General features: G+C 39.8%; 13 protein-coding genes and 1 long non-coding RNA gene across 34 annotated transcripts; 8 read left to right on the top strand and 6 right to left on the bottom strand.

The window, feature by feature from the left end:
- Nucleotides 1-12746: 12746 nt before the first annotated feature.
- On the bottom strand, nucleotides 12747-16255 carry LOC129717715 (tetraspanin-13). 2 transcript variants are annotated; one of them, XR_008726732.1, is made up of 6 exons: nucleotides 16025-16253; nucleotides 15709-15876; nucleotides 15421-15630; nucleotides 15233-15361; nucleotides 14728-15006; nucleotides 12747-14294 (listed from the first exon to the last, which is right to left on the bottom strand). XR_008726732.1 is itself a non-coding variant. In XM_055667813.1 (5 exons), exons 1-5 carry the CDS (start codon nucleotides 16082-16084, stop codon nucleotides 14196-14198), a joined length of 666 nt encoding a protein of 221 aa, XP_055523788.1. In that variant the 5' UTR covers nucleotides 16085-16255; the 3' UTR covers nucleotides 12747-14195. The 2 variants fall into 2 exon arrangements, 1 of the variants encoding a protein (XP_055523788.1); XM_055667813.1 differs by lacking the exon at nucleotides 14728-15006 and having other exon boundaries at nucleotides 16025-16255.
- Nucleotides 16256-22294: 6039 nt separating this feature from the next.
- Nucleotides 22295-24673, top strand: LOC129732523 (cap-specific mRNA (nucleoside-2'-O-)-methyltransferase 1). The gene is made up of 2 exons (XM_055693476.1): nucleotides 22295-23948; nucleotides 24003-24673. The coding sequence occupies exons 1-2, from the start codon at nucleotides 22407-22409 to the stop codon at nucleotides 24537-24539; spliced, it is 2079 nt and encodes a 692-aa protein (XP_055549451.1). The 5' UTR covers nucleotides 22295-22406; the 3' UTR covers nucleotides 24540-24673.
- A 419-nt stretch (nucleotides 24674-25092) lies between these two features.
- On the bottom strand, nucleotides 25093-27423 carry LOC129733907 (Fanconi anemia group M protein homolog). Its single transcript, XM_055695509.1, has 4 exons — nucleotides 27290-27423; nucleotides 26097-27230; nucleotides 25922-26030; nucleotides 25093-25850 (listed from the first exon to the last, which is right to left on the bottom strand). Exons 1-4 carry the CDS (start codon nucleotides 27308-27310, stop codon nucleotides 25231-25233), a joined length of 1884 nt encoding a protein of 627 aa, XP_055551484.1. The 5' UTR covers nucleotides 27311-27423; the 3' UTR covers nucleotides 25093-25230.
- Nucleotides 27424-35044: 7621 nt separating this feature from the next.
- On the top strand, nucleotides 35045-36620 carry LOC129723828 (E3 ubiquitin-protein ligase Hakai). The gene is made up of 3 exons (XM_055678287.1): nucleotides 35045-35655; nucleotides 35720-36255; nucleotides 36315-36620. The coding sequence occupies exons 1-3, from the start codon at nucleotides 35264-35266 to the stop codon at nucleotides 36449-36451; spliced, it is 1065 nt and encodes a 354-aa protein (XP_055534262.1). The 5' UTR covers nucleotides 35045-35263; the 3' UTR covers nucleotides 36452-36620.
- Nucleotides 36621-36707: 87 nt separating this feature from the next.
- On the bottom strand, nucleotides 36708-37597 carry LOC129723836 (phosphomevalonate kinase). Its single transcript, XM_055678299.1, has 2 exons — nucleotides 37379-37597; nucleotides 36708-37286 (listed from the first exon to the last, which is right to left on the bottom strand). Exons 1-2 carry the CDS (start codon nucleotides 37462-37464, stop codon nucleotides 36815-36817), a joined length of 558 nt encoding a protein of 185 aa, XP_055534274.1. The 5' UTR covers nucleotides 37465-37597; the 3' UTR covers nucleotides 36708-36814.
- A 1019-nt stretch (nucleotides 37598-38616) lies between these two features.
- LOC129734091 (splicing factor 3A subunit 1) lies at nucleotides 38617-41396 on the top strand. The gene is made up of 3 exons (XM_055695818.1): nucleotides 38617-38833; nucleotides 38901-41050; nucleotides 41107-41396. The coding sequence occupies exons 1-3, from the start codon at nucleotides 38719-38721 to the stop codon at nucleotides 41206-41208; spliced, it is 2367 nt and encodes a 788-aa protein (XP_055551793.1). The 5' UTR covers nucleotides 38617-38718; the 3' UTR covers nucleotides 41209-41396.
- On the bottom strand, nucleotides 41289-44376 carry LOC129734092 (xylulose kinase). Its single transcript, XM_055695819.1, has 4 exons — nucleotides 44086-44376; nucleotides 43132-43253; nucleotides 42249-43073; nucleotides 41289-42189 (listed from the first exon to the last, which is right to left on the bottom strand). The coding sequence occupies exons 1-4, from the start codon at nucleotides 44134-44136 to the stop codon at nucleotides 41538-41540; spliced, it is 1650 nt and encodes a 549-aa protein (XP_055551794.1). The 5' UTR covers nucleotides 44137-44376; the 3' UTR covers nucleotides 41289-41537.
- A 5124-nt stretch (nucleotides 44377-49500) lies between these two features.
- Nucleotides 49501-50529, bottom strand: LOC129719046 (ubiquitin-like-conjugating enzyme ATG10). The gene is made up of 2 exons (XM_055670403.1): nucleotides 50136-50529; nucleotides 49501-50065 (listed from the first exon to the last, which is right to left on the bottom strand). Exons 1-2 carry the CDS (start codon nucleotides 50455-50457, stop codon nucleotides 49800-49802), a joined length of 588 nt encoding a protein of 195 aa, XP_055526378.1. The 5' UTR covers nucleotides 50458-50529; the 3' UTR covers nucleotides 49501-49799.
- Nucleotides 50530-50642: 113 nt separating this feature from the next.
- On the top strand, nucleotides 50643-165910 carry LOC129719044 (guanine nucleotide-releasing factor 2). 7 transcript variants are annotated; one of them, XM_055670399.1, is made up of 19 exons: nucleotides 102486-103278; nucleotides 121983-122506; nucleotides 145873-146200; nucleotides 147328-147563; nucleotides 147866-148614; nucleotides 148680-149254; nucleotides 149317-149480; nucleotides 150542-150565; nucleotides 151234-151435; nucleotides 151503-151899; nucleotides 151996-152388; nucleotides 152612-152780; nucleotides 153128-153151; nucleotides 160347-160515; nucleotides 160603-160962; nucleotides 161033-161185; nucleotides 161248-161373; nucleotides 161438-161569; nucleotides 161638-165910. In XM_055670399.1, the coding sequence occupies exons 2-19, from the start codon at nucleotides 122083-122085 to the stop codon at nucleotides 161777-161779; spliced, it is 4767 nt and encodes a 1588-aa protein (XP_055526374.1). In that variant the 5' UTR covers nucleotides 102486-103278; nucleotides 121983-122082; the 3' UTR covers nucleotides 161780-165910. The 7 variants fall into 7 exon arrangements, with proteins under 7 accessions (XP_055526375.1, XP_055526374.1, XP_055526371.1 ...); XM_055670396.1 differs by having other exon boundaries at nucleotides 151503-152388; XM_055670401.1 differs by lacking the exon at nucleotides 151996-152388.
- A 486-nt stretch (nucleotides 165911-166396) lies between these two features.
- LOC129728003 (UPF0729 protein AAEL015238) lies at nucleotides 166397-166979 on the top strand. The gene has a single exon (XM_055686356.1). The coding sequence runs from the start codon at nucleotides 166515-166517 to the stop codon at nucleotides 166803-166805; it is 291 nt and encodes a 96-aa protein (XP_055542331.1). The 5' UTR covers nucleotides 166397-166514; the 3' UTR covers nucleotides 166806-166979.
- Nucleotides 166980-174008: 7029 nt separating this feature from the next.
- On the top strand, nucleotides 174009-219914 carry LOC129727257 (coronin-7). Of its 6 annotated transcripts, none has more exons than XM_055684899.1 (13): nucleotides 174009-174244; nucleotides 178250-178578; nucleotides 204454-205019; nucleotides 205078-205631; nucleotides 205688-205840; nucleotides 206100-206597; nucleotides 206855-207154; nucleotides 207247-207264; nucleotides 207322-207503; nucleotides 207565-208461; nucleotides 208521-209002; nucleotides 209069-209202; nucleotides 218199-219914. In XM_055684899.1, the coding sequence occupies exons 3-13, from the start codon at nucleotides 204524-204526 to the stop codon at nucleotides 218289-218291; spliced, it is 3807 nt and encodes a 1268-aa protein (XP_055540874.1). In that variant the 5' UTR covers nucleotides 174009-174244; nucleotides 178250-178578; nucleotides 204454-204523; the 3' UTR covers nucleotides 218292-219914. The 6 variants fall into 6 exon arrangements, with proteins under 6 accessions (XP_055540874.1, XP_055540883.1, XP_055540893.1 ...); XM_055684908.1 differs by having other exon boundaries at nucleotides 178260-178578; XM_055684918.1 differs by having other exon boundaries at nucleotides 178298-178578.
- An 18419-nt stretch (nucleotides 219915-238333) lies between these two features.
- LOC129717514 (protein cramped) lies at nucleotides 238334-244923 on the top strand. 3 transcript variants are annotated; one of them, XM_055667475.1, is made up of 6 exons: nucleotides 238334-238576; nucleotides 239585-241169; nucleotides 241223-242050; nucleotides 242200-242310; nucleotides 242379-243083; nucleotides 243139-244923. In XM_055667475.1, the coding sequence occupies exons 2-6, from the start codon at nucleotides 239589-239591 to the stop codon at nucleotides 243241-243243; spliced, it is 3330 nt and encodes a 1109-aa protein (XP_055523450.1). In that variant the 5' UTR covers nucleotides 238334-238576; nucleotides 239585-239588; the 3' UTR covers nucleotides 243244-244923. The 3 variants fall into 3 exon arrangements, with proteins under 3 accessions (XP_055523450.1, XP_055523451.1, XP_055523453.1); XM_055667476.1 differs by having other exon boundaries at nucleotides 242382-243083; XM_055667478.1 differs by having other exon boundaries at nucleotides 243142-244920.
- Nucleotides 244924-252879: 7956 nt separating this feature from the next.
- Nucleotides 252880-254588, bottom strand: LOC129718312 (uncharacterized). The gene is made up of 2 exons (XR_008726859.1): nucleotides 254090-254588; nucleotides 252880-254035 (listed from the first exon to the last, which is right to left on the bottom strand). It is a non-coding gene; the product is annotated as an uncharacterized LOC129718312 (long non-coding RNA).
- LOC129718310 (syntaxin-4) lies at nucleotides 253457-264306 on the top strand. 7 transcript variants are annotated; one of them, XR_008726856.1, is made up of 9 exons: nucleotides 253457-253979; nucleotides 254530-254610; nucleotides 261783-261879; nucleotides 261939-262190; nucleotides 262251-262324; nucleotides 262385-263011; nucleotides 263072-263167; nucleotides 263220-263539; nucleotides 263596-264085. XR_008726856.1 is itself a non-coding variant. In XM_055668953.1 (6 exons), exons 1-6 carry the CDS (start codon nucleotides 253947-253949, stop codon nucleotides 262703-262705), a joined length of 858 nt encoding a protein of 285 aa, XP_055524928.1. In that variant the 5' UTR covers nucleotides 253457-253946; the 3' UTR covers nucleotides 262706-264085. The 7 variants fall into 7 exon arrangements, 2 of the variants coding, with proteins under 2 accessions (XP_055524928.1, XP_055524927.1); XR_008726855.1 differs by having other exon boundaries at nucleotides 263220-264085; XR_008726857.1 differs by having other exon boundaries at nucleotides 263227-264085.
- The last annotated feature ends 12468 nt before the right edge of the window (nucleotides 264307-276774 follow it).

Raw genomic sequence — 276774 nt, forward strand, 5'->3', positions numbered from 1 at the left:
TAGCCATATTTTGAGTTCATATTTCTCCGAAGGTTGCAGATAGTAGCAAACCAGACTGTATGCATTTGAAAGTTTGTCAAAAGAACTGCATTACTCGAAAGAGTTGGACTGTTTCTAGTTGTATCAAACCGAGTACTGAATGGAAGGAAAACACCCCTCAAAATTCGTTTTTTGTCTATAACTTTTTCTGTAATCGTCGAAACAATTCAGGATGTTCTGAGATTTTGTTCATTCTGCAAAACCTCGCATTTTTGTAGAATATATTGGTTTGATATTTTCATTTGTTGTAAAGATATTTCTAGATTTTTTCTGAAAATAGCCATATTTTGATGTTCACGTGTTTCCCGTATAATTTTGTTCAATGCTTCCTGCAACCTTCGGATAAGTATGGACTCAAAATACAGTAAGGTCGCTTTTTACGCGGTTTTTTTTTACGCGGGTTGCTTCCCTCCATTACTTAAAAACGGTACAAGATATCGACCTCATTTCAATCACGTTTTCCGTTTTAGGCCACGAGTGATCATATATCAGTTTTCAAAAAAATTCACAATTTTTGGTGTAAATACTCAAAATTTAAAATATTGTATTTTGGTCTCTACATTGGCCACTATCATATTCAAACGAGATTTGAATGTTTTAGGACGATTCTCTCTGTTATATTTGCAACTCAAAAAGTCGTTTTTTACGCGGGCCCATACAAATTTGGAACGCATCCCACGCGTAAAAAGCGACCTTAGTGTATGGCTATTTTCAGCAAAAAACTAGAAATATCTTTACAACCAAAGAAAATATCAAACCAATATATTCTACAAAAATGCGAGGTTTAGCAGAATGAACAAAATCTTAGAACATCCTGAATTGTTTCGACGATTACAGAAAAAGTTATGGACGAAAAACTAATTTTGAGGAGTGTTCCTCGTTAAACTTTATTTCGTCAAATAAGACGTACAGATAGAAGATTACAATGTTCAGCCATTCCTTTTTTTATAGATTTCCCTACAACCAAGAAAGCAATCTGGGATTTTGAAAATTAGAAAAAATAGTTTTTATATCTAACTACTAAAAGGAATGATCAGAAAACCAAAAACACCAAAAAAAAACCTTGTTATATGGAATAAACTTGCTGAAGACACTGGGTACATAAAATCAATATTTCACAGTCAAATCTAAAAAGATCACGATTGTTCGAGTTTAGACCACTGTGCAATGACCGGACGAAAAAATTATTCCCTCCTAACCTGTGCGTTTGCATCTCCGATGATGACTTTACGTTCTATTTTGGACACATGACATAGGTTCAGGGTGGCCACTCAAAACCCGAAAATAAATTGCCGTTTTTTCGCGGTTCGTTCGAATATTTTTTCCTGTTAATTGTATTTCTGAATTATGAAGTTTTCCATACAGTTAAGGATTAAAAAGCGTTACTTTCAACGTGTTAAGCCCTACTGAAATAAAGAGATATTATCTGAAAAATTCGAAAAATGTGACGGATGTCATCTTTTCCGTGAGGAGATGTTGTCTACAAGTATCTTATAAACAACGCATATAATACTCATTAGCGGGGAATCCTAGACCAAATTAGTTTTGTAGGAACCGTTCTTACCTCAACCATATAAGAATCAATACGTATAAGAATTATGTTACACATTTCTTGCAAAACAAATTTCATTTTGATCTAGCCAAACAGATTTTCACAACTTTTCAAACACATTTCCTCAGCACGCATATCCTCATTCATTAGTGCTGCCTCTTTCTGAGTGTCCGCGAGAAGTTTTGCCTTTTTGGCTTCTATCGCTTCAATAGCACTGGCCGGGACTTTCTTCTTTCGGGCTTCTTTATCATGATCTGGCTGCTTCTTCTTCTTTGCCTTTAACGACTATGTGAATTGCAGGCGTCATGGATCAACGACTTGGTGGTATCATTTTCGTCTACTCCACCGGCATCTTGTACTGCATCGTACACCACGCACCTCGCTACGAGGCTTACCTCGTCCAGATTCACGACTAGGCACTTCTTGTTAATGGAGAAACCTCGCTCCAATTTGGCATTGCCATGCGATAGAATCAAAATCTTCTTAATGAATACGGTCAAGTTGAGTAAGTATCTCGTTACGGCGGTAGGAAGTCAGCAATGTCTTCGTCAAATGCATACTCAATAGTTGTGAGTATTCTTAGCGACATCTATCAGCTATAGTTCCCGCGAGATGATCTATGTAAACCATTTGTTCTAGGCGAAATTCGAGTCGTTTGACTGCTACTTCTCTTCTGTCGAATTCGTTTTCGTGATGTAGCTACTAGGGATGGGAAACTTATCGATACTTATCGATAATATCGATAGATGCAGGACATCGATATTATCGTTAATTTCTTGACGTTAACGATAATTATCGATATTTTAAGGGTGAGCACAAGTCAGTGCGGCTGGTTACTGGAGAAGACCCAAAAGAATGAGACCTCACCTACCCTTCCCCAGGAGTTGCTTTTGTCGCTAGGTATTTGTTGGGTGCTGCTATTCGACAAGATTTAGCATTGTTGGGGGTGGTGTGAAGGTTCGTCCCAGGTGTCACTGAGTTTCTGAAAAATAATGGTAACTAAAAAGGTACTTATAGTTTTTCGCTTCCTGAGAACAGATGAACTCGACAACTTAGTACTGGAGAAGTTTAAAAAAATATCCAAACCTTTTGCACCATCTCATAAAAAGCAATGATACGAAATTGTAATAAAATTCATTTTCTTCGGCTTGCTAACTCTTATAATATGATGGACATGCATAGTGGCAGTCTATTGGTATTTCTCTGGTAATTGTTTAGTTTAACTTGGAACTGTTTCAGTTTAAAGTATCTGTTACCCAACAAACAATTTTTAGTTCCACTAAAAATCCAAATCAACGAAATTGTTGCGCCAAAAAAATATCTTGATTTATACAGGGGGTAGACAAAATAATTGAGATAGAAAAATTCTCTCGAATTTTAAATGGCCAGAACTTTACGAAAAATGAATCAATTTTGATAACCGGTTTCATTTTACTGGAGAACAGTATTATACTAGTATTACTTGGGAACTTGGTGTGACCAACCTACACCGAAAATGTTTCGGATTTCAAGAATGTGTGTCAAAGTGTACATTTTTGCAACGCATGGAACGTTTTAGGCAACTAAATTGTCTATCTAAAATACTTCATTCAAAAAAATCTGAGATCACCTATATTTTCTAAAAACATTTTTTGTTTTTACAATTATATTTTTGTCGGAGTAGGATCCTAAACTCATTTTTTATATTTTTGAAGGAAAGTTCAGATAATTTTTACTAAAATATATTGATTCATAAGAAAAGATTCAAATACAGTTAGGCCTCGTGAAAAAACCTTATTAATTCAGAAATCCGCTTGATAAACCGCTTTAATTCAAAAATTCGCGCAAAATACCACGATAATTTGAAAATCTGCATAAATAACCATTTAGAGAAAATCCGCGTGAAAATAATCTGACCTTTTCAAATGTTAATCCAGATAAATTTTCAAACGCAAGTTTGCAAAGTTGCTTGGTTTAATAAGACCTACCCACCCACAATGTTCGATTGAATTCTGCTAGAGTACTGCAAGCTCAAAGAAATATAGTACCCAACAGGGAAAAACCGCCAAACCCTTACTTAATAAATTCATACCTCGATGATTTCTTGGCGAATTTTCAATCAAACCCGAAATAAATTCTGATTTATTGACAACATATAAACCTAAGTGAAACAGAATGTCAGAAAAAGTTCTACGTGTTGCAAAAATGTACACTTTGACACACACTCCGGAAATCCGAAACATTTCCAGTGACCCTTGGTCACGTCCAGTTCTCAAGTAATACTAGGAAACTAGGACAGTTTTCCAGTAAAATGAAACCTGTTTTGTCAGAATTGATTCATTTTTCGTGAAGTATTGGCCATTTAAAAATTGACAGAATTTTGCCTGCTTCAATTATTTCCCTTATTATACAACCTTCAAAATGAACTTCGGCTTGAAACTACTCCGTAGAAAACACTCCCGGCGTAAAACCCGAAGACTTTCAAAAACAATTATTTTTTATTTATTTTTATTTGAATTTTCATTCGCAGTATCGTAAGATTTGTCATTCAAGGCCTTAACACAATGGATACGTTGCGGTTGCGTTTGCGGCAATTTGACAGTTAGCCCATACATATACTGTCAAATTGACGTCAACGCAACGCAAACATATCCATTCTGTTTGGGCCATCACTGTCTCTGTTTTTAACAAATTTATATAGCAAAATTGCATTTGTCGAATAACGTTTGTGGTAAAAACAATGGACAAAAATAGCCGATTTTTCATGGGTTTACCTTTAATCGTACTGACGAAATTACTCATGCATCATCAATCATAGTTACCCATGAGTTAGCCTAAAAAAAAATTGACAGCTTCATCAGTCAAACTCTAACTGTGATGGCGAAAAAAGTGAAGCTACTCCGTTCAGAAGTGTGCGCGTTCAAAGAACGGTACCCCGCCGCGTCAAAAACGAACATCGTGCGGCACTTTGTGGACGCCGGGTATGCCGGTTCTGGCATCTACAACATTTTGACACTATTGGACAACGATCAGAGCATCGAAAGAAAGCCCGGTTTCGGACGGCCAACGACCCTGAGCGACAAGAAGCTTCAAAGGATGCTGAAGAGGAATACCGAGGGAAAAGTGGCTAAATCGCTGCGTGCCCTTGGCCGAGAGATTGGTGCATGCTCTAAAACAGTGAAAAAGTATCTGGAGAACATGGACATACATGCAGGAAGCGGCAGTCCCATCCACTGGTCTCGGAGCTGCAGGCAATGACGCAGCGACAGCGGTTGAATAAGATGGTCAAGTCGATTTTCCCGGCGAATCGCGACGTGGCAGTGGTGATGGACGACTAGACCTATCTCACCCTGGATGGCAACGACTAGCAGGGCAGGGAAGTAAAGTTTATTTCACAGACCAAGTTCCCCAAGAAGGTGCGGCTGTGGTTGACAATCAGCAGAAAGGGATGTCAAAGTTGCTCTTCTTTCGCTCCGGGCTGGCTGTGAATATTATAGTACGAAGTGCCTGACAGAAGTTGCGTCGTTCATCAAGAAATACCATAAGCGCAAAGACACGGTGTTCTGGCCAGATTTGACGTCGGCCAACTACTCGAAGCGATCGTTGGAGGAAATGGAGCGGCTGAATATCGATGTGGTACCGAAGTCGGCGAATCCGCCCAATGCCCCCACCTGCTTCCCATCGAGAATTTCTGGGCAAACTTGAAGCGCAAGATCTATTCCAACAATTTTGTCGCGAAAACGGAGGAGGAATTGATAAAGAGTTTAAAAACATGGCTACACGCATGTTTTCGTCCGCCATGGCGAATGTTCCGGTTAACTGCCGGAAGGCCGCACGCAAGGACGTAATATTTTTTTTGCGAGGAAGCTAACATGATAACCTTCCATGGGAAATTTATCCAACTCAATTATCTGTCCTAGTTTTTTTTTCATCACCATCTGAAATAGTTTTTTTCGTCACCATCTGAAATAGTTTTTTTCATCATCATCTGAAAAAATTTTTTTACCGCAAACGTAAGCTGTCAAACTATCGATAATATCGATAAAAGCCCCGAAATTATCGATTGTTATCGATGTCCGTTTTGGGCGATATTTCCCATCACTAGTAGCTACACCATCCCAGATTGGATTACACTTTGCGATAGGGAAACTGTCAATTTGTTTTGTTCTGGTCATTATCGCCATCTTCTTTTTGCCTCGTTTCCATTTCATATTTCCTTCTCGCAAATGTGCCGAACAAAAAATTTACCTAAAGTAACCGTAGTAAACGAAAACCAAAACAAACCAGTTTTGACACATACATACGTATGAATGTGTTGGTAGATCTGAAAATACACAAAATACACTCTGCTTCTCTCGGGTGTAGTTCAGAGAAAGAAAAAGTGTAGTCCGGAAAGTGAAAAAAACAGTTACGGGGTAAAAAGTGTAGTCCGAGTGTAGCTACACCCCAAAAACGAATTCGACATGAAAGAGAAATCGATGCGCGCCATTTCCAGCTGTCATTGAGCTCCGAGTTAGTTTACAAGAGAAAGATTAATAAAAACTTAATTCAGAAAATTGATAATTAATATATTTGTAATAAATCACGTTAGCTCAATATTGCGAAAACTTTGTTTATGTTGATCTTTTTCCTTTTCTCCTGCTACCCGGACGAATACATACGATTCGCATAGATTCTCTAGGATTCCTCACATTGGATTCGTGAGCGTCCCTGAAAAGGATTTCTGATAAAAGAATCCTCAGGAATGCCCTCCCAGCAAACCAGAAATCGTATAAGGATGTTAATTCTTAGTCGCTCAAATGTGCATGTCAAGTTTGAAGTTACATAAGATGCAACATTAAATTTGTTCATATCGTATAAAATTTAGATCCGATAAAACGCAATATTAGGTTATATACAAATCCATTTAACGTGTCATATAAAATTGTAAAATGCGTCAATCCTCTAAGTCGTATACAATGCAATACAAAGTTTCAAATGAGGCCATTCAAAAGAGCATGCGAAGTTATACAAAATCTTAACCATTTTTTTTTACAATGTACGTATATGGCCTCCAGATTTGTACACATAGGCGCATTTTATGCATCTTATATGGTCATTTTTTACCAAATAAGGGTTCACTTAACAGAGTTGAGCGCGAGTTATATGAACCAATTTGTTTGCTGGGCTGTATATGGCTCTAGGATTCTTGGAAAAGAATCGTGAGTGGGAATCCTCCGGATCGTGTTTGCGATTCCTTTCACGATTCCGTCACCGTGGTAATCGGTATCCTGGGGATTCTTACTCAGAATTCTCTGCGTGTTAGTAAGGGTAGTCAGTTTCCGCTGTCGATCCATATATGACAGATAAGCGTGTTGGCATATTTTTCGAATCTACCGTCTACGGGTAATGCCCGGTGATGCGAACATTCGCCTGCCTTTAACATCCGATAGAGCTTCCTGTACTTCAGGATTTACCATCCTGTATCTCCATCACTGCCAGAGTAGTCACGCCTCGTCGATACACATTGCCATCCGCCGTTCGTACTTCCGCTTGTCGTATTCTTCCATCTGCTCCCCTCAAAACTGCCTGTATACGTTCTCGTCTCCAGTGCTTCCGGTTCTTGCCTTCCACCAGAAAGACTAGATCTCCAACTTTCTGCGGCTTCGTGTCTTCGAACCATTTCGGGCGACGATTAAGAGTCGGCAAGTGGGCCCCGCGATCGATAATACATGTTGCTCAATGTTTCATAATGTTGATCCGACTTGTCCAAGACTGCGTCTTCCTTGGTCACTGTTCCACGGATGAAATGGTTTGGTGATAGAGTTTCTTCATCGGCGGACTCCTGTGGAATATAAGTTGGTGGTCGGGTGTTGATTAAATGCTCAGCTTCTGCCAAGGCCGTGACGAAAATCTCATCGGTCAACCTCCGCCCATCCAGGACCCTAGAAGCTTTTTTGACGGACCGGACTATCCGCTTCCAGACACCACCCATGTGTGGTGTACCGGGAGGGTTGGAATGCCTAGCTGTGGTGGACGAAGTGACCCTTTCCGCACACTCTCTGTTTATCTGCTCGATCTATTTGGTTATCACAGTGTTTGCTCCATGAAAACACGTTGCGTTGTCGGAATAGATGTGATCTGGAGTGCCTCGCTTGCTCGAGAAACGTCTGATGGCCATCAGGCAGGACTGCGTGCTCAAACTGTACACTACGTCCAAATGCACAACCCTCACAGCCATACTTCCTCTACTAGTCCTAAATATTCGACACTTACTGTACTGAATGGTCGGAGATGAGAAGTGGTGCGTTGAACGGGTAACGGTGCCATCAAGGTAGTAGCCGGAACACATCGATTCGCCTTGCACACCACACATGCCTCTGTCGCTCGTCGAATCACTGTACGTGCGTTCTGGATTCAAAATTTTTGACGACGCTCGTTGAACACAGTCTCCCTGTAAACATGAGCCTATTTTTCATGGTAATGTGGAATTAGCTTTTGAATTATCTCTTGATTCCCCGATAGGACGATAGGAAATTTCTTATCGAACGGGATTGCTTCAATAGACTCCATCCTTTCTCGTACTCGCACCACCCCTTTAGTGTCAAGTATCGGAGAACGTTTGTACAGAACGCTGGATTTCTTGATTTTTTTATGGTTCCCTGGTTCTAGCTCGCGATTTGCTGTAAGTGTATTCATCACAGCCGGAAAACTGGCAAATTGCGACTGCTTCCAAAGAATGAGATCAAGGTTGGTTTGCCGGCCTTTTTACGGCGACAGTTGGCGACGAACCGGACTATAGTGGCGGTCACCCGCACCAGTTTTTCATGGAACGTCACTAAACCTTTTGCCTCTTCACCAGTTTCTTCGAGTTGGTCGATCACCGGCCACTGGTTGGGCGGTTGAAACAGCATCTTCGGACCATTCACCCAGTCCGAATCGTTTTGCAACGGGGGTCCACGACCCCACTTGGTGAGCACATCCGCGATGTTCTGCTTGGTCGGTACCAATTGCCAGTCCCTCGTGTTGGTCAGTTCCAATATCTCTCCCACTTTGAATGCGACGAACTGTTTGTATTTGAACTGATCCACTTCTTGCTCCCAGGCTACCTCGAGTACCCGTTCGTTGGACTTTCGCTTATCCTGGTTTTGAACGACTGATCCCCCAGCTTTGGCGTCTCCTAACGCAGTCACGATCTCGGGTGATTTGGACACCCAATTCCGAATGTCAAACCCGGCTTGCTTATGGATAAGCCTCACCCGTGTTTGCTCGTTCTACCGCTTCCTCAATTGTGTCGACACTGTCGAAGTAGTCATCGACATAATGCCGTTTTATGACAGCCGCTGATGCTTCCGGAAACCGCCTAGTATGTTTCTCTGCATTCCTGATCTTGACGTACTGTGCTGACGCAGGCGAGCACGTTGAAAGAAACGTAGCGACGTCCATCACGTACACTTTTGGGTCTTCTGCCCTTTTATTCCGCAACAGGAATTGTTGAGCTGACTCATACTTTGCGATTATCTCCATTTGATGGTGCGTCTCGCGGATGTCCCCTCCAAAAGCGATCTGCCGCTCCCGGAAGATGAGAAGCATCGACACCAGCGGCACTAGTAGGTCTGGCTCTTTTAACAGCATTGAGTTAAGGGAAATTCCTTAGACCGTCGCCGCCACGTCCCAGATGAATCAGATTTTTCCGGTTTTTTCGGATTCAGGACAACATTCAGCGGTAGATACCATGTCCTCTTGAAATCTGCAGAGCGCAGTTCTTCTTTGGTGGCTTCATGGGCGTATTTTTTTAGCTTGATACTCGTCGATCTGGTTCCGAACGTTTCGATATAACTTTGGTGACCTCTCCCGCATTCTCTTCAATTGCATCAGCCGCTTCAGAGGGGAGCTGCGTAGCCGTAAGGTTACAGAGTCTGCTTTGTCAAGCGAATGATCGTGGGTTCGAATCTTAGTAGAATCAGGCCATTCGATGTCAAAACTGGATTTGAAGTATGGGTTCATTCTCAGGCTCCCCACCACTTACCCTTCCTTTACGCTGAAATCTATAACACCTTTGCGTGACTTTCTCTTAACAATACATAAGTCCCTCTTATTAATAAAACTGGCCAGAAGGACGCACGACGAAACTTCTCCAGGGAATTATAATTGGTGCTGTCTTAGAACGCTTCAGACTTGAAACCAACCTCGCTTGCTTTTCCAAGGCGAAGCGATTAGAATAAAATAAACCAAAAAATTATCCGAACATGAAATTGCCTCAAACCAGAAAAATAACTAAAATAGATTGGGATTGAAAAACTATATATCATAGCGGCATTTATATTTAGTGATTATAAGGAAAAAAAAATTACATTATCATTTTTCCATTGCGTCAGTGCTTTATCTACCTCGGCTATCGCCGCTATCTATTTGGTGCTTTCCCAGAGCGCTATACAAACTCATTACTATCTATCTACAAAGCTTTTAAACGTGCGTGCGGAGACTGCAGCGATCGCATTGCTGACCCAGCTAGGATTTCGATTGGTCAGTTTTATCAGTTGAGCAAACGGCAAAGAAAAGTAGCCGTGCTATTTAAGCATTCTCCACGTGGCTTGAGTTAAGATTGGTACATTGAGTCGCAGCGGTACAAAAAAACTAACCGACGACAACGGGTCTCGAACCCTAGAGCTTTTTAGCTTTCGAATGAGGGGAGTTAACGGTACGATCTATCCTCTCTACCACCGGGTGATGTGGGTGGAGTTTAATATTTCGAATATCGATCATGCGCATGAATAAAATAATAAGGAACGTACTCACAACCATGGATTCTTTAAGGTGCTTGGATTCCTCCTGTAGATTCTTCTGATTTAGCCAGGTAAACGGTGATGACACTTCGGCGTGCTGCTCCCTGCCTAGCGCGTTGATGACGATCGGCGCTCTTCCGGCCGCGTGGTAGCTAACCGGGAACTTGTCCTTAGAAAGACGGGATCTCGGGGTCTGAAGCGGGTCCAAACGTAGAGTTGGCGGTGCGTCGGGAATCTCCAGCGATGAACCTTTGATACGATTCTTGCACGCACGATATTTGTCACGCACTCACTCTACTCTGGGAACTACTAACTACTCTTTTCAACCACACCGCGGCGTACTAAAGAAAAACCGCTCCAACTTCTTTCACGATCCAAGAACAAGTGATCGAGAAATCTAAGGTTCCCTCAGATAAGAATATGGCCCTAGAAATCATCGTGACCGGAACTACGTAATAATTCACGAAATTATTACGAAAGTTCCACCCGAACTCATTGGTGACGGGACCCACCCCCCTAAAGTATCCCCAAGGTATTGATTTCCAACCTCCGAAGTTCGGGTATGATCGAACCGCTTCTCTTTGGAATCTCGAACAACTTCTGTCTCCCTAATTCTCATTGCTGCGAAAGGGGCGTCTCTACTCCCCTTAACTTCACCGTCGAACCAACCCGTCTGCGAGTTACAGTGGGCCCAAAGCTTAATCAAACGCTCTGCGCGAGATAGCCAAAGATGCACACTCACTCTCTTGTTAAGGTGAGAACGAAAAAAAGGGAGATTTAATATTGAGCGAGCCAAATCTACAAGGGGTTGCTCAATGTAATATTTTTATTTGTAATTGTTAATTAATAAATAACCAAAATTATGGTAATGCTACAAAGTCCACAGGTTCAGCCGCCTACAGTTCTTTTCTACACGATAAACGTCCGCCTTCCAGTTAAGCACTAGCTTTTCTTTCGCTCCGCTTAGCCCCAAACGATCAGCCAACTCAGTCTCTATCAACGTGATGGAAGCTCCTTCGTCTAGGAACGCAAGCACAGCCAGCGATCTCTCTCCGCTTTCTTTCTCATAACTGGAATAATCCGGAACATCATGGTACCGCAGGGTTTGATGTGTGCGTGCATGGTAACTGCCGTTGTGGCTGCATGGATCAGTAGATTGTGCGATTCTCCGCAACCATCATCGTCGCACCGAATCTGGAAACGACATTATTAACTGTGTTCGTTCAAACAGATCTTGCACAGTTTCAATTTGCTCACGATCTCCATTCGATCCGCGAAGGAAATTTTTTTAAAGTGCTAGCAGTATCTTAGCCCATGGTCGTCTCGTTTGCCCACTCTACACGGGTTCTGCTTCTTCCGATCGTTCCATCCTGAATCAGGATGGGATTCACAAGGTGCAGTGTGAACTCGGCAGTCTCCAAATGTTCGCAGAGCTACTCGACTGCATTTCCGAAGGGACTGGCCAGCCGGTCGGTTTTCGGTGAATCCAGCTTCTGAACCCTCTCGGGCTGACCGATTTAAGGAGCAGAAATTGTCCACGAACCGACTCGAGCGCAACATCCTTTAAGCTTTCTTGGAGTCTCACCAAGATGTCTACATCCTAGTAGCGACAAGCTTCGTTTGACGCTTGGTAGGCCCCTGAAAACAAAGGCAACCCTACCCTTTTTGTAGCATACACCGATCCATCATTTAAAGATTATTAAAGCGCTTCCCCCGGATTGCGTAAGTCTTAAAAAATAATTTCAATTTTACCTTCCATTTTAGTGTATCCCAGCTGTCGCCGTTTTATCAACCGTATCCGTTAATGATGCACGAAAGTTCTCTAGATTGTTCCGGATATTGTCAACTTGCCTTCGACGAAGGTTCATTACTTGTTCGCAATGGTCCTGCTTAATCCATATACCCCATCATAATTGTTCGCACATCTTCTCAACGGTTCTTCAATTTTAGGATAATCTAGTTATTTGTTAGATATTTACCTCAATGATTCTTCGATTATGTAGCCCTGCTAAAATAAAGAAAGAGAAAAATAATGTAAATGTAAATGTGGTATTTTGTAGCATGTGGATAAACATATTTCTCGCCAAACATGTGAAAAGGGCCCATGTGCCATATGTAAACAAGCCAAATTTTCTCGTTTTTTGATCAATACAACGAAATCTGCTCTTACCAATAAGATTTATTGATAAAAGAATTTACTCTTAATCAAACAATCTTATTTGTACAAGTAGATTAAGCTTGTATTCATTGAAAAACGTGAAATTGTGGCTTGTTTACATATGGCACTTGGGCCCTTTTCACATGTTCAGCGAGATTTTATTGTGTTTAACTCTGGGCAAAGCTTAACGACAAACTTCATGGATATCAATTCAAAAGTTCTCAAATTTTCTATCAAATCAAAAGTAAATCAGTTTGTAGTTTTTTCTATACAGTTTTTCAAAACCATCACGCAACTGATCAAGCTGACTCTACTTATTTATATTACAGTGTTACCTTGCTTCTCTATGGTGTAAACTAAATAAACACGTACTGAGACGTAGTAAGAATTGATTTTATTTTTTGATATTAGCCATTGTTCTATCACTGTTGTCATTTATAGTTGCAATCCAGAACAATTTACCCTGGCTTCGAATGTCATTGATCAGGTTAGAGTCGAAAGTTTTTTATCTAGTCGTTAGCAAAACTATTCTGCCTAGCAAGCGAAATCCACACGCAAAACGGCTGCCGGCATTTGTCGGTCAAACAAAAAATAGAAATCTCTTCTACCACCTGGAAGCCACAATCAGAAACTAGCAGTTTTGTATCATCACTTCTAACGATTACGAGGCCGAATCGTGAGAACATGAATGAGGAACAAAGTAGGTAGTGCAGGAATACTAACCAGGTCGCGCCAGAAGCCCATATTTGAACAATTACCATTTATTTATACATTGTATGTAGATTAACTATTTTTTGGGGTACTGTTGTAGTCTTCATACCCGCGCGGATAAATCACTCCGTCAATTTTTTTTTATGTTTATACCTGTTTTAAGCTTTTGTGATTTTCTATATTGTCAATTATTGCGTATTGCATTATTGACAGTTAGATTAATTTTAAAGAAAAACATGTCTAAGCTTTTGATGCTCGGTTGCTCGATTGTGGAAATAAAATAAAAGTGATCTGCCTTTGCCGCGTTTACTCCACTTGGTGAATTTTACGTATACGTTACTAGTGCATAGGTGATACCGTAATTTAGCGTTATTTTTTTCTTTTCTATTAACATCTTTATTGTGGATCAATAATGTGATGTGATATGAGACCCGTCCGACTTTTCTTTACTCTCAACTGTGAGTGAACGCCAAGATTCGCACGATGTCAAACGGTTGTCAGCTCCGCATATTAAACAGATATGGCGTTCATCTTGTGTAGGAGTTTTTCAACGTGAGATTAAGGGCAACTGCAGCCAAATAAGCTGAATATTTGTTTTAGACACAAAATATATAAAATTAAAGCTATCACATTATTCTTTGAAAAAAAAACCCTACTTATCAATAAACTTAAACTCCAATGACTTTTTCACGTAGCATCCCCATTAGGAAAATTGAAAAGCAAAACTACTCACAATACCACTACTCAAACAAAACTCCGTTGCCTAAATAAAAAAAAACTAAAGCATTGGATTTAGAATAATTAGCACAACCATTGTTCGTTTCAAAATCATCTAACTAACCCTAGATAAAATCTACACAGAATGAGTATTAATCTCGCTTTCGTTTTCCATTGGTTTTGGGTTGTTCCTGCTGCATGTCTTAGTTGGGATTCCTGACACTCCCTAAACATCAGTCTGATTTTCCCTGAATTTCCTTTAGCGGCCGAATACCTAGTACACGTAGTTGCTTTGAGGAAAAATTGCCCTAGCCGGCAAATGGTCCGGATCTTGCTGGTTGCGGTAGCGACGGGTTAGAAAGACGGCAATAATCTTTTGATTCGGATTGTTTAAAATCGAAATGCGAATTTGAGAAAGAAACAAAAGCACAGTTAATGTGGTGAGAGTATATTCGTATTTTCATTCACGTTAAGCAAAACGGTCATGCAAGAAACAATAAAAAAAAACTTAAAACAACCACTGATACAGACAACGATTTAGTGAAAAAAAAAGGTTGAAAGCATAAATGACGAATTATTTGGGATTGTTTTAGCACTGCGATAACTATTATTTTAATAGAAAAAAGTACTTGAAGATCGGCGAGAAAGTGCAGCACCAATGGTTTGGATAAAGTCTAGTAGAAAATTTCAAGCTAGCAAACTGTGCACTTTTTGACATGGATAGTACACATGTTGCAGTAGCAAACTAAAGAGACCCACAACAACGATGTCAAATTATTTACCACCACACACATACACATACTAACATGTAAATACGAAAGCCAGTCGAATTTAAAAATTACCATCTAGAGATTATTAGTGTTGGAAACTAGTATGGGCACTTCTCATCACGCACGCTGTGCCAATATCCTAACTATCCAATGCAAATTCAAAAACAAACTCGAATCATTCTCAACAAAACAAAACAGAAATTAAACTTCTTAAAGATCTGTTACGGGATCCTCCCAATCTTAGAGGAAAGCACTCGAATTGCCCCGGGGATCTTTTTGGTTGCGGTAGCGCACAGTCAACCAGACACCGATAAACTGTTCGATTCGGTTAGCGAAATATTTCAGAAGAAAACGTTTCACGCAAGCCGTCGGATCAGCACCGTTAAGACCGTGCAGCAGCATAGAATAGAAACAAAGAACAAATCCATGCCAGCATGAAACGAGTTGAATTTTAGATAACAAATGTGAAACCAAAAACAAAAGGGATTGTTATTCAAAATAAACAAAACCAACAAAAGCGATAGAACAATTCTGCACGTACCTCGGTGAAGCTGAAAAACAAGCCAATTCCCCCGGACAGGCGGAATGCGTAATCGATCGTACTTTCCAGCTTCGGCATACATGGCGTACATTGACAACCCTCAGGGGCTCCTTCTGGGCAGCATTTAGTCTAAAATGAAAACCCTCTTAGCGTGCAAAGAATTCATCAATTCAGTAATGGTAACTAACATTTACTACCGCACAGGATGGATGGTCGTCGGTGGCTGTCGCGTTGAACCCACAACACAAGAACTCTTCCTGTACTTGCTGTTTGATGTCTGTCGGAGCCAGAGACCAACCCTGTTCGGCGAACTGTCGCTGTTGTTGTTGATTTACAGCCAAACAAGAGCAGGCAATCGAGAACTGAATCAGGAACAGCATGAACAGGATTATCATGTACTGCAAGTAGTAACAACAGTAAAAGGTTAAAGCTTATCGCTAGAGAATATATCGCCAAGGACGTCGCATTTCACTTACGAAGAATAGCATAACTTGATGGTGCTTCACAGCTCCAATAAGACCAAGAACTGAAATCAAGATCAGGATCACTCCGCAAGCTAGTATACCTCCGATGATCGGAAGGTTAGTTACGATTGACGAAGCCCGACCATAAACTCCAACTCCGATCAGAAGAAATCCAACCATCTAAAAAGAGACCATTTAAAAATTCAATACAAATATAGGTAAACATTCACGTCTTCCGCTAATCGCAGACGATCGATAGGATAAAAATAGAAAAAAAAAAAGATTTTGCACATAATAGCCATCCTACGTAAAACTGATTTGAACTTACAACATAGAGGATATTTAATGCAATCAATGCATTTTTTGAACAGCTGAAACCTCCACACATGATGTGAATGATTGGAACTGTTTTTATCACCCGACAGCAACAACCAACTTCCAGACAAAAAGATAAATTTTCACTAATTAATAAGGATGTTTTCTATTACACCACTTTTCACTGCACAACTTTCGCCGTCCTGCGCGAAATTTTTGCGAAAGTTTTTTTTTATTCCTCCTGATTGACGTTTGGCAGTGCAAGCGAAGTTGCCAGAATATATTTCAAAACATCCGAAACATCGGAGGCAGTGATGCCACATTTTTATCTGTATTTCGAAGCTCAGAAAATCTTGTCACCTTGGTGAAATTTCAAAAAATCTGTATAACAATTTGCATAAATGTACTGGAAGTATTCCTCTATAGAAAAAAACGCAATATAGTTTGTTTAACATATATCCGGTGACTCTTTTATGCACACGCTTACGCGTAAATATAATAAATATAATAAAACCTCCAACACGCTCAACCGCATTTGAGTTCATTTTCCGTTTTTCAACTATATCAAGAAGTTTATTTCGCGACCTCATGAAAACCAAAGAATCTGTATAAATCTGTATTATTCCCAGAAAATCTGTCATCTTTAAATACAGATATCTGTATGATAAATACACAAAAAATCTATATAAATACCGAGCCATTGGCATCCCTATACCGAGTAACAGTGAATGACAATGAACTCATGTCCTTGGCTCAAATTATTTTGTGCCCCGTGCCGCTGTCAGCAGTAAGATAAAGATGTATGAAAAGAAGCGGTGATATGCTATCTCGTTCACACATATATTGAGATGTTAGCCCTTGAAACATGGCGCGATGCCATTGGGATGATAAATACCGAGCTATTCTGCCGGTACCCGGATAACTGTCCCATAATGAAAAACAACATATTGAGAAAACGGCGCTTTAATATTATCCGTTAATTTTCGGATTTCCAGCAATTACATCCAGAACCAATGACCATAACAGTTTCATGGCACCACAAGTTCATCGTTGAGAACAAAAAACTATGGATGGAATTGGTTTTACTTTATATAACTTGAAGAAAAGACAAAATGGGACAAAATATTCGGGTACATTTCAAAAGTACTCGCATATTTTGTCCCATCACATATAAATTTAACCAGCAACCGGCAGTATCATTTGCAACGTAGATTGTACTACAGAAAAACAGCATTAGTCTAGTTAATTAAACGACATACTTCTATACGCCTAAAATAATCCGATATACACTAATCTGGAGCAAAATTACATGTTTGCAGTTTGTACCACTATGCAGTGGTACCACATACATAAGACATACGTAACACTCAGGAAGAAATCTTCCAAAAAAGTTGGTACAAAATGAACAACTCGAAATTACCAACCTCTGTAAAAAAAACCTCTGTTTGAGTAGTTTATGGAGGTTGTGTACCTGCGCAGCCCTGCATTTGTCTCGTTCCCACTCGAAAAATGCAGCATTGATTTTGTAAACAACTTTTTGATAGTTTCGTAAGGGATTTTGTTGAGGGTTCGAGTAGAGCCGCGATGAAGAAAATTCATTCCGTTCATTTTCGTCGAGCAGTTCATACTGGTGTTGGTACCAGGTGATGTGGGGCAAAGAGTACCAAAAAAAAATCGCCAGTGTTACGTATGTCTAAGTATGTGGTGGGACTGTAATGCGGGTACTTCCAATATGGGACAAAAACAACTTGGTATTTTTTCCATGTTTTTCCATACAAAAGTATCAGTTTTAATTTTTTTTTCCGGAAAATATGATAACAATTAAGTCGATTCCCGATGATAACTCAAAAGTGACCAAAATCAGTATGGGACAGTTATGCGGGTACCGGCAGTATTGACATCCTTATATCGAATAACAGTGAATGACAATGAACTCATGTCCTGGGCTCAATCTCGTTTGTGCCCGCTGTCAGCTGTCAGATAAAGATGTATGAGGAGTGGCGGTGATATCACATACATAAGATATACGTAACACTCAGGAAGAAATCTTCCAAAACAGTTGGTACAAAATGAACTACTCGAATGGTACCACACTCTGAATAAAATCACTGTTCCAGTTGTTTTCTGAAGGTAGTGTACCTGCGCAGCCCTGCATTCAGTGCTGATAAAGGTCATTTTCCCCAGCAAAATTCTTCAAAAATTATAGCCAATCATTTTCCATTTTCACTTCCAATGTTCGCAGCACTCTTTCAGATACATTATAGATTTTAGTTCTAGTAACGTGCTGTTATACTCAGATGAAATAGATCGCGCGCGTCGTTCACGGTTACAGAATAAAATTTGACGACAAATCCAACCAAATGATTTTCACTTCAAAGCGAAAAAGAAAAACAAACAGTCCACTCAACCAAAATGAACCTCACCGAAACATTTTTTCACTGGCCCTGACCGATGCCTTGACAATCTTCGTTAACTGATAAACTGATTTTGTTGTCTTGCTTTCATCGCATGAAATATAATGAGGTGTTTTGACAGTTCACTTCCATGCAAAAAGCGGGTAGGGAGAACTCTGAAAGGATTGTAAAAACATAACGTTTATGGATGCTGTTTTTCACTTTCAACATACATCAACCCTGCCTGCATTTGTCTCGTTCCTAATCGAAAAATGCTGCATTGATTTTGTAAATAACTGTTTGACAGTTCCTTATGGGATTTTCTATGGGGCTCGATAAAGCCGAGAAAAAGAAAAATCATTTTGTTTATTATTTGTCGAGCTGTTGGACAGGACGAGCTACGGAGTACTATGGGGCAACGTGTACCAGAAAAAATCACAGGAGGGTTGTGTGCAAAGCCACGACCGCGAGGTTGAAGTAGAATACTTTTACACAGCTCTACTTACGGCTGCACATTAACCTACGGCCGGGCGAAACGGTTCACGCCGCTTTTCGCGTTTAGCCTGGCAGAGGCCTAATATGCACGGCCAACACAATAGAAAGGTGTTTTCACATTGAAAATTAGACACGGCTTTACTGGAGTAAGTGTTTGCAAATGCATCTACCGCTAATACCGCCGCTATCGTACGAAAGCGCTTCGTTTCATGTGGGTAATAATATAACCAACGAAAAATGACGCGCGTCTAAGCACACCCGAACTGTTTCGCCATGCCGCTTCCATTTACTTCCTTATAACATCCGCCTCATGGAAGTACCGGCTGTACCTACCGCTGAGGCTGTTACCACATACATAAGACATACGTAACACTCAGGAAGAAATCTTTTAAAAAAGTTGGTACAAAATGAACAACTCGAAAGTACCAACCTCTGTAAAAAACCTCTGTTTGAGTAGTTTATGGAGATTGTGTACCTGCGCAGCCCTGCATTTGTCTCGTTCCCACTCGAAAAATGCAGCATTGATTTTGTAAACAACTTTTTGACAGTTTCGTAAGGGATTTTGTTGAGGGTTCGAGTAGAGCCGCGATGAAGAAAATTCATTCCGTTCATTTTCGTCGAGCAGTTCATACTGGTGTTGGTACCAGGTGATGTGGGGCAAAGAGTACCAAAAAAATCGCCAGTGTTACGTATGTCTAAGTATGTGCTGTTACCATACTGCTACTGGTACCCAAAACTATTAACTCTTCAAATTAAGTTTTTTATTTGTCCTCAAAAGAACAATTGTTCAATTCCATATCGGATATAATGCAATCGCAGCTCTGTAATATTACCGACAGTAATATTCTTCTGAACAAAATGATCCAACTTTTCCATTAGGAGAAGTGCCGGCTGATGTACGGCAAAAATCTCGCCCGATCGCTCGCGTTGGCGTTCGTTCTCAGGCAGAGGCCTGAGACGTGATGACCAACCACAGGGCAAGTGATTTGTTTAATTTGAAGGCAGCCTAATGCGCAACCCGCTGATATATTATGTTACCGCTGAGTGCTGATATATGCTGCTGCTGCTGTCAACGTTGTGGACGGTCCATCCAGCTCACCTTCCGACTAATGAATGTAGCTAGTTTTCCCAGAAACACTCTTTTATAGCCGAAGGGTGCTACGTAATAGGCCACGCCCTATCAGTTCAGTTGTTCCATTCCCTAATGTTCTTCAGACAAATTATTCCACAATTCGCATTCGATTTTTGTATCCAGCGAATAAACACCGATGATGCTCTCACACACGCAACGGTTTTAACCCGTATCTTATTGCGGTTTGTAACATCAAGCGATTTCGTTTGCTCGCTGTTGCGTGTTGCATCGTGTTGTACTTGGCAGCTGGGAGACGATTAAATTCTGTTTATGCTGATTGATTGAATCGACTTCATATGAGCTCTGCATAGTCGAACTAACTGCTTTTGTGAATGCGTTCTAACAGGGCAGTTTATTATTCAATGTCGGTTATGCTGATCGCAGCCTTTGCGCAGCCCCTACAGGGGGTTTTCTAAATAAAGTAAAAATTAGACAACTACAACAGAATTTGATTGCATCCCGCACAGAATGTCTGCTCAGAAAATTATTAACCTTCAATTATTTTTTTTATTTGCCTTGAAAAAAAGCATTTTGAGGTTCAAAATCGGTTGCTAATTACAACCTTTGAGCTGCCCTAACATTGGGGGAATTAAGATACACGGACAACATGCACTGTGGAAGCTATTTCACATTCAGTAAATTAGACGGGTGCGACAAATTTAAATTGCTAGGATGCAACACATGCTTCCTTGTTTGTGTTGACAAAAATTATTAACTTTCAATGACTTTTTTATTTGCCTTGAAAAAGGCATTTTGATTTCCAAAATTGGATTTCCTGATGGCAATCTTCATGCTGCCCCAACACGGGGGGAATAATGGCTGTCTGGCGACACACGCTGAGAAAAACCGCGCAGCTCCTGAGACGTGGTGACCAACCACAAGGCTAGTGCTGCTGGAAAGGAAGGACGACTGCTGTTGTCGCTGTCTAGAACTATTATGAGCGGCTCCGGCTGAAACAGGCTCTTATATAGGCCAAATAGCATGTTTTCAACTGCAAGGTATATGATCCTGTCGACCGTGCTTGGGAAGCAAGCATATAACGACCAATCAGAGGTCGAATTTTTCGTTTTGACAAGGCTTGACTATTTTCAATAGTACAATAGTGGGAATAATAAAATTACAATTATCTTATTTTGGGAAGAATCTTAGAAGATTTTCCAATCTATTGCTGCAAGAACGAAGGAAATCCATCGAATACTAACCGATTTATTAGCATTTGAAATTGGACATATTTTTCACTTTTTTCGGTTTTAGATTTTCATTTCACATCCCTATGTAGCCGAACTTCCTGGGAGAAGTATTCTACTTCAAAAATGCCAGTGCTACGTATGTCTTATGTATGTGACTGCACCACATACATAAACATACGTAACACTCAGAAAGAAATCTTCCAAAAAAGTTGGTACAAAATGAACTACTCGAAAGTACCTACCTCTGTAAAAAAACCTCTGTTTGAGTTGTTTTTGAAGGCAGTGTACCTGCGCAGCCCTGCATTTGTCTCGTTCCTACTCGAAAATTGTTGCATTGATATTGTAAATAACTTTTTGACAGTTCCATATGGGATTTTCTTTGGGGCTCGATAAGGCCGAGAAAAAGAAAAGTCATTTTGTTCATTATTTATCGAGCAGTTTGACAGGGCGAGGTACGGAGTACTATGGGGCAACGTGTACCAGAAAAAAACGCCAGTGTTACGTATGTCTTATGTATGTGACTGCACTATCACATACATAAGACATACGTAACACTGGCGTTTTTTTCTGGTACACGTTGCCCCATAGTACTCCGTACCTCGCCCTGTCAAACTGCTCGATAAATAATGAACAAAAAGAATTTTCTTTTTCTCGGCCTTATCGAGCCCCAAAGAAAATCCCATATGGAACTGTCAAAAAGTTATTTACAATATCAATGCAACATTTTTCGAGTAGGAACGAGACAAATGCAGGGCTGCGCAGGTACTTTGCCTTCAAAAACAACTCAAACAGAGGTTTTTTTACAGAGGTAGGTACTTTCGAGTAGTTCATTTTGTACCAACTTTTTTGGAAGATTTCTTTCTGAGTGTTACGTATGTCTTATGTATGTGGCACTATAGTCGAGAAGAATCATGGTTTTCTAGTTGTTTACTGAACAAATGACGCCATATTGCATTAATATTTTGGATACGAGATAATCATTAAACGTCAGACCCCTGGTTTCAACAGTTTCAAGCAGACTCTTTTTCGTTTTCGAGCAGTTTTCAGAAAAAATCTGGCATCTCTGTAGACAACGCAAATCGCATGTTTTCCTCGTGCGTGATGTGGAGAGTTTAATGAAAATTTCCATATTTCAAATCTATTTAGAAGTTAAAATTTTACGTTATTTTGCTCGGCCAATCGAAAATGCAAACGGCAGATAAAATTTTGGCCCGCTTGACGGAGACGGAAACTGCACACCATACACTGGAATTTGATGATCGCTCACCGAAGCTGAAGATCGATCCCGACACTTGGATTCAAATTGGACCCCGCAAAGATACCATCGCCGATGAAACCAACTATTGCGAGGTAGATTTGTTGCAGGAGCTTCTGAAATTGAAATCTTCACTGGACAGCATACACTTTCGCCAGATCCGAGCGGCCGGCAGACAGATAAATCCTTTTGAGGTTAACAATGGTCAGTTTATGAACCGTGCAGCGGTGAAGATCGCCAATATAGACGCAATGTTTGATTGGAAGCTCTGCCAGCTTCCGGAAGCGAATGATTCGGATGACAATCTGTTCTATTTTGTGGATATTTTCGGTGGCCCTGGCGGCTGCAGCGATTACGTTCTGTGGCGTAATGGAGGTTGGAATGCCAGGGGTTTTGGTTTTACAACCAAGGGAGATTATGAATTTCTTCCAGAAATGTTTCGAGCGAGTTTTCCAGAAACGTTAGATGCTTTTTACGGATCCAACGATTGCGGTAATATATTTGATCCAGACAATATTCGTGGTTTCATCGATTACGTGAAGGCGCAAACTGATGACCTTGGTGCACATCTGGTTATGTGCGACGGAGGGTTCTATGTCAAAAATAGTCACCAGGAAGTTATTTCGAAACAGCTTTATTTATGCATAGTTTTGTTGGCCATCAGCGTAGTTCGCCCTGGAGGTAATGCAATTTTGAAGGTGTTTGATTTATATACCCCTTTTAGCGTTGGGTTGGTTTATACGTTGTCAAAGAGCTACGGAAAAATTTCGATTGTCAAGCCAATAACTTCTCGTCCAGCCAATTCCGAACGATATCTGGTTTGTCAGAAGCGACTTAACAGTGATCAAACGTTCGGCGACTATCTTTATTCTATTAATCGCGTTTTATGGGAACAGAAGCACGCGGGTTACGATATTCTGCATATTATTTCTTCACAAATCATCGAGCAAAACTCGGCTTTCTGCAGCTTTATCCGTAACGCAAACAACGATCTTGCTCGCAAACAAATTGACGGGCTGAAATCGCTAGTTTCAGCCATTTCCAGCACTTACAGGAAGGAATGGGTTAACCGAGAGTTCTTACAGACGACATTGTGGCGCCTCTGGAAGCTGGACCATAAGCGTCATTCACCGTCTGTGGAAGGCGACAAGACCAAATCTGCTGCCGATTACGCCCTGCAGCTCGTGAACATTCCAACCTTGAAACTGTTCAGTGCACCAGATACAACAATATACGACAGGAAAATGCTTCGAGAACATTTTAACGACCCGCGGGAGTGGAGCTTCGTCGCCGTCGATGTGACGGTCGATCAAGACAAATCCATTCGCACAATGTTTCTGAGCAAGGGCAACGGGAATGTTTTCTATTTCGACCGACAGGATGAAGAATGGCGTCAAGTTAAAGAGTACCAGCTGATTCTTTCCCCCCAGACGCTTTTATATGGAGAGATTGTTGAGGAAATTTCTGTTAAGGTATCAGTTTGTTCTCTAACATTGTCATTTTAATACAAGGTTTGTATTTTACAGGATAACGCTCAGAAGCTTGTCATTGCTTTGCACATTATTGACGCCGTTATGTTGGGAGGCACAGATGTGCGCAATTTTCCTTTGACCAAACGAAATGCAATATGTTGCAAGTTTGCGAAGGCACTGAACCGACCGTTGGCGGCGAAGAGTGCCAGCCCAGTGCGCCCGATACCGATACGCTGCAAGCAGCTGCAACCGATGATGGGTATGGATGCATTCTTCAACAACATTACGATCAACCCATTACCGAATGGTACGAAAGTTCTCGGCTGCGAAATCGACAGTTTCGATGCGTTGGAAACGAAACGGTTCTATATTCCTCGTGGACTGCTCTTCATTCGCCACTCGCAAGCCAAGCCTTTAAAAGTGAACCAAACGGAACTGGAGTTCGACAAATCTTTGACCAGCCGGCATCTGTGGGCTTGGACCAAAACTAACCAAATTTATTCCTCATCGCAGTGCTACAACCTATCCAGAGAAGACAACCTGGTTTATCGTATGGATTTCGACGATCTTTTGGAACAATTTGAAGATTAGATTGATTTTGATTCGTTACTATGCTCAAAGCGTTAGATATTAGGTTTGGTTACACATTTCCAGTGAAACTTTTATTCTTCGATATGTTACACATGTCTTGTGTATATTCATTTTTTCCTAAGCGAAATATAAGAAATACTGACAAAACTGTAAATCACTTCTTAAAACTAAAAAAAGCCCAGTCGGGATTGTGTTTCTTGTTACACGAAACTTAACTTCTGAGTTTTTGATTGCTACTTAAAATAGCTGGAGTAGAACAACTCAAGAGGGGATTCGGTCAGCTCTTTCGGTAACGCTACATTAAGACCGTTCTTGTTGTAAATTTCAACCAGTATTCCGTTTTCAACGCTTGTGCCTAGAACATTAACCTTAAGATGGTTACAAAAACTTTCAAAAGATACGGTAACTCGCATACTTTTATGTATGACTTACGTACAACCTTTCAGCGGAGACGAAATAGTTAAGAGATCAAAAATGAAGCAATGTGTAATATAGTGTTGATGGCGTTAATAACAGTTTATTTTATTCATTCTCTCTTATCATATAGGTTCATAAGTGTAGGAAAATAAAGATAAGAAAATAGTCAGTTTAGAATAAAAAAGGTTATGAAACACCCTCCGGGCGTTAACAGGTACTAATACTAATTAACAGAAACAAAAGAATAATAATCAATAAACTGAAATTCAAAGCTTCATTCGACTTCGTATGACGCAGCACACTCCTCGCTCAACAGAAGAGGCGGAATTGAAGCAATTGCTTGCTGCTTAATTGGCACAACCTCATAAAACGCTTGACCGTTGGATAAATCGTAGGCAGCTGGCTTTCCGGAAAGCACTTCCACGATCTTTCGCTTCTCGCCAGCTTGTGGTTGCGAAGAATTCAGCGGGTATTCGACGTCAAGTTCCACGACCGCCTCGTTTCCCGCCTTCAAATTGAAAACGGCATGTCTTCGCTTCGGTTGAAATCCCGGGGGGATGATAGAAGGCGAACTTTGCATCATTTCGTTGGACAGATCTACTCCAATCGGTAGAATGGTACGGTTTTCGAAAAAATACTTGCGGCGTGTACTGATTACTTCATCCACCGCAAGCTGCTCCGATCCTTCGGTTGTCAACATTACAATGGCACCGGGATTTGCTCCACGAGTGCGGGCAATGTGGGCCAAAAAATCTCTTGGATTATCTGTTACGTTAAATAGCACAATAAGATCCGTTGCGCAAAGGCTGATGGCAGGCTCCGCCGCGATCGTCACGATCAAAACATCTAATTCACCATTGCAATATGATTGTACATCTTGCATGTAGTTTCCACCTAACAAAGCAATGCAGCGGAAAAGAACCTCTTAAATACTGCTCAATGATTCCTCTTTATTAATTGCTTACCCATAAGCACCTTGTGTTTACACGATGGGATTCTGCCAAGACAATCAGCAACAATCAAGGCGGAACTTATACTTTCAACCACAACTAGAACCTTTGAGTTAAGGCGTCTCTAAAATATGTAATAGAAAGTAAATTAATGCAATATCATACAAATATTTTAAAAATTGTACCCCACCTTAAAAAATTCCCGCAAAAAATTTTCAAGTGTTCGAAACTTTGGATGCGGTGTATTGTACACACCCTGCCGTAACTTATCCAAAAACGAAACCAGCTTCTGCTGGCCCTGTACCAATATGTCGATATCCTTGTGGAAGTAATCCAGTATCGCAATGATACCGTCCCGTTTCAAAATGCTATAACCAACCAGGGTCCGCTCGGCCAGATGAAAATTCAACATTAACTCGTGATGATTTTTGCTCAGAACTCCAGTCAGTAGAGCCTTTTCGTATTTGTCCCGTTGCTGTCGAACCATCCGAACGTTTATCGTTTCAAACTCAGCTTTGCATAGTTTTGAATTGTGCAAATTCTTCGTGTAACACTGCCCAATATCACGCAGCTCATCAAGCAGCATTTGCAGAGAGATGCCAACTGGCGTCGCAATATTGCTTATTTCTTTCTTATTCATCAACCAATCTTCTGGCGCTTCTAGCGGATTACCCCATTGTAGTTCGATACTAGAAATAAGCCAATGTTTAAGCATAGCTGCATCGATAGTCTTGCTGGATGTTAACGACAAGCAGATAACTCTAAAATTTGCATTGCGTTCGGCAAGTTGTTGCAGAATTTTGACGTGCAATCGACTTTCCAACTGCGGTTCATCAATGACGATTAGTTTGGTTTGCTCCAGGGGTAGATTTTCACCAGCCCGGGTGATATCGCACAAAAGCATGTGGGAAGTAATAAAGAAAATTCGTTTCGACATCCAATACAGAAGACGATCGTTCGGCTTGAAAACCATGTCCACTAAATCACCAGTTGGAAATTTCACCAAATTCTCGCATGCAGCCATTTGCTCCGCTATAAAACTTCGCTTCGGGGCCACGTAGATAACCTTTCCCAGAGGATACCAGCGGTAGATGTTGTACATTGTTACAGCTGCTAGAAATGATTTCTCAAACTTATTTGGTAAAACGACCAGCGAATTGTAGTGCAGAGCTTTTTCGGTAATCGACGGTAAATATTCCGGTGTTGTAGAGTCGACAGGGTACAGCCAGCTGACACCCGCATGCGGATCGAACCCAGCGTAAGGATTACTCTGTTGTGATGGTCGCAACATGGTAGCCACGCATTCCTGATTCGGTGAAATTACCTTTAAAAAAATCTCCATGTAATAGCAGTTTAAACATTAAATTTCGTTAAAAAAGTTACCTCAAGTGGTGTAGAGCTCATTTTTTGTTCGATTCTGTTCAAATAAAACGACAACTAGCCAGTTTTTTTTTTAAATTTTCAACGGCACAACAAAAAGACAAAAACAAGGCGCAAGCAACAACGATTGATTTACTCCGACAGAAAACGTGGGATATTGCAGAGATGCCAGATTCCAGTTTACGAAACAGTTTACGAAACGTACACACTCATTTATTTTTGCTGAAAATTACAGACGGTGTTATTAAAGCCTGTAGTACACTCTTTGTCTAATGGTCAAATATTTGACCTTCTGACATAATGGTCAAATTTATTTGTGTAATTTATTAAAATTAATCTGACAGAGTGTGTGTCTTAATGAAAAACTTAATACTAGAACAATGTCAATAAATAATTACAAAAATGTTACATAGCGCGAATTCTATTTTTAAAAGCTGTACCAGTTATATTAAAATCGAACGCATCTGCTACTGTGTAAAAGCTGGCCGACATGAAGCGTATTGGGTCAAATTGCCCATACTGTGCATTGCGTTGAGGCAGGTTCAACAGCGATCTTGGTCTGAGAGATCGTTCGGGGGCATATATATCCAGGTAGCCGAGGATTTCCGGAGCATCGATTTCATTTAGAAGAACTTTACCAATGAAGGCAGCTTGCGCTTCGAATCGTCTCTGCTCAATAGTTTGCATTCCTAAAAGCCGACAGCGATCAGTGAAGGCTGGCAGATTTGAGGGATTACGCCAAGGGAGGAATCTTAGCGCATATCGTACAAATTTACGTTGCACGGATTCAATTCTGGCAATCCAGGAGTTGTGGAATGAACACCATACAACGGAGCAGAATTCTAGGATAGACCGCACTAGAGAGAAATACAGCGATCTGAGACAAAACGGATCACGGAACTCGTTAGCTATCTTAAACATGAATCCGAGCTGTCGATTAGCTTTAGCGATGATTTCGTTGTAGTGCAGCTTGAAAGATAGCGCAGTATCTAAAATAACTCCTAGGTCTCGAATTTGTGTCACTCTAGATAAAGGCTGACCCGACATAGTGTAGTCGAATAAGATTGGCTTCCTTATCCGATAGAAGGAGATGACACTACATTTCTGAATGCTTACAGAAAGAAGGTTTCTAGAACACCATAGGCTAAAAATATCCACCAGTTTCTGGAGCTCAACGCAGTCCGCATAACTTCTCACGACTTTAAAGAGTTTAACGTCATCGGCGTACAATTTACGGCAACCTTCCGGAAGTAACAAAGAAATATCATTGATGAATATCATGAAAAGTAGCGGTCCTAGGATGCTACCTTGCAGGACTCCAGAGACATTCGTGAACTGCGCAGAAAACTCACTTCCTATCTTCACACAGAGTGTTCGATTCATCAAGTAGGAACCAAACCATTGTACGAGAGCAGATGAAACTCCAAGTTTTTCAAGTTTAGCTAGAAGTATCCTGTGGTCTACTCGATCAAACGCCGCTTTCAGATCGGTGTATATTGCATCTATTTGAGCACCGTTACTCATGTTTCGCAAGCAAGTCGAAGAGAATTCAGCTAAGTTAGTCGTTATCGAGCGTTTAGGGTGGAAACCATGTTGATCCGACGTGATGTAATGTTTGCAGCTGGCGAATAGGGCATCATTTACAATTATTTCCATCACCTTAAAGCATGCGCAGAGAGATGTGATGCCTCTATAGTTTTGTACATCACGTCTATCCCCTTTTTGGTGCACGGGAAACATAATGGAAAATTTCCAACTGGATGGAAATACGCATTGCCGAATAGATAAGTTGAACAACAGGCATAATGGGTGAATAAGGACAGAGGCACATCGTTTAAGAACGCACGACGGAATTCCATCTGGGCCAACTGCAAAGGATGATTTCAGTTTATCTATGGCAACGATGACGTGACGACTTGTTATTTCAGGCAGGTTGAAATCAAAAACATCTCTAGAAAGGCCACTCAAAGCAGTATCAACCTGAGCACCGGAAGCAGTATGCTCATGAAAGTTGCGCTGAAAACTACGGGCAAACAGAGTACATTTATCAAACAGAGTCCTGCCGTGACAATCGCCGAGAAACATATCCACTGGTAACCCTTCTTCTTTGCGCTTAGAATTAAAGGCCCAAATACACACACGGCGCAATGACACCTTCTCCATACAAAAAAGGAGGCGTGAACGCCATCCCGCCTTCCATTTTGTATGGAGAAGGCGTCATTACGCCGTGTGTGTATTTGGACCTTAACGAACGACCAATATAAACGCGGATTTCGTCTGAGGTTGCCCTGCATCCTGGAGGTGTACAGTTTGTAGAGGTTGCGGTTGTATGTTCTATATAAGTTACTGATTCGGTTGAATCGCAGCTTCCAAGCCGGGCAGCGCGCTTTGCAATAGTTTCGCAACGCCGCGGAGCGCTGCGTCTTGAGATGACGAAGGCGAGAATTGGACCAGGCGGGTTTTCTTATTGGTCTTCGTGGAGGAACAATACGACCGATTGCAGAATTGATAGCACAGTTGAAATATTCTATGGCATCATTTACAGGTGCAGAGGATTCTAAGAATTGTCAATCGATGTCAGAAATAGCCATGCTTAGCGATTCGAAATCAGCTCTGCGAAAGTCAAGACTTGGAGCGTCAACTAAGTCTTCAAACTGCACGGGTGGAGTTACATTTATCGCTATATCTAATGCTGGGTGATTCATGTCAAGCGGCAGCAAAGACTCACTAGCTTCAACAATTTCGCATGCGGTGGTGTCGTTCACTAGTATCAGGTCAAGTAGACGGTCTTGGTCGTTCGTTCTTGGTTAACCCATCAAGTAGAGCGGAGCAGGCGATAGATATACGTAAATGAAGCAAATCAACTAAAACTGTACCGTCGCTATCCCGTTTCCAAATTAATCCCGGCTGATTATAGTCTCCAAACAGCAACGAGAGATCGTTGTGGTTCAAGCGAGAGAAGACAGAGTTGATCGAGCTGATATGGTTTTCAACAGAGGTAATGTCGGAACTGCGATCGGGAGGAAGATAGAGTACTCCCAAACTAATACTACGAGTTGGCAGGGAGATTTTAATCCAGAGCTGTTCAATGGTGTCACTTATAGTAGCAGGGTCTACACAGCTATTCAGGCGTTTAGAAACAGCTATTAGGACACCACCACCACGCGTCTTACAACTGTTGTGATGATTGCGATCGCACCGGTATACAGTGAATAAACTCCCGAAAAGTTGTGCGGAGTCAATACAATCGTCCAGCCAGGTCTCGGTCAAAACAATAATATCGTAGTCACATTCGGTAGCCGTCAAGAAAAAGTCGTCAATTTTGGTCCGAAGTCCACGCACGTTCTGGTAGTAAACCCGGAGTCCTGGGGAATCAGCCGGGAGGCTTTGTTTTGTAAACACTGGCGAAGGGACGTCAGGTTGCCGAAGACTGGAAGTGCAGCACGGATCAGCGGTGGGAACAGATGTTACAAAATTGTACTTGCCGTGAATAACATTTTGGAAGCCTCGTTCCCCACTTCCGCACGAAGGACCGGGACGACTGATGAACGCAGGCAGGAAAGGCTCGACTACGGCGGGGGGTCGGAGACTTCCATAATACGTGAGTTAGTGCATCCCAGTGTCTCGTTGGCGGGTTGTACCGCATCGGATGAAAAATCGGTATGCGGACTAGAACACGGAAGCTGATCAGGTACATGAGTGTTGCTAAGAAGTGCATACTTGCCTGAAGATAAGAGCTGGGAGGCCCCTTCCTCAAACTCGAACGCAGGGCCAGAACGACTCTGATGGCAGGAAGCAAAATGTTTTCGGTGATGAATAAACTGTGCGACTGGATCGAGAGGGTCGGGGTCTCCCATGATGCGACAGGCAGTGCGTTCTGGCGATATCAAATTCCGGATAAGGGGGTCAACAGCATTTGGGACCCCAGAGCAGGCGACACAGTGATGGAGGGTGTATTTAAGCGAGGTATCCACACGTTTTTTGAGTCGTCTTCGAATTCCCGAAACAATATTCCTTTTGGCCACGTATCAGACCGCAGTGCGATGTCCTTGAAGGCTGTATCCATTCCAATTTTGTAAGAAATGAAGCTCAATCTGCTAGTATCTGCTCCTTTTTTTACCAGTGGTACAACTTTTACAGGGTCTTGACATTTCACACTATTTTTAACTAATTTTTCAATCGATTCCGCTTTAACACTGGGGTGAATGCGTGAGAGATACAACCAGAAGAGCATGGCGGATTCAGGAACGGTCAAAATCGTAGTAGAAACACTGCCGTCATTTACCACTCTGGTACCTCCAATGAGTGGTTTGCTTACAGGTGAACCTTCGTCACGACGCCGTTTTTGAGGCGGGGGACGACTTAGGTCTCCAGATCCGACGTTTGCGGGGAACGATGCGATTCGTTTCGAAAGCTGAACAATTTGCTGACCTTGTTTGGCTAATTCGTTTTTGAGCTCAGCTCGTGCGATTTCCTGTCGCTCTGTTATAGAGTTAATGGCACTACCGAACGAAGAGATTGCACATTTGAATTGAGCACATTTCATCAGTTTAGCACATTCATTGCACATCCAAAACAAATTCGGGCTAGCATGGACAATATTCAAAAATGCTTTGTTCAACTTCGTGCTAGTGCATTTTAAACGAATCATCCTGTGATGCATGTGATGGATTCCTCATCGCCTTTTACCGGTTTAGCACAATGATCACAAGCGGTAGACATACTAAAACAATTCGCAAGAGAAAAACCAAGCAACAACAGCCGAAAGAGTTGCTTTAAATAGAGTTGGATTCTGTAGCACGATTCATTAATTCGAATCTTAGACCCTTTCGAGAGTTGTAGCGAGAGTCGGACAATTATGCTTGTGCAACTTATTTTTACAACACTACAAATAATCACAACAGACTAGATTTGCACAGTAAACTGCACTGATTTCAAATAGCCGGCACTCGGATACTTCACTTAAGCACGAAATAGGCCGAAAAATAACAACCGATGCAATGATATATCAATTAAGTCTACGGAGCTGAATCACGGCGATGTAAACAAACTGAAGCTCAAAGTTACACTGAAGCTCAAAGTTTGACATCATGGTTGTTGTTTGCCCGTGTTTGCCCCATGTTAAAATTGGAGAGTGACAAATAATTATCTTTGACCAAATTTTTATCTGTCAAAAAGTGACAAATATTTGAGGCTCGGTCAAAGAGTGTACTACAGGCTTAATAGTATAGACCACCTCCCTGACCCTGACACACGCAATACAGTCGTCGCTCGCTAACTGCAACATGTTTACATTGCAGTTATCGAATGCCGTTCGATAACTGCAACACTTGACACATGCCAAAATTTAGAGGGGGGTCCGTCCCTACCATTTTTGTTTTCAATTTTTCAATGATGTCGAAATGTATTGTTTCAATGGAATAGTGGCAAAAAATAGTAGAAAACTAAAATAGGCAAGCTTTTGATTAATCAATTTGATGGTCATATTTCCGCATCATAATTTATTGCGTTTTAGTAACTACTTTACATAATCAATATGTAGGCGAAGATAAAGTTCATCACTACAGAAGACCATTTTACGAGACGTTTCTGAACTCAATTCACGAATGAAATTTTGACAGAAAGCTCAGAACCGGTGACATAACGCAAGTAAAAGCAACATCAATGTCAGCAGGATCCGTGACACCTGTCAGTTCCTAAAATGGTCTATTTAACGCTAGGTCACAAAATATTGTTTGTGATCTACTATGCACTGCTTCACTGAGTAGGGAAAGCTAGCCAAACAATGCACAAGGATTTTTTTTCTCTTATAATAATTCCGGGAAGTGAACCACATAACATGATGATTTTGCTTCATTGATTAATAGTGGAGATCTATAATCTCCTATTTAAAATGAAGAGACAACAAGTAAACGAAATCGAAAAAAATCGAGAAAAATGAAAAAGTCCTTTTTAAATGTTTCTAAAGATTCAACAATTTTCATTTTCGAATGCATTCAGAATCCCCCCGCGAGATTTGTCACTTCAATGTCAAATATGACTTTGACTTCAGATTTGACGGACTGCGGTCCGATAACTGCAAAGTTGTTGCAGTTATCGGTCTTGCAGTTAAAAATCTTGCAGTTAAAAGACTTGCAGTTATCGAACGGCGACTGTATAACGTTCCGCTGAATACCCCCCATCCCCGAGCGCGTTATGTATTATTTGAATGATCCCTTCCCGTTGCATGATTTCACTGCACAGAAGGACGAATCACATTTTTCCTTTGTTTTCAGCATCACCCGCGTGTTTTGACTGTTTTGACAGATACGATGTAATAGTGTTGGTGTACCCAATCACAAAACTGACAAAAGTTACAGTGCGAACCTGTCTGTTTTGCAGGTGTTTCCAGGTAAATCCTGGGTCAAATTTAAGCGAATAAAGAAGGGTTTTGACAGCAGTTCGGGCGACTCCAGGTCAAAACGAGGTGAGCTGGTGGAATAAAGAAATTCGAGTTTCTTTATAGAATTTTTTACGTACGAATGTGTTAGTGCTACTAGTTGTGGAAAATATTTATAAATAGCTGTTTTGTTTGCAATGCTATGTTTTTATCAGCTGGACAAAAATTCAGTTGAACATTCATTATATGTTTATATATTTTACCGCAATCTCAACAGCTGAACGTTCGGTGAAATCTTCGGTGTTTCCGAAAATTACCGAACAGTTTGTGAAACCACCAACCGAGTGGTCGGTAATTTTCGCAGCTTTTTGTTAATGTTTCAAACCGAGCAGCCAGTAAAATTTACCGAAAGAAATTTTAAAAATGAACAAAAATACCGAACGCACCTGTAAAAAATACCGGTGGCAGAAAAGTCGGTTATAAATGAGCCTGCCGGTACCGTCTAAAATCAAACTAAATCAACCAGATCACTTACGAAAAATGTTAGCGACTCGTACATTCATTAACACTTTCCAAATTATAAATATCCTATGTTTACACACAACAACAATTAAAACAAATCAGCAGCACCAGTAGAAAATATTCGCGTCTTGCACGGTTGCACGGTTGCACGTATGAGAAAAATGGCCACCACATTCGCAATTTGGCATTTTTACAGGTTGTTCGGTAAAAAGTTATACAAATTTCGGTGAATGTAAAATTAAGCAAATATTTCGGTAACAGTTAACAGAATTTTGGTAAAACTTACAGATATTACAGAACAGTCGTTAATTTGATGCTTTTTTGCAGGGATACCGGTATTATTACACTTTACCGATGGATTATTGTAAAAAAAATTACCGAACGACTTTTTTTGGATTAAGTGTCCGATGCATGAAAAAGTTTCGAACGCAGTTCATCCATTCTCTCTCACTCACAATCAGTGTAAACCAAAAATATCGACAATTTGTGCAGCACGGCCAACCGTACCGACTAATAATAAAATTTAACAGTGCGCTAAATAAAACCTGCCAATCAAAGAGGAATTTCACTTTGACAGAACATTGGGTGATTTTTGGTTTTCTTGTCACGTTCTGTCCTAGCTGAAACCAGTATGGATAACGTTCGAAGACTAGGATGTTATTTAATTTAAATTAATTCAGCTTCATTTCGATTTATACCTAATATAACACGCATCTATGCGTTCGCAAAGGCACTTTTGTTGGTTCAAGCAAGGATTCAAGATCGGTGTCAAAGGACGTCGTTTGTAGATGTTACCTAAAGGCTATTTTTTAAATGCGCCCTTTTCACATATCTCCACAGTGTGTCTCAATGACAGTTCGCTTCATTCGAATCTCGCACTTCACTTTTCCTCAGTGGCGTTCGTATATTCCTCGCTCATTTTGTTTTGATGCCACAGTTATTTTCTTCAACAATGCAGTTTTCATAAATAAAAGAAGAGCCAGCACATCAATTTACGCGGTGTTTAATACACGGGGTACACAAGCAGTTTTGTTCAGTGTCACAAAGCTAGGAAACATCCGATTGAGTGCGGCGCAATGGATTACGACGAATCTACTACCAAAGGTAAGGGACGTGGCCGCAGTCGCGGCTCCCGAGGTGGATCCCGCGGACGGGGTCGTGGCCGTGGAAGGGGACGTGCCAAGAAAGCTTCGCGAGTTATTTCATCCGATGAGGAGGAGGATGTTGATTCTCCGGAGAAAGATATGGACGAACCGGCGGAAATAGCTTCGCCACCTAAAGGTGGGCAGGAGGCGGAACCGCCGTCCGTTCAGGAACCAAGTAGCGAAAAAGAAGCACTGATAGAGGAACCCTTGACAACAACCCCCGGTTCAGTGCCGATTGTTATCGACATGGAAGCGGATATTTCCCAACTGGAGGCACCAACCTTTACGACGATATCTCGTGGACCACCGGAGCCGATGTTGAGGTTTGTACTTGTTTCGTTTACTTGCTTAAATAAAAGTGCTTACATGTTTGCTGATATATTGTAGATTAAACTGGGATCACAAAGTGAATCTTATTGGAGAAAAGGTCCTCAATCCAATGATTTACATTTGTGATCTGTGTGACAAACCCATTCTAATTTATGGTCGCATGATTCCTTGCAAGCATGTATTTTGCCTGAAATGTGCTCGATCGGAAAACCTTAAGATTTGTCCGCGCTGTAAAGAAAAGGCGGTTCGAGTGGAACAAACGGGTCTAGGAACGGTATTTATGTGCACCCACGGAGGAACCCGTTATGGTAGCACAGGTTGTCGAAGAACTTACCTGTCGCAGAGGGATTTGCAAGCGCACATCAATCATAGACACGTGACAAACCCACCGCAACCGGTTCCACCGCCGCAAATTGCAATCATACAACCAGCTGGCGGTCAAGTGCTTGATGGAAAGAATCCATCCGGAATAGGAAAGTCTCCTGTGCGGAAAAATTCCTGCGATCAGATGAATTCTCCACGAGCGTCCACCGGAGGCCAAGGGCCACTGTCCATGACCTACGTTAGCAGCTCCTATGGGGTTTCGACTGCCGGTTAGTATTTGAAGATTTTATTTTCGTTTAGTCTGTTTCACTTTTCTTTTAAATTTCAGCAACTCAACTGATTCATAACATGACGATCAGTCCTCAAACTGCCCATTTATCTGAAAGATCTAGCTACACGCAGCAGTCGTCTCCGCGACACTCGAGCACAACGTCCTGGGGTCAGCAATCACAATACTACCGATAATAGTTGGTAATGCTGTCGAGAGAGAGAAAAATGGTAAACCTTTCCAATGGCGATTTGTGTGTTTCGATTGTGCGCCCACTGTCAAGTACTGTAACGATTAAAAACTACAACCACTCTTCATAGTATTTGTATCATTACAGTTAAGAATAAATTTTTAGTAGGACAAACAGCATTTGTTTCGATCGTGTGAGAATTTCTAAAGGCAATGAATAACGTTTAAAACCAATCACTTCTTTCTAAAAAATGCACAACAAACTGTTTGAAAAAAAAACTAATTGTCTATGAAATTACTGCTAAATTAAATACCTAAATTAATTAGACTTTCAATAAATAACCCTGAAATCTCTTTGAATACGAATAACTTCAACAGAACAACTTTTCGATTTTATCCAGGATATCGTCCACATCTGTATCGGTTTCATTGTGCACTACCAAATCCCAACTGGTAACATCATCCAAATCACATTCGGACTGAACATCATCAACGCCTTCTTGGAATGTAAAACCACGATCGTTTCGCGTTCTCTCACTAGCCACAATCCGCACTGTTTTCGCGCGTTCTCCGTATGTTTCCCTGAAAAAGTGCAGATCCGTTTTCCTCCGGACGTCACTAACGATACAAATATCCCTGTCCACTGCTGCACAAGCCTGCCGGCAAAAGAATCCAGCATCCTCTCGCCGTTTTTGATCACTCCACTCGATCATCTCCCGTCGGTAGCGTTCCTTGTACGGACCATCTCCGAGCAGCTCCTGCAAGTCTAGGCCTAGTTTTTCCGCCCAGCTTCGCTTGATCGGTTCCGAAATACGAATGATCTGGGCGCATTTATCGGTAAGCCTGCGTTGTTGCAATTAAACGGAGAATGCCACGTTGGGATGGATTTAAATGAGATTAGAAAGCGGGTATCGTAAAATTACAGACAAGATTACCGTTGTAGCAGCCGATCTGTCAGGAAATCTTTACCACTTTTACGTTTACCGGAGAACAGTAACACCACTCGAGGTTTCTCAGACATTGCTATAGTTAACTAATTAATTTTTGAATTAAATATACAAAAAATGGATTGTACTGAGATATAAGTTGTTTACATTCAGATATGTGAACTAAAATGAACATGCTAAATGATAAGTTCATTTTGAATGTTAGCATGAACCAGGAGCTTAGCTTTGTTTAAATAAATTAAGCAATTCTTATCATTATTCTTCACTTGATACTTATACTTATCGGTTTACTTTAGATTTTGAACTAATTATTAAACCCTATAAACTATTAATTTTCGACGTATTTGGATGAGAGTTTGTTCCTGATTTAAATTACATTTTGTACTTAGTCCCTTTTCACATGTTCGTTGAGATTTCTATGCATGGGTCTACTATGAAAGGCTGAAACTCAAAAGGCAGAAACACGAAAGGCTGAAATTCGAAAGGCTGAAATCACGAAAGGCTGAAAACTACATAAGGCTGAAAACACGAAAGGCTGAATCAAGAAAAGCTGAAAATCATAAGGCTGAAATTCACAAAGTTCATTTCTAAAAGAACACTCGCGACCTACGGCCGACTCGATTGTCCGAGATGTATGCTGTCCTTACTCGCTATCGCTCGTTCGGACTAAACTAGGGGATCACCCCTACGAGTCAGTAGACCTAGGAAAACGAACGAACCTATACAGAGGTGATTTCTGCGGGGGGGCTGCCCCCCCGCAGTGGCCGGCGCTTCCGACGGCGGGTCGCCGGCGCACACTCGCGGCCTTCGGCCGTCTCGCCCTGAATCATCTAGGAAACGTGTACAAGAGGCAAGTGTGCATAGATTCAAATGTTGCCGAAAATTAATTTTCCATTGCACAAACCAATTAATACTCAAACATTGAACTCTGTCACTTTATAAAGGAATGTTATCCATGTCTCCGAATTTTTCAACGATTATGATTCAAGTTACAAAAGTTTCAGTCTTTCATGTTTCAGCCTTTCGTTCATTCAGCCTTGTGTGGTTTCAGCCTTTTGTGCATTCAGCCTTTCGTTAGGAAACATACTTTTCAGCCTTTCGAGTTTCAGCCTTTCGGGTTTCAGCCTTTTGAGTTTCAGCCTTTCGTTACTAACCCCTATGCATTGTATTCATTCGATTCATCCTGACTGTTCATTTAATTCATGCTCACGGTCTGACATTCACGATAACTGTCAACTGTGTTTGCTTGACGGCTTTTTTCGGTGCGTGCTTCGTAAAATTTTGTATTCCAGATTTTGCAGTTTTACCGTTCCGAATTTTGTCTCGAAATGACCGACGTGATTAGTGCGGTTACTGCCGAACTGGAGGAGTTAGCGGAAAAAACCGCACCGACGTTATCAGGGCCAATTGTGGGCATAATTTATCCTCCACCTGAGGTTCGCAGTAAGTTTGAGTACGCGGTGTGCTGCAGGCTAAACGTTTCTAAATGTTTACCTTGTTTTCCTAATAGATATTGTGGACAAAACAGCCAGCTTTGTAGCTCGAAATGGACCGGAATTCGAAAGCCGTATTCGGCAGAACGAGTTGGGTAATCCGAAGTTCAACTTTTTGAGTCTAGGTGATCCTTATCATGCCTACTACCAGCACAAGGTGCGGGAAATCCGGGAAGGTAGAAATGATGTTAGTTCGGCGGTAGTTCCGGCCGGCATTCAACAGTTGAAGAGCGCTGCAAGCGCGGCTGCTCAGCTTAAGCAGCAAGAGTTGCTGAAAGCCGTTCGCGAAGAACAATTCGTACCAAAAGATCCTCCGCCGGAGTTCGAATTTATAGCCGATCCTCCATCGATTTCGGCCTTGGATTTAGATATCGTAAAACTTACGGCTCAGTTTGTGGCCAGAAATGGACGTTTGTTTTTGACTAATTTGATGAACCGCGAGCAGCGGAACTATCAGTTCGATTTCTTGCGGCCGCAGCATTCTCTGTTTCAGTACTTTACTAAGCTTTTGGAGCAGTACACGAAAATCTTGGTTCCCCCAAAAGATCTTATGAACAAGTTAAAAATTGAGAGTGCACCTGGACGCAGCAGCATGAACGTAGTTTTGGAGCAAGTCAAGTACCGAGCGAACTGGAATAAGCACCAGGACATGCAGAGGCGCAGAGAAGAGGAGAAGGTTGAACGCGAACGAGTTGCTTATGCTCAAATCGATTGGCACGACTTTGTTGTGGTCGAAGTGGTGGATTATCAGCCGTATGAGAGTGGTAATTTCCCACCGCCGACGACTCCGGATGAGGTTGGTGCACGAGTTCTGATGGAGGAACGTCTAACCGAAGATGACCACGATATCGAAATGCAAATCGAGTCCGATGATGAGGAAAGTGACGACGATCGACCGGTGACAACTAACATCAAGCTGTCGAGAATGGAGAATCGACTTGGACAAGTATCTGCGATGCGGAAGGACAACAATCAAATTCAGGATATGGACGAGTCGAGCTCCTCTAGCGATGATGATGAACCGGAGAGACCGGGACGTGAGAAGCCTGTTTCGCAGGCACCGCAGCCGCCACCGGTTGCCCCACCGACTCACGATAAAGTCATCGTTAAGAAATACGATCCGAAGCAAGCTCAAAAAACTCAAAAACCACCAGCGGTTACGGTTGGTGATGATTATCTTATTTCGCCAATCACCGGCGAAAAAATTCCTGCCTCCAAGGTGGCGGAACATATGCGCATTGGATTATTGGATCCACGTTGGGTCGAACAGCGGGACAAACACATTGAGAAAGTTGCCCAGGAGAATGTATATGCTCCGGGAGCCGCAATTGAGGCAAGTTTGAAACAATTGGCTGAACGTCGTACCGATATTTTCGGTGTGGGCGATGAAGAAGCAGCCATCGGTAAGAAACTCGGTGAAGAGGAAACTAAAAAGGACGATCGTGTTACATGGGATGGACATACATCTAGTGTTGAAGCGGCCACAAGAGCTGCCAGAGCGAATATTACTCTAGAGGCTCAAATTCATCAGATTCACAAGAGCAAAGGATTAATCACCGATGAGGAGAAGGAAAAAATTGGACCGAAGCCGATTCCGGGAACGGTTGCGGTAGCACCTCCCAAACCTTCTGGTTCAGTTCCGCAACCGCCACCACATACAACTGCATCGCAGTCCCATCCACCGCCTCCACCGAAGCCGATTCAAGTTCCGCAACATCATCAGCATCACCAACAGGTTCAACCGCCTCCGCCGATGATGATGCCCATGGGCATGGGAATGGGACCACCACCAATGATGCCACCTCCGTTCGGGGTAGGTTTCGGAGTACCCCCAATGCCACCGCACGGTGTACCACAGATGGCACCACCGCAAAACCTTGCCGAACCTCCATCCGGTGGTGGTCCGCCGATCGACTTGGATGAGCCACCGAACAAAAAGTCCCGCACCGAGGACCATCTTATCGAGGAGAACGTTTTCATGCAGCGCCACAAAGGCCCCGTTACGGTACAGGTGCAGTGTCCGAATCTGGCCGAAAAGAGCGAGTGGAAGCTGAGTGGACAAACCATCGCCATGCAGTTACAGCTGACGGACAGTGTCGCTGTGATGAAGAGTAAGCTGCAGGCGGAAACTGGGATGCCACCGGCCAAGCAGAAAATTTTCTACGAGGTAAAAACATTTTTTTTCTCTGCGAATTTGATCTGGATTTTTTAACATTTTTTCAGGGCATGTTTTTCAAAGACAGCAACACGGTTGCTTACTACAACTTATTGAGCGGGGCAACCGTTCACTTGCAACTGAAGGAACGTGGAGGTCGCAAAAAGTAAATGGGTGCAATCATCGCCGGGCACCGTTTAGTATAAGGTAAATTTCTTTCTCACTATATTATCGAGAGTATAAAATCAGCTTTGCTGCTCAGTAATAGAGAGTAATTAACAAATATTTTTATTATATTCCTAAATGACAACGCGTCTAATCAATAATAAAATCAACAATATAAGTGCTAGTACTTTCACTTCGATAAGCAGTCACTATCTAAGAAAATAAAGAGAAGCCCGTAGTTATTTGATTTATTTCGGAATGTTTTTTCGCAAGCTATGCTTTCAGTTTGACGCAGGAATGTTGAATATCATATTGCGGCACTTCCTGACCCGATTCAATCTTGATGATCCATCAAATATTGCACCATATAATTGTGGCGTTCGAGCATGTGATCGTAGATGTCACTGCTATCCTGAGCCGGATCACACACCCTCGTAACACTGTGCTCCGGAAGCACCTGTCTGATGTACTCGTAGTAGGACTCCAGCGATTTTGGATCGCCCGTGGCTCGTGACCTCTCCAGGACATATTTCGCCCGATAGGCCGCACCAAGCAATGCCGCTTCCGTCGTTTGCTGAGTATAGACCGGAGCGTTGAAGACATCGGACACGACTTGCAAGATTGACTTGTTAGCGGAAGCTCCTCCAGTCGCTAGGATTCGAGTGTTTTCGCCGAAGCTGAAGCCCATCTCAGAGGCGTACGCTTTTCTGGTTAGCATTTGACCCTCTATCAGGGCTCGAATTTCGGTTTGCGGAGCGCTATATTTCAGCACACCTCTGGCGAGGTCCGAACAGCTTAGGTCGGATGATTTGTTCCATCGCAGAGAACCCTTCACGGGGGGAATAATTTCCTTGGAGATGAAATGGAGCGCGATGTTTCCGAAGTTGCCACGTGGTGTTGATTCTAGCAGTTCACTGAAGTTTTCCCAATTGTCGTTTGCTTCGGCTCGTTTGAATATGTCCCGCACAAGAGACCCGTTGCGGAAGCTAAAAATATGAGCATATTAGAGAGAGTACAAATAAAATCAAAACCCATTTTTACTAACCACAGTAATCCCATGTATCCATTGTCAGTTGGATGGACTAGAACATGCCCTTCTTGGAGGTTCGGTGGTTCGTGTATCTTCATCATTATCGTATCGCTGGTTCCAAGCGATAGTGCTAACCAGTCTTCTCCTATGGCCATTCCTGCCAGAGCGGAAAGATTGTCACCGGTAAATGCTACCACCTTGCAGGCGGTATTGAAATTATATCTCTGAACAAAAAATTGTCCAATCGATCCTATGACGGAAGCAGTAGGTACCGGCGTTCCTAGTTTCGCTTCCAAATTTGGAGCACATGCAGTTAGGCAAATATCCGACCAAGCTCGCTTCCTTATGTCCAGTAGATTCATTCCCGACCCATCGGAGTAATCGATTGGGGCTACATCTCCCAGGAAAATTGATGCCAAAAAGCTGCTGACCAAGGAAATACGTTCCGTATTCCGATAGATATCTGGGCGCTGGAGGAAAACTTTTCTTATCTGGGGTCCCGTGAATCGTTCGTAGCACTTGGATCCGGTAATCTCGACCATCTTCTCACGACCACCGACGGCTTCTTCCATCTCTTCGCACTGCTGACCAGTAGTCCCATCCATCCAGATGGGAGTTCGATGCAAGGTGAAGGCCGAATCGTCGATTTGCGTGTGCAGAAACTTGTCTGCATCCAACGTCTGCAGCGTTCGTACTCCATTGCGGGACCAATACAGCGAACCATGCTGCTGTGCGGATCCACTGACGGCCATTACGGTGCTTAAGTCACCACCCTGTACTACCAGCCTGTCGAGTACCATGTCAAGCGCTTTCACCCACATTACCGGCTGGACGTAGAATCTAATGGTACGTAATGGAAATAAATAAGTTTAATCTAATATCAACCTGGGAAACATACTCATTTTTTGCTGTTCCAACGTTCACGCCACCGCTGGTTCGAAATTCCGGCAGGTCAGAGTCGAATTTTACCTCCGCGTGGGCAACATTTTCTAGTTTTGCATTTAGAAGGACGGCTTTCAACTGAAAACATAAAAAAACTTGAGTTGGATATATCGAAAAAAAAACCTTGGGCGAAGTTCCCTGACTACATTGCATTAGGACTCTTCATGGCAATTACGAACTACTCAACAAATCAGAAAAGATATGTTTAGCAAATACGCAAGCAATGATTCTCAAAAAAAAAAAAAAATCGCTTGATTAATTTGACGAGGCACACCTTATCCTTAGACCAACAATCCTCCAGACATGTTTAATCAATTTTCACAAACTTATTATTGATCCAACTGGTTAAAGCGCTTGTGAAAGCCAGTTTTGCTGTAGCATATTTATTCATCATCGACGCATTGCACGAAAAAAAGGTGAAACATCAGCGAAAGAAATATAAAACCAACTGATAACCCTTACATGAGATGACCCGATTGTATGGGCCCGAATAAGTAGGTAAATATGAACCAAAATGATTGTTACTGTCCGAGCCAGTCTTTAAAAGATGGGCCATTGTTTAAGATTCTCTCAAGTGGATCACCGGTACCAACTCGTTTCCTTTTTTGGAGAAAACCTACACATTACAATTTTACCGCTAGCGCTGGCTGGAGCGTAGGTTCCAGTGGGCTTCAACAGATTGAGCCACTTTTCCACTTTAATCTACGTTGGTGTTTTTATTAACCGGTAATTTGTTTAACGTTCCAATGAGAGAGATAAGAAGCACCTCTCGTTCGGTATAAAAACAAACGCGATTACTTCACAGTTCGGGTGATAACACAAATGTTAAATTAAAGTCATGTAGACAAACTGAGCGTTTTTTGCTGCAATTACTGAAGTCGTTTTTTGCGTGATTGTAACTGTCGTTTACCTTTTGGGTGCTCAGGTCCAGTCCCAGGTATGTTTCGTCTTCAAATTGCATGATACACGCTTTGCTCTCAGCTTTCCTTCGAACGATAAATCTGGCTTAATGTTTTTATTTGCCGATTATTATGACGATTAAGGTCTCGATCACTTTGCGCTTATGAATAACGGGTTCAGAATAACAAATACACTAAACAGACGAAATATGCCGTGGCCCACGCACCGGTTAACAATCAACAACCGACTGATCGTTGCGAAACGATAGAAGCAACTGAATGAAGACTGACCGCTCGCTGACACTTGTTCTGCAGTTGTAATTGTTTTTTCATCCTTCATTCATAGCTTTAAGCGTTTGTAGTTGTGTGAAAATTGCTGGAATTGACAGTTTAACCAATTGCGTCTTATTGGAGGTGAGAGACTATACCTAACGCAAATCGTATAATCATTTTATAACTTCTTGATTATGATAAACTGACCTATCATCTCGTTCTATTTAGAAGAACCAAGTTTTTTGCACCAATCGAATCTTGTTTTGACGTAGAATTACGTTATACGACAACATTCTGGAATAGAAGTGCAAATTGAAATATTGAAAATATCAAAAACGTCATAAAAATTGTCCAATATCAAATGCTTATAACTCAGTCAGTTTGAAACGGATTTTCTTTTTATTGCACGAACTGATTGAAAAATTAGTCCACCAAACAGCGGAAAATTGAGATTTTGTTTTCTCAACTCTTGTAGATGCTAGATTTGGACCAAACAGAGCTGAAAAATTCATCATCAAAATAAAAATGTCTTGAGATATTTCATCACACTCGTACGAAAGTATCGGAAATTTGCATTTTCATTCGAATCAATCCGAACGTTCGAACGTCCTTTTATTAAATTCCAGTTCGTTCGAATCGATTTTCCTGTACGAAAACTGAATACGGTCTACAACAAGAATAAAAAAGATAAACTAATATTATAAAATAAAACCTCTTGAACAAATCAAGCCAAAAAGATAATAATAATCTTAAGATAGATTTGTCCACTCCACTCCAGCTGCGTTCACTACGCCAGCCTCTTTTGAATCCATACTGCTAATTTCCGATTCAGCTCAGCCATCAATATCAGACGAGGTTTAACTGCCGATATTCAGGCTTTGTTTTGCTCATCTTCATCTTAAAGAGAAAGAGTTTTCTTCCCTCTTAACAACTGCGAGCTTACATTCAATGTGCATCACACCATCTGCTGTAGAGAGAGCGCAGAGTAATAGTTTCTCTGACGAAAAAACGCTCCTAATTTGACAGAGCAAAAATCCAGTGAAACTCTTGTAAATTGCTCATCCGCGCACGCAAGAAAAATGAAATAAATTGCTCGGCGACCAACTGAGCATTGCGTTACCGTTCTCATCGCTCTGGGGTGCGGCTTTCTGCAGAATATGCACCCATGGTGAGTTGTGAATCTTCCTATAATATTAAATTCGAAAACGGTTAGGATGTGGCTTCAATGTGAACCTAAGTGTTTTGATATTTGGCAAACTTCTCTTCTAGTAAAGTAGAAGCTAACGAAAACTACTCCCCTTTAAACTGAGATAGCAAACAAATGTTTATCCCTAACACATGATGATAAAGAGTGAAAAGGAACTCTGCGACTGAAATACTCTACGCCTAAATGTGGATAATTACTCACTCTGTGTGAGAGAAAGTCTAGTTCTCCAAGGGGTTTGGCAGGTAGAAAAGGAAATTTGGGCAAAAATCAAGAGAACGGAAGAAGCCTGCCGATATTCCAGTTAAGCTGAGACGCTCTGTGAAAAGCATTTTGGAAGTCTCTGACTCCCCTAACCCAGTCGCGTCTACTGCAGCTTTTGTCCATCAAAGTCCTCTCGGCCCTGTGGCTAGAGGTAAGAATGGGGTCTTCCAATTTACATAGTAAATTGTAAGTACTACTTTGACTCAGGTTTATCTCTGTGTGATGAAGTTTCTCGCACACAGGTGGCTATAATTTTTTCCAAGTTGTACAATATTCCTTCATCCCCGAACGTTATTTTGTCGCATCATCAAATCGCCCTACCGAATTTCCGGAACTATGACGTCGCTGCTATTACCAGAAGGAGTAGGTGATGCTACTCCTACCCGGAAGTCGGAACGCATTGTATACAGCATTATGGAAGGTTCTAACCGTCTGACGCAGTCCTGCCCACTGTCGCTTTCGCTCACCATAGTCGTTCCGATGGTGTAGTCAGGTGTGGGAAGGGAGTCTTCCAAATTTCCCAAATTTAAATATTCCCAATCTGTCTCAGCTTCCAGTAATGGTACACAATCGGAGTTACGGAACCACTCTTTGGCATCAGACACTTCGCGGATCCTGAAATTCGCTCATCCGTCTCGTTCGAGTTGCTGATGTATGGTTAAATGCGAATACGGTGTCTACCAACTGTTTGATGAGTCGTATGCTTTATACTGAGAGGACCGAACAGTGATAAACGCTTAGGGGGTGGTGTTTTACTGGCCATCCGCTCTTGCATCAACTCGCGTCAAGTGTTTTCTCCAGGTTACTCCGAAATTGAACAACTCTGGGTTTCGGCAACCTTATGAACACATTGGAAAAACTCTTGTTTTCCCAGTTCACAAAAAGGATGCAAGTGTACCGTTTCAAACTTTCGAGAAATTGCCGCCCTGTGTGCTTCGTCAAAACTTTGCGAGCTGATTGTTCTGAGCTTTTTGACACGCCTGCAGTATATTTCATCAGATCAGCATGGCTTCATTTAGAAACGACTCATTACTACTAACCTTTTATCACAGACTAACAGACGTAACACTGGAACCTAGCTCCATCGCCACAAAAACTGATCATTTAAAAATTTCCAATAGAATAACAGTCATCGCGCGATAACGCCGTCTGGGGCGCTGCCATGCAATCTCATACATATTTTATAGTTCCCAATTTGACACATGCACGTACGCTAGCGCTGATGTCGAAATACGAGACGAAGCGCGAACATGGCAGCAGATGGTGCTAGTGTTACTATCGTAAAGTACTGGTATCATCTAAACGATGATTTTATTGAAAATTTGTTCAAAGTGTTATGGAGTATAGATATGATGGTTAATACGATTTACACCGATCTTTCTGCCGCATTCGACAGAATGTCCAAATGTTCTGGGATATTCCTTTGGGTGTGAACGATAACTAGCCTTCAACGACCATGTTTATAGTGGCACTGTTATAAAACGCGAGAGCACCGTTAAACACCTTGGAGTCTCTCTTGATTCTTCACTAACGTTCAAAAAATCCAGTGTCATACGTGGTTTCGGAAGTATCATCTCAGTTAGGATTCATCTTCCGATTTGGCAAATATTTCCAGGATGTGTACTGCTTGAAGGCTCAATTTTGTGCTTTATTACGGTCAACGTTCGAGTACTTAGCCTTTGTATGGGTACCATATTACCAAAACGAAATTATTATGATCGAGACGCTTCAACGAAAGTTCGTTGGTCTCTTTTTTACTTGAAGTTAAAATTTATGTAATGTATAGAAACAATGAACATGTCAAGTTTCTCCATGATCGAACAGTTTCTTAGTTTTCGTAAAAAAACTGAATTTTAAAAAAAAAACGAGCCTTTTTTTTAAAGTATTTTTAATTTTTCATTTACCATTAAAAAAACAACTTTTTAGAGTGTATATTTTTTCGGAAAGACAAAATTGTTATCTAAAACTTTGCCGAGGACGCCACACCGATCAAACAAACCGTTTTGGCTTTAAAAATATTTGTAATCATCAATACCTTCCCAACATAGAATTTGTAAATAGCTTCTCAAAAATGAGTCGTGCTTCAAAAAATTAAACCAATGGACGATTAAAATGACTGTTCGACTGACAGCTGGCGCTGCAGTAAAAATGATGATGATGATTTGTAGGCAGCATTTTAACCTATCAAGATTTTAGCAGTGAGTCACAAGTTCACGTAGCGGGAAACATTAAAAATTTAGTTTTTTTTCTCACTAAACGGTAGATTTAAACAAAGATGCTATCCGAACACGCTATGTACCTATCAACTCCTGTAAAAACATAACCTCAAATTAGAAACGAAACTGGATCTCATATATGTACAATTTCATATGTATTTTCTTGACAGTAAGCAGTCTACTATAGTCTATAGATGCTGCTGAAAGTTTCTAACCAACTGTATTCTTTTTGACCCCAAAGAACATCCATTTTACGCAAATATCGCGCGAAAAAATAGTCTTCTGTGTATATCAGCCTTGGCTAATAATTGAATTTATCATCATTTTCCTAGTTCTGAAGTTCACTTCCTGAAGTCGTACGGTCGTTTTTAGTTTTGCGTTAAATCGCGTGCTTATAGACCATTTTACGAACTGACGGGTGTCACAGATCCTGCTGATGTTGATGTTACGTTTACGTGCGTTATGTTCACGGTTCCGAGCTTTCTGTCAAAATCTCATTCATGAATTGAGTTTAGAAACGTCTCGTAAAATGGGTCTATGGTGTTTATTAGAGTGCCTATACTGCCGTGAAACGCATATCAGTCCCATCTGTGAAATCAGTGAACGGAGAAAACAGCGTTTGAAAAATTTAAATGTTTACTTCAATAAAATACGTTCCGCTTCCAATATTGATAAGGTTTCTTCTCAGATTGATGGATTTCAATGTTCTTGATACTTTAGTTCCGAAAAAAGACAATTCATAACAATTACAATGGAATAAACTAAAGGTAGACTGATAGGCGATTATTTTGTGCTACAGCATGCAAAATAGTTCCCTATTAGTCCCAGTCTCCATGACCATGTGTTGTGGAAAAAGGCATTCAAGCTTTGAATACAAACGTTATTTTCTATATTATCCATTGTGGGACTGGTATGCATTTATTTTTTAGATGGGACAAACTGACCTGATATTTTTTGCAAATTTTACAGAACAAAATAATGTTGTTTTTCACACTTGTTTTGAGAAGCGTGGGCGATTCCATCCGCTGATGGCCATAACTCAAAATTATTTTGTAATTCATCGTCTGTGGGGAATCGAAAAAACCCGCCTGGTTTGTTCGTGCAATACTTCGCGAGACATTTAATAAATATTTTTTCAGCTATAACGAAATTCAAACTCAATGACTAGCAAACAAAAGCGCAAGCGAATAAAAAAACATAACCATGAAAAAAAAACTTGTTTGTCAAAGTTGAATTGAAGGCTTGAGCAACACCAGTGTTGTCCGTTATAAATAACAGGCACCCTAGTGTTTATAAAGCATCAACCTTCCACCTGGTGGTGCGAGTATTGGCTAAAGTGGTGTGGTGAATATCAATTTCGTGTGTTTTAAAACCCAATTCTGTAATCTATAGAACCAAATTTGCAACGATATATCAAAAATAATAGAACGACTGTGAAAATAAAATTATTTGGGTGGTAGAATTGATTAATGAATAAAATTTATTTAACCGACATATATTTATTTACAGCTCAGTACAATCTTACCTTATGTATGTATTAAGAAAGCGAAGCTGTTACACAGGATTTGAATATTGCGCCAAGTGTTGGATTAACGTTACAAATTTTGGTATTTCGAGAGTGAAAAATGAACTTTTCTTTACGTAAAGCTTATATTAACTGGCTCGTGTAGTAAGTATTCACAAGCATGTTATTAGTAGTTACGTTAAAAAGATTCATTTTCCATCCATTCAATAAGACTTAAATATTACATAAGACTTTACAAAGTTCTTAATGTTGAGTTAATGCTGCATATCTTATATCAAGATTTAAATTAATGAATGGACCGTAGGAGGAAACAAACGCCACAATCACGTTTCCGTTCGTGCTTACATTTTCGAGAACCTTTGAGGTTCGGCAAGGATGCAGCGCTAGGAAGGGCCTAAACAGTACGGGATGTTCCATTTGGGTTAAAGTTTGTCGCAACTGTTCTCGGCTCTCACCGCAAAACTCTTGAAATCCTTTCCATGCCTCCTCTAGAGTTAGCATGCTTCCATCTGAAATAGATCGTGTAAGTATATAGTGAGATTCCGATTAGTTTCTGGTTCTGGTTCATTTCTGACTTACCTGACTTATAGATATTGAAGTATAAAACTGGAACCTGATAGCTAATACTGTACACGACGTGATATTCACAGTTGTAAAGCAAGCAAGCATCTTCCGGCTCAGCACTGGACGAATCCTTTACAACAGGTAGCTCATCGCAAACAGTTTCTGTGGCTGGTTGACCAATCGATAGATTTAACGACTGTTTCCACTGCTTTTTCAGATAAACCACATTGGTTGAAGATCCTTCTACAAGCTCCCAGTTGTCCGATATTTGCCGGGAAAAATCATAAAACTGCCGGGCCGCGGTCACAAATTCCAGCTCTGTCAAAGTTCGTCCCATGGTGAATTTCTATTTATGCTTTAGCCACCCCACCAAAGTCGCTCGGTGTTTACGTTATTTATGCTGCATAGGTCGCGATGCCTGGAGAAGTCAGAAATGGACAAACGATGGAATGAACTAACACACTCTACCGCTGAACGAATAGTTCGTATATGGAATGCATAACAACGCACCACCACAGACACGGTCGGAGACATACTTCTGATCAGATAGAAATCTGTCTCTTTCTGTGTGGTTCCTGTTTATACACGGCATAGTGTGGGAGCTCTCTTCTATAGCATAGCCAGTTTTGTGCTGTTGTATTCGTCGAGAAGATGGAAAAAATTTACATACGAGATATTTCGGTCTGCCCGCAAATCCGATGCAAAAAATCAAGCTAAGGTGCGCTTTATTCTGATAAAAAGTGCGTGAAAATGTTCCCCCGCGTAGGCGGAACCGGTAGAAACTGGAAAACGGACTTGTGCGGTTAAGGTTGTCTGGATTTTTTTCACCAGTAGGTCTTCGTCCGGATTGTGGGTAAAGTTGTGCAAGACAATCTTGGTCCAACCGTGTGTGGAAGTGCGACAACGACGGGAATTTGGGTGGTCAATCAGCATAGGCAAAAGTGCGTTTATGTGCCCTCTAGGAAAAAAAAATGGTTGTCTATGACAAAGAAAAGCGGAATGCTGCGATAGGCTGGGCGTTTAGCCGATTTGTTGATCATAGATGCTAGAAAATTGTTAGTGCTATAAATTGCAAATGTGAAAAAGTCCTGGGCTTGTGCCGTGACACAGAGATTTGCAAATGCAATAGGGATCCAAATTTCCAGTGGAAAAGTGCAGGAAACAAGGATAAACCGTCGAAAATCAGCATAAAATTTGGCTGAGTTTGGTAACTATACAATCTAAATTTCTGCTGGGGACGAAACACGGTAAAGAGGATTTTTTCGGGCCGGAAGGATACGCGACGAAGACAAACGAAGGATTATTGTACTGAGAGCAACAGAATGGCATCGCAGAAAACTGAGAGAACTAGCGCTCCGGCTGCTGCTGCTGGCAATGGTAAGTCACTTATCGAAAATTTTACCCTCTGCATATGCGTCAGCACTAGTTCTGTTGTAGGTATTTTGTAATAGTACGCACGAGATGCGGTTGTGGGTCAACAACAAGTAGCAACGAACGGTACTTTAGCCGGACGGTGCCGGGGCTGGCTGGTCAGTCTTATCTGAGTTTGTTTTATTGCCTGCCTTTCACACTGCTTCCGACAGTCGAGTTCTGAAGTTTTCTATGTTGCATTATTTCTTTTCTGCTTTTGACTTTGATTTTTCTACATCGAGGAAATCGCTCAATAGACAAGGCAATCATATTTACGAGAGATCTCTTGAGCCATACGAATAATGGTCCCTTTAAAATTTCGTAACTGCGCGATCCGGGATAAAAAAGTGTTGGCGGTTTCTGAAAAAATGGATTGAATGCTGATTTACTTAACAGTTAGTAGCTCCCTTCTTAGATCTCAGTAAATATTAAGCTCAGTAAAATAGTAAAATCTCAGTAAAATTGTAAGTTGGTAATTTGAGCATTTGTACAAATAAAATTGAAAAATTTCACAAAGAACTATAATTTTTTTGAGTTTTCAGGCATGTAAAGTTGCTTAAAATACTAACGTAAACAAATTTCCAAAGTTATATTGCAAACTGAGAAGATGATTCTTCCAACTTCGTTTCTGTGAAATCCCACAATTACGAGATTAGGATCAAAAAATGCGTTTATACTTATTTTGCGAATTTTATTACGTATCGCTCCGTAGCTTCTCGGTGCATCTTTGAACAGCAAAAAGTTGATGACCTATGCGTGATTCATCGTGTCATTCGATGATTCATATCTTCCTTCATCTCGACTTATCGCTCACATGTACGAGACTCCGATTGCATTACACATAGAGCGGTTTTACATAGGTTGTCTGGTTAGGTTGAAATATTAGCTGTAAGCTAGGAGGAGATTATCTACCGGTTATACAAGCTTTTTCTCGAAAAAAAAATATCACTGAACCACCCTACGGGTAGGTCTATATATATGGCAGCGATTGGTTGCCTGGTGATCGTGCAGAAAAAGACAGAATTTGTTCTGCTCCGTTGCTGTCGGGTGGGCGCTCGATTTAGGTTTAATTTGATACGAAAGAAATTGGATGCTGGTTGAAATAATGATAATTTGATTTAACGTGGGAGTTGTGTGGGTGCGAAACGAAATGCCGCTAGGTGAATTTATCCTTTTCAGTGTGTACACACTTACTGCAGTTATCGATGGCCTTTGAAATTTCGTCAATGTAAAATCAAATAGCTATTTCGATAATCAAAGAGCAAAAGGTACTGTAATTGATGTTGCCTCCCTTTTGTCAAACTTTATAATTGAAACGCTCCGATTGGCTGGCCGCTCTTCGCGATGCCTATTGTTAGCTCCAACAGTTCTACAACCATCGGCAATTCATCAAATTAAGCTCGAATGATTGGCAAGCCGCTCGCTCCCAGTCAATCTGGTCGTTCGTTAGTCGTCATCATAAAATCAGTTGCTCTCGAGTGGCATGCAATGTGCTGCTCATCATACGACTGACCGTGCCTCTGTTAACAGGCCAAGTTTGCACGAATATAATGAACGTCATATTGGAAAAGGAGGAAATTATGCTTCCTGCCGTATAATCCGTTTTAAACCGTACAGTGGAGCAAGAATTTTTTCGCCGAGTTGGTTCGTTAGGTAGAGATTGACGAATTATTGATTTCGAACTAAAATGGTTGGTACGTACTATCAAACTGTTGAATCTGATTTTTTAATTGTTTTTTTTTCTGTTTTCATTAAATTTAATTATCTGTACAGGATAAACTATGCTAGCAATAAAAGATGTCAATGTCCCAATGTTCGTTTTTTTAAATTTCTCATTTATTTACGTAGAATCACATCTAGTAGGGTTTAAATTGTTTTGAATTTTAGCTATTTTTCAATAATATTTGAGATCCAGTTTAAGTTTCCAGTTCCACTTCCAGTTTTACATTTACCATCCATCTATATTGCTCTGAAAAATCCTGTAGGCAACCCTGCTCGCAATACCGGTAGAATGGGTAGAATTATTCTTCATTTATCCGACGTTCATCCAGGCATCATCTGTCAGTACGCCACTTCGTTTTACTTTTCGCTTACCTTGTTGAAACAAGGCTCTGGTCTGGTGGTTCGGTGCGTTCCTCGCAACTCGCCTTGCCCTACGGGACACGGATGCAACCAGTCGGTCGGTTCCTGTTTCTTTACCTATTGAGAAAAGTGATTGCGCTCATCTATTGGGCCAACAATAGAAGCGGCGCATAAAATCGGAACAGAGTGCTGCTGCACTCTTTTTCACCGCTTCGCTATAGTACAATAATCTCAATTAGGGTTTCTCGTCAAATCTGTCATCACATCCTGTCAGAGCAGCGTGTCGGTCCGTGCGCGTCCGCTGTTGACGTTGCCTGTTACTCCACTTGTAGCCACTTGTACACTTTTCTAGACTTTCTTCAGTACCACTCGCAATATGTCTTGAGTCTTTTCTTCCGTCTGTTGCTGTTGGTAGCCGTTCCGGCGACAACGAAGCATAGCTTGGATGCATCTCTGCTAAGCCAAGTTTTGTGTAGCGCGTGTTTTATCGATTTTTATTCCGCTTTCCTACGCAAAAATTCACCAGCAAATGGCGCGCCTGTCGGTTTTAGGTTTTATCAATTCGATAGCGTGCATTGGATTGACATTATGAATAACTGCTTGGGTGTTGGAATGTTGCTGATCAAAATACCGTGACTGATACAGATTATGAGAGTTTGTGAACGCTTTCTTAAAGATTCAATTCATAAAGCATCATTAAAATATGCAAGAGGTTTTCAGTGGAGTTATCGCAATGCAGTTTTTAGCGAGGGCAATGTGAATATGAATTTTTTTTTCCAACAACGCCGCTGCGATAACATTTTCGACGGCGACAGATTGCTGTAGGAACTGTATAACTTTTTACTTTCGTCAAACTAGCAAGTACAAATAACAGAAAAGTTAGGCGAAAATGAAATTTAAACTTTTACTGGTGGACGTCATCATTATGGCATGACGAAAGGCTACTGTCGGTTCTGCTAGGGAACAAATGGCTTCCAGGATTGAACAAAAAGCACATATCACATATCGACGGCAGATGATACGTCTAAGGCTACTGACATACTGAGGCGTCAAATGGAGCGAAGCGTTGAGCGTTTGAGAAGCGGAATAAACAGAAGCGTTGAGTGAAGCTTCCTATGACATACTGGAGCGACTGGAGCGAGCGATGCAAATGCGTTGTGTTGTCATATTCCTAGATTCCAGCAGCGGTTTCGTTTAAAGGAAATATGAATTCTTCCATTGAAGATTTGTTTGCTGCTTCAAGCACAGTAAATCACGTTTTTAGTAAACATAGAGATTTTTTTATGAAGTAAAATAATATTTCTGAAGTCAGTTGCGCTACGAACGTAGTAAAAAATATAAGAAATTATTCTAAATTTTAAACCCGCTGACCCCAAGTAACGTTCATTTAGTTTATGATATCTGTTCAGTATGTTAGGCATGCAATATCAATCAAAAATACCAGTGTTATTTTCCTGACGACCTGAAAATTTTTCCAGATATTTTCTATATTTAAGACCAAAATAAAACGAATAAAAAGCACCTGGCGATATCAGGTTTAGTCTGAACATGGTATTACTGCACTAACATTTTTCATACATTTTAACATTTTGTTAACCGAAAATGTATTCTATTTGCTTTTTTTCAATTACCAAACCAAAACAAAGCAAATATAAAGCACCTTGCGATAAAAGATTTAGTCTGAACAAGGTATTACCGCGTAGGTATACGCGCGTCAAAACACTACTCGTTCTGTTTCGCCGCCTCTACCGACGCGTCGTTGCCGCTCGAGTATGACCGGTTTGAGCGTTTCATATAGACGTTCGAAGAAGTAGCTCGGACGCTTTTGCGACGCTTCTTGCTTCGCTTCATTTGACGCCTCAGTATGTCAGTAGCCTCAGTATGTCAATAGCCTAAGGCTACTGACATACTGAGGCGTCAAATGAAGCGAAGCAAAAAGCGTCGCAAAGGCGTCTAAGCTACTTCTTCGAACGTCTATATGAAACTCTCAAACCGGTCATACTGGAGCGGCAAAGACGCGTCGGTAGAGGCGGCGAAACAGAACGAGTAGTGTTTTGACGCGCGTATACGTACGCGGTAATACCATATTCAGACTAAATCTTTCATCGCCTGGTGCTTTATGTTTGCTTTGTTTTGGTTTGGTAACCTTAAAAAAGAAAAAAGTATATTTTTCGGGTAGAAAATATTATGGGGAAAAATTTTTAGGTCGTCGGAAAATAACACTGGTATTTTTGATTGATATTGTTAAGTATTGATTCGAATGGCCAGGAATCTAGCATGCTGAACTTCTTTGGTCGCGAAAATGCAAGCCGCTGAGTAACTAGCTGTGCTCACATGGGTTTTTTGAATCCTAAAAGATATTATAAACTAGTTGAACGTTGCTCGGGGTCAACGGGTTTAAAATTTAGAATAATTCCTTATATTTTTTACTACGTCTGTAGCGCAACTCACTTCAGTAATATTATTTTATTTCATAAAAAAATCTCTATGTTTACTAAAAACGTAATTTACCGTGCTTGAAGAAGCAAAAAAATCTCCATTGGACGAATTCATATTCATATGAGCCTATGATAAAGTGAATAAAAAAGGTGCAAAAATGGTAAGTCTGAAAGAATACAAGCACGTGGCAGGTAATCTCTATTACCTTACCTTACCTAACAGTCCCAAGCCGTGGTGTGGCCTTTGTGGCTGTACGTAACAGTCGTCTTCATTCCACTCGGTCCATGGCTGTAGTTCGCCAGCCCTGCAGTATGCGTAAAGTCCGTAGGTCGTCTTCCACCTGATCGATCTACCTTGCCCGCTGAGCACTTCTCCGTCTCGTTCCTGACGGATTGGTTTCATGAACCATCTTTACCGGGCTGTCGTCCGACATCCTTGCGACATGCCCAGCCCATCGCAACCTACCAATCTTAGCGGCGTGGACGATAGATCCTATCCTATCCTATACTATAGATGGTCAACTTGGTGCGGCGGCGAATTCTACGCGATCGGAGTGTCGGAGCCCAAAGTATGCGCGATTTCCTGCCATAATGCGTCGATGAATCGCTCTGCTGGTATCGTAGTCTGTGAGCTCAGGGACATAAACTCGTCGACCACCTCGATTTCATCACCACCAACTTGAACTCGAGGTGGGAGGTTGGCACTGTCTTCTCGTGAACCCCTTCCGTTCATGTACTTCGTCTTCGATGCAATGATGATCCGTTTGGCTCCGACCTTAGCAACTGGCATCTTTTGGCGCCCCAAATTTTGTTACTAAATTGGGTAGTTGAATTTTTTCTCTTAAAAAACGTTGCTGATAGCGATAAAAGCCAGACAAGTAAGCTTATAATCGATTTCTCGCTTTTTTTCTTAGGACGGTGCAGTTTACGAAAATGTTTTACTTTCCTTGCCATTTCCTATTCTGCTGCGCTTCCCCCTCTTTCTAAGTAACTGACAAAACTCTGATTTAAAACGTACAATTCGAACATTTTACCATCATTTCCATTCCAAGACCGTATCGGTTGCAGTTTGCAGATAGCAGTTTGCAAATCAGTTTCGTTTACTGAATTTATTCGAGGAAGACTGCTGGGACCTATTGCATAGTCAAAATGCAAAGAATTGCGCAGATTGCATGCCTTTCAATGTGCTCTAGCGTATGGGTGCGTCAATTTCTCTTGTAGAGCATAACAGTCAAGTCTGGATTTAAAATCTACCAATGGGTGAGCACCTAAAATTGGGAAAATCGAAAATTTTTGACGTGGGACTTCGTCTCTGTTTATTATACTGGGATGCATTCTGTAAAATTGGAAATGAAACTGGCAAATATTGCGTCAGATTTCGAACGTTAATAACAGCATAACCACATGATAGATAACAATAACCAACATGTTGTTGGATAGATAAAATGAAGAACATTTTTTTATTATGCTAGTTATCACGCTAATTTCATTGCTAAGCGGTAAAATTGATAAAAAGTTTCAATGACAAATTTACGTGAATAATGTATAATGAACCAACTACATGCGAGTATTCCTAGCACAGACGACGTGAATGGACACTATCCGTTCCCTGTGATATTCTCTGTATCAATATCGAAATAAAAATTGACAAGTTCTCCCAGTCCCAGTCAGTGTTGCGAAATTTCGACACAGCGACATGATACAACAGCAAATTCACTCTCACCCTCTTCAAACTGATATTGAGTATCACCCGTGTCAATAATCAGTCAATAATCATGTCAGTTATATAAATGATATAACTTAATTAATATCGAAATTATTTGATCTGAGCCAATCCATTGCTTGAATTCAATGAAGCAGATAGGCACCTTCATCCGACACCGCATAAACATCGCTAGAGCAACATAGCGTGTGCGAAATCACAGAAACGCTGCCAGTCAGCATTACCACTGTCAACTGATTAGAGCTGAAAGCAATTATCACTTTCAGCTCGTTCGTGTTGATACTGATATTCGTAACTCTCAGTGTCAACTGAGAATATATCACTGACAGTGAAAATTTGCAACCCTGGTCCCAGTACGTCAATTTATTTTTGCTTCCATGAGCTTAGACTAATATGATGTCTCGAAGGTAAAAGTTTTCCGAAAAGTTTGAAACAATCCCCATTCTTGAACAATTTCTAAATCTTCTTTCAGAACCTAATGAAAACTGATGTCTTGAAAGAAAACATGCCGGTAAAAGCAACAGTACCAGTGGAGTAAAGAACCGCAGGTCTCTTGTTGTCTGATTGCAGCAGTACTCTTTTATTCGTACATTTCAGCGGTACACTTCTATTCGTACTGCAGCGGTACTATTCGTACTACAGCGGTATTATCCGTATTGCAGTGGCACACTTTTGTTCGTACATTTCTATTCGTGTGCAATCGAGGAAAAACTGCAACACTGCTGTGGATGGTGATTGAAAGTCTCATAAATATGATTACCATAAATTACTCAACAAAAATTGTGAATTTTTGTAACGGATATTTATTTAATTTTATCTTCGATTTTCACAAAATAATCGTGACCGCATAGTATCGAAAAAGTAAATCCCACATATACACATTTATAGAAGAAATGCTTTTGAATTTTTGGTTTATTTACTAAAATTCATCAGAATCTCTTTTTACATTTCAAAATTGTTGAATGATATATCATTATTCTAAGCTTTACTATAGTAAACGTATATTAGCTGTCTTCGTAATACAGCGAATGTAATTGTAGGCAAATGAAAAACATTGTCAAGCAAAAAAACGAAAATGGAATTGTTGATTGTTACGATTTTTGCTGGAACTTGTTAAAAATTTTATTTAACATATCTTCTTATGTTTGCCAATTATTGAACCTTTGTAAGGGCTTCCATATTATTTTGAAAGTAAGATCCATATTATAGATTTGATTTAACCAGAGTTAAATAAGACAAAACCAATTATTATGATAACGTAAGTATTATTGGATTTGGTTTTTGAGGATATAGAGTTAATTCTGATTTTGACGCATTACGAGAAATTCTTGGTGCTTCTTCAACAAGAATGATATGCTTGTGGCTTGTCAAATACATGTTGTTTGCAAAAAAAAAATACTACAGGCATAATATCGCCAAATATAAACGATATTCTTTCGAGTGTTGTTGAATATATTTCGAAAATTGATTACCACAATAGATCAAACAATGGTCGCAGTGGTTCAGTCTTCTATGAGGGAAAAATATTCCAGGAGAGGCTGAAAATAAAAATGCTTACAGTCGCTGAGCAAACACATTGACTCTTTCTGCAGACTCTGTATATATTGTAACAAAAATCCCCTAATTACAGTGTTTAGTCTCTCGTCACCATTTCATACAACCCTAGGGCTGTTGTTATTATTATGCACATGAAGAACATAATCGTAAAATCGAACATCAAATCAAGTCTTGCCCTAAGAACTTCTTTAATTACGTAAAAACCAAACTAAAAAGTAACAACTTTCCATCACGAATGCATCTTGACAGTAATGTAGGACAAACTTGTAATGAAATATGTAGTCTTTTTGCCACTTTTTTTCAAGAAATTTACACCACATATGAAGAAACAGATCGCGACCGCGAATACTTCTCGTATTTTCCTGAATTTTCGAATTCTTTATCTGTCAATCAAATATCTGAATTCGAAATTCAAAACGCACTTAAAAATTCAGACGCTACGAAAGGTCCTGGACCTGACGGAATAGCTCCAATTTTTCTCAAAAATTTGGCAGAAGAACTATCTACACCCTTACAACACCTTTTTAACATGTCCCTGAAGAATGGAATTTTCCCAGAACTCTGGAAAACCTCATATTTAGTGCCAATTTTCAAATCTGGCGCTAAATCTGACATTCGTAATTATCGTGGAATTGCCATTATTTCATGCATTCCAAAATTATTTGAATCAATAATTAATGAAAAAATCTTTCAACAAGTAAAACACCAAATTACAACTCAACAGCACGGCTTTTACAAAGGCCGATCAACTACCACAAATCTTTTGGAATTCATAACTTTCACTCTGACTGTAATGGACAACGGTAACCACGTAGAAGCTCTTTATACGGACTTTAGCAAGGCATTTGACAGAATCGACATACCATTATTACTCTTCAAGCTCGAAAAATACGGAACTGAAACAAAATTTTTGGAATGGCTGCAGTCTTTTCGAACCCAATAGAAGTAACTTCTGGGGTTCCTCAAGGTTCCCACCTGGGCCCTCTTCTTTTTATATTATACGTAAATGACATTTCCTTTCTTCTTAAGTCAATACATGTGCTTGTATATGCTGATGACATGGAGCTCTTAATAGAAATAACCAATGCAGAAGACTTCGAAATATTCCAGAATGAAATTAATGTATTCTACACTTGGTGCAACAAAAGCCTATTACAACTCAACATTAAAAAATGTAATTCAATAGCCTTTAGCAGAAAAACAGTTACACCACCAACAAACATTTTCTTAGGAAACCAACCAGTAGAAAAATGCAAAATCGTTAGGGACCTAGACGTAATCTTAGACTCCAAACTCACATTCATAGAACATTATAATACAATTATCAACAAAGCAAATAGTTTGCTGGGCTTTATAAAACGCTTCGGCCACAATTTTCAAGACCCATATACAATTAAACTATTATATATTACATACGTCCGACCAATTCTGGAATATTGTAGCATTGTATGGAATCCCTATATTGCCACATATGAAGAACGCATTGAATCTGTCCAAAAACAATTTCTTTTGTACGCGCTTCGTAAGCTAAATTGGACATCATTTCCCTTACCATCATATAAAGCACGCTGCATGCTTATAGACATACAAGCACTTAAAGAACGCCGCGATCTTTCAATGCTTTATTTTATCAATGACATTATTTCTCAACGCGTGCAATCTACTCAATTATTATCACAACTAAATTTTTATGCACCCAGTCGTCAATTAAGAAATCGTAAAATATTTTCGGAAAATTCTCACAGAACAAACTACTCAAAAAATGGCCCAATAAATCGCATGATGCGTCACTATAACCAGCACTGCGAAAATATCGACATCACCATGGGCAGAAATCAAATAAAAAAACGACTAACTACTGGAAATAATGTATAGAATATAAGAAAACATTGTATTATTATAACTGTAGTCTACATTTGCTTGACGAAATAAATAAATAAATAAATAAATAAATATACCTTGTAACAAATTTTTGGGCGAAAATTGAGCGAAACCAAGCGATACTAGACACCTCCTTTCCCAGGAGAAAATGTCTGCCACAAGGCAATTAATTATTTGAATTTTTTCGTTCACTGCAATAACTAATTTACTTAAATGGCCGTACGTCCTAAGACATGGCCTGCACAACATAATTCTGCCAACTTGATCGGCTGCTCGCCTCCAATCCCGCGGGCATTCCGTTCTTGCCGGATCATGCTCCACCTGGTCTAACCACCTTGCTCTTCGTGCTCCTCTTCGTCTCGTACCAACCGGATTCGAGGTGAGAACCAATTTTGCAGGGTAATTGTCCGTTGTTCTCGCCACGTGGGTTCACCGTAGAGTTGCGCGAGCTCATGGTTCATTCTTCGTCTCCACACTCCTTTCTCCTGTACACCGCCAAAGATGGTTCTTAGTATCCGTCGTTCGAAAACTCCGAGCGCTCGCAGGTCCTCTTCAAGCATTGTCCACGTCTCATGCCTGTAGAGAACTACCGATCTAATAAGCGTTTTGTACCAGGTGCACTTTGCGCGGGTACTTAGACGTTTCGACCGTAAATTTTTGGGGAGCCCATAGTAGGCACGACTCCCGCTGATGGTTCGCCTCCTAATCTCACGGCTTGTATCGTTGTTCTCAGTTACCATTGAACCAAGGTACACGAACTCGTCGACTACCTCAAACTCATCACCGTCGATCATCACAACACTACCTAGGCGTGCCCTGTCGCTTAGCACCACCCGCTAGCATGTACTTCATTTTAGACGTATTTATCTTCAGTCCAATCTTCTCTGCTTCACATTTTAGTCTGGTGTCTGGGGACTGTTCTGCCGACAGTGTCCACGTCATCGGCAAAGCAGATTAATTGACCGGATTTAACGAAAATCGTGCGCCGCGTGTCTATTCCCGCTCGTCTCACCACACCTAGCGCAATATTGAACAGCAGGCTAGAAAGACCTTCGGATCGGACAGCCGCTGAAAATTATTTGAGATATCACTTTGTAGGCGGCATTCAGGATAGTGATCACTCGGTAGTTTTCACAATCTAGCTTGTCGCTTTTCTTGCAAATGGGACAAATAACCCCATCCATCACTCCTTCGGTAGGCATTCCGTTTCCCAAATCTTAACAATCAGCCGATGCAGGTAACTAGCCAACTTACCCGGGCCCATCTTGAGAAGCTCCGCTCCGATACCGTCCTTTCCAGCTGCCTTGTTGTTCTTAAGCCGCCGGATAGCATCATTACATCACCGACAGAGTCTCCTGCGTCGCTGTTCTGGTTTCCTGCCTGTAAGCCATTCAGATGTTCTTCGAAGTGCTGTCTCTCGAGGTTTCGATCACCTCGCGATAATCTGTCAAGATATTCCCCTCCTTATCCCTGCACATATCGGCTCGCGGAACAAAGCCTTGGCGGGATGCGTTGAATTTCTGATAGAACTGTCAAGCTTCATGAAAGCGGTACAGCTGTTGCAGATCTTCGCACTTCTCCTCCTCCTGGCGGCGCTTTTTTCCTGGAAAAGTTGAGTTTGCTGTCCCCATTTCTGTTTGTACTGCTTCACGTTCTGACGGGTGGCTCTGCGCAGCATTACTACCCGCGCTAGAGTTCTTTTCATCCAATATCTGCCGACATTCTACGTCAAACCATTCGTTACGTCGACTCGGTACTTTGCGACCTAGGACGTTTTTCGCTACACTGCTGATGGCTGACTTGACGGTTTTCCAGCAAGCCTCTAGAGGGGCTTCTTCGAGCTCGTCCTCTTCTGGCAGTGCAGCTTCGAGAGAATGCGAATGGTTTTCGGCGACTTCGGGTTGCTTCAGCCGCGCGAGATTATACCTTGGCGGGCAGCGATCGTATTCACGTTCCAACTGCGCGTAGAATTCGTCTTTGTTGTCATCAGTGCTTCCGAGGTGAGGGCTGTGCACGTTTATACTGCTAATGTCAAAGAATCGGCCCTTGATTCTCAACCTGCACATTTTGGGGTTAACCGGCCACCACCCGATTGCCCGCTTCTGCATCTCACACATCACTATAAAAGTTGTGCCCAGCTCATGTGTATCACCACAACTCTGGTAGATGGTGTGTCCATCCCTATAGGTACGTACCGTCGTCCCTTTCCAGCATACCTCCTGTAGCGCTACGATGTTGAACTTGCGGTTTTTCAATTCTTCGGAAAGTATACGGGTACTTCCCAGGAAATCGAGAAAACGGCAGTTCCATGTTCCGAGTATCCAATCGTTAGTCCGTTTTCATCGCCTGGGTCTTTGCCGATTATTCTGGTTCGAATTTTCTGTTATAGCGTTCGTTGCTTTTGTCTTCCGCGGTGCGGCCTTGCAAGGACCACGACCAACCCCACTTTCTCGCAGGAGGACCGACGTAGTGCTACTGTTTTGAGTCCCGAATACAACCAGGGCTTGGACATAACGTTTGTGGGTGCGTCACTTAGGGCGCTTGTGGTGGCGTTACCTGGCCAAGAAACTTCCAGGGTTGTTACAGCCGGCGCGGATTTTGCGTTTCTCGCGGATTTGGCGCGTTTTTACTACTCCATGGCGCGGATTTTGCGGAAAGCCTTTCCACCTTGCTTTCAGCAACCTAGAATATTGAATATTGAAGGATTTCACACCAATTCGACTGAGTAGTTGGCAGCACCCTCTCATTGCAATTCAATGAAAATTTGTGGGTGCAAGGCAATTAAACAATTTTGCATACTTGCTTCATTTTTTTTTTCAAAATATTATGTGGACTAACATTTGAAAAAGACTGCTTTTTTTCGATTTATCTACTGAACAAGGGAAAAATTTTCAAGGGATGACTTTTGGGAAGTTGTTAGAAATTTCATTTGAAATTATTGAAGAAAATTACTTTAGAAACAAAAAGTGATTTAAAAAAAGGTCATATCTGATTTAAAAAAAAATCCAATCACAATTGATTCTTAGATAAACAATTAAAGTGCCGTTACTTAGACGCCAATACACCACTGCAATAGTTTCTAAGACATAGTTGATCGTATAAAGCATGGTAGGCTACGAACTATTCCGTCTTGACGGATTAGTTCAGAGTCTCTATGTTATAGCTTTTGACAGTACAATCTCATGCTATACATTTATATCGCATACTTTTAAGCCTCATAAGCTCATAGTTTTCGTGCTTCGTGTGGCAGCACCTTTACACTGTCTAAAACTCTTCGAAACATTTAAAAAAGAGCACTCTTAAGGAGAAAAAGCTTATCTAACAAAAACTTCTCTATTTAAAAATCTCAAATTTATTTAAAATGCAAATATCCAATTTTGTTCAATCTTTAATTATTTTATCAATGTGTTCATTTTACCAACGTTTAAATGTTTTTTTTTTAGTACAAACACGAACAAATGACATTTCCTTTCTTCTTAAGTCAATACATGTGCTTGTATATGCTGATGACATGGAGCTCTTAATAGAAATAACCAATGCAGAAGACTTCGAAATATTCCAGAATGAAATTAATGTATTCTACACTTGGTGCAACAAAAGCCTATTACAACTCAACATTAAAAAATGTAATTCAATAGCCTTTAGCAGAAAAACAGTTACACCACCAACAAACATTTTCTTAGGAAACCAACCAGTAGAAAAATGCAAAATCGTTAGGGACCTAGACGTAATCTTAGACTCCAAACTCACATTCATAGAACATTATAATACAATTATCAACAAAGCAAATAGTTTGCTGGGCTTTATAAAACGCTTCGGCCACAATTTTCAAGACCCATATACAATTAAACTATTATATATTACATACGTCCGACCAATTCTGGAATATTGTAGCATTGTATGGAATCCCTATATTGCCACATATGAAGAACGCATTGAATCTGTCCAAAAACAATTTCTTTTGTACGCGCTTCGTAAGCTAAATTGGACATCATTTCCCTTACCATCATATAAAGCACGCTGCATGCTTATAGACATACAAGCACTTAAAGAACGCCGCGATCTTTCAATGCTTTATTTTATCAATGACATTATTTCTCAACGCGTGCAATCTACTCAATTATTATCACAACTAAATTTTTATGCACCCAGTCGTCAATTAAGAAATCGTAAAATATTTTCGGAAAATTCTCACAGAACAAACTACTCAAAAAATGGCCCAATAAATCGCATGATGCGTCACTATAACCAGCACTGCGAAAATATCGACATCACCATGGGCAGAAATCAAATAAAAAAACGACTAACTACTGGAAATAATGTATAGAATATAAGAAAACATTGTATTATTATAACTGTAGTCTACATTTGCTTGACGAAATAAATAAATAAATAAATAAATAAATATACCTTGTAACAAATTTTTGGGCGAAAATTGAGCGAAACCAAGCGATACTAGACACCTCCTTTCCCAGGAGAAAATGTCTGCCACAAGGCAATTAATTATTTGAATTTTTTCGTTCACTGCAATAACTAATTTACTTAAATGGCCGTACGTCCTAAGACATGGCCTGCACAACATAATTCTGCCAACTTGATCGGCTGCTCGCCTCCAATCCCGCGGGCATTCCGTTCTTGCCGGATCATGCTCCACCTGGTCTAACCACCTTGCTCTTCGTGCTCCTCTTCGTCTCGTACCAACCGGATTCGAGGTGAGAACCAATTTTGCAGGGTAATTGTCCGTTGTTCTCGCCACGTGGGTTCACCGTAGAGTTGCGCGAGCTCATGGTTCATTCTTCGTCTCCACACTCCTTTCTCCTGTACACCGCCAAAGATGGTTCTTAGTATCCGTCGTTCGAAAACTCCGAGCGCTCGCAGGTCCTCTTCAAGCATTGTCCACGTCTCATGCCTGTAGAGAACTACCGATCTAATAAGCGTTTTGTACCAGGTGCACTTTGCGCGGGTACTTAGACGTTTCGACCGTAAATTTTTGGGGAGCCCATAGTAGGCACGACTCCCGCTGATGGTTCGCCTCCTAATCTCACGGCTTGTATCGTTGTTCTCAGTTACCATTGAACCAAGGTACACGAACTCGTCGACTACCTCAAACTCATCACCGTCGATCATCACAACACTACCTAGGCGTGCCCTGTCGCTTAGCACCACCCGCTAGCATGTACTTCATTTTAGACGTATTTATCTTCAGTCCAATCTTCTCTGCTTCACATTTTAGTCTGGTGTCTGGGGACTGTTCTGCCGACAGTGTCCACGTCATCGGCAAAGCAGATTAATTGACCGGATTTAACGAAAATCGTGCGCCGCGTGTCTATTCCCGCTCGTCTCACCACACCTAGCGCAATATTGAACAGCAGGCTAGAAAGACCTTCGGATCGGACAGCCGCTGAAAATTATTTGAGATATCACTTTGTAGGCGGCATTCAGGATAGTGATCACTCGGTAGTTTTCACAATCTAGCTTGTCGCTTTTCTTGCAAATGGGACAAATAACCCCATCCATCACTCCTTCGGTAGGCATTCCGTTTCCCAAATCTTAACAATCAGCCGATGCAGGTAACTAGCCAACTTACCCGGGCCCATCTTGAGAAGCTCCGCTCCGATACCGTCCTTTCCAGCTGCCTTGTTGTTCTTAAGCCGCCGGATAGCATCATTACATCACCGACAGAGTCTCCTGCGTCGCTGTTCTGGTTTCCTGCCTGTAAGCCATTCAGATGTTCTTCGAAGTGCTGTCTCTCGAGGTTTCGATCACCTCGCGATAATCTGTCAAGATATTCCCCTCCTTATCCCTGCACATATCGGCTCGCGGAACAAAGCCTTGGCGGGATGCGTTGAATTTCTGATAGAACTGTCAAGCTTCATGAAAGCGGTACAGCTGTTGCAGATCTTCGCACTTCTCCTCCTCCTGGCGGCGCTTTTTTCCTGGAAAAGTTGAGTTTGCTGTCCCCATTTCTGTTTGTACTGCTTCACGTTCTGACGGGTGGCTCTGCGCAGCATTACTACCCGCGCTAGAGTTCTTTTCATCCAATATCTGCCGACATTCTACGTCAAACCATTCGTTACGTCGACTCGGTACTTTGCGACCTAGGACGTTTTTCGCTACACTGCTGATGGCTGACTTGACGGTTTTCCAGCAAGCCTCTAGAGGGGCTTCTTCGAGCTCGTCCTCTTCTGGCAGTGCAGCTTCGAGAGAATGCGAATGGTTTTCGGCGACTTCGGGTTGCTTCAGCCGCGCGAGATTATACCTTGGCGGGCAGCGATCGTATTCACGTTCCAACTGCGCGTAGAATTCGTCTTTGTTGTCATCAGTGCTTCCGAGGTGAGGGCTGTGCACGTTTATACTGCTAATGTCAAAGAATCGGCCCTTGATTCTCAACCTGCACATTTTGGGGTTAACCGGCCACCACCCGATTGCCCGCTTCTGCATCTCACACATCACTATAAAAGTTGTGCCCAGCTCATGTGTATCACCACAACTCTGGTAGATGGTGTGTCCATCCCTATAGGTACGTACCGTCGTCCCTTTCCAGCATACCTCCTGTAGCGCTACGATGTTGAACTTGCGGTTTTTCAATTCTTCGGAAAGTATACGGGTACTTCCCAGGAAATCGAGAAAACGGCAGTTCCATGTTCCGAGTATCCAATCGTTAGTCCGTTTTCATCGCCTGGGTCTTTGCCGATTATTCTGGTTCGAATTTTCTGTTATAGCGTTCGTTGCTTTTGTCTTCCGCGGTGCGGCCTTGCAAGGACCACGACCAACCCCACTTTCTCGCAGGAGGACCGACGTAGTGCTACTGTTTTGAGTCCCGAATACAACCAGGGCTTGGACATAACGTTTGTGGGTGCGTCACTTAGGGCGCTTGTGGTGGCGTTACCTGGCCAAGAAACTTCCAGGGTTGTTACAGCCGGCGCGGATTTTGCGTTTCTCGCGGATTTGGCGCGTTTTTACTACTCCATGGCGCGGATTTTGCGGAAAGCCTTTCCACCTTGCTTTCAGCAACCTAGAATATTGAATATTGAAGGATTTCACACCAATTCGACTGAGTAGTTGGCAGCACCCTCTCATTGCAATTCAATGAAAATTTGTGGGTGCAAGGCAATTAAACAATTTTGCATACTTGCTTCATTTTTTTTTTCAAAATATTATGTGGACTAACATTTGAAAAAGACTGCTTTTTTTCGATTTATCTACTGAACAAGGGAAAAATTTTCAAGGGATGACTTTTGGGAAGTTGTTAGAAATTTCATTTGAAATTATTGAAGAAAATTACTTTAGAAACAAAAAGTGATTTAAAAAAAGGTCATATCTGATTTAAAAAAAAATCCAATCACAATTGATTCTTAGATAAACAATTAAAGTGCCGTTACTTAGACGCCAATACACCACTGCAATAGTTTCTAAGACATAGTTGATCGTATAAAGCATGGTAGGCTACGAACTATTCCGTCTTGACGGATTAGTTCAGAGTCTCTATGTTATAGCTTTTGACAGTACAATCTCATGCTATACATTTATATCGCATACTTTTAAGCCTCATAAGCTCATAGTTTTCGTGCTTCGTGTGGCAGCACCTTTACACTGTCTAAAACTCTTCGAAACATTTAAAAAAGAGCACTCTTAAGGAGAAAAAGCTTATCTAACAAAAACTTCTCTATTTAAAAATCTCAAATTTATTTAAAATGCAAATATCCAATTTTGTTCAATCTTTAATTATTTTATCAATGTGTTCATTTTACCAACGTTTAAATGTTTTTTTTTTAGTACAAACACGAACAAAGGTATCACCGCACCGCAGACAAACAGACGTGTCACGAAATTTCTTTTCGTGGATTTCAATAACAGTCAATTCAAATAAGTTTGAGTTACGCGGAATAAGGCCACCCGCAGCGGTGATGTCACTGACAGGGTTATCAATAACATTTTGGAATAAACTAGAATAATGTTGAAAATAAAGGTGGAAAAAACTGGAATCCTAATATGAGAGGAACAAAACTAACATGTGAGAATTCGATTAGGCAAAGCTTATTTATTCGCTTAAGACTTTGCTTTAGATGGGTTTTCTCTAAATTTTATTAAATCGCGTGTCAATTTCGCAAATGGAGATTATATATCACCAGTGGTGGGCACCATTCCGCTAATTCGCTAATTCGCTAATTAGCGACGCTAAAATTCAGTTAGCGATTTAGCGATTTCGCTAATTTTTGAGCTGGTTAGCGAAACTGTTAGCGTCGCTAAAATTTTGGCCTTCGAAACGCTAATCGCTAATTCGCTAAATTTTGTGGAGAAGCGACAATAGAAATATTTAGAAAAACTGTGAATTGCTGATGGCGTACGTAAATTGCTTCGAAAGAAGAACATACTTGACTGCGAAAGTTACTTTTGTCGGTTTTTTACCCTAGAATGGAGTTCCAGTTATCGTACAAGCCACAGGAGCATTGTGAAGAACAAGCATAAGGTCTAGATTGAATTTTTGGCACACCAAGAACTTTGGTAAATTGCAATGCGCTTGAAATTATGACATCTTTGGTTCTACTTTTTCGATTCAGATAATAATTGAATTTTCATGAAAACATTCCTAAGAGTATCTATTTTCAATACAAGCTAAATAACTTTTGTTATTCTTGTTTTTACAAAATCAAATATGAATACCGTTTCGTGAACCTCTTACTGTAAATAGCTTTAAAAAGTAATTGTTTTCGTTTGTTTAACCAAAACAGATCAAAGTGGTCCAAATCTTACAAAACATGAGCAATAAATATAGCGATATGACTATTTACATATTAAAAAGTTAGCGATTAGCGATTAGCGAAAGTTCCGCTAATGTGGGTTTAGCGTTTAGCGTTTAGCGATTATCGAGCTAAATTTTCCGGTTAGCGACTTAGCGATTAGCGTCGCTAAATTTTCGGTTAGCGGTGCCCACCACTGTATATCACAGATATGACAAGGCGCCAATCACTTAATATGTATAGTATTCTCGCTCCAGGTCACAATCAAAAATATTCAATTACGCCTAAGTCAGCCCTATTCGAATACAGAATTTACAAAAATTTAAAAAGTTGCTTTATCCATTATTGACCCTTTTGCTTCTACACTGTTTTTATATTTTTTAATCCTATGTCATATCATGTTGCTATTAATTTGAATGAGTTCGTGCAAGCAGAGGATAGAAAGAAAAAAATTAGTGAAATCCTTATTGACTCCCTCCTAAAGAATTTTTAAATATGAATTAAGATACAACTTTTACTTAAGGGATAATATCTACCAAATGCTCAAAAAAAAACAAGGCTTTTTCATGATATTTTTTAAAGGACATTTGAGATGTAAGGTATATAAATAATATATCATTGAATTAAGCAACTCTTGGAGAATAGAAAAATAATTTATTGCTATTTTTTTACAAAATGGCGGCTGTGCAGCGATTGCCGTGAAACGCTTTTTTTTAAAGTTCTTCCGCGGCGAGCAGTAGAAGTCGTGCCCAACGCCACCTATAACCAAAAAAAAAATTTAAGAAAAACGCGTTCAAAGTTTCAATATGCTATAAATCTTTAAAATCGCAATAATAAAGCTCCTAATAATTTTTCTACCTTCAGTCAGCTATCCCTGGGCCGTAAAGTTGCCATTCCTGGGCTTTATTTTCCTCTTCTTTCTTTTTGTTATCTTTTTTTTTTTTTTTAAAGGGGGGATTTGTTAGTAGCTTAAGTATTTATGATAAATATTAGTAAATAATGAGTATGTGTGTCCAATCACAAATGGTGACTTCTCAACACTGTTAGAAATTTGTAATTTTAATTGTTAGGATTTGTTTGCTTTCGCAATTAGGACTTATCATTCGTAGGGATTTAAACCTACTTGTCAGAAAAGGGGAAGTAAACTTACAACTAACTTAATTGCTAACTTATTGGCTATAAAGAGAGCTTATCGTAGTAATTGAGGATTGCAACGATTTTTGTCGAAAATTGTTAATAATTTTATTTGACATAGCTTCTAATGGTTCAACACCAGTAAGTCTATGTAATTCGAGTGTACCAAACCAAGGAGGACGCTTCAAAATCATTTTCAGAATTTTATCCTGACTCCTTTGGAGCGTTTTCTTCCTTGTTGAACAGCAACTTGACCAGATCGGTACAGCATAAAGCATTGCTGGTCTAAAAATTTGTTTGTAAATCAAAAGTTTGTTCTTTAAACAAAGCTTAGAATTCCTGTTAATGAGAGGATATAAACATCTCGTATATTTGATGCACTTGGCTTGTATACTCTCAATGTGCTCTTTGAAAATAAGTTTTTTATCATAAATTAGTCCCAAGTACCTAACCTTGTCGGACCAACTTAAAATAACCCCATTCATCTTGACAACGTGATTATTGTTTGGCTTGAGGAAAGAAGCCCTAGGCTTATGCGGAAAAATTATCATTTGAGTTTTAGAAGCATTGGGAGAGATTTTCCACTTTTGCAAGTAGGAAGAAAAAATATCTAAACTTTTCTGCAATCGACTGCATATGACACGAAGACTTTTTCCTTTTACGGAAATGCTTGTGTCATCGCAGAACAATGACTTTGTGCATCCTGGAGGCAAATCAGGAAGATCTGAAGTGAATATGTTGTACAGGACTGGACCCAAGACTGAACCTTGAGGTACACCTGCTCTGACAGGAAATCTATCAGATTTTGAATTCTGATAGACAACCTGCAGAGTTCGATCAGTAAGATAATTTTTTAAAATTTTGATTAGGAAAATTGGAAAATTAAAAGTTTGCAATTTCGCAATCAAACCTTTATGCCAAACACTGTCGAATGCTTTTTCTATGTCTAAAAGAGCAGCTCCAGTGGAATAACCTTCAGATTTGTTAGCTCGTATCATATTAGTAACTCTGAGCAATTGATGAGTTGTGGAATGCCCATGGCGAAATCCAAACTGTTCATTTGCAAAAATTGAATTTTCGTTGATGTGTGACATCGTTCTGTTAAGAATAATTCTCTCAAACAGTTTACTTATTGAAGAAAGCAAACTGATTGGTCGATAACTTGAAACTTCAGCTGGGTTCTTATCCGGTTTTAAAATGGGAGTAATTTTTGCATTTTTCCATAATTTGGGAAAATATGCAATTTTGAAGCAGCAATTGAAAATTTTCACTAAAAATTCCATTGTGCTCTCAGGGAGATGTTTGATTAGTATATTAAAGATTCCATCGTCACCAGGTGCTTTCATATTTTTGAAATTTTTAATAATTGATTTAATCTCATTCAAGTTAGTTTCAATTATTTCTGCAGGTAAAAAATTCTGGGAAGAAATTAAATCAAATTGACGTGTGACTTCATTTTCAATTGGACTCACAAAATTCAAATTTGAGTTATGAACACTCTCAAGCTGCTGAGCAAGTCTTTGAGCCTTTTGTTCATTGGATACAAGAAAACGTTCACCATCTTTTAAAACTGGAATAGGCTTTGAAGGTTTCTTAAGAATCTTCGACAGCTTCCAATATGGTTTTGAATATGGTTTCAATTTTTCAACTTTAGTCTCAAAATTTTGATTTCTCAGAAGAGTAAATCTATGCTTAATCTCTTTCTGTAAATCTTTATAAATAGTTTTAAAAACAGGGTCACGAGAACGTTGATATTGACGTCTGCGGACATTTTTCAAACGAATTAGAAGTTGAAGATTTTCGTCAATTATTGATGAATCAAATTTCACTTGAGCCTTTGGAACAGAATAATTCCTGGCATCAACAATTGCACATTTTAATGCTTCCAAAGCGGAATCAATATTCACTTCGTTTTGCAAATCAAGCTCATTATTGTAATTTCTCTCAATATGAGTTTTGTATCTTTCCCAATTAGCCTTGTTATAATTAAAAACAGAGCTCATAGGGTTTAAAACTGATTCATGTGATGAAGAAAAAGTTATTGGAAGATGGTCAGAATCAAAGTCAGCATGTGTGATCAAATCACTACATACATGACTTTGATCTGTTAGCACCAAATCAATTGTTGAAGGGTTTCTTACAGAAGAAAAGCATGTAGGACTATTCGGAGACAAAATAGAATAGTATCCTGAAGAACAATCATTGAATAAAATTTTGCCATTGGAATTACTTTGAGAATTATTCCATGAACGATGTTTAGCGTTAAAATCGCCGATTATGAAAAATTTCGAACGATTTCTGGTGAGTTTTTGTAAATCACCTTTAAAATAATTTTTGAGCTCGCGTGTGCATTGAAATGGTAAATATGCTGCGGCAATAAATAAAATCCCAAGTTCAGTTTGAACTTCAATTCCCAAAGTTTCGATAACTTCCGTCTCAAGATGGGGAAGAGCACGATGTTTGATTCGGCGATGAATAACAATTGCAACTCCACCGCCGGAACCCTGAATCCTATCATATCTATGAACCACGTAATTGGGATCATATTTTAATTTTATGTTAGGTTTCAAAAATGTTTCAGTAATAATTGCAATATGCACATTATTTACTGTTAAAAAATTAAAAAGCTCATTCTCATTGGCCTTCAATGAGCGAGCATTCCAATTTAATATTTTAATTGTTTTATTTAAAATCATTGCTAAATTTTAAATCAGAAACAATTTTAATAGTAAAATTTGTGCCTATTTGAATGGCTTCAAACATTGATTTTGCCTGCAACATGGCGTTCATAAGATCGAACATTGCCTGTTGCAAAAAAGAAAGTTTACCTGCCGTAATAGGCCCCAGGCAGTTGACATTAGAAAAAATATTTTCGGCAGCAATATTAGCTGGAGTAACAGGTGTACAATTATTTTCTAGCGTGTTTTGCTTACCCATATTAACGGTCATTTTCGAACTACCAACACTAGGCGGTATAATGTTCGAACTACCTGTAACCTGTCCATAAGTTAAACGGGTATGCAAAGGAGTAGGTTAACTATGCGTCACTGGTACGCTTGGAGAATTTTGTTTTGAAGTTGGTTTTAATTGAGAAATTGAATTTTGTTTACCTTGCCTTGCCTTAACAATTGCTAAACGGACTGGGCATTGATAAAAATTTGACATATGGTTGCCGTTACAATTCGCACAGCGAAAATTTTTACTCTCTTTCACAGGACATGTGTCCTTTTTGTGAGAAGAGTCTCCACAATTAAGACATTTTTGGTCCATGTTACAGAACTTGGAACCATGGCCATAACGTTGGCAAGTACGGCATTGGGTGATATGCTTTTCACATCCGCCATACTTCCTATAAATTTCCCACTTTACACGCACATTATACAAAGCATGTGCTTTTTCAAAAAAATTTAAGTTGTTAACCTCATTGCGGTTAAAATGAATTAAATAATTAACAAGGGAAATTCCAGTTCTCTGACTGTTTTCGCCTCGTGATTTTTGTTTCATTAGAATTACTTGGGTAGGGGCTATGCCAAGTAATTCTGTTAAAGTAAGTTTGATCTCATCAACGGTTTGATCGTTGGTGAGACCTTTCAAGACAACCTTGAACGGCTTGGCGTTCTTGGTGTCATATGTAAAAAAATTGTACATCTTGTCAGTTAAATACTGAACAAGACGATCACGACCCTTTACTGAGTCGGCTAATAAGCGGCATTCACCTCTACGGCCAATTTGATAGGTAACTTTAACGTCAGAAACAAACGTTGAAAGTTCCTTTTTGAATATATTAAATTCAGAAGAAATAGTTACCACAATAGGTGGAACTTTCTCCTTTTTTAAAGATTTTATATTTTGTATAGTTTCATTATTAATAACTTCCATTTCACCAGCTTCTTGCTCAGGCAAAATATCAAAAGGATTGTCACTACAGACACTCGATGTGTCAGAAAGAGATGCCTCTCTTTTCCTCCCCGCAGCGATGCGAGGTTTCTTTTTCCGTCCAGCCATTTCAGGTGATACGAAAAAAGTTAAAACAAATGTTAAATTCAAAAGTAGGTAGTCTTGAGAAAGACTGATGGGAAATAACTTTCAGGTAATCTTTAAAAGACACACTGACAAAACACAAACTTTGAAGCTATAGGCAGTCAAAGACCAGTCCACAAGCAACTCAAAACCGTCTGATCTGTAGGACAGTTCAAGACGCACTCCTTTTTGTTATCTGATGTTAGGCTGCGCTTAGCCTCGTTCGCGATATCAGACATGCGATGCTTAGCGACTTTGACTAGGTTGGCGTTCAATCCCACGCAAAACTCAAACTTGTCACTCATTTTCAAGTACTTTTGAATATAACTCACAGTTAAAAAGTATAGAAAAACTCAAACAAAGAACGTACACAACGAGAACGGCTGATCGACGTAACAAAGGGAAATTGTGAGTAAACACGTACTGTAGAGACGCTTTCACGATCTAAACTTGATGCCGCGACCTCTATACTTCAAATTTGAAACACGATAACGATCAAAGGTAACTTCTGCTAGTTAACAAAACCTCGAAAAACGAGCATCGCCAAAATAATCGAAAAATGTGATTTTGGAGCATAAAAATTGTTCGATAAAAATTGATTTAAACGAATTTTGAGTTTAGATCAGTACTTGGGCGATATAGATTTTGATTCTATGACAGTTTTAGCATGATTTAAGCCAATATCAAAAAATGACAAGAAAAAATATTTTTTGGTAGATATTACCCCTTAAAAAATATTTTTAAAATAGACAAAAACAATTGGAACTTGAGCTGATAAAAAATGTGGATAAAACTGCAAAATATACAAAAACTGGATGATTTTGTGATTCAACTGTTTAACTCGAGACAATCTTGAAGAATCTAGTTTAAATTGGAACATTGGCATTACCAGAGATGCCAATGTTCCAATTTAAACTAGATTCTTCAAGTTTGTCTCGAGTTAAACAGTTGAATCACAAAATCATCCAGTTTTTGTATATTTTGCATTTTTTTAGAATTTTGTATGGAGCTTACTTATAAAAATGTTTTTAACTGTTATTTTTAGCAAAACATTATATGAATTGCACTATTAACTACTGATTGAATGTTTCCGGCAATGTACTGGATTAACGAGTTAGATTTTAAAGTATGTATCAAACCTCTTAGTCCACATTTTTTAAATCTCGTCATTCAATTCTCTCTTCAAACATCAATTTTATATCTTACTGGTGCGTTACTCGTTATAATCATACTTCTCTAAACAGAGGAAAGGAGAGAAAAAAATCAGTAATACGAACATTTTGCATTTATAAATATGGTTGTTAAACAATTTTTTTCAGCATTATTCCTAACATTGGCGCAGTAAGGGTTTTGACTTACGATGAACTTTAGTTTCTGAAGTTCATGTTCAAAAGTCGTTGACGAAAGACAAAATTGAAATGTCCTGCGTTTCAGACTCAACACAAATAAGCTATACATTAGCGTGGGACAAAAGTTAAAATCAGCTACAAGGTTCAGTTTCCATACGAATTTTATGGAATAATCCACTTTTCTAAACTTATTCTCTAGAAATGTCCAGTTTGCTCTTATGAATACATCGATGAATGACATTTGCAGGAAAAACTCTTCTGAGGACTGTAAGGCGCTACGATGCTTGTAAAAACCATGCTTGAATCAATAATTTTTAATAGTTTTTTTCGGCTCGGATTTAGTTCTCACGGCGCGGATCTTCAACCCCGTGGCGCGGATTTTGCGGATTCAAAATCAAGATTTCTGTAACAACCCTGAACTTCCTTCCGAGGTAGGAAGTCCGCTTTCCCTGTCAGCATACGACCAGTAGTCCCACCGCGGTTGGTTACCCGATCTTCTTACTAGTTTCTCGTATCCTGGTTGGTTGAAAAGGCTGTTTTGTCCACTGATTTGCGTTTTTTTTCTCAAGCCAGCAGTACGATATTAAAAGTATATACACTCTAGCGAAATTTTATCAACACTGCTACATAGACCAGCTTACATCAGCCATGGAGGTGCCCTTACGGTCATATTCTGAATCATGAAATTTTTGGTATTGAGGTATCATTTGAAGAAACTCTCACCCGCTTATTTATTGACCTGCATTCGGATGCGGTTACCATCGGATGAACATATTGAGGCCAATAGTTCTCACTCATTGGGATTGTATGCTAATTTTAGAATTCTGCGGCTAGTAACGAATGTGTTTCTCTAAGGATTTTCTTTTCATTGTCCTCACAATATGTGCACAGTTTGCTCGCCCATTACGATTTGAGTCACTCATACTCATACCTATCCCCAATTTTTCAGTCAAAACGATGCGGAAGCATTGATAAATACAAACATTCCGTTCGTAGCCACGCTTGCAAACTTTTCCCCACGCACGCACTGGCACTGATGTTGTACGCGGGTACTGACAACACAAAGGCCGCCAATTAATCGCATCATGTGCACGCTATTCCAGAGAGCAGCATGCCTTATCTAGAGCAGTGTATCGAAAGGGAAAACGACGTTTAGCGTGCGCGCGCACGCGCAAAACTTCATCGTAGATCATAATCGGCAAAAAGGAAGCCTATTTGTGTTTGTGTGATTTGCGAGTTAGCTTGGATTAAGCCGGTACCGATTGATTGTTATGATATACAGAGGCACACTCTGAGGCACCGACATGTGTACCGTTCATCAGTGCTTATCAGCGATTTAATTGTGGAAAAGTGAAGTGTACATGCATTTTGTTTTGTATCACCTCATGCTGATTTAAGTTGTTGAATCTTTTAGTCGATCTATCCGTACGTTTTGTGTAATATCCGGTGCTTTACGTATTGTGTAATATTAAAATTCCTTTGGGTAATCAATTCTGTGAAGTTATGAAAAAAAAAAAAACTAGTTATGTTTACGGGATTCTAAAAGTTATTGCAACTTTTTTTACTGCGATTTTTTTCTGCGCATCGCATCTCAAACAAGATGCGTGCTTGCCTTTGATGGAATGTGGTGCGTTTCCCGCGAGATGTTTAAACATTTATTCCGGTTGTAAATCTGCTAATGAGCTCACATAGCGCGCCGGAGCAAGAAAAGTCCATCCTCGGGCGGGAGATCTATTACTTTCGATTTTCTTTTTGCTGCCTCTGTGATAAAGGGCTATAAAATATGTCTGCTTATTGCAAATGAGAGAAAATATTTCCAATATATCGTTGAAAGGAAAATCGTTCCGTATGGATTGTCGCTTCGTGCTTCGAACTTCAATAAGAGTCAGGTTTAATTTAAACTCTGGCGCTAATAGATAGGTTTTTACATTCTCGTGGATAGTGTAAAATGACTAGTACAATCGTTCACAACAATTGCACCGACAAGACAGTTTCAAAACAGTTGTGGCTCACCTGCTAATAATTAATGAAACTTACCGACTCAAGGGTAATTTAGCAGTAACCCAGAAAACCAAACACATGAGCATCTGTGTTGCAAACCTAGCTAGACCCTTGAAAACGAATTACCGAAAATAAGAGGTTCGTTGCGCCACAAAAGCTTAACTAACTAACAGAGCCACAAGCTTGTATCATCCGCCTCGCAAACCGCCGTGTATAGTAGAAACCTTCCCATGTGTGGACTTTGTTAAAAGTCTCGGGTATTACGCACCAAACAACTTGAAATCAAGACGTTGCACAGTGGGATTGGCGTTGGCTATTCCGTTTTCATTGATTCGTGTTTTTCTTCATTTGGACCATCCAATTCACGCATTGTTTTTCATGATCTGGACAACAGACTGGACTGGACAAAACATACGGAAAGAGAAGCCTCCAAAGTGAGATTACCTTTTTGGCGTGTAATATGGACTGTCAGCTGAGCTGGTTCACTTACCGCACCGGTTGCCTCACAAGTAGCCTACTAAAGCATGAAGTGCATCGAAAATGATGATGGAAATTGAATTTAATCTACACTACCGGATCGACCCTTTGCCGACTGCGTAACTAAAGCGGTTGGGGGGTCTTTTGGCGGTAAGTCAATGGCTTTCCGCTTCCAGCTGAATATGTATCTTTTCTTTCGATTGTTTGTCTACCGTTTTGAGGGGGAATTGTGTGTTTTACTTTCATTCACATTTTGGCCTTTTCAACGCAGTACTTTTTTCTGAGACGACATTATAACAAGCAGTAGGTACTTTTTTCCGCTGGAAAAGCTCTAGTTATGCTCACCAAAACAACTCTCGTTGCAGTTTAACTCTCACCGACAATTTAATCAGCTAGCATTGCAAGTAACTGGAAGCCAGGAAGATTCAGACTAGTGCGTTTCAATATCAGTTTCGACACTTAATATTAGCGATGATTCCAGTAGAAAATTCGAATTGAAGCGATTGTATAACAATCTCGACTCTCCAACAAAGTACTGTTCATGAATTCGAGCGCCTTGCCGATATGGTTTAAATTTAAGTTTACCGTGTACCTATCGCATTAATAGTTTCGTTACATTTGGTTGAGTTTTGGACGCTACGCAGGCACGCATCTCACCTTACAAAATCTATTCACGTACTTTGGCCATTATTCAGCGTAGCTCCTGCAATCTGCCAATGCTAATATTAGGCTAAGTCTGGTACTAGTACCGCTTGACCTCCTTCGTTTTGAAGCAAACTGGTTCGAATCCGCTTGCCTGTAAGAGAAACGAAACCAAGGTGTGTTGACAAACTTTGTGTGTACCACCGTAGATGTGAGCCGTCAGCAGGTGGTCGGTCGCTCGCTTGCCACCACCGATCGATAAGTTCAGTGGTTTGAGGGACGATTTGTTTACTAAACAAATTATTGCCGCTGGCCGATTGTTTAATTCACGCTGGTCGGTCGGTGGCTTTCCATCCACTCGCCGCGGCTGAGACACGCCTTTATCTGCGGGATAAAAAACGGTTCACGAAAATCAATATTTGTTCGTAAAAAAGCAAACCTTACATGTGTGGCGTGCTGTTGTATGAGGTTTAGTTTTACAATGAGTTACAATTTTCAATTGGTCATTGGTGAGAAAAACATTTTTAAGCTTCGCGATACTTCAATGTTTGCGTTAAAACGACGAATCAAATAAAAACGGATCTCTTTAATTACTAGCTGAGAAATTCCATGATTTGATTTTTTTCTTCAGTTTTTGCTGAAACTTTGCAATTTACACAGAACGGTTTGATTGATCGGTGTGACGTATTGGGCAAAGTTTTTGACAATAATTCAATTCTTCCAGAATAAATATACAGCGCAACTTCTCAAAGAAAAAAACACAAAAATATGCCTATTAATGGTAAATTACTTTTAGAGCCAAAACGGCTTGTTTGATCGATCTAGTGTTTTTCGAAAAGATAACACTGGTTAACATAGATCATTATGCCCTAGAGCTCAAACTGGAAAAAATGAGAGTTTGTAGCCATTCCTGCGAATTTTGGTGTCCTTAGCAAAGATAACATTTTCAAGGAATGAGTTTCTTCGTAAGCCAACATAGAAACGACGAACCTGGTAATTAAATACTATTTGTCGCACTTCTAACCAAACTTGGGGAACAAAATTCACTGAAATGGTTGAAAAGTTATAATCTTTTTAGGGCAACTATTTCGAGCTGTACAGCAGTTTTTTTGGCTTTTGTTGACCAGTGTAATTTTATCCTTCCGAAAAAAATATACACTGTGTAAAAAACTGTAAATCCATGGTAAAAAATGCGTAGATTTCAAAGCCAACGTAAAATAAAACTGCACAATATCAGAAATCCTCGTACAATCGTCATTTGTAGGCAGTTTTTAATAATATCTGCTTAATGCTTTTGAAAAATACTAAAGCAGAGTTAAATCCATCATCAATCAACATTGCAATTTAGTTTGAACGATACACTGAATAAACGATATGTAATCCAAAAATCAATTCGCGTATACAAAAAACCGCGTGAGTCATTCCATACCAAATGCCCTATAGTTCAAACAGGGGCTACTCGTGGTTTTTATTTAAAGCTAGCTGTTCAACTACAAATTCGAAAAATTACTGTTTAAAAAAAATAAAAAACACTACTTCATTCATTTTTGCGGGACGTCCTCATATGCAATACACAGGTTGGACGAACCGCTACTCAGGTAAATGTCGCCAATTGTTGATTTGAATCGAACTTTACACACGAACTTGCCCAGTTGAGTGATTTTCATAGAAAAATCTCCTCAATATGTGGAGAAAACAGAGTAAATATTCACCGCTCACATTTAGCCCAGCATAAATGTTGCGTGTAGCTATTTTTTATCACACTTTTTCCTTCTGCTTTGTGCTGTGTTTCTACTGCTCGCAAAAAAATTGCTTACACCACAGCTGGGCGACACGAGAGTGGTGAATCATTCCAGTGAGAATACACAGAAGTACACCGCGGTGCGCACTGCTGAGATAAATTCGATAGCATTTTTGAAGAGCAAACATGCTTGACGGGTGGCTGGATTTTTTTTTTCAGTTTCGAGATGCACAGCATACAACGCAATATATTTTACCACCTAGATTTTCCCCTCATTTGATATTCACTTAGTAGGCACACAGTAGAAGCAATGCAGTAAGCTCTGTTGTGTAGTTATTGATTATATTACCCTTTCGTGTCAGAAAGCTCACATCAGTTTATTATCTCTCTCGAGAGATATTTCCGATTCCATCAAACACCGCGGCGCATGCTTCTTAAATACACACGATTTTTCCTCTCTTCAAGCAAGTGCGTCGCTTTGCCCACCAGTGTGATATCAGTCGTTTTCGCACGCTAGTGATTCTCTGAGGAGAAACGACAAGCCTGTTTGATTGTAAAATGCCGCTCGTGTCGGGTTTAGTTAGGTCTTCGAAGCCGGCAATTTCGATGTTGATGAATTCGTGAAGGAAGGATTTTTTTAAAGTTAAGGTTTAGAACCAAGCTGAAACATATGATTAACACATCGATTTGTCACGTTAGTGACTTTATTTTTAATACTCGCCAAACACTCATAATTTGCAAAAAGCTCCTAATTGCATCCAAAGAAAACGGTGGCTGAGCGCATCGAGAGTTAAAAAAAAGTTTACGGAAGTGTTGCTCGTGTTAGGATTAGTTTCGTCCCCTCTAAACCGATAATTTCGATGTTTTTTTTTTTCATTCACACAACATTTATTTGACACGGTGCAAAATATCGATGTTGACGACTGTCCGCGTGAAGAAAGGTCAAAAACCTTCGAAAACGGTGCATTGGCGGAAATGCCCGATGAGGATTCATGTTTTCACTTGTGAATCACTGCTCTAGTGGCAAAAGGAGTAAGGGTTTCCTTCATCGCTTCGTGACGGGTGATGAAAAATGAATTTATTACAGCATTACACTATGAGCAGTGGCACGAAAAAGTAATTTTACTGCATGACAACGCTTGGCAAAGTCGTTAAAACTCACGTAGAAACGCCTAACTGGATGGAATTTCCTATATTTCCCAGATATTGCTTCGTACGATTATTACTTTTTCCGTTCGATGACACATGGTTTGGCTGACCAGCAGTTTCGCTCATATGAATCGGAAAATTTTTTGATGCGAAGATAACCTCAAAAGACGAACACCCGCCTATTACGCTATTGGCAGTGTTTTTCTCGAAACCATGTTTTTTCAACTGGTGGTAAATTTTTCTCAGCATCTACTGAACCGATTTTGCCGAATTTTTTTTTAACATGTAAAAATGGATTATCTAACTTGTTACGTAGCCGTTTTTTGATATCTCAATTCAAGTTTTTCAATGTTTTATGATTTTTTAAATAGTGATTTTTCATGAAAAAAAAAACAATTTTTTTACTAAAATGGCCGCCATTTTGGCAATTTTTGGAATTTTCAAAAACGGCTACGTAACAAGATAGATAATATGTTTCTATATACTGAAAAAAAATTTCAGCCCGATCGGTCTACTAGAAGCTGAGATAAACTTACCACCAGTTAGGTACTGATTTAGAGAGAGCATCCACGTTCCCAGCTGCCAACAGTGTAATACTCACTATATTTACATTCACGACATGGAAAATACATCTTCAAATATACCTTAATCAATAGCCAAAATAGCCAAACACTTCACTTTACTCTAGACAGCCAAAAAAAATATGAAAATTCATGATTTTTCGACCTTCTAGAGTAGGGTCCCCCCTTAAACAACTTAGTATGATCCATGTCTGCAGAAAACACAGAAACTATTCCGGAAATGAAACGAGTATCTTGTAATTTTCACTATTAAAAGCCACAAAAAAAGCAACGATTTTTGTATTCAAAACAGATTGTGTGTTTGGAAATCCAAGTGATTGTTTATGTAGCAGAGCTTTTAGAAGATTTCAGAATGCCACAGATAAAAACATTTCGACAGATCTCGCTGCAATACTTTGTGCAATGTTTTAGTGTATTCCTAGAATACATTTTTCCTGCAAAAAAATCAGTCTTTAAAAAAAATGCTACGTCGATTTTACTACAACCCCCCCCTTCCCCTTTTCACAAATCATCACAAAATGATGATTTCCCCCCTCCCCCCATAAATGCTACGTCATTTAAGAATGGTCTCTAAGAGTCAAGCATCCTCTTCATGCAATAATTAGTTATACAATGAAGACTAAATTTCTGCATGCTAGCTTTTATACGTGATTACTGAGAGTTAAACTTTCGGTATGCGTGACTTTGTGAACTAGAGCGAGTAAAACAACAACATCAACTGTAGATCGGTTTTGGTACCCCTATAAATGTTCCTCAAAACGTATTTCTACGTCAAAGAAAAAAAAAAAACAGCGGAAGCTTAGTTGCACATACGATTCAATGATAATTTGATTTCAAATCATAAAGCTTCTGGTGACTAATACAGCTGCTGTCACTTCCGGCATGTTTGGGAAATGTACGAATCAAGTGAAAATAATCAATGTCGAATTTTTTTTTTGTTTCTCAAGATTTCATCCCTTTTCGCCTCAGAATTAATTTCTACAGTAATAATTTCTACCTAATATTTCTTTGAAAAACACATTTTTAAACATAACTTTTGAGTTGAGTTTTCGATCCTCAAAATACTTGATAGTGATCAACTAGTTTGGGTCCCCGTTAAAATCATGTGATTTGAAGCACAGTAATTCAAAACACTACTATTTTGAGATGTCTGTTTTCTGTATGGACTTGCTTTCTGCGCGGGTGTCTGCTGTATCTCGCACATCTATTATTAGTTAAGTGACCGATAGTAAGGGCTTAAGCGCGGGAAACCAATTCAATTCTTAGACGAGGGGGTGGGGAGTTGTATGGTTTGGCTTTGATACTTTTCTTCGTCATGATCAAAAATTTCACGTGCATAGTAGGGTGGTAATGACTTTACATGTATGGGAAAAAATTGACGTTTGAATTTCGTTGTGCAGTAAGGTTCAAAAATTTCGTATTCTTGAACAATGTTCTCATATTATAGTTCAGCTCAAATGGACTTTGAAAAGTTATGCCTCAAACCGGTCGAAGTTTCCCTATTTTGACTGATGGAGTTCATGAAATGTTCATTTCGATATCGTACTGGAACTGGGACGGTTGTCGGTACCGAATTTTTTAATGTCAAATGTTTTGAAAATGCATAAAACGTCAAGATCTGGTGTTATCTAAAAACATCGAAAAAATCGACTTTCTGTTTTTTTTTAGGAAATTTTTGGGCTGGAAAACTCTCTGTTTGCCAAGCTCGGGAATTTTTAGGTCCCAAGAAGTCGTTTTATCGGGATAACACCAGATCCCGGCGTTTCATGCATTTTTAAGACATTTGCCATTAAAAAAATCGATGTCCCTTAAGCTGGAAGTACAAAGTCAGCAGAACAAAGAGTTAATAGCATGAAAATTTAGTGCTCATTCGATGCTCATTTAATGCCATATCGCCGAATTTAATGCTCCATCATTTCTTTGAAAAATGCTGTTGTTTGCTAGCTTAAGAAAATAGTTAGCAGACAATATACGAAAATAGCATTTTAAGCTACAAAACAGTTCTATAACGGTCGGAAACATTTAATGCTCATTAAATGCTCTTGAAAAAACCTGGTTTTCGTGATAATTTTATTGATTTTTCTGATTTTTTCAAAAATTTGATAATACATGAATAGCTTTAATTTTTTCAAACATTTTCCTTTGAAAACAATCAGAATCTTTTTGATACGATTAGTTATCAATTACATGCTTCCATATCGGAGCAATGTCAATAACTTAGATGTATTTTCCATTGAATATATTTGTTTCAAAAATATTGTTCTGCTAGTTAAAAAAAATGTTAGCAGAACAATGGCCAGAAAGAGCATTTTCAAGTAATAAACTGTTGTAGAATGGTCATAATAATTTAATGCTCATTAAATGCTCTTGAAAAACCTGATTTTCACGATAATTTTATTGATTTTTTCTATTTTTTTCAAAAATATGAATAGCTTCGATTTTTTCAAACATTTTCCTCTGAAAACAATCAGAATCCTTTTGATTAAATTAGATACCAATTAAATGCTTCTATATCCGATCAGCTCCAATCAATTAGGTGCATTTACCATTGAATAGATAGCACTTTAAATTCAGTACCCAGCAAACCAAGGGGTAAAACTAGGATTGGTCGATCTTAAATCGATCTTTTCCATCCTGATTTTAGATTTTCAGATCGATTCTTTAGTCTTAAAATAGTCGATTTGTAGGAGAGATGTTAGATTGGGTAGACGAATGCGCGCGTCGTCACCCTCTCGCAATCAAAAGAATTAGATCCGCGATATACTACATGCCTACGAAAAAATTTCGAAAAAAGAAACGTGACAACCAACTGAGGGGCCATCCACATACCCCGTGGACAGTTTTAGGGGGGGGGGGGTTCGAATAATGTCCACGGTCCATACAAATTTTTTAGAATTCATATGAGCAGTTGTCCACGGGGGGGAGGGGGGTCGAAATCTGTCCACGTGGTATGTGGATGGCCCGGAGCATATCCGGCCTCTATTAGCAACAAGTATGAAACTAACTTTCCTTTCCTTCCTTCCTTTGATCTACGTTCTGGACCGGCAGGCGTCGGTACTGATCAGCATGCAGGGATCATTGGAGATGCACATCGAATAGCTAAATCCCAAGCAATAATTGATAAATTCGATGTGCAATTCTGGTCGATCCTGGTCAGTAACGAAGTGGCAACCGGTGGAGATCAATCAAGCTCAAGATCGTTTATTTTTCGATTTGTTTTTTTTTTTCGATCTTTAAAAAAAAATATTTTTCAGCGTGCAGAACTTTTTTATGCAATTTTGAGTGATTGTTAAGTATCGTGTACCATTTCCAATGTTGTCTTATCGGCTTTTGAATGGTTGCGTGCGTGATCGGAGTACAACCAGATCGAACCAAGCACTAAAAACATGATTTCGAGTAATCGGTGTTCAATGTTTTAGGGATTTTTTGTTATTGGGGCTTATTACATAAAACGAGGCGAGCGGCGGGTTACTTGCCTAACCAATTTTGATATTGCAGATGGCTGAATTTTGGACAAGTAGCTGGTCTGCGAAACTGTTCAACTCAGCTGTCACCAACATGTTTCACTCGCATTCTCTAATTCAACATTTTGCTCGCCTCGTCTTCTGTAATATGCCCCATATCATTATGAACTATTTAAATGATTTCTATTCTTCATGAATAACAGATTATTCATTCTCACGTACACTGCCTATAATCGCATATCAGTCCCACCTTAATTTTCATCATGTTGAGAAAACAACGCGTAAGGCTATTTTTCTTGCTTAAGTTATTTCAGTTGTTGAGCGTGGTTTATTCCCATATTTTCGACATAATATAATGAAATAGAGATTTACCATAACTTCTCTAAACAACGACAAGAATGCAGGTGGGACTGGTATGCGATTATAGGCAGTAGACTGGTTGTAATACCTAACTCAAAGCAGTTTCACTTGCTGCCGTTTCAAAAACAAGAATGAAATTGAATTGTTTTGAGGCTGTCTTTTGTATAGAGTTGCAATGAGATAGCTCAATTTAGCCACTGCGGCTACGAAGAGGTTTTAGACGAGGACCAATAGTGCATTCCCGGTTAACTAGGTTTAATAGGAACAATTTTCTGAAGTTTGCAGTAGCGTAGAAAATTTTACAATCGATTGCTGCAATTAGTAGGACTTGAGCGAAAAATAATGTGATTCAGGCCCAAACATTCTTCAAATAGATGCTAAAATACACGCAGTAAACTTTGAGGCTGAGCTGAAGTCAAAAGAGGTTAATAATGTTTGTCCATGCCATTTATTGATAACTGAATATTGTTTTTCAACATGGCAAATTTTTGATTTTGTTCTGAATGATTTACTGTAATATTTAAAATCATCATGAGGTGATTTATTTGCAACTATATATGATAATTTTTATCGCTATACTGCTAGCCACGCACGCTGTAGATATGAACACACACGCTATATACCAAGCCACACACGCTATAGACATGCACGCGCTATAAAGCTAGCCACGCACGCTAGCGACACACGCTATAGATATTCACACGCGTTATATATATGCACACACCCTATATACATACACGCTGGATGATGGTGGCTTCTCAAACCACCTGGCGGTGCGAGTCTCATTCAGTTTCTGGCTATATTCCCAAGTCCCAACTATATACCCAACGATATCTGAATTGGATTACCGCTGGTGGGGTCCAACTCAGATAGAAGGGGAGCCGAACTGAAAAAGGTAGGAACTGCAGCTAAACACTACCGCCGCCGTTGTTGCCCGCTGCTGCTCCACGCCGACTTTGCCCACTGCCATCGCTGCTACTGTCCGCCGCTCCTGCCCGCTGCTAGTAAACTGAGCTTGCTTGAGGAAAAGCAGTCCCTTATATAGCCCAACGAGTGCATTCCCGACTAACTAGGTACTCCATTCTGTCATCCTATGAAAAGGCTGCAAGGGACCAATCAAAGGTCGACATTTACGTTTCGACAAGGTTCAACAATTTTCAATAGTACAATTTTCGATTGCTGCTGAAATGACGGAAATCGGTTGGAAACTGACTGAGTTTAAAACGTTTAAAATTGGACAATTTTCGTGACGCTCTCGATGTTTTCGGTTTTCGTTTTTGGGTCCCTGTATTGAGGTTGGACCCCTGTATATATTACCATAAGACGTATTCTACGTCAAAAATATGGCACTTGGTTCAGTAAATTTCACAGCGCCGCAAAAAAGAGCTTTGAAAGATCGATTCAACAGAAATAGATCCTGCAGCTTCGATTTTTCAGGTGGATCGATCCTGGGACCGCTCAGCTGAATCGATCCTGAAGATTGATCTTTCCCTGTAGATCGCCCAATCCCTTATTTCGTACCCTTTTTAATAACAATAACTTCTCTGGCTATTTTCTAGCAACTGTTAGTCCCTTTTTTCGATTTGTTGGGTACTTTTTGGTCACTTTTTACATCAACTGCTTATACTAAGTGTATCAAAAGGATTCTGATTGTTTTCAGAGGAAAATGTTTGAAAAAATTAAAGCTATTCATGCATTATCATATTTTTGAAAAAAAAAAGAAAAAATCAATAAAATTATCATGAAAATCGGTTTGTTCAAGAGCATTTAATGAGCATTAAATTATTATGACAATTCTACAACAGTTTTCTGCTTGAAAATTTTTCTGGCCATTGTTCTGCTAACTTTTTTCTTAAGCTAGCAGAACAATATTTAAAAAAAAAAATATATTTAATGAAAAATGCACCTAAGTTATTGAAACTGCTCGCATATGGAAGCATTTAATTGGTGTCTAATCGTATCAAAAAGATTCTGATTGTTTTCAGAGGAAAATGTTTGAAAAAATTAAAACTATTCATGTATTATCATTTTTTTGAAAAATTTAGAAAAAATCAATAAAATTATCATTAAAATCTGGGTTTTTCAAGAGCATTTTATGAGCATTAAATTATTGTGACCATTTTACAACAGTTGTTTCTGGCCAATGTTCTGCTAATTTTTTTCTTAAGCTAGCAGAACAATATTTTTGAACAAAATATATTTAATTAAAAATGCACCTAAGTTATTGAAACTGCTCGCATATGGAAGCATTTAATTGGTGTCTAATCGTATCAAAAGGATTCTGATTGTTTTCAGAGGGAATGTTTGAAAAATTGAAGCTATTCATGTATTATTATATTATTGAAAAAATTATACAAAATCAATAAAATTATCATGAAAATCAGGTTTTTTCAAGAGCATTTAATGAGCATTAAATGTTTTTGACCGTTATAGAACTGTTTTGTGTGTGACTAAAATGCTATTTTCGTGTATTGTCTGCTAGCTATTTTTTTAAGCTAGCAAACAAAAGCAATTTTCAAAGAAATGATGGAGCATTAAATTCGGCGAATTGGCATTAAATGAGCATCGAATGAGCACTAAATTTTCATACTATTAACTATTTGTTCTGCTGACTTTGTACTTCCAGCTTAAGGGACATAAAAAATCGATACCGACAACCGTCCTAGTGAAAATATGTAACGTTTGCCTGTGGTTCAATTTTTTGGAAACTGCAGGGCTCCGCAAAGGGGCACAGTTACTTTAGGTGAACACGGGACGTTTTTCTATGCGGGATATTTTGTTAAAACGCGGGACTGTCCCGCGAAATGCGGGACGTCTGGTCACTTTAACTATTAGCAATACCGCTATTGAGAAGTGGCATGCTTATTTTTTATCTGTGCTTATGTGTAATATGGGTTCCTTTTCACACGCACACTGTTCTACTATACGAGCCTCGTTCCTCCGGCTAATCATCACCAATTATAGTTCCTTGCAGAAGTTTCGTTGCGCGTCCTTCTGACCAGTTTCATTATTTTTTATTTATTTTGTTAAGATAAAGTCATAATAAAGAATTTCAGAATTTAGTGTAAAGGAAGAATAAGTTGAGGAGGAAATAAATAATTGAAAATAAACCTACCCTAATTAAAGTCCTTTTTGACATCGCATAGCCTGATTGTACTAAGATTCGAGCCCACGACCATCCACTTGACAAAGCGGATATTGTAACCTTGCGACCACGCAGCTCCTCTTGAGATGTCTTAAAAATTGTTGAATTTTAATAGCTCCATTCCACACAGAACATGAATATTTCTACGGTCAAAACCACTAGACAGTCGATGGCGACTGCCCAAGCTTGTTATTATCATCGCATCATTACGCCCAGCTTTGTATACCTATTGCTGATATAAAACTCCGGAATGAATTGTAAGTGCAACACGTTATCGTTCATGATTCTTACTTTTCGTCTTCAATTCGATCGGAATGATTCGCTCTTGTCTTCACGATCAATAAAGAACGTTGTCCACTGCAATAAATCCAATAGTACATAACATTTTTTGATGCAGACCTCTCGATTTATTATTAAGTCTCCATGCTGTTTTATTACCGAAAGCGTGTGTTTTAGTTTACGATAGTTTTCGTGAAAAAAGGGAACTGCTTCCCTACTGAATCGCGCGATTTGAATATGCAATGAAAAATGGCAACTTTAATATAAGCTAGAGCACATTGTTTCTATTGAAAAAGGGAAATACCATTCCTGGCTATGTTATTTTTTGTGTATGTTTTATGGTTATAAATAGTTATAACTATATATAAACATATTTTTAGTAATTTAACTCAACTACCCCACATGTATAGCATTTCTAAAATAATTATACAATTGAATTTATTTATCTTTTCAGGTAAGTGTCTCCTATGTCCGGTGAATGACAAGACAAATTTCAATTGATGTAAATAAGGTACTGAATTTATTTATTTATGAGCTGGAACGTAGAGGTGAAATATCGGTCAAATCAAAATAATTGTATGCTTCTGAATAAAGCTAGTTTTGATTGTATGTTTTTAAAATATCCAACTTACTTTCGGTCTAATTCTTAGAGAATCGCCAGTTTGGGAATAAAAGCTAATAAATATATGTATTTGTAGTTGGGTGGTATAAAAATTGGAATAAGAGTCAGAAAAACATTTCATTAAGGCATCCAAGTTTTAAAAGATATATTTCCTTTTCGAAGAAAAACAAACTTTCTGCAATTATCTGAGTTTTATTGTTCGCAGGAATGTTATAATTTTCAGATATTTCAAATTTTAACTATTATTCTATGCTTATACGGGTTATGAGGTATACAATTTTTGAAGAGAGGCGAAATTTGGGTGATGCAGGAACAACAATGTAGGGGTTTTCTGTGAAAATTTGTTTGCCCCGATCTCGATCTGCTAAAAGTTCGTTTCCAGAATAATGTGAGTTCAAGTCCGTGAAGCGAAAAAACTTTTCCGAATTTTAAACAGTTTGGACACCATCGGATGTGTTGCAGTTTATAACCAATGAAATCTTTTCAGGTTATTCAAATGGCTGAAACGACAGCTCTAAATTAACGTAACGTTATTGAGTAATCAATCAAACGTATACTGGTGAATGTTTGTGATTTTTTTTGGTGCATAATTAACGAGAGTGAAAAGCTCATCCATCTAACAAAAGTGAGTTCTTTTACTGTTTGTCACGCTGCAGTGATTCCAATAGAGAAAAGAACAAATTGGCCTCGTTGTTTTCGCTGAGTATTTATGCAGTACTTACAGTACGTGTGTAGTATTTACGTATGCCGGTTTTATTGACGAAACCCATCGCGAATCGGAGATCCTCTTGGGGCGCACATATGATCCATCATTTTTATTGTTCATAACAAATGGTTCAGCAATCCGAGCGAACGCAAGAGATGCATGCAAGTCAAGCCAGGGTGCGGAATGTATTATGCAGACCGAACGCTTGGGTGACTCTGTGATGCTAATATGCCTGCTGCAGCAAATGGAACAGACAGTCAGGCAACTGCGTCAATTTGTTCGTCTAGCTTAGACTGTCTAGAAATTTCAACATTTCGTTTTTCGCATCAGAAACGGATTGATGGTCCAATTTCTGGCCGATCTAACGTGTACACACTAGTAGTAGCAGCCCCCGGGGCGATCAACTGGAGCGTGTAAAGTTTGCAATCAATGCAAAACCAGTGCGTGGGCACTACAGGGCACTGACAAACTGTTCATCCTAAAGTACACCGATCCAACAGACCGGCATTCGGCTTTGAAGTACATATGCTGCACCTCAGCAGCAGCATCACTCGACTCGTACGTGCCTATTGTCATGCAGAAAAAGTATCCCTGTGATGCTGCACTGAAAACTGTAACTGAACCTAAATAACCAAATATGGTACTAGAATGGATTGGTGAAACTGGAAAAGTCCAAAAGCCATTAAGTGATTTGGTATGTATTATACAATGAAAGATCTACCCGGTCGTGATTGAAAGAAATAGGATGATATTAATCTCTCGTTGAAACGCTTAAAGGAAGGAAAATCAATCGGGATTATATAACAAGCTTAAGGTTCCCAAATTCAACAAAATTCAAGCACATTTCTTGAAAATTTGAGCTCGTAAAGATTCATGCCCATAATAAGCGACACAGTCTATCGGACCTTTAAATTGGTGTACGTTCGATAATAACAGAGGAAAACTGTCTACATTACAAGTTGGAAAGTCCAACATTTTGTCCACAAAAAACACCCCTGGCACTGGAGCAAACTTGAAATCGGAACTCGCCCAGCTATTGGCCCAGTGGCAGTGCACTGAATCGCAAAGTCACTTTGCGGCAATAGACAGGGCCATTGAAAGGAATGCTTTTTTGCCTTGGTTTGAACGTCGTCCAGTGTCGAGTGTATTTATGGCGAGAAAAAAGCACTTCTCACCATTGGCAATCGAATCACGATTTTTTACTGGCCCACCGTGTCAGCGCTCGCACGCACCTGTTTCCCTGTTCTGTTTTTTTTTTTCCACGCAAATACTGACTACTGACACAACCGTACTGAAGTTCACCGTACGATACACATATGACACAGGTAATAGGCAAAAAACAGTTGACAGTTGACAAAAAAGCAAAACGAGTCTACCGCTACGACTATCACGTTTCAAACGATTAGAAAGGCAGAGAAATGTTGGTATTTCGATTTCCTCGCTTATTTTGCGTCGTTTAGTGGCAAAATATTCATTATCGCCACCAGCCAAAGCTCGCGAAAGTTGTCAGCAGCGGGAGGGCAAGCGCAGCCGGTGGCTTCGGTGTTTGAATTTTGCACGCTTCATGTCATAGTGATTACGCGACAATCTTAGCTGCCTAGGTGCTGCTTAGGTGAACGGTGATTTTTTTTTGTGCGTTTGTTTTCAGGTCATGATGCGATTTTGCAGCTCGGTCAGCTAGAGATGGGGTGGGTGTTGTACTGTTCGCAAGTATAATAATATTCCTGAGGTGTTCACCGTCTGATTTGAGGGTGGATCAATTTTTTGGGGATGAAAATTATGACATCACTCCTCTTGGGTGCATGAGATGTCATAGTAGATGGTGTCTTTTTTCGAATTCACCAGCGTTATGTTTGAGAGAGTTGGTAGAATACAATTTGGCACAAAGTATAACAGGTAAGAAATCAGAATACACATCTATTTTAATCGAAACAGCTATAGCCTTCAATTGCAAACTTAATTAGGAATGTCTGCTTTTAGGGTGCTTTTTTGACGTAGGACTACGTCTTTGTTTTCTAGACTAGATTACACTTTGTGAAATTGAAAATGAAACTGGCAAATGTTGCGTCAGATTTCAAACGATTATAGCAAGCGAACGACTTAATGCATCTTAGTCATTTATATGTCGGTGGATAGATAAAATGTGTAACAATTGTTTGATATAATGTTCAACATTGTTGCTTTACTGCTTAATGGTGGAAAAAGGTTAATGGCACAGATAACAATAAAATGGACGAAATAAATTCCACTGCCTACATATTTTGACTCAACAAAGTGTTTTGGTTTGTTTGTCTTTCTCTAAGCTGCGTGGCCACGCCCTAATGACAAAAATCTACTCTGAACTCGATACAAAAGACTGCGTGTAGATAATTCAGCTTCAGTTTAGTTTGTTACACAATAGTGAGTTCAGTGCAGCTGTTAAAGGTACGCGACATTGAGAAACGAGAGCTGCATACGAGTCAACTTCCAGGCACTGCGGAACATGTTACCTTTATTTTGCATACGGCAGCAATAGCTGCAGAATATTTAGCTGGCACAGCCACTGGAAGCCACAGCGGAGAGCAAACTTTATTATACGCGGTCAAGCAAAATATTCAATGCTACCGATGGTGCGACTATCAGCGTTCTGTAGCACGAATTTCTAACTGAAGATTATTGAATCAGTTCTTTTCAGAACTATAGATGCTTGAAGATAAGAGTTATGAGAATTTTCGCAACTACTACTAGTGTAAAATTTTCATGTATTCATGCATCGTTAGTTTTACAATAACGACCATCAACAATAAACGGTAGTGTTGCCTATGAACAGTTTAGCCCAGCATATAATATATACATTTAGTCCTACGTCACCTTTTCATACAACCCTTAGGGCTGTATACCTTGTAGTATTTTCTCTGTGTGGACTCATCACTGCGACCAGCGACATTTGATCTATTGTGATATTGCCCAGGTGTTTTCTGTACTTCGCTTTTCATGTTATATTATTGACAGTATCACTATTGAAGTAAATGATACGCTTTTCATTTATATCCGTGCTTGTGTGTAAGAGTTTACCCTTTTGTTTCAAGCTTACTGTTCTACTATACCGAGCCTCTTTCTATCCTAGGTGTAGTGAGACTACACCTAACGTTCCCCTCTGGACAGGTTAATTCTAACAGGGACTTATTATGTCAAGAGGAAGGAGTCTTATCGAAACCTCGTTCCCCTCGTTCATGCGTTACTTAGATCAGTTTCATTACAAGAGAGACTTTATTTTTTGTTGGGATGAAAGTCAGCAGGGGTACTACAAAATTCAGCTTGAAGGAAGGGTATGTAGTGAAGAGCCTTAGAATAAACCCATGTTAAAAGTCCTTTGACAACCAAATGGGCTGATTTTACTAAGATTCGAACCTACGACCACCCGCTTATCAAAGCGGACTCTGTAACCCTGCCCTGTAACCCTGCCAATGGGATGTATGACAAAAATTCGACCTTCGATTTCGTTAATTTATGGAGCTCAAAAGTTTCGTCTTCTCGAAACAAGACCCCTTAAAAAATTTCAGCTTTATCGGACTTCGGAAAGATATGCTTCAAAGCGGTTAAAGGTTCACTTTTTCAACCTATAAAAATGCAATGAAATGTTTCGAATATATCGTAATTTTTTATGCTAAATGTCTTAGAAATACATGAAACGTCAAGATCTGGTGTTATCTCGAAAAAATCGACTCTTAGCGACCTAGAAATCTTATAGCTTGGGCCAATGAATGTATAATGAAGGGCTCTCTCAGCTAGAAAATTTATCATGTTCTAGAAAGTTGATTCTTTCGAACATTCTCGACTTATAAAGTTTTTTCGAACATTTCATGAACTGCATTGCATGAACCAATGCATTTTTTTATCAGTCGAAAAAGTGAAACTTCAACCGCTCTGAGGTGTTATCACTTTACAGTTTCTCAAGGACTGGCCACTACCTAAAGCACGCTTACCAACCTGGTAAGTCGACGGAAACTGCTCTTCATGGCATAGTGATTCTTATCGAAAAGTCGCTAAAGTATCAAGAGATGGCGCAATGCGCTTTTCTTGATATTGAAGGCGCTTTTGATAATACATCCTATGCTTCGATCAATACTGCTCTCCTGAAGAGAAGAGTTGATAACATTACAATGAGCTGGATTCAGAATATACTTTCACTAACACAAACGAGGGTCAGAAAAGCGTCCCAGTTACCGCAGGTGTACCGCAAGGTTCCATCCTGGGTCCGGTACTGTGGAATGCCATATATGACGGCGTGTTAAAACTAACACTCCCTCCAAGGGTGGTGATTATGGGCTTCGCCGACGATATAACTCTTGAGGTCTATGGCGAGTCAATTAGAGAGGTGTAGTTAAAGGCCGCGCTATCCATACGCGACTACATCCATACTCAGGTATGGAGGACTAGTGTGGTCCAAGGTATTGAGTACCTCGTGCCATCGCGGCAAACTCGAGAGTACGTACATGCTAATGTGCCTAAGGGTCGCGTGCGCATGCCGAATAGCGTCGTACGAGGCGGTTTGCGTCTTGGCTGGCATGATGCCCATCAGCATCATCGTCAAAGAGGATGTAGAGTGCTTCGACCAACGCGACATGAGGGGTATACGCAACACCATACGGTCATCTTCAATGGCCAGGTGGCAGCGGGAGTGGTCCAACACTACGAAAGGTAGATGGACACACCGACTCATTCCAGAGTTAGCATACTGGATTAACAGGCGCCATGGGGAAGTAACCTCCCATCTGTCACAGATCCTGTCAGGCCATGGCTGCTTTAGGCAGTACCTGCATAGGTCCGGGTACGCCGAGTCCCCTATGTGCCCCGCATGTACGGGTGCGGAAAAAAACGCGGAGCATGTGTTCTTCACATGTCCGCGTTTCGAGCGGATAAGGTACGAAATGCTGGCAATAAGTGGGACGGACACCACGCCAGAGAACATTGTGCGTAGAATGTGCAAGAATAGGGAAATCTGGGATGCGGTCATCAAGGCCGCATCACAGATCGTTTGTATTTTGCAGGGCACCAATCGACGGGAAACCATCGATGTGCCCCAGTTAGTTAGCGATTAACTAACTGGCCTGTATAGGCTGCTCTGCTACCCGTTGAGGTAAGTGCAAAAAGCACGACGGGCCCTCTTCCTGTACGGCCTGTACGACGGGCCCTCTTCCTGTAATGGCGGTCCCGGGAAGACCAAGGGCTTTAGCTGTTCAGCTTAAGGTTGCTCAGCATGGCTAAAAGCAGAATATACTTTCGAGCAGAGAAATCACATCTACATCAGGAGACGCTTCAATCACCGTCTCAGCGACAAAAGGCTATCCACAAGAGGGAGTTCTCTCCCCATGCTTTGGTTGCTGGTGGTCAATGCACTTTAAAGCAAGCTACCCGGCTTGGCTATGCCGATGATGTAGTCCTTATAACTCGCGGAAAATGTGACGCAACAATGTTGAACCGCCTTCAGACGGCACTAGATATTACCCTGAGTTGGTGCACTCAAGAGGGGCTGAACATAAATCCCGCTAAAATATTTATTGTACACTCCACTAAACGGAGGAAACACACTCTGTCTCCTCCTTCACTGAATGGGTTTACTGACCTTCTGTAAAGAAGTTGAAAACCTGGGTATTATTTTGGACAGTGAGCTGAATTAGACGGCTTAAATTGTTTACGCAGTCAAAAAAGCTACAACGGCAATTTGGCTTGCAGAATACTATTTGACGAAACCTGGAGATTGAAACCAAATCTGGCTCTCTGGTCCTACATAACCATTGCACGGCCAAGAATTACTTACGCCGTCCTCGCTTGGTGGCCAAAGGTAAATGAAGTGACAGCCCGTGGAAAGCTTAATAAAGTCTCTCCATTACCAGCGCCATGTGCATCACACCAACGGTAGCTTTGGAGGCCATGCTCTGCCTACTGCCTCTACATCTTCATGTGAAGAAAGAGGCAGAGCTTGGTGCACTAAGCCTTCAACAAAACGAAACAATCTTCGAAGGCGATCAGGTTGGTCATCTTCGCATTCTAATGGAGTTAAAATTCACACCTTTAGTCACCGCAGTATCCGACTGCATGGCGGCTCAGGACAATCTCTACGTTCCATATGAAGTTATTGAAACCGATCGCCTCATGTGGAGCAGGGATGGTCCTGCACTTCCATAAGGCATCAGCTGCTTTTATACAAATGGTTCGAAAATAGGATCTAACACTGGCTCCGGAGTTTATGGCCCACAGTTTTTCATTCAGTTTTTCGCTCATCGAAAATCGGCATCTTCTCGGACAGCGAAGTGCAGCTTAATGATTGGCATTTATGTCCTTAAAATGTGCCTCCAAATTAGTTTGAGAGCGCAGCGTAGCACTACAAGAGTTACCCCGACAGAACCAAGTTCTATTGTACTGGGCACCTAGACACTGTGATATCGAGGGCAGTGAAAATGCTGGCTACTCCGCAAGACAAGAATCAGCACAGCAATTCATTGGCCCTGAGTCATTTCTGAGTACCTCCAAATCTGCCGTCAGGTGCGAACTTAAAACATGGGAAACGCTAGAAACAGGTAACCGATAGATTAACACACAGGGCTGCAGACAAGTCTCTCCGAACCCTGCTATAACCAAGAGGCTTCTCGGTCTAAAGTGTGGTGAATTACGTCTCTACACGTAGTTATTACCTGACACTGCCCTGTTCTTTACCACTTGAAGAACATCGGTATTGTCTCACACAATAACTCCCGCTTCGTTTTCTAGGTATTACTTCTTCGGAGGTCTCCTTCTAACTCCGTATCAGGTATGGAATTCCAATCCCAAAAAGGTCGTTTGTCTCTTGGATTTTGCGATACCAAATTGAGGCGTCTTTCTATGAAAAAAAATTCAACTTGACAGCACAAAACCAGAACCAAGTTTTCCCATACAAATTTGAAATGCAATGCGCCAAGCGGAGACCTCCGGTAAGTTTTGGATTGTTTGGGGCCACAAATGGAACCAAAAAACTTGGTTCTAGAAAATCGATCACTTTGCCCTACCCTAATGAGTACGGGTACCTCGTGATCTGTGTACAGCAATCGGGGCTAGCCACACTAGATAATCAACAAGATGGTCCCAATGCACTTCAGCAATACACAAAATAAAAGAATGGAACCATCCAAGCTATTACACAGTGCAACAAAAATTGATTTTTTTTCTGCCTTAGTTTCTATATATAATTTTTTGTGTATTTTGATGCAAAACCAAATTTCCCCGAGTTTGAACATATTTCAACTTAAGTGGCAACAATGACGCCATTTTGAATTTTTGAGAAATCGGAAATTTTCGATGTTTTACCGACGCCATTTTGTTTTAAGACCAAATATCAAAGTTCCATGAGTTTGTCCACATATTAGCATCTTCTAACTCATCTTTAAAAAAACAGATCTTAAATCGGACAAAACTGAGTTCAAAACGGTGATTCTACGAAAGCGGTTTTGGCATGGTTTTAGTATATTTCACAAAGCAAAATAATATCGAGTATGTCTGAGCATTTTTGATAATGCGCTGATATCTAACAGTAGTAGTCAAATTATGTCTTATATTAAGTAAAAAAGTCTCAGGAATCGATTGGATGGTGTCTGATCTACGTAAAATGTCAGCAACATATCAATTTTGCCCCAATTGCCCTACAATACTAAAATAGTTTTATCTCGAAATATGTTCAAACTCGGGAAAATTTATTTTCGCATCAAACTTCATCAAAAAATCATACATAGAAGCCAAGGCAGAAAAAATGTTGCACTGTGTTATAGATTAAAAGAAACGAATCAAACTTAGAAAAGTTTACACAATGCTTATAGCACTAACAGAAGATCGGAAATGGTAAAAAGTAGAAGGTTATATCTGACACACAACCGCATTATGGACGTAGGACAATGAGCAGCTATCATTCATTAACACACATTACAGCGAGCATTACGGCGAAGGGAAATGTTGGCATCGTTCATGTCTCGTTATGTCGTAAATTGTTTTATCCTGTAAAGAAGAGGACGGACAGTGTGCCATTACTCGAGCTCTCACCACCATATATGAGAGCACTTATTTCAAGCTTGTTTAGCTATAACTTGAACGGTTGGTCTGTTTTTTGGCTTTCTCAGTCTTTATGAAGGAAATACACGACAATCTAGCAAAATTGCCCGACGTTTCGGCCGTTTTGATGGCCTTTTTCAAGGGAAAACTGTATTCAAGGTAAAAAGTTAGTAATAGAATCCTACACACGATCAAAAACCACCCCTAGAAGCTCACCGTGATGATCAATACCCGCCTAATCTGAGCACCATTTCAAATCGAACGTTAATGCACTATACAGCCAGTTTTCAAGTGACCAAAGTTCGCAGTTTTCCGAAGAATAAAACGAGCAAAAGTTCATCGCAACCGAAGCAAAAACCAAACCACCGCAATACAAGACTTCCGACCGTTGGGAACCAACTTTCAAGATCAATACGACACAACTAAAGTGAGTGACTATTTATGTTTTATACTCTATTACTAACTTTTTACGTTTAATACAGTTTTTCCTTGAAAAAGGCCACCAAAACGGCCGAAACGTCGGGCAATTTTGCTAGATTGTCGTGTATTTCCTTCATAAAGACTGAGAAAGCCAAAAACAGACCAACCTTTGCAGAACCATTACCAGTCGTTAACATAAAAATATAACTAGAAAATTCACTACTTTTTAATTGACGATTTGTTTGTCCTGAGAAGCACTGTGTTTGTATTGGAACAATTACCCTCAATCACGGCCTCCTACCAACATTGCAATTAATATTTGACGCTCACTTTTTCTTTTCTCAATTGAAATGTTGGTGGGGGAACATAGTCCTAAGAATTTTTTCATGCAGTACAGACATGCGGTGCGCGTTCATTTCTAACCTGGCTTCTAAAGCACCAGTAGCAATTTGTGAATATCTTTCGAGGAATGATGCATACGAACAGCGAAGGAAAAAAATCACCTCTAGCGATTAATGAATACATATAAAGCAAGCCTATGATGCGTTGATATCGTCGTCAGTATGCGAAAAACAAAGTATCGGTGCTGGTGCACTCTCTTTGCTTTCCTTTTCACGATATATTTCTATTCATTAGTGTACACCACAACAAGTGGTTCTCAACTGTGCACAACTCGGCATATAAAGTTGTTCGTCTCTGTTACACAGAGCGATCAGATCTTGTTATATTCTTATTTATTTGACTCATGAATATGATTTTTTGTCAGAAAAAGAAAGAAAATGACAGTGTATGCTCTCCTACTCTCGCATAAACTCAACCGCTGCCGAAGTAGTCCCTTCCCTCACACTTTCCCTCTCACCGCACCACACCTCTGCTACTGTTCAGGCTACTTTCTTCTCCTACCGACCGGCCTATGGAGAGACAAACGCAACGAGCGAATCGCTTCTCAGAGCTGATGTAGTGTAGTCATGTGTTTGTTTTCTCCCAGAAATCTATGCACCATATCATCATTTCATTATGGGTTGAGAGGATTCAAGTTTAGTCGCGGTCTGTACACTTCATGGAGTGTACATTAGACTGGGACACGGTTATATGGAAAAAAAGCGATGGTGTTTTTTTTTCGCTCGTATGCACTTTTTTTCTCGCTTTTGCGTTTACTATGCTGCATATAAAGCACATACTCCTGTGTTTACGAAGCTGGTCTTTTTTTAGTTCGGAACAAGGCAACCACAGCACTATTTTTTTGTTCCGGATACCACACGACGTCAATTGCCGGACTCTACATGTACATTTACGCGTAAATAACTAATTAAATGTACGCCGAAAGCCATTACCATTTAAAAATTTGAAATTGTATTGTTTAAAAATGTAAATAGAATTAATAACCTATCTTTCATAAAAATAACGAAATCATTTGAACAGTTTATAATGATAAAATAACGAAAAGCATGCAGAAAACATATGGGGTGGTTAAACTTTGAACACCAATTACTCGAAATAATGTTTTTGTTGCTTGATTCGGTTTGGCTGCACACCAATAAAATGGCATAAAACAGTATGATTTAATTAAAAGTTAACAAAATCAACTGCAGACGATGAATACCGCATGTCGATTTGTTTCGGAATGAGATCCATTAATTCGAGTACCAAACGCGCAATGTATGTTAGTACCCGGTCACAGTGAAATTAACAAAAGTTTGGTGCCAAGTATTTTCAAAGGATAAAAATATTAGAACCACCCCACCGGTGAAGCATCATCAGGTTATAATTCCTTATCATTTTCGCACATTTAATAACTTTTCTTCTTTTGTTCGACCGCGGCGATCGATTTACCGCCCTTCCATTGTTGCTCCTCGCTGCTGCGGAGTAAGCTTTATAGTTCGCCGTAAATATCGTGTCGCCGGTGTCGAGTTGCATTCCCATTGTGTGTCCGCGATACCTTTGTTCACCAATCGTGGCAACAATAATAACGCTCTGCCGTCATCGTCAGCATGATGATTACGATAATGATAATGATGACGATTTTGCACTATTCACACTCCCCGATAGAATCGACCCAAGGCAGAGTCGCAAAATATAGAAAAAAAAAAAAAAACAGGAGCACGAAATCGCAGAAAAATTGTAAAATAAAACCCCTTCATTCCCGGCTTCTGGCCTGCTGCTGCCGAACCCACGGAGTGGCGACGGGAGAACGCGGCAGTGACGGGATCCGCAAATACTCATTCAGCTGGTGCTGCTACTACGGCATTTTCCCTCTACCTGCTTGCCGATGCGGCACGGATGGCAATAACAGCGGCGTACTAACACATCACAAGTTGCCGCACTCGGTTGGGATGGGGCGGCCCAAGTTGGCTAATTTCTCGCAGTTTGATTTTTCCTCTACGATCGGCTAGTCGACAGTAAACAAACGTGTCGTGCGGCAGGCGGTCGGTCAGTCCCTGTACCGTGGGTGTTTATTGTTGAGTCGAGCGCACGCTTCAGGCTCAGCGAACCAGAGTGTTGTTTCACGCGGCCTTCGACGTGGGTCCCGTTTTCGGTCACGCTACCCTTGTGAAAGGGTCAAATGACAGAAACGGTGTGTGTGGGTCAGAGCTTTGACCTGATTGCGCAACCGTCCGCCGTTGTTTTGCCGCTGGTGGCGCTTGAGCTGATGAGGGATCATCATGGGATTTTTTTTTCGGGGTGAAAGGATTGGAATGCCATGTAAACCGCGAAGGGCAACAACCGAACGCGACGAATAAGTTTGAGTGCTAGTGAGGTGGTGTGTTAATTGAATACATGTGTCACCTGTTTTAGGGGTTGAGTCAGAAGAAAATTTTCTGACCGGTTCGTGGTTGGTTTTGCAGTGACCGGAATCTTTAGCCGACCTAGAAATGTGTACAAATTTGTTCGAGCTCGTATGCTTTGATGTGCAGGGTGTTGTTGTTGATCGAAAAAGACACGCAACTGAATAGATTGAGTGGAAAAACTTTTCCTGTTGATAAGTACACGAAGTAATAGTGAACAAAAAAACTTTACATTGTGCTAGTAACAGTTCCTGTAACATAGCTTGTTAAACACGGAAAATACGAAGTGTAACATATGTAAAATGTTGTGGTTTTTTTGTTAATAAATTACGGACAATTCTTTGTATTGGTGAAGTGCTATGAAATAAAAGTTTCAGGAGAATGACCATAAGGTATAATCGACAGAAAATTTAGTGCAATTAATTTTATGACAAACTGTGGTTTCTAAAGATGTGAAGATGGGCTTTCTTGAAGTTATTTAGTTCAGTTAGTTGCTATCTAAATCCGTTTGATGTCAAGTTCAAAGTCTGGTTAACCGAATCTTTATGCTCTGTTCCGTTCCGCTCCAGAATAAAATGTGACTGTCAAGTTTTAATTCACATCGGGCTTCCGACTGGACTTTTTGGACTCTATCTGGTCCGACCTTACTCCGTACTTCGTCTATCAACAGAGATACACCCTAAACCGAGGCGCCACTACTTGCCGCTCAAACTAAAGTCACCTGTGTTCATGTCAGCATCAATCACTTCCGAGTTCTCGATTAAATAATCTAGACTCTGATGCTTTAGCACGTAGAGTAGCACGTTGAGTGTCTTCTAAAACGTGCCAAATTAACACTTCGCAGATGACCATGTAGTTTAGCTATCTACATTACAGTGCTAATTTTATTGGATTCGAACATAAGTGGAGCGAAGTGCAAAGTTTCATTTATCGGTGATGACTTTCAATCGTTCTTCGAACCGACTGATATTCGGAATTCTCGGATAACCCTAAACGACCAGTTTCACGTAGATTAGGTTAGTGGATCTGACCCAAATGCAGGAATCGAAATGGTGCCCTAACAGGCCAGACCTGTCCAGGCTTGTTTGCCTGCTGGGCGCTTGATCCTCCTGCCGCTTGGAATGTAAGAATGTAAATGGCTCTTCTCGTTAGCCGGTTTCCTTTTTCCTGCTGCAAAACTGCTGCTTTACCATCCTGTACTGCAACGGGCAATGAAAGCCAGCCGACGCAAGCACACCGTTGGCACCGTTTTGTGGCCGTAGCTCTGGATCAGCAGTAACTAGGTACCTAGAAACCAGTCGTTAGTCTCCGGTCGTTGCACATTTGGTCGGGGTAGCGCGCAACTAATGCCTTTGACCCAGAGCTGATGAAATCGCTCAGACCACACCACAATTTTCCCGTTCTGAATGAGTGTAATTCAATTTTTACGCTGCTTGTTCTTTCCACTCTCTGGCGAGCGAGACCAAGGACCCACTTTCATCGGAATGGGGGCCTGCTAGGTACGGAACCAGTCTGGAGCTAGCTCACGGGAAAATTGACTCATGGCACTCAAAACACGGCGGCACTCTATTTTCTTGTGGCACACTTCCGACACTTACTTCGCTCTATTATGCGATGATAAACCTTTGGGGTGAGCTGTCGTTCTACGCGAACCTGGAACATGTCTTGGCCAAACCGCAATTATTAGATTTTATGACTGGAGAGAAAATCACTCAAATTGTTCACATAGTTGCAAGGTTTTATTGTTGATGGCTTCATTGGGTAATTTCCTGTACAATGAAAAATTAAAAACTGTTACTAAAGTTTACTGCCGATATTTTTTAATTACGTCACAAACAAAAAAAAATATTAACCCTCTAGTGCCCATTGCCGCCTCTAGACGGTCTTCAGTCAAACCTCTAAAAAGCTTCAATAAGGACTTAAAAATGTTTATAAGGCTTTATAGTGATTTTTTCGAAGTCTGTCTAAAAATTAATTTGGGTACTAGATGGTTGACGTTGCATTGCACTTTTTTTTTAGCTATGCTGTGTAATATTGAGTGAAAGCTTTCCCACTAACGATGAAATTTTCGTTCGTATGTTATTCTTGACACCACATATTACTAAGTATATTAAAATGAGATAGCTGTTTTTTTTTGTTAGTAGCGGCCAAGTATTCGGCCAATCACAAATAGTGACTTCTCAACACTGTTAGAAATTTGTAATTTTAGTCATTAGGATTTGTTTGCTTAAGACTTATCATTCGTAGGGATTTAAATCTACTTGTAAAATAAGGGAAACTTACAACTAAACTAATTTCTAACTTATTGGCTATAAAGAGAGCTTATCATAGAAATTGAGGATTGCAACGATTTTTATCGAAAATCGGTAAGTCTATGTAACTTGAGCTTACCAAACAACAACTTGACCAGATCGATACAGCATAAAGCATAGCTGGTCTAAAAATTGGTTCGTGAATCAAAAGTTTGTTCTTCAAACAAAGTTTAGAATTCCTGTTAATGAGAGGATGTAAACATCTCGTATATTAGATGCACTTTGCTTGAATACTCTCAGTGTGCTCTTTGAAAATAAGTTTTTATCGTAAATAATTCCCAAGTACTTAACCTTGTTAGACCAACTTAAAATAACCCCATTCATATTGACAACGTGAGTATTGTTTGGCTCGAGGAAAGAAGCCCTAGTCTTATGGGGAAAAATCATCATTTGGGTTTTAGAAGCATTGGGAGAAATTTTCTACTTTTGCAAGTAGGAAGAAAAAATATCTAAACTTTTCTGCAATCGACTGCTTATGACATTTCTCCTTTTATGGAAATGCTTGTGTCATCGCAGAACAATGACTTTGTGCCTTCTGGTACCTCCGGGTTAAGGGGTTATATACCTTTTTAGTTTTCAAAAAACCGGAAAAAAATTTATTGCATTATCTTCAAATACAACATCTTGAGAACATTTCCACAAATTTTCATAAAGAACTGAGCAATAGGAAGAAAGTTAGAGCGATTTGCAGCGCGCCTCGCCACGGCCGCATAAGCTGAACTTGAAACACGCGATACACACGCGATTATCTCGGAATAGTTTTTTCCGGAAAATGACTTTGCCGTGATCCTGATTGCGGGAAAACTACTGAACCGATTTCCTTCATCTTTTTTTAAATTTTCGTTATAAAATTCTTCGGTCCTTGAACGATCGCTTTTTGAAACATACAGTTACATTTTGCCGCAAAAAAAATTTTAATGCAATTTTTTGCGCTCAAAACGTGCATTTTTTGGGAAAAACGTTCCCGTTTGCACTGAAAACAAAATACTCATAAAAGCGATCGTTCAAGGACCCGGCACATTTCTAAACTAATGAAATAATATGAGTTTTTTGATTTCGGTTGATCCACTGAGTCTCTATCAGGATCACCGCAAGCCTCTGCAAAAAATAGCGTTTCGGGGAAACGGCCATTACTCCAGTAATAATTTGTATATTTCAAAATCAAACGTATTTTCTTGTTGTTGATAAACTGTACTCTCAGAAAAACATCACTTTGATGCAATGAAAATGGTGCAATGCGCTAAAAAATTAATTCAAACTTCCCTCATTTTTCTCGACCAAAAAGGTATATAACCCCTTAAGGAAGATTAAAAGTAAATATGTTGTACGAGACTGAACCTTGAGATTCAGATTTTGAATTCTGTAGGACAACCTGTAGAATTCGATCAGTTAGATATTTTTTTCAAAATTTTGATTAGAAAATTATCATATTAGTAACTCTGAGCAATTGATGAGTAGTGGAATGCCCATGGCGAAATCCAAACTGTTTATCTGCAAAAATTGAATTTTCATTGATGTGTGCCATCATCCTGTTAAGAATAATTTTCTCAAACAGCTTACTTATAGAAAAAACCAAACTGATTGGTCGATAACTAGAAATCTCAGCTGGATTCTTATCCGGATTTAAAATTGGAGTTATTTTGTTGTATTTTTCATAATTTGGAAAAATTGCAATTTTGAAACCTTTATCGAAAATTTTTACTCAAAATTCCATTGTGCTCTCATTTGATTAATATGTTAAAGATTCCATCATCACCAGGTGCTTTCTTATTTTTGAAATTTTTAATTGTTTAATCTCATTCAAGTTAGTTTCAATTATTCCTGCAGATAAAAAAATCTGGGAAGAAGTAAAGCAACTTGACGTGTGACTTCATTTTCAATTGGACTCACAAAATACAAATTTGAATTATGAACACTTTCGAACTGCTGAGCAAATCTTTGTGCCTTTTGTTCATTGGATACAAGAAAACGTTCACCATCATTTAAAACTGGTATAGGCTCTGAAGGTTTTTTAAGAATCTTCGACAGCTTCCAAAAGGGTTTTGAGCATGGTTTTAATCTTTCAACTTTAGTCTCTAAATTTTGATTTCCCAGGAGAGTGAATCTATGTTTAATCTCTTTCTGTAAATCATTATGAATAATTTTGAAATCAGGGTCACGAGAACGTTGATATTGACGTCTGCGGACATTTTTCAAACGAATTAGAAGTTGAAGATTTTTGTCAATTATTGGTGAATCAAATTTTATTTGAGCCTTTGGAACAGTATGCTTCCTGGCATCAATAATTGCGCATTTTAATGCTTCCAAAGCGGAATCAATATTCACTTCGTTTTGCAAATCCAGCTCATTATTGAAATTACTCTCAATATGAGTTTTATATCTTTCCTAATTAGTCTTGTGATAATTAAAAACAGAGCTCATAGGGTTTAAAACCGAATCATGTGATATAGAAAAAGTTATTGGAAGGTGGTCAGAATCAAAATCAACATGTGTGATCAATTCACTACAAACATGACTTCGATCTTTACGAACTAATTTCATTTTTTGTCATATTGACTTACATTTTAAGTTTAGTAAAGCGGGCAATATTTGTAGTTTCGCGGGAATGCGAAGATGAACGGGAATAGAAGGTGTGCAGGGTGGCCACTCAATCGGGAAAACGGGAAATGCGGGAAAAAGTCGGGAATTGAATTACATCGTGAAAAATGCGGGAAAAAGTCGGGAATTTTTTTATTTAATCGGGATTTTGTTACCAAGATTTTTTCAAAGTATTGCAGAAAAAGAAGTTTACCAGTCGTATTAGGTTTCAGGCAGTTGACATTAGAAAAAATACTTTCGGTAGCAATACTAGCTGGGGTAATCAATGTATTTTTGTTTTCCGCCGTTTTTGTTTACCCCCCACATTAACGGTCATTTTTTAGTTGGCATAATGTTCGAACAACCTGTAACCTGTGCATACGATAATAGATGCTGTACAGGAGTAGAAAAATTGGGCAGAACAACTGGTATAATTGGAGAATTATGTTCTTGCGTTAACAATAGCTAAACGGACCGTTACAATTGCCGTTACAATTGACATAGCGGAAATTTTTACTCTCTTTCAAAGGACATGTGTCCTTTTTGTGCGAAGAGTTTCCACAAATGAAGCATTTATGTGTTATGTTACAGAATTTAGATCCATGGCCATATCGTTGGCAAATACGGCATTGGGTGATATGCTTTTCACCTACACCAAATTTTCTATACAACTCTCACTTTATCCGCACATTATATATAACATGTGCTTGTGCTTGTAAACCTCAGTGCGGTTAAAATGAATTTAAAAATTTACAAGGGAAATTCCAGTTCTATAACTATTTTCGCCTCGTGATTTCTGTTTTACAAGAATTACTGTTAAAGTAATGGACTCAGCCAATAAGCGGCACTTGCGGTTTCTTTTTTCGTTATTTCAGGTGACAAGAAAAAAGTTAAAAACAAATGTTAAATTCAAAGATAGGTAGTCTTGAAAAAGACTAATGTGTACTAACCTTCAGGTAGTCTTTAAAAGACGCAATGACAAAACACAAACTTTGAAGATATAGGTACTCAAAGACCAGTCCACAAACAACCGAAAATACGTCTGATCTGTCGGGCAGCTCAAGACGCACGATATTATAAGATAGTTATTTTGTCGAGAGGAAGCCATCGGGGTGTTATAGAGTTCAGCGTGAAGGAAGGTTAAGTAGTGGGGAGTCTAAGAATATGCTCAGTATGAATATTTTGACATCGAATGGCCTAAACTCACTTGCTTATCAAAGCGAACTTTGTAACCTTGATCATCTTCGGTTTCAGAATCACATCCATGGCCATTTTTTCTGTCATCTGGGCATATTGGGAATTGTTTGACATTTAAAACATTGCATACACATAACGCCTCCGGCGGTCGAGTCTCACATCCGACATTCCAGTATCTCAGACATAGACCAGACAGAGACAGAAAATTCAATCCGTGAGCGATAACAGCCGTGTCGAGGTTGAAGAGGAGGCAAGGGTTACGAATGAGGAATTCATAGTGATCGCCAAATCCTTAAAGGTGAGCAAGGCACCGGGACCGGATGGTATCCCTAACCTGGCAAACAGGCAGGCGATAAAAACGGCCCCCGAGCTGTTTAGGGCAGTCATGCAGAGGTGCCTGGATTACTGTCTCTTTCCGGACAGGTGGAAGCGGCAGAGACTGGTTTTACTGCCGAAGGCTGGGAAACCTCCAGGGGACTCATATAGGCCCATCTGCCTGCTGGACACCGCGGGCAAGGTGCTTGAGAGGAGTATCCCCAACAGACTGGTGAGGTACACGGAAGGAGTACACGGTCTGGCAAGTAACCAGTTCGGCTTCCGGAAGGGCAGGTCCACGCTGGATGCCATCTCATCCGTCACTAAGACGGCGGAGGTAGCACTCCAGCACAAGAGAAGGACTCCAGCGCAAGGAATACACTATTGCGCAATCGTCACGCTCGACGTGAAGAATGGGTTCAATAGCGCTAGTTGGGACTCCATAGCGCTCGCGCTCAGGAGTATCCACGTACCGGTGTCGTTGTACAAGATTCTGGAAATTTATTTCCAGAATCGAGTACTTGTTTACAACACGGAGGAAGGTTGGAAGTGCGTCCCAATCACCGCAGGAGTTCCGCAAGGTTCTATCCTGGGTCCGGTGTTGTGGAATGTCAAGTATGACGGAGTGTTGAAACTCAAGTTCCCTGTAGGGGTTGTGATCGTCGGCTTTGCAGATGACATAACGCTGGAGGATTACGGTGAGTCGACCGAGAAGGTCGAGTTGACGGCCGCGCACTGTATACGCAAGGTCGAGGACTAGATGCGCTCCAGGAAACTGGAGCTCGCGCATCATAAGACGGAGGTCACGGTTGTGAACAGAAAATCGGAGCAACAGGCGGTGGTCAGAGTCGGAGAACGCACCATCACCTCAAAGCGATCTCTGAAGCTCTTGGAGGTTACGGTGGACGATAAGCTCACGTTCGGGAGTAACGTCGACTATGCCTGTAAGAGGGCCTCATCGGATGTTGCAGCACAATCTCGTATGATGTCCAATAGCTCAGCGGTTCATAGCAGCAAGCGAAGACTTCTTGCCAGCGTGATTTCGTCCATACTTAGGTATGGTGGGCCAGTGTAGTCTAGAGCGCTAGGTACTAACAGTTACCGTGGTAAACTGGAAAGTACCTACAGGCTCATGTGTCTGGGAGTTACGAGTGCGTATCGTACGGTGTTATACGATGCAATCTGTGTCTTGTTCGGCATGATGCCTATCAGCATCACCATCAAGGACGACAGAGAGTGTTTCGACCAACGTGACACAAGGGGCATAAGACGTACCAGAATGCCATTCTCGATGCTCCGCTGGCAGCGAGAATGGTCTAACTCCACAAAGGGCAGATGGACGCACCGACTTATATCGGAGATATCCGGCTGGGTCGGGAGACGACATGGTAAAGTGAACTTCCACCTGACACAAATCCTGTCACGCCATGGTTGTTTCTGGCAATATCTGCACAGGTTCAGACATGCGGGGTCCCCCATGTGTCCCGAGTGCGTGGAGGAGGAGGAGACTGCTGAGCATGTCTTCTTCGTATGCCCCCTTTTCGTAAGAGCGAGGAGCGACATGATGACTGTGAGCGGGCCTGGTACAAATCCGGACAATCTAGTCCGGAGGATGTGCGACGACCCGGACATCTAGAACGCGGCCTGTGCGGCCGCATCCCAGATTGTCCTGGAGCTGCAACGTGTGTGGCGGGTCAACCACCAACACGCCAGTGGTAGCTAATTATTCATGTAGTACTCCAGGTAGTTAGCTAGGAGGTTATAAGAGCAAAGAGGGTGCATCACACACAAAAACCACTCCCCGACGTAATACTTAACCGTCGTTCCAGGAAGACCAGGATAGGAGACTGGAGGGGTTTTAGTGGGTCGGAACAGGGATCAGTAGGTGTCTGGGGGAGTATAACTACCCCAGCATCTCCCCCCTAGTCTCATCCCCACACCCTGAGTTCTCTACGCAAGTGTCTGATCGCAAATTTCCCCGCCACCTTTAAAATAAAACACCGAACGTAGACTTCAACACGTTTGGAGATTATTCCTGGCTCCTAAGTATTATCCCGAAGCTGGTAGTAGCCAAACTAGATAAAATTTGAACTTGACTCGAACCCCGATTCCGGAAATAGTCCATATCGGATGGTACTTCAGTTCCTGGTAAAACCTTGCAAATCAGGGAAGGTCAAGGAATTAAATTTTCGACCAGGGAAATTATGGATTATCAAGGAAAACTGAAAAACCATTAGGGAATAACAGTGGCGTCAGGTCCACCTGTGCAGCATGTGCACTGCACAGTTACCCTATTTTTTTGCAATTATCGAAATAATATAACCTATAAAAACAAGTAAGCATACTAGCAAAACCCTTCAATTTGAAGCATCAAACACTAAAACGATTTTTTCAGAATGAAAGTCTATTGTGGAACCTCTACTGTTTAGTTCACATCCGATCGAATATCTTTTTCATGGGATTGCGTTCATTTACGTTGAATTTTTTTATGCTGAATGCTGAAAAATATCAGGGAAATTATTGCTATAACGTTTGCGGTGAATAAATGGACTTTTTTCAGATGGCGGTAGAAAAATAACTTAGACCGATAATCGATTGAAAAAAATAACTAAGACAAATAATTGAGAAGTTTGAAAAAATTTCCCATGAAGGTAATTATGTTAACTAACTTGCAAAAAAATTCTACGCCCTTGCGAGCGGCCTTTCGGCAGTTAACCGGAACATTCCCCATGGCGGACGAAAACATGCGTGTAGGCACGTTTGTGAGTTCTTTCCTCGTTTCATTTAACAATTCCTCCTCAGTTTTCGTGACAAAGTTATTGGAGTAGATCTTACGCTCAGCTTTGCCCAGAAATCCTCGATAAAACGCAACTTGGGGCCGTTGGGCGGACTATCCAGCCGCTCCATCTCCTTCAACGATTGCTACGAGCAATGGGCCGACGCCAGATCCGGCCTTATGGCATTTGTTGACAAACAACGCAACTTCCGGCAGGAACATTGTACTATAAATTGCCCCCTTCACGGCCAGTCCGGAGCGAAAGAAGAGCATCTTTCCCAAGTAACAAAAATGATTTTATCAAAGCTTTATAGTGCTGTTTTGGCTGTATTAAGCACTATAAAACTTTGATAAACCCAATATTGTTACTAGGGTTGACATCCCCTTCTCGCTGACTGTCAGCCACAGCAGCACCTTCTTAGGGAACTCGGTGTGTGAAATGAACCTGCGCGAGGGAAGTAAAATACGAACTGCCCTGCCAGTCGTTGCCATCCAGGGTGAGTCAGGACTCATAGTCGGACGTCCGTAATCGAACATTCTTTCGATGCTCTGATTGACATCCAAATGTGCCAACATGTTGGAGATGCCGGAACGGGTGTCTATGAACTGCCGCACGATGTCCGTTTTTGACGTGACAGGATGTTTTTTGGACGCGCACACTTCTAAACGAAGTAGCTTCACTGTTTTCGCCATTACGGTTAGAGTTCGACTGATAGAGCTGTAAATTTTTTTCTGCTGGCCCATGGGTTACAATGATTAATGCTGCATGGCTAGTTTCTTCAGTGCTTGTGAAGGGAAAAAAATCGGCAATTTTCGTCCATTTTTTACCGCAAACTTTAGTTCCCTACAATTCATTTTCAGATAGTTTTTCTGTGCAATGAATAGTTTCTGAGCTACAATGTTTTGAACAGAACCTATGCCAAAATGTAAATGCATCGGTTCGAGAACTCATTCATTCATCACGTTTTAATGTTTGCATTCACATTGTTCAGAAGGGTTGATATTACACCAACGCTATGAATTTGATTAGCAATGAAAGATCTATGAAGAGTCAATGGTTGTGTCTATTGCTCCGATGTGGCGGTTTGCTTTATAATAATATCATTTGATCAAGTTTTATTACCATTATTATGAGCAGTATGATTAAAAGAAAGAATAAAATTATTTTAAAATCGTAATTCTATCTAACTTGTTGTGTACCTGTATTCAGATCCGATAAAAATAATTTATTTTGGCAAAAAAGTGTTTGGACAGTTACGTCTTGGGTGCATAACCCAAACAGTGCTACTACTGCCGTCTGGAGCTACAAACGAGCGAATTGCTCTGCAGCTGTGAATCCCATTCCGGTTCAGTGAAGCTAAGCATTTCACGAGTCGGTTCTGTCGTTGATGTCGGCTGCTTTTACCACAGTTTCGTGTAATTCAGCGATAAAGCGGGTACAGCGCAGGACAACAAAATGGGTCGAGAATAGTTGGCATTTTTTTCGTTTAAACAAATGCAACTATTTATGTATCTTATCTATACTTACGATTGAGTGGTTGGCAAGTTGTAAGATAAAAACATCATTATGCAAAGAACTTCTACTCTATCGTTAATGATTGTCAAGATCCAATTTGATGGCGCTGTGAAGGTCGTCCACTTGGCGATACCGGAGCCTGTCATTCGAATCTCGTCAAGTAGAACAAACTCATTATCGTTTCCGTGCTTTTGCGCCAATCGTGGCAGAAATGTCCGCGATGGCTGTTAACATTTTGTTCCACTCGATAGAATGCACGGCCCATCGCTGCATCTTAGCAGAAATCGTCTTCACTCGTCCTTGCTCAGACACAACATCTATACACGAGTAAGCGCACTTGAAGTTCATCAATACTCGCAGCGGTCGCCATCAAGTCGTTAACTTCAGCTCTAAATTGAACAAATTTTACCTTGGTTTGTCCTCATCTCCGCACATACCTACCGATTGGTCACACTCTTGTAACTGTGCATTTTATTTCGCGCTCGTGCGTTTCGGAAGAATGAATATTCAAATGGCTCTGTTCAACAGAGAGGCCGGCAGCAACAGGCCAAACGACTATCGAACCTGACAAATCTTCCAATCGACATAGATCAAGCTTTCTTTTTAACTGTCACCACTTGTCCAAGGCGCGATACGCGCTAACCGCTTGACATCTTCGTGAGAAGGAAGTAAACCTCTGTAGCCCAGTTAAATTTCCGGGTAATTATACACTTGGCGGATTTCACGGATCTCTCTCTTGCCCTGTTGGACGTCCTCAACACAGCGGATCATAGCGGTGTCAATCGTGTGTACAGAGCTGCGGTAACGGTAACCGTGGTGGACCTTACTGGCAACGGAAACATGGCTCTTAGAATTGGGCTATGCAGAGATCATTGTGGACAAGCCGCGCTGCCGGCCGGCCGTCATAAATCATTACCATTTCAAGGGATCGTAAATCACTAGGGAAATACCGAACGGTAACCGCCGCGCTGTAGGTCAAGATGTTATTTATTTTTCGGAATGCTAATGAATACGAATATTAAGATTAATTGTTCTCACTAATCATAGACTGAGGAAACTTTTTCGATTAATGGTAGCGCGACTCGATAACTTCAAACTTTACATAAGAGACTTCGCCGAAAAAAGTCAGTTTGGAAGTCAGTGAATTACTGCCGGTTAGTTTGGCTGAATGGATTATTGGTGTTTGGGAAAAATGGGGAGTCGTTAGTTTGTCGAAGATCACCAAGATTAATGTGGCAACTTTTATGAATGATTGTTCCAATTTATATTGAGGAATGTCAAGCAGGTTCACCATGGCGCTGGTGTAATCTTATCAGATAGTATTTTACGAGCTAGTTGAAATATTGAAATGAGCTCAAAAATTGAATTGTTATCTTGATAAATTAAGATTTTTTCAAAGAACATTTCACCGAAATCCGAAATTCATCACTCCTCCTCAAAAGGTTGAAATTCAAAAGTTTTATGTAATGAATCATTACGTCAAAAGCTATTTTAAGCCAATCGCGTATTTGGTGTCCACGATTGCAGTTAAATATAATCAAAGCAGCGTGAATCACTCAATCGTTGCCAAAAATAACCGGCCAACATCATCTGCCGAATTGTCAATCAGACTTCTCGCTAATACACCATGTGAGTGCGCGCGGACAGTTGACAAACAAATTAAAACAAAGAAAAGCACAAACAACTAACCCATCGTTAGTACAAAACTGCGGAAAAACTTTCCCCGCCTCAGATCGATTTCAGTGTCCAAAAACCCTACAGACACTCGTAACGGTTTCGTCATGTAGTTAATTAGCTGCCGAGGTTGTAAACATGTGATTCTTTCAACACGTTGTACCATCTGTGAATAGATAGTGTGTGTGTGAAGGTGCTTCCCATCCGAGGCGGCCCATTTCTGCCCACGATTCCGTCCATCTGCCCACCCCCTCGCAAGTAATTGGTTCAGATGACGGATTGCCCTAATGTACAATGGCCCAGAGCACAGGAACTAGCGGAAGCCGCACATCCGCTTGTCTTGATTGAAAACCGTCGTCCGCCCATCTCTACTTGCTCCAATGCGGTGATAAATCGCTGCATCTTATCGGCCCTGCTTTGTCCGCCCTGGAAGTCGGGAGTTGAACAAGACAACGATAGGAGAGATTTAAAAATAATACGCCAAGCTCAATTAGATTAGCGCCGCTCGCAAACGATCGTCATTCATCAGTTTGGCTTTGGTGTTTACTTAGGCTTGTTTGGTGTAGCATTTCGCTTAGCCGGCTGCTGTCGTTGTTGAGCGCAAGCCGGAGAGAATTTGCCAAAAATCTGACTCCAAGGGTGCGGGTGCTGCGTACATCCGGCCAGTCGGTCAAACATAACGCAACCATTCTTCGATTGCTTTAATTCGCTTGAAATGATGCGATATAGTGACGCACCGCACCGCCTGGGCCCTGGCATATTTTGGTTGTGAATCTGCGGGGCCAGATTTTTCGACCGCTGGATGCGAAAAAAAATACTGTAGACTTTGTTTTGTTTGGTAGAGCACAGATATCACTTGAAATTTGCAGCTGTGCTGCAGTCAGTTAGCTCAATGTTGTTTCAAAATAAATAGAATAAATAAATACACTTCAAACCGATGTACTTTTCTAATGCTTAAAGTTATTTTGAAATAACTGTTGACAGTTTGGACACACGCTGCTATTATTATACCCCGATGACGGATCTGGATGACGCTCGTGATTGATTTTATTCGTCTCGGCGTATTTATTTAGTGTTGATTCACGATTTGATTACCCTGGACAAGTTGATATTTGTGTCACTGGAAATAGGAAACGTGACGTTCAGTGAGAAAAAAACATAACCTAAAATTAGGGTCATTATATTGGAAAAAAGACTTGTTGCACCAATGTGTTATGTTTTACTTCAATAATTTTAATGCGATTTTCTTCCGATCTATCTTACGAAAGAAATGTTTACATTGCGGGTTTGGACTCCAATCACCGCAGTTGCGTTTACTTCATATTACAACATGTTATATGAATAAATTAAATGCTTTGTTACAAAACTTTGAGAGTGAGCAAATCGGAATACATTGAAAAATTCAATTTGTTTGTATAGACGTTAAAAGGTCGCGAGTATTTGAAAAGCCAAAAATAAGGAAGGCTAAACCACCTGCTCCTCACTTCACTTTACAAACATAACTGTTAATGTCATAATGTTGTTTAGGGGTGTCCTAATAACGAATCGAAATACTGAAAATAGTGCAACTCTAATTGAAATCCAATTTTTTATTCTAATCTAAATTCGATTCTTCTCAAATCCAATCCAAAACCAATTGAAATTCAATCCAAATCCCATAACAATTCATTCCAAATTCATTTAGAGTTCAATCCAAATCAAATTTAATCCAACTTAAATTTTATCCAAATCCAATATACAGTAACTATTCGCTAACTGGGCACGCTTTAACTGGGCTTGTTTATAACTGGGCGCTCGCTAACTGGGAGGATTACCAGTTAAAAAGACAACAAACGTCAAATATCTGAACGAACGTGGATTGGAAACGAAAACTGAAAAATTAAAGTTTTTCTAATAGAGTATATTTAAAATACAAAAATACAAAATACAAACTAAAGTTTAAAAGCTTTGTTTGAGAGATAAGCTTGTAGTTGTGGCTTCTCTATTTGGTGATCAACTTAAGAACGAAAGGCTTTTATAAAGTTGTCGCGAAGCAGCGTTATCCATCGAACTCCCCCTCGGCGTTGAGATGATATCCCAGTTAGCAAACTGATTTCAATAACTGGGAAGCGCTCGTCGCCCAGTTAGCGAACAGTTGCTGTAAATCATGTTAAAATTCAAACAAAACTGAATTCAATCCAAATCCAATCCAAATCCAATCCAAATCCAATCCAAATCCAATCCAAATCCAATCCAAATCCAATCCAAATCCAATCCAAATCCAATCCAAATCCAATCCAATCCAAATCCAATCCAAATCCAATCCAAATCCAATCCTAATCCAAACCAAATCCAATCCAAATCCTATCTAAATCCAATCCAAATCCTATCTAAATCCAATCCAAATCCAATCCGAGCTCAATCAAAATCTAAACCAAATCCTTCCCGAATCCAATCCAAAGCCTAATCAAATCCAATCCGAATCCAATCCAAATCCTATCCAAATTCAATCAAAATCTTAACCAAATCCATTCCGAATCCAACCCGAACCATATTTAAATCCAATCCGAATCCAATCCGAACCCAATCCAAATCCAATCCTGATTCAATTTAAATCCAATACAAATTCTATCCAAATCCAATCCTAATTCAAGCCGAACCAATCAAAATCCAATCCAAATCCAATACAAATCCAATCAAATTTCAATCCAATTCAAATTCAAACCGAACCCAATCCAATCCTAATCCAATCCTAATTCAAGCCGAACTCAATCCAAATCCAATTCAAATCTAATCCAAATCCGATCCTAATTCAATTCAAATCCAATCCAAAACAAATCCAAATCCAATCCGAATTCAATTTAAATCCAATACAAATTCTATCCAAATCCAATTCTTATTCAAGCCGAACCAATCAAAATCCAATCCAAATCCATTACAAATCCAACCCAAATTTCAATCCAAATTCAATCCAAAATCAATCCAAATTCAATCCAAATTCAATCCAAATTCAATCCAAATCCAACCCAAATCCAAGCCGAACCCAATCCAATCCTAATTCAAGCCGAGCTCAATCCAAAACCAGTCCAAATCCAATCCAAATCTAATCCAAATGTAATCCAAATTTAATTCAAATCCAATCCAAAACAAATCCAAATCCAATCCAAATCCTATAAAATTTCAATCTAAATCTAAGCCAAATCCATTCCGAATCCCATCCAAATCCAATCCGAATTCAATTTAAATCCAATCCGAATTCAATTTAAATCCAATACAAATTCTATCCAAATCCAATCCACATTCAATCCAAATTCAAGTCGAACCCAACCCAATCCAAATCCAATCCAAATTCCTTCCGAATCCAATTAAAATCCAATACAAATCCTATCTAAATCCAATCCAAATCCAATCCAAATCCAATCCAAATCCAATCCAAATCCAATCCAAATCCAATACAAATCCAATCCAAATCCAATCCAAATCCAATCCAAATCCAATCCAAATCCAATCCAAATCCAATCCAAATCCAATCCAAATCCAATCCAATCCAAATCCAATCCAAATCCAATCTAAATCCAATCCAAATCCAATCCAAAACCAATCCAAATCCAATCCAAATTCAATCCAAATTCAATCCGAATTCAATCAAAATCCAATCCAAATCCAATCTAAATCCAATCCAAATTCAATCCAATCCAAATCCAATCCAAATCCAATCCGAATCTAATCCAAATCCATCCCAATCCAAATCCAAATTCATTCCAAATCCAATCCAAATCCTATAAAATTTCAGTCAAAATCTAAGCCAAATCCATTTCGAATCCAATCAAAAGCCTATTTAAATCCAATCCGAATCCAATACAAATCCACTCCGAATTCAATTTAAATCCAATCCGAATCCAATTTAAATCCAATACAAATTCTATCCAAATCCAACCCAAATTCAATCCTAATTGAAGCCGAATCCAATTTAAATCCAATACAAATCCTATCCAAATCCAATCCAAATCCAATCCAAATCCAATCCAAATCCAATCCAAATCCAATCCAAATCCAATCCAAATCCAATCCAAATCCAATCCAAATCCAATCCAAATCCAATCCAAATCCAATCCAAATCCAATCCAAATCCAATCTAAATCTAATCCAAATCCAGTTCAATTCCAATGCAAAGTTTTTAGCCCGCTTTCTCCAATATGCGATTTTTAATGTCTATATATTTTATTTAGAGTTTTTCTAGCATTTACTACATCAAAGTCTCGAATGAATGTTAACTGATATTTCCCGATGATTTTTTTATTTGTTTCTCAGTTTCTATTTTGATTCTTGGGCGAAATTAACTTCCCTTTATAATCTTCTTCAAATTTATTGAACAGAAATAATGAAAAACTTTCAACACGTAAGGTTTTCTATTCACTTGGATTTTAGAATTTTCGATTTTCAAAGGAATAAAATATAATTTAAGCGGTTTTTTGCTGCCTCCTCACTTCAACATAAGTTTACTTTCCTGCTTCGCCAGCATTTATTTCCGGGATGGGGTTGATGAATCAAAATTTTTCAAACTATAGACGCAAAAAGGAAATCGATACTCAAATAAGAAATAAAAGGGATCCGTGTTGGTTTTGAAATTTCCGTGAGAACTATTTCTACTTCATTTATTTTCCTGTATGGGTTTATCACTGCGACCAGAAAAGATGATCTATTGTGATTTGGCCGGGTGTTTGCTGTATACCGCACTTCTGTTATTAGCAATTACCACTATTGAGAGTAAGTGATATGCTTATTATTTATCCGTGAAGGTGTGTATGTTTTTACCCTTCGTATTACACTAACTGCTCTACCCTACCAGATTTGTTTCTGCTGCCAAATATTGCCAATTATTATTCCATGGACAGGTTTCAACTTTGTCTCCTTCTGACAAGTTTTATCATAAGCGGTTCATATTTTTTCAAGAGTTATCCACACCGTCATAAAGTTTAACGAGAATTGAAGTCAAGTGGGGAGCCTAAAAATAAACCGATGCTGAAAAAAAATTTTTTTTTGCTCAAACAAACACCAAAGAGCAGTATTATTTCCATCTGCAAATCAAGATAAAAATCGAGAAAAATTTCAAAGATCAGGTAAAACCCGCGGAAAAAATGCGCCGATATTCTTAACGATTGTCATTTGAACTTTAGTAAGACCTGATATTCATTTGAACTTTATTTTTGAAGCTGACTAGACACCATTACGGCACGTGAAATACTGGATAAAAAAGTTGTTGGCAAAAATAATTATCAATCGGCTTGGATGAATTAGTTTTGCATTCTTTTTGGCGATTTTTTGTTTGTCTACTTCTTACCTTAATTCATTTGGGATGATTGAGAAACAAGTCTCGATACAAGTGCTTGGAAAACCTAAATATTTTTTGTGTTTGAGCTGCATGCTTGCTTCTACCAAAACGCAATTTTTTTAGAGGGAACATTCTGAATACAGAGAAACAAACCCAGAAAGTCCCAGAAAATCGATTTTTTTCAAACAAAATTTTGCACTGATGATAAGAATCCAGGAAACGGGGTAAAGGACCTCTATGCTCCGCGTTGAAAGTAACTTATGTCTACTAAGCTTTCTTTTACGAAAGCATTTTGTGCAATCCATCATCTGAAAATGTTTTTTTTTTTAACAAAAAATTTGGCCGAATATTAAATTAATATAAAAATTCTAATCTATCAAATCTTTAGTAATAGTAAATTTGCTGTTATTTTCTCGGTAATTTAAATATATTTTTTCGAATCTGGTAGGAAAATTGCAATAAACTATCGATGGGGTAGCAAACGGCAAACTAACCACAGGTTATGAGCCATCGTAAAAGAATTTTCTTCGTTCACATAACACTACTCTTCACCAGGCGATTCTACGTGAAATCGTCCGAACCAGTCTCCAACCAGCTGTTGTAGGTACATTTGTACCTCAATGCACTAGCACTCGGCAGCAATTTGGACAATTGCAGCTTGAGCTACACAGCCGGTTGTCATGCTGATGACCCTTAAGGAGGTCGACTACATTCCTGCGAATCTATGATTGATCAATCACGTGTTGACTGTAATAGCAGACCAGTCGCGACTAGCGACGTTCTCTTCGCTGCAACACTGAAGCTATTGGGTAACTTTTTGCCGTCATAAAAAAGATGAAGTTATACAATTTTGCCAAAGCGTCCACTTAAAATGATCTGACACTTCAGGGTAGGGCCATCAATATTGAAAAAAAAGCACACTGCCCCCGTGTGGAGTTGAAAACTGAATTGGGAACAATTTTTGTCGATGAGCTCCAATCACACATTGGTGTGCAAACTTTTAAACGTACAATTTCGCTCGGGTAAACAACAAATGTATTTACAACTCGCTCAAATCGCGCACAACTTAGAAACATGTGCGCATTCCGAGATCTCTCCTGCTGCTTAGTCGATATGTAGACATTTTGTAGTTGGGTATCTCCTCGCAGTTGCACTTGCAACAGGAATGTGTTTTTAGCCTCTGTTAGACAGCGTTTAGTGTGCAAAGTATGTGCCTTTAATCTTAATAGCTTTAAGTCCAACTTCTACCTGACTCTTTGAAACCACAGTTGAACAGTTGAACCTACCGGCTATCGATAGGTTCGTGATATGATAGTCTCAGCGACGAGGGAGCAGATGCCAAACCGGGCGGCATTCGCGAGAGGGAAATCGATGGAGCAATTTTCCGCCCGGTTTGGTCACGATTTTTCCTTCGGCAGTTCTCCGCCGGTAATCGCCGCATGAAGATGGATTGCAAGTGCACAGTGCAAAACTAGGAGTAGAAGCACAGTTGCAAGTGGATTACATTCTACCGCCAAAATGCCGGAGTTTGACGACACGTTCCTGTTTGATTGTGCCAAGTTCGAGCGAAAAAAGTGGAAATCGTACAATATTAGTTTGCGTCCAGGCAGTATAGTGTTGAAAAGTGTTAGCAGTTTTAGTCCAAACGCCTCGGGCAGCAAAAATAATAACAATTACATAGAAGATGGTGATCTAATTGTGGGTGCTTTGCGGCCGATTAGCGATTCGGTCGATTTGAATCCAGCAGGGGTGGTGAAGAAGCGTGACCATCCACAGCGAAATGTGGCGGTTAGTTACCTGTACAGTAGTGTGAATCCTATCCGGGAGAAGATTTTCGGGTACAATTTCAAAAGGCACTCGTATACCTGCTCATCGCCACATTCACCGGGAAGCGGCAGTCCAGGGCTGTCAGAGGTGACGGTGCCAACCTTCTTCGGAGCATGTAAGTGCCAGTGTTGTTCAACATGGTAAATTTATTAACACCTTTGGGGATACAGTAGCACCAGCACCGTTCGTTTGCATCATTCCGCAGGCCATAGCAGTGGGGTTGGGCAACTGGCTACCGCCACTGCTTGCTCTGGCAGCCAGCCATCGTGACATGGGAAAGTTTTTGCCTCGCCAATGGACCAAGAGGCAGCCACTAATAAGGATCGGTTGGAGTGGAGATTGAAAGTGGTCTTTCTAAATAAAACACGATAATTGGTATTGATCCACTTTTGGCGCACCCTTTCAAATGTCGAAGTGGATTTGTTATGGAGGGAAAAATGGAAGAAACATTGTATCGTAATATGTTTTTTTAATTATTATTACTAGCGCTGCGTAGTGATTTCGTTTGCTTAGTCAAACACTGACGGGCTTTTTCAATTTAGGGATTTGAATGAAATCTTTGCTTTGAATGTCCATTTTTTTCGTGATTTTCAAGGTTATATGTTTGAAATTATATGAAAAAGCATGGGAGTTTCGACTAAATAAACTTGTTTGAAGCAACACAAATACCTATTTATCAATTTGATTTATAATGTAAGTTTCGCGTAAATTCAAAATTTAGAGATATAAAATATAAAATTTCGTTTGTGTGTTTTTGGGTTTGTAATGTTATACGGCTAGCATTGTATCCAGATCGGATGGGTTACACAGAAATCTAAATCGGGGCTGGGGTTCGAACCTAGGTTCCCGCATGGTTGATTTAATGTCGGTTTCAAAATTGAAAATATAGGAGTTGGGACAATTGGATTGATTCGATTGATTACCAGTAGATAGTTGAATTCAAGGAAAATATTCTATTCTAGTGTCCCTCAAGGCTAACTTTTACGATCGCTCGTTTCTATTAAATATGTCTTGTATAGTTCGTGTTGACCTTTTTAAGTTGAATCAAGGTTAAAGACCATGAATGAACTCGAGAGCAATGTTACAATCACGATAAACAATCCATAAATTCAGCAGTCTAATGTACTGCTTCTCACACATATTGGGGCATGAGAGATCGTTAAGAGCACTTTATGACTTTTTGATTCAAAATATTTGTATTGCGCCGGACTAAACACATCGCACCTGAGACTTGTAGCACCCGGCGATAGTACGCTTAAGGAGAGGTGCGACATAAAAACAATGCTTATCGTTTATCGTTGTCAGGATGAACCAAACAAACGAAAGATAATCCACTATATAATACAAAAAAACTGCAAGCCGATGATGGCATCAAACGTGATTAAAATAAAAATAAAATCTTTCCGTCCGAACCGGGTTGTGACGGTAAAGTGACGTTCGTTCGTACAGCGTACTGCGCGTTCGCCTCCGCATTCGGCAAGCACATTGACGTGACGGTTTTGTCACAGACAATGGACCTGCTGAAAACTCATTCCAGTAGGTGCGCACCACCAGGGTTCGTGCATTTCTGTTAGGACATATTGCGCTGACGGGCAGCTATGTTTTATTGCATAATTTGGCTCGATTACTCTCCAGCGATTTGCAAACCGAGGTTGCTGTTTGTCGCGTCTTACACGATAATTTTGGTGGGCCATTCTAGTGGACATACGAAAACAGCCGAAATGCCAAAGAAAACATGTTTCAGTTACCAACTTTATATTATTGAATGAGACTTGAGAAAAAAAATCAGCCACACAGTCAAAAACAAACAGTACCAGTCATCTGGTAAATAAATGCGGCCATGTTTCAAGAATGTAGCAAATACACCTTACTGACAGTGCTGATTTGGCATTTCGTAGAATGACGCCATCGGACCGCATCGTGACTTTGTTTCGTCTGAGAGGTATCTGCTGGTGTCAAGGTAGTGCAATTTCTCCTGCGCTGTGTGTGACAGCAACAGAGGAAATAATTCAAGCTGAGCAATGATAAAAAGTGGCATCACAGAAATAACGGAAGGTAATGGAACAATAAGCTCTTACCGTGTGGTAAGGCATGAAATTGATTTGCTTCATTGTCGCGGCTGCGCCCGAACTTCCTTAGCAAAAACTTTTTTTTAATTTGTGAGTAGATAATCGACAATGAGCAAATCATGAACGCTCGTCACTGATGATACTACTTTGCTGATCTTTTTATGAGATTGACTATTGGAGCAAGTCATGAGAGACAGGTTCAATTATCATTGTTCTTGCGATTTGGGTTTTCAGAAGTTGTTTTTTTTTTTCAAAGTTTTTAGTTAACCGTTACTATTGAATCTTAAATAGCAATACGTTTCCACTCCACAAATTGCCATACTGCAAATTCATGAGGTAAAAAACCCACCTCCACAGCGAGAGAAAGTGGCCCATCGGATTTGGATAATCGATACCGAGCGCGACAAAATGTCACGTTTTATGCAGATCGCTCGCTGCAAACGAGTTGGCTGTACCTAGGTGTACATATTTACATTCCGGTTAGTGTGCAAAAACTTGTTTGTCTCTACCGTGACCAAATAAATGGAGTCGGTTTTAAGGCTCCATAGTTTTGTGATGGTTTGAATTTGCGTTGCGCGAATTGAGCGATGCCGTAATTGAACGAACTGTCTCGGCGTGCAGTAATACCCGGTTCAAATAAATTAGTCGCTGTTGGTAATTGAAAATGGTAAATCTGCCAGCGTTTTCTTGCATCCACAATTAGTGGGTTTTGTTCGAACCATGGTCGTTCAATTGGGGGATTGAATTTTTGAAGAGATGCGAGAAGATTATGAGAAAATTCATTTTAGGGTATGTACATTATTATGTTTTTTTATTTTCATGCTGATTCTTTCACATTTAGTAACAACATGAACTAATTTTTACGTTTCATGAGAATAACTTAAAAATTTACAAACTAACGCTAAGAGGGTGTCAACGTCAACAAGTAGATTTAAAAAAAAACTTTCAGGGTGTTGTCCACTTATGAAAACTTAGCTAAGCAGTGACAGAAGAAAACTACATAATTCACCAGGACTCAAGGAAAAATTAAAATAAAAAATCTTACACTGGCGAAAAAAAAAACAAAAAAAAATATCCAGTGCATTTACAACAGAAATCGTTTTATTATTTCTCTATGCGCTGTGCGCAATAAATACCATTAATAAATACAATAAATCCTTAAACTCAGCAACACTCTAAAGATTTGTTTAGTCAGTAAATACATTTGACTCAACTCATTAACAACAATCTTTTCACGGAGCAAACCAGAATTCTGTTACTATGTAAAGCCAAATTAAACTTTTTGTTTTAAGTAGTTCCCTACAAGGAAGAAGTAAATTCAAAAATAAAGTTCTAATACTACAAGGTATACAGCCCTAGGGTTGAATGAAATGGTGACGTGGGACTAAACACTGTAATTAGGGAATTTTTGTTACAAAATATACAGAGCCTGCAGACAGAATCAAGGTGTTTGCTTAGCGTCTGTACGTATTTTTATTTTCAGACTCCCCTGGAAATCAATTTTTTTAAATATATTCAACAACATTCGAAAGAATATCGTATATATTTGGCGATATTAGTATTAGCCTGTAGTATTTTTTGTGCAAACAACACGTATTTGACAAGGCACAAGCATATCATTCTTGTTGAAAAAGCACCAAGAATTTCTCGTAATGCGTCCAAGTTAGAATTAACTCTATATCCTCGAAAACCAAATCCAATAATACTTACGTTATTTTAATAAATAGTTTTGTCTTATTTAACTCTGAATAAAATATGGTTCTTACTTTTAAAATAATACAGAAGCCCTTACGAAGGTTAATTACCTGGCAAACATAAGAAGATATGTCTAACAAAATTATTAACAAGTTCCAGCAAAAAACCATAACAATCAACAATTCCATTTTTGTTTTTTTGCTTGACAATTTTTTTTCATTTACCTACAACTACATTCGCTGTATTACGATAACTGCTAATATACATACGTTTATTATGGTAAAGCTTTGAATAATAATATATCATCTAACCATTTTGAAATGTAAAAGGAGATTCTAATGAATCTTAGTAAATAAACCAAAAATTCATAAGCATTCGCAAGCTTTTACTCTTCTATATATGTGTTTATGTGGAATTTACTCTTTCGATACTATCCGGTCACGATTATTTAGTGAATATTGAAGATAAAATTGGATAAATATCCGTTGCAAAATTTACAATTCTTGTTGAATAGTTAATGGTAATCATATTTATGAGATAAACTTTCAATCACCATCAACAGCAGCATTGCAGGTTTTCCTCGATTGCACACGTACACTGAAACAAATTGCCCACACGTAAGTATGTGATTATTGCTTCACTTGAGCCCCATAACGATTATGCATCATTTTAGAAATGATTATTATCCTTTGCTTGCGCAAATGAAACTATTCTAGTATTCTATTCAGACGAAAAATGTACACCGATACGCTAAAAGTAGCATGATTCTCATTTGTCATTGGAAATATTATGGATTGTATATCATATAGTTTTAATTAAATTAGTTAGAGATTCGCCATGCAGTGTCAAGCTGTTTTGTCATGATATGTTAGCATGACATGAAGCTGTGTTCAAAATGAAAGACATTTAAAAAAAAATTCATAGCATGAATTATATTCACATGGTTTTGAGATCTCAATAAAATAGAATAGTACACGCAAAACTTTTCCTTATTACTTTTAAAGCAATAGCGCAAAATTACTTTTTAGGTAACAAATCCATCACTTAAAAAGTAATAAAATTCTTCCCCAGTTAAGTAACAACACATACTGTCATATATTTAGCACGTGTTATGAGAGTACGACTATCTAATAATGGTCGTTTCAACCACATGCAACGTTTTTTCTGTCGAAAATGCTCCCTTTCCACCTCAAGTCAAAAAAAATCACACACCGTCGCATAAGTTGCACATGTTACAAGTTTTTTCAATCTCCAATTCATCCGGTGGGCGTGTATTAGTTCGCTCGTTGTATGCATATGGAGTAGCGAAAAAATATGACAAGAGCTGCCAAGCAACTTTTTCCCCGTCATAGAGTATGCAAACGTTGATGATTTCTTGCAAGCTATTTACAGCACATAATCATTGGTTCATGGAAACTCATTTGGACCTGTTTGAATATACAAAACTCGTGCCCATCCAGAACAATATTCGCAACTTCGGCAACTCTGGTCAGACAGTATTAAATATTTCCATTTCAAGTAAACACTGGGGGACGAAACGAAAGTGTTTCTAGTTGGACATTTGAGGTTGACGGTTGAGATTCTGATTATGTGTGGATGAAGGGAGACAAAAATGAACCAGATCGTTGCATCAATACAAATGCAGCGACTGAAGTCTTGCCAACACATGCATTGCGGTGCTTGGCTGTATGTTCTCCTGCAGAAACACATACAAGCGTGTGGCCGTCATAATTTTTATTACTTTTTGTTTGTTACTTTTTGTGTATAATGCGCAGTCATGAGACACAAAAAGTAATAAAAAATTGCCCAAAAGTAATAATATATTCCCCGTTTGCGTTGGGTGTAGAAAAAAAAAATGTTTTTTTTTTCTCTTTGATTCATTCACTTGGTATGACATTTTACGAAATATTTTTTGTATTTTTTTTTTCACTGTAAATGGGGAAAACCCAACTTTTTGTAAACCTGGCAATCACAGTTTATCAGTAAATTTAACTGATGTGCTAACGTGCTCCTGTTGTCGATTTTATATTCTACTTTTCCACAATCTGAAATAGGCCAATAAAATAAAAAAAAACATTTAGCATTGAACATAAACACCACAAAACACTCAAACTGTAGCCCCGAGCAAATTACTCTTAACAACAAATATAAGTTATCATTAATATATCAAACTCACCTTTCACAGAATATAATTTCCGTTTTTGAAACTTAATCGATGTTTTATTTTTGTCGCAACAATCCAATGTTTGCAAGCAATTCAATTACGGTTTCATCAAAACTGACAGGAAAATGGTGGTAAGAGTATACGGGACAGAAGGTAAATCGAAAGTGAAACGGTGCGAAACTGAATCATATAACTGTTTGTGTTCATATGATTTCCCGTATGGGGCTGCCATGGATGATTTTCTTTCACATATGCGCTTAACTTCATGCAGTAAAATTTCGACAACTATCACCCAAAATGTATGTGTGACTTTATTAATTAGGCATAATATTTTCTTACATAGTGTGCAAGACGAATCATATTATTCAACGTAAATAATCAGTGCATCGAGTATTTCATATGATTTTCGTAGTTTCGCGTTTCATATGCGTCTGAATGAAGAATCATCTAATAATGGCTTGACGAGTTCGTTCAGTGTATAGAAATGTACGCACAAAAGTGTACCACTGCGATACGAATAGTACCGCTGCAGTACGAACAGAAGTGTACCGCTGAAATGTACGAATAGAAGAGTATCGCTGCAATCATAGACGACGAGAGCCCTGCGTTTCTGTACTCCACTGTTACTGTCGCTTTCACCGGCATGTTTTCTTTCAAGACATCAGTTTTTATGAGGTTTTGATAGCAGGTTTAGAAATTGTTCAAGAATGGAGATTGTTTCAAACTTTTCGGAAAACTTTTACCTTCGAGACATCATTTTTGTCTAAGCTCATCGAAGCAAAAATAAATTGACATATTGGGACGGGGAGACTCTGTCAATTTTTATATCGATATTGATACAGAGAATATCACGGGGAACGGATGGTGTCCATTCACGTCGTCTGTGCTAGGGATGCGCGCATGTAATTGGTTCATTGTTCGCGTAAGTTTCCCTGTAACTTTTTATCAATTTTTACCGTTGAGCAGTGAAATAATGCTTATGCTGTTATTAACGTTTGAAATCTGACGCTACATTTGCCAGTTTAATTTCCAATTTTACAGAATGCATCCCAGTATAGTAAACAAAGACGTAGTCCCACGTCAAAAAAACTATTTGAAAATTACTGATTCCATTCAAATGATATTCGCAGCCGAAAATGCGGTTCTTTCTGAATTTCTCGGGCATCACCTACTTTACTTCAATTTATTGTCTATGCACCTGCTTCGCATAATTAAAGTTGGGTTGGAAAGAACACGGTCAAAACTGTTCACAAGATATTGAGAAATAAAAAAAAAACTTTTTTAATATGCATTTTGTTTTTTTTTTTCTGGTAAAATTTTTGTCCTCGAGTAACGTTCGTGAAATAAACCACATGCTGCGCATCTTTATATAAAAAAATCACAAGGGTTGTATGCAAACCTACGACCGCAAGGTTGACGTAGAACTACATAAGGTTGTTTAAGTAATGTGTATTGAATGTGTTTAAAATTTGGTGCACAAGAGGAGTTGAAGTGCAATCGAATTTCAATTTCACATACATCACTGAACAGGAATTGAACAAACACTATACAACGCAAATAATTTTCAACAGCCAGAGTGCATGAAGATTAAAATAACATTTTACTTTTAAATCTAGCGCAAAACGAGAAAATATCAAATCTCCAATGATTTATTTGTTGTCCTTCTAAGGACAGTTGTTGTTCAATTTAAAATCGAATATAATGTGATCGCATCTGTATGCTGGCAGCATTTTACTATAGGAAGTGCCGCTACACCAGCTGGCCCTACCACTATCGATGCTGATACCCGCTGCAACTGCTGCTGCTATCCGCTGCCATTACTATCCACTGCTGCTGCTGCTTAAAACTAATATGAGAAGTTTCGGCTTAAAGAGACGACAATTTTGTGCATTTGGGAGGATGCATAGAAGATTTTCCAATCGATTACTGCAAGAATGAGGAAATCCTCCGAAACTAACCGATTTATTAGCATTCGAAATTGGACATATTTTTCACTTTTTCCGTTTTTAGATTTTCATTTTACATCCATATAGTCGAGCTTCCTGAAAGACGTAGTTCTACGTCAAAAAGAATCACATGTCATCGCTTTGAATTTTGATTTAGAGACGAATGAGTATAAAAAATAAAATAAAAAAAGTATCATAATTTTTGAATGTTTCACGTAGTTTTGTGAATGATATCTTAAGTTTTAGTAATAAGATACTTGTTATTTTTCCTCAAATGTCTTTTCTGAACATCAACAAACATTTTAATGAAAAAAGAATCACATGTCATCGCTCCGAATTTTGATTTAGAGGCAAATTCACCAAAAAAGTTATTATCTTGCATGTTTTACGTAGTTACGTGAATCAAGTTTTAATATTCAGATACCTTTTATTTTACGTGAATTAAGTTTTAATATTCAGATACCTTTTATTTTTTTTCTCAAATGTCTTTCCTGAACATCAACGAATATTTTCATGTGAAACAACCTACATGTCCTCACTTATTTTTTGGATTCAGAATGGTGTTGAGTATTTTCGTCACTGCGACCAATTTTTTTATATTTTGTGGCGATGATGATTATAATGTTTAATTATAATATTTTTAGGGGAGTTTTTTTTCTTTCGGTATACACTGGGGTCTTTTTTTACGCGGTTGGTTGTACCGCGTTGAAAAAATCCGCGTATAAAAAAACCGCGTTATTTTAAAAAAACTCCATTCAATAATAAGACCCGATTAAAAATAATGGCACGTAAGTAAATATAAACTTTAAAAATAATATAAAAATGGTAACAGACACACAAAATGAGTTTATAGTGCTTCTAAAATGAAAATTCATCGAAGAACATGACAATAACTTTTTTATAATAATTTTGCCACATGTTTAAGCTTTCGTTCCTTTATCGGAAGTTAATTGCAACGACCCTGACTCGTATCGTTATACAATTATTAATGTAGTTTTGTTCCTTCTTCCCGAATCAACGGAAATTGCCTATTTTTTGTTAATAACAGCAAATATATTAAAAATATGCATTATTGAGATTAATAAAACAGAATATCTTATTGTCATGAACCATACGATTGTTTTTACTTGATTGGATTTACTTTTACTAAATATATTTAATACCGCGTAAAAATAATTTTCCAAATCGCGTGAAAATAATCCGCGTCATTTCAAAAAAACCGCGTGAAAAAAATCCGCGTTATTGTAAAAAATCGCGTAAAAAAAGTCGCGTATAAAAAACCGCATAGAAACAACCCACGTAAAAAAAGACCCCAGTGTATTTCGCTCCTAGAAATAACAATTACACTAAGGTCGCTTTTTACGCGGGTTTTTTTTTACGCGGATTGCGTAATTTACGTGGTTTTTCTTTTACGCGGATTCCGGAATTCACGCGGTTTTTTTTACGCGGATTCCGGAATTCACGCGGTATTTTTTTTGCCTCGGTTTCCCTTCACTCGGAATGCAAAATTAACGATGGTTTTTTTTACGCGGATTCCGGAGTTAACGCGGTTTTTTCACGCGGATTCCGGAATTTACGCGGCACGTATCCCCCGCGTAAAAAGTGACTTTAGTGTACTCGTATTAATAGTTGAGCCCTATTTGATCGAATAAGTGATTTCCAAGTTATAAGGTTTGTTCAACTCTCGAAGAAAAAAAAAAAGGTCGTAGCTGTTTACAACATACACATAAAACACTCTCAACAATCCTCTATCTCTCGTCATTATTTAGGTACAGTCTTATAACCAATTTTCGGCAGTCTATGTTAGTTGTTATATTTTAAACTGCCATACATTTATTTTATAATTGTTGTGTTTTCTTACTCTTCTTCTTATCGTTATCAAAAATAAAAGTTAAACAGAGCTCATAAATTTCAGTTTTTTTCTGAATGGAATCCGTATTACTTATCCGTGCTTGTGTGTAATCTGATTTTACCCTCCCTTTTACAACTTCCTTACAACATTGCCGAAGAGATCATCTCGAAAACGAGTCGAGATTAAAAAAAATAACCAATGCAGATCGAACATGCTTATCCGGAGTATCGAAAAGCTTTTAACTCCGGATAATCGAATCACAAAAAACTATTCAAATTTAAAATCAACATAAAAAAATTATTTTCTTTTGTCATTATACTTGTGTGATGCAGTGACATAGTCTGAAATTATTTCCATGGGAAAAAGAGAGAAGCAAAAAAATAATTAGACATTGATTGATTTCACTATACTCGGACATATCCCTAACATGCCGGAAGGAACAGAAATGGCAACAAGTATCCCGTAGGGTAAGATAAGGTGAAATTCCAAAATAAAAATAACAAAAAAAAAACAGAAAAAAAATATTGCGGACAATCGAGTCCAAAATTCCGGATAATCGAGTTCGACCTGTAATACAAAATGGAATCCTTTTGCCATAGAAACTTCAACGTAAAGTTTCAGGCAAATTACGATTGAAATAAAATGTTTAAAAGTAAAGTGAAAAAGAAACCTCGTGGAACTGTACTCGTTTCATCTAGTTTTATTGCTATGAATTACAATTAAACTTACTCCATTACCCCGCTGTTCAAAGTATAAGTGAAATTCTGACGCAATTAGTTCCGCGTGCTCCAAAGCAAACTGATACTAGTGGTGTCATTTCTGTACGTGTGTAAGATGCACCTTTGCATACACGATTGTCAAGGGTTCGATACATGTTGTCGTTTGCTGTGTGAGAACGAAAGGGATCGGATTATTTGCGCAGTGCGCAGTGCGAACTGTACTTCCATATCTGCAGCAAAATATTTTTAAATTCTGAACCGATTAAAAAGGTTTGAAAAAAATTGCAATTCAATGAATATCAAAAAATGGCCTATTATGCGTTTTACAACAAAAGAGAAAAACTTTTGGTTTTGTTGGAAGCCTTATTTTAGTATTGTATTTATCTCGTTGTTCTCACTAATCTTAAATGAAATTTGTAATCAAATATCGTGTTCCATTCATTGATTTTCTTCATCAGTATGAAATATCTGAGTGTGTTAAAGCTGTTGACAGAATCTCCACAATTTTACACTACACAAGTGAAAAAAGTGTAGTGAAAAATAAATGAAGTTATTGATGCATTGGAGCAAATGAAATAAAAGCAGTATAACTAGCAAAACTGTACGCGGCCGACAATATATACGAGCTGGTTATGCTTTCATTTTTCCTTATATTAGCCTTATTTATTTATCAATTTTATAATACTTATTTTTTTATTTTTATTTTTTATTTTGGTATGATTTTCATCTGACTCGAAGTCTTAATGAACTAAGGTATATATGTATATAATATTAAAAACTTATCCTTTCTAGTTTTTTCTTCAATTTTTGCGAAGGCTCACCAAATTCAAAATGTTCTTCTATACGACTAAACATATTAATACACGAGGCAACGGGTTCATTGTGACCAAAGTTAGTACGATGAGAGTGATTGATTAATAGTGAGGATGGTCGAAGGGCTCTTTGCGGCGCACGAAAATTTATCAACGACAAGAGTTTTGGAGAGTCTACCTCATTATTCAACAGCTTTTCCACAAATAATACCTGTTGTATCTTGCGGCGGCGTTCCAAGGTATCCAGATTGAGTAAACGACAACGGTCTGCATACGCTGGAAGATTGTCAGGTTGTCGCCAAGGTAAGTCTCGAAGAGCTATACGTATGAACCTACGCTGCACACGTTCTAATCGTATACTCCAATAAAGCTGGTGTGGCATCCAAACAAGGTTGGCGGACTCGAGGATTGGACGGACAAGTGCACAATAGAGGGATTTGAAGCAGTATGGGTCTTTGAAATCACGTCCAATTTTCGATATGAAGCCTAACTGGCGATTGGCTTTTGAGATAATCATAGTACGATGACGATCAAAAGACAGTTTTGAATCGAGAGTCACGCCAAGATCATTCACGTACTCAACTCTATTCAAAGCCTGGCCATCTATTTGGTAATTGAATTTAATGGGCGATTTTATACGATGATAGGTTATTACGTTGCATTTAGCAATGCTAATTGTCAGACAATTCAATTTACACCAATACACAAACGAATTTATCATTTCCTGAAGACGATGACAATCCTCGATACAACGAATCGCCAGAAATATTTTAAGGTCGTCAGCATAAAAAAGCCTGCATCCAATTCCTAATACAGCAGCAGCGTCGTTGAAATATAGTATAAACAGTAGTGGTCCCAAATTACTGCCTTGTGGCACCCCAGATTTATTTGTGCGGATTCACGGAAATTCAAATATTATGTGCGCACAAATAATCGTCATTTGCGGGAAGTGGTAATATTGTCATTTCATTCCAAGAAAAAGGCGGCTGAAACACATCTAGAGGGTGGAAAGGTTTAAAGAAATGCTACTCCGTTGCTTTAAAGACGGTTATTTTGATGTTGACGAGTGTCCGCGTGAAGGAAGTCGAAAAATCTGCGAAGACTCAGAATTGGAGTGGTTACTCGATAAGGATTTGTGACAAACGCAGGAACATCTTGCTTTTGTTATTGGGAGTTAACCGCCAAGTGATTTCCAATAGTATACGAAATAAAATTGCCTTTTTTATTAAAAAAAAGAACAAAAAAATTAAGATGCAGTAAATTAACTAAACTAAACACGTGCGCATACTTTTCTTCAAATTAAAAATGTTCAAATTTTGATGATAGGTAATTTGGCATGGAAACGCCAATCGATCAATAAAGCGAATTGCATAAAAAGGTTTGCATCTTAAATTTTACCAGGACAGAATATTCATTCTATGGCAAATAAATCATCGCACAAAGCAGGTTTCGTAAGGCTTTTTTAAAATTATAATGTTATTTATGCTAGCTTTCGTTGGCGGTTATTGCTGACGCAAATGTGACATAACGTTCGTCCGGGATTATGCGCGGTGCAGTGTATCGAAGGAGTAGATAAAACTACGTGGGTTGTGAATGGTGATTATAACTCAGCGTTTGGGTTTTTTTAATGCGAGGCGGAAGTCAGTAGCCTGGAGACTACATCAAATGCGTGCACAATTCATGCCTTTGAAGGAATGTCAAATATCTGCTTGATATTATCAAGCATAGAAAAAAATATAGTGCGGTTTTAACGATTTACGATTTATTCATTCGTTTTCGGCCTCAAAATTGCTTTTTGATTTGGCACTTTTTTAAAATCTGAAAACAGAAGTGACAAGTGAAGAATATCACTTGGTGTCGATACAGTAATAAGAGGGTAGGGAAACAATTTAGATATCAGTTTATACAATTTAGCTTCAACTACGCTATGTAAATCGTCGTTAATTGGTTTTCTTTTGCGAGGTATCTGATAATAACTATTGCTTGCACATCCTAAAACTCCTAACCTTTCCAGCCGACTCTTGCGGGTTTTCTCGCTTTGGAGTTGTCATTTGGGTGCTGTTCACATAGCCTTTTATTTAATGTTTTCTGGCGTAATAGCTTTCTTTAAACGCCAATTGTGTGGAGTAATTTTTCACTTTGGGTTGTATTTTTTTTCTATTAAAAATAATGCTTTGCCGAATTTACATATAAACCACAAAAATATCTTCTATCCAAAGATTTTCTCAAGTTTTTACCAATCAACTATTTCAAGCTGCTCCAGTGTGGCACGATGAGTGCTTGTCGCGCCATAGCTTATGTTTCTCCCGTAGTCCATATATAGAATATTTTTTATAGACACTCAAACCACCGAAAGCCGATGAATTAGTGGAGGCGGTTGGAGGTAAGCAGTGTAGCACGCGAACGCGAAGCACCCGTCTGCAACACTAACACCTCGAGCGACGAAAATGTTGCACATTAGTTGAACGCTTACCGAATTAACCCATTGACGCTGCGTCTTAATTTTAAGGTCCTGGATTATGAGAAATATCTGTCTAGACTGACTGTATTTTCAACTTATAGTTTTTTTTTCAATTCTAAAATCATTACATGTGGAAGTTTAAGGGTTAAAACCGCGATCGCGCCCCTTTTAGTAGTATCCCGTCGCTTCACTCTGTCAAGTTGTTCTATACGGTCACGGTTTCCCCCGTTGCACTCGTCCAGTCGGGTGTTCTCGTACATTTTGTACATGTATAGACAGTCGAACCGTTTCTCGGTCGTTCCCCGCTGGATACCGCTTAACAAACAAAAACAACTAAGTAGTCACTTTCGATCGGTCTTACTGTGCAGAACTCAGGATTTTACAGTCCTACGAAGCTTCACGACTCGTCGAAGCACATCGGGCGAGGATCGATCGTTTGAATACGTTTGATCACGCCCCAATTAGACGCTGTGGACAAGGTGAGCAGCAAGGATAGCATCACCGTTGGCGGCGACGATAGAGCCTTCGGTGTTCAACCGGAAAACAGTGCGCATTGCTGGAATTCCATCGGCCTTGGGCGCACGGGTTTAGCGTGGTGAGTCAATTTTTTCGAGACGAGAATTCGCGGTTGATTGGTACGGCGCATGATGTTCGTAGTGACAAGCCAAAGACGACAGAGTGTGTGAATGCTATTTTTGGAGTTCTTCCCTAAGTAGAAGCACTCGTTTGGGGCTACCCCTCCGGGCAGGCAGCTGTGCAGTGTGGAAGGAAAACACGGCTGACTGACTACGTTCCCGCCACGGGAAGAGTGTCTGTGTATCAAGGGCGTCGCTCGCAGCAAACCAACCGTTCGATGTTGTCGATCAAGGCGAAAAGATCAAATGAGATCACGTTTAGTTGAGATCGGGGCGACGAAAACTGTGTTCGTCGTGAAGTAGTCGAATAGGTACAAGTATTCTTGTTTTTGTTGATTTGCGCTGAATAAAGTGTTTGATGAACAGCTGAGAACTTACTTTGGTGCCGCGATACGACGTACAGTCATTGTGTCATTTAAGGTGTGTTATCCTATACCAGGTTGGATAAATTAACCTCGTTGAGCGAATGACGAATCTATGAAAAATTCTGCAGATGATTCATAAGTGAAGAATAGTTTTGTGTGGAATGTTGTTACCAATCATCGACTTCGAAGCATAAGGTAAATGGTAAACTGTACTAAGTGTTTCAAAGCCTATTTGACAAATTACAACAGACAATTATCCACTATTCATAGAAATTTGTGTTTAAACGTAACTGTTTTGCTATCGTAAAATGAAACCTATTTTAATTTACTGAGTATCATCACCAAATGGGTTGGAACGGACGCATGAAGGTCGCACGAGACGTTTTTCAAGATAACAATTCCTTAATTTTCAATTTTAATGAAACTTTATTATGCTCGGCTCTCACACCGAGCAGAAACATAGAGTCGCTTTTTACGCGGTCGATGTTTCATAACGAATCCATGTGAATTGACGAACATTCAAAACGAATATCGAATATTTCAGCTGAATTTAAAAATGATTATTGTACGTCGAAAACTACTTCGTTGAATGGAAACTTTCTACCAGTAAGTTGTAATAATTCTTCATATAAAGCATTGGTTATGTAAAATAAAATTCGAAATTTCGGATCCCTCGCCTTCCTCGGTATGATAAAGCGTAACGCGGTAGCTATAAAGATAAAGCTGTGAACCCCGGCTCATCATACCACATTCTTTTGTGAAACTTGCATTTTTATTCCTCTGATTTAGTTTAATTTATTCAAAGTGTGATATAAAAATCACGTTTCCACATTCTTTTTTGTGTACCGGCATTTATAAATCTGGACAAACCGACTGATCAATTATGGTGATGTTTGGAGTCAATCTGTGAACCGAAAACTTTATTCGTTCGAATTGGAATCTTCGTTAGTTTAAACGGTTTTCTCGTTTTGCAATCGGTGCTGTTCTGATGGAACCGATAACTATTTTTTCGAAGCAGCCTTTTATTAGTGAAGCTCAAACTGTAAAGATTTTTATAAAGTGATTTTGCATAATTCGTAGTTCAATAAATCTTACAATAATTAGTTTTCTTCCTGGTCTTCCTACACACTATAGATCCTTTTCACTCGAACCTTCGTTTCCTTTTATTCCTGCCTTTCTCTTTCTTTCCTTTTCCTGGTGAATTAATCTTCAGGTTATGAGGTAATTTTTTAATGTAATACAATTCGCACATACCTTTCTTACAATTTATAACCAATGCTATAATCAATACAATATTTTTCATAAATTTTAAGCAATATTCGTAATCTTATTGATCCACACTCGATATCGTTATTTTTTTATTACTTGTTTAATTTTCTCTGACATCGGCTGTCGCCTCGCAATCTCTCTGGATAGTTGACACTCACTGTCACTCCGGTTATCCCTGTGGTTGAGTTTGGCTGGCCCAAGATTAATGCCCAGCGGTGTTAACAGGTGCTTTACAATTGTCACATTTTTTTCATTTGCTGGCCCTGTCTTGTGACTGAGTTGAAAGATTCCTTAAGCAACGATTGTTTAATTTAGTAAAAATAATGAAATTGCAGATCAGAAAAAAAGATTTAAAAAAGTTCTCTGTTCTAACTTTCTTTATAATCTTATAAAAATTTATATTCGTACAATAATTTATTTTTCTATGACTTTACTGAAACACAGTAAAGTAGTATTTTACACGGGGGATAAGTATAGTGCAAAAAAGTGTGAAAAACGGCGTTTTTTTAAAAAATCGCCGTTGAAAGCCGCACAGAAAAACTCCTTACTTTGTCTGTTATCACTTAACAGATTTACAACTAAAGAACCAAAAACGAGACCAAATCTCTTTATTTTAAGTATCGACATCTAGCGGTGAAGCATTTTACACTCAAAATTTTTATCATACCTGCTCGTGGTGAAGAATTATTTCGGTCTCTCTTGTCCTCATACAAAACTAAAAAGCAAAAAGACTGTGGGACCTCTCGCGCTCTTTCGTTGAGAGAATTTTTCGTTCTCTTCGGTACTGGTATAGCGAGCGTGCCTTTTCATGATAATCGTGCAGCACCACCCGCATACGTGCAACGTTTTTTATTCACATATTTTTTTAAATAAATTCCATTGTTGCCCGAATATTGCAGTCCTGTCTTAACTTGATTTCGATAGATTTAAGATCACCTTTTTGATCATTAACCCTCTAGTGCCCAAAATTAATTTTTAGACGGACTTCGAAAAAATCACTATGAAGCTTTATAAACATTTTTTAAGTTTTTATTGAAGCTTTTTAGAGGTTCAACTGAAGACATTTTAAAGGCGGCACTGGGCACTAGAGGGATAAGGCAAAAAATAATAGATTTTGGTTGCATGTTCAAACTATTGGAGCGAACTGTAAAATCGATGTAGGATAGAACAGCAAAAAAACAAATTCGAAAGCGTAGGCTAGGATTTGCAGTTGAGTTTTGTTTGAAGTTGCATATCTGTTCTGTGCTGTTCCTGTCATGTGTTTACTGTAACATTTCACACGGGGAGAAAAACCGTATAAAAAACCGCGTTATACTAAGATCTTTTTTACGTTCCAAAATTGTATATGACCGCGAAAAAAAGACTTCCAAGTTGAAAATATAAAGAAGAAAACTGTCCTAAAATGTTTTAATCTTGTTTGTATATGGTAGTGGTCAAAATAATGACCAAAATGCAATATTTTAAATTTTCAGTATTTGCACAAAAAATTGCCTTATTTTTCGAAAACGGATACATGATAACTTTTGACCTAAAACGGAAAATGTGGTTGCAATGAGGTCGATATTTTGTACCGCTTCTGATTAATAGAAGAAAGCAATCCGCGTGAAAAAACGCTTGAAAAGATCTAAGGTGTCGTATACAAATTACGTAACGCTGAAAGTCTCTATTTTAGAACCCTTCCTCCTATGAAACGAAAAGTAAAGTTTAATGTGATTTCCATCTAAAATTACGTAACGCTTAACAGCCTCCCTCTTCAGATTTTCAATTCCGAACAAATAATACAGTTACGTAACTATCTCAACTACCCCCCTCCCCCATATGCAACAAAAACGCAAACTAAACCACCCCCCTCCTCCCTTTTTCAAGCGCTACGTTATTTCGTATACGGTGCCTTTCTGTTTTTAAAAAATCATGGTAAAAAACTTGCATCATTTGAGGAAACGCCGTTCCAAATCTGCTTTATTTCGAATATCGTCGTGGAAACGCGTTCTTTGGAAAATCGTCTTGAAAACCGTGTAAAAAAGACCTTATTATGTATTTATGATTCTAAGGAAATTAACAAAAGATCGGCTGGATACTATGCATTCAGAACTTAAGTACGAATTAGACCAAGCAAATATTTGCTATTTTTGGTACGGATTTTATTTTGTGCAAATCAAATTCGTACCAAAAATAGCTAATATTTGCTTCGTCTAATGTCTACTTTAGATTATTTGAATCGTACGAGGAAACATTGCAAAAAATTCATCTTGAATAGATTGAGAGAATTAATAAAATGGTGATGAAACTGACAAGTGAATCAAAAAACATCGAGAAAAGTAAAACTAAGAATTAAAGACAAATAATGAAACCAATTTTGAAAACTTATATTTTGACTTAAATTATGGTAAAAGATAAAATAAAAATTGATATACTAAACAAATCTTATAAATATTTACTATGCAAAAAGTAAAAATGATCAAGAATAGTTGAAATAAAAAGTGAAACGCAAACTAAAAAAAGATGCGTAAAATAAAAAATTAAATGAAAAAAAAAACCGATTTTGACAAATATGACCTATAATTTAAGTTAAATAAAAAATATTCTGTTTATTCAAACACGAAAAATCCATAAATTGCGATGATCATAACCAAATAACGTCGAATTGAAATTGAAAATCTCAACAAATGTTTAAAAGTTGATGAAATTAAAAACACAGACTGAAATATATTTAATAATATATTTTTTATGCAAAAAGTGAAAAGGCTTAGAATAAATAAAGAAACTTAAGGATGATAATAATCAAATAACAGTAGAAAACTTCATAAGATTAGCAAATGTGCAATTCCACATAAAAACAGCCTACCAATTTAATCGACCAATTTTATTTTGGCTGCATAGACGTTTATATGGGTAAAAAATGCCATTTTGTGTTATTGTTTTAATTTTTTGTATCATGACTTATTTTTCAGAAGCTGTTTAAAAATGCTGTCATGGACTATAGCACGTTATACGCTGTTAGAGTGATAGCTTGTAGGAGGATATGGTAAGGTCGATAAGAAAGCAAGTAGGTTTTACTAGGTCTGAAAGAGAAGACAAAAAACACTATTTCACGGAGTGGGTTAAGGAACATTATTAAATGACGTAGCACCCGGGGGTTTGCAGTTTTGTGACGAAATGTGACTAGTGGGAGGGTGGGGTGTCAAGCCAAGCTACGTAGCAAATATGGAATTAGAAAAAAAAATTGTTCTAATTGTTCTTTTTTATCAATGTTTTGGTCTGTTAAGGGTCATTTTTAATACTTTATTGTCTTTTTTTGTTCATTATTGATACAATGTATGTTCTCGATAATAAAATTTGCAAAAGAATTGTTATAAAGCTACGTCATTATGATAATGACGTAGCTTTATAACAATTTTATTTTAATTTATTATTAATTTGATTATTTTTTAATTTTTTATTTTATTTTATTTTAATTTTTTTTTTTTGACATTATCTAGAGGAGGTCTGCAACTTTGTGACGAAATGCTTCGATGGGGGAGGGGAGGTCAAAAAACCCAAAAAATTAACTACGTCATTTATGCATACTCCCTTACTTCTCAATGAGTAACACTGCAAAGGGGCAAATACAAAAATGTGCGAATGGCAAAAAATGGTGGTCGCAGTGGGGTCCATTGAAAAAACAGTTGTAGATAATAACTTTGTCTTTACAGGAACATATACTCAAAAAAAAAAGGAAAATGTCAAAATTAACTATCTTAAAAAGCTCATATTTTAAAATCTATTAGGTATTTTATGAAAACTACAAAAAATGGCTGATGACTGTCCGATCGTGGAGAATTCAGAAAAAAAGTTATAATTTTATGAAAAAATAAAATAATTTATTTTTTTAATTTGTAGTTGAGAAGTTACGTACCACGTAGCTGTGATGTTTGTTTAAAATCGAAAAGAATTTGGTTGCTTAGCGTTACGTAATTTCATGGAGGTGAGTCAGACTAAACGTTATTTATCGTTACATAGGCGGGAGGGGTTGCGAAAACCTAGATTTTTAGCGTTACGTAATTTGTGTACGACGCCAAACTACTGAGCCGATCGGCGTGAAATTTTGTATGTACCTATACGTATTGGAGGCCGGAAAAGGTGATTAGGATGATTCGCGCCCTTCCCCCCTCTGAAAGGAAGAGCTTCCATACAAATGAAATACATATTCTTGCGTAACTCGAGAACTACTCAAGCAAATGCAGCCAAATTTGGAAAGTGAGGATTTTAGAAGAGTGCAAGAAATGTTTCCTTGCTGATGATGGCCCACTCTATTCTTGAAAAGGGGGGAGGTAGAATCCCATTCAAATAAAACACATATTCTAACCAATTTTTCTGGAACACAGATTAAAATAATTGGGATGATGCACAAAGTCAATAATCAACTTCAGACGCCATTTTTTTTTCAAATCCAACGTGGTCAATTTTGGCTTCTGGATAATAACCAAAATTGGCCGAACAGCACCCAACATGGGTACTTCCGTAACCAGAAAGATGCCAAGAGGTGAGAAATCGACTTCAGGGGCCATTTTAAAAACAGCCAAAAATGGCTGAATATCACTCAGTATGGGTAGAAGTCAAAAAACGACGAATGTATTACAAGCAGCGATACTTTAAGGTAATTCCATGAGTGAGGATGCTCTCAATCCTATAAAAACAATCATTTCAAACGAGAAGTCATATAAAATAACGTAACGCATAAAGAGGGTGGGGAGAAAAGGAGGGCTGAGCTTGAGTTATGATGGTCCTGTGGACAAAAATCTTAATGGCTGCATCCAAAAGCGATGGTCATTACACCAGTTATCTTTCACAGCACAGCAGCAGTACGAACTCGGAACAGAATTTCAATTATTCCCCAGTCGCAGCTGCAGGATGCAACGAGCAACAGCATGATATACTATTGCGTGGCTCAGAGTATTGCACTCTTGCTATATGCTTCCATCCGATACGAGAGTAACTTGATTGTTCTCCTTTCAAAATCAAACTACAACACGACACAATTTCGATTCTACATTATACCATTATGTTCTCATTCATAGAAGCGTGCTTGTGATTGGTTTAATGCTGTGAAATTAAACTAAAAATAATCGATTTCCGACTCAATTTGTCACTAATTCACTCTTAAAAAGATATGTCAAATATTATACCACAAGTATACATTTTAAGAAGACTTAGTTTCGTTACACGTTTCATAACACGCTATTCACCCTACTAAAGTAAGACGTAGTCCTACGTCAAGAAATAATAGGTAAACAAAAAATAAAATAAAAAACTAATAAAACCAATTTTGAGAATTATGACTGATATAATGAAAGAGGATGGTTTTTTTTCACGTTTTTTTTACAAAAAGTCAATAAATTACGATAAATATTAACAAAAAAAAAAACAAATTGAAATACAACAATTCTGAAAAAAGGAAAAACAATTTAGGCCAGAAGTATTGGAAAATTTCAGCGAAGCAAACAGAAAATATAAATTGTTGTATTTGAACAAGAAAATGAGAATAAAAAACATAAACATCCAACCATAACATTGGAAATGTGTTAATTATGTATTCTCATAAAATCGATAACTACCAATGTATAATTTTCTTATTTTCAATGTAACAGAACACAAACCAAGAAGAAATGGCTTAGAAGGGCTTTATGAAAAAATATTATATTGAAAATAACGGAAAATAACTTCAAACTGTCTTTAATTTCCCATTTTTTAAATTTTCGAGTGACAAAATTTCAAACAAATAATAATAGAAATTATATACCTACTAAACAAAATATTTTTTTCAAATAAACCCTCAAACGTTGAAATTGGTATCTGAGGGAGCATTATCGAGATAATCGAGTGCTTCAGTTTTTATTTTTAATAACATATTTTTAAACATTATTTAGTTTTTGTTTTAAGCTTGACTGTGACTTTCTCTGAATGCAACTAAGAGCGCTAAAAGCAGTTTAGTTGTAATTGAGACGTATATTATTATTCTTACCACGTTTGAGTTTTGTTTACTGAGAAGTAAATTTATATTTTTACTCGCTATGTAGATACCATACGGGTAATAAATGAATGAGATAATTTGCTTATATAATTTATCTGTAAGAATAGAAATACTTATTCCCATTAGAAGCTTTTGAATGTACTACACACAAAAAAGATTTTTTGCTCGTCCTAACTGGAGCACATTATCGTGTGCACCTAATTCTGTAAATATTTACTAATGCCCATTCACCTCTAGTCCGGTCCCATGACTTCGGATGTTGTAACCGGTGTGTGGGGTTAAGTGAACCGCAAGCGGAAAATGTGTACCACAAGAGTAAACCCTAATAAAAAATGCTGTCGAACGATTCCTGGAAAATGTAATTGCACGTTCGTTTACGTTCCGCGTGCCAGAATCGAAGCGCACTCGTTCCGATTAACGTTTCTTTGCATTGCATTACACAGAAGATATTTTTTGTCTGTTCATTGAATGTTCATCGGTGCATTCGGGGCGAAGTTCTATGTTTTTTTTCACGCAGGTTTTGCGGCAGAAAGCAATAAAATCCGGCGACCTATTTCCGGGCCAGATTCCTGTCTGATCTATTTTCGGTTGAAGAATAAGTCTGTCTTTATCACGTCAACAGATTTTGAAAATTAAAATTGAAGCTCCCATCGAAATTAAAAAAAAAAATGTCAATAACAAACAACTTTGAACGACGATTTGATGCGTGACCGCTATATTCAGTTTAGATCGCTTTTCGTTCACCAGTCTGAGCACTTACGAACAGATGTTAATCCAAACTGTATAAATTAGACGGGAGTGAATAGCTAGTGATCGGCGATAAGATAGCCAAACAGTAGCGATTTGTTCGATTTCTGATCATTGAACGCGTCAATGACTGACGCGTGCGCTGGTGAACGCATTCCTTCACGTAACACTTCAGCGGTCGGAGGAACTCCGATTAATCGAAACTGTTTAGGAGAGGGGTTTTAGAGGAAAATTACGATAGTGGAACGGGAAAGATAATTTATGTGGCAATTGGTACACTGTTTTGATACTGAAACCAGTTTGTCACCTTCTTTTACGATTCTATTTAAAAAAACATTGTGAACATTGGTACATTAATGTGACGAAGCTTCTTTAAAATCACAATCATCACATCATAGGCAAGAAGTAACATTCGAAAACCTCTTTGAGACATTTTTTTACACCTGGCATTATAGAACAATAGACAGACATTCCTCTGAAAGTCATTAGCCTACCTCGGTGAAGCATGATATCGACATTTTTCATCCCTCCTGCCACAGAGGAGTGAGGGTTCGATTCTTGGTGGGAATCCAATCCCACGGTTGGTTGATGATCAGTCGATGAGTGAGTGAGTAAGCAGCTGAGCCGATCGATCGATAGATCGATGATCCAATACCAGATATTCTCGGTTGAGATTTTCCATTCAATGAACAAGTGACTAATGAAGATTTTTTTATTGTGCTTTCGTTACCTTCCAGATTGTGATAACGGATCGACCACACCGACGCAGGCAGGCACCCCTCAGAACAGTGGAAGCAGCACTACCAGCAGCACTGCAGGTGGTACAGCCAACTGCACAACTCCCGGAGGTACCCCGGGGAACGCTCAGTCGGCGACACAAGGCGACACCAAGTCGGCCACTGAGAACGGGGGCAGCGAGAAAACAGTGACTCCCGGGGCGCCGGGATCTTCTGGCCATAAGGGCAGCATTCGGGGCAACAAGCTGGCTCGACGGGCCCGGTCCTTCAAGGACGACTTTCTGGAAAAAATCTCGCAGATTCGAACGCCCAACAGTACGATGACGAGGTGAGAGTTATTGTTATGATTTGTATGGTTTGTTTCATTTCGCGCTATCTAGCAAAGCGGTTCAAATGGATCTCTTTAAAATAATATAACACAACTGAAAAGTTCTGTGATTTTTGAAGAAAACAATATTTTTGGTAAAATTTAACTTTATTTACCTTAATACAGCGATTACAGCTGTTATACAAAAGGCACTGACACCTCAACTGCGAGTTTCCGGTCATATTAACAGCTTCTGATCGTCAACATAGAACACTAACCCTCTAGTGCCCAAGTTAGTTTTTAGACGGACCTCGAAAAAAATACTATGAATCTTTATAAACATTTTTAAAGTATTAATTGAAGCTTTTCAGAGGTTTAACTGAAACCCGTCTACAGGCGACACTGGGCACTAGAGGGTTATGTCAATAAAAACAAACATGTTTAACTTGTATCAAACCAAACCAAACAGGAAAAACCATTGATATGTTCGCTCTTTCATTGCTTATCAATCGGAAATTTGAAGAGAATCGCAGTTTACTTTTAATGTTTGTTGCTGACCTCTCTCGATGACTCGCTCGATCTGTTGTTGTTTGTGAGAAAAGCGAATTGTCCATCAAGGTATCGCTGTTTGCCTGTGCAATCTTCATTGCCATATATCATCGTTCTCAGCTGACCGCGATGTTTGCTTGTATAGATTAGATAAAAATGATCCATTTACCGTTCGGTACCAAACAGCGGATGTAAGCAAATTCGTAACATTTTAAAATAATAAGCATATAAGGTAGCAATTGAGAACAACATTCAACATTCAACAACATTGAGAACAACAATCGAAAGTATGAACGATTAGATCAGCAACGTATCGACTACTGAGAATCCGCTATGTGATAATTACCGTGCTTCAATCGCACCAGAACGGTATAAAAGCTAGCGCCTGGCCGAAGTAGTTTGTGTACCTGAGAGTGAGATACAGTCGAGGTGTTAGTCACCATCGAGGCGTCTACGGAAAATAATTTCCAGTCTAGTATCTTCCATTTGCTAATACGAGCTATGCATTTATTTTTTTCCAAATCCACTGAACGTCGTCCGAAATCATCCCCATCGACACGCCGCCGACATCGTTCTCGTTCCCGTTCGTGGCACACCAGGTCCCATTCGCCCAATAGTCCCCGCAGTGGCAGCGCCAGCGCTCAGCGGGGTGGTGGGGGAGGAAAAGATGATCTGCTAACAGCCACCGGCAAACCGGTGCAGGATTTGGCCTACCATGTGCGCCAGGTGAAGAATGCTCTGACACACTTCAAGGATGTGATACTGAAAAACAAGCTGGAGATGCTCCCGGGCAATGGAACCGTAGTGCTGGAGTTGATTGCTAACGTTCACACGGGTGAGTATTTTGCACTTTGTATGTTTGCTTAATGGCCACCAGTTAGAGTACTAGTGTGGTTCCGTGGGTCTGTCTTTGTTTTAAAATGGGGGAAATAGCTCTCATAAGAATATGCACTGGTTGCTATGCCGGAACCACCCTATTGCTAACTTTGATTGTAGTGTGATTGTCGTAAAAGTAATTACTTGTCGAGATATGAAGTTTTGTCTTTTTACACGAATGGGAAGTTTAGTGGATGTAGCGTAATTGAAGATTGTTTTCAACTAAACCACTGATGAATGCCTCCTAACATATTTTCACAGCTCTCCAATCGTACACGTTGAATGAGAACAGCAGCGCTCTGATCAATGCCACCAACCATGTGTACATGTCCCTGGGGAACTTGTTGAAGCTCTGTGACGAAGTGCTACTCACGGCTGACAACGAAAATTGTCCCTCGCTCAGCAAAGAAAATGTAAAGGAAATTGTGGAGTTGGTAGACAATGCCGTCAACAATCTGGTCAACCTGGCAAACGAAAAACTCTCGGATAAAGCTGCAGGCAGCACCGCAAACGCCAACCATACGCACTCTTCCAACACGTTACAGCGGCCAGCAGTGGACATCGCTAGCCAGCGAACATCCCTGCCGGACATTCCACTAACGCCGCGAGAGCGGGACATTTTGGAGAAAACGTCGCTGAAAACTGTTCGCGCTTCCCACAGCACCGAAAGTATCCTACGTGATTCTAGTCCCCCGCCAAAACCTCCACTTCCCGATCGCGGCCAGGATCCACCGCCTTTGCCACCGAAGCGAAAGAGCCAACACTCGAAAAATCACTCGTTCCACGAAACGTCTGATTGCAACTCAGATTCCGCCTTTCTGGGGTGCGGAGCTTTGGATCGGATGTCTTTACGGTCACGCTCTCCTGAAGATAATTCTAGTCTGTTGAGTGCCAGCGCAGGTTCGCTGGACTCAGCCCTTAATCATTCACGTGAGGAGGAAGAACTGCGAGCGCTTACCCATGACAAATCTTCACTGCTGCTAGGGCAAACAACTGGTCATAACTCAACCGTGCGTTACTGTTTTAACTTTCATATCTATTAGAGTGCTTTAATATGTGTGTCTTTTTTCGGCAGGTTTGGGATGAAGCGGATTGCAGTGGAATTCAACTGCTCGGTGGAGGTGGTGTCATGCCGGCGGACATTACAGCTCTCAACAATCGAAACTCGAATGAATCGGGCTTCGAATCTATGCACTCACTGCGAATAAGTCGGGATCATCAGAGCAGCACAGCATTCAAATCGGCTGCCTACACCACCAGCAGCTCACAGATGCATAAATCAGAATCGCTGATAGATGCTGTAAGTTCGGGGAAATTGATTTCCATGCTTAGCAGTCAGCAACAGCAACACCAGCAGCAGCAACAGCAACAAAAAATCGACACTGTTGTGACGCAAGCGAGTGGCGATGGTGGCGATATAGTTTTGACTTCAACGACCACCACGGAGTTCACCAGCAGTCGTAGAATAGAAAAGGCCAGCTTGTCGAAGATAATACAATATGGTAGTATTGAGGCAAACGATGAGGTGTTTGGAACTGAGCATACCGACAAGCCACCGGCGCTACCGGTCAAATCCCGGACACATAGTATCAGAAGGGAGCGTCATCCGTCGATGTACGACAACGTAGATGAAACGGAACTGGAGCGAAGGTGAGCCGCTTTTCAGCTGTAAAATCACTGTTTTTAAAAACTAATTTTACCCTACTATGCAGTTCCCAGGATACGTTCAGCAATTGCTCTCTCCATCAGACCGGTTACCACAGCCGGCAGCAGATGATCAACAATCTGCCCAGCAAACACATTAGTTTGATCGAGCCACGCCATATGAATCATTTCAGCGAGGAACCACCGCCGTTACCGCTGAAAAAGAGACACAGTAAGTATCGTGCTGCTGCGTTCCGATGATTTTTTTCCGGTCCGGTTATAATCTTTGTCCCGATTCCGTTCGCCACAAAAAGTGCAATTTTTGGAGGTTCCTAATAGGCTTTTTCGGCCCGAAAGTTTTCTGGTGTTGTTAGGGGTTCGATTTTAATGAATTTGCCGATTTTTTTCTTAAGCTTCCATGCATTTTGCGTCACCCTCTCAGAATTTGATAAAACTTTGTGTGTGTAGTCTACCCTAAGTAACTTTGGATAGTTTTTGAAAAATTTTTCGAACTAATAGATAAGATAGCAAAAATTGTCAATGGATTGTTTAAAAATATTGAAAAAATATTTCAAAATAATGAAAAAATTGAATTTGAGAAGCCGCTTTTGGAAAAATCTATTAAAAAAAACCAAAAATGATTTTGAAACGATCGGTCATCTCAGTATTTTTTAAAATAAAGACAATTTAATTTTTATGCCAATCATTTTTCACGTTCTGTGCTTCTAAACGCCCATGTGTCTGCTGACAAGATTACGGTTAGAGAAAATTTGCCGAAAGATGACTTTTAAGGAATTGTTTTAACTTTCCTTTAAAAAAAATATTAAAAAAAAAATTAACTTGAGATTCTACACTGAAAAAAAAAAAAATTTAACAACATAAAGTGTTTTTCAAAAAATTGATCATTTCAGATTTCTTCCAAAGTAGGTTTTTAATTACCTAAAAAATTTCTCAGTATAGTTCTTTGTTAACAAAAACGTTTTCGTTTGAAAACCTCCTAGGTTCTAATTTTGGATAAGAACAAAAGTTCTTATCATGAAAAAGACAGTCAGAACAAAACTAACGATTTCCGAACCCGTCAATCGGATCCCCATTTCCTCCCCGGTAAAGCTAGTTAATTGTCTATGTTATCGCGTAGTTATTTGCTCCAGCACAAGTTACCTTTTTTTGTTTCGAACATCCCCCATCCGTATACATCCCCCTTTTGATTTGAAATAAATCCTGCAAACCCCCGCCAACAATTAGTACCAATGAGCAATTGCTAATCCCTTTCTTATATGTTACACACTTCAGTGTTTCAAAGTGTGGCCTATTCAGGTAAGTGGCCGAATTCTGCCCCGAATGGTTTTAAACGAAACCGTGTGTGACAGCTAACAGTGCAGTCGGTGTTGTTTTCTGTTGCTTCGCTATATACAAAAACCTGTCACACGCTTCTTATCGGCACCAACAATTACAACAGCGACAACACAGATACATGATGTCCTCACAAGTACACTGATCTTGACTGCCACTATACAGGATACTCTTGCCTTGCAGTTCGAAAGCCTCGAAGACCACATTTTCTATACTCTTGGTTGGAAATGGCTTGAACTGCTTTGTGTTGAATATTATGATTAATTTGTAGCTTATAGAACTCTTTTTGGTTTGATTCTGTATCTGTATATTACTTGAATGTATACCACTACAATACACTCAAAGGAAAGCGCGTGAAAAACTCTAATTCGGCCACACTTTCTGCTTTTCGAAAAAAAAACAAGTTTATTTTAGCTTATTCCTGGTTCCACACATCTAAACTTATTGTTTCGTAGTAGAATCATGTTTGATTCTCCTTCACAGAGCCTTTTTCGTTTATTTTGCCTCTAAGCAGTCTGTTCTTTAAATCTGTACAACTTTCGTAATCCAAATTTCGTGTGAGATTGCGAACACTTTAAGACACAAGTGGAAAATATTCTGACTAATATTTCTCTCATCGCAAACTTTGACAGTTATGGCATACATGGAGATGTTCGGCAGTGCATCACAGAGCCAATCCGAGTTCACGCGTCACTCGGTACATACGTATAACTTGTCACAGCACACCGGCGAACAACAGCTCCATCATCATCAGCTCCACCATCATCATCATCAAACGATGTCGATGACAAGCGGTTCCAGCAATCACAGTATTACCCACAGTCAAACGATGAAGTATGTGTACATAAATTTTCTCTACTGGGTCGTCAATCGTTGTAACTCTTTTTCCTTCCTACTTTAGCCTATCGCCGTCGCGTGTGGCCCCGCCACCGATATCGCCGCCAGGTTCGCCCGGCCTAAACGTAAAACCACCGGCACTTCCCCCGAAGCGCCAGCGAATCAACAGTAAAACACCAAGTATCACATCTACACCGCCGCCTAGTCCCAAAGTATTCAGCAACGATCTGCCATCGTCTCCATCACCGTCACAGTATCACACAGGCACCAACAGCTGCTCATCTCCTTCGCCCTCGTCTTCATCCGTGGGCACGCTTCTACCAACGCCCCCGCCAAAGAACCACTCAATGTTGCTAATCTCTGCCGCTGCTAGCAGTACGCCAACTACTTATCAACAGTCACCGGTGGCAAACAGCAGCGACCAGAATCCGCAGACATCAGCAGCCATAACCAAAATCAAGGTATCGCCCGTATCTGGGGACGATCAGCTTCTAGCATCTAACTCTAGTACTTCTCTCAACACTTCTATCTCTCCAAATTCTTCGCAACACTCGCAGTATAACAGTTTCAATAACCTTAACAACAATCACAGCAACAACAATAGTAGCCATAGTAAGTTAGCTAGCAATAACCTCGCGAGGACCGTTAGACCCTCCGAGGAAGTTGACTACCTTCACCTGAGCGACACGACGACGGCAGCGCCTATGGTAGTAGCTGCGACAGGAGCCCACCAGCGCCACTCGCGGTCACCGTCAGGTGGTGCAAAGACGAATCTCACAAGTCCTAGTAATAGTAGTCCTCTAGTCAACCAGAACAACAACAACAACAACAACAATCAGAGCAATAACAGTAGTGCAATAGCAGAATCTATCTCCGGCGGTAGCATCAACAGCGGCCGAAAAAGCACTGACGATGACGAGGTTGAGGTGGTACTTAGACGCAATAACAAGGTGCCTAGTATGCCCTATCTCTAACTGTGTTGTTTTAGTTGACCATTTGTGAGATAAGCTTTACTAACAGTATGCTTACGAATGGTTTTCTTCTCGTTTGCTTGAATTTTTAACATTTCACCTGATTTAGATAGATTTTTCTTTGATAATAAGATGCATGCATTCATTGTTGAAATTTGATTTTTTTTTCAAATAAATTATAACTCTTAACTCTGGTTTACAGAACGGGATCGCCTTGATCGAACAGCAACAACCTTCCAACCTGATGGAGGAGCTGGACGTGAGCAATTATTTAGTTTTTAAAAAAGAGAACGAGGACGGCCCGGATGTTAAGGGTGGTCACCCGGATGCGCTCATCATACACGCCACCCGAGTACAGAAGATTTCCGATGGTAAGTGGTGATCATAGGTCGCTCCGTTCTTGTTTTTTCTTTCCTTTTTCTCCACAGTGTTCCAGTTATGTTTTTTGTCTAACAGGCACTTTTGCAAATGCTATAATTATAAACACAGTCATTCTGACGGTTGACTGTTAGATCGAATACTCAACAAAGTTCTCTCTTATTTTTCTTTTCCTCTTTTGCACCTTCGACTAACCGAACAACCAAACCAATTGTGCACTGTGCGCGCGCACTGATTGTATTTTTTCGAAAAACAACTCTTTTTGCCATTAATATACGCACGTTTTCCGCGAACAAAAACCAATCAATCATTCAATCCATCAAAAACGCACCAAAATCAGTAACCGATGAGTTTCTAGAGGATGGTAAGCGCCTCTGGCGGGTGACAATACAAAGCTCACTAATTGAATTTCTGTAGTCCGTAGAGATTAGGAACATAAGAAAAAAGAGTGCCGCCTGATTCATGACCATACCTTTGTTTTGTTTTGCCTTTCGAACCAACTGCTGTGGTTTTGTAGTACAGTTTTTACATGTTCGATCAAGAACCTCAGCAGTAATTCGAACCAGCTTGATCTTTGGTGTGAGATCATCACATTTTCAGTTGCATACCATTGATGTCACCTTTCGTTCATACTGCAATACTTTTCAGCTTAATATTTTGTTCATTGAAATGAAAATTTGCTTTATAAAAGTTTGATTTTTATTTTTTTTTCTATGTCTGAATGCATTTTTGCATGTGGGTTGTACTTTATTGTTGTTATTTTACAGAGTGCAATTTATTTTATAGACGACTACCATTGTTGGAATACCATCTATGATATGGAATGTTGTTTTGTTTTTATTGCTCCGTGTTTCATACTTGACTTTGGTATTGTAAGATATTTGTTCACATCTAAGCCCTATGAAATTTGTTGCCTGATAAATGAACCACCAAAATTTAAAAAAGATACGGCAGATTCAATTATCATCATAGTTTCTTTCTAGCTCGATACACTTGTTCCAATGATGTTTTTATAATAAGAAGCGTCGACTATTGCTATTCTTTCCAGGTAGCTTTTCTACCTTAATGATTTCTTCTTTATGTTAAGAACAACAAGTTTAAAACAACAAAAATTTGTCAACACATTTTTGCCCAATTTTTTTCTGATGGGCGAAGTTTGGCGGAATTGCCTCTTTCGGCACAAAAACTATATCGTTTGCTTCGTACCACTCCATCACCGGTTTCGCGTAACGTCACGAAGTCAGATCCGGTCAAAACAGAGCGTCACCTCCGTGGAAATTTTAGCGCGTGTGAGCTGTATTTTGTAATTTTTAATCTGTAACGATTCAATGTCTTCTTAGCAATGAGGGTTTTTCTACTGCTTGTCTGACCAGACAGTTGATTTTTAAAAGAAAAGCAAGCTACATAAGGTTGCCAAAATACAAGAGAATGGGAGGAATAAGTAAACTACACTGAGAACAATATTTAAAGGATTTTGGGTTAGAATTATCGTTCAACATCCACCCCCGGAGCCGGTTGGCTCTTCGTAGGCCTATTGGCTTTACCTTGTAGAGATGCATCATCATGCTCTTGACCATGGCCTCTCAGAGTCCGCCTTGATGTGGAGCCTTTGGTGGATTGTAGCCCGAATCGATTTCTCGGAGCTGAGAGAACTTCTCCAGCTTTTGCAACTTGAGTAGCTCCTTAAGCTCGGTCAACTGTTGCTCGGCACCGATAAAGTTGGTGCCGTTATCTGAAACATAGCACTAAGCCTCGTTGACCAAGGAAGCGATGTAGTGCCCCAAAAAATCCATCTATCGATAATGTGCCCACCAATTCAAGGAGTATCGCTTCAGTGGACTTCATCCTTAGATAAAACGTAATCAACATAATCCACGCCTGTCCTTTAAAACGACTAGGCAGCAGTCACGCGAGCGCTTGGCAAGTCGCCCATATACTGCTACACCACCTTCCGCAGTTCCGCAGCACACGATGAATCGTAGGTTTCGCCTAAACAAGGTGAAACTGGCCAACAATCCGTTCAACCCAACATGCAGCTGTTCTCGATAAATAGCTTCGATGATCATCTCCGTAAATTGGTTTCTCTCAGACAGAATGCTTGGATGCTTCTGGTTCCTTGGAAGGTCTGTTTTCCTAGTTCTACTGTCGACTCTCAGCAGCTTCTCACCTTCATCGTAAATAAAATTCAAATTCTGAAGTTTACCTACCACTCGCTTATTCTGTAAAACACTCTTGATATCTTCACGGTACACGGTAAGCTGAATAATTCTCGCCATTAAATGCAACGAACCACGATAATCGACAGCGATCAATTTTCCGAACCGACGTTTGTTTTTAGACGCTTCGTCCACGCGTTACGGATGAAACAGGAAACGCATCCAAACACTCTGTAACATGGAGAAATTGCTACAATTGTCAATAACTTCATACGGGTTTAAGATTCAAATCACTTCGGTCACCATTTTTGGTGCCAACGTCTTCATATTCCTTAACTTCAACCTCATTTAAGAAGAGGAGGTCCGGACCGTTCCACCACAAAGAGTTCTTTATCAAGTCCATAGGAAGCACGCCGCGAGAAATTAAATCTAATGGATTATCTCCAGTAACGGACGTGCATCCACACCGCATCTGGCACCAACTGTAGAATCTCCGCGACACAATTGCGTACGAATACTGCCTGTTCCGGTTTGACTCTTTTTAGACATCACAGCACTATTTCAGAATCGGGTCTTAACACGACACGTCTGATGTCGATTTCCAAGGCTTCACACAGAGCTGCGGCACATCTTCAGCCTCCTCACTGTTCATCTCCTTCAGCGGAGATAACCGTTACTTCCCACATAGAAGTTTGATATTCGTGGAACGATCTTCGGCAACTCTTTTAGGTATTTGCAACACCCATACGCTCCGCGAGATGCATCCGAGAATTCGATCAACTCAAACTTTATCGAATTGTTCACTGTTACACGTCGCGTAATTCTCATGTTATTTATCTCACACAACTCGGACCTTAGTTTTTTCCATAATATCAGCTCTTCTTCAGGGATCGGATCTTCCCAGTCGATCTTTTGCCGCTAAGCAGCTGCATAACCATATTCGCTGAAACCACAATTGGACCCAAGACTTCCAAACGGTCGAAACATTTTGCGATCTCTGAAAAACACTTGCTGTTAGGTCAACGGTTCCAAGAGAATCACCATCGGTTTCACACGAAAGAGTCGCCAGAAACCCTGCTGGACCAATCTATCAACTGTTGCGAATTGTCGTCTATCCATACAAACCGTTGACATTTGATATCAACACTTGCTCACACATCAGTTGCACATCCGTAGAAAAAACGAATCTGGGCAGTCTTCATCGTTGGATGATGTTAAAAAGTGGGCTCTGAATGGTTGGTGCTTCCATCAATGCATCATTGAGGGACAGCTTCTCGACTCTCCCAAAGAACTAGCCTCACTTAGTATCTGCCATCTCAGCTCGGGCATAAGTAGCCCTTAGGAATTCTTCGCAGTCGTCGTTCTTCAGGGGCTCGTTTGTCTGCTCATCGATATCTATAAAACGTTTTATCAGGTCGTAAAGCCTTTTGTCGTTCCGTTTCACGGCAGTGGCTTGACAAATTCGGACTCCAGCAACCATCCCCGTCTTGTTTGTACACTAGACCGGTAACCAACCACCCTAGCAGACTCTTATGCACCAAAGAAAGGTCTTCAGGCGTGAGCATCTCCCAGCTTGAACTAGACCGTAAAATACCTCAGCACCGATCAAAATGTGAACCAGACTTGGGTCACAGAGCTTCGAATCTGCCAGTCTTAAGCCAACCCGCAGCATCTAGTTTCATGGAGAATAGTGTGCGTGCCACTCGAGGCACTACGAGATAATCCTTAACGAAAAAGCAGGCACTTGTTCTGGACTTCACAGTGGCAGAGATTTTGAACTTCACCGTAAATTGGGCTCCATTCACCCCTAACACAGGATTATTTTAATATTCCTTCGGCAAGAGTAACAGATTACTCATCCTTTGGAAACTTTTGCGCAATGCTAGTATGTCGATCATGTCAACGACCGGAGTCGTCAATAATACCTACTTCCGGTCTAGAACGGGGATGACTGTAACTTCGCACTTCCCTTCTATCTTCTTTGCCTTATTCTTTGATCTGAAACCTTCAACAACCGTTTTCGCCTCAGTCTTCTCTGTTGCCTCTTCCGAAGTTTCCTTCTTCTTTTCGCCGTGCATCAGTGGATCATGCTTCTTTTTACACGGACACCATTTACTGTCCTCCAGCTTACAGTTCACCGTACGATGTCCCTTCTTGAGGTAAGCAAAACAGAGGCCAAATTGCTTTGCCTTTTTATATCGGCTGCTTTCATTTCTTGAACGGTTACATTCATTTTCTTGAACGAATCGCAATCTTCGATCTTATGCTTTTGATTACTACAAATGCTCCCAGGCCTTGCGGTATCGATATTAAATTAGGATGCAATCAGGATCACAACAATAGTTTTCGAAAACTCATCCTCCATCTTCAAGTTGTGGAACGCCCGGAATTCCAAGCGCTTCTCCACAACGTCAAGTAACGATCTCAGCTCAGCAAGAGAACCATGCGAAGGTTTTCGCACTTCTTCGTTAGGAACCTCCATGCACCCTCGTAGTTGCTATCATTTAACGTTTGTTAGTCAATCGAACCATGCGCTCTCCCGACCAAAGCCCTTTCAAGATAATGTAGCTTAGTGGCAGGTGAGTCTCCAGGAACATTTGTTGACGATGTTCATGTTGTCATAGTTCCCCTCAAACGCAGGCTGTCTGTTGGAGCAACATGGACGGCACTATCTGGTCCGGTACTGGCTTTCTACTGGTACCAGGTTGTAGGACAGAGTATTCAAGAAACTTGCATTGTCCTTCTGCTGCAGTGAGGTCAGCAATCGCTCATTTGATGACATCGTACGTCTGGATTATTTCCGTACGTCTGGATTCATTTCGGAAGAATTCTTAGAGCTCCTCAAAATCTACGAACTTCGCTTCGAATTCATCCTTCTTGCTCGGATCCGTCTTGAAAATCCGAGTCAAGAACTTGTTATAATCATCATAGGCAGCATCAACGGTTTTGGTAGATAAACGAAGGGAATAACGGCTAAATTTACCGTTATCGGATTTTGCTCAATCAATCGTTTGTCGGATCCGTTCCGTCTTACCTTAGGTCATGCGGAGGCACTGTTCTAATGCTGCGACAGACTCGGTCATCTTTCTGTTTTGCAGTAGCGATTCTGTTGCCTTTTCTGTCTAAAAACACTGAGAACTGGACTCGACTTCACTAAGGCGATTGGATCGGAGATCCAGTGGATGTCGCGAACAAACACATTTTCAGCTTCCCGGAACGTAAATGCATTCTAGATACGCCTTTCGAGCTCTTCGTGACATCTTTACATATATTCCATCTTTACATATGTTTCATATTACGTCACAAGCACACACAATCGTATTCTTTCCTTGTGAATAGATCATTGCACACGAAAAATAACCTCACTTTTCTGACACTTCCCACGGGTTTGTTTACAAGGTGTTCTATTCACTTTTTATGTGATCGGAGTGAAAATTCATGATACGAGTACGAAAAAGATGGGAAAATTCTCCGCCTATGCAAATTCGTTACTGTGATCTTTTGGTTTATTCTTGGAAACACAATTTTTAACAAGAAACTTCCGCTTTTCTATTCGAGCCGAAAATTTTTCTTTGTAAACAAACCCGCGACAACTGTCAAATCTCTTTCTTCTTCTTGTTTTGTGACGTCATCGTGCAACGATCTATTGATTTGCTTTTTTTCTACGGAAAAATCACTTTTCTTGGCAACGTGTATCAAATTTTCAATGGACCTTTTCAAAATGGCCGCCGAATGCACTCTAGCGCCAAAACACCACGAAATAAACCGTACCAGTGGTACAGGCCGTATTTTTCTTGTTCTTTTGCACAATTCGGTGGAACGCAAACCGGGAATCGCGTGTCCGAGTTTCTTGAATAGACAGAAATAAAACAAAACAACATCGCAAAACGAATGAGCGATGCGCGAATGTAAAATAACCATTCTTTCTATGTTTGAGAGCCGACGGACGTTCTACATTTACGAGCGAAAGCCTACTGTGAATTGTGATGCCCATTAACGAAGTGAATCAAATGAAAGTAATAATCGTTTACAAGCTTGGATTAGAGGAAGGGCAGCAGACGCTCCTGGATGTATTCGTCATATATTTTGCCGTTGATAGTGCCTGTCGTTATATACGGTCTGCTGAATTTGCTGTACTCATAGATTGCCTGCCACACCAAAAACTTTTTAGCAAATTTGTCGGCCTTCTTTTCCCGGGACTTGCCATTGAAAAGCTCCAAGCCGGAAATTGCTTGGTATCCGCTTTAATGTAGGGCTTGTCGTCCATTACGATGCATTTCGGCTACACCAACCACTTGTGATACAGCTTCCTGGTGTGAAATTTGGCCACCGTATTTTGTTTGGTTCGCTTGGGCGCCTTCCTAACCTTGAAGACATGAAATCTGGCGTTTCACTGTCTTCTGAACAAACCAGACGAAAGAATTGACCTTCTTGTACACGTCTCGAATCTAAAGATTTGGAATGCACGTGAAGTAATTCCTCATCTTCATTGCTTTTACATGGTCGTTCGTTTCTGCTTTTTCGCCGCTGGGACGTCTGGGTCTGGATGGTTGATTTCCAACTGTTTCGCAATCGACCTGTTGGACTCGCCTGAATTTTTCACAACCACGCCCATAATTTTCCAGCTTGCCACTGATTATTAATCGTAGAATTCGACATTTGGAGGCCTACTTGCACGTCCTGTTCGACACCCGCTCTGGTATCACAAACAAAGGCTTCCTGCAATGGCCTCAGTCTTTGGAACAGGAAAATAAGGATGGTTAGGTCTCGATAGTTATTACAGTCGAACCTATGGTCTTTCTTATAGATAAGGCATTCGAGTCCTTCCAACCAGTGCGTAGGTAGTTTTTCCTCAGACCATACCCTTAAGATAAACAGGTGAATTGCACTATACAGCCGTTCGCTCCCGAACAAATTTCTCTCGTCCGATATGTGCGTTCATACCTCCGATGACGACCTTCATGTCGGGTTGTGGCACTCTCCGTACGTTTGCTCAAGGAGCTCGAAGAACCCTCCTTTACGTCGTTGACTTCATCGTTTGTCGGCGCGTACACATTAAAAAAATTGTAACTAAAGAATCTGTCCTTGATCCTCAATACGCATAAATGGTCATCTCATCAGAAACTCCTTTTGGATTTTGTGATACACTCTCTGATTTGCTAAACATCAAGTGATGCTACTTATACCGAAACATAAATATTCACCCTACCTTTCCGTTATTCATTAGCTAATATCGTATTGAAAATTGCATTCATTATAACTAGTTTTGACCAAAGAGAATGCCATTGAAATGCACGATATAGTTTTGCTTAGATATTAATATATATATAAAAAAAACAACTTTGATTTTATTCGCACACTAAAACCCCATTCAAACTAAATTCTTCTCCTCGGCCGAAATAGCTTACGGCGAAGCATTTATCACGACTTTCCGCACCTTCATCTCTCCGTTGGAACTAATCCAGAAGTTAACCCATCGGTACTCGCTGTTCCACTGTCAGATGATCGACGTAAAGCAGAAAGCCGCCAAAGAATCATTCTCGCTGTTGGTGCGGGTAGTTAACGACCTAACGTAAGTTTCACCTCGTCACAAAGTTCTTCCATCCAGCACGCCTCTAATGCTTCATAACCTCCTTAAACGCCTTTTCCAAACACGCAGAAGCCCGGATCTCTCCCGCCGACTGCTGGAGATTCTAATGAACTTCGTCTACCAGTTGGTGTGCGCCGGACATCTCACCATGGCCAAATTGCTGCGGGTAAAGCTGATCGAGAAGGTCACATTGTACAAGCAAAAAATGTACAAGGAATCGTGCACGCTGGCGCGCGAGGTGATGACATCCCCGCCCAGCCTGTTGGATCTAAAATCGGCTGAAATTGCCGAACAAATGACGCTGCTAGATGCGGAGTTGTTCCATAAGATCGAAATCCCTGAAGTGCTCATCTGGGCCCAAGAACAGAACGAGGAACGGTCCCCGAATCTGACCACCTTCACCGAGCATTTCAACAAAATGTCCTATTGGTGAGTGTTTGTCGTGGCCTATCGAAAAAATCGTATTGTGTTAACGATACGTTGATTAATTATTTTGCAGGGCGCGGTCGCAAATTTTGAGACAGGAAGATGCCAAAGATAGAGAAAAACATGTGATTAAGTTTATCAAGATAATGAAGCATTTACGAAAGATCAACAATTACAACTCGTACTTGGCGCTACTGTCGGCGCTGGATTCCGCACCAATAAGACGGTAAGTGTAGATCATTTAGAGTGGAGTGGATTGCATACTTACATAATTATTCAATTTTCCAGACTGGAATGGCATCGCACTATAACTGAGGGTCTTAAGGAGTACTGCGCACTAATCGATTCAAGTTCTAGCTTCCGAGCCTACCGTCAGGCATTAGCTGAAACCAATCCTCCCTGCATACCATATATGTAAGATTTATCTTTTTGAAATGTTCCTTTGCTTCGTTCCAACTAACGTTACATTTCTCGGCAGTGGTCTTGTTCTTCAGGATCTAACTTTTGTGCATATCGGCAATCCGGACTTGCTGCAGGATGGTTCGATTAACTTCTCGAAACGATGGCAACAGTACCACATCGTTGTAAATATGAAACGTTTCAAGAAGGGGTAGGTTTTTTTTCGTTAAATAGAATAATAAGTTTAAAACTAACAACTCAATCAACGTTTTTTTTTAGATCGTACCAATTTAAAAAGAACGAGAAGATAATCGGTTTCCTTGACAACTTCGAGAACTGCCTAGACGAGGACGCGATGTGGCAAATTTCCGAGAGTATCAAGCCGCGGGGCGGGCGGAAGACTAACGCAACGAGCAATTAGTATAAGCTGAACTGTCTGAAAGGCAGTGACGAACATGAACAAGCGATGCTGCTGCAGGAGCAGAGAAAATCCGCTCAATAGCAGCGGCAGCGAAAGCAACATTAATCGCAGCCAGTGGACCACGACCACCTGACGAAAGGGGAGGGGGGCTGCCCAGCGTGAGAGGTATCGTCATTACAATGCCAAAAATGCTTTTTACATGTATAAGCTAGTTGTTTTTAAATTATTTTCGTTTACTATGAACCTTATTTTTATTTTGGTTCCCACATTTTTCGATACCGAATGTCCGGACTTCGCCGAAAATTTCATTGATTTTATTTTAGTGTTTTTTTTTCCTGTTGTTTAGTTCCCTTTTCGCTAGATTTTTCGAAGCTGTGGTTCCCACTATGTTTCGATAGGTAATATAGGAAAGCAATCAGTATAGAAAGAAAGGGATTTTTTCTGCAATTGTATGATTATCTAGTATCGTATAAAACCTTTACCAGAAGTAACCCTAATGCAAATTGTAAATAACAGACAAAAAAACGCAAAACCGTTAAGTGTTATGTGGTAGTCAAAAGCAAAGCAAAAATTATCAAACATTAGTGCTAAAGTAAATATAACTAGCGCTGGAAATCTCCAAACATAAATACACTCACACCAACAGCATTCAAAATGAATAAACTCTTATTTTGAACCACTCAGTTTAGTTTATTTTCTTTTTATTCTGTTTTCTATCAAGAAACTTCCCAGATTTCATAGGTTTATTTCACACAATTATATGTCGGGTTTTAGTTAGACTTTCGTTCCAAGCGTTGTATAGAGGTCAATAAAAAATAATAAAATTTACTACCAGGAACGAACAGTCACACATAAACACACTAACAAAATAGTCAACGCAATGCTTTAACGTTAATCTACTGCTGCAAGTACACAGACTATTAGATGTTGAATGCGAATTCCATCAATAACCAAAATGTGCAACAATGAAGAAGCAAAATATTTGAAACAACGAATCAAATCTAACATGATCAACAAGTCATAACTACCGCAATTGTCGATAGGAAGCATACTTACTAATATATTATAACAAATATTTACAACTGAACCGCAGGCTAATTCGAGTGTACTTCTGATCATACTGCTAGGTGAAATTACTGTCACATTAACGTTTTGTCGTATTGTGTGGAAAAGTATCTACTGTTGGATTGTTGGATGAAGAACCAGAGTTTTGTTTTGCACTCAGCGACTTCGAACACTTATCTCATCCTGTTCATCTATACGAATGAGTTTTGAGTAGACATTCAAATACACACCCGGAAACACCCGAATGTTTCTGTTTCTGTTCTGTTTCTTGCGCTTTGGTTGCGTAACGTAACCAGTCGCAGGTGACAGAGAATTTTGCGTTTTCAGATGGATTTCAGAAAGATCGATGGAAAATGAACGCAAAGCTGTGAGAATATGCGCAGAATTTTTCGAGATGGTAGATCAACTGCGGAGCAAGAGTGTGCCACAAGGTAGTTGCCGCACAAACTGCTGGACACATAATCTGTTTTTAGCTTTTAAAGCAGCGTACGATACAGTTGAAAGAAATAAGCTGTTCATTTGGTCTCGAGTTACGATACTAGCCAGTCGTCATAGGCTCGAGTCTCGGGTTGGGAGAGACTGTTAATGTTAGTACCAAACAGTGGGCTGCGAAGTCTGTGTATAAAACCAAAAGGTCAAGTTCCGAATCGAAATAGATCCGCAAGGCTTTGCTTTGCTATCCGAAATTTTTCGGAAGGTAATCTTGAGGATGCTTGCGCTCAACCGAAGCCCTGTAATTCATTATTAAATTCGAAAGACCTCTGAAAAGGTCCCCTTACATCACGTGGCACACACCGGAAAATTCAGTTAGACATTCTGGTTGAATTGTGGCATTTAATGAGCCCCCATAAGTCTCTATTATGTCGAATGAACTAAGCAGTTGAATAAATTGGCAGACACATCACAAAGTAGGCGTGTAGAAAATCGTATTTTGCTTCGAAAAGCTGAGGCGAGGCTAGTAACTTCTTCGTGTTTTGTTTATGTAGCCTTCCTTTCTATTAGATAAATAAATATCTCAATTTTTAGTGTTTCAAGTGGTGAATTGTTCTCGGGATGCCTGAATATGAAAGACAAGGTATGTAACTTTGTTAAAAACAACTTAAATGGATCTAAAGAATCTAGAGCTGTGTGGAAATCCGTGGGTTTACGCCTCGATTAGAATGAAGGATGACAGATTATGAACAAGGAGAAAAAATGTCAACTTTTGCGCTCGTTACTCTCAGGTGTGAATGTGTGAGAAATGTTATCCCGAGTAAAAAAGATGCGATTCTACTCAATCCTTGATTCTGCCGCTGTAGTTTCTTCATCGTCAACTTTCTAATGCTTTTTGTACTCATCACTTCCGAGTTACTGATTGACCTAATTATATAAAAAAAGAATTGAACACATCTTGACTTCCTGTCAAGAAACATTTGAAGATTAACCCAGAATCTTTTTCCTGAAAAGCTTTTTTGGTATCTTATTTGGCTTTTATTCAATCAAATCTAATAAACAGAGCTTGTTTAGCTGTTGTTCAACTGACTAGATCCGACACCAGGAGATTTTCTGAGGCGAAAAAACTCTGGGATCACACCTTCCATCGTATGAGGAAATAAAGCCGTTGGCGCCCCTGGGTTAATCAACAAGTCGTAAGTTAGAGCCCTGGGTGGAGTCGTCCCCTGGCGTCGGTGATATGCACAGAGGCGGAACTAGGCTGACGGAAAATAGGCGAAAACAAAAAAAAAAACGATTGTGTCCCTAAGCTCTGCTGAATCATACTTGTATACTCCTAATTTTCATAAGTTTGATATCGTATTCGGTAATAACTCAAATTTTAAAAGGTTTTCTACGTCACCGTGAGTTTTGTATCAACCTGTTTTGGGTTCATCATTAATAATCAGTCAGTTTATCACACACCTAGCAAAGAAGGATAGCACATCATAGAAAAAGCAAGCAACGATAAGTGTAGCACATTTGTATTACTAGAATATTAGGTGAAATTAATCGAATAGACTATACTCTCTAGAACCTACCAAGCATTTATACGCTGGACCAAAACACTTTTACCCATTTCCCGACGTTCAGCTGTTTGTCGTTGTCTACTACAAGGACAGAGGTAATGTTTTACTAACTAACCGAAAACACATATCATGTGCTAACAAATCACAGTCAGAAATCCCTGCTTCGAAGAAGTGTACGGCAGCAATTCTTGGAACGGGACTAGAGACGTTTAGAAAAATGAAGAAAGCGGGTGACGAACAAGACTTTTTGCCAAGTAGCGAACCACTTAGAACAAACAGCTTCTCTTTTACGTTACCATAATCAAACTAACGAAATTTCGCTTTTTATATAAATATAAATGTAAATGTGCTGGAAAATACTCGGAAGCTAATAAAAAAAAAAATCCTCTTCTAGTTGAACGTAAACAAGTTTAGATATCTAGATAGTATGCTAGGTATGTCCAAACTTGAACTAATCGGGTATTTAGATTCCAAAATGGTCAACGCGAAAGCGTTGTACCTGCAAAACAGTGAGAATTAATGCAATTATCTATTTATATTTGAAATAAGCGAATTAAATCAAAAAAATGAAGAGAAAATCTGTCGAAAGACTAGAAGGAAAAGGATATTATACAAGTATTTGGAAATAATGAAGCATATTTTTAGTTTTGAACCAAACCCAATTTAGCGTTAGTGCATAACTTTTACACGAATAGATGTTGCATAAAATACATACTTTTAAAAGTGAGAACAAAACTAATGATACGGCAACCAACGGGTGATGATGGACTTTGATAAACGGCTAAAATATCTTCAAGTTATTTATGTTCGTGCAATAACTGAACACAGTATCATACAACATATAATATATCCTAAAGCATTACTGAGTAAGGCACTCCAAACACATTGACTAACAGGTGGGTGGCTATCGGGTAGCTAACAATAACGTAAATGCATTCAACAGTAATGATTACATTTCAGCCACACTTAAAATAAAGCAAACTTGATGAATAAGAATTGATGTGATACAATTACTTTTACTGTAATACACGGCAGAAATAAACTTAGCAGTTACGAAATCAAGCAATTGTTGAAGTTCTTTTTCCTACAAAATAAAAGTTATGTGTCCTTTCGAAACTGTCTCGAAAAAGCAAATATAAAATCTTCCTAATTCATCGCTTAAAAAGCGGTTTGCAGAAGCTATACAGCAACGTGTTATTAAGAAGTCATTCTACGTGTTCTAAAATAACTTTTAAAGCTATTTCGGCTTTTCTATAGCTGGAAAAATAAAATGAAAAATGTTTTTTGTACGTCACTGCAGGTTGTAAAAGACTATGTACTATTTTGATAATTCGACGAAAAAAATTATATCTTTTCGAATTAGGTTGCACAACTTAATTCGTGGTTTTCTATTAGTCCAGTATGTTTGATAAATTTGATGATTGAAGTGGACAAACCGTATGATCTAATACGCAGCCATCCGATTTGGTTGATGGATATGTAAATCCCTAGCTACCAACTTTTTAATGGGGTATCAACAGAGTTCATTTCGTTTGACAGCAGGCAGTGTTCATCCGTATATATCAGCTGGTGCATTGATTTTTTTTTTTGAAGTGGAGTTTATTTTCTATTTGCGCTCATCAACATTGACAGGAAATTTTGCAGTTAATAATTTAAGAAACGACCCTGAAATGGTTTGTGTTCCGTGTTTCATAATTCCGGTGCTGCTGTACCTGTGGCACAAGTTCGTACAGCCGTACGTGCTACGCTTTTGGAACCCTTGGGAGAAGAAGGACAAGGATGGCAACGTTATCAAAGCTGGACCAGAGTTTCCATTCAAGTGTGCGGGAGGTGTTTGCCCGTTCCCGGCCAAGGACAAGAACAAACCGGAAGTGCAAGCTGGAGCCGATGGTAGCGGAAGTTGCACCAATGTGGCTGAAGCTAGCCCGAACACGGAAGGAGAAACTAAGAAAAGCCTGTGAAAGAGTTGCCTACTTTTGAATGAATAATGATGTATATGAATGCTTTAATTTAATAACCTGTTTACTATAAGAAACGGTGCAAACAAATTGATGTAAAACAACATAATGTCTATTATTTAGCTAACAGTGATTTATTAACAAGCAACTTGGTAATGGTGATAACATCATTAACAATTCCAGCATGAATTTACTGTGAAAATGAAACTCCTTACATTTACCAGGTTAGAGAAATTAACTGGTTATTTTTTCATTCCATTGTACCTTAAATTACTATTTGAACTTTTTAAATTACTTTTCTCTAATGTTAATATTTCTGGACCAATATTCTTCAATTGAACATATTTCTGGATAGACATTGTGTGAGATTATTTTTTACGCTTATTCTAATAGTAGAAGTGCCTCAAAAGGCCGCAGAATACAGCACTCGTGCGCTAATTGCACGAAAGTTGCAGTGCAACTAGCGGATGGCCTTTTAATTGCATGAACTCAAAACTGTCAAAAATTTTTAGGGGGTGCGCTAATGTTTGGTTTTCGTGTATCCGTTGCCGGAAAGCTTTTAGCAGCTTTCATAGAGCGATTAACGGAATTAGCAACCGCACCGTGTCTGCCATGTGCAATAACAGATATCTTGGAAACAACATTCGAAGTGGTGTTGAACGATGAGTAAGGTCGAAGAGTCATCGAGGGGAACAGAAGAGAAATTGAGAAGGACTAACGAGCTGTGGATCCGCCAACCTTGGACGATGTGGAAAAGGTTTGCAGAAAGCTGAAGAGTAAAGGAGCGGAGTCTCACACGCTTCTTGGCTTTGCGGACGACATCGATTCCATCGGTGTTTGTCGTAGAGCTTTGAAGGAGGCCTTCACGGCTCTCAGAATCGAAGCTGCGATAGTTGAACTCACCACAAACACTGTCAAAATGAAGCTCATGGTGGCTGGTAGAGAGCGTGGTAGTTGGTGCTGCGGTGGCGATTGATGGGGACACTTTCGAAGTGGTTGATGTATTTGTTTACCTTGGTACACTCGTAACGTGTGATAACGACGTGAGTCGTAAGGTGAAGAGACGGATTGCCTATCCGGTAGGTCTCGCAGCCTCCAGATTCGCACGAAATCTTCCGGTCCTCAGGCGGTGTAACGGAGACTGCACCATTACCTTGAAGCGATCTTTAAAGCTCTTGCGGGTTATGGTTGACGATAAGCTCACATCAACTAAGCTTGCAAGAGGGCTCCAACGGCTATTAGAGCACTATTTTGAATGATGTCGAATAGCTCAGCGGTGGATGGCAGCAACGTAAGCTTTTTGCCAGCGTGGTTTCGTACATACTTAGATATGGAGGTCCAGTGTGGTCCAAACCGCTAGTTATCGAGGTAAACTGGACAGTACCTACAGGTTCATGTGCCTGAGGGTTGCGAATGCGTACAGTGTCACGACCTGTATAGCCATTAGGGAGGACGTAGAATGCTTCGACCAACGTGATACAAGGTACCAGAAGATAACTATCGATGATCAGATAGCAGCAGGAATGGTCCAATTCCGCGAAAGGTAGAAGGACGCACCGACTTATTCCGGTGGTATCCGGACGGGCGCCATGGAGAAGTAAACTTCCACCTGACACAGATCCTGTCAGGTCATGCTTGCTTCAGGCAGTATCTACACAGGTTCGGGCATGCGAGGTCCCCCATGTGCCCCGAGTGCATGGATGCCGAAGAGACTGCTGAACATGTCTTTTTCGTATGTCCTCGTTTTGCGCGCGCGCGGAGCAACATGAAGAAATTGAGCGGGCCAGACACTACTCCGGACAACCTAGTTCAGAGGATGTGTAAAGACCCGAACAAATAGTCCCAAAGTTGCAAAGCAGACGACAGGTTGAACACATACACGCTAGTCTCAGCTAACTTCCAGTTTCCAGGTTAGTTAGCTAATTAGCTAGAAGATCTGAGAGCCAGGAGGTTGCACAGAGCATAAAAACCGCTCCCTGAAGCAATAGCTAGCAGTCGTCCCGGAAAGTATTATGGGCTGGAGACTGGAGGGTTTTTAGTGGGTTAAACCCCACACTACCTGAGGTTGGTTTCTCAGGTGTTGACAGCAAACTCTCATTGTACATGATATAACAAAAATAAACAATAAAAAATCTGTACGAAGCATACACACTGATATTGTCAAGCTGATGAAACACGCAGGATACAGTGGGCTGGTCTAATCCAGCTTTCCACGAGCGGTAATGGCGGATGGATTTGACATTTAATGTACACACTTAAAACTGGATCTCGAGCTCGGCAAAAAACATCAGAGTTCACTCGGCAACTTTGGATTCAACCGGTATTTCAGCAAAAAAATGCCGGTTGCCGACAGTTGTCAGATCATTTTGCCGAGACTTCGTCCAAAAAACTAAGCTTGACGAATCTCGTCTCTATTTTTTGCCGAATTTATCGTTAAACACTGTTGATGCCGAGGTCAGCAAAAACATTACTGGTATCTCGGCACAAATTTTACTCGTTGCCGTGTTTCGGCAATACAGCTGTCATTCTCATGAACGAGTTGCCGCCATTTTGCTTAGTGCAAATTTATGCGTGTTACGGGTGAGCAAACAGGAATCAGATACAAGTTTGGCTGAAATTTGTGCAAATTACAAGTGTTTACAATCCGGTAGCCGAAAAAAATGTAGTACAGTTTGGTGGGAAATGGCTGGAACTCAAAAAGTGTAGTTTCGTGTGAATACAATTTTGTATTTGTTTTAGGGATAGGCATTAGACATAATTTTAGATTAGATGTTTAGCTCAATGCCCTACTGGCGAGCAAGATAAAGATAAGTATTCAAGATTTAGTATGAATAAATTTCTTTACTTACTAAAACTCATCGAGCTTATAATTTATCTTTGGAAAGAAAACTACCTGATTCACAGCAAAACTATTTTCTGCGATTGGATTCCACTGAAAAAACGGCTCGTTACTGTGCCGAACATTCAGCTTATATAACCGAAAGGTCGTTAGACTGGTTTGCCGCTTCTCGGCTGGATTTGCCGAGAGCACAGTCAACTGTGTACCGCGATTCTCGGCATAAAATGACATCTGTCAAATATTGGTTTTCCGAGATTCTCGGCAAAAAAAATTCAGCCGAGATGGTTGCCGAGCACTCGGCTGTCCAAATCTCGGCACAAACAATGCCGAGGTTCGGCGAAATTTTTTAAATGTGTAGGTTGTCTAACTATAGTCAAAAACATCATATCAAGAAGACTGGCATCTCTGGATCGATCCCATATAAATGACAAGCGTCAAATCAAACAGCGCACTCCATCTATTGAAGGTGGAAGTTTGCTATGAAAGTGCTGGTAATTACATCGCTGCGAAGACAGAGTGTGCGTATGTGGTGGTCCAGTTTGTGCGTTCGGCTTGCGCTCGCATTGCCAGCACACAGACTAGCATGTGTCAGTTCCACTTTTACTCAACAGACTGCACCGCCAAAATTGTCGCTCAATCCCAGGCAGAGTTCCCAGTCTTCTTGATATGAGGTTTTTGCTATAGTTCATTGGATATTTCCATTGAACTAGTACTAGTTGTACACGGAAAACGAAAAGTACCCATCTTCGTGTCAATTTCACTCAACGCAGTCATTCCGTGCAGGAAGCCAGTTTTGAGTAGTTGCCGATTTATTCAATAGTAGGTATATCGCACTAGATGAAATAATCCGTCAAAAATACAAAAATGTCAAAAATTTTTTGGGTAAAATTCGCTCAATTTCATTCAAATAAAAACCAAAATGTTAGAGATGATAATTATAACATTGTTTATTAAAGAATCAACGATACGATTTACACGAACAGAAACATTTCACCGATTTAGTCTTCCTTTCTTCTCCCCATGTATGACATGTCTACGCAGGCTTATAAAATACTCCAGCATACCTTCATAGCGGATCCCGAAACCTGAAATTCCTCCATTGCGACCCTTTCCATAATCATAAGACGATATTCGTGAATGCGCTACCAATAGAGTGTCACTCATTCCAAGTGACAGTGAGGCTTTGGCCTGTCGCACAAACTTTAATTCCTGCTAAAACATCGCACTAATCGATTTAAGGTGAAACCTCATTGAATCCAAAAATGGCCGACTTCGAGTCACCACTTCGAATGTTCAAAAGCACAAGACTCGGAAATCTCATAGCGTTCCCTAAGAAAATCCTATTTTATGTTTGCTTCACCACAGCAAACATAAAATAGAACTTTCACAGGGAACGCAATTACTCTTTCTGAGTCTTGTGCTTTCAAAAATTCGAAGTGGTGACTCGAAGTCGGCCATTTTTGGATTCAGTGAGGTTTCACCTTAAACGCTGTGAAAACCTAAAACGAAAACAAATTAGCAAATAGCCTTAATCGCAACCTTGTAAATCCTACTTTTTAGTTTTCGGCAGATAACCCTCATGATAGGCACTTCAAATTGCACGACTCTTGGTGGTGTTCACCCCGTACGTTGGAATAACGGATCCCAAATATATTCCGATTGCTCACGGTTCGCTATCAGCGCCATGTGCGCATACTTTTCCGGAACTAGTCTCCGGAAGTAGTCTCCCAGCGTACGCCGGTACTGTTTATTCACTTTCCGCAACTGTTCGGGAGTATGGTCTGTTCGCTGCTTAACCAATGCAACCAAATCACTGGAGATAGGGGATTAACAGAAACGAAAACTTTTGCACTTGTCGTTAATCTTCTTTTTACAGACGGCTATTATTTCTTAAAAACATGCTCGTAAACCGTTCATCACACACAAACTTCAAAAAACCTCTGTCACTTTCAAGAAATCAACTTGTTGGTCCAAGTTTCACTTAGGTTATGAATTTCTCAACCAGTTTGATTTTTTATCCAATATTGGGTTCAAACTACTCAACGTTGGCTTTTTATCAAAACACCAATATTGAGTAAAAGCATCATAAAAAACTTTTAAGTTGAATTGACTCAGCCTTCGCATTGCAAAATTACCCAACACGTAAGTTGTATAAGGTTTACATCATTCCAGATAGTTTGTACCCTCCGGTTGGGTAGATTTTGTTTTCCGTGTATGGATTTGACATAAAATAATACTAGTTCAATGGACAAATCCGTTGAACTAGTAGTATGACAACCTCCATTATGTGTCAAATTCTCGACTAATTTGTGATAAGGTCGTATGTCTAAACGTCAACAAAACGAGTGAGAGTTATATTCCTTGTATTTCACAAGCACAGATCATCTCTCACTCGTTTTGTTTACGTTTAGACATACGATCTTATCACAAAGTAGTCGAGAATTCATCTAACTAGTTTCAGTTCAATGGAAATTTCCAATGAACTAGCAGTTTGACAACCTACATTAAGTGTCAAATCCATCCGCCATTATCGCTCGTGGAAAGCTGGATTAGGTTTCTTGTTATTTTTTTTAAATTTAGTTTGACATTTTTTCATGCATTTTAATAATTTTCTTCATATAAATAGCTTGTTATAGACAAAGATAACTAGAAGAAGATACCTAACTTCCATATTTTTCATACATTTTGAACACGACCGACTTCCGACGGTTAGTGCTGCCATCTGATGATTTAAATTCTCATAAAATTGTCACTATGAGCAAAACCGATTTATCGTGCATAGTCCGTCATCGATCGTTGAGCTGTTCAAGATTGTATATGAAAAAGGTGTAGCAGTTTGGTCAGCTCGACGCTTAAGATAACATGCATATTAATGATATTGTCATTTTTTGCACTTCATGCTATTGCCATATTTTTTTAACTTCAAAGTACGAAAAAAATGTGTGAAATCGACTGTCAGAGTGGGGGTTATATTGAGAGGTTATATTTATTTTCAGGACTCCTTCTACCAAAACTAAAAGTTTCATATGTCGCAAGACAGGTTTCAGAACCATTGTGCATATGATCAGGTTCACCGGAGCACCCGATTTTTGCTTTATTAACCTCGGTGAGAGTGGAAAACTTGACTGTGGAGCGTGCTCATAGCGGTTATCAGGAATTTCTCATGGTACGTTCAATTTTAAATGATGCGCCGATTATTTTTGATTCTTCCGGAAAGTTTCATGTTTGAGAACTAAACATTCGTACACATTATTAACATTTTTAGGATGGCAGCACCGTAAAGTCGTCCACATGGATACTGAAAAAAATGTTTCACCTTTCAGCAGTCATGTCCTGGCCTTGTCGTCACCCGACCAACCACTCTTTAAGTTTCTTCATGAAACGAGAACGATCGCTATCGATTAGTTTTGAACCTGTATCGATTGTTTTCAGTTGTTGTCGTTTCATAAAGGTGCATAAAGAGTGGTTGATCGGGCAGTTGATTTTGACGTTAAGTATACATCATATTAACAGTGTATAAATTAGTTCGACTTTTCCTCACGCGCAGCGACAATCATGTCCGATGAATTCTGCAAGAGTCAGGTATCTTGTTCTAGTCATTTTTGTTAAAGAGGAATCCCATTAAAAGAAAGTATTATTCAATAAGACAAACGCGTGTAGAACTTTTGAGAGGTAAAACCCTGTGCGGAGGAAAACCCATGGAAAAAATTGTCATTGCTGTTATTGGTTTTTCATATGTCAAACACGAACGATAATCTCAAAGTAGGAATATTGGACAACTTTTTATTATGGAATTTTCTGAGTTGCAAAAAAGTTCTGTTGTGTTTATAAAAGGCAGCTTTATCCTGATCATTCAGAAAAAGCAAGTTTTTAATCTCTTATTTTTGACTCCTATTGTATCGATTGATCTGATTTTATACAAATCGGTGTATTTTCGAACAATTCTTTCTATTTTCAATCACTCTATGATGCGTGCGATTCAATGATTTTCATCATTTTAGAGTATTTACGATCTTCTTTTGTGCGCTTATCACTAAAAAATTTGTTAACGTTCTACTAAATGGGAGGAATTTGAATTCAGCCCGAACTATGTGTAAGAGGTAACTCATCATATTGAACCGGCCTCTCGTCATCAAGTTCTAGTACTACTTCACGAGCATGTTCACACTCTCTGGTGGGGTGTGAACATCGTTCGCATCACCCACACCAATACAAACTCACTTATGTTTAATGTTTTTTGCACTATCTTGAGTCTCTATCAGAGCACCACTGAGAAAAAGAGAGAGAGCTTGATATCTTTTATGCACACTCTCCAGCGCAACACTGGATGTGGCTGGAGTAGAGGCTTGTACCTGTGCAATATACACCGCAGAGAACCAGTACATCTTCGCTATCCGACCAATGTAGACAGGAAAAGGCCCTTCGGGAGAACGACTGTGTACGCGTCCGCCGGAAAGCACTGTAAAAATTTAGTGTGAAGTGTTCATTCTTTGCTACTACTGGCGCCGCCTGTTTTGCACGAGGAATTGAATAAGTGTCTACTAGCGGAGTTGATTCCGTGTTTTCCGGATAGCATCATCATCATACAAAGGCGAAACATCGAGTGAGTTTATCGACGATAAGACGAGACAATCGTGGGGTACAGGGTCACAAAAAACCGGCCGGTTTTAAGGCGCTCCATCCGGAAGAGAAAATTTTCTATCGCATGAAAAAAAAAAGGATATCATGGACGGTGCGTGTGAAACGTAGGGAGAATCACGCGGAGTTATTGGTCGCTTTGATTAGTGGAGCATTGTGATCGTACGTTGTGATTCAGACGATTGTTCGGTGGATCTCAGTGTGAATATGAATCATATTATCATTCTGGGCTGCAATTCGCGACATATTTGTGCGGCTAGCTTCCTTTGTTAGAATGGTTTTTTTCCATAGCAGGCTGACTAGATGGCTGACATACACTCCCTTTCCCGTCGTTATCTTTCTCGGGCGCCTAGCTGGGCAGCATAAGTAGGAGCGAGAGCGAAAAGTCGCACTTCGCATAAAAGGATGATTGAAAGCATAGCAAAGCCGCCGCTTGCTTGGTGGTGGTGTTAGTGCCGTGTCGATGTCCTGTAGTTGTCCTGTGACACGGCCCAAGTGGGCTGTGTGCGTGCATGTTATGTTGTACCTTTCCGTAGTAAGTTTTGCCGCTTCCGCCTTGGCAACGAAAAACGTTCCAGGATGTGGTGCTGTTGTTTATTAAACTGTCAATATAAATAATAACAGTAACTCAAACAAAGGTTTACTACGTGTATAGTCAGAGCACAGCTGTGTCGAGTGACGCGATAAGCTTTACTGAGAAGTTGAAGAATGACGTGAGGTGTGCCAATTATTTCATTATCGAATGAGTAATCCCATACCCCGAGGAAGCTTAGCTCTGTACGAGAACCAAAGCTGATATACCCTTTTGCATTTAAAAAACACACTCCGCTATGGGTGTGTGTGCCGCTGTCGTTTATCACTACGTAAAACATCATGCGCAAGCAAGTCGTACGCGTACGCGCGCCTGTCGCTCCCCTTGTGTTTGTACCAGGAGGCGGCCGAGAAGTGCAACGCGAGTTTGGCAACTCGAGAACCGCGGTTGTCGTGTCGCGAGTTTGATTACAAACAAATGTTAGGCGAGACCGAGCTGGCGAGACTGCAATAATAAGAAGAAGAGGCACTTCAGCGGGAAAAAGCGAGAGTTGGAATTCATGTTTTGCTAGATGAGATCATTACCCCGCAAGGTAAACCAGGGGTGGCGGAGGGAGGGGGAGAGAGGCGGTAGTTGAATTGGCATCTTCATTGTGTTTTTATAGCCACATTTCAAGCGCGAATAGTTTGTATTCTTGGCATGGTTGCTGCACGCAGAGAAAAGGGTTAAGAAGCGGGTTGTGAAATGGCGAGATGTTTCAATTTAATTACTCGAATGAAATGATGGGCAGTGGTGTGTAATAAAGCTGTGGAGTTTACTTGAAGGACTGTACTTACATGTGCGTACCGGCAAGAAGCTCGAGGAATTTGAAGCGAAAAGATTGTTATTCGGGTGGAGTTCCGACCGAAGGCCGGTCGGAACGAAATCTGAAAGGCTCGATTTATTTTCGAAGCGTTTCGGAAAGGGTAGTGGAGAAGTCCCATTAAATTTCGACAATAAACCTGATTATAATAAAAATCTATATTATAGGCAACAATTATAAAAATAGGACCCTTTTAATTGTCGAACAGGTTTGGGAGTTTATAAACTCAGACAAAACATGGTTTAAAAAATACAAAGCGGTTATTTTTCCAAAAAAAAAAAAAAAAAAACAAGACTCGAATGAATAAAAATAAAAACATACATTCACAGCTCATAAACCGTATATCAAAGCCGAAGTCAAAAATAAACAGAGCAGCACGAGCCACCTTGTATTTAGTTCTGGACAGAAAGAAAAGGAAGTACACTAAAGTAGCTTTTCATGCGTTTTATTTTACATAGATATCTGAGTTTACACGTTTTTCTTATATGAGGCCTGGAGTTCACACGAATTTCGGAGTTAAGTAATTTGGTAGAAATAAACTTCACAAATTTTTACACAAAACTTGAGGGAAAATTTAGAAAATAAAATAGATAAAAAATATTGGGAGTTTTGATCGATTGATCGAAAACTTGTTTCCCTACCATCCTTTCTTTTGATGCTTTGTACCAAAACGTATAGGAACAATTGTGGTTGTAATTCTACAAATATATGTGAATTGCAGTTAATTTCTCGAGTGTTTGAGGTTAGTTTTTCGGGCATTCGAAAGCAATAGTTCATAATCATATTTTTACTGTTGAAAGACTATAAACTAATTTTATATCGTATCAGTAAAAGCTTGGTTCAACAATGTCCAGTTCTCTATTGATTGATTTTAAATTAGAACGGTCCTTGCTGATGTGGCAACAACCGCCCAACAAAAGAAAGCAAATAAATCCCAGGCATTCGCTAATTGAATTTTAGTTTCGCACATGTTTTCCCATAGGCGGAGAACAGCACTAATGTTGGAAAAAGTTCTTAAAGAGGGATGTCGACCTATGTTTTCGATCCTTCTATGTTTTCTTACTTTGCGTTATATGCAGGGATGATTTTATTTGACCGATCAAACTGATGATAGGTACTGAACATGTGAATAATATTAAAGTTGTGGTCCAAAAGTTTGAGTAGGTGTCCTATCTCTGATACAAGCTTTGACAATGCTCAAAACATTGAAGGTTTTGTGCACTAAAGACCTTTTAATAAATGTTACTTTGTATTAAATTCAATTGAGCATTCGAGATAGAGAAAATATGTTATGCTTCTATCAGGGTCTTTCCATCCGTTACAATGAAAGATTCACGCAGAAAGTTCCGAGCCAGGGAACAACTCCATTATGAAAGCAAGATCAACCATAAAACAACCATTGCATAAACATAAACCTGGATCTGGTTGGATTGTACTGATTTGAAGCACGTAATTACTTTTACAATGACCTGTTTTATGGTGATTCATACTTTGTAAAAATGTTCATACTTGCCCTTTTATTTATCCGTTCAACGAGCATTAATGTGTCATACAAAGCGCTGTTGAACTGTAATCTCGAATGCGATAAGAACTAATTGAATTTCAAACTTAAGCAGCAATATTTATCAACAGTCTTGGAGTTGCGAAAATTAGGCAACTTTCATCCATGTGCGGATACCGATAAAGGTGCAGCAACCAAATCTTTCATAATCACGTTTAGGTTAGGCTCGGCGCGCCTAGTGAAGAAGTATCTAATCTTCGGTATATCTAATCAACATTACGCATCAAACGTTGAACAAAAATTAGCGCAAATTTGCGTAAAATTTAATCGAAACCAGACAGCAGCGCAGCTTGTAGGCAGGCAGGTGATTAACATAACCTCATTCGTTTCCAAATTGAAACGAGATAGAAGCACCGACCAAACACCGTCCTGCTTCTGTTGGATAAAGGAGGGCTTCCGCGAGAAAAAAAAACTGCAATTGGATCGCTCGATATAGGGGTATTCAAAGAATCTCATCGAAAAGGAAAGGCAATAAGACTATTAAAATTGCTCTCTAGCATACGTAGCTTTCCGTGTTATCGGCATTGGTTAATGCTAGCAGTAGAGTCATGCTACGCTACTTCGCGATCATGACCGGAAATTATATTTAGCGTTTTTGCTAATGTCATAAAGTGACCAAAACTATTATGCAAACTTCAATCACAATCCTAACCTAATCGCATTGAAGGAATGACTCATTAGCGGCTGCTTCATCTCTCGATTCGATTTTTTTAAGGCCCACTTTTCAATCACGATTGATTTTTCCTGCCCTCTCCTCCCCTCTTCACGCTAAACTCGACCAGCAGCAGCAGCAGGAAAGAAGAAATCCACCTCTGCTCTGTGTGAAGCACGAACATCCCGGCCGATCAGGTTTCACCCCATTTTTAAGTATGCGGGGCAAATCTCTCCAACATTAAATAAAAGTAAAACTTGTCATGTGCAAAGATAACAAACAACTGGCCGGTTCGGATAAAGACCCTGTTCCCCTTCGATTGCCCAATATGTGTACTATGACTCGGTAATGTTATCATTCCAGCACCGGAAAGTGATAAGTGATACCCAGAGCTGAACAATTGTTTCGAAGGCAGAAAGAAGAAAGAAAAATTAACCAACCGTGACACAATCCAAGCGTGTGCCCAATCTCCAGAAAAACGGTTCCGGTGTACATAGTTAAGTGGCAGTGGCAGTGCAAGAGCAAACGAAGATTCGCACAGTGCAGAAGCTTTTCAAATTGCAATCAAGTGAATCAATCAAGCGCGTTCTTCTTGGCGTTTCGCGATCGGAGTGTGCCTTGACGTTCAGGTTGGTGTCATTCGCGTCGCGGGAATTGTACAAGCGAGGAAAAACGTGATCGCAGAATTAAGTGTAAGTGAATTTTTTGACCTCTTGGAACCGGAAGTCAAGTTGTCAAGTAGATGGTTGTTAGACAGACCTAACATGTGTCGTCAGACTTGTGAGATTATTGGTTATAGTGTAAAGGAATTATTTGCTTATAAAGACCAGTTATACAGTATGTATTATAATTTTAGCCTTCGAAGGTCAGGTCCAATCAAAAAGATTCGTAACAAACCCATTATTTGAAAACATCCAAAGCTTTTTGTTTTTCTATGTGTGGACTAATCACTGCGACCAGAGACATTTGATTTATTATTATATTGCCCAGGAGTTTTCTGTACTCTGCACATCATCCAGCTGCATCATTCAAGCTTACTGCTCTTGTATACCGAGCCTATTTCCAATCTATCAATATCATCAAATAACAATTCCCGGGAGAGAGACCACCTAACTTTTATCTTTGGCCAGGTTTATTCTGAGAGGGACTTATGTCGAAAAGAAGGAGTCTTATCGAACCCGATCAGAAGAGCATAACTAAAAAATTACAAAATTCTATCAACGCGAGATACAAATAACATATTTTGATACAGTTTTGTATTTTTCCATATAATTTTGATAACAAAATTGAATCTGTATGAGTTATAATAACAAAACCTGAAATAAAGTAGTTCTGAAACAAGTCTAACTAATTTTTCGTTTTTATCAAAACCTGTTGTTTCTAACAATGTTTGTTATTATACTGTTCTATATACTATCTTATTTTGTTAGAAAGCTGATACATTAGTAAAAAGTTTTGATATGTGTTAAATACTAGTAGAATCATTTCTGTTATAATTTCTGTTATTTTAACACCTAACGGGATCAAATTGAAAACACAGCCTGTAAGGTTTTTCTCGTAACAAACTAACAGCTTCTGTTACATTTTTGTTTTGTTCTTTCTGATCGGGAAACCTCGTTTCTCCAGCCCATATAGGAACACAACTACAATTCCCTGAACAGAAATATTAAACGTTACTCAGACCAGTTTTATTATAGGTATGAGGGACTTGTTTTTGTTAGGAGGAAAATCAACAGGGGTACTGTAGAATTCAACTTTAAGAAAGGGTATATAATGGGGAGCCTGAGAATAAACCCATGTTAAAGCCCTTTGACTAACAAATGGCCTGATTCTACTGAGATTCGAAACCCCGACCAACCGTTGGTCAAAGTAGACTTCGTAACCTTGCGGCTACGAGCTCCCCTCCAACTCGGTTAATTAAAACTGTTGTTGATGCGGTTGCCAAGGTGAACGGAGTGTTTTACTGCAGTTGTAGCGGATAGGCCTAACGCCGTTGATGGTGGCGGGTAATTTTAAAAAAAAAAAGGGATCCTAGATCTGGCCAGCCAAGGACTGATCATGAACTGGCGGTAAGACGATGGATACACACATAGCGACCCCCAGTCGGTTTGCTATAGTGTAGATCACAACGTGACGCGGCAAACGACTCCTACAGTCAACACTCCAACCGTTCACGGGTGGCAGAGGAGGTATTTGAGGATGCATTGAGATACATTGATGCGTGAGGTTCCGCCTGAATGCTTCTTAGTTTGCCACACTACAGCAGGCGGGCGACTCCATTATGCCTAGTACTCGCCAACCTAGGAATGGAAAGCCTCTGGGTATGGCGGACTTCTGCAGTGGATGCCTCAGAGAAAAATGGAGGATAAGACGCGCCCGAACCGATGCTCTAGAGCGCCGTGCAGTATTCGGGTCTGCAAGATCGTCGCTAAAGAGTGTGATAAGGACGAGCAACAGGGTTTGTTTCGATAGACTCAATACGAATCCGAGGAGTAGGCGTTCCTTCAGGATCGTAATGACCAAGACCAAAGGCAAGACCACGTTACGAGCCAAGTCCTTGACCTCCGGAGGCCCAGTCTCATGTCCGACGTTTCAGTATCTCAGATACAGACCAGGGATGGCCGGCCAACCTGCCGAACATTTAACTTGTGAGCGACGACAGTCGTGCCGAGGTTAAGGAGGAGGCAAGGGTTACAAATGAGGAACCAAAAAGAATCCCTAAACTGGCCATCATGACGGCCATAAAAGTGTCCTCGGGCTGTTACGGATAAGCTTCGGAAAATGACTGGGGTACTGACGACTGTTCTCTCTTTTTACTCTAACAGCCTCATGAATAAGCTATTCATGAGATCTCACGTACAGTCAAAACTCACACAAGGTACCGAAGCTTGTGTAGCACACGACAGCTCATTTTTGCTCATGTATTCTGTTCCTTCGGAAAGGACAGCCTAGGTTGTTTCTTTTTGAGGATGTCCTGTTAATTTGACTTGCGCTGTTGACAGCCTGCTGATCGGCTGCGGCTGTCATCGTTGATATTGGACTCGCACTTCTTCATTTTTTTCTTTCTCTTAGGCCGATGGCATAATGAATATGAAGCAAACCGTTTCATATGTGTTTCCGTTGTTGATATCTTTCCCCACATGAAGAATCGGCATCGGCTTTACTTTTGCATTAACGACAGCTTGTAAGAACCAACAGACTTAAGGAGATGAAAAATAACAGCGCGTTTGGCATTGAATGTGTGTGCTGTCGCTAGTGGCTGTCGGGCTGTGTACCGAACGTCCCCATACGCAGGGAGAGCTGTGCAATACAATGAGAGCCGAATTAGTTTGAAATTTGCTGTTACGGAAATACAGTCATTTTCAGAAGCCTGGTTGTGGATAGTCATGCCGAAGTGCCTGGATGACTGCCCCTTTTCCGAAGATGTGGAAGCGACAGAAACTGATCCTAGGATCCTGGGGCTGGGAAACCACCAGGGGATCGACCGGCATAAGTTCCGGAAAAGTAGGTCCACTCTGGATTCTCTTCATCATCAAGATGGAAGAATGCGTTTATTGCGCTAACTGGGACTCCATAGTCCTCATGCTTGGGAACATAAATGTTCTGGTGTCATTATACAAGTTTATGTAAAATTACTTCTGAAACCAAGTACCGACCTTAGAACACGGAGGAGGGTCAGAAGTGCGTCCTTATTACCGCACGAGTACCACAAAGTTCCTTATTGGGTCCTGTGTTGTGAAATGTCATGTACCAAGGAGTGTTGAAGCTAAAGTTCCCTACAGGGGTTATTGTCGTCGGCTTTGCGGACAACATAACGCTGGAGGTCTATGGCAAGTCGATCGGAGAGGTCGAGTTGACGTCTGCGCACTACATACGTAAGGTCAAGAGCTGGATGCACTCGAGAAAATTGAAGTTAGCGCACATAAGACGGCGGTCACAGCTATGACCGAAAACCATAGAGACAGGCGATGGTAAGCAGCGGAGACTTCATCATTACCGCAAAGCGATCTTTGAAACACTTTGGGGTTATGGTGGACGGTACGCCTACATCCAAGAACCACGGCAACTATGTTTGTAAGAGAATCACATCGGCTATTGCCAATTGCAACATTATATCGAATGATGTTGAATAGCTCAGCGGTATACGGTATTAATTGGAAACTTCTTGACAGCTTGGTTTCGTCCATATTTAGGTATGGTGGGCCAGTGAGGAGACCGCTGAGCATGTCTTCTTCGTAAGTCCTCGTTTTGCGTGTACGAGGAGAGACACGATGGTACTGAGCAGGCCAGACACAACTGCGGACAACTTAGGAAGATTTGCGAAGAACAGTTCATTTGGAGTGCAGTTTGTGTTGCCGCTCCTCAGATAGTCCTGGAGCTACAACACCTGTGGCTGAATAGGCTATCGCCGACGCTAGATGGCGAGGGAGGGCTTAGATTGGATAGCCATATAATCGCGGCGCCCATCTTTATTATGGATATAAAGTGTTAATTCCATCTCTCCAAAGATCATTAGGGGGCAAAGTTAGTTATGGACAGCTTACTACATGTAAATCACAAAACAGTGTTACCGATGTAATCGGAACAATAAACTTGTAACACATGCATGCTATACGGTTCGTGAGTTTTCTGTAGAATATTATTGTTAATTGTTAAATATTACTTTATGTTATTGTAGATAAATAAAGGCTCCCAAAATTATTATTTAGAATTGTGTAGGTTTAGAATTAACCCTAAATTTTCCAACAGTGTAAATAGTCACCCAGCCCAAATATTTATTGTCAGAGACTGTGCATGAAGTCGATCATAGATACAATTCACATTGTATAGACCATAAAAAAGACGGCTAAGAACCGCATTAAATTGGTTCAACCCTGCAAACCAATCACTACTAACATCTCGGAGCAGTTTCAGTGCAGTGGGCTGGTGAACATACGCTCGAGCACGACTGTATCCTGTTATCTGGCGAAGAGGGAGGGGAAGACGGAAAATGAGAGGTTGAGAGAAGGATGATGAAAAGGCGATCAAGGAAGGAGAAGTAAACCGGTACGATTTTTATTTTCACAAAATAAAATCTGTATTGAAAAACAGCAAATATTTGCTTCGTCTAATACCTGCTTAAGGATCGTTGTCGCCTGCTCCGGCGTGAATTGTACGATTTTGAAAAAGAAAGTAAAGTGCAAGTGGAGACGAACGTTGCCTTGCCCGATCTAGAGATCGCTAGAAAACCGCGACACTGGTGCGGAAACACGGCGAAACCCGACTGCCGAAAGAAAATCGCTATACTGGTGCGGAGAAGTGGTCATTGGGACGAAAGACCAACGGAGCCACGTGGAATTGTCGAATCAGCAGGCGGTTGGACGTCGTACGTCGTCGTCAAAAGGCGTTGGGAGTCACCAGAATTTGGTCATCCCTAGTGGAGGTGCTGGTGTCCGGCGAGTCACGCTATCGTCGCGACACACGTAGGCGAAGGGTGGAACGAACGTTCGTGAGGAGAAGGCCCGAAGAGGTCCGGTTGAGCCTGGCCCCCGCTCTTTGAGGCCCAAACCAATGGGTTACCCCCTTGTCTGCGAGTACGGTGGATGGAGCGAAAGCTACCCAATCAACGAGGCGACGGCCATTGTTTAATAGCTCTGTTCACCACTTTTGAATCCGCTAAAGGTATGTTCTCCCGTGTCACTCGCTCTCTCTCTCGCGTCTGCATGTTCCAGTCATCAGTTCCTGACGGCCGCAACGTCACACTCTAATCTGAATACCGGTTAAATATAAGTAATTAAAATGATTTGCATTGTATACTTTTTCTACCTCTGAGCCTTGTATGTCTTGCATGTGTTTCGGTTTTGTCCACTCTGTGAGCAGGTGAGTTATCGGTCGTAAGCCCTCCTCAAATAGCGGTGGAAAGCCGACTTTAGGGTCCATGTAACCCCTGAGCTAGTCGTTTGTTACAACAGTTGTAAAAGAAATCAGACAGCAGTACTGGAATTTTCGGCTGCGCGTTTAAAATTCATAGGGGTAAACAATCTACTGCGTGAACAATTCCGTGGAATTTACGATCGCTGTGCTTACCAATTCAGCCATACAATGGTTATTTAATTCACTAGTTGCACCTTGCATGGAAGGTAATGTGAGCTGGTGTCAGCAAGTAAAACCATTATTGCGCCAAATGGTCCTGATTCCTAGGTCACAACCATTAAGGAAACCAGTGATACTAGTGATTTTTGTATGGATCCGAATAGCCTCACTGACTGACGTATTGTTCACTCTTGCTGTTGCTTGTAAAGATGGCGTATTTCGTGAGTTGATCGCATGTAAGGGCCGGCACGTGGGTCATGGAAAATTTCGCGACGATTCAGTGATTTTCGAATGTGGGTCCTATATTCGAACTTAAGATACCCAAATTATTCATTGCTATTAACTCAACCTTCTGCGGATGATGATACAGAACTAGAGAGTCTTACCTAATTAAGTATAGTTCATGTGTTCGTTCACTGGCTTTTTTCAGGGTTTTTCTATTTTCTCAACACCGCACCCGTATTGATGCATAGAGCCGCCTTGAAAGATTTCCATCTAGGTCGGCTGCTCGCTCTAATGTTGACCTAGGCCCAGGTCAGGTTCCTATCAACTTTTTTGATTTCTGCACTGCAGCGCCACAAGCCATTGGATCTGCCCTTGCTACGATGTGCTGCTGGATTTTAGTCCAGCGCATGCTTACAGGTTTCGTTTCCGCTTCTTCGAAATGTATGGCCGATCCACCCCTCGCTTTCGTTACTGAATTTCTGTTGATACCGGGTTCTGATGGAACCGCCGATGGAGCTCGGCGTTTGAGATCGATATCCAGTACCGCGGAAATCGGTTGACGAAGATCTGCAGCTTTAGGGTGTTCTCCGCTCCCATACGTTTCGGTGGCTCGCAAAAACAGCCCTAGATTTCTTAATCTCGAACCTATGTCGCTCTTTGGACCGCCGCACAGTGGCCGGAAGCCGGACAAAACTCAAGTTCTAATTATTGATATTTTATATTTTTTTTAAAGTTCTACTGTATTGAAAAACGTGTTTTCCAAAAACGTGTTTTCAAGACAATTGGCTTAAATTTGAATTTTTGAGAGCACCTTAAACGTTGTTTTCGCTTAGAAAGCACATATTGGGGTTTACTTTAAATAGTAAATACACACCTAATTCTTACTCGAATTCAATGCGATAGGTTGCATTTTGAAGATAAATAATCAGAATTGTAAATCATGTTGAATGTTTTTATATAATTCATCTTAACTTTTGTAAAATGTTTGAAATACCTATTGAGTGGTCTGAAAAAAAAAACTTTTTTTTGCGCAAATGTATGCTGTACGATCTGACCCATCGGTTGACACAGGTCGCATAGTATGCATTTCATAGGAAATTTTATCTACTTTTCGAATATTAAGGTCCCATTTTGCCCCTTTCTGCCCAGCTGAACAAAAATTTCAATTGAAATTAAAATAGTTTGAATGAAGACGCATGGTGATTTGTGAAAGTTACATTGTTTTACAGAAGTAGTTAGTAGTTCCATTCAATTGTTCTAGAAGAACATCATCGGCTCACGTTCAAAAGTGAAAATAAGGTAAAAGAACACGTATAATTATATTAATTTTTTTTTCTTTTACCATTTTACTCGTAATCGTCAGTATCATAATGACTGAAAATTAATAAATCTTCCACCTCTTATGTGAAAGTGCTTTTCTATTTGTTGTTGTGTCTAAAACTCGGAACTACCGGATCTGACGCAATTAGCAGCTCACGAAACATGTCACCGATAGTTCTCCCACGTGATCCTTTCCAGGCATTTATTTTCTTGTGTTTTCCGGATTGCTTTATTCGTGCTTTCTTGGGCTCCTTCCGAAGGTTTGCCAATGGGACCCGAAGATGAAACGATTATTTCACACCCTTGAATTAGTAATTTGTGTTCTGTTGTTGAACATCCATACAATTTTACGTAATAACGAACGGTAGCGTTGGACTTGAATTTTGATGCATTAATTCTTTCGCCACTCGAAATCGTTGCTAGCAGCGTTTGAAATCGCTGGATTGAATTTAACTCGATTCCTGTTATCTCCAAATAAACTTCTGCCTGGAAAAAAACGTCTTACTGTAACACCGTTATTGCTACTGCCGAAGCCAGCGTACGGTTTGTCGACATGTAGACCAAGTTTTACAAAAAATTCTATTTGAATTCGCTGTTTGATGCTGTTGAGGTGATCGTTGTTACCTGTTTTCAAATATTGAGAATAGGTAATATTTCCATTTAATTCTAATCCGAAAATTTATTATGAAATTTAAGTTCAATATTTAATATTGAATTTAAATTCAATATGATATCTGCTCTCTAAAAAAACTGCAAATATCGACAAATTAATAAAAGTCTGCACACGGACTCTAAAAATCTTCATTTTCAGATAAATTTGCATATCTGGTATCCCTGATTACTATAATACGATGGTGAGACGTCACAAATTATGCACTAACGTATATAGACACTGTATTTTTACTAGTATGAAAACTCATAAAACGGGCATATCCCCTTTTGACCATGTTAAACGACAAATTTTTACTTAGACTCAAGTTTTTTAAATCTATCAAAATTACCATTTTGCATATTTCAACATATAATAAACTGTATAGTTCGTTTCTAATGCACATTTCTCTTAAAATAGTATAGCGTGAAAAAAAGACAGAACAGTTAATTAATGACAGTGGATTTTCTTTTAAAGACAGCTGATTACACACAACATCGATCTCATATGAATGAATAATTCTTTTTGTTCTACTCAAGTATTTTAGTTTAACGTATTTAACATTTTGTTTCCTAAATTAATGAGATGTATTAGTTGAGCCAAAAATGATACACTGGGGTCGCTTTTTACGCGGGTCGTTTTTATGCGTTTTTTTACCCGGAATATTTTTACAATAACGCGGATTATTTTTACTCGATTCGGATAATTCTTTGTACACGGTATCAAATAAGTTTAGTATAAATATATCCAATCTAATCTTTTCAATGCGGTACAACCAACCGCGTAAAAAGCGACCCCAGTGTATCTATTTCAATACTACATGATCGCAGTTTTCCAACTGCGAAATTTGGCACACAATCGTCTGGTTCACATTTTGGCAGTTCAAAGTGGTTTCCTATATTCACTTCGCCAGAAACTGACTATACTGACACCGTACTTATTTAAATTATATTTATAATTAAAATTTTAAATTATTATTTTGAAATAATTCATTATTATTAAATATTTTGTATTATATATACTATTCTCAGTTTCGTTGATGACTACTGGATCCTCAAACATAACAAAAGATGGGAATATACATGAATAATGATATGCATAAAAACACTACGACGTTATTTTAGCCGTAGGAAAATTTCAATTGCACGTTAGGGAGATATTTTTCCAACTTTTCGAAGTTTTGATACCAAAATTAAATTTTTAATAAAAAAATCAACCTAATATGGATTTTTCTGCTTTTTAAATGAACATTTTGGGCTTTGTCCGACTTTTGTTCGGAGACCTGCCACTGTGCGCCGTCGGGACTGCCGAGATATTGGAAGCATTCGATTTTCTTCACTAACTGCCCTGCTATTGTAAAGTTGGAAGGATTGTCCAACGGTTTAATTTTGTTGCCGTTGATGTTCAGACCAACCGCCAAGAGGCTGTACGCTCGTCGAACTTACTCTGCATGTCAGAGCGCCGTTGTGCTAACGATGAGGAACGGTAGCGGTCATAATATACATCTTTGCCTCACACCGGCAACCACCCGAGTAGGGTAGGACAAGGCTCTGTTATGCAGTACTTTGCAATGTGAAAGCCTTGGTTAAGTCGGTTAAAAGCTTTTGACGTTGGACTAACGTCTATATCGAAGTTAGGCACCTGAATTTGAAAATCTAGTAATTCAACCGGGGAAAACCAGGGAAAAGTGGTCAGGTTTTGAGCGCTTATATATCAGTCATTTCTTTTCAGAATTTCGAGGTTTTGGCATCAACCGATCAGAAATTCTTTTACGGTTGAATTTATGTAACAAAAATAACCTATTGTTCGAGATACACTATTGAAAAATTAATAAATCACATCGATTGTCTAAATCATACCGAGCAACCAATCACCACCTCTCTTCACAAGCACAGTCGACACTAACGGATACAACCGATCTGACTTTGTAAACAGTCTCGCAGCTTTCAACCAATAACGAGCTCGCTTTCGGTAGCTGCAACAGGTGTTTCAACACCGTTTTAAAATGCTTCTTTTATCATTACCACTGAACAGATTCTAAACACCAATGGCTTGATTGATAGGGGAAATATTGCGCAAGATTGTCATATAATAATTTAAATATGTTTTCGATACTAAACTAGTTAAAAGTTGTGTTAAAAGTCGTGCACATTCAACCAATCACAAGCTCGCTTCTTGTTTGCTCGCGGATGGATTTTTGCTTTGGGCTATATAATAGCCTGTGTCGTCTCATAGCAAGTGGAAGGCCTCATCAGTTAACGAGTGGAAGGCCACCAGGGCGGTCTTGTATAATCAGCAGCGGTGGCTGATTCCAGCGGCCAAACTGAGCTGCAGCAGAACCAGAGCGGTGGTATCAGGCAGCAGCGGCGGAGGTAGTGGGCAGCTGCATTTCTTCATTCAGTTCGGTTCTCCTTCGATCTGAGTTGGACCCCACCAGCGGTAATCCAATTCAGATATCGTTGGGTGAAAACTGCACGAAACTGCCAGAACTGCCAGAAACTGCACGAGCCAGCACCGCCACTAGGAAAGCTACCGCCATTTAGTGTGTGTGCAGTGTGCACATATAGCGTATGTGCATCTGTATTGCTATGACATTTGCAATGATAGGGATGGCGCTGTTGCGTGTGTATGGCTAGCTATAGCGTGTGTAAGACACTAGCATGTGTAGCATATTATGGCTATTGCGTGTATATCTTCAGAGTGTGTACGGATAGTTATAGCTTGTGTGTGGATAGCTGCTGCGTGTGTAATGATTAGTTATAGCGTATGTATGGATAGTAATAGCACATGGTTGGATAGCTTATGCGTGTGTATAGATAGTTGTATCGGATGTATGGAAAGGAATAGCGTGTGTATGGATAGCTATAGCTACAGCGTGTGTATGAATAGTTTTAACGCGTGTTTAGATAGTTATAGCATGTGTGTGAATAACTATAGCGGGTGTTTATCGAAGATTATTATTGTCATTGAAAATATTAAAACGTCTTAACGAACACAGTTGTGAATTTGATTTTACAGCAGCGTTTTAACTTCTTCAGCCAGTCTTTATTCATCGAGGAAAAATTACTACCTATGAATGATCAACACTTATTTACTAGAAATTTGATTTAGATCAAAACGGGTTCTTTTGAGTATCATAAATTTTTGGTAAAAAGAGTTTCTCAATGAGCATTCATTAAATTTTCGTTTTTGTTTCTCGGTGCGCGGTTTTGATTTTGTTTCTCGCACACAGAGAAAGAAACAAACTTGTCGCTATCGTGAAAAATAACAAAACAATTAGAAATGCTCTAAATCACAACTGAAGAAGTTAAGATATTATCCTGTCACTCGCCCAAACCTTGATAACAACTACCGAAAAACGTGTGATTGAGCTCTTGCTATATTGAGTTATTGAACCAAACTTTTTTGTTTTTCAAATACATGAAGTTATATGCTGGGCTGGAACTAACCTAGCATGAGTTTTATCGATTAAATGTCAAACAATTTTCAAATTTAAAATTTTCGTTTGAATCGTTCTGGGCTCCAATTTCAGATAGTTTTGTAAAGTTTGCTTTTTGCTTAGATAGGAAAATTTTACCAATTCGCTCAATTAAATGATTGTCTTGGTAGTGCAGCAAACAAAGGGTTGATTCGAATATGTATGAAATGACAGCGATTAAATAAAAGATATCCATTCTTTTAGTATATATTATTGTTTATAACGTTTTAACGTCTCAGCATTCAGAAATGCACTGTTAGATAAAATTGCAGCAAATACTAGAGTTGCAATTCTCTCTATTATTTGTTTTAATGGAATATAAGAATACCGTAGTTCAACGTCATGCGGTCGTGTCTTGAATACCACCCTCCTACTTTTTCGTGGTCGATGAATACCAATCATAGGGACTCTTGGAAATAATTAACCTGCTCCAATATGTTGCGGAGCGTGACAATATGGTCGACACAGGTTAGTCCGTGCAAGGAATCCTGCCTGGTGCCTCCAGGATAGCTTTGCACAGGACTTTGAGAACAATGCACAGTAGCGGCAATTGTCGCATGCTGTCAAAACCCCCTTTTGTAACCATAACTAAGACTCCTTGCATCCAGTCAACCAGAAATCTTGTGGTGTCCCAGATTTTGCAGAATGGTTGAGGTGATATCCTTGCGGATAGCATGAAATCAGTTTTGAGCTTCTCTTGGATTTCATACATCAGCCGCTTCGATCTCCTGCAGAGAAGGGGCCTCAGAGTTGACGCGAGTGACGCGTCGTACGCTTGGCCGATCCTACCGAGATGTTGATGGCTGGTCGGCTGTCGAAACTCGAAGAAGTTATTTGAAGTACTTAAAGCAGCGTTCCAACTGGTCAGTGGGGTCCGTAAATAGCTGTCTGGTCGCGTGCTTTACAGGCATCCTTGGATTCATTCTAGTTCTACTTCTACGCTGCGACTCTCTCCCCTTCATCAGCCAAGGATTTCGCCCACGCTCGCTTGTCTCGTCTACAAGAGCGTATAACAACCCGTTGACGGACTGCGTTCTTGCCGCATCGAGTTATCGCCCGCTCAATCGCGGTTTTTGCTTCCCTCTGTTCGTGTTATATTGTACATTTAAATAAAAATTATCAAAATGTCGCCGATAAACTGGCAGTTAGGCTCACTTCCGATGTTTATTTTTAGTGTTCTCGCAACACTGCAACCATCTCAGCCGCCACTGCGCTGTCAGTCCGGTTTATAAAAACAAATACATTGAAATCATTCCGCAGTTCATGTTGTGTGAACACGCAGTTGTTCTATGTGTTTGTAAAGTCGGAAGAAAGTTCGGAAGTCGAAAGTCTGACTTCCAAACTTTAATTTAGTGCTGGCGCCACAATACCGCAGTCCGAGTCTCCTCTCCCGGCGCTGAATTCGTGCGATGCAATGGCGGATCTTGCCAGTTAGAAGGTGATGATCAGACGCGATGTCGGTGCTACGTTTAATCTGGACATCAAGTAGGCTGTGTCTCTATTTTCGGCTTGTCCATTACGGGATACCCACGTGACTTTCCGCATTGGTCAATGAGGAGATGGGGAGCCCCCTATGACCATGTCGTTGCAGCCAGAGAATTCTGCAATTGAAGTCGCCAGTGTTGATGTTGATTTCGAAAGTAACTGTTTCGACAGCAGCTTGTGTTTTCCAAAGTTTGGCTAACGAACTTCGAGTTCATTAAGCAGAGAATGTGTGCAGTAGGGAAAGCGAAAAAGAGGCAAACTGGAAATATGATATAGATTTGGAAAAATACAATAATGTCCGTTGAATGTAGATAAACAATAATAATAATAATAATAATAATAATAATAATAATAATAATAATAATAATAATAATAATAATAATAATAATAATAATAATAATAATAATAATAATAATAATAATAATAATAATAATAATAATAATAATAATAATAATAATAATAATAATAATAATAATAATAATAATAATAATAATAATAATAATAATAATAATAATAATAATAATAATAATAATAATTTTTTTTTTTTTTTTTTTTTTTTTTGTTGAGGGGTTTTTAACTGCTAAGCAGTCATTCAACCCATAAACCGTTTATTACCTTTGATATATACATTTCATTTTTTTTTTCTTCATTTCTCTCCTCATTTTTTTTTTTTTTTTTTTTTTTTTTCTTCTCTTTTCATTGATGTACTATGACGTTCTTGCACTGTTTTTCATTGAAAAAGGCTTCTTTTGATTTCATCGCCGCTTACACTTTGTTATACAAATTACAGTCTTTCATGTATTTGATCACTTTTTCTTCTGTTGCGCTGTCATTATTGAGGGCTCTTCTAAGCGTCATTCCATCCATCTCATGTTTTCGCCTTGCGTCATCATACCTTCTGCAGTCTAAGAGAATGTGTTGGATGTCGAGCATAGTTCCACAGCATTCGCATGTTGGTGGTTCTGTTTTTTCTAGGAGAAAGCTGTGGGTCAGTCTCGTGTGTCCGATCCTGAGTCGAGTCAGGACACGTTGGTCGCCAGGGTTGTCACGATCTTTCCATTTTTCAGTTTCAAATTTGATTCGTCGTAGTTTAGTATCGCGCATAGAGAACCACTGGCTGTTCCAGTGTTGTCGAATTGTACGTTTAATTTCTCTTGTTGCATCGTCTGCTGGGATCGATAGTGGTAGTGGTTCGCTGTTTCTGGCTTCACCAGCTAATCGGTCTGCTTCAATATTGCCGTAGACTCCAGCGTGACCCGGGATCCAGCAAAATTCAATCGGTTTATTCTGTGCTAATCTTTCTATTTTCTGAATCCACGGGTGCGTTGATTTGCCAGCTTCGAGTGCCGACAGACAGCTCGCAGAGTCAGATAGAACTACTATACGATTTGTACCAGTATGCTGTGTCAGTGCCATTGTGATGGCATAGGCCTCTGCCGAAAAAACACTGTACTGTGGAGGAAGGCTAGCTGAGAGCATCAGATCGTTGCCAAAAAGTCCTGCGGCTACTGTCTCGCTGCACTTTGAACCATCCGTGTAAAGGGCCGTATATCGTTGGAAACGGTTTGACAGCAGCTCTTGTACTAGGGGACGTACTGTACTGGAAGAGGCTCCAGCTCTTACTCTTCGCTTGATGTCCCACACAACAGATGGGGGAGGGGTATTCCATGCACGGGTATTTAATCTCTCTCGCAGACATATCGTTGGGATTGTTTCCCCGGTCGTATCTAGCAGTTGTTCTCTAGCTCGCTCAACTAAAGGTAGATCTGTATTTCTGGAGTCCTTCTCTAGGATGCGTATTGCGGTTCGAACTGTGCTTTGCAACACAAGCAGGTTGAATGGTAATGTACCTGCTTCTGCCAAAATTGAATGAATAGGACTGGTAACGAATGCCCCCGACGCGAGTCTTATCATGCGATTGTATACTGGCGCTAGTGTCTGTATTGCAGTTTGGTTACCTCTTGTTATTAGGCCCACACCATAGAGAAGCCTGGATGTGACGATAGCTGATCCAATTTTCAGCAGCGAGATACGGTGTCCACGGTTAAGTTTTGCTCCGAGAATTTTCAGGATTCTAAGCCTTAGATCGCACATCTTTTTAGTAAGCCTACATTGTGTACTGAATCTGAAGCTTCGATCTAACATAACGCCAAGAATTTTCAGCACGTTTGTTTTTGGTATAGGTACTCGCTCAATGGTGATATCGCTGACGGGTTCTCTTCGCACATTTGGACTTCCGTAGAAGGTGCTGGATTTGGCTGCAGAGATTGTGAAGCCGACACTTTTCGCCCATTTATCGACGGCTTTCACAGCTGCTTGCAACTTCCTGTATAATGGCCGGTCTTTATGCGCTTTCACCACGAGCAGGATATCGTCTGCGTACAAGAGAACAGTGACCCCAGAAGGTATTACTCGGAAGACGGGTTGCATAGCAACGAGAAACAGCGTAACAGATAACACCGAGCCCTGGGGAACTCCATTTTCTAGGTTATGTACACGGGACAGCTGTCCTTCTACGGTTACTTGGAATGACCTTTGAGATAAAAAGCTTCGCATCATATTCAGCATTCGTCCTCGGATCCGCCATTTTTTCAGCGTACGCAGGATGCCGTATCGCCATGTGGTGTCATAGGCTTTGGATAGGTCTAGAGATGCCATCAGACAGTGTTCATCGTTGTTTGGCAGTGATCTCTCCAGCTCTGCAAAGTATGTATCTGTGCCGCATCCGGCACGGAATGCGTGTTGTCGCCTATCGAGGCAATTTTTTTGTTCGAGTTCGGTGGTTAAACGACGATTCACCATTCGCTCAAATATTTTTGCCAAGCAGCTTGTCAGCGTAATAGGTCGGAAAGCTGCGGGACCCGAGTCATGCGTGTTCGGTTTTGGGATGGGTACGATAGTGCCGGTCCGCCAGCTAATAGGAAACTCACTATTTCGCCACACTCTGTTTAGGAGCTCCAGCAAAGCTGATTTAACGGAGAACGGGAGTCGCTGAATCATGGGATACCCGATGTTGTCAGGGCCGGTCGACATACTACGCCCTTTGTCGAGTGCCCACAAAAGTTCGGTTAGTGAGAAGTCGCTGTTATACAAGTCCTCCGTGTCATTAGATGTTTCGATGTGGTTTTTCTCCGCCTTCTCTTTTATTTTTCGAAAGGAAAGGGAATACGATGAGGTAGCAGACCTCTCCTCGTAGTGCTGCGCTAATTCTTCCGCTATCGTTGATGGATCGTCGGTGAAGCCAGTTCCTAATTCCATCACCATTTTTCGGTTATAGCGTTTGCCACGCAGTGCATTTGTTTTTTGCCACAGTTCAGAAGAAGTACTATTTGGTGCAATCTTCTCGATGAGTCCCTCCCATGACGTTTGTTTAGCTTGTAGAATCGCTTTTCTCGCTATTGCTCGTGCCTCCTGGAATTCTTTTAGTGCTTCCGCTTTTCTTGGATCGGAGTTTTCTAATCGCCGTAGCGCACGTAGTGTTTTTCTTCTCCGTTTAATCACTGTCTCTATTTCAGGGCACCACCAAGGCACGGATTTTGGCCCGCTCTTTCCGCTTGTACGTGGAATACACGCTGTAGCCGCTGCAATTATTCTCTGGGTAAACGACTCTACATCGATTTCCTCACCGGGGCGGATGGAGTTGGCAGTCAGATGTTCATACAACTGCCAGTTTGCATTGTCGTATTGCCATTTACGCCGTTTTGTGTATGATTGCGACCAATTGGTTGTTGAAACTGTAATCGGAAAATGGTCACTATTGTGCGTATCCGGAAGTACACGCCAATCGAATTTCGAGGCTATTGATTCGGAGCAGATGGTTAGATCAATCGCAGACGTGGATCCAGTGACTGGATCAATACGTGTGTGTGTGCCATTATTCAGCACGATGAGGTTTCTAGATAGCGTTTCTTCGGCTAACCATCGACCAAGAGCATTAGATGTGTTTGAACCCCACGCGAGATGGTGTGCGTTGAAGTCACCTAGTAACAAAATGGGATCGGTTAACTGTTCGAGCAGACTGTTTAAAGCAGTGCTGCAGTCTTGCTGGCTCGGGGGGATGTATACAGATACTACAGTGACAGGTACTGGTAAAAAGACACGTACAGCGATGATTTGTAATTCACAGTCAGTTGCGAGCCTCTCGAAAGGTACACCATCTCGAATCGCAAGACCAACTCCATGTTGCCAGCGGTTGCGACAGCCTGTTTTCAGTAGCAGCGTGTAGCCCTTACCAACGAAGTCCGCAGCAATGATTCGGTTGTCAGCCTTCGTTTCCTGTAGAGCCACTACACTTGGTTCGTATTCGGCAATGAGCTGTTTAAGTTCGTTCACGTTGTGACGCAGGCCTCGTATGTTCCATTGAAGGGCGAAAGTTTTGCCACGATTTGATTTTGGAGGAGGCGATAGGGTTGTTGACGAGCAGATAGATGTTCTACGTGGTATCGTTTGCGTTTCTCTTCGGCTGTCGACCGGATTCCAGGAAAAGCTAGAGGGTGCAAGACATTCGTGACTGGTCCCACTCTCTTTTCCCCGGATATCCACTTCCATAGTTGGAAGGGGGGAGGTTACTCCATGCTCTCCCTCCCCTCGTCGATTGTCGCTCGTTCGCTGTGCGATATGTTGTGTGTAGTATGACGACGACTGTAGTGTTGGCATTTTCCATATTGTGTGTGTGTTGTTGTTGAGTGGCGTGTTTGTGTGCGATATGTTGCGAGGAAGTTCTGTAGTTAGGCTGTTCGTTCCAATGCCGACCGCACAGGGGGATTCTCTATCAACGGGTTGGGGTGAGACGTCCCGGACAGATCCTCCAGCCTGGTGCGCTCCTATTTCTGAGAGTTGAGGAGGTACTACACTTTCCCACCCTCCAAGTCGAGTATTTCGGTTATTCGTTTCGCTGGTGGAGTTGGTGATGGTGGTCGTTGAACGGTCAGAGGAGAGAAGATCGTCGAATGTGCTGGCTAGGGGGCGTTTCGTCGATCTCACATTCGTCACTTAGTTCCACTTCATCAGCGCTTTCTGTTTCTTCTGCTGTGTTCGTTTTCTTTAAAGGCGGGCTTTGTCGGTCGGGAGAAATATCTATATGTACGTTTTCGCTGTTCGTATTACGTTTAGATTTTTTGCTGGCTTCACCACGCTTCGGTCTTAGCGATGACGGGGGTCGGTTTCTAAGCTGTATGTTAGTTGCTGTTATTTGTGTCGCTCGCAAGTTTCTTGGTGGTTGGATATTCGTTTGCGGTTTTTCTAGCTGTGTTTTCGGTTGGTGGTTTTCTGTAAATGCAGTTGTATGTTGTGTTCTTATATTTTTAATGTAAGTCATCATCTTTTCAATTTGCTCGTCTTTTTTCTTCGTCGAGTCTAATAATTGGGCAATCTGTATGTCTTTCTCCTTCATCTGTTTTTCGAGTTTATCCAGCATCAACCGATCTTTATTTTGTTGGTTTATTGCAGCGGCATAACTACCTACGTCATTCCCAATTCTTTTCCGTGCTTCGGGGTATGATAGATTGTGGTCTACCTTGAGTTTGATAACTGCCTTCTCTTTTTGATATAGGGGGCATTCGCGACTGGAGGGAGAGTGTGTATCGTTGCAGTTGTGACAGTGAGCTGTTTTCCCACATTCTTCGCCATGGTACTCCCCAGAGCAGCGGCGGCAACGCTGTGGGCCGGGGCAGCGCATACGAGGATGACCGAAGCAGAAACAGTTGTAACACAGCAGAGGATTCGGGTAGTATGGTCGCGTGGCGATACGTAGAAGACCGATTTTGACGTGGGATGGATACGAACATTTATTATACGTCAGAATAAGAGCAGCTGTATTTACCCGTTCCCCATTTTCGTTACGTGTAATTCGTTGTACCTTTATAAAACCTTGACTCTGTAGACCACACAGGATTTCTTCTTCTCCCAAGGGGATGAGGTCAAAGCACGAGATTACACATCGACTAATATTCAGGCTTGGATGAGGTTGGATGACGATTTCGGTACCATCGAGCAACATGGTCATCGACAACAGTTTCTCTACCTGAGTAGGATTGCGAACTTTCAATGTGTAACGGGTTCCTTGGGCTTCCGATGTTGCGCCTTCGATTGATCCTCCAAGAAACTGTTCTACAGATTTACCGATTACAAACGGATTTTTTGGCAAAGGGGTATCATCTTTTCCAATTAACTGCAGATATGTCAGTTGACCAAATACGTTCGTCGGGTCCATAAACACCGGTAGCCTTCTACCTTTGGCTGATCCTCCAGGATCGCCGCTACTGGTGGCGGCCATAGCCGCCCAACTGTCCTACTCCTCACGCACACTCACACAGACCACAGAACGTTGGAAGTAAGTCCGAAGACAAGTAACAACGGTCACCCGTTGTTAAACCCAGATACGAAAAAATAGAAAAAGGATTTTCCTACCTTCTGTTTTCTCAACGTTAAGACGAGCAGTGACACACTTCTAGGTGAATTGCCTACGCAAATCCACCACACATACCCTTTTTTCGATTCGATCCGTGTCGTCTTTACTCACAACAAGTTGGCGACAAGCTACCGATATAGTTGGGTTTTCCGCGTAGTGAACGTTTTTCCACACTCCAGGTGGGTTTGATGCACGCACCCAATACACACAACCACTTATGCACGCTATCCGTGCGATTTCGTATGTTCGAGAAACTTTTCTGATCTTTGTTTAAAATATCTTTTTCTTTTGCCGAGTATCGCTTGCCACTCGGGTCACGTACAACCGAAGAATTAATGAACCGCGTGCAGTGTGTACACAATGAACAATGCCTGCGCTGGCGATACCGGTGTAAACAATACACTACAGCTGAACGAATTAGTACTAATATCGCTCTTTGACACACTTCTATCGGTTTTTCTGCTTTGGTATGAAGCGATTTTCACTTTAAAATATCATAAGTATCAATGAATTAGTCAGCAGATGGCTTTTCGAGCATGAAAATTTTCACAATAAATTATTTAAATCGCACTGTTTATCCGCCGCGATGACGGTTACAGCAGCTGCTGTACCGGCTGTGGCACACACTTTTCACACTGTTTCTGCTATTTTCTAGCGATTTTCAGCGGACTTTCGTAAGAAGCATTAACTATTGGTAACCAATTAGCAACTCAATGACTATTTGATCGATTATACCTGCGAGAACAATCTAATATCGCGAAATTGGAGATAAGTACGCACACGATTGTTTTATAAGCAACCTTATCCCGAACTGAATAATAATAATAATAATAATAATAATAATAATAATAATAATAATAATAATAAAAATAATAATAATAATAATAATAATAATAATAATAATAATAATAATAATAATAATAATAATAATAATAATAATAATAATAATAATAATAATAATAATAATAATAATAATAATAATAATAATAATAATAATAATAATAATAATAATAATAATAATAATAATAATAATAATAATAATAATAATAATAATAATAATAATAATAATAATAATAATAATAATAATAATAATAATAATAATAATAATAATAATAATAATAATAATAATAATAATAATAATAATAATAATAATAATAATAATAATAATAATAATAATAATAATAATAATAATAATAATAATAATAATAATAATAATAATAATAATAATAATAATAATAATAATAATAATAATAATAATAATAATAATAATAATAATAATAATAATAATAATAATAATAATAATAATAATAATAATAATAATAATAATAATAATAATAATAATAATAATAATAATAATAATAATAATAATAATAATAATAATAATAATAATAATAATAATAATAATAATAATAATAATAATAATAATAATAATAATAATAATAATAATAATAATAATAATAATAATAATAATAATAATAATAATAATAATAATAATAATAATAATAATAATAATAATAATAATAATAATAATAATAATAATAATAATAATAATAATAATAATAATAATAATAATAATAATAATAATAATAATAATAATAATAATAATAATAATAATAATAATAATAATAATAATAATAATAATAATAATAATAATAATAATAATAATAATAATAATAATAATAATAATAATAATAATAATAATAATAATAATAATAATAATAATAATAATAATAATAATAATAATAATAATAATAATAATAATAATAATAATAATAATAATAATAATAATAATAATAATAATAATAATAATAATAATAATAATAATAATAATAATAATAATAATAATAATAATAATAATAATAATAATAATAATAATAATAATAATAATAATAATAATAATAATAATAATAATAATAATAATAATAATAATAATAATAATAATAATAATAATAATAATAATAATAATAATAATAATAATAATAATAATAATAATAATAATAATAATAATAATAATAATAATAATAATAATAATAATAATAATAATAATAATAATAATAATAATAATAATAATAATAATAATAATAATAATAATAATAATAATAATAATAATAATAATAATAATAATAATAATAATAATAATAATAATAATAATAATAATAATAATAATAATAATAATAATAATAATAATAATAATAATAATAATAATAATAATAATAATAATAATAATAATAATAATAATAATAATAATAATAATAATAATAATAATAATAATAATAATAATAATAATAATAATAATAATAATAATAATAATAATAATAATAATAATAATAATAATAATAATAATAATAATAATAATAATAATAATAATAATAATAATAATAATAATAATAATAATAATAATAATAATAATAATAATAATAATAATAATAATAATAATAATAATAATAATAATAATAATAATAATAATAATAATAATAATAATAATAATAATAATAATAATAATAATAATAATAATAATAATAATAATAATAATAATAATAATAATAATAATAATAATAATAATAATAATAATAATAATAATAATAATAATAATAATAATAATAATAATAATAATAATAATAATAATAATAATAATAATAATAATAATAATAATAATAATAATAATAATAATAATAATAATAATAATAATAATAATAATAATAATAATAATAATAATAATAATAATAATAATAATAATAATAATAATAATAATAATAATAATAATAATAATAATAATAATAATAATAATAATAATAATAATAATAATAATAATAATAATAATAATAATAATAATAATAATAATAATAATAATAATAATAATAATAATAATAATAATAATAATAATAATAATAATAATAATAATAATAATAATAATAATAATAATAATAATAATAATAATAATAATAATAATAATAATAATAATAATAATAATAATAATAATAATAATAATAATAATAATAATAATAATAATAATAATAATAATAATAATAATAATAATAATAATAATAATAATAATAATAATAATAATAATAATAATAATAATAATAATAATAATAATAATAATAATAATAATAATAATAATAATAATAATAATAATAATAATAATAATAATAATAATAATAATAATAATAATAATAATAATAATAATAATAATAATAATAATAATAATAATAATAATAATAATAATAATAATAATAATAATAATAATAATAATAATAATAATAATAATAATAATAATAATAATAATAATAATAATAATAATAATAATAATAATAATAATAATAATAATAATAATAATAATAATAATAATAATAATAATAATAATAATAATAATAATAATAATAATAATAATAATAATAATAATAATAATAATAATAATAATAATAATAATAATAATAATAATAATAATAATAATAATAATAATAATAATAATAATAATAATAATAATAATAATAATAATAATAATAATAATAATAATAATAATAATAATAATAATAATAATAATAATAATAATAATAATAATAATAATAATAATAATAATAATAATAATAATAATAATAATAATAATAATAATAATAATAATAATAATAATAATAATAATAATAATAATAATAATAATAATAATAATAATAATAATAATAATAATAATAATAATAATAATAATAATAATAATAATAATAATAATAATAATAATAATAATAATAATAATAATAATAATAATAATAATAATAATAATAATAATAATAATAATAATAATAATAATAATAATAATAATAATAATAATAATAATAATAATAATAATAATAATAATAATAATAATAATAATAATAATAATAATAATAATAATAATAATAATAATAATAATAATAATAATAATAATAATAATAATAATAATAATAATAATAATAATAATAATAATAATAATAATAATAATAATAATAATAATAATAATAATAATAATAATAATAATAATAATAATAATAATAATAATAATAATAATAATAATAATAATAATAATAATAATAATAATAATAATAATAATAATAATAATAATAATAATAATAATAATAATAATAATAATAATAATAATAATAATAATAATAATAATAATAATAATAATAATAATAATAATAATAATAATAATAATAATAATAATAATAATAATAATAATAATAATAATAATAATAATAATAATAATAATAATAATAATAATAATAATAATAATAATAATAATAATAATAATAATAATAATAATAATAATAATAATAATAATAATAATAATAATAATAATAATAATAATAATAATAATAATAATAATAATAATAATAATAATAATAATAATAATAATAATAATAATAATAATAATAATAATAATAATAATAATAATAATAATAATAATAATAATAATAATAATAATAATAATAATAATAATAATAATAATAATAATAATAATAATAATAATAATAATAATAATAATAATAATAATAATAATAATAATAATAATAATAATAATAATAATAATAATAATAATAATAATAATAATAATAATAATAATAATAATAATAATAATAATAATAATAATAATAATAATAATAATAATAATAATAATAATAATAATAATAATAATGATAATAATAATAATAATAATAATAATAATAATAATAATAATAATAATAATAATAATAATAATAATAATAATAATAATAATAATAATAATAATAATAATAATAATAATAATTATAATAATAATAATAATAATAATAATAATAATAATAATAATAATAATAATAATAATAATAATAATAATAATAATAATAATAATAATAATAATAATAATAATAATAATAATAATAATAATAATAATAATAATAATAATAATAATAATAATAATAATAATAATAATGATAATAATAATAATAATAATAATAATAATAATAATAATAATAATAATAATAATAATAATAATAATAATAATAATAATAATAATAATAATAATAATAATAATAATAATAATAATAATAATAATAATAATAATAATAATAATAATAATAATAATAATAATAATAATAATAATAATAATAATAATAATAATAATAATAATAATAATAATAATAATAATAATAATAATAATAATAATAATAATAATAATAATAATAATAATAATAATAATAATAATAATAATAATAATAATAATAATAATAATAATAATAATAATAATAATAATAATAATAATAATAATAATAATTATAATAATAATAATAATAATAATAATATACCGCATCCCGACGGGACTTGAACCCGCAATCTCCCTGCCTCCGGAATGGTGTTTTGACATGGTGGTTTTTTCAAATCTGTACCATATTTCCAGTTTGCTTATTTTTCGCTTTCCCTACTTCACACATTGTCTGCTTAATGAACTTGAATGTTAACGGGTAAAAGCCGTTGTTAAAAATAAAAATTTAATTCGAATAAAGAACTTCGCTCAGTCTCAGGATTTGGAGCCAGCTTTTCCTGCTAAGCTAACGTTAGTAAATTCCTTGTTTCAATTCTTGTCTTTTGTTTCGCACTGAAGTCGTTGAAGTAAAATCAGTCCGTAATCTTTCTCTGTCGGGCTACAACCGTAGGTGTAGCTTTGTAGGAAGAGCATTTAATATTAAATCGCAGGATGCCAGATGCTGTTTGAGCCGCACGTCCATGATGAACCGATGCTCGGGGTGGCGAAGCATTCCTTTTATCCTTTTATTTTGGCTGGCAGAGAAATTTCCGTAAATGAAGTACGTAAAGTTGCTTAGTTGCTTAGTAACGCCTACACATCTACAAAGTTTCAGTGAATTTGTACCCAAAGCCGAGTTGGTGTGAGATCCGTCAAATCTGAAATCAATACAATCATTCCTTTCGAATAACAGGGCCTTTTTTGACCCCAGAAAATGGCATCTGAAGTTGATTTGAGATCGGATGCTGGCCTCTGGATATCACCTCGATACGGAACATATTTGTACTGGAATTGTATGTACTGGAAGTATTTAGATTGAGTTGCACTATTTACAATTTTATCGTGTTCAATCATTTAGCCCATCAAGAATCAGCAAAAAAAAAATTATTTTGTGAATAAATACCCTACGCATTTCTTATTAATCGATACTAAACTAAAATATCGCGATTAAATCAAATTTTCGGTTACTCCAAGGGGAAAGGTGTAGCTTCAAGTTTAATGCAATATTTTATTCGCAAAACTTTATATGTTAAACAACACAATGGGATATGTGATATTTGAAGCAATTTTTCTTCTAGACCAGTGAAAATTATAATTAATGTCTAATAGCTATCCCAGACAGCGAAACGTGAAATCGTACGAGCTGGAACTAGATTACGACGTGTGTAATTTTCATAATACCTAGTCTATCCTTCTTCTTGTAAAATTGAACCTAAATTTCTTAAGGAATGCAACCTCTAATAAGATTAGTAGGATAATCTGTAGACACATCGTAACGTGTCTTAGTTTCTAAGTTTAGCTTATAAGTAAACACACATTCGGGTGTCTGGCTTACGTACTTCTATTCATCAGGCTTTAACCCAATGACAGCCGTGGCTAGAATTGCATTGTGTTGTAAAATGCTATTTAATTATGGTAAAGACTGTTGTTGAGTGCAGGTAGCCTGCCATATTATGCAAATCAATTATTTTTTGCGACATTTCTGCATAACGAAATGTGCTCAATAAACTTCTGTTGAGCTTAGAAGAATCAAATAAGCGAATAATAATGTTCAGAGGTAATCAGAAATAAGTGCTTTGATTCTATACCTTTATTGTATTTAAAATATTTAAACTTCTTCAAAAATGGCTTATCGTCAAGCATTTAGTAAATTCAAAAATGTTTATTCTCGTTTCAGAATTCCGGACACCCCCAGAAAAACATCGCTGCACCCGAGAGCTCACCAGCACCGTTGGAGCCGAAGAAGCATGGCATGGCGATTTAAGGCATCCAAGTACAAGAACGCAGCCCCGATCGTACCGAAGCCGGAGGTATGCATCCGGGACATTTGTGTGGGTTCGTACCAAACGTACGGTAATAACATCGCCGCATCCGCCGCATTTATTGCCTTCAATTGGGAACACGTCGGCTCCAGTGTTGCCGTGCTGCCCATCGATGATTGTGGACGGAAGAGCAAAACCATGCCGCTGCTGCATGCGCATTCCGATACGGTAACCTATCTGGATTTCTCGCCATTCCACGATGGATTGCTCGCGACTGGCTCCCAGGACTGTCTGGTCAAGGTGTGGCACATCCCGGAGAAAGGGCTGGAGAACTCCATCTCGAATCCGGAATGTACCTTCTCCACCAAACAACGAAGGGTGGAAACAGTGGGTTTTCATCCGACGGCAGACTGCCTTCTGTATTCAACGGCTGTGGGATCCGTTAGTTTGTGGGATTTAACTTGCCAACAAGAGTCTTTTTGTAAGTATGCATTCGTTGTGATCATACGCTTGTTAAATTAAGTTATTATTGGAAACAGCGAACAACCAACATCCCGAGGTGATCCAGTCGCTTAGTTGGAAACAGGATGGGAAAATCTGCGCAACCAGCTGCAAGGACAAGATGGTTCGGATTCTGGATCCACGAGCGGAAGCACCAATTACAATGATCGCCGAAAGTCATCAAAGCATTAAAGATTCTCGCGTTGTCTGGCTCGGAGGTCAGGATCGTATTCTAACCACCGGGTTCGATGCTGGACGGCTGCGGCAGGTTATTATTCGAGACTTGCGAAACTTTTCCGCACCGGAGAAAACCATGGAGTTGGACTGTTCAACCGGAATACTGATGCCACTTTACGATCCGGATACGAACATGTTGTTCTTGGCGGGTAAAGGCGATACTACGATTTCCTATCTGGAGGTTACGGACAAGGATCCCTATCTGATCGAGGGAATCCGACACTCCGGAGAGCAAACTAAGGGCGCTTGTCTCGTGCCTAAGCGAGCACTACGTGTGATGGAAGGCGAAGTGAACCGTATCATGCAGTTGACCTCCAATTCGGTGATTCCGATAATGTACCAGGTGCCACGAAAGGTGAGTTGTTAATCTGTGTTCTCTTAGCACCAAGAACTAATTTGTTCATATTTCAGTCTTACCGTGACTTCCATGGTGACCTTTACCCGGACACAAACGGATTCAAAACCGAATTAACGGCGACCCAATGGCTCAAGGGGACAAACCTGGACGTCCCAAAAATTAGCCTGGATCCGGCGAAACGAGAACTGGGCGATCAGCCAATCATTGTAAGTTTTATAATCAAAATGCTGCCCGCTAGTCGTCTCAATATTAAAATACCATTCACCTTCCAAGTAACGCTACAATTGATCATCTATCTTTTCGACTGTGTACGTTTTGTGTCTCATTTCTGTTTCTACCGTTTCTCTCCTCTATATATTCTATTGCTGGCTCTTTCCCGTTCGTATATTTCAATTAACAAAAAAAAAAAAAAAAAAAAAAATCGCTGGTATCGGTTTCAACTTTTCCTCCGACACCCGGCACTAGATCTTGAGAGGTAACCTGACTGAAGTGGTTAAAAATATTGCAAACAAGTCCAAGAATGCTCCGACCACGATCTGCTGCACGGCAGATAAAATAGACAAAGCGTCAATCGTCAAACCGGCATTCGTTCCGATCAAGGATAAAATCAAAAAGATGGAACAACAATCTCACAGTGAGAAGAGTGAGTTCGAGCAACGCTTCAAAGAGGTCACCTCAGCAAAGGAAAGCAAAAATAACGAGAATGCCAACATATTGATAGATCCGAAGTTATGCTATGAAAGCGAAAGTAACGGGAATCATTTGAATAAATTGAGTGACGACGATCCGGAATGCGTTGAAGAATTGGATCAACCGGGTGAAGTGACGCCTCCAAAACCGATGCCAAGAACTTCCCGCAATAATTCAGTATCCGATCAACTTTCGTCGTGCAGCGAGGAAGTGCCTGTTGTTCCTGCGCCTCGACCAGTTGCTAGACCCAGGACAACTGCTACCGGATATAAGGTTTGACACATGAGCAGTTGGAGTTTTCTGTTGTTGTTTTTGGTTGGTTCACTCCCGCGTGTTTGGTGTAATTTTGGTGTCGTTGATTTTAGATTTCCGCACACTTTTTCGGTTGGTTGTAGTGCACGATCACTTCTGTTAGCTCTTTGTACGATTTATTAGTATAATTTTGACCTTCAAGCGTACCTAGTAGATGTCACATCACGTGATGCTTTTGTGGAGTGTAGTTAATCACTAGTACAAATTGAATTTTTCAGCCCCGTCTTGGACCTAAACCGTTCTGCAGCACAGGCTCATCCGGTGACTTCTCCTTCGACAAAGTGTTCAATGTACCTCAAGCTCCAGGTTCTGAGAACGGAGAATCATTGAAAGACTCGAATGATAACACACAGGAGAACAGTCTTGGCTCGAACGGAAGTGTTGAGGAGACTCACGAGAATGGCAATTGTAAAGAATTGGATCCGACATCGGAGGTAACTGATGAGGTGCCACTGCGATCAAAAGTCCCTAGCGAGGAAGAAAAACCGCGTATCATTTCCACTGCCGAACGAAGAAAGGTAACTATCAGCTTTTTGTCAAACAGCAGAACTAACGCATGCTAACTAAACTCTCTCTTTCCTAATGCAAACACTATTTTTCTGTACTGTAGTCTGGGGATCGTGAAAAGGTTACTAACAACTAACTTAACTTCATCAGAAGCTCTACTAATGTGTTTTTATCGCAGATTTTCGAATCAAGGGTATCTCCAGTATCTGAAGATCAGTTTGACGCTGCTTCGGATGACAAAGCGAACCAATTCGAGCGATTCAGCGGTCAACGCACCAGTATTGCTGAGCGACGCCGTTTGTACGAGAACCGATCACAAAGCGTTCAGGAAGAGAAACCAGCCTCACCCGTTCCTCTGAGGTAATGTAATATCCGTTAAATCTTACTATAAATATTCTAAAAGTGCATCAATTCCTCACAGACGTCGCGATTCACTGAAGTCTCGCGGAGAACAAAAAACCGACGAAGAAGCGATGCCACCGCCGGCTAGCGTAGAGTTCACTCGCAACCGAAGTGATCTGTCTAAGGAAAACCTACCAGCAGACATCGCCAAACGAAACAACAGCAATAATTCGGCAAACTCGACTTCTAAGCGGACGTCAACGGTGTTTGGTCGGGTATCTAAATTCCGCCATTTGAAGGGTACACCGGGTCACAAGTCGACACACATCGAGAATATTCGCAACCTAAGCCGCCAAATACCGGGCGAATGTGATGGTTTCCAGGCGAACTCGGAGCGTGTTGCTGTGCCGATCTCTGGCGCGGGTGGAAAAATTGCAATATTTGAGCTAAGCAAACCGGGACGGCTTCCGGATGGTGTCATTCCTTCGTTAGTCAACGGAAATAATATAATGGATTTTCAGTGGGATCCATTCGATAACAAACGGTTGGCGGTTGCTTGCGATGATGGTCTCGTCAAGATATGGGCCATTCCGGATGGTGGCCTAACGGAACCAACTAACGAACCAGAGAAAGAATTGGTGGCACATTCGGACAAAATTTACATTATTAGATATCATCCTTTAGCGAAAAATGTCTTCCTTACGGCTAGCTACGATATGACGTTAAAGGTTTGGGATTTGGAAACATTGGCGGAAAAGTATTGCTTGAAGGGTCATACGGATCAAATATTTAGCTTCGCGTGGAGTCCCTGTGGGACGCTCGGTGCGACAGTGTCAAAAGATGGAAAAATTCGTGTGTACAATCCGAGAAAATCCGAAAATCCTATCCGAGAAGGTAATGGACCCGTCGGAACACGTGGTGCCCGATTAGTGTGGGCCATCGATGGAGAGTACATTGTTGTTACAGGATTTGATAAGTATGTTCTTTTGGTTCGATATTGACAAACATATTCATAATTTGGAATTACATTGGCAGAGTTTCCGAGCGTCAGATTTACGTGTACAAAGCTACGGACCTCAATGCCCCTCTCGGGATGGTGGGGCTTGACGTTTCTCCAGCTATACTAATGCCATTCTACGATGAAGACAGCTCTACCCTTTTCGCTACAGGCAGGGGCGATTCTACCATATACTGTTTCGAAATTACCGAGGAGTCACCTTTCATCTGCCCACTGTCACACCATCGGTGTCCTACTCTGACACAGGGACTCAGTTTCCTTCCCAAAAACCAGTGCGACGTCGCATCGGTTGAATTTGCCAAAGCACAAAGGCTGACTAACGGTACGATCGAACCGTTAAGCTTCACCGTGCCACGCATCAAAAGTGAGTTGTTCCAAGATGATCTGTTCCCACCGACCAGGGTTATGTGGGAACCGACGCTCAGTTCGGCGGAATGGTTTGCTGGGCGGGATAAAACCGCCACTCGTGTTAGTCTTCAGCCAGAAGGAATGGATACTTGTAAGTTTTGAAGCAACCGAATTTGGCTGAAAACCTGTACTAATTTATGTCATGTTATATTAACAGTATCGTCCATCCAACCAACGGTTACGACACCGACGCCGGTAAAGAAGAGTGATAACATCAATCAAATAATCGGTCAGCAAACCCAGTTGAATAAGGCATGGAGTGCGGACCTGGTGCGATCCAAACAGGATGAGGTAAGTTGACACAAGAGATATTTTTTTTGGAACTGTCGCTAGTTATCAAATAATTAGCACAAACCTTCTATAGTCTTCGTTAAAATTATACTTATGTTAGACATATCCCTTTATTGAAATTTTGACTAAACTAGAAAGGGGACCCCTACAGGTTACCCGCAGCCCTATTTCCAGTCCTGAATACACGGTATCGATATGCTTTGATTTCTTTGAGGTCTTGTCCCATTTTGCAAGTGCAATGCAGCTCTGATTCCTCTCGTTGACAACAATAGCTCAGATCGTCCAGCAAAAGCATTCTTCCAGTGCGATGTACCGCTTCGGTGCTGAAAATGGATGCGCATGTCTGCATCTTGCTTCCTCCTCCGGCATGGTACTTAAAAATGCAGCTAGTGTTCAACTGCAATAGCACAGTCTACGTCGACGAAGCACTCCAGGTGAAGCTTGTCACCGCCATGCAAGTGTAGCACGTGATCTGCCGTAATCTTCATGTAACGATGCATCCATTTCGCTTTGATCCAGTCCGCCGATATTAGTTTGGTGACACGCCCCCCGAAAATGGAAGTCGATGGCTATATTCGGGCGCGTGTTGGCAGTACGTACGACTTTGGATGCAACATGACCCGGTTAGCCTCCTAATGAACGGGGATTCCGAGGGAAAACTTCCGGTTGTCCAGTTATCGCTCAATACCTCAAACTTAAATCTTCCGGGAGGACAAGCGCCGCCTGGAGGAGGAGGAATTTGCAGGGCTGAAACAGCTGCATCATTCTCAGGCAACGCATCATGCATCATTCTCAGGCAAGTTCTACCAGAATCTCAACGCATCCCGGAGAGGCTTTGTGCCGCGAGCCGAAATAGCTGAGATAAAGATACAGTCGCCGTTCGATAACTGCAACATGTTTACATTGCAGTTATCGAATGCCGTTCGATAACTGCAACACTTGACACATGCCAAAATTTAGAGGGGGGCCGTCACTACCATTTTTGTTTTCAATGATGTCGATATGTATTTTTTTGAATGGAATAGTGGCAACAAATAGCAGAAAACTAAAATAGGCAAGCTTTTCGATTGAGGGGCCGTTCAATAATTACGTAAGCAAATAGGGGGAGGGGGGCTTTGCAATTTTCTTACGCTATTTTACAAGGGAGGAAGGGGGGTGAATTGATTATCTTACGTAAGAAAAACATTGTTAATGCAGCTGTTTAAATAATCATGTTCATGAAAGTGTGAACGGTAAAATTCATAAAAAGAAAATTATGGAAGAACAAATTAACTCGAATTTAGAACAGAAGAGTAAACGAAGTATTGTGCTTGCTTCAGGATGATAAATCTAAAAAAAATCTTTATATGCTGGCAGGAAGATATTACTAGGGGGGGGGGGGGGGTATTGAAAAATCTTACGAAGTCTTACAAGGGAGGGAGGGGTGGTTGAAAAAGTGGAAAAATATGCTTACGTAATTATTGAACGTCCCCTAATCAATTTGATATTCATATTTCCGCATCATAATTTATTGCGTTTTAGTAACTACTTAACATAACCAATATGAGGCGAAGACTCGGGTGAAGATAAAGTTCATCACTACAATTGACCATTTTACGAGACGTTTCTAAAACTCAATGAAAATGAAATTTTGACAGAAAGCTCGGAACCACTGACATAACGCAAGTAGAAGCAACATCAAAGTCAGCAGGATCCGTGACACCTGTCAGTTCGTAAAATAATCTATTCAACGCTAGGTCACAAAATATTGTTTGTGATCTACTATGCACTGCCTCGCTGAGTAGTGAAAGCTAGCCAAACAATTGACAAAGGATTTATTTTTCTTATAATAATTACGGAAAGTGGACTGTGGTTCATGGTGATTTTGCTTTATTGATTGTTAGTGAAGATCTTTAATCTCCAAAAGACAACAAGTAAACGAAATTGAAAAAAACATCTAGAGAAATTAAAGGGTCTTTTTGAAATGTTTCTAGAGATTCAACAATTTTCATTTTCGAATGCATTTAGAATCCCCCCGCGAGATCTGTCGCTTCAATGTCAAATATGACTTTGACATCAAATTTGACGGATTGCGGTCCGATAACTGCGAAGTTGTTGCAGTTATCGGTCTTGCAGTTAAAAAGCGTTGCAGTTAAAAGTCTTGCAGTTATCGAACGGCGACTGTAGTAGTATTCTGACGGACGATCATGTGGTAACCAAAAGGTGGAGGTAGCACTTCGACGAACACCTGAATGGTACCCAGGCAGAGGACTAAGGTGGCGAAAAAAGCGACCCCGAAGGTGCGACAAACGTAGAAGACGTGCCAGCCCCAACGATAGACGAAGCTAAGAATGTCATCAAGCAGCTGCAAAAAAAACAACAAATCTGCTGGGAAGGATAGCCTCCAGGTGGAGCTTATGAAGATGGGCCCGGAAAAGCTGGCCACCTGTTTCTACCGGCTGATTGCAAGAATTTGGGACACAGAACAGCTTTCGGAGGAGTAGAAGGATGGGATTATCTGCCCTCTGGATTATCTGTTAGAAAGGCGACAAATTGGACTGTAGGAACTATCGTGCGATTACCGTCCTGAATCCCGCCAACAAAGTGCTTTCCTAAATCATTTTCCGACGACTCGCCGCTAGACAACAGATTTGGGGGAAGTTATCAAACCGGCTTCGTCTTTACCATACGGCAGATCCTCTAGAGCATACAGAACCTCCCACGCACCACCTATTTATCGATTTCAAAGCCGCGTATGACACTATCGACCGAAAAGAGCTATGGAAGGCCATGAACGAAAACGGTTTTCCAGGAAAGCTGATCAGACTGATAAAGACAACGGTGGATGGGATGAAGTGCGATGTGCAGATTTTGGGTGGATTTAATCCTATAGGGAGTTTCGACAGGGTGGTTGTCTCTCCTGCCTGCTATTTAATATTGCGCTACAAGGTGTAATGAATCGAGCGAACACGCGAGGTACGATATTCAACAAATCCAGTCAATTCGTTTGCTTTGCTGATGATATGGACATTGTCGGCAGAACAACTGCGGCGGTGGCAGAACAGTACAGCAGACTAAAACGGAAAGTAGAGAGTCTAAAACGCAGTAGCCGGCGGAACTGAAGCCGAACGACAACACCTTGGAAAAAGCATTACGACGGCGATGAGTTCGACGAGTTTGTCTATCTTGGCTCACTGGTTACCGAGGACACTGATCCCAGCCGTGAGATCCGGAGGCGTATTATCAGCCGAAGTCGTGCCTACTATGGGCTCAACAAGAAATTGCGGTCGAACAGACTAAGCCCCCGTACGAAGTATAACCTGTACAAAACGCTCATGAGACTGGTTGTTCTCTACGGGATTGAACCGTAGAGGATGCTCGAGAACGACCTGCTAGTGCCCGGAGTTTTCGAACGGCGGGTACTAAGGACTATCTTTGGCTTCGTGCAGGAGAACGGAACATGGAGGCGGAGGATGAACCATGAGCTCGCTTAACTCTACGGCGAACCCAATATTTAAAAGCGTGGCTAAAGCTGGACAGGCACGCTGGGCAGGGCATGTCGCAAGAATGTCGGACAATTATTCTGGTGTTTGACTCGAATCTGGTAGGAAGAAGAGGACAAGGGGCGCAGCGGATAAGATTAGTAGACCAGGTAGAGCGAGATCTGGCGAGGAGTACACAAAGTCCAGGGATTGGAGAACGGCAGCCAATAACCGAGTGAACTGGAGAGACTTTCTGAATGCCACATAAATAATGAATGAAACAATGATTTCAATGCACCGACCAATCGCTGATACTTCTGCTCCGTACTGCACGCAATAATGATCCGTCCGTAATCCGCACGTAGAGGCAACCGGTGACGGATGCTTCAAAACCGCATCAATCTGTCAGTTCCATAAAGGGTGTCCACGATGAAATTGCCACACACAAAATTGATTCGCAAAATTCGAGTTTTCATCCGATTGCCATCAAATTTTCAGGGATTGAAAAATAGCTATTATACTTCATTTTACCATTTTACTCGTATTTTATTTACAGTCCATACGCAAATGCCCGCACCTTGGCCTTAACCCCGGCCATAAGATTGTGCACAACCTGTGAATAAACCGTTTTTTGCATGTAAACCCATACTTTCTTCAGTTCCTCGACTGTCTTCACTACCTTAGGTTGTTTAGGAAGGTGCTGCTTCATAATCGCTTTTCGATGGGGCGGAGCTCCGGAGTGTTGAGAGGGTTGAACATTTTCGGCACGAAATTGACCTTATTGTCCGCTTACCACTTCAGCACTCTCTTGGAGTACTAGCATGAGGCCAAATCCGGCCAGAAGATTGCTGGGACGTTGTGGGCCTTCAGGAGAGGAAGCAGCCGCTTCTGGAGGCACTCTTTCATGTACACCTGTCCGTTCATCGTGTCCTGGGTCACGAAAGATGCACTCCGCTTCCCGCACGTGCAGATGGACTGCCAAACCAGGAGTTTCTTCGCAATTTTGGACATCTTCTGAGTGCGGACATGCTCCGGAACGCTGGACCTATCCTTGGCCGTGAAAAACAGGTTGCCGGGGATCTGTTTGAAGTCGGCCTTCACATATGTTTCGTCGTCCATGATGCAGCATTCAACTTTCGTCAGCATGTGGAGGTACAACATCCTGGCACGGGTTTTGGCGGACTTGTTCTGCTTCTCGTCGCGATTAGGGGCCTTTTTTACCTTGAACGTTCGAAGCCCAGCCTTAGTTTTGGCCTTCTGGACAAAACTTCGGCTTAGGTTGCAGCTTTTTAGCCACATCCCGAACGTAGGCGTTCGGGTTTCGGTTGAAGGCCCCAACTACGCGGTTGTGATTTTTGGTGTTGTACGGAATACTTTTTCCTTCACTTCTGGGCTTCCGATCGGTGGTCAATCGTTCCTCGAACCGCTTAATCACTCGCGACACCGTGGAATTGGCGATGCCCAACGTTTTAGCGATGGAACAATGCGAGAGATCCTTGCTCTCGTGATGAATGCGCAAGATTTTATTACGCACGAGCTGTTCTTTCGACTCAATTTCCACGAGTTTTGATCACGGGACTTTAAACTTGCAGGATGTAAATAATGCACTATGAACTAAATCCACTCAAATTTTCAATAAATTCTACCCACGGTTAAAAAGTTAGAGCAATTTAATGGTGTGGCAATTTCATCGTGGACACCCTTTATCCACGCAACTTGCTTCTTCCCGTATAGGTTTCGTTTCAAGGAGCACCCGGCACTCAGTCCGCCGTACGAATTAATACCCCGGAGGCTGCTTAATGAAGATCTCCTCCGGCAGGATGCCATACAGGTGGCGGTCTTTATGTCGATGTGTTTTATAAGCAATCTTCGCTTGCTCGCTAACGCCAGCGCGGTATGAAACGTTATCTGCCTTACTACTGGGGCAAAAACCTGATCGTCGTCAATACCATACTTTTGGGAAAAGCTATGCGCGACCTTTCTGGCCTGTATTTAATTTTTCGATACTTGAAACGGTTGCTTTTTTGCGAGGCTGCTCGATGAGTCTTCAAGCCTTCTCTCGCCGGGAGACCATTACAACAGCTCTGTTTAGAGTTCCACGCTGACCAGGACGTTGATCAGCCGCTTCTAACATGGAGATCAGACGCTGTTTTGAGCCGCACTATTTTGGAAAAATAAACGGGTTGGCGAAGCATTTCCGCTACCGCCGAAATATAGTTTACGCGTCAATGATCGCGTCGTACCTTCTCACTTGGCTACTGTCGGATGCCAACATGGCTTAGGCAACACCCAGGGGCGGACGAAGGGTAATTCGAGCTGCAGGCGAAAATTGATTTGGCGCCCCTTGCTCATCATTGTAAAGTTTATGTTATGGGCATTTTGAAAATGGTACGCACTGCCAGGCAGTCCTTGAGAAGTTGATAACTTGCTGAACATTCAAATTATTTTTATCATTCGAGTTATATATTTTCTAATTTTTCGCTCACTCAGTTGGCGTCCTTCGATGATTGACGAGCAAGGGACCGCCTGCTTCGCCCTCGCGTTGATCTGCCCCTGGCAACACCAACCAGTTGTGTTCATGTTTCAGCTGGTAGTCCAGTGTAATCATATAACTCGAGGAGGTGTGAGACAGGAACTTGTGAGGGCCGGAGCTATGTTTGACGCTCCTTCTAGGTCGTCAACTCACCATTTGACAATGGAAGTCATGATGACTATATACGGGCGCGTGTTTACAGCGATGTACAACAAAGCACCGATCAGACTTTGGTACCGTTGTCCATATGCCAACCAAGTTGTCATGATTCCCTTTTGCTGTACAAATCCGGTGTTACTCGGGACAAGAGAAATCTTGCAGTTATGCTTCATGAAGATCTCATCCTGAAGGTATGCAGTCTCGTTGTCTACGTGCTTCATAAGCAATCTCCGCTTGCTCGCTATCATCAGCGCAGTACGAAACGTAATCTGCTTCACCACTGAGTAGTCAGTACCGTATTTTTATGCGCGACCAACCTGGCCTTGTATCGCACAATTTTCCTGGACTTGTCACAAAGTGCGCCAAGAAGGATCGTACTGCTTGTTATCTATACCACGTTCAGATACAAGCCAACTACGTGGTCTGCCGTCGCAATTAGGAAATCAAATTACCTTCTAGTCCCAGGGTAAAGCTCACACCGATCAACGCTATCGACCCCTTATTGTTACGTCCTTTTATTCACTCGAGTTTACAGTTCAGGACGCCTGCTGTACGCAGCCCTTTTTCATTTCGAATCGAGGGAGCTCCTGGTTCTAGGTGTAGCTCCCTCCTCAGCAACGCCTTCACGTAAAACGACCATGATTGGTAGTTCGAATTGACGATCATCGCCCGCTCCTTCGCTTCGAGAAAAAAAATCAGCAAACTCTTCACGCGTCTAGGCATGTTTTGAGTTCTTTCTTCCTTTTATTTATCAATTTCTCCTCAGTATGCGCGACAAAATTGTAGGAGTAAATCTTACGCTTCAGGTTTGCCGAAACTTCTCGATGGAACGCAACTGGTAGACATTAGGCGAGCTCACCGACTTGGGTACCAAATCGATATTAAGCAGGTCCAGATCCGGTCAGAACACTGCGTCTTCGCTCTTATGGTATTTCTTGATGAATAATGCAATGCCGACAGGCATTTCGTACTATAAATTTGCCTGTTCACGGCAGGTCCGGAGCGAAAGAAGAGCCGTTTTGACATCCACTTATCGCCGATTGTCAGCCATAGCAGCACCTTCTTGGTGTGTGAAATGAACTTCACCTCGGAACTCACTTCCTTCGTAGGAGAAGGAGTACATTGCCAGTCGTTGCCATCCTGGGTGAGATAGGTCTCGTCGTTTATCATCACCGCCACGTCGCGATTCGCCGGAAAAATCGACTTTACCATTTTATTCGCCTGCTGCCACTGCGTCATTTTCTGCAGCTTCGAGACCGGTGGACGGAACTGCCGCTTCCTGCCATGTATGTTTATATTCGCCAGATATTTTTTCACTGTTTGGTCGATTGAACCTCCCGGTCAAGCGCACGCAGCGATGTAGCCACTCTTCCCTTGATCTGGAGCTTCTTGTCACTCAGGGCGGTTGGCTGTCCGCTTCGACGCGCATGATGTCCGTTTTTCGACGTGGCTTGAACGCGTGTACTTCGACTGATAGAGCTGTCAATTTTTTTCTGCTGACTAATGGGTTACTATGATTGATACTGCATGGGTAGTTTCGTCAGTGCGTGTAAAGATAAACCGGTCTTTTTTTAATGCAAACGTTAGGGATGCCATTTCCATGATCGTTCTCCACTTCTCACTGGCCTGGCCGAGTTAGTGATCACTACGTTGTCCGTTCTTGGTTCTGTGCACTTGTTATTTTTTTGCGAAGAAGTCTGAAAGAAGATTTCCGGTTTCGACCGAACTGAGTCTCAGTGAACCTCATATACTAGTAGATCTTGTCAGCTATCTCGGATTTTTTCAAGTAATAAAAGACCGTTCAGCGATTGTGGCCGTCAATGATCGTTATACATAACTGGCACCCGCTCGGCGATGTCGTCTCAGGACGGGATCCAAGACCTGCTTTCGATTTATCGTCTACTGCTCTGGGTAATGGCGGTCATCCCAACATCCTATAGACGCAGTCTGCCGAACTCCGCAACTCTTGGTTTTAATACCGCTGATTAATTCGAGCCTCTCTGCTCCACAAACACATCCTGATCGCGGTGCCCCAATCGTTGATGCCTCGTGTGTAGGCAGTCAGGATCGTGCTGCATGTCATTCACTTGTTTAGTGTACGTGATCTGCTGTCGCAATTATCAGGCTATCTTGAAACAACCGGCACTGGTCCGCATCAAATTTCGCTCGGACACCTTTTTTACCGAGTTTCGGCACGGAAATCAAATTACTTCTTATTCGAACCACAAGCGTGAACTATTTTGAGTCACATACGCTGTTTTTTCTCTTATCGGTCCTCAGTTAGGATCGTTTTGCAAGTCCGCTTTGGATGCTTCTCTTCACCAATCAATGTCACATTCATCAGGTCCAGGCTTAGCTCGTAATCCTTCTACGCGTCCAAAGTCGTCATTAGCGAATTAACCGACTTCGGAAGCCCTAGCAGAATCAGCGATATCTTCAGGTACACCATCATTTTGAATCCGGGGAAGTTCCCGGTTCTAGATATGTCCAAAACTGCTTCCTCCGCAGCAACTCTTTCACTGAGAACGACCATGTTTGGGTGTTCGAATTGCTCAGCTTGACGATCTTCGCCCACCTCATCCCTCTGGGAAAAACAGCAAACTCTTCACGCATCAATTTTCCGATCAGGAACTTCCGACTGGGCCCATAACCTATGTGAGGTATGCAGCAAGTCTTTGGGAATTAAAGAAAAAGACGCTTGAGTTTGCACTTCATCAAGGCGATGGATCCCTTGATCTGTTATCAACTATTAAACTTAAGAGGCTGTAAACCAACAAAATTGTTTGGGCTTCCCCACTGGAAAAAATAAGCTTGTAATTAAAAACATATTAATTTATTTTCAGATAAAAAACTCCGTCAGCGCTCGGATGCCACTTAACCGCAAGCTTGAACAGGACGATATGGAGGGAGTGGACGAGAAAGAATGGGACGAATAATTTGTTGCAAATCGGGTCCACTGCAAGACTGGTACCGTCTGGGTACAAACGGGGTCATCCAAGACAGGGGACAGTTAGCGTAACTTTTTGAATACTCTCTCTCTCTCCCTATTTCAAATGAAAACCATCAAAACGATCGGCGATAGAAAGAATTTTGTAAGCTGCATCATATACGACAAATAGCGTAACTAGATTACTTTCTACCGAATTTTATATGCATATATTACTAAGAAGATCTTAGCGCCTTGATACAGTTTATGATACAACAATGGCAAGGCGTATTTAAACGGTCGTCTCACTAAATATTGAAGCAGAGAATGATGTGGACAAATCTTAACTATTATGTAAGTAATCAAACTGCCAACTGCCATCAAACGCGTATAAAGTAAAAAGACCAACTGCTTTTGTATAGAAAAAGAGCAGATGCATTGCTTTCTTTTTGTGAATTCTTTCGATTGAACTTGGAAAATTAGATTTTTTTTTTCACAATCTATTGATATGATGTGAATTATCTTTTCTTTTAAAATGTGAAGCCCGATCGTATAATTGGATGCTAGTCAAACAAAGATGCTCAAATCAATCGTATTTTTTTTTAAATAATTGATAATCATTAAATCATTGCTTGGCGCGAGTTTTGCTTTATTTATAGACGTGCAGAATTGTAGGATAAAACATAATGAAACAAGACAAAACGCATACTCTTGAACGGTGCAGGTTATTAGCGAAACGGCACAAATTTTCTAACAGAATTAGCAAGCTAATCCGTTGGAAACATCAAGTTATGAAGGAAATGGAAACGTAGGCAAAAACAATTTAGTTGTAGCGTAGGTATATCACTCGGATTCGTGATGATATGATTAACAACTGTGTGCTGAATATTTATTTTTCGTCAACACTTTGTGAAGTAATTGTGATGATTTCTTATATTGTAAGGTTAAAACTGTGCATTGTTTTACATTCTACTGTGTAATAATTTAGGCGTGCCATTTCTAGACTCAGTCGTGACTTGCACATGTGCTGTGTATTTTTTTTGTCAAAACCAGTTCGATTTCAATCACTACGATTTCGGTAAAAATAATAAACCTTTATGCTAGAATATAACTTATTCAAACAAATTCAGCATTATTGGCATTTAAATTAGGCTATGCTATTAACCGCAATACAAATGAATAAATACAGATATTTACACTGCTTATCCAAATGATTGAAATGACTCTCTCTTAGTAGAACACACATTCTTCATTCAGAATATTTATTCTATATCTGCTGGCAAAAAGTTATTAGCAAAGAAATCATTCTGAAGTAATATTAGGTGAAATTATACTTATTATCAAGTCAAAATAAATGTTTTTACTGAGCAGATCGAATATCTACCATCGGTTGCAATTTAGTATGAGATAATGTTTCATCTTCTTCCAACACAACATCCTGGTGAAAGCATTAGAGGATATAACTGATAAATAAAATATTGTGGTCGGTATCGTAATGTGCAAAGCTTCGCAATGTCTTATACATGTATTAAAACGATACAAACGATGATTATTATTATGCAGTAAGTAACCAATGTATTTTGAATAATCGCACGAGATCGTGAAAATGAGGAAAATATACAACAGACATGAATATCTATTGTTTTTTATTTGCATACTCCGAAATAAAAATAGAAAAGAGTTGAGTGTCTACTTCATCGGCTAAAAGGACTTTGGCCTGACACAGAGTTTGCAAATTCCTAAAGCTTCCGGGTTGACCGATTGTATCAACCTTAACTAGAATGCTGTCAAAATTTCATGAATCTTGCTCCTCTTGGTCTAACCACCTAACTCACTGCGCGCCTCTACGTTTTGTACTGACCGGATTCGAGACGAATCCCATATTTTTCTTATTTGGGATTATTGCCCGGCATTCTTACAAAATGTCCGGCGCATTGTACTCTTTTAGCTTCAGTAACTTTCTAGATACTGGGTTTGCCGTAGAGTTGCGGCAGGTTGTTGCTCATCCTTAACCTCTTTACGCCATGTTAGAGGTCGCACGTTTCACAACACCTTTGAGGGTAATATTGAACAGGAAGCAGGTGTTTGAAACGGGTTTGATAGTGCATTATCCGAAAGATTTGGATCTCGTGGTTCTGTGGTTAGCTATGTCGGTCGGCTAGCTCTCCAAAACGGTTGTGATGTCGGGTTCGATTCGTGATCAGATCGAGTGTCTTTTCGAGCTGGAAATTTTCTCGACTCAGCGCTGGGGTACGGTGTGTCGTTGTACTTATCCTACAAAATGCAAAATGTGCCAAAAACAATATCGATAACGAATTCTCTGAACTTATCTAGCTGATCGAGACCGCTATTAGCTCTTCAGGCTAGCGTGTGATAAAAAAAAACGTCCTAAGACATAGCCTGCATAACGTAGTTCCAATTTACTCGGTCCATGGCTACCTATCGTGCTCCATATGGTCCTCTCATCTCGCTCTTTCCGCCCCTCGTTTTCTTGTGCCAACCGAATTTGAAGATATCACCAATTTTTCAGGGTAGCTATCCGAAATTCCAGCTACATGCCATTCCAGCTTTAGCCAGTTTCTGAAAATTTGGTACGCCAATAAGGCACGCAAGCTCAGGCTCCACGCCTCAAGACTTCGTTCTCCTGTACACCACCAAAGATGGTTCTTTGCACCCGACGTTCAAAAACTCCGAGCGCTCGCAAGTTCTCCTCGAGCATTGTCCACGTCTCACACCTTTAGAGAACGACCCGTCTCATTTCTTAGGGTTTTGTACAGAATACCCTTGGTGTTTGGACTCTGGTTTTACGATCGTAGTTTTTTATGGGGTCCATAGTAAGTACGATTTCTTCTGACAATACGCCTTCTAATCTCCCGGCTGGTGTTGTTGTCCTCAGTTACCAGAAAGCCGAGGTACACAAACATGTTTTAGACGTATAGTGTTAAATTCGGTCCTATCTGCTTTACGTTGCAGTCGGGTTTACTGATCTGCCACCGTCTCAAATTTTCTAACGACAATATCCTCGTCTTCTGCAAAGCAAATAAATTGACTGTACTGTTGAAAATGATACCCCGCATGTTAAACCCCGCCCCCATCACCTTGTCGAAGCCTACTTTGGATCTCAAAGAAGTCCGACATTCCACCCGAAATCCTCACACAACAAACATTCTTCATCGTAGCCTTGATTAGTATTGTCAGCTTCGTCGGAAAGTCGTTTTCGTTAAGGATTTTCCATAGCTCTTGTCGGTTAATTGTGCCGTATGCGGATTTAAAAACGACGAAGATGGTTTGTAGGGATTCTTAACTTGCGGTAAAGATTTGGTCAGTCGTTCCATGAAGCCGGCCTGATAACTTCCTACAAATCTGCTGGCTCATGGTGACAGGCATGGGCGTAGCCAGAATTTCAACTAGGGGGGGGGGGGGCAAGCTCTTCAAAATTTTAGAAGTAAAAAAATGGTACACTAAGGTCGCTTTTTACGCGGGTTTTTTTTTATGGTTTGCAATCCCGGGAACGATTTCCCGGGAAATAGCTTTTTCCGGGATTCCCGGATCCCGGGAACAGAAATATTGATTCCCGGGATCCCGGGATTCCCGAGTTTCGTGAAAAATTTCGTAAGATTCACTATAGTTTCTTATGCAATAGTGCAATAAAATTAAATACGTCAAACTTATGCGACCTGAAATAAATCATTTAATAAAACTCAAAGTCAGTATAGTATTCTAACGTAAAAATCATCTTTGCATGTTAATTATTAGGCATTCATATGCTCTAATACTGACTTATTTTAAGTCGTATTGAACTGATTATTCAGTTTTCTATCGTTTCCTTTCGGTTTGTGGATCGAATAACGAAATAAGGTGGTTAGTTAACCAACATTCTTTCTCGGATTCTGACGCTCTAATCAACGGTGATATAAACTCCAAAAGAGTTTGAAATATTGTTTTGTCAATTTGAGACTAGATTTGAGACGCAGTTTATTCAAAAAAATCACAATGACAAAACAAATATTATTAATTATTAAAAAATCCGTACCAAATATAGCAAATATTTTCTTTGTCTAATGCCTGCCTAACATTTAGTTTTCTCTTAAACAAACTGAAAGAATCGGACACCATTTTTCAATTGAATGTAGCAAGAGCTGTAATCGGTGATTTGAAAGTATTCTAGACTCAGCAGACTTGAGCAAAGTTTTACAGAAGACATATAAATAACATTTTTGAGCTTAAAGGAAAATTGCCAGCGGATCTGAAGCGATTGTTTGACGACATGAAGACCCTTAATCCTCCTCTTCTGCAAATCTATGCTACAGAAATCGATCGCGAATTTCTGATGTTATTCAATTCATATTCAAGTGTTTCGTGTCTCATTTGTTTTTTTGTTCTTCATGCGAATTTAGAATGAAATTGTAAACATTTTTTTGTTGCCTTTTACTGATAAATTTCATTTGAAATCTCATTTTTGCAAAAAAAAAAAATTCCTTCCCGGTTCCCGGGAATTCCCGGGAAATGAGATTTTTCATTCCCGTTTCCCGGGAAATCGATTTCCGGGAATATTGCAAACCCTAGTTTTTTTTACGTGGATTCCGGAATTTACGAGGTTTTTTTACGCGGATTCCGAAATTTACGCGTTTTTTTACGCGGCACGTATCCCTCGCGTAAAAAGTGACTTTAGTGTGTTTTTTAAAAGAAGAAATAAATACTAATCTTTAGTGATTGTTACATCAAGGCAACCAGTGAAAAGTTGTCCTTGACATCAGAGTGGTCGAGTGCGTCTTGAACTGTCCTACAGATCAGACGTTTTTTCTGTTGCTTGTGGACTGGTCTTTGACTGCCTATAGCTTCAAAGTTTGTGTTTTGTCAGTGTGTCTTTTAAAGACTACCTGAAAGTTATTTCCCATCAGTCTTTCTCAAGACTACTTACTTTTGAATTTAACATTTGTTTTAACTTTTTTCGTATCACCTGAAATGGCTGGACGGAAAAAGAAACCTCGCATCGCTGCGGGGAGGAAAAGAGAGGCATCTCTTTCTGACACTTCGAGCGTCTGTAGTGACAATCCTTTTGATATTTTGCCTGAGCAAGAAGCTGGTGAAATGGAAGTTACCAATAATGAAACTATACAAAATATAAAATCTTTAAAAAAGGAGAAAGTTCCACCTATTGTGGTAACTATTTCTTCTGAATTTAATGTATTCAAAAAGGAACTTTCAACGTTTGTTTCTGACGTTAAAGTTACCTATCAAATTGGCCGTAGAGGTGAATGCCGCTTATTAGCCGACTCAGTAAAGGGTCGTGATCGTCTTGTTCAGTATTTAACTGACAAGATGTACAAATTTTTTACATATGACACCAAGAACGCCAAGCCGTTCAAGGTTGTCTTGAAAGGTCTCACCAACGATCAAACCGTTGATGAGATCAAACTTACTTTAACAGAATTACTTGGCATAGCCCCTACCCAAGTAATTCTAATGAAACAAAAATCACGAGGCGAAAACAGTCAGAGAACTGGAATTTCCCTTGTTAATTATTTAATTCATTTTAACCGCAATGAGGTTAACAACTTAAAATTTTTTGAAAAAGCACATGCTTTGTATAATGTGCGTGTAAAGTGGGAAATTTATAGGAAGTATGGCGGAGGTGAAAAGCATATCACCCAATGCCGTACTTGCCAACGTTATGGCCATGGTTCCAAATTCTGTAACATGGACCAAAAATGTCTTAATTGTGGAGACTCTTCTCACAAAAAGGACACATGTCCTGTAAAAGAGAGTAAAAATTTTCGCTGTGCGAATTGTAACGGCAACCATATGTCAAATTTTTATCAATGCCCAGTCCGTTTAGCAATTGTTAAGGCAAGGCAAGGTAAACAAAATTCAATTTCTCAATTAAAACCAACTTCAAAACAAAACCCTCCAAGCGTACCAGTGACGCATAGTTTACCTACTCCTTTGCATACCCGTTTAACTTATGCACAGGTTACAGGTAGTTCGAACATTATACCACCTAGTGTTGGTAGTTCGAAAATGACCGTTAATATGGGTAAGCAAAACACGCTAGAAAATAATTGTACACCTATTACTCCAGCTAATATTGCTGCCGAAAATATTTTTTCTAATGTCAACTGCCTGGGGCCTATTACGGCAGGTAAACTTTCTTTTTTGCAACAGGCAATGTTGCTGGCAAAATCAATGTTTGAAGCCATTCAAATAGGCACAAATTTTACTATTAAAATTGTTTCTAATTTAAAATTTAGCAATGATTTTAAATAAGACAATTAAAATATTAAATTGGAATGCTCGCTCATTGAAGGCCAATGAGAATGAGCTTTTTAATTTTTTAACAGTAAATAATGTGCATATTGCAATTATTACTGAAACATTTTTGAAACCTAACATAAAATTAAAATATGATCCCAATTACGTGGTTCATAGATATGATAGGATTCAGGGTTCCGGCGGTGGAGTTGCAATTGTTATTCATCGTCAAATCAAACATCGTGCTCTTCCCCATCTTGAAACGAAAGTTATTGAAACTTTGGGAATTGAAGTTCAAACTGAACTTGGGATTTTATTTATTGCCGCAGCATATTTACCATTTCAATGCACACGCGAGCTCAAAAAATATTTTAAAGGTGATTTACAAAAACTCACCAGAAATCGTTCGAAATTTTTCATAATCGGCGATTTTAACGCTAAACATCGTTCATGGAATAAATCTCAAAGTAATTCCAATGGCAAAATTTTATTCAATGATTGTTCTTCAGGATACTATTCTATTTTGTCTCCGAATAGTCCTACATGCTTTTCTTCTGTAAGAAACCCTTCAACAATTGATTTGGTGCTAACAGATCAAAGTCATGTATGTAGTGATTTGATCACACACGCTGACTTTGATTCTGACCATCTTCCAACAACTTTTTCTTTATCACATGAATCAGTTTTAAACCCTATGAGCTCTGTTTTTAATTATAACAAGGCTAATTGGGAAAGATACAAAACTCATATTGAGAGAAATTTCAATAATGAGCTTGATTTGCAAAACGAAGTGAATATTGATTCTGCTTTGGAAGCATTAAAATGTGCAATTGTTGATGCCAGGAATTATTCTGTTCCAAAGGCTCAAATGAAATTTGATTCACCAATAATTGACGAAAATCTTCAACTTCTAATTCGTTTGAAAAATGTCCGCAGACGTCAATATCAACGTTCTCGTGACCCTGTTTTTAAAACTATTTATAAAGATTTACAGAAAGAGATTAAACATAGATTTACTCTTCTGAGAAATCAAAATTTTGAGACTAAAGTTGAAAAATTGAAACCATATTCAAAACCATTTTGGAAGCTGTCGAAGATTCTTAAGAAACCTTCAAAGCCTATTCCAGTTTTAAAAGATGGTGAACGTTTTCTTGTATCCAATGAACAAAAGGCTCAAAGACTTGCTCAGCAGTTTGAGAGTGTTCATAACTCAAATTTGAATTTTGTGAGTCCAATTGAAAATGAAGTCACACGTCAATTTGATTTAATTTCTTCCCAGAATTTTTTACCTGCAGAAATAATTGAAACTAACTTGAATGAGATTAAATCAATTATTAAAAATTTCAAAAATATGAAAGCACCTGGTGACGATGGAATCTTAATATACTAATCAAACATCTCCCTGAGAGCACAATGGAATTTTTAGTGAAAATTTTCAATTGCTGCTTCAAAATTGCATATTCTCCCAAATTATGGAAAAATCCAAAAATTACTCCCATTTTAAACCCGGATAAGAGCCCAGCTGAAGTTTCAAGTTATCGACCAATCAGTTTGCTTTCTTCAATAAGTAAACTGTTTGAGAGAATTATTCTTAACAGAGTGATGTCACACATCAACGAAAATTCAATTTTTGCAAATGAACAGTTTGGATTTCGCCATGGGCATTCCACAACTCATCAATTGCTCAGAGTTACTAATATGATACAAGCTAACAAATCTGAAGGTTATTCCACTGGAGCTGCTCTTTTAGACATAGAAAAAGCATTCGACAGTGTTTGGCATAAAGGTTTGATTGCGAAATTGCAAACTTTTAATTTTCCAATTTTCCTAATCAAAATTTTAAAAAATTATCTCACTGATCGAACTCTGCAGGTTGTCTATCAGAATTCAAAATCTGATAGATTTCCTGTCAGAGCAGGTGTACCTCAAGGTTCAGTCTTGGGTCCAGTCCTGTACAACATATTCACTTCAGATCTTCCTGATTTGCTTCCAGGATGCACAAAGTCATTGTTCTGCGATGACACAAGCATTTCCGTAAAAGGAAAAAGTCTTCGTGTCATATGCAGTCGATTGCAGAAAAGTTTAGATATTTTTTCTTCCTACTTGCAAAAGTGGAAAAGCTCTCCCAATGCTTCTAAAACTCAAATGATAATTTTTCCGCATAAGCCTAGGGCTTCTTTCCTCAAGCCAAACAATAATCACGTTGTCAAGATGAATGGGGTTATTTTAAGTTGGTCCGACAAGGTTAAGTACTTGGGACTAATTTATGATAAAAAACTTATTTTCAAAGAGCACATTGAGAGTATACAAGCCAAGTGCATCAAATATACGAGATGTTTATATCCTCTCATTAACAGGAATTCTAAGCTTTGTTTAAAGAACAAACTTTTGATTTACAAACAAATTTTCAGACCAGCAATGCTTTATGCTGTACCGATCTGGTCAAGTTGCTATTCAACAAGAAAGAAAACGCTCCAAAGGATTCAGAATAAAATTCTGAAAATGATTTTGAAGCGTCCTCCTTGGTTTGGTACACTCGAATTACATAGACTTACTGGTGTTGAACCATTAGAAGCTATGTCAAATAAAATTATTAACAATTTTCGACAAAAATCGTTGCAATCCTCAATTGCTACGGTAAGCTCTCTTTATAGCCAATAAGTTAGCAATTAAGTTAGTTGTAAGTTTACTTCCCCTTTTCTGACAAGTAGGTTTAAATCCCTACGAATGATAAGTCCTAATTGCGAAAGCAAACAAATCCTAACAATTAAAATTACAAATTTCTAACAGTGTTGAGAAGTCACCATTTGTGATTGGACACACATACTCATTATTTACTAATATTTATCATAAATACTTAAGCTACCAACAAATCCCCCCTTAAAAAAAAAAAAAAAAAAAAAAAAACATCAGAGTGGAAAATTTGATTTGTCCAACCTCGAATATAAATAGATGTTCTTTACTAAAAACTCTTAAATTCATTTAAACCTTTGGACATATTATTTTGGCGACGAGGATCTCAAGAATCCACGAACATGGCAGGAGATTGAGTTGATCAGCAGCCGCAACTGGGAATTCAAGATATGATTCACAAGATGGCCCAAATTTTACAGCGGATAGCGGTCCAGCAGCAGCAGCGTCAGTATCAAATCCGGAGCAGATTTTAGAGTCCCTCTCTTCGAACATCATCGAGTTTGTCTTCGACGAAGAAAACGGAGTTACGTTCGGACGTTGTTGTTTAACCGCTACCAGGGCCTCTTCGAGAACGATGCAGGCCAGCTGAATGATGCGGCGAAGGTACGTTTACTTTTCCGGAAGCTGGACACCCATTCGCCCAGCCGCTATCTCAACTACATCCTGTCAAAGCTTCCCAAGGACGTGAAGATTGAAGACACAGTCAAGATTCTTAAAAAAAAACTTCGGGCATCAAACGTCAAACGTTCCGGAAACGGTTCATGTGTCTTTTCACGATTGTTGTTGACCATCTGCCGATGAACACTCAGCAAGCAGAGAGCACTCAACCGCTGTTCAAATATTGTTGACCTCAGTCAGGTTTTCACCCGACGTAATGTGCTGAACGAGCGTTCAATCGTGTATGTTTCCATGGTAGAGCAAGTGCAATTTTAACTGCTTTCTCAGTCGCAGGGAAAAAAGAACGGACGTTAGCTAGCAGGTCTATAAGACCCAACTTTTCCTAGTTTTTACGGTCTGCTCTCATGCTGCTGGAATGTTAATACGCTTTTTACGCGGTTTTTTACGCGGGTTTCTTTTTACGCGGATTCCGGAATTTACGCGGTATTTTTTGCGTGGATTTCGGTTTGCCTTCGCTCGGAATGCAGAATTAACGCTGGTTTTGTTACGCGGATTCCGGAATTTACCCGTTTTGAAGTAGAATACTTTCCTCAGGAAGTTCGGCTACATAGGGATGTGAAATGAAAATCTAAAACCGAAAAAAGTGAAAAATATGTCCAATTTCAAATGCTAATAAATCGGTTAGTATTCGATGGATTTCCTTCGTTCTTGCAGCAATAGATTGGAAAATCTTCTAAGATTCTTCTCAAAATAAGATAATTGTAATTTTATTATTCACACTATTGAACTATTGAAAATAGTCAAGCCTTGTCAAAACGAAAAATTCGACCTCTGATTTTGGTCGTTATATGCTTGCTTCCCAAGCACGGTCGACAGGATCATATACCTTGCAATTCAAAACATGCTATTTGGCCTATATAAGAGCCTGTTTCAGCCGGAGCCGCTCATAATAGTTCTAGACAGCGACAACAGCAGTTGTCCTTCCTTAGCAGCAGCACTAGCTCTGTGGTTGGTCACCACGTCTCAGGAGCAGCGCGGTTTTTCTCAGCGTGTGTCGCCAGACAGCCATTATTCCCCCCGTGTTGGGGCAGCATGAAGATTGCCATCAGGAAATCCAATTTTGGAAATCAAAATGCCTTTTTGAAGGCAAATAAACAAGTCATTGAAAGTTAATAATTTTTGTCAACGCAAGCAAGTATTCTGTGTTGCATCCTAGCAATTTAAATTTGTCGCACCCGTCTTATTTACTGAATGTGAAATAGCTTCCACAGTGCATGTTGTCCGTGTAACTTAATTCCCCCAATGTTAGGGCAGCTCAAAGGTTGTAATTAGCAACCGATTTTGAACAGCAAAATGCTTTTTTGAAGGCGAATAAAAAAATAATTGAAGGTTAATAATTTTCTGGCATCAACACAAGCAGACATTCTGTGCGGGATGCAATCAAATTCTGTTGTAGTTGTCTAATTTTTACTTTATTTAGTTAACTCCCCACTGTAGGGGCAGCGCAAAGGCTGCGATCAGCATAACCGACATTGAATAATAAATTGCCCTGTTAGAACGAATTCACAAAAGCAGTTAGTTCGACTATGCAGAGCTAATGTGAAGTCGATTCAATCAATCAGCATTAACAGATTTTGTCGTCTCCCAGCTGCCAAGTTGCAACATGATGCAACACGCAACAGCGAGCAAACGAAATCGCTTGATGTTACAAACCGCAATAAGATACGGGTTAAAACCGTTGCGTGTGTGAGAGCACCATCGGTGTTTATTCGCTGGATACACTATCTACTGTCTACTGAACGCAGTAATCTGCTTACATGCGACATGGGGACGGGAACATTTTCTTCAACCAAGCTGCGCAATACGACACAAAACATGTAAATTTGTTGCTCCAATGAGAGTGCTATCGGTCCGGCTCGACAGAATGTTCACAAGGAATCATTTTTGTGCATCCGTGCTACGAAACTGAGGAAAAACTTTAGAAACTGAAAAAAGAGGTGGAGCTTATCAAATGATCGCTCTGAACCAGAATGAAGTCACACATATTTTTCAAGTTATATCATTCCACCACGTACGTAAAATAATTCATTCCTATTTTCATCCCTATATAAGAGCCTGTTTTAGTCGAAGCCGCTCATAGTAGTTCTGAACAGCGACGACAGCAGTCCTCCCTTAGCAGCAGCGGGAGCGAGCAGTGGGTACCATCGATAGCGGATAGCGGCCACAACTGTGGCATGGCTGCGAATAAGTGTAGCAGTTTCAGCGGATCTCACCATCGATAGCAGCAGGGCCAGCAGATGCAGGTACAGCGGATACCAATGGCGGTCACAACTGTGGCATGGCTACGGATAGCGTTGCAGTTGCTCAGCAGTTGGGCCAGCGTATAGCGGCCACAACTGTGGCATGGCTATGCATAGCGCAGCTGTTGCAGCGGGTATATCAGCATCGATAGTAGCAGGGTCAGCTGATGCAACGACACTCCCTTCACTAAAATGCTGTTTCAGTGTGGTAGCGGGAAGCATCAGCAGCAGGCTTGCATGAAGTGAATACATCAGCCAGCAACTTCCTCTAAGGCCTCTGCCATAGTAGACGCGAAAAGCGGCGCGAACCGATTCGCTCGGCCGTAGGTTGATGTACAGCTCTACTGATGGCTGTACATTAACCTACAGCTGAGCGAATCGGTTCGCGTCGCTTTTCGCGTCTATTTTGGCAGAGGCCTAATGGAAAAGTTGTATCAGTTTGTTCAGAAGAATATTATTGTCGGTAATATTACAGAGATGCGATTGCGTAAATCCGATTTTGAATTGAACAATTGTTCTTTTGAGAACAAATAACACACTTATTTGAAGAGTTAATAGCTTTTGGTACCAATAGCAGTATAGTGACAGCCTCAGCGGTAGATGCAGATGCAGCCGGTACTTCCCTGAGGCCGATGTAAAGGTAAATGGGAGCAGCACGGCGAAACAGTTCGGGTTATGCTTAGACGCGCGTCATTTTTCGTTGTTGATATTCCCCACATGAAACGACGCGCTTTCGTATGATAGCGGTGGTATTAGCGGTAGATGCATTTGCCAACACTTCCTCCAGTAAAGCCGTGTCTAGTTTTCAATGTGAAAACACCTTTCTCATTGTGTTGACCGTGCGCCTTAGTCCTCACTATCAAGGTAACACAGAGATAAACACTACATCCTATGATAAATTGAACAATTGTTCTTATAAGGACGACAAATGAATTAATGAAGATTTAATTTTGAATTAGAATACTTCCCTCAGGAAGCTCGGCTACATAGGGATGTAAAATGTAAATCTAAAACTGAAAAAAGTGAGAAAAATTTCAAATGCTAATAAATCGGTTAGTTTTCGATGGATTTCCTTCGTTTTTGCAGCAATCGATTAGAAAATCTTCTAAGATTCCTAACAAATGCATGAAATTGCAATTTAATCATTCGAACTATTGTACTATTGAAAACTCTTAAGCCTTGTCAAAACACAAAATTCGACCTCTGATTGGTCGTTATACCGCGCTTTCCCAAGCACGGTCGGCAGAGTTATGGACCTAGTAAATTGGGAATGCATCATTTGGCCTATATAAGAGCTACATCAGATAATAAACAAACATTTCAACGGATATTAAATTGAACAACTGAAATTTGAAGAACACAAATGATTATTTGAAGAGTTAATGTTTTCTCGTTTTGCGCTATAATCCAAAGTTAATTATCTTCATCTACATGCATACTCTGACTATTATTACGTGTTTGCGTCGCTTAGTGTTTGGCTACGGTCATGCAGAACGCAAATAACGGCGCGATGCGATTCGGCAAGACGAAATCTGTTGAAATGTATAGCTCTACTTCGCCTTAAAAAGAGCTGTACATTCCACCACGGTAAGGCGAATCGCATCGCGCCGGCATTCGCGTTCTGCATAACCGTAGCCTTTGTTCCGTTCCCGTTTAATGATGTCGTATCAAATGTGCATATTACAATTCGGCAGCACTTCAACTTCTCATTTGCACAAAATTTAAAAATATCCAACGAACTTCATTCAAAATATCAGACAAAAAGAAATTACAATACTGCCAATGAACGGTCAACGTTTATTTACTAGAAAAAATGACTGACACGCAAGCAGCCAGGTTATCTTTCTTGTAAAAGTATTCTACTTCAACCTTGCGGTCGTGGCTTTGCATACAACCTTCTTGTGATTTTTTTTACGCGGCATGAATCCCCTGCGTAAAAAGCGACTTTAGTGTACCAAACTTCCACCTCTCCAACAAAATTGTCAACTTCATAAAAAATTACGAAACCTTCGGTTTTACGCTTGAACTCTTCCAACGACATGCGTATTACGTTAGCGGGATGCAGCAAGGACAACGCGTAGGCAGGTGCACTATCTTCATCGAACCGTGTTTCCAGTGAGGTTACAAGAGAATCTAGGTAAGGAATTGTCACAGCTCGGTTCCAGTACTCCAAGCTAGTTGATGCAGGCGGATTTGCCCGGTACTTTTGCCGCTTCAATATCCTTGGTGGATCAACTGAAAAACCTGTGCAATTCCACGCAGCATAGTGCAAGCATTTCAATCAATTATTTTTGATCTGGCTGATACTTTACACAAATGTTTCTATGGGCTAAAGATGTCGTTTTGTGCTATTAGAGTTATTGAAAACAAAGTTCTGCACCAATGTCACCATTTTGGGGGTGGCAACGCCCCCCCCCCCCCCCCCTGCCCCCCTCTGGCTACGCCTATGGTGACAGGCGTTGGGAAATGATCTGGGAGAACACTTTGTAGGCATCATTTAGGACTGTGATCGCTCGATAGTTCTCGCAGTCTAGTTTGTTTTTCTTCTAGTAGATGGGTCAGATAACCCCCTTTTTTCACTACTCCGGTAGCTGTTCTGCCTCCCAGATTTCAACGAACAGCCGATGCAGCGAAATGGCCAATTTATCGGGACCTATTTTTATAAGTTGCGCTCCGATACCGTCCTTTCCGGCAGATTTGTTGTTCTTAGGCTGCCGGATCGCACCCCTTACTTCGCTTATTGTTAGGGGTAGCACATCTTCGTCGTTCGTTGCACCGACCACGCCCCCTTCGCTTCTGTTATGGTCTCCTGCTTACCCAGCCAACAATTTGGTCCGTATATTTCAGTTGTTGTTGAAATATAAGCACCCTTGTACAATCTGATAAAGTTGTATATAACGTTCTATATGAGCTTATAAGTACCAAAGTGGAGGCAATATACGTACCAAAATGGTTCGCGCAGTTAAAGATATACAACTTTTTATTCCATTTTTTACAATTCTATAACAATTATCTTTTGCATAAAATGTGAGGTATGAACAACTCTCTTTGCTTCTTAGTACGATTTTCTATTGCTATAATTCAAGCATACATACAATTCCGTTTCACCCGTATTATGATTCTACCACGATGCTCTACGAACTTAAACGCAGCAGTGTGTAACCTGTACTGCGAAAAAATTTTGCATTATATACAACCTAAATTTTCCAAATAATAAAAAAAACATAAAAATGAGTAACAACAATTTCATTTATATTTTTTTAATGAGAAGTACGCGTACCATTACATTCTTTAGTATGTAATAAATATCGAGGTTGGATGCGGCATTTTTGTTTATTATATTTTACAAGGCTGTGTTGCGCCTCGAACCCTCCTCAACGTTCCGATCACTGCTCTTATTCCCTATCCTCAGAGTCATTTTACGATGCTGCATGTCAACGAATTTTATTTAGTACTGTTGAATGCCTCAAATCGTATGAACCTGTAAATCGTATATAATGTCACTTATTGTCTTCAATGTTGACTAAAATCTATTTATAGACTCTGATGTCAATATGTAACTCAATATACGAAGGAATAATAACATGCGATCTGCATTGACCTTCTTTTTAACTGTTAGGCGATTCAAGCAAATGCAATCAACAGTGATTAAAAATCTTTCAAGGCGTTGCCCATGTTTATGTGAAGCCCGACTGTATGTGCCATTTTTTTTGGGTGATTTTTCTTTTAGTCAAAACAGCGTTCATGATTTATACCCAATTCTTCAAATCTTTCAGGAACTAGATTTCAAAAACCAGAGTTGCTGAAAGGGACATTTTAATTTAAATTAAATTTGACATAAAAATGGTATCATTCTATACTATTCAACAATTTCGTGTTTCATAATAGACGATTTTAACTGTCACGAGATAGTGAATTGTATAAAATTCATTATGCAATCCTCTTACAACTGTTATAGGAGTTTTCAAGGAATATGAATATCAACGTGGATCACATAAATTAGACATCCTACAATTTCGCACTGTTTAGCACTGTAGACAACTCTACTGCGATGGAACCTGATTTTTTGTGTGCATTTATACGAGGAACAATATGCAGTCATATATCACGGACTGTACGACCCATATATGACGAAAGATAACTTGAACTGGTTATAACATGAACTTTCGAAATTGAAACTGGATGTTTATACGATTTTGTATTGCCATTTTCATACGATTTCTGCACACTTAAAAAATTTCGCCGAATCTCGGCATTGTTTGTGCCGAGATTTGGACAGACGAGTGCTCGGCAACCATCTCGGCTGAATCTCTTTTGCCGAGAATCTCGGAAAACCAATATTTGACAGATGTCATTTTATGCCGAGAATCGCGGTACACAGTTGACTGTGCTCTCGGCAAATGCAGCCGAGAAGCGGCAAACCAGTCTAACGACCTTTCGGTTATAAAAGCTGAATGTTCGGCACAGTAAAGAGCCGTTTTTTCAGTGGAATCCAATCGCAGAAAATAGTTTTGCTGTGAATCAGGTAGTTTTCTTTCAAAAGATAAATTATAAGCTCGATGAGTTTTAGTAAGTAAAGAAATTTATTCATACTAAATCTTGAATACTTATCTTTATCTTGCTCGCCAGTAGGGCATTGAGCTAAACATCTAATCTAAAATTACGTCTAATGCCTACCCCTAAAACAAATAAAATATTGTATTCACACGATTTGAAACTACACTTTTTAAGTTCCAGCCACTTCCCCCCAAACTGTACTACATTTTTTTCTGCTACCGGATTGTAAACACTTGTAATTGCACAAATTTCAGCCAAACTTGTATCCGATTCCTGTTTGCTCACCCGTAACACGCATAAATTTGCACTAAGAAAAATGGCGGCAACTCGTTCATGAGAATGACAGCTGTATTGCCGAAACACGGCAACGAGTAAAATTTGTGCCGAGATACCAGAAATGTTTTTGCTGACCTCGGCATCAACAATGTTTAACAATAAATTCGGCAAAAAATAGAGACGACATTCGTCAAGCTTAGTTTTTTGGACGAAGTCTCGGCAAAATGATCTGACAACTGTCGGCAACCGGCATTATTTTGCTGAAATACCGGTTGAATCCAAAGTTGCCGAGTGAACTCGGATGTTTTTTTGCCGAGCTCGAGATCCAGTTTTAAGTGTGTGGTTATCTGGGTATACACCATTCAGGTGTTCATCGTAGTGCTACTTCCACCTTTCGATTACCTCACGATCATCCGTCAAAATGCCTCTATATTTTTAGCCCTACGTGCATATGTTTCCTCGGTAAAGTAAAATACCAAACTACTTGAAATCGGTAATCGAACAAGTTTATTGGAATACCGTAAATTTATTTGCCGAAATAATCCGAAAATAGCAAATTTCCGAGTTCAGTGAAAGTAAAATACCATTTCTCGGAACCCTGAAATCATTTAACTGAACTGTCAAAATAACGAGTACTCAAGATTGATTGTCATTATGGAGAAACCTGTAAAGTCCAGATTAACCTAAATATTGAGTAAGTAGACACTTTTTTTTCTCGAAACTTGTTTTTGTTTATTGCAAATAATATTAAAAGGAAATGATCATTTTTTTTCTCTGCTCAATTGCAAACTTGCTTCATCGGATGGAAGTTGCAGAGTGATGGATGTTGCTTTGTATCCTGAAAGCAACACAACTTTTCCATTTTCACCAGTACTGTGAATTGTTGTTAATTTGACAGTTCAGTTGGCCAACCTGAGCTTTGTAGTTCCCGATGATGCACGCGGGCTTTCCCCTCGAAAACCAGGCGGGTACTTCTTAGGAAGTTGGGAGATCAGCAGTTCCATGTTCCAAGTACCCAATCGTTAGTCCGTTCTTGTTGACTAGGTCCTAGCCGATTGTTCCGGCCCGCAATTAACGTTGCAAGGCCAGCGACCAATCCCACTTTATCTCGGGAGGACCATCGTAGTGACATTTTTCAAAGTCCCTGGTACTACCAGGATTTGGGATGAACACTGTTGTACTTAGAACGCTTTCGTTGGTGTCGATCTCAAGAAGCTCTCTTCCGAGGAAGGAAGCCCGCCCCCTGTCAGTATGTGATGAGCAGTTCCCCCGAGGTTGATTACCAGGTCTTTTCACTAGTTACTCACACACTAGTTTGTACCGCGAGAAGGTAAGGGTTCGGTAGATGGAAAATTGAGGTTTAATGTTTTGCGCCTTTGGTTCAGTCATGAACCAAACTTTCGATACATCTACATGGTCGATGGTTTCGTGACCGATCTTAAAATCGCTGAATAGGTGGTGCATGGGGACTTGATTATTCACAACACTTTCGGAGGGTTTGCTTCAGCGTGAAGATGTGGTCTGTCGCGATTGATAACTTTCCACGTGTAGTGTCGGAGATGACATAAACTACTCTACTACTCATAGGCATCCCTAAATTCACCCATCGTCGGGGTTTTTATATCTCACTCATCCACTGTGTTACAGAAGTCGGTCCACCTACCGTCTCGGTCTTCTGCCTCTGCGCCATGCAGCTGTTCATAGTAGTGCTGCTTTCATCTATCGATCACCTCGAGTTCATCCGTCAAGATCCATTCTTATTCCGACACATCGCCGCACTAGATCTACGCTGGGTACGTTCAGTTTTTTGTAGATAGACGCGTTTCTAGAGAACGATACAGTGTTTCATTTCCTCACTCTTCAGCTCTTCCAGGTGACGCTTTTTGTGCTAATTGTGTCCATCCAAACAATTCCAACCCGGCCCGGTCTTTGCTGTACGTAAGAGCCCTTTCCATTCCACACGGTCCACGGCTGCATTTGGCAACTCTGCAGTCTGCGTAAGGTCCGAAGGTCGTCTTCCACCTAATCGACCCATCTGCCAACTGTGCACATCTCCGTCTCGTCCCTGACGGATTGGTTTTAAGAACCATCTTTACCGCAACCCGCCAATCTTGGCTCCTCAAGCAGCTTCTGTAGCTCGTGGTTCATTCGCCTTTGCCACGTTCCGTTGTCCATTTGTAGTCCACCGAAGATGGTATGCAACAACTTCCACTCGAAGACCACAAGTGCGCGTTGTTCCTCCACAAGCATAGTCCATGTCTTATTGCCGTAGAGAACTACCGGTCTGATCAGCGTCTTGTAGATGATTAATTTGGTGCGGCGGCGAATTCCACTCGATCGGAGCGTCCTTCGCCGACCAAAGTATGCACGATTTCCTGCCATAATGCGATGATGGATTTCGCTGCTGGTATCGTTAACGGCAGTTACCAGCGAGCCTAGGTACACGATTTGTCGACCACGTCGATTTCATCGCCACCAACTAAAACTCGAAGTAGAAAGTTGACACTGAGTACTCGTGAACCCCTTTGCTTTCATGTACTTCGTCTTTGAATCCGTTTGCCTTCCGCTTTCAGTCCTATTTACGTCAGCGAAGCTAAACAGTTGAACCGACTTTTGGAATATTGTGCAACTGGTGTTAACCACGATTTTTCTGATGACACCTTCCAGGGCAATATTAAACAGTAGGCACGAGAGACCATCTCCTTGCCATAAACTTCTTCGAATTTCGAAGGAGCTCGAGAGTACCCCCGATATTCGAACTACCCACATCACTCGATCCATCGTCGCTTTGACCAACCGCGCTAGTTTTTCCGGAAATCCGTAGTCGTGCATAATGTGATGATGTGTGAGCACGTTGTATTCGCGGCATTCCTGCATAACCTGCCAAACCGCGAATATCTGGTCCGTGGTGGCGTTTTGTGTTTATCGAGATTTTATTTTTTACAAATATTTATTCATAAAGCCTGTATTACACTCTTTGACCAAGCGTCAAATATTTGTCACTTTTTGGCAGATAAAAATTTGGTCAAAGATAATTGTTTGTCACTCTCCAATTTTAAAGCCTGTAGTACACTCTTTGTCTAATGGTCAAATATTTGACCTTCTGACATAATGGTCAAATTTATTTGGCATCATGGTTGCTGTTTGCCCGTATTTGCCCCATGAATTTATTCCAACAAAAATCGAACTTGGGCATTCCGCTACAGTTCATCCTGTTGGCTGCGAAGTGTTCACCGGGCTCACCAGCCGCTGTGCTGTCATCTGCCAGTGTCAAAATTTGAGAAGCAAAACAAAACCGCGAAACTGTTGTGAAAGAGAACTAAACAAAAAGTTCACTTCAGTTTGTCGCTGGCTGCAGTCTGATGTGTGGCATGTTTATGTACGACGGTGCACTACAGGCACCACAGAAAGCTAAAGAGGAGCGATTCTACCGCGCTCAGATTGAGTGTTGATTATAATTACGATTATTTTTATTCTACACCTGAAAAGAGTGCCCTCATGAAGAGGGAAATTTAAGCGTTTAGCGGAGTATAACTGTAGTTTCTGTAGTTCAATCGACGGTTGCAAGGTGCCAAGTTTGGATTTTTAATCCCGTTAGGTGGGTACATGGAAATTAGATTTCGAAAAAAAAGAGTATCGGTTGGCAGAGTAGAATTAATGAGCTAAGAAAGCACCGCCATTTTTGTGAAAAATTGAGGTCGTAATTTAAGTTTCAAATGGTTTTTTCTTTGCTATTGAAACGTTCTCAGTTTCAAAATTACACGTCCACATACTGAGTTTATTATATTTCTTGCACAAAAAGCAAATTTGTGGTGAAAATGTCAAATATTCGTAGTAGGAAAATTCCTATGTACAGCAGTTGCAATACGTGACCATTATCAGAAAATGAATGGAGTACATATTCTAATAGTTATAACAATCAGAGTCTTCTAACTACCTAATAAGTTTAAATTTTTTAAGCAACTTGTTTTACACACTATAATAATTCGATTTTCCAAATATCCCAAAAAGCTATTATAAACCCTTCGTCCGATGTTCTTCCCAAGGCGATACCAATTAGAGTATTGCACTACATATTTGGTAATTGTTACATAAACCATATTTGGATTATATGTTTTGAATGAATCGTTTATATTTATTGGAGTATTTGAATCGCTCAATAAAATAGTGGTTTGTTAAAAAAATTAGCGTTAGGTATTTTGTTAGGGACAAATTTGCCACGACCGCCATTTTTACTGTACTGTTTCCATATTCATGGAGAAAAAGTATTTTTCCAGAAAAAATAACCGAATAGGTTTTATTGAAATGAAAGAACCGTAGAGTTTTGTTCTATCTATCAAGTTTCACAGTTTCATTACTTTGTGCTTATATGACTCGTACATATTTTATGTTTAATAATTAACGCGTATTACGACTCAAATTTTGGAACCTCCTTATTGCGAAGCATCTGGATTTAATTTGAGAGGTTCGATCTTGTGAATTAACTTTACATTAATCTAGTCTACTTTGGAGGCCCCTCATGTGGGATTTTATTATATTTATAAATATAAATTCTCATTAGATTTTACAATTCAAAAGTAGGTACTAATATGTTCTTTGTTTCCAGTGCTATGGATTCAAATAATTGCACCAATCTGGACATCAGCACAAATTGTGAATCCAAGGCGTTAGAAACAACCGCAAAGCCTCCTCCACCAGGTGGTGGAGGAGGAGCCACAGTAGAAAGATTAATTTTAGCTGCAAGTTCAACCAAAGAGGACGCCCCTTGCGATTCATCGAACTGCGACCTCACAGTGCCGATTGTAGCTGCAGCCCCGAAATCGGTGCCCGCTGCAGCGGTCAGTTCAACAAGCGCGAAAACCATTTCGCACAAGCTGAACGATATAAATCTACAGCAGATTCCAACGGAGGAATTGCTCGGGTCGGTTACGACTTTCTATCCAGGTGGCGATGCGGAATGTGGACATGCATTGCGCACCAGCGCTCGGGTCATCCACAAAATGCGAATGGACTCTATCCGTGGAACTACTCCGCCTCCACAGGATAGAAAAGATGGTGGTAATACTGTTGGTGGCAGTGGAAAATCTGGCTCCGGATCCGGTGGGATGGGACAAGCCAAAACACCCAACCAACAGAAACAGGCTCGAATGGTTTGGAGTAATCAGGACAAAAACCTGTTCTTCGAAGCGCTTAATGAATACGGGAAGGATTTCGAAGGCATTGTAAATTATTTGAACACAAAAAAGCGCCGAAAAGATAGCAATAGTGAAAATGCATTCAAGGTTAAAGATGTACGTCATTTGTATTACCAATTCAATCAGAAGGTGGCCAAATATTTGCATTTTTCCGATGAGGTTAAGAAAGAGGCACAGGAGCTCTATGGTCTGATTAATTACGGTGAAATGAGAAAAAAGGTTCCGTTTCAGAATAAGAAGTATTTCCACAAGCTAAAAGATTTGGTGTATAAGGGCGCAGTCATGATTCGCGAGAAGGGAAGGAATATTCGTATCAAAACGCCTTCCTGTCGAGCTTTGCGGAAGCTCAACCAGCTAGAAGAGTGGCAGGAGGAGATAAAGCTCCCTCCCAGGATAGACGTTATACTAAAACCTAGCACAGTCAGTGCTTGGGGAAGGGTTCAATCACTGGCTCAAAATCCTCGTGTCAAAACATCTGTGACTCTACAAAAGCGACTGTCGATTTTGTTGCATTTACTGCAGCAAAAATGGCGTCACCAAGATGTTCGTCTATCGGAGCGAATCTGCCACTTGCGGGCGGCCAGTGCTAATATCACCTCGAAGATATCTCGCCAGAAAGCTTTGAATGAACTGGAGTTATGCACAAGAATTAACGGAGAACTGGAGCAGGGTGAAAGTGGCAAAATTCTGTGCATCACGCCATCCAAAGACGCGGTCATCCATCGGCCGATGATCAATTTGACCGAATTTCTCAGCAGCTACAGCATTTGTCTGAATTCGTATGAACAAAGAATCGGAGCGAAGGTACGGGGCGAGGCACTTTGTGCGGAAAAGTTGCACCACTTCAAGGAACGTATGGGAGCAAACTCGAAACGACAACGTCATGATAGTGGCTCGGAGAAGCACAGTCCGGATGGGAAAAAAGCTAAATCTGAGCTGAAGGATATTAAGGAGGAAAAAGTGGGGGAAAGCAGCACTGTTGGCAGCTTTTCTGAGGTAAATATTGTACTTTCAATCAATTGACACATGTTTTAATTGTTGGTTTGTAGATTTTCAAATCTCCAAATGCCTCCAGTGACTCAGCCGATCACCTGCAGCATAAGGATAATGAGAGTAGTGATGGAGAGTTCCAACCGTTGACCAAACCTTGTTTAGTGCTTGTTACACCAGCGGACATTTCCTGTGACGATCCGGATTTGAAAAGTCCAGAGTCAAATGATTCGGCTAAGTTGTCTGGCTTAAGTAAGTTGAAGTTTGAAAACGACGGTATCTATTCTTCGGTGAGGACGGAAAATTCAAACGATGGCGTATTGTTGGAGACTGAGCAACCAAAATTGCTAAAAACGGAAGAAGCATCAAGCGAATTGGCTGCTACGAGTGAAGAAATCATCAAGACGACCGTCAAACGAAAAGAACCTCGATGCGGCAAACGGAAGGACTCGAGAGCTGGCATGAATAATATGCACTTTCGACCTTTAATATCGGAAGAAACAATTCAGAAAATACGAGAGGGTTGGACGCTTCAAAACGTGGGTGATATGACCGTTGGGGATTTGTACATTATGTTTGGGGAGGAAAATAAATTATATCTGGAGTACTGCTGGGTGAAACCGAAGGAGGATATATCACAAGCGGCGGCCGATTCGACGGTGGTGGAAACAACGGAAAAAGTCGAAGGTTATGAGGAACCCACAGTCAATGGCAGCAGCGAGAATACACACACCACAAACGGCCATGTCGATGCGGCTAAGCCCGTTGGTTACGATGAAATTAAATTAAGTGAACGACTGAAACAATTGCTACAGATTGCCAACCTTAATGAAAAGACTGGCAAACGACGATGCCCATGTGGACACGTTTGCGACAGAAGAATAAAGGTTTGTATTGTTCTTTAAGCAACTTTTTACACTGAAAATCTCAAAAAGAGACAGTTTTTTTTCGGTTTTATTACTACAAATATTAAAAGTTCGCTAGTCTTTAGGGCTCTAATAACCAATTACGATATGTTTTGCTTTCATTTGTACAGAACGTTGATCCAATCATCAGTGCTTCCACCTTAAACGACAGTGTTCTGTTCAAGCAGCCCATGATACCGGTTCGCAGCAGTAACATAAGCGTCTTACCCAACAGTAGCAATGTGAGTATAATTTTACATTATTGCAAAAAAAACAAGTATAAAATTTGACCACCAAATTATCCTTCCAGCAGGCTCTTCCTCCGCAGCACATGCGCTATAAGCAATCCCGCTGGTGGCGGATGCGTGTCAATCGACAATTGGTGCCTTCGCAACGGCTGATGCTTCCACCGAATGGTTTTCATTCGCCCGCTCCCGGAGTACCCGGACGAACTAATAATAACAACTACACAAACCTACCCAAACCTCCGACGGTTTCTTCTTCCTCCAACCAGCAGGTTGCCAGTAGCAGCAGCAGCAGCAGCAGCAGCAACAGTAAAAGTGGCAGTGTGGGGAATCCCAGTAGCAGCAACGCTAGCGTAACTCACCTGCCGAACGAAGAAGACCACGTAACGAGGCTGTTGGAGGACAAAATCAACAGCTTCAGTAGCAAAGGCTCGAACGGAGCTACGCCTTCTGATTCGGATACCGGTAAAAGTACAGTTAACATTACCGACGACAATAGCTGCCTCAGTCTGTTCGATGTTTCGCTGCCATCTACCTCCTCGACCCTAATGGCAGAACTGATGAGTGAAGCCGACTCCGCTCGCGGTAGTTCCGTGGAAGACGAGAACAGTAACTGCACTACAATCTCAGCCACCCGAATTCTGCGAGAATCGCCTGTAGACGGCAGGCTGATCGAAACGGACATTAACGACATCTCATTAAGCAGCTTTTTAGGTCATCTGGATGCGGTGTACGAAAGTGAAACTGTCACGCGAAAAAGAGATTCCGATGTAAGTGGCTTTGCGAGTTTCAATAGAGCATTTCTGATAGTGTTTCCTTCCCTAGCAGATGAACATCAGTATTATCAGCGAATCAAGCGTGGATTATATCGCTCGCTTTGAGGACATTGCTGCGGAACTAAGGGCTCAGCAAGAGCAAGACTCGGTTTGAAACAACGTGTGACAACGTAGAATCACTACAGGGATTTTGCTACGAATCCTACACAATATATACACACACACACACACCCCACAAAAGCTTTACTAAAAGGATCAAAGGATTAATGTAAAACATATTGAAGTTATTTAAACTACTTCCTGTTTCTCTCATTAGTTATGGCATATTTTTCGATGTTCTGATGCCACAATGGAGGTTGTTGTTTTAAGCCTATACATTTGGTTGTTGGAGAAAAGGTTGCGTTGTAGCCAACAGAAACTGAATACATTTACGATTTCTTCATGCTATCTTTTAGTGGTTTACTCGTGCAGATCTATAAATTAAAAATTAACTAGTAACCCACGCATCTCTCGAAATGCAGTGAATTCGGTCAGTGTTTTTATTTTTGATGTGTTAATTTGATTATAAACTATTTATTACTGTTAAACTACCGGTTCAGATTTATGCTGCATGCGGATTTTTTCTGGCTTTAAAAACCTTTTGCGGTATTACTTAAACTCAAAACATAAACGTAACGAAAATATATCGTTTACTCTTTTATGTAATTAAGAAAAAAAAAACTAGCGTTGTGATGTTTGGATATATCATAGCATATTTTCGTTCCTTGGCTTGCAAAAGACTGACACAAAGAGAAAATTACGGAATAAAGTATTAATCAAAGATTCAGGTAAGAACTACGATTGGATATTCGAAGGAGCTGCACCTGCGGTCGTTGCGCTTTCTAGGCTGCGCTAGATACGATATATGAATACCAAGTACTATTCTGATAGTGCATCACCTAGTTAAAGTACGATTCGGGATTGTTCATCAACAGAAAGTTTTTAAAGGTGTCAGACGATTGAAATCTTGGAGAATTTTTTCAATAATTAACAAAAAAAGAGACTAACGGGAGCTTAATAGAAAAAAATTTCAAATATTTTATCAGTATATTACGGTAAAGAACCCATATTTTAGTTATGGGTTGGTACATCCTAATATTCGAGCTGTCTGACATGGCATTGGCAGAGGTTTAACTGGAAAAATTGGTACAAATCCAGAAAAGCGAAAAGAGAATGATTGGAAACTCGGTACCTACCTTCAATTCAGAAATCGTATTACCCGCCAGATGAGGGAGAATTACCGAGAGGATATAACGGCCGAATAAAAGACTCCACGGACGCAATACACGAGAGCACTGCAGAAGCAGAGACATGCTTTTCCAGGCACGACTCGGGAAATTTTTATAAGCAGTTAACGGTATCAAAAACCGAACTGGGCCGACAGAGAAGGAAACCTGATAACTGATAAGACGCTGGTGGCCATGCGTTGGTAAGAACATTTTGTGGTATGTGAGAACGAAGGACAAGCTATGAATCCGCTGACCTTGGAAGTAGTCCAGAAAGCTTGTAGAGAGAAAAACCACAATACAGTTCGAAAGAATGGCATTCCACTCACAACTCGCCCGTATTAAGTCTATAGAACAGGATACGATTCAGATAACTCAACTAGTATCCTTTGTTCATAGACTGAACGCGGTGTGTGTTTCAGTTAAGGGAAACGAGTTGCTTAAATACAGTAGTTTATAGTAGAAAAAAAAACTTGTATATAACTTTTTGAATGAGATTTCATTTTGAAATCGATTAGACCAGTCATGTCTCAGATTTTTTCCAAGAAGAATGAATCACTCAGAACGGTATCAAACCATGCCCAAATTGCACTTACATTACATGAGTGCTGCACGAACTTCATATCGAACAAATATTGATAACCATACATTCTTGTTCACTTAAATTGAAAAGTGTTGATTCATCTTAATGAATGTTGATTAAGTCGCGAACGATGCACATTCATGCAGCGTGTAGTTTGTGGTCGTGTACACTCGATATTGCAGAGTGGTCTCAATTTATCGTTTCGTCGTCGGTGTTTCATTCTGCGACGGACGATTGCTCATTCTTCGGAATGTCTAATATAATTTCCGCTCAACAGCTGCGTTACTTCCGGATCCAATTTCATTCTTGATGTTAGTTAAATGGTCGCGCTCGCGTCGCAGTTCCGCACGCTGATAGCGGCGCGAGTAACCTTTCACTATCGCTTGAAATCGCCTGATATGGCTTTATCAGTGTTGAGCTTGGTGAAGATAACAAAAACGCCAGTATTTTGTGGATGCAAATATGTACTACGCTCGGGCGTCGTTGTATGCAGCCAAAAAAATTGTGTGTCGTTCCGCTAGTATCATTCTAGTCCATGTGAATCACACCGAATAATTGTTGCAAGCAGAGAAAACGGAAGTATCGTCGATCATATTCGGTTCAGTTTAGTATATTATTCTATTTGGCTGTAAATGTAATATACCCTTTTTTCAAACTGTATTATTACATTATTAACAAAAGCTTATCAAAGTGCAAAATTTATTGAAGAGGCGATGAATTTTTACAAAATTAAAATTGTTACTGCCGTCTCAGTTTTAGCAGTTTCAGTTTCAACATTTATGATAATGACCTTCGTTTTTTAATACTTCTCATCATCCTGCAATTTCTCAATAAAAGTTTTTCCGGAAGTCTTTCACAAAAAATATAATGACGATAAGGCTCCCCAAAACATGACGTCAAAATCGTTTCCGGAGATCTCAACGCTCAGGTTGGCCTGTGGGATGAATTCAGGCCGGTTATTGGGAAGTTCAGCGCGAACCAGGTTATGAACGAAAACGGCCTTCCACTCATTGACTTCGCCGTCTCCCAGCACATGGCGATACGTAGTATTTACTTCCAGTAAAACCAGATCAGCACACCTGGAGATCACCACAACAGAAAGAATCCCCAATCGACCACGTTTTGATTGACGACTTTCGGTTGTCAATAAAACCCGTTACCGTCGCCGCCAAGGTATGATTGTTCGTTAAAAATCTGTCCACATGGAATGTGGATGACCCCGAATGTAAAAAAGGGTTACAAGTTGGAATGCAAGAACTATCGAGCGATCACGATTTTCAACGCAGTACAAAGTGCTCTCACAGATCATCTTTTGCTGTCTCTCGCTTCTAACAAGAAGGTATGTGTGAAGTTATCAAGTGATGGGCGATCGACAACGGACCAAACCTATTCGCTGCGGCAGATTCACCAAAAGTGTCGCGAACATCAAATCTCCTCGCACCACCGATCGATTCCAAGGCCGCGGTTTGCCTGTGAGAAGACTGATCAAGTGCTGTGTGAAGATTTTAGGTGCTATAGCCTGTTCGAAACACACAAGGATTCCGACAAAGCGTCGGTCGTTCCTGTCACCTGTTCAAAATTGTGCTCGAGATGTTATGAAACATTCGAAACATGCGGGGCAGGATCTCCGATAAATTCAGCCAGTTCATCTGCTTCACTTACCTCGTGGAACTTGTGGGCAGGACGTTTCAGGTGAGGGCTGAATATTAGACCAAGCTGAAACGTGAAGTAGAAATTGAATACGTCGAAGTCCAAATATCTGTTAGCAGGAGGAATCGATCGCATAGGCAGTACTGCCCCTGTTTACATAGTTGACGTAACGACCAAAACCATCATTGCGAGAAAAATGCGTTTTTGTTATTTTAACCCAAATAATTAGACTGAGATACAATTTCAACAAAATAGTCTGTCAATTTTATGAATATTGATGTTTGAATAAAGGCCCCATGGATTATACGAGTCTACCCATGGTAAATAATCCAGAAAAACCGCTACGCCAGTTTATGCGAATAAACATGCATTTTTTCGCAGATTGTTCGCATAGCTTGGCGTAAAAACTCGACTACTTCCTACTCTGCCTCGCAGTTGAATTAGTTTTATCAATCGTGTCTGGGTCAAACGTCAGTTATTGTCCATCGGCAGTTTCAATTAGACAAATACGCGCAAACACACATACAAACCCACACACATACACATACACACACAAACACATGCCCAAAAACTTACATTTACGCTAAGGTGGGTAATCGTTACAAAGAAAAATGCAAACTTGACAGCACAGAGCCACGACAAACTTTTTGCCTTTCTCCTAGTTTTTTGTTCAATTTAGGCCCCCAGGCAATGCTAAACCTGCCAGATATGGATTACTCGTGCCTCTGATTGGTGCATTACATACGCATGTACAAAAATTTGTATGAAAAATAGTATAGAAAACTTTTTCGCATGTTTCTTCCTAAAAAGCTATCGAATAATCCTCTTCCGGTAGTGTCAGGATTGTTTGGGGTCCCAAATAGAACCATAAAAACGTTCTGGAAAATCGATTAAGTTTACCCACCGTAATATACACACACGCTTAAATTATTTCATCTGATGCAAATATCCACTAGTAGGGGGAAAGGACACAGTGACTTTAGACCTTCCTGAGGCTGAGTGTTTGTAAAAATATTAATACACAATACAATAATTCAAACCTTCTTTCCCCTTTCCATGGAATATTTGTCGAATTAAACGACTCAACTAAGACAAACAGACAGTGGAATAAAACGACTCAACATAGACAATTGCACCTTGTATGGAGTGACGCCAGTTTTTGCAACCAATTGGCAGTTACGCCAAAACGTTTTTCCAATATTTCTCAAAAGTTTTAGAACAAAATAGTTTTCTTTTCATTTGTAGTGTATGTATCTTAGGGAAAGGAAGCTGAATCAACGAAATAGTGCATTTTGGTCATTTTGGCTCTTACGTCAACTATGTAAACAAAGGCAAAGTAACATAGCAATCGGCGGAGTTGAGCTCGAGGTGGTGCCCGAATTTTGTACCTCCGATCAATGGTAACGCAATCCGCAGATGTATTGTAACGACTGCGGTAAAAAATAGATTTTTTCTCGGATGGTGGAGAAAAATAACTAAGACAGATAATTAGGATTGCTAAATTTCCCATGGAGGTAATTACATGCAAAAAAATTCTTCGTCCTTGGGAGCAGCCTTCCGGCAGTTAACTAGAACATTCGCCATGACGGACGATAACATGAATGTTTTTGAGTTCTTTCTTCGTTATATTTATCAATTCATCCTTAATTTTCGCGACAAAATTGTTGAAGTAAATTACACTTCAGGTTTGCTCAGAAATCCTCGATAGGACGCAACTTGGGGACGTGAGGCGGGCTCGTCTACTTGGGTATCACATCAATATTCAACCGCTCCATCTTTTCCAACGATCGAGTAATAGGCCGACACCAGATCCGGCTAAAACACCGCGTCTTCCCCCTTATGGTATTCCTAGACGAACGACGCAACTTTCGGTACTTCGCACTATAAATTTACCCGTTCACGGCCAGTCCGGAGCGAAAGTAGAGCGGCGTTGATATCCCCTTCTCGCTTATTAACGGCCACAGCAGTACCTTCTAGGGAAACTTGGTGTGTGAAATGAATTTTTCCTCGGAGCTTACTTCCCTCGCGGGAAAGGTAAAATACGAAGTGCCCTGCCAGTCATTGCCGTTCAGGGTGAAATAGACCTCGTCGTCCAGCACCACCGCCACGTCGCGATTCGCCGGAAAAATCGACTAGACCGTCTTATTCAGCCGCTGCCACTGCGTTATTACCTGCAACTCCGAGACAAGTGAACGAGAGTGCCGCTTCCAAGTTTGTCAGGTACCTTTTCACTTTTTGACCGATTGCATCAACCTCCCGGCCAACTGCACGCTGCGATGTAGCCACTTTTTCCTTGGTCTTCCTCTTCAGCTTTCCCACTGAATCGGGCTTTTCTTCGATTCTCTGATTGTTGTCCAATAGCGCCAAGATGTTGTAGATGCCGGAACGGGCGTATCCGGTGTCTAACAACTACCGCACGATGTCCGTTTTCGACGCTACGGGGTACCATTCTTTGAACGCGCAAACGGAGTAGTTTCATTGTTTTCATCATGGTTAGAGTCTGATCAGCTAGCTGGCATCTCTATCTCATTTGCTTTGCTCCGTTAGGAGCTAACATCACTGCGGATCCGCAATTTGCGGGCCCCATTTACAGATGCTATGTTATGCGTATGAAAAGTGGCGGTGATATGCTATCTCGTTTACACACACGCTGAGATGTTAGTCCTCGAAACATGGCGGGATGCCAGCTAGCTGAGTCTGATCGACTGTCTGTTAGAGTCTGATTCGACTGATAGAGCTGTCAAGTTTTTTCTGCTGACTCATGGGTTACTATGATTGATGTTGCATAGGTAGTTTCGTTAGTGCGTGTGAAGGTAAATCCTTGAAAAATCGGCAAGTTGTGCCTGCTACAGGCTCCACAAGACTCTGAAGTTTGGTACAATGCACTCCCGTACCAAGTGCATCATGTAGAAGACGCTTATCTGACTAGTAGTCCTTTACGGATACGAGACATTGACAAAGTTCGACGAGAACTTGCAAGTACAGTTCGTTTTCAAACGACGTGTGCTTAGGACTGTCTCCGACGACGTGTGGAGGCTGTAACAAACAACTAGTTCAGGGGTTACATGGAGGGTCGGTTATCCACTGCTGTTCGAGGAGAACTTAAGATCGATAACTTACCTGAATTAATGGGCAAAGGAACTAGAGACACATGCATGACATGTAAGGCTCAGTGGCAGATGAAGGATGAAATACAATTCGTTCCAATTACTCAAATTGTACAAATTCCATAAGTAAAGTCAGGAACTGATGACTGAAACATGCATGCGAGAGAGGGAGGCTTACTCAAAACGACATACCTGTAGCGGATTCAAAGTAAGCTCTAGTGCAATGGCCGTCGCCTCGTGCTCGTAGACAAGGGGGAAAACCCATCGGTTTAGCTCTCAGAAAGCGGGAGTCAGGCTCAATCGGACCTCTTTCTCCATAACGTGCGTTTCCACCGTCGAAAACGTGTGACATTACTCGCCGGCCACCAGTATTTCCACCAGGACTTTCATAATTTTTCCCACTTGCTACACCTTTCAAACTGCCGGTCTTCTGAGTTCGGAACGCCTTCTTTATACGAGGTATCGCGGTTCCGATGACAATTCACCGCCAACAAATTTTCACCGACACGTGGAATTAATAGGAAGCGTCAGTAATCTTTCGATCAAACGGTCTCCACGTAGCGTCTCGGTTTCTATTAAATATTCTGATTGTGGAGCAGGCAACAACGATCCTGCCTCCTCTGAGGTTTGATTAGAGCTCCTAGTCCTCACTTGATCGGCTTTCTTCGATCTATCTGGCAATATTCCCTCTCTTTCTCCATCGGCCTCTTTCTCTTCGCCACAAACCAGATGCATTAAGGGGTAGCATCCACCAAAAGCTAAAAACATAAGTATTTTTTCATGATTTTTTTTAAAGGACATTTAAGATGTAGGGTATATAAATAATATATCATTGGGCTAAGAAACTCTCATATAAATAATATATCATGTTTATCGTTATTTTTTTACAAAATGGCGGCTGTGCAGCGATTGCCGTAAACCGCTTTTTTTAAAGTTCTCTCGAGGCATGGTTTGTTTTGAACATGGTTTTGAGAAAAACGCGTTTAAAATTTCCTTAACATATTTTTAACCTCTAGTCAGCTATCCCTGTCCCGTAAAGTTTTTTTTCCTGGGCCTTATTTTCTTCTTCTTCTTCCTTTTTTTTGTCTGAAGCAAGGCTGCGCCTAGTCTTGTTCGCGATATCAGACATACGGTGCTTAGCGACTTTGACGCGATTGTCGTCCGATTCCACGCAAAACTCGAACATGTTCGGTCCAACGGTTAACCCAAGAGCATCGTAAACAGCACTGTGGGTGAAATTCAAATTAGACATTACGCTCAGCTCAGACAAATTATTACTTTATTTCGTTCGAAACTCTGGCACCGAGGATTTGTTTCGAGTTTTTGCTGATATAAAAGCTCGTAGCCTCAAGGCTACAGAGTCCGCTTTGACAAGCGAATGGTCATGAGTTCGAATCTTATTAGAATGAGACCGTTCGGTATCAGAGACATTTTTACGCATGGGTTTATTCTCAGGCTCCTCCTATCCTTCACTATGATCCTTCCCTCGCGCCTGATTCAAAATAAGTCAGATATGAATACAACTATAATGGCCGATACTCGGTATGGGTAACCGACGAGGCTTGATAAATAAGAGCAGTTAATATATAAGCGTTAGAGGAAAGGCAAAAGTATAAAACAGACGTTAGAGATGCAGTGGTAAACTCCGTCCGGTCTCTGGCAATAACGGTTGTGATACTTACTCTTTTTCTTCTGTAACTCGATCGTAAGGACGTAGCCGGCGCAGTTATCGTTCTATAATAACCAGCAGAAGCTACTGAATTATTGTACATTGAAGATGGTAAAATAATCTAAAATTAGCCATCTTACGGTGGTTCTCTGTGCAATTCAACTGGCTTAGATTCATCACAGAAAAGTAACAACGAAACGGAAGGTCGGCCAAGCTCAAATTGAATCAGAATTAACGAAATATTTAAATAAACAAGAAAGGTAATAACATAGAAAAACTGGATCATCAATCATTATCATCATTCTCTGTATATGTCATTGAATCGAGTGTCAGTTTCAAACACTACAGATTACAGAGGACGCGATGATTCTGTCTCATAGCTGAAGCAAGATTTTTTATGTTTTAACCGATTCTTGCCAAAAATAAGATCCCCGCGAAAGGGGGGAGGATCATGTGAATACAAAATGTTATTGCATATTTGAGTATCACTTCACACCCACACTCTTGATATTACATTAAACAGATTTTAAATAATTTAATTTAACGTCGAGATAAACCCAATTTAGTATTGTAGGGGAATTGGGGAAAAATCGACATGTTGCTGACATTTTACGTGGAACAGACACACACCAATCGATTTCTGAAACTTTTTTTCTCAATATAAGACATAATTTGACTACCACTTTTAGATATTAGCGCATTACCATTAATGCTCAGACATACTCGATATTATTTCGCTTTGTGAAATATACTGAAACCATGCCAAAACCCTTATCGTAGAATCACCGTTTTGAGCTCAGTTTTTGTCCGATTTAAGATCTGTTTTTTTTTCGATGAGCAAGAAAATGCTAGTATGTGGTCAAACTTTAAGAGTTTTGATATCTGGCTTTAAAACAAAATGTCGTCGAAAAAACATCGAAACATTTCCGATTTCTCAAAAATTCAAAATGGCGCTATTTTTGCCCCTTAACACGGGGAACCCTAGTCCAGAAGGTTGAAAAATAGTTAATTTTCGTAATTTTTTTATCGAACGTTTAAAGTGAAGTGATGTGTTCGGGTATTTTGGCTATTAATTAAGGTAAATTTGAAGATGTATTTTGCACGTCCAGGACAAACATATAAAGAATTTTACGCTGTTGGCAGCGTTTCTCTCGAAACCATGTTTTTCGACTGGTGGTACGTTTTTCTCAGCATCTACTGAACCGATTTGGCTGAATTTATTTTTTTTCAGCATGTAAAAATGGATTTGTCGTCCCGATGCTTACTCATTAACAGAAAATCAAAATATTTTTCGAAAAATCAAATTCGTTAATTTTAAAACAGATATTTTGACCAGCAATATGCAATATGTTGTTAAACAAGAAAGAAAACGCTTCCAGAGATTGAAAATAAAACTCTGAAAACGACTTGGAAGCATCTGGTCTTGCTTTGGTACACTCGAATTACGTAGTCCTTTTTTTTCTTGTAGGAGACTGGACCACTGGACTTATTGGTGTTGAAACATCATAGGCTGGCATATCTACGAAAAATGAGCTTTAATGGCGAAAGCAAACAAATCTTAACAGTTCGAATTACATATCTCTAATATGTTGATAAGTACAACTCTCTATTTTTTAACAAATTCGCCACCAATATAAACTGTTCGTTTTCGAATCCAATAGATGAAGTAGAAATTGTGAGCGTTTCGATGATTCCTAAATTATTTGGCAAATATTGTTCCTATGAATTCTAATATATCTAGATGTTTAGCAGTGGTTTAGGTAGCGCTTTGGCTTTGCTTGACTTGTAACTATAATTTAATTAACTTCTGTCTTGTTTTGTTTTCTGTCTTTCTCATCAAGAGTGTATTGAACCCCTGAAATCCTCCAATGCGTTAGTCTATGGACCAAATCAAAGCCCATCGGCAAACTACCAGCACACGCGAGCGTTAATATTTATTTGACATCAGCCGAAACTATCTTATCAGTCCACGATTTCAATACGGAAGGTAGATGAACTTGACCGCTAAAGATGCCTCTATTCGCCCAGCCTCAGTTCGATGGAACATCGTAGTACTCCACGGACGATGACTCCTTCGTCGGGTTGGGACAGTTTTTCTCGCAGTCGCCTCAGCTACCTCTATATAGTATGAGTCGATGTCGCAACAACACGCTCGCATATCGGCGAAGTTTCGTGCTAATATGTCTCTCTCTCCCGCGGTCACCGTCATATCGTCAGAGTTTGGAATTGATTGCGCTCTGGTGGATACGAGTACGAGTAGCTTAACTATCTGTTATTACTGTATACAAGCCAGTCGTGAACAAACATTACCACTTTACAGAGCGAACCGAATCGGTACAAGTGGCGAAAAAAATTCACCGCAAGTTTTCGCAGAATGTGTGCCGAGTTTCAGTGCTGCTTTTTAGTGTCATGTGCTTAAACGATGTGGTTTTATTTATCACTTATCGTTTTTGTTTAATGAATTGATTGATAAGATTAGATGTTGATCGAGGTGACGTGAGACAACGCGGTTGGTTTCGGGAAGATTGATCCGTTGGACGGATATATCCTGTGTTAGTTAGTAGGTCCGAAACGAACGCAATCATGGTTAAGGATCGCTTGCACGAGTTGAAAAGTGTAGGTATTCTAATCTAGCAAAAGCGTGAAAAAGTGTCACTCAGGGTCACTGAAACCTACCGGGGTTTTTATAGTGTATTTGTGCTAATTACAATCGAGAGCAGACTTACCTGTCTGCCTTACTGCGGTGTGAAATTCAAGTATATTACGATTACGAACTTACTATATACCACAACTGCTGATGCTGTCTCGAGGAGTTGAGCGCAGCGCGCACGGATTAGCCGTGGGACCAATTAGTGTCAATTACATTCAGTAGCGGAGTAGCGAAACTCCGTGCGTACCGTACAAGAAAACGCGAATTATTATGATTGAACAACATTGTCCGTGCACAAGTAGAAGACGAGTGCAGTATTTCTGAATCATGTTAAGATGCACATTGAAGCTGTAGCCGGTCGGGTTCGGTTATGACAATCGAAGACGATTCGCGATTATCATCTGAATCACTGTCTAGCAACAGACCGTTCAGTGCGCATACCGTCCGGATGCGATTTAACTCAGATTACGTTCTGATTAATCTTTTGTGATTTCTTTGTTCCCGTTTTCCCCGCAGAGGAGTAAATACAGTAGCGATGTCAGCCTGGAGCTGGTTCCGTCGAAGTCGCAGGAAGAAATTTTCTGCAATCTGGAAAAGGTAAGCTTCTTGTTTGAACGACTTAAACGAGGTCTACTTTAGGACTCTCATATAGTATAAATCTTGAAAAAGAATAGTTTCGATATAATATTCGGTCATTAACACTTGAAAATTGAATAATCTCAATCTCCTACCTCAGAAAAAATATTCGTTGCACTGATCCATTAGGCTAGTAGCATGATTCGTCCGAACAACTGATCAAAGTTGTTCATTCACTAGCGAATTACTACTCACGTTCAATTTTAATCATTCAACACTAATATTCGTTACACACCATACATTACTCTATTCTCAAATCTTAAATTCACACTTGCTGTAAAATTTGTGTTATAAAACGCTGCATTTAATTTCTTTGATTAGGTACAACTTCGGTAGCCTAGGTAACTTAACACGACGTTATGTGGCAACATTTTTTACAGTTTTTAAGTTTCTTTCTTAACAGTAGGATGAATGTTAAAGCAGTGATTTAAATGATGAGATGAATATGAGAGCGTTGTGAAAAATGATTTACTTTACTTACCATTACTATTCGATTCCATTCGAAACGGTAAGAGAATGTTTTTTTATCTTCAATGATTTCATGAAAATTCGGTGTTTAATCGGTACATTATTTGTAAACGTCAGCCTAATGATATGAATAATGGGACAAAAACCCTGCTAATTTTTCGCCCAAAATTCACTGTAGCCCAAATAAGCAGAGCTATTTTAAGATAATTTATTTCAGCGTTTCAAGTTCAATGAGTTATACGGAATAGTAACAAACTGGAACGTTTTTATTTTATCGTTTTGTCCATAAAAAAATAAAATATGAATGTATTGAGATGTTTGTCATGTGTTACTGTTTTTTTATTCCCGTAAAGATAATTTAAGTTCATACTAAAACTCTCAGACCATCACGAAAAACAGTATGTTTGATCAAAATTTGAGTAAGCTGAGGAATCTCATTGAGAACCAGCAGAAGCAGATTGAAACTTTTCAGTACGGTAACGTCAATTTAGTTGGAAGCGAGCAGATCATGGAGTCACTCTTCTCTGGATTGATGAATTTCTGGTTCTGTGGGCTGTGAGCTATAAGCATACCTGCACGAAATGCAAGCGGGGAGGCTGCAAGGAAGGATACTACACTTCATCCAAAGGTTGATTTTGCTTCTATCATCACCATCATCGCACTTGAAGATCGATAGTTGATCCTGTCGTCGAATCAACGAAAATTGCAGCCCTAAGGCGGCATCCATAAATTACGTAACGCTCATAGGGGGGAGGGGGGTATCCTTCAGCGTTACGATTTGTTACACGGGGGAGGGGGGAAGTGAGTTCAGCGTTACGTAACGAAAAATCTCTGGAGAGACTCTCCAAAACCGACCATTTTTATCAAGGAAATCCTTCTGTAGCGTTACGTAATTTTTATGGGGGGATAGGTATTGGCGTTACGTTTCGTTACATATGGGGGGGGGGGCGGTGTTGTGGTCCAAAAATTGAGTTTTTTGCGTTACGTAATTTATGGATGTCGCCTAAGCGCATCAACATCATGGGTGAGTTAAAAACTGAAATCATCATCCAAGGCGTGATGAAAGAAGGACGTGTTTTCATTGCAAACAATCCGGACCTTAACGTTCTCGGAATCGAAACAATTGACTTGTTCGATCTCTGGTCGGTTTCCTTTAGTTCCAATGTTCCAGTCGATTGAAAAGTTACCTGCTACGTGTTATAGTTCTTTTATTTCCCCAGACCTCCTATTTTCTTATTTTTTCTTTCGAGCTTATCATCGCTGAAGCAAAATTTTGGAAGATATGATCGCATTGGTGTTTGCCTTTTTTCACAAATGGATCATCAGACGCAAATTCGTGCTGCAGACTAATCACGAGCCACTCCTTGAGATATTCGGTAGTAAGAAAATTCCCATATAACTATATAGCCAATCTCCTAGTAAACGGCTGGATAATGCGTACCTGAGAATGCGTACCATCGATGCCAAGTGCACCTACAAAAATAAATTAGACCCCACACGTGGTCCATAGCCTCTTATCCAGCCACTGCTATCGCGACCTCCACGCGGTACCAGCTGGAATACGAACAACCACGGAAAGATCGGGTTACCAACCCTGGTGGGAACTTGGTCGTATGTTGACAGGGAAATAGCTCTCTTTTGAGTTTCCGCGCGTCTGTCTTCCATTTTAAGATCGGCTCAAAACGGCGAAGGTACTCAAGATTAGGGGCGGCCGATTACCGTCCTCGTGCCAGCGTGTGACTCTGAACTGTTTTGTGCACGAACCGACCGACATCGCTAAGCACAGAACCACGGGGACCACAAAATGGCCCTAAGACTTATTAATTTAGCCGCATCCAAGAACATGGCCGTGCGTAGCTTCTGGAGGTCATCAAATAAGACAGAAACACAGATCGACCACGTTCTGAATGATTGTTGGCACTTCTCAGACATCATCGACGTCGGTCCTACAGGAGCGCTAACGTCGACTCGGGCGGCGTCTGATAATTAGGAAGCGCCCAGAACTCTGTTGTTAACAGTATTCGGTACTGACGTCCGCCCCGATTAGATCTGAAGCAGCCTAACGACGCATTCGCTCGAAGCTGCGCTGCCGGATGAGGACCAGCTGAAGAAAGCTTCCCTCGAGAACTGTTGGAACACAAATAGCCATCAGCAGCGTAGCTAACCCAAATCTTTCGGGAGAAAAAAGGTCGTCTGGAGGAGGATGAGTATGCAGAGCTGGAACAGCTGCATCACTCGCAGAAAACGCGAAAGTTCTACCAGAAACTCAACGCATCCCGCAGAGGCTTTGTGCCGCGAGCCGAAATGTGCCGGGATAATTACTTTACTTACTTACTTACTTTTAAGGCGACAGACCGATTATCGATCCAGTGCCGAATCCAGAATACGTCGCCATGTCCCACGGTCTTGGGCTGCTATCCTCCAATCGCCCCTAACACCTATATCGCGTGCATCCTAGTCGACAGCACACATCCAACGAGTGCGGGGTCTACCCCAAAGTCGACGACCCCTATCGGGATTCCTGCTAAATATAGCCTTCGCTTGACGCTCATCTGGCATTCTCGCTACACACCCACTGAAGCCTGCCGTGTTTTATCCGCTTGACTATATCCGCCGATTTGTATGCAAGTTACACTTCATGGTTCATGCGTCTGCGCCAAACACCATTTTTTAGTTTGCCGCCAAGGATTGAACGCAAAATCCTACGCTCAAAAACACCAAGAGCTCGTCGATCAGCCTTTTTCAGCGCCCATGATTAATGGCCGTAGAGAGCCACCGGAAGAATCAGTGTTTTATAGAGTGCAAGTTTAGTGCGGATTTGCAGACTGCTGGACCTTAGCTGGTTACGTAAACCGTAAAAGGCCCTGTTTGCGGCTGCTATCCGCCTCTTTATCTCACGGCTAACCTCGTTGTCACATGTCACTAATGTTCCCAGGTAAATAAATTCGTCGACTACTTTAAATGTTTTCTCATCTAGCACCACCGCAGCACCAACCTTTGAAGGACTACCACGCACTCTGCCAGCCACCATGTATTTCGTTTTGGCAGAGTTTATGACAAACCCTAATTTCGCAGCTTCCCTCCTGAGAGGTCAGAAAGCCTCTTCCACAACTCTACGGTTGATACCAATGATGTCGATAATGTCCGCAAAACCGAAAAGCATGTGCGATTTCGTAATGATGGTGCCGCTTCTCTGCACACCAGCCCTCCGTATAGCACCTTCCAATGCGATGTTGAACAATAAGTTCGACAGCCCGTCACCCTGCTTCAAACCATCTAACGTCACGAACGAGTCCGATATCTCACCGGCTATCCCGACGCTTGATGTAGAACCTTCAAGGGTGGCACGTATCAGCCTAATCAGCTTTGTTGGGAAGCCATGTTCGATCATAATCTGCCATAACTCATTTCTCTTAACTGAATCGTACGCTGCCCTGAAGTCTATGAACAGATGGTGCGTCTGTAAGTTGAATTCTCGAAGGATTTGTCGCAAGGTAAACATTTGGTCCGTCGTAGAGCGTCCCCCTCGAAAACAGCATTGGTACTGCCGGGATAAAGATGATAGTATTTTGACGGACGATCGTCAGGTGGAAGCAGCACTTCAACGAACACCTGAATGGAGCCTAGTCTGAGAACAGTGGTGGCGGAGAAAGCGATTCCGTCGGTGCGACAAACGTAGAAGACGCTCGAGCAGCTGAAAAACAATGAATCAGCTCCGTAAAAGCTGGCCACCTGTTTGCACCGGCTGATTTCAAGAATTTGGGTATAGAACATCTACCGGAGGAGTGGAAGGATGGGGTTATCTGCCCTATCTATAAGAAAGGTGGCAAATCGGACTGTCAGATTTATCGTGTGATCACCGTTCTGAATGCCGCCTGCAAAGTGCTTTCCCAAATCATCGTCGACTCTCACCGCTAGCCAACAGATTTGTGGCAAGTGATCGTGCCGGATTCGTGGAAGGACGGTCTACGACGGACCATATTTTTTTTCATTCTCCAGAAATGCCGTGAATACAGAGCACCAACACACCACCTATTCATCGACTTCGAAGCCGCGTTTGACACTATCGATCGTAAAGAGCTATGGAAGGTCATGGAAGAAACGGCTTTCCGGAGAAGCTAATAAGACTGATAAAGGCTACGGTGGATGGGACGCAGTGCTGTGTGCGGATTTCGGGTGGATTGTCGGGTCCATTTGAATCCCGCTAGGGGCTTTGACAGGGTGATGGTATCTGCTGCCTGGTATTCAACATTGCGCTACAGAGTGTAATGAATCGAGCGGACATCAACACTCGAGGTATATTCAACAAATCCAGTCAATTCGTTAGCTTTGCTGATGACATAAAGAACGTCGACAGAACAATTGCGGCGGTGGCACAACAGTACACCAGACTAAAACGGAAAGCAGCGATGATTGGGTTGCAGGTTAATACGTCGAAAACCATAAAATATGCTAGCCGGGGCAACCGAAGCCGGCAGACAACGCCCAGGCAGTGGCATTACGATTGGCGGAGATGAGTTCGAGGTAATCGACGAGTTTGTCTATCTTGGCTCACTGGTAACTGAGGACAATGATACCAGCCGTGAGATCCAAAGGCGTATTATCAGCGGAAGTCGGGCCATGGGCTCCACAAGCAATTGGGGTCGAGCAGACTAAGTCCCCGTACAAAGTGTAACCTGTACAAAACGCTCATAAGACCGGTTGTTCTCTACGGGCATGAAACGTGGACAATGCTCGAGGACGACCTGCGAGTGCTCGGAGTTATTGAACAACGGTTACTAAAGACGATCTCTGGCGGCGGGCAGGAGAACGGAATATGGAGGCGGAGGATGATGGACAACTATCCTGCGAAGATGGTGTTTGCCACAAAGCCGGTAGAAAGAAGACGACCAGGGGCGCAGAGGGCAGGATGGGTCGATAAGGTGGTGCGAGATCTGACGAGGAGTACACAGTGTCCCAGTGATTGGAGAGCAGCAGTCCATAACCGAGTGAATTTAAGAAACTTTGGTAATCAGGCCATTGTCATACAAACCTTCCAGAAAGCAAAACTCCTGCGCATCTATTCCAGGGCGACCTTTACGAATATTTTTGGGCATGTTGAAGTCGTGTTGTCCGAGTCCAGCCTTGGTCAACAAGAAACAGGTGCAAGGAAAGGAGCTTATGATTCCGGAGCATTGGTTTTCTTCAGGATCAATGAAACAATTCTATTGAATGGGTTCCTGGACAGATAACACTGGTAAACTCAGGTTCTGCCCTAGAGCTCAAAGTAAATTAATGGAAGATTATTGCTTTCCATTCGTGAGAATTTTGGTGTCCCTAGTGAAGATAACTTTTAAGGAGACTTAAATGAGTTTTCCCAAAAGTCAACGTAGAAGCGATGAACTCAGTGAGCAATTACTATGCCGCACTTTGACGCACTTATGCTCACAGGAATGGTTGAAATGCTATAATCTTTTTAGGGCAACGATTTTTTTGTCGACCAGTGTAATCAAGTTTCTGTGTGCTGCCTGAGAAAGGACACCGAATTTGAACGGACATAAACCGATTACGACAACGCTTATGTAAAAGTAATGCCTACTTAAGACTTTTTTTCAGAGCGGGATTTGTTTGCAGCATAACTGTTAATAATTATTATTGTAATAAACTATTGGTGAATTATTATGTTTGGCCAGTCACAAATGGTTAACACTGTTAGAAATGTGACTGTATTTTGCATATTCACGTTCCTATCAATACTTCAAACCTTATTTAGCTAGCATAATTGAATGTACATCATGGTGTTAGAAGGTCAGAAAAAAAATCAGAACCCATAAAATATATATAAGCTGCTTAAACTGAGAGTAAAAATTGTTTATTAAAATATTTAAAAATGATGGCAAGTAGAAGGTGGGTTGGCTTTCTCCACCACTGTACCAATCGTTCCGGTCGACCTCCGCTACAATTCGCTACAAGTTGAATTGTTTGCTAATAGGGGAAATCGTACACTTTGAGTAGCTGCGAATTTAAACAAAACTTTTACTTTTTCATTTGTTCAAGCGTTATGTTCCGAAAATCAGGAGATGTTGCAGGAATGAGTTCACGAGATATTAACAGCAAATCTATGAATTCAACTGTTCTGTAATTTCTGACAGTTATATGAATTGCTGTGCGTTTTATTCGAACAGATGGGTGGTCTCAATTGGCTTCAACTAAGATTGCAAGTACTATTTCCAGCAGTCTAAAATATAATTTGATTGATTAATAATCACTTGGATCCAATACCTTACATCCGACATGGAATAACGATCGAAACAAGGGATTGAACGAGGACAACTGCCAAAAAAGAAAGTGAGAACAGTTCCATTCGCTAAAAAGGTCATGGTATCCGTGTTCTGGGATGCGCATGGGATAATTTTCGTTGTTCATCTTTAGAAAGGAAAAACATTCAACGACAAGTTTTATACGAACGTTTGAAAAAAACTAAATTTGAACTGCTTTCACCAAATGAAACCTGTTTTTGGGTTCAAAGTTGAGGAAAAATGGCGAATGAATTGCCGACATTGAAGAGGTAAAGGCTGAATTTAAATACTATTTTGAGGATCCTTTAATTTTATAAGATTTTAAGCTCTAGCTTACCTTAATTATCACATAACTTTTTTTTGAGATTGAACGTTTACTTTTCCCAGTTTTCAGAAATCATCGGATGGATTCGATTGATTCGGAGCAACACGGATGAGATGCGCCGCGACGTTTCAGTGGCGTCGTTCCACTATAATGATAAGGGTAATGTAAGTATCCGCTGGATGACTTGTGCACTAACATTTCTCCCCTTTGTATTGTAGAGATTCGCACTAGGGTAGAGAAAAAGATGGATCATAGTATCGAGTTATGCAAAAACATCCATGCTGCCATTAAAAAATTGCACTCCGAGCTCGAGGAGGATGATCGACGGGGGAGCGTCCTGTTTCGGATAAAGCATACGCAGTTCCTAGTGATAAAAGACGACTACCTGAACGCTTACCGGGAGCATGAGGAGTTTGTTACGTATTATGAGGATAAAATAAAAAACCTTATGAAAATGGAAGCCAAAGCTAGTAGGAGCATCTTATTTTGTTTTGAATCTAATACAACAAACCTAATTTTAACCATTCTAGTGAGCTATAACATCACAGATGACGAGGCGTTGGAGATGCTTGCCAACAATCACACGTCTCCGTTTGTGGGGAACGTAAGTCGCTCGAAATTATGTCATCAACAATCAGTAGGATCAGTGATTATTTTTTCGCAGATTCTCGAAGAAACGGAAAGAGAGCGACAGATACTACGGGACATCATGTCTCGGCATTCGCAGTTGGCTCAGCTGGAAAAATCACTGGTGGAGATCCGGGACATGTTCGTGCGGATATCGACACTGGTAATGGAGCAGGGAAGTTTGGTTCAGGTCATTGAATACCACGCCCAACAAGCTCTGATGAACACGGATCATGGCGCGCATCAGCTAGAGAAAGCTCGCGAATACAAACTGAAAGCAATGAAAAAGAAGACTTGTATACTAATATGGGTTATTGTGATCCTCGCGGTTCTGGTACTGCTAATGATAATATTCTAGACTAATACAGACATAAGGGTTCATTGAAAACGCCTCTAAGTAGTCACCCCGTGTAGAGAAACTGGCCGACTGTAAGAATTACAGAGCGTAGAAAGAATCGTGCTACAGGGTTCATAACTGCGGACTGCGATATTATCGAAATCTATTATCATCAATTAGTGGAGCAGATAGTCTCCGTTTTGCTTGGCGAACTTTACACAGTGGACAGTGGATGCTGTAATGATCGTTTTGCGAGTTCACTCATGTGTTATTTAGTTTTTCGGTTCTGATAAAATGACTAGAGATCGGCTCGGTGAACTGTTGGAGGTTCGTGGAATAGTAAAATCAATAGTGAAATCAAGGCAATATTCAAATCTAAACTTTCAGAAAAGTACCTACAAGGATTTCGAGTATGAATTTGTGCAGGAACATGAGTTTTGGACACTTTATAATCAGGAGCGAATTCTAGAGGATTTAGACCGGGTAAATTGTGACGTTTTGTTGTAGGATCTATTTTATGTCAAACAGGCGATAGTTTTCAGATATTGCAGGATGGATTCGGAACTTAAAGCAGAATATTTTAAAAATAGAGGTGAATATTTTTTCCGAGGGCTTCACGAAAGTAGGATGTGAGTTGAAGAAAAATGCTGATCTCTGCTATCGGATCTACACAGCTGTAATACAAATGCAGGTGGAGCTGCAGAATCAACAGTGGCGTAAAGAGGAAGAAATTGTCAGTCGCGTCCGATCGGTGCAGTTTCAGCGGATAAAGGAAGCCTACCTGCAGACGTACTGGAAGTATCAGTCAGTTGTACAACGATTCGAGGATTCCATCACTAAGAATTGTATTCGTAGGTGAACAATATTTTGAAATGATCAATCAAATGTTAAATTTGGTGATTTGATAATAGTGTATTTCAACGAAAGCTGCGAAGAGTGTGCTCCTAGTGAAAGTCTCCTGCAACCGGAGTCCGCAGTTTCACGTGAGACTCTAGAAGAAGCTCAGAACACTCTAAATGCCATAGAGGATCGTCATCGAGATCTTTTGATGTTGGAACGATCACTGGAACAAATGCGGGATCTGTTTGTTCTGTTTTCTACACTGTTGATGGAGCATGGCAGTCTTCTAGCTGGAATCGAAAGCAATGTTCAGAATGCCTCGAACCAAGTGGCAACTGCTGTGCAGCAATTGGGAGCCGCACGACGGTACCAGTGGAAAGCTGCGGATCGAAGTTGTTTCTGCTTCAATCGAATGGGCTTGATGCTTATAGTGTTGGCAATGCTGACAGTGATCGCAGTCATATTGATTGTTAAAAAAATTGTATTATAACTAGGCTGTCAAAAGTTTACAAGAATAAATTCCAACGGACGTAATTAGGTAACATAAGGTATGCAACAAGAAAAAAGGATTATATGTTTCCGTTAAACTCTACTAAATTGATTTTTACATGCTAAAACCAAATTTCAGCCAAATCGGTTCAGCAGATGCTGAGAAAAACTTATCATCAGTTGAGAAAACATGGTTTCGAGAAAAACGCTGTCAACAGCGTAAACCACACTCTATTTGCATCCACGATATGCAAAATACATCTTCAAATATACCTTATTTGATAGCCAAAATACCCGAAAACTTATCTTTACTCTAAACATTCGCAAAATAAATCACGAAAATTCATTATTTTACGACCTTCCAGAGTAGGGTCCCCCCTTAAAGGTAATAAACAGACATAATGTGGACCATGGAATAGGTTAAAATAATTATCAAAAAATTACTCTTCCCAATCCACTTTAACTGAACGAAGCTGTCACTTTTGCCTGCTCATCAGATGACTAATACAGACCTATGCACTATTCAACGGAAATGATTAGTTTTGGATGTTCTAAAAAAGTAAAATGATCGTTTTTGCCTTTCTCCTAGAAAGGTATAGCAATCACTTGCAAAACCGAAAGTATAAAAGTGCTCCAAAGGGCTGAATGGCATATATCACTCGACTCAGCTCGACGAGCTGAGCATTTTCTGTATGTGTGTGTGTGTGTGTGTATGTGCAGATTTTTATTCTCACTCACTTTTCTCAGAGATGGCTGGACCGATTTTCATGAAATTAATTGCAAATGAACGGTCTCTTTGTCCCATAAGACCCTATTAAATTTCATTGTAATCGGATTTTTAGTTTAGAGGTTATGTTTCAAAATGTAAAAATCATGAAACATCATTATCTCAAAAACTACAAAAACTTGAACAAAATTGATTTCAAATGAACGGGCTACCTGAAAATCCCTCAACTTTTGAATTTCATAAAGATTGAACTTGTGGTTCAAAAGTTATGACAAGAAACGTGTTTTGAAGACTACTTAATCTCACTCATGTTTCTCACACATGGCTGAACCGATTTTCATAAAATCAGTGTCAAATGGAAGGTCTAGTTGCCCCAGAAGACCCAATTGATTTGTTTTGCAATCGGACTATTACTTTGCCTGTTATGTTTAAAAATGTGAAATCCAGCTATGAAAAGGAACGTATTCCAAAGACTACTTGAACTCACTCACTTTTCTCAGAGATGGCTGACTCGATTTCCACAAAATTAGTGTCAACTGATAAGTCTAGCTGCCTCGTAACACCCTATTGGATTTCACTGTAATCGGACTGTAACTTCGTCTGTAAAGTATTAAAATGTGAAAATCACGAAACTTCATTATCTCATTAACTGCACAACCGATTTCAATCGGTTCATAATATCAGATGAGCGGGCTAGTTAAGGGTCAACTGATGAATTATGATTGAACACGTGGTTTCAAAGTTTGGCTGCCCTATACGTTCCCATTTCATTTGATTATCATTGAACTTAAGCCACCATTATGTATTAAATTGTTAATAAAACAATGAAAGTCTATTATTTCACATGACTTATTTGAACATAACTAGTGTCATACGAACGAGTCATCTCTCAAACTTACAAATAACAAACTTCATAACAATTTGATATGTGGCTCAAAAGCTATGGAAAGAAGAGAAATTCAAAGACTATTGAAAACTATACCTGCCTTGATTGATATATTTATGTGGCCTCAACTTGCGATGTGTTTAAAGTCTGCAAATGCACGACGAATCGGCCATAGGATATGATCAAAGTCAAAAGACAAATCATTTGGTTTATCGGTTTTATTGGTTTTATCGAAATGACAACATCCTAGACTTTTGGCTTCTGTACATCGCCCTAATTCTGAATATATTCATATTGGGTGGTATTCGGTCATTTTCAGCAAATTTTCTGGCATCAATCTAACACCGGAAATACCCATATTGGTAGGTATTTAGTTATTTTGGTTGTTTTCCATAAACTAACAGTGGTCGTCTTTAAATTCAAAATGGTGTCAAGGGTTAATGTTTGGTTCCTATGCATCATCTCGATTACGGAAATATCCATGTTGAGTATTATTTGGTCATTTTCGACTGTTTCCCTGAAACATTTCTCTTCGTTTCTCACAAAAATAATCACTGATACGGCTAGCTACTCTCAGGGCAACAAGGCAGACAGATCGACGAATTGGCTCTTACCCGCTTCTCAAAGTCTCACAATATGGTATTTCTCGTTATGGATTTGATAGCAAGTTAATTAAAGAAAATAAGAGTTTCTATTGAAAGAAGAAGTATACTCAAACTTTGATTTTTGGTTTAATTTTCTTATTTACTAGTGGTAATGGTTACATACTGTTCTCGTTGGCATGCTTCCACGTTGCGGCCGTCGGATGGGTGGGCGCCTTACGGTGATGATCGGGCGGCGGCTGTCGTACAAATTGTGTGGCTGAACCAAACGCCACTCGAGGAAGAGAGTCGAAGCTGGAACGCACCTTTGCTGAGAGATGGGTGCCTGCGATCGGGGAAGCACGTTGTATCCCGTGATGTTGGTAGAAATAAACTCCGCACTACAGGGAGATCCAAAATGTTCACCTGAACGTGGTGATTGGCTGCTGTCGGAACACGGACCGTATGTTGATGGACGGTCTTTCGCGACACGTGACACTAGGTTCTTTTTTTTGAAGTAGAATACTTCTCTCAGGAAGTTCGGCTACATAGGGATGTGAAATGAAAATCTAAAACCGAAAAAAGTGAAAAATATGTCCAATTTCAAATGCTAATAAATCGGTTAGTATTCGATGGATTTCCTTCGTTCTTGCAGCAATAGATTGGAAAATCTTCTAAGATTCTTCCCAAAATAAGATAATTGTAATTTTATCATTCACACTATTGTACTATTGAAAAAAGTTAAGCCTTGTCAAAACGAAAAATTCGACCTCTGATTGGTCGTTATATGCTTGCTTCCCAAGCACGGTCGACAGGATCATATACCTTGCAATTGAAAACATGCTATTTGGCCTATATAAGAGCCTGTTTCAGCCGGAGCCGCTCATAATAGTTCTAGACAGCGACAACAGCAGTCGTCCTTCCTTAGCAGCAGCACTAGCTCTGTGGTTGGTCACCACGTCTCAGGAGCAGCGCGGTTTTTCTCAGCGTGTGTCGCCAGACAGCCATTATTCTCCCCGTGTTGGGGCAGCATGAAAATTGCCATCAGGATCTCACCATCGATAGCAGCAGGGCCAGCAGATGCAGGTACAGCGGATACCAATGGCGGCCACAACTGTGGAATGGCTACGGATAGCGTTGCAGATGCTCAGCAGTTGGGCCAGCGTATAGCGGCCACAACTGTGGCATGGCTATGCATAGCGTAGCTGTTGCAGCGGGTATATCAGCATCGGTAGTAGCAGAGTCAGCTGATGCAACGACACTCCCTTCACTAAAATGCTGTTTCAGTGTGGTAGCGGGAAGCATCAGCAGCAGGCTTGCATGAAGTGAATACATCAGCCAGCAACTTTCTCTAAGGCCTCTGCCATAGTAGACGCGAAAAGCGGCGCGAACCGATTCGCTCGGCCGTAGGTTGATGTACAGCTCTACTGATGGCTGTACATTAACCTACAGCTGAGCGAATCGGTTCGCGTCACCTTTCGCATCTATTATGGCAGAGGCCTGATGGGAAAGTTGTATCAGTTTGTTCAGAAGAATATTATTGTCGGTAATATTACAGAGATGCGATTGCGTAAATCCGATTTTGAATTGAACAATTGTTCTTTTGAGAACAAATAAAACACTTATTTGAAGAGTTAATAGCTTTTGGTACCAATAGCAGTATAGTGACAGCCTCAGCGGTAGATGCAGATGCAGCCGGTACTTCCCTGAGGCCGATGTAAAGGTAAATGGGAGCAGCACGGCGAAACAGTTCGGGTTATGCTTAGACGCGCGTCATTTTTCGTTGTTGATATTCCCCACATGAAACGACGCGCTTTCGTATGATAGCGGTGGTATTAGCGGTAGATGCATTTGCCAACACTCCCTCCAGTAAAGCCGTGTCTAGTTTTCAATGTGAAAACACCTTTCTCATTGTGTTGACCGTGCGCCTTAGTCCTCACTATCAATGATAAATTGAACAATTGTCCTTATAAGGACACCAAATGAATAAATGAAGATTTAATTTTGAATTAGAATACTTCTCTCAGGAAGTTCGGCTACATAGGGATGTAAAATGAAAATCTAAAACTGAAAAAAGTGAGAAACATTTCAAATGCTAATAAATCGGTTAGTTTTCGATGGATTTCCTTCGTTTTTGCAGCAATCGATTAGAAAATCTTCTAAGATTCCTACCAAATGCATGAAATTGCAATTTAATCATTCGAACTATTGTACTATTGAAAACTCTTAAGCCTTGTCAAAACATAAAATTCGACCTCTGATTGGTCGTTATACCGCGCTTTCCCAAGCACGGTCGGCAGAGTTATGGACCTAGTAAATTGGGAATGCATCATTTGGCCTATATAAGAGCTTCATTAGATAATAAACAAACATTTCATCGGATATTAAATTGAACAACTGAAATTTGAAGAACACAAATGATTATTTGAAGAGTTAATATTTTCTCGTTTTGCGCTATAATCCAAAGGTAATTATCTTCATCTACATGCATACTCTGACTATTATTACGTGTTTGCGTCGCTTAGTGTTTGGCTACGGTCATGCAGAACACAAATAACGGCGCGATGCGATTCGGCAAGACGAAATCTGTTGAAATGTATAGCTCTACTTCGCCTTAAAAAGAGCTGTACATTTCACCACGGTAAGGCGAATCGCATCGCGCCGGCATTCGCGTTCTGCATAACCGTAGCCTTTGTTCCGTTCCCGTTTAATGATGTCGTATTAAATGTGCATATTAAAATTCGGCAGCACTTCAACTTCTCATTTGCAAAAAATTTAAAAATATCCAATGAACTTCATTAAAAATATCAGACAAAAAGAAATTACAATACTGCCAATGAACGGTCAACGTTTATTTACTAGAAAAAATGACTGACACGCAAGCAGCCAGGTTATCTTTCTTGTAAAAGTATTCTACTTCAACCTTGCGGTCGTGGCTTTGCATACAACCTTCTTGTGATTTTTTTTTTTTAAACCGCGCACAATTCTGGAGTGGGTTTTTTTACGAGCGAAGTGAGCTCCGCCTTTAACAATTATCGGGCGATGGCCTGGTCAGTCGACTCTAGCGTTTTGATGATCCGATCTTCTGCCGGCACTTTTCCGGGACCTAAGTCCACCACTCCGCGATGCTGCACTTCTTCACTATACTTCACTTTAGCCCGATTGTAACTTTTTGTCGATACTCTGATCGACCGCGTCGCGTTCTAACGTTCCGATTCTGCCTAGTGTCTTCGATATAAGAGAGCGCCCATATGGCTCTAATTCCCTTTTATAGCTTCGCTCTCAACTCTCAAGACTTCCCCGGATGCATCCTACCGCAGTTTGCGGTACTCTGGCCGCTATTGTTTCTACGATGCGTTTCGGCGTAAGCGACCCTTCTGGCTCATTTCGGGACCACAGTTGACGTGCTTCAAATCGACCGTTAGTTATCCTAACTCTAATGGGGTTTATATTTATCTTTGGGAGTGATTTTGTGCGTCTTAATTGGGTAAACGTTCAACTTATGTTTAAATTATATAAATCAGAAGGTTTTTATCTCGTTGCCCTGAGCAAATTATATTTGCTAAACTGGTTCTTTTAATTTATTTAGAATCACTCCCACTACTATGTTTGCTGACCCAACTTCCCCCGCCATCCAGGCCTGTTCATTTATTCCCCCCCCCTCCTAAAACTCTTCGGATTTGGAAATGAGCCTGGGTAACGAGCGGCGACATCTCACGCTGTGAGTTGGATCAACAAACATAGGGTACGTTCAAAAAAGCATCGAATTTCGTCATACATTTGGCTTGTACATTTTTTTTTTTGATTTTGAGAAGATGGATGAAACCGTTGGTTACATCCCATAAGTTGCCATTTAGCGATTCAAAATGGTGCCTGAGGTCAATTGTTAGCTCATTGCATCATTCTGGTTCCAGGTATACTCATATTGGATGGTATTTGGTTATGTTAGGCTGTTTTTCACAAACCGGAAGTCGCCATCTTGGATTTCAAATGGTATTTAAAATAATTTCTGGCCTCTGAGCGTCATTCTGGTTGAAAAAACACCCATATTGGGTGCAATTTGATCATTTTCGATTTCAGCTGCTGTGTATCATTCTAGATCCGGAGATACTCATGTTAGACGGAAATCGGCCATTTTTGGCTGTTTTCCAGAAACCACAAGTTGCCATCCTACAATTCATAATGGTGTCTGAAGTCGATTTGTGGCTCCAGTGCATCATTACGATTCCGAAAATACCCATATTGGGTGGTATTTGGTCGTTTGCCGCTGGTTTTCCGTAGCCGGAAGTCGCCATATTAGAATTCAAAATGGTATCTGTGGTCGAATTAAGCTCCTGTGTATTTTTCTTGTGGTCCCCGTGGCTCTGTGGTTAGCGATGTCGAGGATGTTTTTGAACTGGAAATTTTCTCGACTCAGCACTGGGGCACGGTGTATCGTTGTACTTATCCTACACATGCAAAATGTGCCAAAAACAATATCCAAAATGTTGCCTGAGGTCGATTATGGAACATATTTGTTACCACTAAAAACATTCACCTGCCAAATATGGTTCCATTTAGTTGATTAGTTCGCGAGATGTGCAGAAATTTGTGCAGAAACATGTGCTTCCATAAGAGTGAGGGGCGTCGAACCATTATGGACATATTTATTACCCTTTCAAACATCCACATGCCAAATTCGGTTTCATTTGCTTGGTTTGTTCTTGAGTTGTGCAGAAATGTATGTTTCATTTGTGTTGGACCCCTCCTTTCCAGAAGAGGGAGGGGTCTCAAACTATCATAGGAACCTTTATCGGGACCAAAAACCTCTACATACAAATTTTCACGTCGATCGGTTCGGTAGTTTTATTTATTGGATTGAAGCGTTCATGTAAATCTATTTTTACAAATATAAGTTTGAATGAGAAAGGCTGGGTCTGACCGCTAGGTGGATTAATTTAGGTTTTTGAAAAATAAATTGAACTTGATATTCAATTCAAAAACTGAACAGCTTTAATATTGTTGTTTCGCAGAAACCAGGAGAAACTCACCTGAAACACTTAACCTGCAATCTATATCTTACTTTGATTTTTTCATTCAGAAATTACACATGTTTAAAACTTACACTGGCTTCTGCAGAAAATTCTACAGAAGGCGTACGACAAGAGCATGATAGGGGCGGTGGCGGGTTTATCGAAGTGGAAACGTTCCTGGCTCCTTTTCCTCCGGAGAGTAAATCCGCATGCTTCTTCTAAAGGTTGTTGAAGTCGTCGTAATTCTCTAACCGGAAAAAAACATCGTCCGGCATTACTTTTTAATATATCGTTTAACTTAGTTGCTAAATTAACATGAGGCTCTAAATTACAGTAACACGAGACCCTAATGAGGTCATTCACCTTTGACCAGCAGTGCCGACCGGGATAACGGGGTAACGTGGGTAACCAACCCGCGGTGGAAACTTTGGTCGTAGGTTGACTACGAAGGAGGATCGTACGCGGCTGTTTCCCCATGTTAGGGGCGGCGTACAACAGCGCCTGACTCGGAGCGGCTGAATCATGAAATGCTGTATCCCGCCATCCCCATGTAAGATGACAACCTCATCAGTAGGATGTAGGTATCGTGACTCTGGTAAGGTGGCATGCCGAAACCTTTACTAACCATGAACAACGCAATTAAAATACAGAATGGGTCGATCAACAAAGACGTAGGCTACGAACACGGAAACAGAAAACGGTAAATGATTGCAAATTGGGTATTTGGAACGTCCGATCTCTCAATGAACCGGCGCGAGCTGGCTTGCTTGCTCGAGAACTGCAGTGACAGGGAGTCGAAATCGCAGTGATTCAGAAAGTTCGGTGGCCAAATTTCAGAGGGAATTTCGTACGGTAGAACATATTGCACACACTTTTTTCAAGTACCACTCATACTACAGTGGTAATCAGAAATTTTTTTTATCAACGTCTACGCATTGACAAACGATAACTCCGATAACGTTAAAAATAAGTCCTATGCTGGAATTCATCCGTACGGTCTTCACTAGTCAACTAATAACTTTGCCGTGGCCAGAGAAATGGCCATATGTAGCTCCTATTTTACACGTTTGAATATTCGGAAACACACTTGGAGGCATTCAAATGGAAAAGCCTGGTCTCAGGTCGATTTACGCGTCAGAGCAGAGAGAGATACAGGGAGGCAAGAGCTGCCGAAAATAGAGTCCACCGTCGGAAGAAGCGCGAGTACGAGGAGCAGGTGCTTGCCAGCGCAAAGGACAGCTGTGCTAAAAACGACGTGCGGAGCTTTTATAGAACAGTTATCAGAGTCAGAAGCCGGAATTTCCCTGTGCCGGTCATGTGTAATGACAAGGACGGCAACCTGCCTACTGATAAACCGACGGTTGCAGCCACGTTGAAGGAGCATGTTCAGGCGCTATTGAACGGTGAGGAGCCACCAACACATGAGGAGGTGAAAAAGCCGATTAGTGAGCTGAAAAACGGCAAGGCCGCTGGGAAGGACGGTATCTTGGCCGAACTTCTAAAAGCGGGAAGCGAGCGGCTTTACTATGCGGTTCACAAGATAATACTAAGGATCTGGGCGGATGAACAAGTGCCGAACGACTGGTTGGATGGTCTCATATGTCCTATCTATGATTGGATTGTTGCAACTATCGAGGTATTACGTTGCTGAACTCCGCATATAAAGTGCTCTCCCGTATCCTGTTCTTCAGATTGAGACCGTTAACGGAATTCTTTTTTGGCGAATACCGGGCTGGTTTTGGACAGGGGCGTTCCACGACGGATCAAATTTTCACCCTGCGACAGATTCTCGATGAGTTCCGGGAGTATAACCTGCAGACCCATTATCTGTTTATATATTTTAAGGTGGCATACGATTCAGTGAAAAGAAACGAGCTGTGGCAGATAATGCTGCAACACGGTTTCCCGACGCTCTCTAACTTACTGTTCAACATCGCCCTTGAAGGTGCAGTACGAAGAGCAAAGGTGCAAAGAAACGGTACGATCATCACGAAATCTCACATGCTCCTTGATTTTGCGGACGACATTGATACCATCGGTATCGACCGTAGAGCCGTGGAGAAGGTCTTCGTTCCTTTTAAGAGGGAAGCTGCGAGATTGGGACTCGTCTTTAACTCACCCAAAACCAAGTACATGGTAGCTGGTAAGGAGCGTGAGAGTTCCTGTGGTGTTGGAGCTGATGTGGGCTGAGATGGGAAACGATTTGAAGTGGTTGATGAATTCGTTCATCTTGGTACGTTTGTGACATGTGACAACGATATGAGCCGTGAAGTGAAGTGACGAGTTGCAACTGCAACTGGCCTTCTACGGACTACGTAATCAGCCAAAGTCCAGTAGTATGCGAACTCGCACAAAACTAGCGCTGTATAGGATGCTGATACTCTCGGTGGCCCTTTACGGACATGAAGCACGAAAGCTGAAGGAAGCTGATCGACGAGTGCTCGGAGTTTTTGAGCGTAACGTCTGCGATCGATACTTGGCGGTACATTGGAAGATGGAGTGTGGCGCAGACGCATGAATCACGAGCTGTACCATGGTGATATAATGAAGGCAATACAGTAGGGCAGGCTGCAGTGGGCTGGACATGTAGCCAGAATGCCTGACGAGAGAGCTGCCAAAACTATCTTTAGTAGAGAACCAGGAAAAGGGCGTCGAATCTGTCACACGCGGTGGATGTGCGCGGTGGAAGAAGATGCACGATCTGTTGATGTATGAGAAGACTGGAGAACGGCTTCCCAAGACAGATGAACCCAAGCAGCAAAATTTGTTTCGATTATGAACTTTGTGCATCACAGCAACAAATGCCAATACTCGCGCTTTTCGTTCATACATCATTTTTGTTGACTATCATTGTAGCTAATTATCAGACAACGCAAGCGAGAGCCATAAGAAAGCTTTACACCTGATTCGCCAGACGCAAGGCCGCGCGCAAAACTACAATAGAACTCCCAAAAACAAGCTGCCACCAAATGTCTGCTCTGATATGTATAACCTGCATATCCCATCACCCATCCACCAGTCAGCCGCAAGAGCTTGCAAAAAATCAACTTGTCACAGTTCATACACAGGTACCTACACGGGTTGACTAACGCCGAGTACGCAGACGAATATATGTGGAACGAAAAGAACGAAAGAACTGATTCACTGACCTTCTGGCAATCCGCTCGCAGGCTGTTTAGAAGACTCAGTTTAGTGAACCTGTATATTAGAGAAATGACAAAGCACTCACCGTTAAGGAAACTGTCAACATCAAAACGGGCGAGCTGTATAATTTTGCATTTCCGTAATCCGTTTTGATGTTGACAGTTGCCTTAACGGTGAGTGTCTCTGCGTCTCTCTGGTATATAGGCTGCCTAACTCAGTTTGAAAGAGCGAAATCTTTCGCTTTCAGAAGAACTGATTCTTCCGAATGCTCTTCTGTTCAGCTCGCAGGCAATTCGCTCGCGATCAGAAGATTTCGATCTTTTAAAGAACTGACTCTCTGATCAGCTCGCGAGTGGATTGTCTGAACAGATTCAAAAGATCAGTGAATCAGTCCTTTCGCTCTTTTCGTTCCACTTATGCCTGCCTTTCGTGTGCGTTCTCGGCGTTTGCCAGCCCGTGTGCCTGTGTGTGAACTGTGGCAAGTAGATTTTATTTTTTATTCCCGCGGCTGGTGGATGGTTATACATAGGAGAGCAGGCAGCCGGTGGCAGCTGTTTTTTTGGAGTTCTATTGCAGTGTCGCACGCCACTTTGCGCTTGGGGTGTAAAGCATTCACATGGCTCTTGCTTGCGGTGGCTGATCAACAAAATCAGCTATCAGCTATTTGCTTGAAGTAAGGAGTGAGTTACCGCTCTTAAAAAAAGAACGATATATCACTCACTCACTTTGAAGAACCAGTTCTTTAGATCAGTTCGTGAGCGGAATGTCCACCTCTATTAGAGACCCACACTGTTTGGACGACTTCCAACCCAAGTATCCAAAAGTTACAACGCAGTGAATAACCTCATCTCAAAAACAAATATAAGGCAAACGATCGAACAAAATTTGCTGTTACATAGCTTGAGAACTTGACAGCAACTTTTAGAAGTATTGTTGTGTGTTTGTTTTGTGTACCTCGCAAGCATCACGTTGGCAACTTACATGCAATTGTTGCTTGGGAAGCTGGACATCTCTAATTCGTTTGGCCCTAGACCGGTGAACGGCTTGTTAGCCAACAAAGTTAAGTAAAGTAAGTAAGTTGCACCAACGCAACGCTATTTCTGAACGGCCTCTAAAAAATTGGCTGAATTTCACTAGGTAGTAAACGTACAGTTTTCGTCGATAAGAATTAGCTAGGTAATAAAAAAGTGATGATGCGCTGGAATATGCGTAAAGCAACCCTCTCCAGATTCCTTAGAATATGCTTGGTTCATACCAAACCGTGATTATATTTCCTTAGGCATCCCGTCGGGATGCGGTAATTTTTCCAAATCTGTATCATATTTCCAGTTCGCTTTTTCGCTTTCCCTACTGCACACATTATCTGCTTATTGAACTGGAATGTTAACGGGTAAAAGCCGTAGTTAAAAAAAGAAATTTAGTTCGAAAAATATAGGAAATATCTTAGTTTGTTGATTGTAATTTAATGAATGAAAACCGTATATAACAATAGCAATAACAAAATCTTACATCAACTTGTTCAATTTTTAAACACGCGAAAATTGTACTCCGTACAGGGAACCAAACTACGTTTGAACAAAAAATCGTCGAAGAGGTTGCTCACAAGTTACGTAACGCTTGAGGGGGGGCTGTAGAGCTGTTTTGTTTTCCATGAATTTGGAATATAAATGAGCAATGTAAAATACAGTGTGTCAGATATACGAAATTTTGCCTCACGTAATTTGAAACAACACAATACACTGAGACACATCACAAGCTCAGCGTATTGGTGTGATTTGATATTGACCGCGCGTTTTGCGTTGAAATGTACGAAGCTCGATTTCGAAAAGTGATCTGAATGGCAAGGTAAACTCGATGCTCACCTAATATTTTGAATGTACCTAAAAGCATTTTCCTCAGCTGGTGGTGTCAAATTAAAAATCGGTGGTTGCGAATTTACTCGAATACACGTTTCTCCGATAAAATCCAAGATGGCGGCCAGATTATTTATCATTCTTCTTCACAACGACGTGCTGGTTGTAGGGGGTTTATTGACAAATTCGAGAGAAATAAAAGCAAAGCCTTGGTGCTACATTCCGAATCGGAATTCGACCTTCTGTTTTACTATACACAGACTTTGCAGCCGACTGTTAAGTCTACAGGACAATTGCGGGGCTAGCACTACGATCCTACTGACACTAACAGTCTCTCCCGATCAGGGACTCAAACATACGAAGACTGGCTCGTTAGGCCAGCATCGTACCCCGAGACCAGCTGGTACAAGAGAAGAGAAGAAGAATACAAGAGAAGAGAAGAAGAAAACCTAAATCAATAAAAAGATCAAGAATTGGGTTGTTTAGCTAGTCATGGATTTCTGTTTTTTATATATCAGCTAAAAGAGTGTAATTTTCTGAGCAAAACGTGATTTTTAA

Source organism: Wyeomyia smithii, chromosome 1 (genome assembly GCF_029784165.1).
Source record: "Wyeomyia smithii strain HCP4-BCI-WySm-NY-G18 chromosome 1, ASM2978416v1, whole genome shotgun sequence".
Taxonomy (NCBI): Eukaryota; Metazoa; Arthropoda; class Insecta; order Diptera; family Culicidae; genus Wyeomyia; species Wyeomyia smithii.

Excerpts from the sequence above, each read along its gene's own strand:
- LOC129717715 (XM_055667813.1), bottom strand. The coding sequence starts at position 16,084 with ATGTGTGGAGGTTTCAGCTGTTCAAAAAATGCATTGATTGCATTAAAT. Across the intron at positions 15,877-16,024 it reads CATTAAATATCCTCTATGTT|ATGGTTGGATTTCTTCTGAT; the intron begins GTAAGTTCAAAT and ends GTCTCTTTTTAG. Across the intron at positions 14,295-15,232 it reads TGTTTTTCAGCTTCACCGAG|ATTATTGCCGTCTTTCTAAC; the intron begins GTACGTGCAGAA and ends CCGAATCAAAAG.
- LOC129732523 (XM_055693476.1), top strand. The coding sequence starts at position 22,407 with ATGCAAACGGCAGATAAAATTTTGGCCCGCTTGACGGAGACGGAAACT. Across the intron at positions 23,949-24,002 it reads TTGAGGAAATTTCTGTTAAG|GATAACGCTCAGAAGCTTGT; the intron begins GTATCAGTTTGT and ends TGTATTTTACAG.
- LOC129733907 (XM_055695509.1), bottom strand. The coding sequence starts at position 27,310 with ATGAGCTCTACACCACTTGAG. Across the intron at positions 27,231-27,289 it reads TGAGCTCTACACCACTTGAG|GTAATTTCACCGAATCAGGA; the intron begins GTAACTTTTTTA and ends ATTTTTTTAAAG. Across the intron at positions 26,031-26,096 it reads TTTTGCGGGAATTTTTTAAG|AGACGCCTTAACTCAAAGGT; the intron begins GTGGGGTACAAT and ends TACATATTTTAG.
- LOC129723828 (XM_055678287.1), top strand. The coding sequence starts at position 35,264 with ATGGATTACGACGAATCTACTACCAAAGGTAAGGGACGTGGCCGCAGT. Across the intron at positions 35,656-35,719 it reads CCACCGGAGCCGATGTTGAG|ATTAAACTGGGATCACAAAG; the intron begins GTTTGTACTTGT and ends GATATATTGTAG. Across the intron at positions 36,256-36,314 it reads CTATGGGGTTTCGACTGCCG|CAACTCAACTGATTCATAAC; the intron begins GTTAGTATTTGA and ends TTTAAATTTCAG.
- LOC129723836 (XM_055678299.1), bottom strand. The coding sequence starts at position 37,464 with ATGTCTGAGAAACCTCGAGTGGTGTTACTGTTCTCCGGTAAACGTAAA. Across the intron at positions 37,287-37,378 it reads ACAGATCGGCTGCTACAACG|GCTTACCGATAAATGCGCCC; the intron begins GTAATCTTGTCT and ends GCAACAACGCAG.
- LOC129734091 (XM_055695818.1), top strand. The coding sequence starts at position 38,719 with ATGACCGACGTGATTAGTGCGGTTACTGCCGAACTGGAGGAGTTAGCG. Across the intron at positions 38,834-38,900 it reads TCCTCCACCTGAGGTTCGCA|ATATTGTGGACAAAACAGCC; the intron begins GTAAGTTTGAGT and ends TTTTCCTAATAG. Across the intron at positions 41,051-41,106 it reads AGCAGAAAATTTTCTACGAG|GGCATGTTTTTCAAAGACAG; the intron begins GTAAAAACATTT and ends ACATTTTTTCAG.
- LOC129734092 (XM_055695819.1), bottom strand. The coding sequence starts at position 44,136 with ATGCAATTTGAAGACGAAACATACCTGGGACTGGACCTGAGCACCCAA. Across the intron at positions 43,074-43,131 it reads GTTGGAACAGCAAAAAATGA|ATTCTACGTCCAGCCGGTAA; the intron begins GTATGTTTCCCA and ends ACGTACCATTAG. Across the intron at positions 42,190-42,248 it reads GGATACATGGGATTACTGTG|CTTCCGCAACGGGTCTCTTG; the intron begins GTTAGTAAAAAT and ends TCATATTTTTAG.
- LOC129719046 (XM_055670403.1), bottom strand. The coding sequence starts at position 50,457 with ATGGGACGAACTTTGACAGAGCTGGAATTTGTGACCGCGGCCCGGCAG. Across the intron at positions 50,066-50,135 it reads CTTCAATATCTATAAGTCAG|ATGGAAGCATGCTAACTCTA; the intron begins GTAAGTCAGAAA and ends GATCTATTTCAG.
- LOC129719044 (XM_055670396.1), top strand. The coding sequence starts at position 122,083 with ATGCCGGAGTTTGACGACACGTTCCTGTTTGATTGTGCCAAGTTCGAG. Across the intron at positions 152,389-152,611 it reads TACTTAGACGCAATAACAAG|AACGGGATCGCCTTGATCGA; the intron begins GTGCCTAGTATG and ends TCTGGTTTACAG. Across the intron at positions 160,963-161,032 it reads TTCAACAAAATGTCCTATTG|GGCGCGGTCGCAAATTTTGA; the intron begins GTGAGTGTTTGT and ends ATTATTTTGCAG.
- LOC129728003 (XM_055686356.1), top strand. The coding sequence starts at position 166,515 with ATGGTTTGTGTTCCGTGTTTCATAATTCCGGTGCTGCTGTACCTGTGG.
- LOC129727257 (XM_055684899.1), top strand. The coding sequence starts at position 204,524 with ATGGCATGGCGATTTAAGGCATCCAAGTACAAGAACGCAGCCCCGATC. Across the intron at positions 205,632-205,687 it reads TGTACCAGGTGCCACGAAAG|TCTTACCGTGACTTCCATGG; the intron begins GTGAGTTGTTAA and ends TTCATATTTCAG. Across the intron at positions 208,462-208,520 it reads GTTGTTACAGGATTTGATAA|AGTTTCCGAGCGTCAGATTT; the intron begins GTATGTTCTTTT and ends TTACATTGGCAG.
- LOC129717514 (XM_055667475.1), top strand. The coding sequence starts at position 239,589 with ATGGATTCAAATAATTGCACCAATCTGGACATCAGCACAAATTGTGAA. Across the intron at positions 241,170-241,222 it reads CTGTTGGCAGCTTTTCTGAG|ATTTTCAAATCTCCAAATGC; the intron begins GTAAATATTGTA and ends GTTGGTTTGTAG. Across the intron at positions 242,051-242,199 it reads TTTGCGACAGAAGAATAAAG|AACGTTGATCCAATCATCAG; the intron begins GTTTGTATTGTT and ends TCATTTGTACAG.
- LOC129718310 (XM_055668952.1), top strand. The coding sequence starts at position 262,979 with ATGACTAGAGATCGGCTCGGTGAACTGTTGGAGGTTCGTGGAATAGTA. Across the intron at positions 263,168-263,219 it reads TTCTAGAGGATTTAGACCGG|TTTTCAGATATTGCAGGATG; the intron begins GTAAATTGTGAC and ends AACAGGCGATAG. Across the intron at positions 263,536-263,595 it reads CATCACTAAGAATTGTATTC|TGTATTTCAACGAAAGCTGC; the intron begins GTAGGTGAACAA and ends ATTTGATAATAG.